Source organism: Polypterus senegalus, chromosome 17 (assembly GCF_016835505.1).
Source record: "Polypterus senegalus isolate Bchr_013 chromosome 17, ASM1683550v1, whole genome shotgun sequence".
Classification (NCBI taxonomy): Eukaryota; Metazoa; Chordata; class Cladistia; order Polypteriformes; family Polypteridae; genus Polypterus; species Polypterus senegalus.
The window spans coordinates 6793862-7048861 of NC_053170.1; the positions used below are offsets into that span (position 1 = coordinate 6793862).

Genomic DNA, 255000 nt, shown 5'->3' on the forward strand with positions numbered 1-255000 from the left:
AAGTCATTTTCTGCCTCCTCTTCGTATAAAACTCGGACTGCTGAAGAAGTTTGTGAAATCAATGAATGACGGTGGTGAAGGACTTTGATATCCGAGCCAGACGTTTCCGCAAATTTCTGTTGGTTCACGGCAAGCAGTTAGAAGATGTGCTAGTGGGGTTGGAGGAGACTACATGGGAGATATTCAAGGATGTTTTTTGGCAGCAAACTACGCCCAGCAGGGGGTCAACATAAACCGTGACGTGCAACATGTCGCTAAATGAGTCGTCTTCTGCGCTCACATTCGGACTCCTGCTGATCTCGGTATGCAGTCAGGGATGAACACGGTGAAAGGTTTCAACAGGACACTTCAATGATGGAAAAGTGGGATCTGCCAATGCTGGCCGACTATTGTTGGACCCTAAAACGAGATGCATGGCATGCCGAGTGCAAACGAAAATCAGCAGCAAGACATTGTTAGGCTGATTGAAGGAATGCAAGGGGTCGGCGTAATTAGGCAGTTAAATGCACTACATTTGTTAAAAGTTAATGTCCTATTTCTACCAAGTTCTACATGATTTAACCAATCGGAAGTTATATTAAGGCTCATCGGGAAGCTGTCCACCACAAAACGTTTTTCCAGAAGCAAAACTTTTGAAATGAATTATTTATTAACCAGTAATGGCGCACTGCATGATAACGTGCAGTGAATACATGCACTTGACTTGATCATTCCTAGTCTTCCTCCTCTTCCTCTGTATCTTTCATTTGCTCAGAGGTTGTTGCGCTTGTTGCTTCCTGAGCAGCTCTTCTTTTCTCCATCCTAGCGGCCCGCTTCTTCTCTCTTCTCTTCTTTCGTCGGCATCTTTTCACGTTATAACTGATTAAGTCAGTGTTTGTGTTGCAATTACTCAGTACATTTTTTTTTTAATTTTTCACTTCAGCTGGCACTTAAGTCTTCAAATTGCCTCAAGAATGATTTAAGATATGAAGAGGTAGGGGAAGTGACAGCGAAGGTGGGAGGGAATGAGAACGGCGCCTATAACGCATGCGCTGCACGTTCGCCCTGCTGGCTGCTGCCGAGAGTTGATTCTACAATAAAATAAAAATAAAAAGAGGAATAACCTTGGAGGTCTATCATCACCCCCAAAGCGGATAGTAGACGTCAGATGGTATATGTTTACCAAATTTCCGGTCAATCGGTTTGCGAGCTAACAGGTGATTTATGATTTAAAATCCTGGACAGACAAACGAACAGCCACGGTAGTGCATTATACGAGGTGCGATCCAAACGTTCCCGGAATGCATTTATTTAAAAGCATACACACCAAATAACAATTAATGGTGAACAGTTCCTTCAAAATAGTCACCCGCTGAGTTGATACGCCAATCCCAGCGAGATTTCAACCTTTCGAAGCACCTCTGGAAGTCGTTTTTTGTCAGTGTGTTCAAGACGTCGGTTGTTACCGCTTTGGATCTCCTCCACCGTCTCAAATCTGCGCCCCTTGAGCCTCATCTTCATCTTAAGGAATAAAAAAAAAAAAAAAAAATTCAGACGTCGCTAAATCAGGGGAGTACGGAGGGTGGGGAATGGCAGTAAAGTTTGTAGAAGCCAAAAATGTGCGCACAATCAGAGATGTGCGAGCTGCTGCATTGTCGTGATGCAAAAGAGATGACTTGTCAGTCCACATCTGAGGACGTGTTCGGCGAATTCGATTTCGCAAACGTCTTACAATATCCCTGTAGAGAGCGCCATTCACCGTCCTTGTGGCACAGATTCCTTGTGTATGACACCCTTCACATTAAATGCAAATGAGCATCGACTTGGTGTTGCTGTGAACCTGTCGAGCTTTTTTGGGGTCTTACAAATCACTCATTTTCACGAACAACCCTTCACAGTCACAACCGAAGTTTAAACGAGAACTGCGACTTGAAAAACAACTGCGCTGACGTGATAACAGCTCTCAAGGACAACTTGAACTGCTATCTAGCGGCGATTGATATAACCAACCCCTTCTGGCTGCAGAAGAAATGCATTCTGGGAACTTTTGGATCGCGCCTCGTATATAAAGCTGTCCCACGCAGTTCTGCCCGCGTAGAATTGAAACGGAACAAACTTTAAAAAGCAATAAACAAACAGGTATCGCTAGTTAAGGTCCGCTCCAAAAGGTTAGACCAGGAGTGTCGAACTCCGGGCCTGGAGGGCCGCAGGTTTGCATTCTAACCCTTTTCCTAATCAGTGGCCAGTTTTCACTGCTAATTAACTTTTTCCCCTTCATTTTAATTAGTCCTGTTTTTAACGATTCAGTCCTCTGAATGGATTCCTTTCTTCATTAAATGACAGCTGAACAGAAATGAGATGTGAAACGGGCCAACAGATGACCAGCTAAACTGGGATTTCAAACTCCAACCAGTCTCTTAATGAGAAGCCAATTCTTGTTGTTAATTAAAACCGTTATTTAATTCCATGGCTTGTTGGTTCGTGTACTTTTTTGGTATTTAAAATTTCATTTCAGTAAACATCGTTTAAAAAAGAAAAATCAGACACTTATTTGATTTTCAACTTAAAAGGGAAAAATGAAAAACGCAAAACAATTACTTTTTTCCCCTTTTGTTCTTTCACACGTCAGAAAAGAAAAATGCAAGAAACGAGAACGAGAAAACGAACTTTATTCATTTTGTCTGAACAGGACGTTTTTGTAGCTCAACAACCTGGTCAGGTAATGCGCCACTTGCAGCAAACACTGGTCACTGGTGTGTAGACTGGACTATCATTATGACGTTGGAACGGCACTCAGACGTGATTTTAGAGATGGCAAAACAAGGCCTGTCATCGAAACTTATATCTGTAAATCAGCAAATGTTAGCTGTTTCGCAATAAGTAGCAATAATAACGTTCATAAAAGAACTGCTACATCAACGAAGCAAAGTTTGCAAAGCTTGTATTTTTACCTGAAAGATGCGACTCAGTTTTTCTGCTGTCATGTCCTCGTCCCGGAGTGTCACTCTTTTGACTGTTCCGAAAAACAACGTAACGGTCCGTCCTCTGCTGATGCCAGCGTAACTTCAAGGTCGTCGATCGATGTGTTGAGAGGAGGACTGTTCGCGCGGGTCGTCAAAAATCGAGCAGAAGAAGTAGTACTTCCAGTTTGTTGTTTTTGAGCCATTAGACTTTCATTATTTGAATTACAAATAAATCCAGAAAGGTATGTGTCATTTTAAGTTTATGACTGCTATCTGTTACCGTAGAATTTTAAAAAAATACCTTATTTTCCCTATTTTATTCTTTAATCAAAAATCTAAATCTGAAAAGTCCTTTCATTTTTGTTTTTTCGTTTTTGCTTCTAAAATGAAATTTGGTCCGTGTACTTTTTGGTATTTGAAATTTCATTTTAGAAGCAAAAACGAAAAAACAAAAATGAAAGGACTTTTCAGATTTTGATTTTTGATTAAAGAATGAGGGAAAATAAGGTATTTTTTAATTCTGTGGTAACAAATAGCAGTCATGAATTTAAAATAACACATACTTTTCTGGATTTATTTGCGATTCAAATAATGAAAGTCTAATAGCTCAAAAACAGCAAAGCAGACGCATTTTCGTTGTCTGAAACTGCAGGCATTTCTTCTTCTGCGCAATTTTTGACGACACCTGCGAACAGTCCTCCTCACAACACATCGACCGACGGCCTTTAAGTTACACTGCATGGCATCAGCAGAGGATGGACCATCACGTTGTTTTTCGGAACAGTAAAAGAGTGACACTCCGGGACGAGGACATGACTGCAGAAAAACTGAGTCGTATCTTTCCGGTAAAAATACAAACTTTGCTTCATTGATGTAGCAGTTGCTTTGTTAACGTTATTGTTGTTACTTACTATGAAACAGCTAACATTTGGTGATTTCATTTACTAACACTAAGTCTAGCAATTTTTATAGTGCTATCGCTAGTAAACGTTTCGAGTATTAACAATGCGCACAAGTGTAACACGTTAGGAGTGCAACGTGATTTACAGAAAGTTTTCTTAACATGTGTTACACTTGTCAATGAGCAACCATTCACACATTTACACACATTCAAAATGTTAGCATTGTAAAAATTGCCAGACTTAGCGTTAGTAAATGAAATCACCAAATGTTAGCTGTTTCACAGTAAGTAACAACAATAACGTTAATAAAGCAACTGCTACATCATTGAAGCAAAGTTTGCAAAGCTTGTATTTTTACCTGAAACATGAGACTCAGTTTTTCTGCAGTCATGTCCTCGTCCCGGAGTGTCACTCTTTTACTGTTCCGAAAAACAACGTGATGGTCCATCCTCTGCTGATGCCATGCAGTGTAACTTCAAGGCCGTCGGTCGATGTGTTGTGAGGAGGACTGTTCGCAGGTGTCGTCAAAAATCGCGCAGAAGAAGAAATGCCTCCGGTTTCAGACAACGAAAATGCGTCTGTTTTGTTGTCTTTGAGCTATTAGACTTTCATTATTTGAATTACAAATAAATCCAGAAAAGTATGTGTAATTTTAAGTTTGTGACTGCTATTTGTTACCACAGAATTAAAAAATACCTTATTTTCCCTCATTTTAGTCTTCAATCAAAAATCAAAATCTGAAAAGTCCTTTCATTTGTTTTTGCTTCTAAAATGAAATTTCAAATACCAAAAAGTACACGGACCCTTGTTTGCTGCTCTCATTCTGCCACAGCAGACATTTCCAAAACCGATTGATTTTTCTGTTTTTTTCTAAGAACGCCGTCAAAATGTTTTGGTGACCTGAGAGATCGACCTTACCGAGACCGTCACCTCTCTTTAATTTTCAGGTATTGTGTGATGGGCACAGGTGAGCTGGTCACGTGGCGGCTCGTTTTGGGTCTCATTATTGTTTGGCTTTCTAATTAAGGAAAAAGAGACAACTATGGGGCCTGAGTCAAGTTAATTCAAACTAAAGAAAAAGAAGTGAATCAACAGCAAAAACTGGGCATTACTGAAGACTAGCAAAATACCGGCGCTTCGCAGCGGAGAAGTAGTGTGTTCAAGAAGTTATGAAAATGAAAAGGAAACATTTTAAAAATAACGTAACCTGATTGTCAATGTCATTGTTTTGCGACTGTTATGAGCGTTGCTGTCATCAAAGATTTCTGAGACATCACACACTGCATGCACGGGTTTACCTTTCCCAGTCCTTCACAGTCAGTTCACGTGAGCCGCTCGGAGTACATGCATTGAAGCTTCTCAGCTGTGCTCGTGCGATCTCGTGCTATCTCGCGATGTCCACGGCTTTATTTAATGGTAGCTCAGACCCGGCACTTCAAAGTTTCTCTCGCACTTTTGCTGAGTTTGTGCCAAACACTAGTCTATCATTAAACTCGTATCTTGCGAATATCGTATTCGTCTTAGGCATGACAAATGCCAGCGTGTCTATGAAACTAATTTAAAGTTAAGCTTCACACCCTGCTTTCCTATTTGTTTGCATAAGCACAGTCCTTCACCGGCAATTTTAACTCCGTTACAGCAATTTCTACCCAAATCGGTACTCGTGAATCTAAGATGTTTAACAGGCATTCCCGGTATTAAGTTGTGAATTTGCCTGCGAATATTTACCGGCAGCGTGAACGTAATTTAATCTTAAACTTTACACCTTGCTTTCCTATTGATATGTCTACAAAGGCTTGTTCGTTTCCAAATGCATCAATAAGCTGCTCGTCTTCCTCTTTATCCGAGACATCACACACTGCATGCACGGGTTTACTCTCATCTTCGTTTCCATAAGCACAGTCCTTCACCTCTGAATATTTAGCGGCAGCGTGTCTATTGGATAGATGCTGATGGATGGCCTTATATGGGCAGGCACTCAATTACGTGGGAGGCGTGACGATGAGGGACGCTGCAGGCTATAGCCGTATATATGGACAAAAGTAGGTTCCAGTTATGAACGTTACGCGTAGAATTTCGAAATGAAACCTGCCTAACTTTTGTAAGTAAGCTGTAAGGAATGAGCCTGCCAAATTTCAGCCTTCCACCTACACGGGAAGTTGGAGAATTAGTGATGAGTCAGTCAGTCAGTCAGTGAGGGCTTTGCCTTTTATTAGTATAGAAGACAGTTAGAATGAAAACCTGCGGCCACTGCGGCCCACCAGGACCGGAGTTTGACACCCGTGGGTTAGACCGGCTCGATAGGGGGCTGGCACGTGAGTGAGGTGGGCCATGCCCGGCTCCCCACTCCTGATGCCATTCTTCCCCATCCCCTCGGCCCGCAGCCTCTGTCTCGGATTACCGTGAATATATCACTAACTGCAAGCGAACTATGATTCTTAGTTTGATGAGAGATGTCGAAAAATCAACTGGAATATTCAAGCTAATTATTAAAAAAAAAAACAACCTAATCCGTTCTGTATTTCCAGAGGCGGCCCTAGGGGTGTGCGGGGCGTTGGGCTGACCTACCCGACACACTGGGCGGTTACGTCAAACGCTGTTACCGTTATGTGTGGGCCGTGTACACTTGCGCGCAAATTTAATAAAAAAAATAATGTTAACATACACCGGATTTTCTCATTACAGAATTCAGCTAAATTTTTGCAAGATAACATGCGGACTTTATCAAAATATAACTGGAGAATATAACTTGACAAATTCACTCGAACGGGACACGCGGACCTCAAAAGCCGGGCCTGGGGGCGGTCGTCCCACTTGCCATCCCCAAACGCCGCTCTTGAGTATTTCTCTCGTTCGCCAGCTAAGCGGAGGTAAGGTAACACGTCCCGAGCTCGGCTGGAGCGCAAGTGAGCCCCGCTGCGAATAAATCAGAAGCGCAGGCGAACTATGATACGTAGTGCGATGACAGAAGTCGCAAAATCAACCGGGATGTTCAAACAAATTATAGTAAAGAAAATAAAACCGTTGGGGCTCTTGTTTAGGAAGCCGACGCCACTCGGTTGTTTTACAATAATTAAGATTAGATATTGTGGCAGATGCCTTAGGTGACCCAGCCGGGACGCCTTGGAGGACCGGAAGAGGGCGTATGCCCACCTCAGATCACATGGGGGGGGGTTGCTATGGGGACCACGGGTACAGAGCTTTGAAGCTCGACCCTGTAGGGGCTCGTGGTCACCGCCAGGGGGCGACCCAATGCCTTGGGGACCCTGGACCTCAGCACTTCTGCCACACCCGAGAAGAAGTGCCTCCGGGGATACAGCCGGCACTTCCGCCACACTGGGGCGTGTCGGTGGGAGACTGCCGAAGCACACCTGGAGCACATCCGGGTGTAATAAAAGAGGCCGCCTCCCTTTAGACAATGGCTGGAGTTGGGAGTGAGGAAGACAAGGTCTGGGAGGAGGCGAGTGAAGGCATTGGTGTTGTGGCCGGGACTTTGGGGGGTTTTGAGGTGCACAATTGTAAATATGACTGTAAATAAACTTGGGTGACATCAACGTGTCCGCCCGTCTTTGTCTGGGCCGGCGTCCACAATATATAAGTACGTTTCACATTTCTGTTATCATTTTTGCCCTAAAATCGTGAGTTAACATCAGGAACCTATTTTATTGACCTTCAAGTTAGTGTTTGGGCGAGGGGACGGCCGTCTCAAGTGACGTCCGCTTTCTGAACAAGACCCTCCATTAAGTAGTTCTCTCGTGAAAAGCGGACAGGCGTACAGAGAGACGCTGGATTTTATATAGAGAGAGAGATAGTTACATGTCAGCTTCCTAACCAGCCGACAGATGGCGCTTCACTAAACGTCCCAAGCGTCAACATACTGTGGTACCTCTGGTCACGACTGTAATTCGTTCCAAAACTCTGGACACATCCCGAACGTAATTTCCCCATAAGATTGTATGTAAATACAACTAATCCGTTCCAGAACATACGAACTGTATGTAAATATATATTTTTTCAAGCACAAAAATAGTTCATTATACCATAGAATGCACAGTTTAATAGTAAACTAAATGTAAAAACATTGAATAACACTGAGATTAGAAGCCTACAACAACAAAGAAAACTAACATTGTAGGAGTCTGCGCTAGACGCTTATGAACCGCTCGCTGTAAACACTTTTTTTTTTTTTTTTATGAGTTTTAAGCAAAGGGAAAATAAATTAAATGCCACTTCTCTTGCGAAACTTTTCAAAACCAACTTTTCAAGTGGCCTCACCTTTGCCACTTGAAGGATTTTTGTTTTTCGGCAAATCACCATGAGTCTTCCTGGCTTTCTCGCAGAACATCGCCTCGCTTACGCTGTCCCCGGTAAGGCGCGTCTCGCTCAGCCGCACTACCAACAGTTTTTCCTCCTCTTCCAGCACTTGAGGCCTCTGCCTGGCTAACATTGTAACTCCTTTTGCAGCTTCAGTTGCTTTGTTAGGCCAACCCCGTATACGCAAACAAAAGAAAATGGAAGACGGAGAATGGGACACCATTGGCGCATACGGACGCGCGTAGGGAAACTGGCTGCCACCAGATTGTGTGGTCGTGAACAGATGCACTTTTTGGTCGTAACCCGATCTGTACGAGTTCGGAAATGTTCATGACCAGAGGTTCTACTGTACCTACAAGACCGCATGATTGTTACAGTCCACTTTATATTGTGGAACGTGGCCCGGGCACAGACAGACGGACAACGGTTTATCACCCAACACACACATTTATTCTGTACAATATTTACAATAAGTCGAGTGCACAACCCAGTGCCTCCAGCACCGATCCCCCAAAGTCCAGGCCTCACTCTCCAGTGCCTTCCATCTGGCTGCCTCCACTGCTCTCTCTCTCTCGTCTCTGGCCCACTTCCACCCGACTCTTGACCCCGAATGAAGGGAAGCAGCCCCTTTTATAGCAGCCCGGATGGGCTCCAGCTGCTCCCCGACACTCCTCCGTGGACACGCCCCTGTGTGGCGGAAGTGCCGGCTGCCCACCCGGAAGCCCTCCGGGTGTCCCCAGTCTTCTTCCCTCCAGCACTTCCTGGTGTGGCGGAAGTGCCGAGGTCCAGGGTTCTTCATGCACCGGGGCGCCCCCTGGCGGTGGCCACGGGCCCCTACAGGGTCGAGCTTCAAACCAGGGTGGTTCGCCCCCACGTGGTCTGAGGTAGGCGTACGCCCTCTTCCGGTCCTCCAAGCCGCCATACCCCAAGCATCTACCACAATATCTAATCTTAATTATTGTGAAACAACCGAGTGGCGTCGGCTTCCTAAACAAGAGCCCTAACGGTTTTATTTTCTTTACTATAATTTGTTTGAACATTCCAGTTGATTTTGCGACTTCTGTCATCGCGCTATGTATCATAGTTCGCCTGCGCTTTTGATTTATTCGCAGCGGGGCTCACTCGCGCTCCAGCCGAGCTCGGGACGTGTTACCTTACCTCCGCTTAGCTAGCGAACGAGAGAAATACTCAAGAGCGGCGTTTGGGGATGGCAAGTGGGACGACCGCCCCCAGGCCTGGCTTTTGAGGTCCGCGTGTCCCGTTCAAGTGAATTTGTCAAGTTACACTCACCTAAAGGATTATTAGGACCACCATACTAATCCGGTGTTTGACCCCCTTTCGCCTTCAGAACTGCCTTAATTCTACGTGGCATTGATTCAACAAGGTGCTGAAAGCATTCTTTACAAATGTTGGCCCATATCGATAGGATAGCATCTTGCAGTTGATGGAGATTTGTCGGATGCACATCCAGGGCACGAAGCTCCCGTTCCACCACATCCCAAAGATGCTCTATTGGGTTGAGATCTGGTGACTGTGGGGGCCATTTTAGTTCAGTGAACTCATTGTCATGTTCAAGAAACCAATTTGAAATGATTCGAGCTTTGTGACATGGTGCATTATCCTGCTGGAAGTAGCCATCAGAGGATGGGTACATGGTGGTCATGAAGGGATGGACATGGTCAGAAACAATGCTCAGGTAGCCCGTGGCATTTAAACGATGCCCAATTGGCACTAAGGGGCCTAAAGTGTGCCAAGAAAACATCACACCACACCATTACACCACCACCACCAGCCTGCACAGTGGTAACAAGGCATGATGGATCCATGTTCTCATTCTGTTTACATCAAATTCTGACTATACCATTTGAATGTCTCAACAGAAATCGAGACTCATCTGACCAGGCGACATTTTTCCAGTCTTCAACTGTCCAATTTTGGTGAGCTCGTGCAAATTGTAGCCTCTTTTTCCTGTTTGTAGTGGAGATGAGTGGTACCTGGTGGGGTCTTCTGCTGTTGTAGCCCATCCGCCTCAAGGTTGTGCGTGTTGTGGCTTCACAAATGCTTTGCTGCATACCTCGGTTGTAACGAGTGGTTATTTCAGTCAAAGTTGCTCTTCTATCAGCTTGAATCAGTCGGCCCATTCTCCTCTGACCTCTAGCATCAACCAGGCATTTTCGCCCACAGGACTGCCGCATACTGGATGTTTTTCCCTTTTCACACCATTCTTTGTAAACCCTAGAAATGGTTGTGCGTGAAAATCCCAGTAACTGAGCAGATTGTGAAATACTCAGACCGGCCCGTCTGGCACCAACAACCATGCCACGCTCAGAATTGCTTAAATCACCTTTCTTTCCCATTCTGACATTCAGTTTGGAGTTCAGGAGATTGTCTTGACCAGGACCACACCCCTAAATGAAGCAACTGCCATGTGATTGGTTGATTAGATAATTGCATTCATGAGAAATTGAACAGGTCTTCCTAATAATCCTTTAGGTGAGTGTATATTTTCCAGTTATATTCTGATAAAGTCTGCGAGTTATCTTGCAAAAATTTAGCTGAATACTGTAATGTGAAAATCAATACAAATTAAATTCATGCGCAAGTGTACACCGTCCACACATAACGGTAACTGCGTTTGACGTAACCGCCCAGTGAGTCGGGTAGGTCAGCCCAACGCCCCACACACCCCTAGGGCCGCCTCTGGAAATACAGAACGGATTTAGATTGGGTTTTTTTTTTCCCTCTACCCGTGGCCCCCAACACAACCAGGGTGGTCGCCCCCTCGTGGTCTGCGGGAGGCACAAGCTCTCCTCCGGTGCTCCTGGGCGTCCCGGCTGGGTACCACCCCCAGCCACCCGCCATAATATGTATTTATTGCTGGCATGTGCTGTGCTACTGTCGTGTGTATCGAATGCAGCTCGCATGTGAATTCAAAACGGCTTGTGCTTCATTTTGTGCTGTTGATTTGCATATCTTAGTTTTTCCATAAACTGCATTGCTCTTTATAAGCAGTATTGATTAGCGTTAGTGCTCCATGGCTTTACACGTATACTATTGATTTGTGTATATTTACCTTTTACAGAAGTATATACGTTTCAGTCAGCATTATTGATTTGGGGTAACGCTCTATTGCTTTCCAAATATATTTGCAATTGGCTGGTGTGTATTTCCTGCTGCTTTGTATTTTTACGTCCATCTGCCTGCTTTTTCCCCAAAGCGCTGGCACCCATCAAGCAGCTTTAGACGCAAGGCAGGAACGTCCGCTCCCTAAGAGCCCAGCCGCGCACTCGCCTGCGTCAGCTTCTGAAGAACGTTTGAACACACTCACACACACACACTCACTCACACACACACTCACTCACACACACACATGGGCTGATTATTCTCAGCCTGGCCGGGGATTTCCGCCTGAATCCCCAATTTCTGCTGCAGATGCCCAAGTAGCTAATTATGGCGCTGGCTCCAGACTTCTGGTGCAGGCCCTGCTGCAGCGTAAGGCTCTGTGGATGGAGGCCTACTGGGCTCCGGCCGGCTGTCACCTACAGTGGATTCAGGATGTGCTTCCACTTTCTGCACCCTTTATTGTGTTGTCGATTTTATTAGAAGTGGACAAATCTGTCGTTTTTCCATTGTAGGCAGCACACGGGATGTACGGGAATCCTGGCCATTAGTCAGAAAGATCTCTTACCTGAATGGGAGGCCCCAAGGGAACATAAAGGCCACCCCGATTGGACTGAATATGAAAGAGGACAAGGAAGGACTGCCCATGGAGTACGTTCATTCCTCCCAGGCACTAGAGGGCAGCAGCCGCCCCTATCAGTGCCCGTTCAGGAACCAGCAGGGAATGCCGGGACTTGTAGTTTGGCAGCACAGCACTGCTGGGGTCCTGGGTTGCCACAAAGGGGGCGCTGCAAGGAGAAGAAGCGCTCCCCAAAATATGGGACCTTTTTGTATGACCTGGAAGTACTCCTTGGGATGGGAAATGCACCGGAAGTACTTACTGAAGGCGAGTCGGAGCTGGGAGGACGTAGAGCAACACTTGACTGGAGGAAGGCAGTGCGGTGGCGAGAAGGAAGATATTGTGGAGAGAAACACCTGTGTCTGTGTTTGTGCTTGTGTGACAGTGAAGGTACTGTGGTAAATAAAGCCATCCTTTATTTGAACCCGGGACATTTTGTATGTTCGTGTTCGGGGGGGGGTCTATGGCTCGCCGATGCCCTGGTTTCTATCACACCATCTAAACTCAATAACCCATAAAGACAAAGAGAGCACCTGCTTTCAGAAAGCTCTTCAAATGTATTAAAACTCGAACCCTGAAATCACTCCTTCCCAGAGGTTTTTCAGACTCTTTGTTGCAGCCCACCACATTGTGCTTGGGTTCCTCCTGCTCACTGTCATTCACCTCGAGATGTTTCCAGAACTTGACTGGAGCCCACCTTCAGCAAACTGAACTGATTGGACATCGGTTAGGACGGCACACCCGTGTGTATCCGTGTATAGGAGGTCCCACAATTCATACTGCACATCAGGGCCAAAGCCAAGCCATGAAGACCAAGGAGCTCTCTGTGGACCTCCACGATCAAATTGTAGTGAGGCGCAGATCAGGGCAAGGGGGCTTCAAAAGGTCGGAGAGTTCACAGGAACACAGTGACCTCCAGAATTGGGAAATGGAAGAAGACTGGAGCCACCAGGACTGTTAATATAGAGCTGGCCGTCCTGCCAGATGGAGTAAGGAGGCCCCCCATTCTAGATGGTGAATAAGAGGCCCATTGTCACTCTAAGAGAGCTTCAGATGTCCTCTGCTCAAATGGGAGAACCTTCCTGAAGCAGCAACACTCCACCAATCAGGCTTTTTATGGTGACGCGGCCATAAAGAAGCCAATTCTTGAGCAAAAGGCTTATGATGGCCCACATAGGCTCTGAGAGCATCGAGAGAGAGATTCTCTTATCTGATACGACACAAGTTGAGGGATCTGAGCAGAACTCCAAGCACTCTGTCTGGTGAAGAGCGGGCGCTGCTCAACACCAGCCTGATGCCAACCCTGCTGAGGTAGGAGAACCAGTCAGAAGGACATCCATCTCAGTGGCACTCCATCAATTGGGCGTTTATGGTTGAGCGGCCAGACGGAAGCCACTCTTGAGTAAAAGGCAAAATGACAGCTTAACGGACTCTGAGAGAAATGAGAAGAAAGACTCTCTGGTCGGCGGCACGGTGGGACAGTGGGTAGCGCTGCTGCCTCGCAGTTAGGAGACCTGAGTTCGCTTCCTGGGTCCTCCCTGTGTGGAGTTTGCATGTCCTCCCCGTGTCTGCGTGGGTTTCTTCCCACAGCCCAAAGACATGCAGGTTAGGTGCATTGGCGATCCTAAATTGTCCCTAGTGTGTGTGTGTGTGTGCCCACCCTGCGGTGGGCTGGCGCCCTGCCTTGCACCCGGTGTTTGGCTGGGATTGGCTCCAGCAGACCTCCGTGACCCTGTAGTTAGGATATAGCGGGTTGGTTGATGGATGGATGGATTCTCTGGTCAGAAGGGACAAAAATCGAACTTTTTAGACAAAACTTCTTGACTCCGAAGGATGAATGCAGCCAAATCCAGAGAGGTCCTTGAAGAAAACCCACTTCAGAGTGCCCGCCACCTCAGACTGGGGCAACGGTTCACCTTTCTGCATGACAATGACCAGAAGCATTCAGCCAAGACACACCGGGGTGACTTTGGGTTCCTGAGTGACCCTGAGTGGCTCTGCCAAAGCCCAGACTTAAACCCCATTAGGAGACCAGAAAGATGGCACTTTACAGACACTTCAAATCCAATCTAATGAAGCTTGAAAGGATCTGCCAGGGAGAACGGGATGAACTGCCCAAAACCAGGGGTGCAAAGCTGGTAGAGACTTTGCAAGAGGAGTCCTCGCTGCCAAAGGGGTTTCTACAAAGTACAAGAGTATGAAGGGAGATCTCTGTGTTTTTATTTTCAATAAATTTGCAAATCTTTCTGGTCACTTGTCATTATGGGTTATTGATTGTAGATTGATGGGCAATAATGGCAGACGTATCCATTTAAAATGAAAACTACGACACAATAAAGAGAGCAGAAAGTGAAGGGGTCTCCGAATATCATCTGAATATGCTTTAAGGCATTTAATCTTTGGGACACCAGCGACATGAAGGTGACAAACACGTGCAAAGCCAGCAGGGGCTCCGGTCACTGCTGAATAAAAGTGGAAGGTGAGGTTAAGCTGACTTTCCTGGCATTGCGCAGACTGGAGTGTAAACTGCAGCTTGTTGTCTTTAAGCCATTAACAGATATAAAAAATAAAAAAAAAAAGGACACTTATTGTCAGAACTGCACAGACTAAGAATTTGAAGGTGGCACTCTGTCTGCCTACTGCGAGTACCATAGTGGATGGACTGGCGTCCCGAAGGGCATGGAGGATAATTCCTTGCCATAATAAAGAAAAATGGATGGATGAGTTTGTCCAGTCGGGAGGAGACAGGACTCCTTGAAAGCTCGGGAGGCCAACATAATGGAAAGAATGGGGGAAGATAACAATGTTTTGGATCCTCCATTTCCCGATACACTAGATGGTAGCAACCCTGAGTTCGGATTCCTACATGGACACCTGCAGGGCATGCTGGGACCTGTAGTCCTGTAGGGCAGCCCTGTTGGGTTCTATGGGTCATCGTTACTTCCAGGGACTTCCGTTTAACCCGGAAGTGCTTCCATTGGGCCACACAGGAAGTGCTCCTAGTGATAGATAAAAGTAGTAAGTCGGAGTCAAGAGGAAGAGGAGTAGGACAGAGAAGAAGGAAACCTAAAACTTTATTGTGTGGTGAGCTGTGATACATGGAGGATTCTAGAAGGGCCTGTAAACGTACTGGGAAGAATAATATTACTGTATTTGAACAGGTGACTAGTTGCGTCCAGGGTTTGGGGCTCCATGATGCCCCCCATCTTTCACGTCGCCCACCCTGCCCTGTCCAGAGATTGTTCTTGCCTTGCGTCCTCTGCTGGCTAGGATAGGCTCCAGATTCCCAGCGACCCCAACTCTGGATATAGCGGAATTAGCAGATGGATGGATGCTTTCTGTCTTCTCTGATGGGCAAGGACCAGGCGTGCTGTCTCGTGTGAGGAGAGGCGATTCCACCTCTGGCTGTAGGCACACTGAGGCCGTTACAAAGGTAATGACGTCCAACCGATCTGGTCTGCTGAATTATAAACGGCCGCCCCGCCACTTAAGGGGGGCCATGACTCGGTGACTTGTCACTGCGCTCTAATTGACTGCACGGATGGCACAAGTGAACCTCTCGCAGATCAATGGCGCGCAGACGTCTCATTAACAGTTCGACAGGCCAAGTCTTCTCGAGTAGCTGCCTCGCTTTTCTTTCTCTCCTTTGCATCCCCGAGGGAACGCAGTAAAAGCAGGCAATCTAAACGGCTTCGAAATCCCTTTTAAGCTAAAAGGGTCGTACTTAGACTGTAAAACACAGCTTTGCGGGGGCGGATGGGGATTTCGATTGCCACAGAGAGACAAGTTTGTGGCTCACTTTAACGGGCACACTCGTTAGCATGGCAGCTTGAAACGGCTTCTGGCCGAAGAAGAAATCAAAGATGCCATCGTCAAGGGATCTGCTGCCCCTCACTCAATGCATCCTTTGAGACCAGGAGCCAGGGAATGAGGGGGGTCTGCATGTCCGTTTCCATTTTGGATTGCAGTCCGATGCTTTAACCCCCTTCTGCTGGAGTTTGTGACACGCTCTTAAAAATGGTGCTGAGATGGCACTTGACTGGGTTGTGTGGTTCTCTGCAGCTCCGTTACTTTGACAAAAGCAGTTTGATTCTGGGATGGGGTCTTTGTGTATGACGTTGGTTCTTCGGCCTTTGAAAAGGTGCCTAATATGTGGGCAAAAGAGAAATCTTTAATGACTGGCAGGATACGAACAGATCAAGAAAACCTGAAATCTGTGTACTTTGATGATCAGATGACCACTAGGACTCTTGTCCAGATCTTCACCAAATGTGCAATCAGCCATTCAAGGGCACTCAATGGGATGAAATATGGATTAGTGAATAGTACTGGCCAGATGTTCCAGCTTTCAGATGGCAACCACAAGTCTGCTCTGCTGGCCAGATGTTTTCTTACTCTTTAGACCAGCTGTAAATCAAATATGGTGCGGTAGGACTGCTACTGTCCAGATGTTCACGTTCTAGTGGCTGATGTGGCACCCTGGGGCCAGATGGTCATTACTCTACATCACTCTACATCTACTTTGACCAGCTGTTGACTATCACATGCAGTTGGGCTTGAAAGTTTGTGAACCCTTTAGAATTTTCTATATTTCTGTATAAATATGACCTAAAACATCATCAGATTTTCACTCAAGTCCTAAAAGTAGATAAAGAGAAACCAGTTAAACAAATGAGACAAAATATTATACTTGGTCATTTATTTATTAAGGAAAATGATCGAATAATAAATATTTGTGAGTGGCAGAAGTATGTGAACCTTTGCTTTCAGTATCTGGTGTGACCCCCCTTACTAAACGTTTCCGGTAACTTCTGATCATTCCTGCACACCGGCTTGGAGGAATTTTAGCCCATTCCTCCGTACAGAACAGCTTCAACTCTGGGATGTTGGTGGGTTTCCTCACATGAACTGCTCACTTCAGGTCCTTCCACAACATTTCCATTGGATGAAGGTCAGGACTTTGACTTGGCCATTCCAGAACATTCACTTTATTCTTCTTTAACCTTCTTGGGTAGAACGACTTGTGTGCTGAGGGTCGTTGTCTTGCTGCATGACCCACCTTCTCTTGAGATTCAGTTCATGGACAGATGTCCTGACATTTTCCTTTAGAATTCTCTGATATAATTCAGAATTCATTGTTCCATCAATGAAGGCAAGCCGTCCTGGCCCAGATGCAGCAAACAGGCCCAAACCATGATACTACCACCACCATGTTTCACAGATGGGATAAGGTTCTTATGCCGGAATGCAGTGTTTTCCTTTCTCCAAACATAACGCTTTTCATTTAAACCAAAAGTTCTATTTTGGTCTAATCCGTCCACAAAACATTCTTCCAATAGCCTTCTGGTTTGTCCACGTGATCTTTAGCAAACTGCAGATGAGCAGCAATGTTTTTTTTGGAGAGCAGTGGCTTTCTCCTTGCAACCCTGCCATGTACACCATTGTTGTTCAGTGTTCTCCTGATGGTGGACTCATGAACATGAACATTAGCCAATGTGAGAGAGGCCTTCAGTTGGTTAGAAGTGACCTTGCCGACTATTACACGTGTGCCTTGCTCTTGGAGTGATCTTTGTTGGTCGACCACTCCTGGGGAGGGTAACAATGGTCTTGAATTTCCTCCATTTGTACACAATCTGTCTGACTGTGGATTGGTGGAGTCCAAACTCTTTAGAGATGGTTTTGTAACCTTTTCCAGCCTGATGAGCATCAACAACTCTTTTGTGAGGTCCTCAGAAATCTCCTTTGTTCGTGCCATGATACACTTCCACAGACATGTGTTGTGAAGAGCAGACTTTGATAGATCCTGTTCTTTAAATCACACAGGGTGCCCACTCACACCTGACTGGCATCCCATTGACTTGAATTTCACCTTCAAACTAACTGATCATCCGTGAGGTTCACATACGTTTGCCACTCACAAATATGTAATATTCGATCATTTTCCTTAATAAATAAATGACCAAGTATAATATTTTTGTCTCATTTGTTTAACTGGTTTCTCTTTATCTACTTTTAGGACTTGAGTGAAGATCTGATGATGTTTTAAGTCATATTTATGCAGAAATATAGAAAATTCTAAAGGGTTCACAAACTTTCAAGCACAACTGTACGTTGAACACATAGGCATAATGTGAAAGTCTCTCCTGGTGTATTTTGTTCCAGACGTTAACCGATTGTTCACTTCTAATGTTTGTGAATCAGAGCTAATTGACAGTCCTCGATTACACACTCTATCCGGTGTGGCACGCGACTGGGGGTGATACCCAGCCGGGACGCCCAGGAGGACCGGAAGAGGGCTTGTGCCTCCTCCAGACCACGAGGGGGCGACCGCTCTGGTTGTGTTGGGGGCCACAGGTAGAGGGCTGGGAAGCCCAACCCTGTAGGGGCCCATGGTCACCGCTAGGGGGCGCCCCAATGCCTTGGGAGACCTGGACCTCAGCACTTCCGCCACAACAGGAAGTGCTATGAATAGAGGAGCAGGGACACCCGGAGGACTTCCGGCTACACAGCTGGTGCTTCCGCCACATGGGGGTGTGTCGGCGGAGGCACCTCAGGAAGCACCTGGAGCCCATCCGGGGGTGCATAAAAGGGGCCGCCTCCCTCCATTCGATGGCGAGAGTCGGGTGGAAGTGGACGGAGCTCGGAGGAGAGGAGTGGAGGCGGTCTGAAGACTGAAAAGGCATACTGTTGTGCGGCCAGGACTTAAAGGGCTGATTGGTGCTGAGGCACTGGGTTCACGCACTAACTTGTAAATAAACGTGTGTGTGGTGAAACCAGCATGTCTACCTGTCTGTGTCCGGGCTGAACCCCACACCGGCCTCAATATGGTCATATACTTCATAATACATACAAGTACGGCTAGGCTCGTTTGTAAATGCTACATGAGGACACAACATGGCCAGAAACGAAAAGCGCAGCCCACACATGTAATGCTTCAAATGCCAAAGACTTCCTCAGTATTTAGGGTCAGACGTTATGTAGAGGACACTGCTGCCCAGATATTTAAGCTCCTGGGCTTTTGACCCGTCCAACTGTGTCACACATTATCCCAATTATCGTCAATATGTTTAAATCAAATGTGCTTCTAAGTAGAAATCACTGGAGATAATAAGCAGATGCGACTGGAGCTGCCTTTATCCCACCGCTAACACCATTAATACAAATATCAGCGTATGCTCCAAGATGATCATGGTGAAGACAGGCCTTTCTTTTGGGGTCTGGCTATATCTCAATAAACCTTCTATGGAGTGCTGAGCTTAGAGCTTTGCTGTCTAAGGATGAGGTCTCACTCTGTGAAAGATTAAATCTAACATTGGCATCCATGGAGCTGAGGCAAGCGAAGACACTTAACAACCTCCCATATAAATGAGGTTACGCTGTCTCTTATACTGATGGTTTTCTGCTGGAGTTACCCCATTGAAACTTTCATTCATCGAATTCTTGACATCGTTATTGTTTTGCAAACATTTCTAGTTCTGTGTGTTGCAGGGCAGCTGGTATATAAAGACGTTAAGCTAGAAAAGGAACGTTTACCGCTTTTTTCTGTTAGTGAGTGGCGTCTCTGCATTAAGTGCAGGTGGGTCGCTGCCCTCATTCCCCCAGCAGGTGGTGCTGTTTTGCAGAAAATAGGCAAGTAGCGCCTCGGCTCAACAATTGACTGTATTGTTTAAATGTGGTTAGCAAAGTCAGCTTAGTTGTCACAATCAATTCTTTGCCAAGTTTCCATGATAAACTCAATGCAATTTCCTATCTAGAAAAATAATATTTTTGGAGTACAGACGACCCCTGAAATTCGCGGGGGTTACATTCCTAGAGCACCCGCGAATTGTGAAAAACCGGGAATTTTGGACGTGGTCAAAAAAAAAGCCTATTTTTTTTTTTTTATAGTTCAAACCGTAAATATGCCCCCCAAAACATTTTAATTTCATTTCAAACTTGGCTTAAAACATCTCTGTATTATAAAAAAAAAATCCTGGAGAGAAACACAAGGGCGTTGAGACGTGATCTTCACATTAAGATCACGGAAGTCTGTTAAAAGAAGAAAGAGAATGGCCATGGAGCGTCTCGTGGGGACCTTAAATTGGCCGTCTCGTGGGGACCTTAAACAAGAGACTTTGTGCCAAGAGATTGACCCAAGACCGCCTCGTGATGACGCAGACCATGACATTCTTGCAAGACACGACCCTACTTACAATCAATAAGAGCACAGGCAGCAGCACACTCAGTCGTGTGAAGGATTTGAACACACACGGATCCAGGGTCTCAGCGTGTATAAAGCGTATAAGGACTATACGTTATATAGACGGTTAAGCGAAGAAGAAAGTAGAGCAGAGAAAAGAGACTCAAAAGCAATGGAGAGAAAAAGGAGCAAAAAAGAAAAAATAATCAAGGTGCAAATTCAGAAAATAAGGAAAGTAATTCTCAGCCCGGAACAAGTGGAACTGAAACAAAGCACATCCAGTTGGGCTCAGAATTAAAAGACAAAGTAGAAGTTCATAAAGACGTTCACAAACGCTGGCGCTAAACACATGCAGAGTGGGTTAGAGGTTATGAAAGCAGTGGAATTCGAAAGGCTCAAAAGAAAAAAATGTTGTCGCGATACACATGTGGAGAAAGTTAAAGAATATGAAAGTAGGAAAGTAAAAGAAGAAAGTAAAGATCACAGGAGTGCAAACAAATGGAAATTATTACTCGAAAAAGGGAAAATAATCACCACGGACCAGGTGTCATTGAAACAAATGCAGGATAAAGCGATCAGAAATAAAAGACAAAGAGTAGAAAACAAAGTAAAACGTCATAAAGAGGTTAAAAACCAACAAGGGGGCCAAACTCATGCAGAGCAGGTTAGAGAAAATGAACACTGGAATTCAAAAGACTCAAAAAAAAAAAAAAAAGACGTAGGCGAAACACACACAGAGCGAGATACAGAATATGAAAGCAGAAAAAAACGACCGTGTCAAAAAAAGAAAGTAAAGATCGTCAAAGAAAGAGAAAATATTACTCGGAGAAATAACAAAAAGGTGAATAGAGATGGAATATATGGACACAGGTGATATGTCAGAAGTATGTAAATATCGTAAGGCATTGAAGTCAGAGAATTTCAAAAATGGAGTTTACCTCGGCATGTTGGCGCAGTGGTCATGCTGCTGCCTCGCAGTTAGGAGACCCGGGTTCGTCCTCCCTGCATGTCCTCCCCGTGTCTGCGTGGGTTTCCTCCCACAGTCCAAAGACATGGTGGATTGGCGATTCTAAATTGGCCCTAGCGTGTGCTTGGTGTGTTGTGTGTGTGTGTGTGTGTGTGTCCTGCGGTGGGTTGGCACCCTGCCCAGGATTGGTTCCTGCCTTGTGCCCTGTGTTGGCTGGGATTGGCTCCAGCAGACCCCGTGACCCTGTGTTCGGATTCAGCGGGTTGGAAAATGGATGGATGGATGGAGTTTACCTCACATACAGTTTTTGGTTACTTTGCAAAAAGAAAAAAAAATGATTAACTGCTGATGATGAAGATCGTTTTGTCTGTGCTGATATTCCAAACAGAGAAACCGATCCTGAATTACGGTACAAAGACATTAAACACACGTCTCACGGAGCTCATTAAAACGATTCAGCATATTGGGACTCCATCCATCCATCCATTTTCTAACCCGCTGAATCCGAATACAGGGTCACGGGGGTCTGCTGGAGCCAATCCCAGCCAACACAGGGCACAAGGCAGGAACCAATCCTGGGCAGGGCGCCAACCCACCGCAGGACACACACAAACACACCCACACACCAAGCACACACTAGGGCCAATTTAGAAATGCCAATCCACCTAACCTGCATGTCTTTGGATTGTGGGAGGAAACCGGAGCGCCGGCGGAAACCCACGCAGAACACGGGGAGAACATGCAAACTCCACACAGGGAGGACCCAGGAAGCGAACCCGGGTCTCCTAACTGCGAGGCAGCAGCGCTACCACTGCGCCGCCTATTGGGACTCCAAAGATTCCAAATATTGTGTTTTACAGAAGTTCTGAAATAAAAGTGAAACTAATTAAATAGCAACAATTCAAAGAAACAAACAAAAACAAAAAATCTGAAAAGTGTGTGTCTGGAAAACCAAACACGGGGGTTGGCGAGCAAAGCGAGCAGGGGGTGAAGCCCCCTAGTTACCCTAAAGAAAGAATGTAAAGGTAAACCCGTCCACTGTCCAGTACTGTACTGCTGTGTCTCCCGCAGTGCTAGAAGATCAAATACTGATGTTACCCCGTTATGTACTGGAATTCATGCCAGCGTGTTTTCTTTGTTATAAGCAGGGTAAATATGTAATCATTTCCATCCATCCATTCTCAAACCCATTGAATCCGAACACTGGGTCACGGGGTTCTGCTAGAGCCAATCCCACCCAACACAGGGCGCAAGGCAGGAAACAAACCCGGGCAGGGTGCCAACCCACCGCAGGACACACACACACACCAAACACACTAGGGACGATTTAGAATCGCCAATGCACCTAACTGGCATGTCTTTGGACTGTGGGAGGAAACCCACGCAGACACGGGGAGAACATGCAAACTCCACGCAGGGAGGACCTGGGAAAGCGAACCCGGGTCTCCTAACTGTGAGGCAGCAGCGCTACCACTATGCCACCGTGCCACCCTACGTAATAATTTAATAAAAATACAGTAAAATGTACGGGTACTCACCAATAATGAATGATATTGATTGAAGATGATGATGATGAATTAGCTGTGCAGTACGATGAAGGTATGTAATGAAGATAACGACTGCACAGCAAAGCAAAGGATTTACAGCTGCTCAGGTGGCTACTGTGGCATAACTTTTTAGTTCCCGGAGCAAATCCAGTAGCTCAACCTTCTCCTGTAGTGTCTTAAACTTCTTCTGGTGCTTTGGTTCATTGCCAGAAGCCGTTTAGAAGGTGAAGGGCATTTGGGCTTTAAGAACAAAATGAAAAACACTCGGCGAAACACTCGAGAGAGCTACACGCGCTAAACTGTTATGATACGGGAATGCTGTAGTGATGGGTCGTTCTTGAACGATTACGATTCTTTAATGTGACTCGGGAAGAACGAGTCGTCTCGTGGGAGTGATTCGTTCAGTCGCACCTGCGCATTTGCGCAACTTCCTATAGTTTCTGTATTGGAATTGATTCACCTGTTTCGAGTCGTTCGTTCATCACGTGACAGCCCCATACGCTTAACCTATGCAGTCTGAGCTGGAAAGAGAATTGAACGAAATGACTCGATTCGTTCATTTTGCTGAACGAGACTCAAAGGTCCGAGTCGGTAAAATGATCTGAACTTCCATCACTAGAATGCTGGGCTGCACCTGCCGGAGATGCGTCACAGGGCAGCAGCCAATCAGCAGCAAGGAGAAATGAATAACGCTCTCGGATTGGCTACTTTCACCATCCCAAGCCGCATTTTCCCCTACGGTTGCTTTGTGTTCTCTCTACAGTACAGTATTGCCACGAAAAAAGGCATCAAAAAATTGCGGAGGATATTTGCGGTTTCCGCTAACAATTATTAAGTTAGGTTCTAAGGAAAGATCCGCAAACGACTGCAGCCGTGAACTCTGAACTGTGACTTCGCGGGGGTCTACTTTATGTGAAAATGTCTTTGTTTCTTGTGCTGCTAGTGCTTGTGGAATGAGGGTTGCTTTTGACCCCCAGGTGAGGCGAAGCTGGAAGCACCCGAGCGGCGGGCATAAAGGGCGCAGAATAAGCTAAAGGTCCTTCTAAGGGGCAACTCATCAGCAATTGGCGTTAAGAGGTGAATTCCATCCATCTCCTGCCATTGCAAGGTCGTTACAAAATGCATGTGATGAACACGTTTCTGTTTAATGGAGATCAATAACTAATTGTGATAAATCCAGCTGGGTGCTGACTGGGAGATGAAAACAGCACCTTACAAGAATAAATCTCATCTGATCAGACACAAGGCTAAAGAAAAATGAACAGCTGCCCATAAGCTGGTGCCCGCAACATGCTTTGGGAGTTACAAGTCTAAATTCTTCACTCAGTTGAACAATAAATAAGATTTTAACGACTTTCTCCGGAAAATTCTGCACGTTTGTGATGGGCGTCATTCTTTTTGACTTATTTAAAAATACCCCTTTGTCCACCATTACATGCTTGGTCCAAGCTTGCAAAACCATTTGCCATCCAACTTGCAAGGCTGGAAATAAAATGTTTTGGCAACCCGTCTGGACCACCCAAAAAAAGACATCAATCGGTTGCAACGAGTGAAGAATGCAGCTGCCAGAATCTTAACTTCGTCTGCTCCTGTTAGGGGTCGCCACAGCGGATCATCTTCTTCCATCTCTTTCTGTCCTCATCATCCTGTTCTGTTACCCCCATCACCTTCATGTCCTCTCTCACCACATCCATAAACCTTCACTTACAGTGCTCTGTATTTCAATAAGAAAAACGACTTTGCAGCCAGGATACCACAATATACAGGTGGCTGCCCCAACTCTTTATCTGTCCATGTCTCGTTCTTGTGACAATATATATATATATATTATATATATATAGTATATATATATATATATATATATATATATATATACTATATATATATATATATATATATATATATATATATATATATATACTATATATATATATATATATATATATATATATATATATATATATATATATATATATATATATATATATATATATATATATATATATATCTGGGAAAAGGAGAATAAAAAAAAAACATAAGTATGGTTTGAACTATCGGACTGCTGCCGGTTTCTTTTATGCTTTTCATCACAGCGCTGTGGCCACACACTGTAGCAACAATGAATACAGTGAGTACCTGACCCAGGTTCCCCTAGACCGTGAGGCATGTAACATCTGTAATAAACTTAATAAGTTATACCGTAATGAAAATTGCATAATTAGATCTGGACCACCCTATACTGTAGGCGCCATCATGCGCTGTTTCGGATTAAAAAAGCTTTTCCATTAATTAAACGGGGCGACCCGGCTGCTGCCCCAATAATTATCAGGATCCAGTGCCGTACCTCGCATGACCGAAAAGTGCAAAGAACCCTTCATAAAATTAAACGGTTCTTCTACGATGGTTCTATCAGGACCACCACAACTCAGTTAAGTGCCTTTTTTGTAATGTCATTTTTTTTAAAGAGTGTACGTGTGAACTTTTCATGCCAGCTCAGCCCTACCCTCTCCCTGGATTATGTGACGTCTCTGTTAAGGACAATCCTAAAAAATAGCTTAACTCGCTTGATCCAAATCAGGTTCACCAACCCGACCCTCGAACCCCTCCAGCCGAAAACGGCCAATTTTGGCTCGAACAAGCGTCTTGTTCCTAATCTCCTTTTTCTTTCCGTTTCCATCATTCAAGCCAAGAACTGAGCGTCTCCATCTACAGCAAGTCCAAACGCTGACTTGCGGCTCGGAGTCGCATCCCCAGGACGGCTCTCATCTCACATTCAGCCCGCTATGCCATTAAACATTGACTGCCCCACCCCCTCTCCTATAAGTTATTGAATTTAATACAGCTCATAAATAAATTAGTAAGGGTCAGCAATAGAGACAGTGCACACACACACCCCCTCCCGGCCAGATAAATCCCCCCGGGACCTACGCAAGTGCGCCCGAGACGGTTCAGCGGCGCTCCGGCTTGTGAAGCTCAGCGTGGCTTTGCCTTTAGGGGATCCAGTCATTCTGCATACGTTTATGAGATCTGATTTGTTTATTCAGAGGACGGAATGAACTGAAATGGAGCGGTTAGCGGCGCACTAATTTGGCCATCATCAGAATTCATCTCTCCGCCCCCAAACAGACGCACACACTGAGAGGAGATCATCTGCCGAAGAGGAGGAGACCTCATTGACTAATGAACTGCTAACGTGGCTTCCGATGGGATGGCTACAGAACAGAGATGTTTGGGGGTATTGTTTGAAAAAAGAAAGAAACCATCAGAGCTGGGCGTGCGCACATCGGGGGAAAAACAGAGGCGCAATTACAACTCCAAGTGACAAATGCAACTTCACGACTGCGCTCACTCCTGGCTGTGCCGAAATGCGCCGCTTTGATGATCTGAATCACTCATGTGAGAATTCTGTGTCTTGGGCAACAATTAGCGCTGTTCATTTTCATATTTCAGTGTTACTATGCCGAAGGCATGAGCTGTACATGCTGGGACAAGCGCATTGTTGTGGCCAGAGGCAGTGGCTCCATTTAAAGGAAAACTGTTATACAAAAGAGAGAGTAATGGATAGCAATGCATAGAAAAGCAATTAGCATGACACCTTATAGTATAGTATAGTATAGTATAGTATAGTATAGTATAGTATAGTATAGTATAGTATAGTATAGTACAGCATACTATGAAATGTCATTGCATGGCATGACGCAATGGCATAGCATCACAGAGTGCATTACAGTTTGGCATAGCATGACATGGTATAGTATAGTATAGTATAGTATAGCACAACATACAATAGCTTGATATAGGATGGTACAGTATGGCATAATTCAAGCACATCGTTAATTTTAGCAGATATCATGAGCTTAGCCCTACTGAGTCCTACATGAATGTCAAATCAAAGAGTTGGTGGGGTGACTGAATCGCGTAGATTAGGGGTTTAAGCCCCTGAAGCCTCTGACAATGATGACACTGGTACAGTTGGCATAGCATAGAATGGTGTGCTATAGTTTGAAATGTTACTGCCTGGCATGTTGCAATAGGAAAGCATAGTATATTATAGACATGAACAGCACATTGCATTGTGGCAGAGCGTGCCATGAAATAGTATAGTTTAGTACAGTGGTTCTCAGACTGTGGGGTGGGCCCCCCTAGGGGAGCACGAAGATGTAAAAAAAAGAAAACAAAAATCAAAAATATGAAAAGTACATCTATTGAAACCAAAACAAATTAACTTAAACTGCATTCTGATACTAGAAAAATAAATATGGAGTTAGGTAAATATCGATAAAAGTTAAATAGGTATAATAAAATATGCATCTATGATATATCATTAATTAAAAACGAACAAATTGGTATTAGTGGGCTCCTTTCAAAAAAACGTTAGGGGGGGCGCGATTAAAACTCTTATGAAAATTCGGGTCGCAAATACTTAAAGGTTGAGAAATGCTGGTATAGTATATAGTATGAACTGGAATGTACAATATAGCAGAACATTGTATGACATGATACAGAAGTATATATTATGCTGTAGTTAGCATGGCAGAATGCTTAGTACAATATAGCATGGAATGTCACAGTATGGCATGGTGCACTGGTAAAGCACAATAATGATGTGACACAGAATCAAATAGCACTTTATGGTATATGACAGTGTGATATGGAATGATATAATATAGCATAACATAGTATGGCATGATTTGGAATGGTATAGTATAGCATAGCTTACTATAATTTAGCATAGTAAAGAACAAACTGATGTGCACTTTCATTGTATAGCATGATATACAGTAGAATGCTATAGTATAGTATAGTATAGTATAGTATAGTATAGTATAGTATAGTATAGTATAGTATAGTATAGTATAGTAATTCATGGAAAAGTATAGTATGGCATGACATGGAATGATAAGCTACAGTATAGCTGGCATGATATTGAATGCATAGCTAGTAGCATAGCAAGTTATGGTATAATATTTTATACCACTTTACAGCAGGTACATTTCAAATGAACATACATGGTCACACACCATAATTACATAATGTAATATGTTCATTATTTCTTTCACCTTCTGAAATTCCCTAATCTCATCCAGTCCTTGTAGATACCAACCCTATATGGGCCTGTAGTGCATTGTATGGCCCAAATTAATGCCCATACCCACAGTCTGGCCTGCCAGTCTCTCAGAGGTTTTGAATGAGTGTGATTGGCAGCTCCCAACTGGCCCAGGATGAGTTGGACTGTCTATGTGAATGAGTGTGCCATGAGATGGATTGGCATCACATTAAACACTGGCTTTTGCTTTGTGCCAAATGCTTCTAGAATGGTCTTTGGTAATCATGCCAACATCTTTTGGAGGATGTAATCTAGTAAAATTGATAATATAATATAATATAATATATGTGGCCCAGAATTGATGGAGGCATAATGTGATATAAGAAAGAGAAAAGCATTCCGAGTGCATCCAGAGAAAAGAACAGCGCAGCGTTTCCGAGCACAAAGATGAACAACATAAAAAGAAAAGGAGTTGTGGTTTACCTCATTCACTGCTCAGGAAGATAAATCACTTGAAATGCATAATTTATTCACAGGGTAATATGGTGAGAAATGTAAAGGGGAGCACATGAGCAGGTGTTGAAGGATGGAGGGGGAGGATTGTAATTAAAATGACTTTTCTGCAGATACTGGAAGAGGGAAACATTAATTAGTTTTGGGCTCGTATACTTCATAATGGAATACAGCAGACTAAAACACAATGTTTGGCTGAAATGTGACAGAAAGGCACACGACGACTGGCACGGTCCACTCTTAAGAATGTCGGTGCTTTAACAGCACTTTACTGGGCCGTGTGGTTCCAGTTTAATTCTGGGAAGAACTGTTTACATATGAAGTCGGTTCTTTAGGCTCTAAAAAGATTCCTAATATGTGGGCAAAACCTTTAAAATATGTTATGTGTAGTAGGCAGGATACAACAGATGAGGAAAACCTGAACTGAGTCTGTGTGACTGTATGCAGCAAGAGTGCTTTTAAAATCACAAATCTGTTATCCTCTATTCGTGGTTGTTCACTGTATAGGACTGCTTTCGGATCCAAATAAATAAAGGTTCTTTCCGGAACCTACATGTGGATGGGTCTTTGGGGTTTCAAAAATGGTTTCCCTATAACATCACTCTGAAAAGCCTTTTTAAGAGTGTAGTTGACATAATGAGATAACGAACACCATTAGGTGGACATAGCATTAATCCTATATGTTGTATGGCATACCAGAGCATAACATAGTGTAGTGTAGTATAGTATAGCAAATGCATCGCATTGTACAGTATGATATTATATAGTATAGTCTAGCAAATCATAGTACAGTACAGCATGGTTTGGCATAGTATAATATAGAAAAGGCAAAATATAGTAAAACATAGTATAGTATAATATGGTGTGGTGTGATATAGTCTAACTAACGTAACCTAACTTAGTATAGTATAGCAAGGTACAGTACAGTATAGTATAGCATGGCAAGGCTATAGGCATAATATAGCACAGTATGGTATAACATAGTTTAGGTATAGCACAGCATAGTATGGTATAACATGGGATTTTATTGTATAGTTTAATATAACCTAGTATAGTACAGTATAGTATAGCCTAACCTAATCTAGCCCAGTATAGCATAGCATAGACAGTGTAGCATAACATAGTATAGTATAGTATAGTATAGCATAGCACAACATGGACTTTTGTTTTATAGTATAGCATAGTATAGCATAGTGCAGTACGGTACAGTAAGGCAAGGTACAGCACAACATGGAATTTCATTGTATAGTATTGTATAGTGTAGCCCATTTTAGCTTAGCATAGTATAATACAGTACAGTATAGTATAGTAAGTCAAGGTATAGCACAGCATAATATAGTACAATATGGAATTTTGTTGCATAGTCTAATATAACTTAGTATAGTACAGTATAGTATAGCATAGTCTAGCCATTTTAGCTTAGTATAGTATAATGTGGTATGGCACCTTATAGTACAGTAAAGCATAGCATAGTATGGCAATGTATGGCACAGCATAGTATAATACAATATTGATTTTTGTTGTATAGTCTAATACCATTTAGTTTAGTATAGTACAGTACAGCACAATATAGCATAGTATTGCATAGTACAGCATAACAGAGCATAGTGGGATAGCACATACAATGACTATTTAAGAATAAATACCCCTCACTATATTAGCACACAGTAATAAACATAAGACAAGATTATCCTGTAAAATGTGTAACATGCAAAAAAATTGAAATTTAGAAAAATTAAAGCTCACTGCATCTTTAGCAGAACAAAAGGTAATTTATAACATTTAACAGAAAATGCCAATGACCCGATGACATAACATAACATTCCATCAATGAGTTTGTCCAGTTTGGGTCATGGAAGACCAGAGCACATCCTGGCAGTAACCATCTCCTGATGGGATGCCAGTCCACATCAGTGCCCGCTTACGCACACACACTTGCACTCGTAAGGTGGTCATTTAACTTCACCAATTCTCATGGACAGCGGGTGGCACCTCTGCCTCCCAGATCCTGTGCCCAGGATTCAAATCCCTTGTTACCCATGTGGGTTTTGCCCTTTAACCTGGTGTCTGTTTTGGTTTACCACCCTCATCTTCAAAGACGTAATGGTGATTTCAGATTGACCACACCAGGGCTGTTTCCTGCCTTGTGGCCACTGCTGCCCGGGTCGGCTGTAGCCTCTGTGATTCAGCAGGTATGAGAATGTTGCTATCTTTGGGATGCTTGGAAATAAAGCAGAGTACGGGAAGAAAACCCCAGAGAGACTCGGGGAGATCATGCCAACTCCTTACAGTGCCAATGCCCAGTTTGTGATTCTCAGGTTGTGTCCATCTAATCAGTGCCCCCCTCGATTAATGATATTATAGTGTGCATTAAAATTAAACCCACCCAGTGTGAGGGTCATTAGACCTTCAGACCAGCAACAGTTTATGATGGGGAATTCTAATTTGGACTTCATCTCAGACTGATGTTCAAACCTTGACTTCCACCTCGTGACTCCAGCTGGACGCTGAAGGCCCCACCGATGCCCCCTTGAGAGCAGCAGTCTGGCTTTTTAATTTATTTATTTATTTTTTTTTTTTGTTTCTGCTCAGCCTCATCTTCATTGCTGTAAAGGGCAATAAAGGACATTACCAGCTCCTGGCACACATGCCCATAATCGGCAGGCGTGTACGCCATGCGGCGCGCTTGTGAATGTATTCCCCTAAAACGCTCGCAGACCAAATAAGAAAATCAAAAGCCATCTCCTAATTAGAGCCGCCGTAAGCAAAGCCGAGCTGCGGCCACAGCAGAAAATGCAACCGAGTGCAGCATGGAGGACGGCCCGGCCTTCCCCCCCCTCCTCATTCCGGCTTCCTAAATTGAGCTGACACCTGGGGGGTTTGGCTCTGCTAGCAGGCCTGTCGGTTTTTGTGCACTGATCTGCAGAAAGGAAAGGATTTTAGCTTGGAGCAAAAGAAAGAAAGAAACACACACTCACCAAAGACATTGTCCGACTCTCCTGCCTTTGAGGAAGACATGGTCTGTGGAGAGAGACAGAGCACAAGCAATCAGGCAGAGGCAGGTATTTGAATTCCAGAAGCCCAAACAAACCCCTACCAACAACAGCCCAATCCCCCCCCCTCCCAAGCCCACCACCTCCACCAGGGCCTTCACCTGCCTGGCAGCGGCAGACAATCCTCACACTTGTTTACTCCCAAATCATCTCATTTACTCCGGCAACTGGAGTCACGGAATGCCAAAATACAGACAAGCATTGGGAAGCAGCCTGGTGGCACAGCTGTTAGCGCTGTTAGTCCCAGCTCGGGCAGAGTTCACATGTTCTCCTTATATGGGGCATGTGGGTGAGTGTGCCATGCTGCACACTGGCATTGAACCCACAGTTATACCACATTTAGTACCTAATGCAGCTGAAGTGTGTTACATGAACTGAAGAATCAGTTAGACATTATACATTATAGCAGGGCGGCATTGGGGCAGCTGGTATCACTGCCACCTCATAGATTCTGGCTTTCATTCCCACGTTGTCTTTGTGGAGATAACTTGAGAATTTCTTTCCATGTCCTTAAAGACATTCAGGTTAGGTGAATTACTGACTCCATAGTGGCCCAATGTGAGCATGACAGTGGGCATTGTCAGGAGAGTGCCCTGCAGCGACTGGCACACTGTCCTGCACTGAGCTCAGTGCTACTAGAATAGGCTCAAGCGCAAACATCCCTGACTTAGAGTAAGCAGGAGTGAACAGTTTGATGATTTTATATTATATTATATTATATTATATTATATTATATTATATTATATATTACTGCGGTGGGCTGGCGCCCTGCCTGGGGTTTGCTTCCTGCCTTGCACCCTGTGTTGGCTGGGATTGGCTCCAGCAGACCCCCGTGACCCTGTAGTTAGGATATAGAGGGTTGGATAATGGAAGGATGGATGGATATTATATTATATTATATATTATCAATTTTACTAGATTACATCCTCCAAAAGATGTTGGCATGATTACCAAAGACCATTCTAGAAGCATTTGGCACAAAGCAAAAGCCAGTGTTTAATGTGATGCCAATCCATCTCATGGCACACTCATTCAAATAGACAGTCCAACTCATCCTGGGCCAGTTGGGAGCTGCCAATCACACTCATCCAAAGCCCTGAGAGACTGGCAGGCCAGACTGTGGGTATGGGCATTAATTTGGGCCATACAATGCACTACAGGCCCATATAGGGTTGGTATCTACAAGGACTGGATGAGATTAGGGAAGTTCAGAAGGTGAAGGAAAGAATGAATCTTTAACTCTCTCTAACAGCAATACTCTGAACTCAGCTTGGCTGGCCAGTTGCCCCACAAGTGCCGAGCTGTGGTAGCAGATAGTTTTTGTCCCGGCTCGGCAGGAAGCAGATAACACATTTTTTGAGATGAACCGAGGGATGGCATGCCAAATCCAAAATAAAACAAATAAAATTTAAACAAAGAGAACGACACCCAGACGAGAGACAAGACTCAAAGTCAAAACCGGAGAGGAAGGCCTCAAAAAAATCAAATACGAACAGAAAGAGACTTGTGTTTATGTGTTTAAAGGAATTACCAGCAGAACGAATAAAGCTTGGCGCAAATGCTGACCATTCATGCTAATGAACTTGAGGTCACGACCCCGGAGACCACACCCCTAGGTACGCAGGATGCAAAATGGCGTCTAATGCACAAGCAGCACCAGAGCACTTCAGCCATGTGTTATAACCCACAAGGAGGACTGTGGCCGTATTGGGACCCCCGGTCACAGGAGTTTTAGTTTATATCATTTGGTGTTGTTATATTGCAGTCGACACAGTCTGAAGGAGGTGCCAGTCCATCACAGTGCCACGCTCTGCCTAGCCCTTCATGTTGGATACACGGTATTAATCCCCAAGGCTGATTTAGAATCAATCAGTCAACTTCAATGTTCAACTCTTTAGGAAGTGGGAGAGAAACTTAAAGAACCAGAGATAGAAAAGAAAAAAAAAAAATTGGGGGAGCGTGGGAGTCCTGCTGTGGAATCCATGAGGCACCCGCACTAAACACTGAGCCATGCCATGCCATGCTATGCTATATTTAATTTAATTGATTTTCGTGTAGTGCTCTTCACTGTGTATGGCTCAGAACCCCAGCACAACTCGACCGATATAACAAGATGAGAAAAATAATAAAATCAGACATCACTTCTACAAACGAACGCAGCAATTAGGAGGAGCACAGGAAAGCTAAACTATGCGATCCAAAACGTGTGGTGTTCTAAATCAAACTCAGAGAGTACTACACGTTTTCTACTATACTCTACTATAATGTGCTGTGCTATACTGTACTATCCCCCGTGCTATACTATCATTGACTGTAGTAAAGTTGAATGTGCCGTACTCTACTATACTGCACTATACTACACTCCGCTCAACTCTGCAGTATACTACACCGATTGAGGGTAATGGCAGCCTGTTCTAAGCAAGTGCAGTGCAGATTTCCTGCTATTCTGGACCATTGACTGCGGTGCTGAAGTGAGAAACACTGAACGTGGTGGGGGTGCCCCCCGTGGTGTTTCAAGTCTTCATGGTGGTCGGTAAGGCCTTGCCGTGTGGTGCTGTGCTCTCCTCCTTTATGCTATATTCCTATAAAATGAACTATACTTTATTCAGCTATACTAACATTGATTGTGCTGTACTGTACTCTACTTTACTGCACCATACTCAACAGCATCATACAATACCAATCTGAACTCATGGCAGCTACTCCAAGTGAGTGCACAGCAGTCTTATCATTTTGCTCTATTGTATTAGACTGTACTATACATTACTAATGAATACTGTACTGTACAGTAGTATACTACACTCCGCTTTATTGTGCTGTGTTATTCTCCATTATACTATGCTACATTAAACTGTACTGTACTCAATTGTGTAAAATTAAAAATGTATTGTGCTATACTGCCCTATCTTCCATTACACTTGACTACATTAAACTTTACTATACTTTACCATATTCAAAACTAGCTGTCCCCCGCGGCTCCACCCACACAGCAGTGAAACGGGACAAACTTTAAAAATCAATAAGCAAACAAACAGGTATCACTAGCTAAGGAGGCAAAGGTGCACTCCAACACATGGCGACGGAGGCTGGCACATGAGCGAGGAGGGCCCCGTCCCACCACATCTCTCTCGGATTCGCACAAATAAATCGGAACCGCAAGCGTACTTTGATACTTAGTGTGATGAGAGAAGTTGCAAAATGAACCAAGCAAAATTATAGAAAAAAAAAAAAACAATCTAAATCCGTTAAGTTGTTCTCTCCTTTTTTATATATAGAGAGATGTACTGTACTGTACAGTACTATGCTATCCTCAGCTGTATTATAGTATACCAACTTGGGGTCATGACGGCAGATTCCGGCGAGTGCACAGCAGTTTATCTGCCATACTGCACTACACGACACTACACGACAGTATACTATACTATACTGTACTCTACTAATGCATAGGGTGCTGGCTGTGCTGCTTAATACTGGATTGTGCTTCACGGTGTTATACTGTACTATTCTCCATTATGCTATGCTACATTAAAAACTTTGCTATGCCAAACTAAAATGTATTGTGCCTTACTGTACTGCGCTACAAATGTACTGTGCTGTATTGCACTACACTTAGCAAATGAATGGAGCTGGGCAGTTTGACATCCATGGCAGAGCGGCGGGCACCGAGCAGACTCCTGCCAGTCATGGAGAATCCATTGCATCCACCGAACAGGATCATCTCCAGACAGAGGAGCAGCTTCAGGACAGACTGCTGTCACCATCCTGCTCCACTGACAGACTGAGGAGACCCCACACTATGTGACTCTTCAATTCCAGCTGAGGGGTAAAAGTTAACATTATATAAAGTTATTGTCTGTTTTACCTACATTGTTATCACTCTTTAATTTAATATTGTTCTTTATCAGTATGCTGCTGCTGGAATATGGGAATTTCCCTTTAGGATTAATAAAGTATCTATCTATCTATCTATCTATCTATCTATCTATTATATAGTGCCTTTCCTATCTATCTATCTATTATATAGTGCCTTTCCTATCTATATATCTATCTATCTATTATATAGTGCCTTTCCTATCTATCTATTATATAGTGCCTTTCCTATCTATCTATCTATTATATAGTGCCTTTCCTATCTATCTATTATATAGTGCCTTTCATATCTATCTATCTATCTATTATATAGTGCCTTTCCTATCTATATATCTATCTATTATATAGTGCCTTTCCTATCTATCTATCTATCTATTATACTCAACTGTCTTATGCTGTACCAATTTGGGGGCAATGACAGCTTATTCTAAGTTAGTGTACAGCAGTTTTGCTGCTATACTATACTATACTATACTATACTCTCCTGTACTAAACTATACTAATATATATTTTTCAATTCTGTACAATGCGACATTATAGTATGGTATTATGCTGTTCTGTACTTTACTAGACTGCACTGTAGTGTATTAGACATTCGTACACATGCTTCCTCCAATTCATGGTACAGAGTTTGTACTTTCAGCAGATGTTTAATTTCTTATTAATTTTATTCTTTCCTAATCGGTTTGTGTTTTTGTCTTAAGCTGTTGCACTGTGCTCTGCAACCCAGAAATCTTATAATAGACAATCAATCAATCAATAATCAATAATCTGTATCTGTTTATTTTTTCCTGGGTGTCTGATGGACTCTCCTGATGGTTTCGTCAAACTCCCAGCTGGCATTTCTTTTCCAGCCATTGCAATCCAGCTGATAACACTCTGCTAATTAAAAGAATCTTCAAGACTGAGAGACAGACCCCCAATGAAGCCCCCCCCCGTGTTCTTTGAGGTGCAGACAGCCGCGGTGATCTCCGGGTTCACCCCTCATAACCGCGATAGTGTTGTTTATTACACTCCCTTGTCATTTTTTTCTTTTTGTTAAATTCATTTGGGGGTCTCTTTCCACTTCGCATATTCAGATTTACGCCCCAGAGGTCAGCGGCTTACTGACATCATGGAGACAGAGGGGCTCTGAGCTCTGAGTTGGTGAAGCGGCAGCCTTGGTTGAGCACACCCTGTGAGTCCACCACAGAGGGGCTTCAGCCTGGTGTGAGACATGGTGGGCCGGTCTTTAACATTTGGATCCTGTAAGCTGCTGACTGCATACAGAGATGAGTTCTGTGTCACCTTTCACAACGTGTCCCCTACAAAAGCTGTGAACCACAAGACACCACAGAAGGTGTGGGAGAACATTTAGAAGACCCTGGGAGCAAAAAACAAGAGCAAGACTTGGGGAGTCTGAGTGACCCTCATATGACGGGTGAAAGTGAGCCTGGGTGAGGGCCGAGCATGTGACGTGTCATTTAAAGATGTCAGCTGGTCAGGACGTCACATACAATCAATACACTCGGCCAGTGCGTCTGACTGAGATGAAATGAAACGACTTGCAGGGAGAGCTGCGCCCGCCACCACTCCATTGTACCTCCATTAGCTTCTCTAGGCCAGGCACTTCAATAACCATCAAGTCTGACATAAAAGGCCCACACTGCACGTTTAGGACCACCTGAAAGACATGAGACCTGACGGGAAGTCCATCAGAGCCTCAAAGGAGAAGTCACCCGAGACGACTAAATCACATAAAGCAGACCACAAGCTCAGCACGTCACCCACGGGGGTGAAGAGGACCAAGTCAAGGCCCAGGGACACCTTCTCTTTGTAATTACTACGCACTTTTTGTTTTTTCCCCTTTTCTCATCACAAAGGCCACTTTAACCTACCAGATTTAAAACAAAGATGAGATGCAGGAGAGCAAGAATCAAAGAGAGAGAAAAACAGAAAGAGAGACGTAAAAGACACAATAAAATAGATAGATAGTAAAAGACACCATGTAATAAAGAGATGAGAAAGGCACTATATTAACAGAAAACACACTTTGTAATAGACAGTTAGGAAAGGCAACATATGATAGATAGATAGATAGATAGATAGATAGATATGAAAGGCACTATATAATAGATAGATAGATAGATAGATAGATAGATAGATAGATAGATAGATAGATAGGAAAGGCACTATATAATAGATAGATAGATAGATAGATAGATAGATAGATAGATAGATAGATAGATAGATAGATAGATATGAAAGGCACTATATAATAGATAGATAGATAGATAGATAGATAGATAGATAGATAGATAGATAGATAGATAGATAGATAGATAGATAGATATGAAAGGCACTATATAATAGATAGATAGATAGATAGATATGAAAGGCACTATATAATAGATAGATAGATAAGGCGCTATATAATAGATAACACTATAAGATAGATAGACTGTCTATATAATTATCTATACATTATATATAGTACCTTTCCTAGCTATCTAATAGATAGTAACACATGTGCCCATTTTAGCTCAAGTGTTCAATCAACTGAGCGCCGGGCTTTAAGTCGTGTCTGCCCGTTTAGGTGCCCTCGCATGCCGAGGCCGTTTATACCGCAGGGGGCCCGAGGTGAGGCCGTGGTGCTCCATATTTATGAAACGCACACGGTACGCGACGCTTAGATTTGCTCTCCTTGCCTACGGCGCTGAGTTATTTCTTTCTAAAATGAGTTCCCGGCTCTTGAGCTCATAAGTCATGTCTGTTCACGGAGTCTCGTCAGATTTAATCTTTATAACAAACCAGTGCTCGCTGTGCCATGGCCGGCATTCTCTAGGTTGTTCCACTCGATGCTCCTTTGACTTTCGACTGCTTGTCTCCTCCCCTCATATCAGCATTGAAACATCCCAACTGGGTATGCAGAGCACAGAGTGCAACGTGAATGGTGAACAAAAACACGAGCACCAGCTCCACCTGACAGCAAAAATCCTCTTTAGATGAGAGTGTATCCAAAGTGATGTGCCGATGACGGGTGTGCGGACACAAATGAGAGGCACACGAACTACTGGGCAGAGATAACGAGGCCGCCCTCTCTGGCGTGTATCAGTGATGACCCCTGAGTCACTTCGTGATTCTAAATCGCTAAAGGCAGCACCTCAGTGCACTGACAGGGACTCCTGTTCTCAGTCTGGACTTTAAAAAGGGGGAAAGGCAGGGGGCAAAATTAAAAACAGCGCCTAACTGAAAAATATAGGCAAATAATAAAAAGTTAAATAAATGGCTTATCTTTTCCACTTTTTTTCTTCATATTATGAGTTCACAGACGATCTCATTAATGAGCGACCGTTCCCCGAGGTTGAAATGTAGGACACGAGGACGGAGTCTCAGAGCTGTAAACAATACCGTCTCGCGGCGCGCTTTAATTCGGTTAGAGAGATTTACTCCTCGGCAACAGCAGCGAGTGGCCAATCAAACTCATAATCGCGGTTTAAATCCTTGCTGACAGGACAAAGACGACAGGAACAAACGAGAAGACTCCAATGGCTGTCGCTAACAAGCTTAGGGAATTACCAGAAATGATAGACAGATAGGAAAGGCGCTATAGATAGATAGATAGATAGATTGATAGATAGATATGGAAGGCACTATATAACAGATGGATAGAAAGTGCCAGGGTGAGTGCAAACCGAAAATTAAATTAATCTCGTTTGAAAATTACTGAAGGACCAGCTCATTATCGTCCGACAAGGTGAATTTTCTAAGGATAGCAAGTCGAATTAAAACAAATGGAAAACACAAAAGTGCAGAGACTCAGCTCTACGACTTTGTTGCGATTCTCCCAGGACTCCCCAATATGATTTTTTTTTTTTTCTGATCAGTTGTTTGTCGGGATAATTGTTAAGATGTTGACGGCTGGCGTGTAAACCTCCTTCATACTAAGTAATTGACCTCGATGGCTTCTAGCTTGGTCTCAAAAACGTACAGTGCCAGTTACCACAAAAAGAAACAGACAAACAGTAGCAACATAAAGACTATAGTTCTATCTATCTATCTATCTATCATATAGTGCCTTTCATATCTATCTACCTATTATATGCTTTTACCTATTATATAGTGCCTTTTATATCTATCAGTCTATCTACTGTATAGTGACTTCTCTATATGCCTTTTATATCTATCGATTATATAATGGTACCTTTAATATTTGTATTATATAGCACCTTTCATATCTATCGATCAAACATTTAGTGACTTTTCTATCTATCTGTCTATCTAGTATATGCCTTTACTTCTATTATACAGTATACTACCTTTCCTATTTACCTGGTATATAGATCCTTTTCCATATGTCCAAATGGCGCCTTCTTTATCAATTCATTATTTAGTATCTTTAATATCTATGTCTCTATCATATGCCTGTTCCATCAATCTATTATATAGTGCCCTTCATATTTATCCATTATATAGTGCATTTTCTGTATCTCACTATCACACAGCACCTTTCATGTTATAATTAATTATCTGGTTGACGCCTTAATTCGAGGTGTGACTTACAGCATTTGAGATACAATTGGTTACATTTTTTCCCCCAGTTGGAGCACAGGCAGGTGAAGTGACTTGCTCAGAGTCCCATAAGTGTCAGTAGTGGGATCTGAACGCACAACCTCAGGGTATGAGGTCCAAAGCCTTAATCACCACCCTACACTGTATCTAGATTTATTTATTTGACACGTCGATTTCTCTATTATATAGTGCCTTATCGGTGTATACAATTTATTCATCAGACACGCCGCTTTTTCGTTTCACCCTCCGCTTTGATCGCATCGCTGCCGTAATTTGTGATTCTTTTCCTAATGCTTAACGATGCAGAACACGACATTTTTCGCTCCCTTTTAAATCTCTCCATCACCGAACACTGCGTTTATTTATTATTTATTTATTTTCCTTCAAAACTGAATCGCCCCGGGTGAAGAATGTCCCAGCACCTGACCGTTCGTTTGCGTGCGCTTCTTGCGGAGCACAGCGACCAGCGAGGCAGGACCAACGCGCTCCGTCGCCGCGTTTATTAAGTCCAAAAGCGGTCGTTCAGTCGGTCCACTTGGACGTCCCGATTGCCCTGTTAAAGTTACTGTTGCTTTGGTGTTTTCTTTCTCGCGCGCACTCCTCAGCTCGCAGGTTCCTTTTCCAAACAAAGCCACCGAGAAGTCGAAGCAGCGGGCTATCCGATAAAACCATAATGATAATAAAAAAAATAAAACTCACCTGCAGCAACGTCAGAGCATCCACAACGAGCCGAGAGCCATTCTAGCATTTGCCGCCGCGGCTGCGCTTGATTTCTCCGGTTCCAAATTTTTCTCCTCCGGATGAGGACACGACATCCACGGGGCACTGAGGCTGGCAGCTCATTGGAAAGCTTCGTATCGCTGTCCCCTTCGCCACTGCCGAACAGCGGACAGGACAGGAGGGGCAGCGGGAGGTTCAGTTTAATCCGCAAAAGAACGAGACGCCGCCTCCTCCTTCTCCTCCTCCTCCTCCTTCCCCTCCTCCTCCTCCTTCCTTCCCTCCCGCTTCTTAAGTGAAGCTCCGGGACGGGGGTTAGAAAATTAAACAGGAAAGATGAGAAGGTGTGGCCGAGGCGACCAAATGCATAAATATTTAAATAAAACACAAGCAAATAAATAGCCGACAGAGTGAAACCCGGAAACAGCTGATGCAGAGCTGACTGGAGTCGTTTGGAGATGCTGATAGTCGGGTCAGCCTGTCTTAGGCGCGCTCCCGTCCGTACGTACGCACGCACGCACGAAAGCGCGCTCTTGCTCAGCTCTGCTTTAAACGCGCGGCTCCCCAGAGTGACGTTTATTCGGCTCGAATTTGGTGATTCATGGCCGAGCCTGCAGCACAGAGCTGATAAAGCCGGGAAGAGAACGCCATCAACTCCCCTTATTATGCAGGTGATTGTTCCTTTTCTCACGCTTTATTGGAATTCAACAAAATGAAGTAAAGCAAAAATATTATTTAAGGAGGCAACAATATAGCGCCTTAACAGGAAAGCAGAGGTCCTTCGGTTTGAAGTGGGTCTGCATGTGTCTCTGAAGGGGCAGCTACACAGGAGAGCTTCTAAAGAATGGACTTTGCGAAGCCACCTTCAGTTTTATTCAGCTTAGACATGGAGTTAAAAGTGCCGGTAATTGAAGAAAATACGAGAAGGAATAAACGAAAGGGTCACCTCCGATTAACAGCGTATAACACTGGTAGTTTCTCCATCTGCACGTGCAGACCTTCACCGAGGATTCCAGTTTTATCCATCCGTCCAAATGAATCTGTGTTCATTAATGGCTAATATATTCTGTGCCCATGTATGCGAGTGTGCCCTGCAGTGGACTGGCATTCTGGGTGCATTTCATTAGTGTTGGGAATCAAATGACTGGAAAAAGGATATGAAAATGGACTGTTGAGTGCTGCAACGCAGGATACACAAATATAATATACTGAATTGTAGACGTAAAGAGCTCCATTAATCTATAGTATTATATAGTGCCTTTCATCTCTCTCGTTAGATCTATAGATATGAATATCTATGAATCTATAGATATGTGAACTAAACCAGATAATTTCAATCATGTGTTCCCCCAATTGTTAGAAAGGTCGATAAACATTTCGAAAGAATCCTTGGCTCGTAAATTCACTCTGATAAATAAAAATCAATTGTATAGTTTGCGAGGTTGAAGAGGTGGAGCTTGAAGAAGTACACTGCAGAAACGAGCAAAAAAGACGTGCCTGCCAACATGTGCAAGGGATGAGCCCCTCAAAGTGCCATTGGGGGCATTTCACTTTAATTGGTAGTCCAAATGCTCTAGCTGTCATACAGCGCCTTTCCTATTATTATTTACTTGTTTGACAAATTCCTTTAGCAAAGGAGATTTACAAAATTTGAGATACCATTGGCTGCTGTGGGCTGGCACCTTACACAGGGTTTATTTCCTGCCTTGCGCCCTGCGTTGGCTGGGATTGGCTCCAGCAGACCCCCATGACCCTGTAGTTAGGATATAGAGGGTTCGGACTCGGTCAGGGTCACACAGTGTCAGCAGTGGGATTTAAACCAATAATCTCCAGGTTTTGGAGTCCCAAGCCTTAAGCAGTTTCCTATCTATCTATCTATCTATCTATCTATCTATCTATCTATCTATCTATCTATCTATCTATCTATCTATCTATCTATCTATCTATCTATCTATCTATTATATAGTGCCTTTCATCTATCTATCTATCTATCTATTATATAGTGCCTTTCATATCTTTCTATTTGTTTGTCTGTCAATCTGTATAGTGTCTTTATCTATCTAGCTATCTATTTTCTGTCTGTCTATTGTATATTGTCTAATGTTTCTGTTCATCTGTCTGTCTTCTTATTGTATATAGTGCCTCTATATACTTATTGATTATAAAGTCAGTCAGTCATTTTCCATCCCGCTATATCCTAACTCAGGGTCATGGGGGGTCTGCTGGAGCCAATCCCAGCCAGCACAGGGTGCAAGACAGGAACAAACCCCGGGCAAAGCGCCAGCCCACCACAGTAATTATAAAGTGCCTTTCATATTTATCTTTTTTGTCTCTCTGTTGTATAGTGTCTTTATCTATCTATTATATGGTACCTTACATAGCTTTCTGTTTATCGGTCAATTGTATATTGCTTTAATCTATCTATCATATAGTGCCTTTCCTATCATTCTGTTGTATATAGTACCTTATCTATCTCATTAACTATCTATTAGACAGACAAACCGAAAGATAAGAAAGGCACAATTTCAATGTCTATCTATTGTATAGTGCCTTTTGTCTGTTTATTGTATAGTCAGTGACTTTTATCTCTCTCTCTATGTATCTGTCTATTGTATAATGCCTTTCATATATATCTTTATGTCTTTCTATTGTATAGTGCCTTCTGTCTATCTATCTATCTATCTATCTATCTATCTATCTATCTATCTATCTATCTATCTATCTATCTATTATATAGTGCCTTTGATATATGTCTGTTGGTCCATCTGTCTATTATATAGTGCCTTTCATACCTTTCTGTTTGTCTATTATATAGTGACCTTTGTCTATCTTCTTGCACATTCCCTGACTGGGATACCAATTTCCATCTCATATGTTTAAGACTTTCTACTGTTTAAATGAGGCTCAGTGAGGCTGATTCAGTTTGTTTCTAATTACAGTTTCAGAAAGCAGCTTAATCCAACCTCAGATCACTGGGTGGTAAGGCCTATCCCAACAGCATCAGACACATGACAGGAGCCAATGAAAACCTGCAGTACAACTGAGCAGATCTGACACCTTACTGCCTTTGTCTGAAGAGGAGGACTCCCTCTGCCTTCGAGGCTGACTGCATTTGCTTTGGTTCAGGTGTGTCCAATTAAATTCGGATTAACAGCCCGAATGTGTCCAGAGGCAGCATTGCGCATTCTCATTAGCACAAATGCTTCAAGTGCGGTAGGTTGCCGATATTTCGTTCCTGAAAAGTGGAATTCTTAACGCTCAATATTTGTTCGTTTGCACGAGACAAAGGGTGGAGAATAAAAGGGGTGGGGATGTGCAAATAACGAAATAACGGTCACTTGTGCCTCAAGCCTTGCCGGTTCCCTGGAGAAATCACCTCCTATCGGCCTCTTTTATCCGTCACCCCTGTGGCCCCCTCGCCGATATATTCAGTAGTGCGTGTGCGCGCACAAATGGGCGCCTGACCTGACCCCATGTTTTAATATACGACCTTACGTAGGACCAAACGCTATCCACCACCCCCAAACGACCCCCACCCCGGTGATAGCGGACCTGACAGAGACTGATGGGTCCTCAAGCTTTGGGCAGGTGGAGTCCAACGCTCGCTCCCCCCACTCCACCAAAAAAAAAAAAAAAGAAAAAGAAACGTGCGCTCGTTTTCTGCAGCAAGCGCTAGTCAGTGACGGCCCTCTGGGGAATGGCGCATATGCTTTCAACTTCAATAAATCGCCTCTCCGCGCGCGGGCGTGTCGTCCTTGTCAATGCGGTGGCAACATCAGAAATGAGCGCTGATAGTTTATGCTGAGGATCGGGGCGTCCGGCGATTGTGTCCGTTTTGTGCGGATCACCGGGGTTCAAAACGCAGCGTGCGTCGTTAGAGTAAGACGTCTGTAACTGCAGTCGGGTTTACTAAAGCGGAACACTGGGGACGAAAGAGAGGCGTTCTGAATGACCGAGAGACAGATGGGGACAGATGGGGACTGGAACAATAGGAAAGGGACATTAAGGCAGAAATGTGATGGGGGGTTGGGGGGAGTCCACTGGTCTACTCTACAAAGATTAAATGAATGCATCCATAAATAACATGTGCTATGTGATGGTTAGCTGAGCAGTTTCACAGGCCTTGGTTCAGATTAAGGCATTAAAAGTCAAGACGGAGATAAAGAATGTGGGGGTTATTATTGACTCAGACCTGAATTTTAAATCGCATATTAATCAGATTATTATGACAGCATTTTATTTTTATTTTATTTTTAACAAACCCCAGGCAGGGTGCCAGCCAACCGCAGGGCACACGCACACCCACACACCAAGCACATAATAGGGACTATTTAGGATCGCCAATGCACCTAACCTGAATGTCTTTTTCACTGTGGGAGGAAACTGGAGGACACGGGGAGAACATGCAAACTCCACGCAGGGTGGACATGGGAAGCAAACCCGGGTCTCCTAACTGCGAGGCAGCAGTGCTACCCACTGCACCACCGTGCCCCCCTAGGACAGCATTTTATCACTTAAGAAATTACAAAAGTTAGACTTCTTATAACATTGCAAGATGCTGAGAAATGAGTTCACGCTTTTGTTTTTAGTCGACTAGATTACTGTAACGCACTCCTCTCAGAACAACCCTAAAAAAGACAACGAGTGCAGAATGGAGCTGCCAGAATCTCAACTAGGAAAAGAAAATCCGAGCACATCACGCCAGTCTTAGCGTCGTTACACTGGTTACCTGTGCCATTTAGAATTGACTTTAAAATACGGCTGATGGTTCACAAAGCCTTCAATAATCTGCTCCATCTTATATCTCAGAATGTCTCCCACCTTACCCTCCAAATCGTAACCTTAGATCTTCAAATGAGGGTCTGCTTAGAATTCCAAAAGCTAAACTTACAAGAAGTGGTGAGGCGGTGAGCCTTCTGCTGTTAGGCACCTAAAATCTGGAATAGCTGACTGATAGAAATTCACCAGGCTGATACAGTAGAGCACTTTAAAAAAAAAAATGATAAAAACTTGTTACTTTAACACGGCTTTCTCATAACTTAATTTTAATTTAATCCTGATACTCCGTATATGCATTTAATTATCAATATCATTCCTGGTGGTTCCTCAAGCCGTACTAACCCCTGCTGTTCTTTTTCTGGTTTTCTGTGGTGCCCATCTGCAGCACCTCCTCCTGATCAGAGCACCATGATGTCCCACCATTGATGGATTGAAGGCCAGAAGTCCACATGACCGTCATCATCAAGTTCTTCCATGTGAACCCTGAATACCATGAGGACTGACTGAGGTCATTGATGTTAGGTAGAATGCCTAGAGGGGGCTGGGTGGTCTCGTGGCCTCGGACCCCCTGCAGATTTTATTTTTTTTTTTTTCTCCAGCCGTCTGGAGTTTATTCTTGTTTTTTCTGTCCTCCCTGGCCATCGGACCTTACTTTTATTCTGTGTTAATCAGTGTTCTCCAATTCTATTCACTTATTAGTGATCAGCAATAATGGATACAATGAGGCTATCAGAAATAAACTGGATACATTAGGATTAAAAGTCAAGATGGAGGTAAAAAGCTTAGGGGTGATTGTTGACTGTAATCTGAATTTTAAATCACATATTCATCAGATCGTTAGGACAGCATTTTTTCACTTAAGAAACATAAGTAAAGTTAGACCTCTTATAGCACTGAAAGATGCTGAGAAATGAGTTCACGCGTTTGTTTTCAGTCGACTAGATTACTGTAACGCACTCCTCTCAGGACCACCCAAAAAAGACAACAAGTGCAGAATGGAGCTGCTAGAATCCTAACTAGGAAAAGAAAATCTGAACACATCACACCAGTTTTGATGTCACTACACTGGTTACCTGTGTCATTCAGGATTGACTTTAAAATTCTGCTTATGGTTTATAAAGCCTTAAATAATCTGCTCCATCTTATATATCGGAATGTCTGACACCTTATATTCCAAATCGTAACCTCAGATCCTCAAATGAGTGTCTCCTTAGAATTCCAAGAACAAAACTTAAAAGAAGTGGTGAGGCGGGCAGGCGGCCTTCTGCTGTTATGCACCTAAAATCTGGAATAGCCTGCCAATAGGAATTCACCAGGCTGATACGGTAGAGCACTTTAAAACACTGCTGAAAAAACATTTCTGTAACATGGCCTTCTCATAACTTCACTTTAACTTAATCCTGATACTCTGTATGTTCAATTTCCTTATAATAACTATTCATGGTGGCTCTAAAATCCGTACTGACCCCTACTCTCTCTTCTGTTTCTTTTTCCGGTTTCTTTGTGGTGGTGGCCTGCGCCACCTCCACCTACTCAAAGCTTCATGATGCTCCAACAATGATGGACGGATTAAAAGCCAGAAAGAAGTCCACGTGATCATCATCATCAAGTCCTTCCGTGAAAACCATAAATACAAAGAGGACTGTTTCATTTATGTTAGGTAGAATTCCCAGAGGGGACTGGGGGGTCTCATGGTCTGGAATCCCTACAGATTTTATTTTTTTCTCCAGCCGTCTGGAGTTTTTTTATTTTTTCGGTCCCCCTTGGCCATTGAACCTTACTCTTATTCGATGTTAATTAATGTTGATTTATTCCATCCATCCATTTTCTATCCCGCTGAATCTGAATACAGGGTCACGGGGGTCTGCCGGAGCCAATCCCAGCCAACACAGGGCACAAGGCAGGAACCAATCCTGGGCAGGGTGCCAACCCACCACAGGACACACACAAGCACACACTAGGGCCAATTTAGAATCGCCAATCCACCTAACCTGCATGTCTTTGGATTGTGGGAGGAAACCCACGCAGACACGGGGAGAACATGCAAACTCCACACAGGGGACCCGGAAGCGAACCGGTCTCCTAACTGCTGAGGCAGCAGCGCTACCACTGCGCCACCGTGCCGCCCACATGTTGATTTATTTTGTTTTCTTATTGTGTCTTTCATTTTTCTATTCTTTAATATGTAAAGCACTTTGAGCTACTGTTTGTATGAAAATGTGCTATAGAAATAAATGTTGTTGTTGTTGTTGTTGTATTATTTTTTCTTTTTTTCTTTCTTCATCTTGTAATGCACTTTGAGCTCCATCATCTGTATGAAAATGTGCTCTAGAAATAAATGTTGTTGTTGTAAGGTGTGCCGTTCTCCGTGTGGCTGTTTAGGTAATCACTGGGACCTCCCGATTCCTCCTCAAAAATGGGGTCCCGGTGGGACTGAACCTGAGTGTATCTTCCATTCACCTGACCTCCAGTCCAGAGCTGGACCTCGTCCTGCGCCCAACGTGCTGGTTCTAACATGGCTCTTTACTGGGTTGGGTGGTTTCCCCGGGCAGAGCCACTGATTGGTGAAGAGCCGCTTGATTCTGGAGTCTGATCTTCGTAGGTGAAGTTGATTCTTTGGGTTTTGAAGATCTTTAACTCTTTCAGGGCTGATGTCGAGTTTGGTCAAAATTCAGGAGTAGAGTACAGTAATCAGCTGTAACCTGCAACAAAACTCACCCTTATGTTTTAGTTTGACTCTCTTTGCTAGAAGGAAAGTTGCATAGGTTGGTTGATTTAATCTCAATTCCCAACGCATGCTTGAGTAGCGAAGAGCAAACAACCTCTAAAATGGCACTGACATCTGGCGAGAGACCAAAGCGAATGTGCCAAGCAAAATACTCCATGGATGTTTTATGTAATTTTGTTGAATAGGACTCTGACTTGTTGCACTCTGAGTATGATAGAAGTGATCTGGAGATGGATCTCAAAAACTAAAGTGAGGTGCCAGCATCATCTGATCTGTCCTCGGCTAATCGTAGCACTGAGCACTTTTGTGTAGCTGATGCACCTACAGAAGCGTTTCTCTGGTAGGACAACCACTTATGATGTCGAGAGGTACAAACCAGACTGCAACCGCAAACCAACCTGCTGTGCAAAGACAGCCGGGCAGCTGGCCCACTGTGTAGTCCTGCTGACCATCAACGTGCCCCCATGCAGCCACTGCTGCCAGAGATGCCGAACATACGCCAACAGCAGCCACAGCACATAACAGCAGATGTTGACTTATGTGTGAAACCATTGCTATGTGTGCTTTTCAGAAAGTTTTTTGGAAAAAATATTCAGCCCTCAAAGAGTTAATGTCTAGTAGGCTACCTAGCAGGACCTGAACAGACGGTGGAAACCTGAGCTGCGCCCGTGTGATTGTGTGCAATAAACGTTCTTTGAAAGACACAAATCCAAAGGTGAATTCTGAAATCTAAACTGCTCAAATACATTTAAGGAACACTTTGAACACGCATCCGATCTCAAAGGGGAAAATAATCCCGCTGGCTCTCTCTACTGCTATGGACTGATATGGTGATGTGTGAGGAAGGAAAGGATGGAAATGGAAACGATCGACCGACAGAGGGACACCCCGAAAATCAAAGGGAAAAAATGATGTGGCAGGCAGACGAGTCCATTTTGCCGAAATTTCATTGCAGCAACTCCAAATCGTACTCAGTAGTTTGTATGCCCCCCTGCCAAAGCCTGACAACGTCCTAAGGAGTGTGGTCCCACGCCCAGGAGGATCAGAGGAGGGCTTGTGCCTCCTCCAGACCGCGAGGGGGCGTCCGTCCTGGTTATGTTGGGGGCCACGGGTAGAGGGCTTGGAAGCCCAACCCTGTAGGGAACCCTGGAGCCCGGGGGAAGACGACAGGGGACAACCGGACAGCTTCCGGGTGCACAGCTGGCACTTCCGCCACACTGGGGTGTGGCTAAGACTGATTGCCGGGAAGCAGCTGGAGTCCATCCGGGTTCCCATATAAGGGGCCGCCTCCCTCCAGTCATTGGTGGATGTCGGGCGGTAGCAGACAGAGCTGGAGAGAGGACTGGAGGCGGCCAGGAGAACGGCACAAGGACTGTGAGGCCTGGACTTTTGGGGGAACAGTGCAGAAGGCACTGGGTAGTGCACTGAAAATATTATTGTAAATATTGTAAATAAAAGTGTGTTGGGTGAACTTACGATGTCCGTCTGTCTGTGTCCGGCCCAGCGTTCACAGGAGACAACACATGGTGTCCTGGGGGATCTCCTCCCAGATTTGGACCAGGGCATCACTGAGCTCCTGGACAGGCTGATGGGTCGGATGGATCGAAACATAAAGTCCCACCCAGAGGTGGTCTACTGGATTGAGGTCAGGGTAGTGAGCGCTTAGTCAATGGGATCAATTCCTTCATCCTCTCGCCACATGAGGCCGGGCATTGTCGTGCACCAGGAGGAACCAGCATAGGGTCTGACAATGGGTCCAAGGATTTCATCCCAATGCCTAATGGCAGTCAAGGTGCCCACCGTTGTCTAGCCTGTAGAGGTCTGTGTGTCCCCCCATGGATATGCCTCCTCAGACCAACACTGACCCTCCACCATACCGGTCATGCTGAACGATGTCACAGGCAGCATAACGTTCTCCACGGCTTCTCCAGACCCTTTCACGTCTGTCAGGTGTGCTCAGGGGTGAACCTGCTCTCACCTGTGAAAAGCACAGGGCACAAGTGGTGGACCTGCCAGTTCTGGTATTCTATGGCAAATGCCAATTGAGCTCCACGGTGCCCACTAGAGGATGTCGGGCCCTCAGGCCACCCTCATGAAGTCTGTTTCTGATTGTTTGGTCAGAGACATTCACACCAGTGGTCTGACTGCCTGCTGGAGGTTATTTTGTTGGCTCTGCCAGTGCTCATCCTCCTTGCCCAAAGGAGCAGATACCGGTGGGTCCTGCTGATGGGTTAAGGACCTTCTACGAGGGGTCTTGTCCAGCTCTCCTATCTCCTGAATCTCCTCCATGCCCTTGAGACTGTGTTTGGAGACACAGCAGACCTTCTGACAATGTCACGTATTGATGTGCCTGCCATCCTGGAGAAGTTGGACTAGCTGTGCCAGCTCCGTAGGGTCCAGGTATGGCCTCATGCTACCAGTAGTGACACTGACCATAGCCAAATGCAAAACGAGTGACAAAACAAATGAGGTGAGATAAACATCAGTGGCCTCCCTCCACCTGTTAACCCATTCATTCCTGTTTTGGGGGTCGTCTCAGTGTTGCCCCTCTAGTGCACCAAAGCAGTTGAAACTGATGAACAAGCCCCTCTGCTACTCCACTGAGCAGATCAACAGCCCCCCCAGTGTCACTGACTTGATGCTCTACTCACATTAAAAAGTGTGCCTTTCATTTTTTTTGAGCTGTATATCATCACATATTCAGGGTGATTTATGAAGCATGGGACAGACCAGGATTTTTCTAGAACTTTCATGTGGATGAGTCTTTTGGGAATCAAAAATGGTTCCCCTGTGGCATTACTCTATTTTTACCGGTGAATAACTTACGGGTTCAAGTCCATCTTGAGTGAAGGGCGCTATATCACAATACAATACAATTTATTTGTTGTTTAGCCCAAAATCGCACAAGCAGTGCCGCAATGGGCTTTAACAGACCCTGCCATTTGAGCCTTGACTCTCTAAGAAGACAAAGAAACCCTTGTAGGGAAAAAAAAAAATGGCGGAATCTTTGGGAAAGGCAGTTCAGTTGCAGGTAAGTTGGGTGTACAGTGGGTGTCAAAAAGGGGGTCAATACAACACAACCCAATACACAGAACATGACATGTATACCGTAGACCCTGAATCAGGTGACTCCCCGCAACCCTGAACTGGAATAAACGGGTTAAAGAGAATTAAAACTGAATATGTCACCTGCATTTTCTGAACAGGGTCGTAGGGGGTGCTGGAGCCCATTCAGCCAGCGCAGGGCACAAAGCAGGAAGAAACCCTGCAGAGGACATGAGGTTATCACAGGGTGAACACAAACACAACTCGCCTCCAAACACACACTCGGGCTGGTTTAGTGCCACCTGTTCACCTACACAGACAATGGGAGAACATGGCAACCCCACACAAGGGGGTCCCGGGGAGGTGAACCTTCATCTTCTTACTGCGAGGCAGCAGAGAGCCACCCAGCACTGAATTAGAAAAACTAACCCTACAGACCGTCCCTAATTTAGGGTCCTGTGGGATGGTCTTTCTTAAAATTCGACCCACTTTAAGATGGAGAAGCTGTCGTCTGTGGCACCTCTGGATGAGAACCACCTTCTTCCATCCTGTCAAACATACGCAGTTTTTAATATCTGGAAAGCATTCGGGATTACATCCCTTAGAGATCTGTACATAGACAACGTCTTTGCATCCTACGAACAACTACACTCCCAATTTAACTTTACAGCAACACATTTCTATCATTACCTTCAAATTAGAAACTTTCTTAAACAGAACCTGCCCAGTTTTTCTCACCTCCCACCTACCTGTATGCCGGAAAAAATATCGATCAGCCTCGAGGACTCAGACAGCATTTCTGTAATATATAAAAAACATTTTACAGTCCCTCCCTCTCAAAGATCCCAGAGTACAGTGGGAAAAGGAGTCTCGGATAAGGAATGGAAGGCAGCCATGCACAGAATCCACTCGCGCTCCATATGCGCAAAGCATACAATCATTCAACTTCAAACCATCTATCGAGGGCATCTCTCTCGTCTAAAACTGTCCAAAATGTTTCCAGGGCGAGAGCCAACCTGAGAACATTGCAATCGAGCTCCAGCCTCACTGGGCCACAAGTTTTAGGCCTGCGCCAAATTAACATCATTCTGGACCAAAACCATTAAATGAGCGTTAGAGAGGCTTGGGGTCACAATGCCTCCTAATCCACTGACAGCTGTGTGTGGTGGGCTCACTGAGGGGCTTAAAGTGGAGAAGGACAAACAAACTGGGATTGCCTTTAGTTCACTATTGGCATGGAGACTTGTGTGGCTCAACTGGAAGAATCGTAACTCACTTCTGTTAAGTCAGTGTGGGAACTGATATGTTATACAGTATCTGAAATGGGAAAAAATCAGATTGTCATTTGGAGGATCTGAACAAAACATCTTCAAATCTGACAGGATCTGATCAATAACATGTTAGAAAAAGCATTTCAATCGAGGAAATGGATTCTCCTCTCTTATTTATTTATTTTTATTTATTTTTCCTACTATTAAAGTTTTACTCTGTTGGCTTGACTCTCTTTCTCATGGGTGGGGGTTGATTTGATTTGAAACTAATTCTGTAAAACTTCACTTGTTTGTATGGAATGTTATTTGATTTTAAATAAATTCAATAAAATGTTAAAAAAATAAAAAATAAAATAAAACAAAATTCAAATGCTGTTGATTCAAACTTCACACAACGGCCCGCACTGGAATTTTTGTTTTTATGTCTTTTGAAATTTTAAGAGGTGATACTATAAGCATCATCTGCTGGGAAAATATTCTTAATTCAGATACATGAAAAGAGAAACTTCATACAATAATAATAATAATAATAATAATAATAATAATAATAATAATAATATTGGATTGTTACTGATTTGTGTCCAATGTTCTATAGAATAGGCAGAAGAAAAGCCCTAGATAAGCGAGTTTGGAAAATGGGTGGATGAAAATAATAATAATAATAGTATAATAATAATAATAATAGTAGTAATAATAACAATAGTATAATAATAGTAGTAGTAGTAATAATAATAATAATAGTAGTAGTAATAATAACAATAGTATAATAATAGTAGTAGTAGTAATAATAATAATAATAATAATAATAATAATAATAATAATAATAATAGTAATAATAACAATAGTATAATAAAGTAGTAGTAGTAGTAATAATAACAATAGTATAATAATAGTAGTAGTAGTAGTAGTAGTAGTAGTAGTAATAATAATAATAATAATAATAATAATAATAATAATAATAATGGATTGTTACTGATTTGTGTCCAATTTTCTATAGAATAAGCTAAAGGTCCTCTTCAATTTAGCCCTAGATAAGTGAGTTTGGAAAATGGGTGGATAATAGTAATAATAATAGTAGTAATAATAGTATATTAATTATAGTAGTAGTAGTAATAATAATGGTAATAATAATAACAACAGCAACAATAATAATAACAATAATAATAATAATAATAATAATAATAATAATAATAATAATGGATTGTTACTGATTTGTGTCCAATGTTCTATAGAATAGGCTGAAGAAAAGCCCTAGATAAGCTAGTTTGGGAAAATGGGTGGATGAAAATAATAATAATAATAGTATAATAATAATAGTAGCAATAATAACAATAGTATAATAATAGTAGTAGTAGTAATAATAATAATAATAATAATAATAATAGTATATTAATTATAGTAGTAGTAGTAATAATAATAGTAATAATAATAACAACAGCAACAGTAATAATAATAATAATAATAATAATAATAATAATAATAATCAGGTCCAGCTGATTATATGGGCAAAGTAGGCAGGTGCATACTGTGGTAAAGCTTTTGTGGGGCAGCAGTTCGTTAACTGGGGGTGCACAACAAACTCACGAAGGGTAAAAGGGGATCCCTTACAATCCCCCCACCCCCCATTAGAAACTACTCCAATTAACGACTGATTGCTTCCATGCAAAAAATATTGAAGGGGGGTCCTTATCTTGTCTTAGAATTAAATTTAACACATAATAAGTAAACATACAATCAAATAAACACAAATAGTTATATACATAATTAACAACAGAAACATTAAAACAAATAGATGAGATAAAACACACAACTTTGGACCCCAGCCAGGGGAGAAATGCTGGCTGAAACATACGTCGCAGTCTGCAAAAGTGAGGGTCTCAGAGGTGTACGCACCCATCCCACCATGATTCAGCAGAGTGAACTGAAAAGGGCTGAGTACACAGCTCTGGGAGGCACCAGTGCTGAGTGTGATGGTAGTGGAGATGCTGTTTCCAACATGGATGGCCTGGGGTCCCTCGATCAGGAAATCCAGGATCCAGTTGCATAGCAAACTTAACTTCCATGTGAGCTTCTGAAGGACGATGATGTTGAAAGCTGAACTGAAGTCAATGAAATGCATCCAAGTGTAGGTGTCTCTTTTGTCCAGAATGGCTCAGGCCAAGAGGACCAGTACATGATATGGCTTCTTCAGTGAGGGTCATGCGATATGGGAAGTCAGGCTTTCAAGAGGCCCCAGACTAGCATCTCAAAGCACTTCATGATGACTGCATGAGCTCTAGTGGGCGATAGTCACTGAGGCAAGAGACAGAAGATGTCTTCAGCACAGGTATGATGGTGGTGGCTTTGAAGCACTTGGGGACAACTGTGTGCCTCAGGGAAATGTTGAAGATGTCTGCCAAGATATCCATCCTCTGGTTTGCACATTTCCTGAGCATTCACCCCAGGATGTTGTTTTGGTCCCAAAGCTTTGCGTGGATTTGCATTCAACAAAATTCTTCATACATAAGCAGTGGACAAACACCGAACCTCCTGAGAAAGGATTGACTTCTTCCCAGGTTTGTCATTCAGGGAATCAAACTGTCATTTGGAACATGCCAACAGGTGGTGTGGTCTTGTAGTCTGTAATGGCTTGGGTCCCCTGTCACATGTACCGTGTGTCATCGGTGTCCTGAAAGCTGCTGTGTATTATCTTGCCATCCTCTCGCTGAGCTGCTTTGATGCCCTCACTGTCCTGTGGGCTACCTTGTCACCGGATCTGAAGGCAGCATTACAGATAGATGTAACAAATATTGATAAGGAAAAAAAAACGCTTCATGCGGTGTACTTACTTTTTCACGTGCCGGTTCTTTTTGCAGAGAAGCTCTTACTAATATATAAAGAGTGAAATGAACAGAATGTATCCCAGCATGGAGTCAAGCTCGGGTAGCAGCAGTAAAGTAATTACCTCACCTGGGTTCTCTGACCTTGCAGGGTGTTAGAAGACCCATGGAAACATCTCAGCTCTTGAAGTTAAAAAGCACCAGTGGTCCAAGGACCAAAGGACACCTTTTTAGTGGCTTTCTTGCCAAATGCTCACCAAAATCTTCTATTTTAACCTTTGGCAGGAGTGCCATCTGCTGGATTGTGCTGGGAGTGCAACTCGCGATTGTGATAAACACCCAGAGTGGACAGTTGTTCGAGTTAGATAGATAGATAGATAGATAGATAGATAGATAGATAGATAGATAGATAGATAGATAGAGTGAAAGGCACTATATAATAGATAGATAGATAGATAGATAGATAGATAGATAGATAGATAGATAGATATTTTATTTTTACTACTACTACTAATAATAATAATAAAATAATGCTAGAAATGCTACTATTACTAATAATAATAATACTAAAACTATTACTACTACTACTACAACAACTAATAATAATAATAATAATAAAAATACTAATAATAACACTAACAATAATAATAGGCCTACTAGTTATAGTATTATTATTAGTAGTAATAGTAGTATTACTAGCATTATTATTATTATTATTATTATTATTATTATTATTATTATTATTATTCGTAGTAGTAATAATAATACTAATAATAATGCTAGTAAAACTAATACTACTACTACTACTACTAATAATAATAATAATAATAATAATACTAGTAATACTATTACTACAATAGTAATAGTATTACTAGCTTTATTATTGTTATTATTATTAGCAGTAGTAGTAGTAGTAGTACTACTACTAATAATAATAATAACAATAATAATAGTAATAATTCTAGTAATACTATTACTACTACTAATAATAATAATAATAATATCCATCCATCCATCCATTTTCTAACCCACTGAATCCAAATACAGGGTCACGGGGTTCTGCTAATAATGCTAGTAATACTACTACTACTACTACTACTACTAATAATAATGCTAGTAATACTATTACTACTACTACTGCTAATAATAATAACAATAATAATAATAATAATAATAATAATAATAATAGTGCTAGTAATACTATTACTACTACTACTAATAATAATAATAATAATAAAAAGGCCTGGGAGAGATGTGGTCAGAAAGTTCAGTTGGTTCTAAAGGACGCATCTGGCAGCCTTCAAAGTCCAAGCTCTGAATTCCAAATGTCGCACGCACACTTTCGGCATCTCCACCTCAGCTGCCATCATGAACCCCTTCAACCCCATTTTTGACTCAGAGAACCCAATCACTGGATGATATCTGAAAGAAACCAGATTATAGTTAAAAAGTCAAGGACAGGCCCATTTTAAACCAACCATTCCAAAATGAAAATGGAATCACCAGTTGATCAGCAGGATAAAATAAAAAATACAAATGAATCAGTTAAGACAAATCCTGCTTGGAAAATCCCACCGCTGCCACCATCACACACCTTAAAAGGCTGAAGCAAAGTACAAATTGCACCTCAAGGCGCAGGGTCAAGTTAAATAATAAGGACACTACAACTCAGCAGTGGTCCACTGATGCCATAAAAAATGTTACCTGTCATGTCAAAAAGCCACCCTCCTTTTTGTTGCAAATCATATTTTTTTTTCCCCAAGCAGAAAGCTAAAAATGTTGTTCTAGCAGATGGATGCTCAGCCTGGTCTTTACACCCACCCAACCAGAATGTGTTTGAAGTGAAACGATTTCATCAACACACAAATAGAATGCATTTCATTTCCTGGGTCCTGGGTGGGAGGTTCATGTAGACACACTTTCCCTACAGTTTTCATACAGACGGCCAGTAACAGAAATCCGATTTCTAGGAATGCCATAGTCCGGGGTTTGGCTGGAGAAACTGTCTGAATAAAGCAAGGGGAGAAGCCATGATAACTATACTTGTTTTGCTCCTCACAGATGTGGTGACCCCTTCAGTGTGTTTCCAGAAGACTCGACCCAAACACCCCCCGGCACACAAACAAACCCCTGCCCCCTAAAAAAGGATTGGCTGGCCACTTCGCTCTACAAGGCTCACCTCGGGGATGGGACACCAGGCATGAGCTGCTATTCCAGCCGTGATGGCTCAAGCCCTCTTACCCAGTTGGGAGGCCAGTTTTACTGACATGGACTAATCACATGGACTATTTGCTCCTCTGACACAATATCATCTAATACAATTTATTTTTATAAAGCCCAAAATCGCACTAGGAGTGCCACAATGGGATTTAGCAGGCCCTACCTTTTGACAGTCTCCCTCCCCAAGACTTGACTTTCTAAGAAGACAAGGAAAAACATACAAAAAAACCCTGGTAGGGAAAAAAAATGGAACAAACCTTGGGAAAGGCGGTTTAAAGAGAGACCCCTTTCCAGGTAGGTTGGGCGTGCAGTGGGTGTCAAAAAGAAGGGGGTCAATACAACACAATACCCAGAACAGAACACAAGTGATCCTCAATACAATATAATAGTACAATATTACAAGTACCAAGCAGAATTCAACAGTAGATGACATCCCATAATACGATTTGGATTTGTTCAGAGTCCTAGAGACCTTGGCCATCAAGCCGCCTCTCCCTATTGGCCATTCCACAGGTGAGTCAGCGCTGAGCCAGCCAATCTGATGAAAGGACCCTTCTACCCAACTATTCCTGTGATCCTCCATCAGGGATGACTTTACCACAGGCAGGCCAAACAACTTGGCAGGTGGGCCGTGGGCACCAAGTGTCACATTTGAGTACCGAGAAGAGAAACAGAATAGGTGAGGGTTAGTAACAAATTATAACAGTCATGTTACTTATGTTTTTGTGCTAATGACTAACAACAGAGATGCAGTCTGTAGAGTTAATCAGCAGCTCTAGTCAGGGTGTGCTAAACTGAAGTCGTGAGATTTGAGAGCTGAGACCGAAGGAGCATCTCTTATAGGAGCAGGCAGACCACTCCACAGTTTAGTGGCCCTGTGACTAAAAGCTCGACCTCCCACTGTTATTTTATTAATCGTCACAATCATAAGCAGGCCGGCATCTTGAGATTTGTAATTCATGATAAGTTCAGATAAGTAAGCCGGACCGTAGCCATTTAAGACTTTATATATTATAAATAGGTGGAAGTCTTCCTGGACTATGGTGTCTGCATGGATACCTTGCAGAGCAGGCTGGGAATTGCAGTCCTGTGAGACGGCCCTATTGTGGTCTGTGGGTGCCACTAGGCGGAGCAGCAGGAACAGACCTTCCCCACTTTAAAGAACTTCCGCCTGACCTGGAAGCACTTCCTGAATGCGATATGGCGGCACCAGAAGTACCCCTGGATCCGGCATTAAAATAGGCAGGGGAGTCTGGAGGTGGAGAGTGGATGAGACGACGTGGGAGGTGTGGAAGGAGACAAGAAGATTTGTATTAGTGGATGGGACAATACAAGGATTGTGTATTGTTCGATTGTGGAAAAGTATTTGGAGGTACGGTAAAGTCAAAAACGATCTTCTGTTTGAACCCAGTACTGTGTTGTGTAGTTGTGTTTGGGGTGCTGCTCTGCCTCCTACTGGTCACAAGAGATCTTTAAGTGCTTGTCTTTATGATATTTCTAATTCGTGGCCTCATTTTCTCATCAAGCATATCTCATAATCTACTAATGTAGAGAACTCAAATGATGCTCCCCATAAATGAGCCTCCTAACAATTTGACAGCTCAGAGTCTCACTTTCTTATCATCATCCCACTTGCATAATTTGATCATTTAGGCAACTCAAGACCAGACATTCCATCACTGTGCAATTTCCATAGCTTTTTTTGGGTTCCTGGGGCCTCATGTATAACGACGTGCATAGAACTCACACTATAACATGGTGTAAGCACAAAAGCGGGGCATGTGCATACGCACAGAAAAATCTAGATGCATAAATCTGTGCGTATGCAAACTTCCACGTTCTTCCACTAAATAAATCCCGGTCAGTGTGAAAAGTAACGCATTTGCTTTCCCGTCCCAACAAGAATTACGCCTCTTTGAATATGCAAATCAATATAAATGGCCCTTAAGCTCAGCGTTCTGTGAAAAGACAAAAGCACGGGGGAAAATAGAAGAATTCCTGCGAATACCAAGTGGAGGCAAAGGATAAATGTACTATTTGTTGGTTTAAACAGTGGGATAAACAACAAAAGGAAGCTGATCGAGTGACATAGCGTGTCGGAGAAACTCGAAAGCTCAAGTTCACAAAGTCGCACAGTGCCTGAAATAAAAAAGAAGTTGTCAGATATCAAAGTCGGCGTGAAAAGGCGAGTTGTAGCCCACCGTCTGAGTGTCGTATGAAAGCTTATCAGGGTACAGAGAAAAAAAAAAGCCACACGGTGGGAAAAAAGCACGAAATATCAACTTTAATCTCGAGATTTCCACTTTAATCACGTAGTTTATTTTGTCATTAAAGTAGAACATCATAAACTTCATCTTAAAATTGTTTAATTTACTAGTTTCTCAAATCCCATCGTAACTAATGCTTTATTTTGTATTTGATCTTTTATGTGCTCTTTGTGTGTGAATCACTACGTGCTTCTTAAACCTCCGACAGGACACAGAATCCATTACATTTGTGATATTACAGCTCTCTGAATAACTAAAATACTGAGAAGTATACGTGATATCATTTTCATGACGACTGGAGTTAAATCATGTTATTAAACATAGGAACACGGTGGCGCAGTGATTGTTCATGTCTCACGCAAGATGCTTGCTGCGCCATGCGCGACCTTTCGATGAAATTCCTGTCCTGACTTTTCTTTCTCCAAATACCCAATCGCCACACAATCAGCTCTGTGACAGACGTTAAGCCATCTGTAAGCTTAGAACGCGATTCTTCAAAACTTTCAAGGAACACTGAAATATCTTCGTAGTACATGCTTAATTATTCTATCCGACTATCTTTCCAGTTTCGTGTCAGCACCAGCAAGAATACAGCGCGAGGCAGAAACAAACCCTGAACGGAGCGCCAGTGACTCGCTAGCACTGCGCCACCGTGTCCTTACATGTTTAATTATTGACAATACAGATTATTTAAATAAATTTAAAGTTTCATCTGTATAATATAATAAACATATTTTGCTCCATGTCATCTTAAAATATCGTCATCATATGTAAATATGCGCTTTATAAAGTGGCTCAGGTTGTGTAATATTATAACTGTAGTACAAGTTTACAGTGAGGTGATTGTACTAATAAGTACCAACAGTTCTACAAGGAGCACTTGATGGACTGATTGAGTGCGTTTATAGTTAGATGAAACTGTTTGTGAACCGCGAGGTCCGTACAGGAAAGGCTCTGAAGCATTTGCCGTATGGGGGCAGTTCAAATAGACAGCATGGCTGAGGCAGCGTGTGTTTGATGCTGTATACCGATAATTCTCTTTCTCAGCTTCTGTAGATCTTTGATTCACACTCAGATACAGTGATATAAATACTCCGAGTGGTGTAGTGACAGTAATATGGAAAAAGATGATCCGATGTGGCAACCCCTAATGGGAGCAGCTGAAAGAAGAAGAAGAAGAAGGTGCAGTGAGAGTAACAACGCTAAAGCAGTTATGGTATTTAGAATAGTTTGACCATTCCCGGGACTATTATATTGTTACTGGTTAATTACAATCAGATGCATTAAACTAATAAGCAATATGCAGTTAATTTCAGTGTATTTATAAATCTGTGTCAGGGATGTGGATCTGAAAAAGAAAGATAAACCACACAAGAACAGTAGCACTGCTTTGGTGCTGGGTGCTGCCAGTCTGCAAAACCGAGCGGAGAACTTACGTACGACAGGGTATGAGCTACCATGGAAATGTGTGTGGCTTTACACCAAGTTTAGGTTTTATACATCGCAATTTGAACGTGGAAACGGGAGTACGCAACATTTCTGTGCGTACGCACCATTTATACATGAGGCCCCGGTCTCATTTTCCGTATCACGAATCACACGGCATGCTCATTTAAAGAGCTCAACTGACAAACGTATCCCATTACTGTTTCCTGGTCTCAGTTTCTCACCGATAAAGAGCACAGAGTAGCCTGCTGATTCAAAGATCTTCAAAAGAAACATTTTCAAAAATGCAAGATTCCTCGCACGTTTCTAGTCCTTGGTCTCGATTTCTCATCTTTAACCATGCCAGCGTTAAGCTACTGATTGGAGAAGTCGACAGACGATACACAGCAGTTCCTCTTATGAGATTTTTTAAATGATTGACCAGTTCCTGGTATCAATTTCTCATCTTCAGCCCCACAGAGAGCAACATTTCCTGTTATGATATTCTCAATGACGGAGCAGTTCCTCGTTTCAGTTTCTCATCGTCAACCGCACAGTGGAATCTACTGATATGGAGAGGTCAACAGACAAGATTTCCTGTTTCAAGATTTCAAATCATAAAAACCAGTCCCTGGTATCAGTTTCTCAGCCTGCTAATTCAGGAGGAGCTCAACAGACACAATTTCCAGTTACGCTAATCCTAATGATTTACCATTTCTCACTTCTTTTTCTTATCAACAACCACACAGTGAAATCTACTGATTTGACAAACTCAGACATTTTCTGATACAAGATTTCTAAAGATTTACTGGTTCTGGTCTGATTTTAAAATCATCAGCAAGTGCAATGAGGTTGTCCTTTATGAGATTCCTGCAGATTTTCCGGTTCCTGGTCCGGGTTTCTCATCACCAGGCACACAAAGGTCAGGTTGGGGAGCAGGCGCTGGTACAGCGTGTTGAACCTTAAAATGTTTTTTCATCCCCTGTTCCCCATGGTGTGGTCCACCAATGCGCCATCCAGATCGATACAGGCCTGAAGAAGATCCCAACTTTGAAAGGCATTCGCCACAAGAGCTTGTGTTGGCATCGGTAGGCACACTCCTGGGCCTACTTGCTCCCTTTGCTTGCTGATGTCAAATTTTGTGGTTCTTCTTGCGATGGATAGCACACTAGGGTCATGTCAAGTCACATCAAGTTGGGGAGCAGGCACTGGTATAGCACGTTGCCGCACCCACCACATGATGAAACAGCTCGAGATCCTTGTTGGTAACCCACAAGGCAGACATGCGGCCCAGTCCCACCCTCCAGAAATGACCCTCTATCTGCCGCAGCCAGGTGTTACGTGGGGGTCTCCGTGGCCTGGTCCAGCCACTCGGATCCTCAACAACAAGCCGGATCACCCTCGGGGAATTGCACCACGTGGCCGTGGTACTGTAACTGGCGCTCCCTCACAATGCAGGTCATGTGCCACATTCGGGACTCCGTAAGAAACACAAAGTCAAACCAACGGTACCCAAGGATTCTCCGTAAAGACACCGTACTGAAGGAGTCCAGTCTTTATCTCAGGTCACTGGAGAGTGTCCATGTCTCACAAACGGGAAGCACCAGGACTCTAAAGACTTGGACCTTCGTCCTATTGCTGAGATATCAGGAGCACCACACACCCCTTTCCAGTGACCTCATGACCCCCTATGCTCTCCCAATCCGTCTACTGATTTCATAGTTAGAGTCACCAGAGACATGATTGTCACCACCGAGGTAAGTAAACCTCTCGACGAGGTCGACATTCTCAGCTGATGGCTGTGCCTAGGAGGTCATCTTGGTTTTTATCAGGACACTCAGACTCCTCACTCAGTCTCTCGAGAGCCCCCATTGACTCCGTGAAGATCACAGCATCGTCAGCAAAGTCGAGATCAGCGAATCTTTCATTCATGGAGCTGAACTGACATCTTCCTTTGTGTGATTCCGAACGATTTGGCTGTTCCAGATCTCCTTTCCTTACCACTGACCACGCTGGGTCTGAGCTTATTGTTGCTTTGACGTTGAGAACCCGAGGACCCTTCGGGTGGGCCCTTACAATACAATACAATACAGTTTATTTTTGTATAGCCCAAAATCACACAGGAAGTGCCGCAATGGGCTTTAACAGGCCCTGCCTCTTGACAGCCCCCCAGCCCTTCACCTTCCCATTCTAGAACAGCCCCGTCTTTACAGGTTTACTCCCGACCCCAACAACATACATCCCGAGACAGGAGAGACAAGACGTTCCACGCGCCTACCCGGATGGACCACCTCAAATTAGGACCTGAGCGCCACACCAGTTCCGATCCCCAACGGTTTTTACTCTTCCAGGGATGGGCTTTCCCAAATTCCCCTTTGTGATGTAAGCAGCTGCAGCAGACCTGAAAAGAGTGTCCCCGAAAAACCGTCTGTTGTCCCAGAGACTCGGTGACGTTGTTTTTTTACGGTGGCTGGAGTGCCAGTCCTGCCACCAACCAACCCCCATAATTTCCCTGCAAGTCAGAGGACCGTTTAACATCATATCTCTGTTTTTTTTTTACTGAAGCGTGAATTTTGACGAAACACGTAGAAATACACGAAAGCAGGATGAAACATTTGAACCTGGAAGTGCGACTCGATCGCTGGCACTGTGCTCCATTAAACTCCCACCCTGCTCAACTTTGCCACCGTCACCTTACATCACCCAAAGTGTTTTCTTCCCCATTTTAAAATAACTGCTGTTTTTATTAACGATGAAACACAATGAACAATAGCCACCAATCAAACATAAGTTACAGGTTTAGCTTGAACACCAATTGCTGTAATTAAATTATGACAATAATAAAAAATAAAAACAAAAACAAAAAAGAAAGAGAAATGAAAGCACATCCGCCATTCTCCCCAGCATCGGGCGATTCAAAACGGAAAAACAAGTGTACTGTGGCGGCTCACTCGTCAACGTGGGCCTGACGTACACATTCTGGCCTGCAATCCAGTTTGTTCATTTATTTGTCTCAAGTGGATTTCAAGAATAAATCACTTTTTCCTTTTGTTTCGATTTTTTTTTTTAATACACTGCGGCGTGTTTGGTTGTGTCCCAAACTTTTCACGATTGGTTACGTGCCAATGTGCTGGAAATATAAACATGATTAAACAGAGCAGAAGGCAACGTTAAAAAAAATAAAAATAAAAATAGCAAGAAAGGATAAAACGTTAAATAAAATCTTCATCCCGAATGGCTTTCCAACATTTCCAGTCGGCCATCCTGCTGGAAAAAAAAAGGTTTGGAATTGTGTAATAAATACGAGAGGGAATCATCGAGGCTGCCTGTGGCCCACGACATTTCTTCCAGCTGCAGACTGGCACAGATATTGCAATCCATCCTGGGCACCCACGCGCTTATTTATTTATTTCCATGGAAAAGCTTTCGGAAAAGTTGCTAAGTCTTGAAATCGATAAAAAACAAAAACAGAAAGAAAGAAAGACCTTTCACTCCTCCTCAAACCTCCCACCAGGCCAGAGTTGGCCATGGTCTGCAGTGTCACCAGCACCTGTTGGGACTCCCGAGGGCAGGTAGATCAAGTGATCCACGGGGCAGAGCAAGGGAGCTGGAAAAGCGGAGGTGGGGATGGCCTTTAGGTTCAAAGTGTTTCGGGTGAAATTGTCTTTTATCCGCTGACATTATTCTTTGTTGTTTTTTTTTTTATACTTCTTTTTGTGTTTTTGCCGCTTGTGGCTCACACTCTTAATTCTCCAAGGTCATTCGTGTCGTGCTGTGCTACCCCACTCCTGAGTCTTCAGGTTTTATGAGGGATTAGAGTTCTTTACCACTTCGAGTTTGCCCTTCAGTTCTGTAATCTGAGGAGAGAAAGATAAGAGAGAAGAAAATCTGTGATTATAGTGAAGACTGTCAAGTGACATCTCACCTGCAGACATAGATAGATAGAGCAAAGGCACTATATAATAGATAGATAGATAGATCTGAAAGGTACTATATGATAGATAGATAGATAGATAGATAGATCTGAAAGGCACTATATGATAGATAGATAGATAGATAGATAGATAGAGATACTTTATTAATCCTGAGGGGAAATTCACAAATTGGTCTGCAAGTCAATTTAAACAGCTGATGTTTTGTGGAATCCTTTTTTTGCACAAGGCCTGCTTTTGGTCCATTAGGGGCAGCGTGCTTCCCTGTGAAATTTCGGCCTGATTGCGAAACATATTGATTGAATATTTGATTTTTATTGTTACTACGCAGGTATTCATGTGCCAACTTCTTAACTGGTTGAGTGATTAGTAAATACAATACCATTTATTTTTGTACTAGCTGTGCAAGCCCATGTTGTAAAAAGCCCGGGGTCCTAGAAACTATTGCTCTCCTAGGAGGATTCGTTTTGCCGACGTCCTCACATTGCTTGTGCATTAGCCAATACTGATGCTCTGTACAAGAGAGGACAGAGCCGACTATACTTCCTTAGAAGGCTGGTGTCCTTCAACATCTGCAATAAGATGCTGCAGATGTTCTATCAGATGGTTGTGGCGAGCGCCCTCTTCTACGCGGTGGTGTGCTGGGGAGGCACATAAAGAAGAAGGACGCCTCATGCCTGGACAAACTGGTGAGGAAGGCAGGCTCTATTGTAGACACAGAGCTGGACAGTTTGACATCCGTGGCAGAGCAACGGGCACTGAGCAGACTCCTGACAATCATTGAGAATCCACTGCATCCACTGAACAGGATCATCTCCAGACAGAGGAGCAGCTCCACTGACAGACTGAGGAGACCCCACACTATGCAACTCTTCAGTTCCACCCGGGGGGGGGTAAACGTTAACATTATACAGAGTTATTGTCTGTTATACCTGCATTGTTATCACTCTTTAATTTAATATTGTTATTATCAGTATGCTGCTGCTGGAGTATGGGAATTTCCCCTTGGGATTAATAAAGTATCTATTTATTATATAGTGCCTTTCTATCTATCTATCTATCTATCTATTATATAGTGCCATTCAGATCTGTCTATCTATCTATCTATTAGCGGCAGGAGGAAGTACAGTGGAACCTTGGATTGCAAGTAACTTGGTCTGTGAGTATTTTGCAAGATGAGCTAAAATTTGTAATAAATTTTGACTTGATAAACGAGCGAGGTCTTGCAATACAAGTAGTCTGTATACACTTTGTCTGCCGAGTGTCACGTTATTACAACTGAGCTGATGGTTCTTCTCTCTCTCTCACTGCGGGATTGTGGGTAATCGTCAGTCGGCGTGCCTCACTCATATAGTCAACATCCGTACGAGCGTATACTGTTTACTACAGCATTGTGACCACGTGTGTGTGTGTTGTATCGTGTGAGTCTCCGTCTTGCGCCCCATGAAGCTGAGTCTCAATACTTTAGCGACACCAGATTTTATTCAGCTTGAAACAGGAACAGCACTGTTATTTATTGTATCGGGATCTGCCACTCTCCTATACACAGACACAGCAGTCAGGCAGGGTCGGGGCCAAGTAATGCTGTGCCCTGCACATTTATAATGTTCCTTGTATCACCCATCAACTGCAGGCACTCATAGCATGTCCACGATCTTTTCGAATTCGCTTTTATGGCGAACTGCTACAGCGCTGGGAGACTGCGATTGCTTCGGGATGCTCTTCCGTGTGTTGTCCCGTTGGGAGGAATCTCACAAGAGTTTAGAAACTCACTCACACCAGCCATGATTCTTTTCAAAGGTAAAGTGCAGGTTAATTTGTTTTATGTATTTTTACTTTATATTTTGCATTAAACATTTTTATATGAATAGTTTTGGGTTGTGGAACGAATCATCTCAGTTTCCATTATTTCTTAAGGGGAAATTCGCTTTGATATACGAACGAATTATGCTTGCAAACCAAGATTCCACTGTACAAGGGATACCGGTTTGCCGATGTTAGAGGATAAGCGACTTTGTCTCGTTTGCTGACGTGCTGTCATCGCTTGTGTTATTAGCGGCTAAGCGAGTTTTCTGTTTCCTTAGCTCGACTGCACCTCACACTTCCGGGTTGGGCAGACAGACACACTTTTAAGCGTAGATGTTTATATATATATATATATATATATATATATATATATATATATATATATATATATATATATATATATATCGTGTTTACACACATACTCAGACACACACACAGACATAATTCCAAAAATGATATTTTCTGACTCAGTGAGGTCTAAAATGTCGAGATTCATCACAGTGTCGAAATCGATTTTTTTGGAGGAGTCCAATACTTTCCCTATACTTCGTATACGAGAAAGTCAGGGGGGTCTAAAACATCGAGATTCATCAAAATCTCAACAGTGAATCTTCGGACGATTCCAATACTTTCCCTATACTTCATATATTTTTTTTTTTTTTTTTCATTTTTATTACTATTTAATTTAATATTGTTTCTTTGTATCGGTATACTGCTGCTGGATTATGTGAATTTCCCCTTGGGATTAATAAAGTATCTATCTACCTATTATATAGTGCCTTTAATCTATCTATCTATCTATCTATCTATCTATCTATCTATCTATCTATCTATCTATCATATATGAGAATGTAAAAAAAAGTGTGGTGTGATGTCATAGGCCACATAAGTGGGCACAGCAGTGACACTCGAGAAAGTGCCTACTGGGCTGACCTGCGGTCATCTGCTGTTGGTTCTCAATGACGTCATCACTGCATGACAGCAGGAGTGAAGTATCCAAAATGCCATTCTTCAGATGTTTAAAAACCTTTCAAAAACGGAGTTAACTTTAATGAGAACTCTGCCCCTGCTCGCTTCGCTCGCCAACCCGGGTTTGGTTAAATTTATATACAATTTAAAGAGATTGTAATTTTCATTTCATTCATTTTTTTATTTCTTGATATTTGCCAGTAGTCTCCCGGGAGTTCAAAGTGTCTTTCAAGAAGATCCGAGAAGACCTGCTGTGCATGTGTACCGCGCCAACATTTTTGAATTCTTCACGACGTTCTACTTTGTCATCTACTCTTTGTCCTTTATTTCTGGCCCGGGTGTGGTTAAATGTCTTTCTCACGGGACACATAGCGCTGCTCGCATTGTGAAGGGGGGCGCTGAACACACGCTAAGCAGTTGCGGTCAGATCAGCTGCCGTCTTGCTGCTGCTGTTGGCGAGCTGTGTGTTCTGCTTGTCGATCATTTAAAAGCCCGTACGGCAGCTGTCCTTTTGTCTCACTGCCTTGTGTCGCGTGACATTAAAGTGTCTTCCGAGAAGATCACATCTCGTCTCCCTCCCAAGATTTTTTTTCAATAATAGAGAGACACCGTTGACAAGGCGTCCATGGCCTTATTAAACGGGCTCACCTTTTCCTGCAGCTTCTCCGTCTCTTCTTTGTGAGTGACTTCCAGTTCCTCTAAGGCTCTCCGCTGGGCCGTCTCCTTCTTCAGAAACTCAATTTCCCTGATGGAAGAACAGAAGACACTCAGAGTCACCTGAGCTTCATCACCCAGATACCGATGTCACTCCCTGCATAGTCTCGTCTCTTAACGTGTTACCATTTCATAAAAGTCCTGCCACTCCAAAGCTAACCCTGCTTACTCACTTCTGCTGATACTCCTTGATGAGCCGCTTGGCTTTGCTGTACTTTCTCTCCAGTGTCTGATATTGTGACTGCGTCTCCTTCAGGTGCTCATCGACGGCCTGACACAAGGTTTGTGCCTCCATCCAGTAGCCCTCCAGCTTCTCCATGCGCTCCTTGTTCTCCTCCACGCTTTGCTCCAGCTGGGCCTTCTCCATCCTCCAGCGCATCTTCTCCTGCTCCGATGACGCAAGCTTGAAAAGATAAAAAACAACACAGACAATGAGTGAACTGAGCACTAGGTGCCAGCATGCCACGTCTCAGGAGGGCTGACAAAATTGCTCTTAGTTCAAGCGAGCAATGCAGCCTACATTTAGAAAGGTTTTATGTATGAATTTGTTCAGGTCGGTGAACCCAAGGTGGCACATTTCATTTACCTTTCGTTTAAGCTGCTGGATTTCAGCCTCCGTCACGGCGTGCTTAATCTGGAGCTGCAGAAGATACATAAACCAGTGAGTTCTCGGCAAGAACCGGAGATCACCAAATCAACAACATCCCGTAATGGAGGGCTAGACCAACCTCCTGGGATCCCAACAGCCAGAAACTGACCTCTTTGAACTTGTGGGCCAGCTTCTCAGGATCGATCTCTATGGGTGACAGCATGTCCTCATTCTCTGCTAGGTCAAAGACCTCAATGGCCATCTCTGCATTGGGGAACATCGGGCTCATTTCTTCTTCCTCATCGGTGGCATACTCTCCGGTCTACGGGAGACAGAACATCCATTTAGCAGTGCAACCAGGATCATGAAGGATCATCATCACCTGCTGGTGTCGAACACTCATCTCAAACAAAAGAAACAATCAAAACAGTAGTCGTCCTTTCAGATGAGTGGTAGAGGGTTGAGAACTTGTGTGGTGTCTGTCTGACACGTTTGTCTGCACATCTTATTAGCAGTGCGGCTATTGTTATGTATATTTAAAGTTATGTTGGTGTCATCACCATGTGGCCATTTTGATTGTCGTACCAGTTTCTGTGCTGATTTCATTAGCGCTACCATATTTTTGTTTGTCAGGACCTCCATCATTGCTTGTGCCATCATCACATAGACATCAAATAACATGGTGCCATATTTAACAAACCTGTCAAACGTCTGGATCTAAAAACTCATAAAATCTACAAAAGATTATGCTAAAAGGGGAAAGGGTAAGAGAAGGGCGTAGGAAGAAGTCCAGGGTGAGGCACGGTTTTTAACACTTTGACTGCTGGACACATTAGTAGAAAATTAGAACAATCGAGACGAGAACAAGTCATTCAGCCCAGCAAAGCTCGCCAGTCCTGTCCAAAAAAAACATCAAGTCGAGTTTTGAAAGTCACTTATTGCAAGCGTCTATCGTTCTTTGTGAAAAGAAAAACTTCCTAATGTTTGTGCGAAATTTCCCCTTAGCAAGTTTCAAACTGTGTCCCCGTGTTCTTGATGAACTCATTTTAAAGTCACCGTCTCGATCCACTAGACTAATTCCCTTCATCATTTTAAACACTTTAGTCAGGTCTCCTCTTCATCTCTTTAAAGGCTCAGCTCTTTTAATCTTCCCTCATAACTCATCCCCTGTAGCCCTGAATCAGCCAAGTCGCTCTTTTCTGGACCTTCTCTTGTGCTGTTATGTCCTTTTTGTAGCCTGGAGACCCAAACTGCACACAGGACTCCAGATGAGGCCTCACCAGTGTGTTATAAAGACTTGAGCAGAACCTCCTGTGATTTGTACTCCACACATCAAGGCGCTATATAACCTGACATTCTGTTAGCCTTCTTAATGGCTTCGGATGACTCTCTGGATTTTTTAGAGAATTAGAAAGATTTAAATGAGAGCAGGCCATTCAACCCAACAAAGCTTGCTTATTCCATGTATCTGTGGTTCTCTGTCCAAAGAAACACTTCCTAATGTGAAATTTCCCCTTCACAAGTTTCCAACTGTGTCCCCGTGTTCTCGATGAACTCATTTTAAAGTCACCATCTCGATCCACTGCAGTAATTCCCTTCATCATTTTAAACACTTCACTCAGGTCTCCTCTTCATCTTCTTTTTCTTAAACTGTGAAGGCTCTGCTCTTTTAATCTTTCCTCATAACTCATTCCCTGTGTCCCTGAATCAGCCTAGTCATTCCTCTCTGGACCTTCTCTTGTGCTGTTATGTCCTTTTTGTAGCCTGGAGACCCAAACTGCACACAGTACTCAAGATGAGGCCTCACCAGTGTGTTATAAAGCTTGAGCAGAACCTCCTGTGACTTGTAGTCCACACATCAAGGCGCTATATAACCGGACAGTCTGTTAGCCTTCTTAATGGCTTATGAACACTGCCTGGCAAGTGACAGCGCCGAGTCCACTACGACTCCTAAATTCATCTCATAAGGTGGACTCTCGATTTTCAGACCCCCATTGTGTATTCAGACCTCACATTTTTACTCCCTGTGTGTAATTCTTTACATTTGCTGACATTACATTTCATCTGCCACAAATCTGCCCAAGCCTGTCTGCTATCCAAGTCCTTCTGTGATGCTATAACAGATCCCTAATTATCTGCTAATCCACCTATCTTGGTATCATCTGCAAACGTAACCAGCTTGTTACTTCTATTCCTATCTAAATCATTTATAGATGTTAAAAATAGCAGCAGCTCCATCACTGCCCCCTGCTGGTCACCACTCTTAACATCGGCCAATTCTGATGAGGTCACTCAGACCATCACCCTCTGCTTCCTGTGTCTGAGCCAATTCTGCACCCACCTAAAAACATCTGCCACTTCTTTTAGTCTGATGCCCAACCTCTCATGTGGCACCTCATCAAATGCTTTCTGAAAGTCCAGATGAATAATCTCATCTGCTCCACTCTGGTCGTATCCTTTTGTTAATTCCTCATAGAATTCCAGCATGTTAGTAAAACACGACCTCCCTCTTATGACCCCACGCTGACTGTTTCTAATAACTCCTGTCCTTGCCATTTGCTGCTCAATCTTATCCTTAATAATTCCTTCCATTAATTTTCCTGGGATACACGTTAAGCTTACTGGCCTACAGTTGCTTGGATCTGCCCTGTCACCCTTTTTATATAATGGGATGTAGAGAAAAGCCAAGCAAAATGACACCTTTTATTGGCTAACTAAAAAGATTACAATATGCAAGCTTTCGAGGCAACTCAGGCCCCTTCTTCAGGCAAGATGTAATGTGGCAGGTAAGGAGGCAGAATACCCATGTAGTGCCTGAAGAAGGGGCCTGAGTTGCCTCGAAAGCTTGCATATTGTAATCTTTTTAGTTAGCCAATAAAAGGTGTCATTTTGCTTGGCTTTTCTCTACATTCATAATGGCTAACACGGTACAACAACCTAGTACTATATATAATGGGATGATATTTTGCCATTTTCCAGTCCTCTGGAATCTCTCCAGTGTGCAGTAACTTCCTAACAATATGTGTCAAGGGTTTATATCTGCACTCGCCAGCCTCCTTAAGCACTCGAGGGTAACTATTATCTGGTACCGGTGATTACCAGGACCCTGCAGTATAGGCGTATCTATCAAAACTTGTAAAACATATACAGAAATGTACTGGAAAGCAACAGTTTTTATTATCAACTATAACGCTGTCAAAAAGTTTAAAGAAATTGTTAATTACTTTATTTTCACCAGCAGCATGACTAAAAGTCTCCATTTGAATCAGCGTTGCTGAAGATTGGCACCATGCAGAGTGCACCGCAAATATAACACATGCGTTTCCACTGTCCACGCTGGTCACATACATCACACTTGGTAGTTGGTGACTGTTCAAGGTCCGAGGGTGGCAGAATACCCATGTAGTGCCATTCTGACGGTCGTGACAAGTTTGGACGCCTTGTGATGAAGAAATGCCATTGGGGCAGTGATCTGCATCAGTGCTTGAGCCTGCAGGCTCCACATCATCTAACTGATTGTCATGATCACGAATCTAGTGGTTTGAAAACAGCAGCGGCTTTATGCTTCTTTCCTGATGATATAACTACGGGCTGTCGATTGATAACACTATACTAGGCTGACCCGCCTTTTAAGTTGACCACTTCTTAAGGCAATTCAATATGTAGATTAATTTGATATTTTATACAAACTCATTAATTTGGTTATATTGCATTTGAGCGGTATTACTTTAATACTCGTAGTTTCTGTTATTTTTGTGATGAAATGTAAACTTTTTTTCTATATTGAGGTCGCCCTTTTGAACCCCCCTGATATTTACTACGCGGTGAGGCATTTGTACTCCATCAACATTAATTATTTCCAGAGACATAATTTTGTCTATTTTTCCAGCGCATTGCGCACAAAAGCAAGGGAACGATGGGAGCACCAGAACTCTGCTCACGTCATGTCACTTCGTACCGCAAGCTGCAAGTAGTAAGTCTGTGATAAGCGGAATACCGCTACGCTTTCCACTCACGGGACAATCCCGACCGCTTTTATATAGTAATAAAGAAGAAGAAGACATCGCACAGTCGGGAGTAGAAAATCATCTTTTACCTGGAAAAATGAAACTACAAATCCCATCGTGCATTGCAAAATGGAAGGGGCGTGTGTGAAACTCCACGCCTGCATAGCACTCACGGGACGGAAGGACACCCAACCGCTTTTACAGTGGGATGCAAAAGTTTGGGCAACCTTGTTAATAGTCATTATTTTCCTGTATAAATCGTTGGTTGTTACGATAGAAAATGTCAGTTAAATATATCATATAGGAGACACACACAGTGATATTTGAGAAGTGAAATGAAGTTTATTGGATTTACAGAAAGTGTGCAATAATTGTTCAAACAAAATCAGGCAGGTGCATAAATTTGATCACCGTTGTCATTTTATTGATTCACAAACTTTTCGAACTAATTATTGGAACTCCAATTGGCTCGGTAAGCTCAGTGACCCCTGACCTACATACACAGGTGAATCCGAGTATTTAAGGGGGTCAATTGTAAGTTTCCCTCCTCCTTTAATTTTCTCTGAAGAGTAGCAACATGGGGGTCACAAAACAACTCTCAAATGACCTGAAGACAAAGATTGTTCATCATCATGGTTTAGGGGAAGGATACAGAAAGCTGTCCCAGAGATTTAAGCTGTCTGTTTCCACAGTTAGGAACATATTGAGGAAATGGAAGACCACAGGCTCAGTTCAAGTTAAGGCTCGAAGTGGCAGACCAAGAAAGATTTGGATAGACAGAAGCGGCGAATGGTGAGAACAGTCAGAGTCAACCCACAGACCAGCACCAAAGACCTACAACATCATCTTGCAGCAGATGGAGTCACTGGGCATCGTTCAACCATTGGCACTTTACACAAGGAGATGCTGTATGCGAGAGTGATGCAGAGGAAGCACAAACAGAGCCGCTTGAGGTCTGCTCAAGCACATTTGGACAAGCCAGCTTCATTTTGGAATAAGGTGCTGTGGACTGATGAAACTAAAATGAGTTATTTGGGCATAACAAGGGCGTTATGCATGGAGGAAAAAGAACACAGCATTCCAAGAAAAACACCTGCTACCTACAGTAAAATATGGTGGTGGTTCCATCATGCTGTGGGGCTGTGTGGCCAGTGCAGGGACTGGGAATCTTGTCAAAGTTGAGGGACGCATGGATTCCACTCAGTATCAGCAGATTCTGGAGACCAATGTCCAGGAATCAGTGACAAAGCTGAAGCTGCGCCGGGCTGGATCTTTCAACAAGACAACGACCCGAAACACTGCTCAAAATCCACTAAGGCATTCATGCAGAGGAACAAGTACAACGTTCTGGAATGGCCATCTCAGTCCCCAGACCTGAATATAATTGAAAATCTGTGGTGTGAGTTAAAGAGAGCTGTCCATGCTCGGAAGCCATCAAACCTGAATGAACTAGAGATGTTTTGTAAAGAGGAATGGTCCAAAATACCTTCAAGCACAATCCAGACTCTCATTGGAACCTACAGGAAGCGTTTAGAGGCTGTAATTTCTGCAAAAGGCGGATCTACTAAATATTGATTTCATTTCTTTTTTGTGGTGCCCAAATTTATGCACCTGCCTGATTTTGTTTGAACAATTATTGCACACTTTCTGTAAATCCAATAAACTTCATTTCAATTCTCAAATATCACTGTGTGTGTCTCCTATATGATATATTTAACTGACATTTTTTATTGTAACAACCAACGATTTATACAGGAAAATAATGGCTATTAACAAGGTTGCCCAAACTTTTGCATCCCACTGTATGTAGAAGGATTCTGTATTCTTGCCACCAAAAAATATATCGTCATCCACTAGATGGCAGCAGAGTAGTAGGTAACTAAGGGCCTGTTTATACTTCGGGCTCAGAACGCGTATGCGCACGTATCATGGCTGCCTGCCACGCGTTCTCAGCGTTCATCTGACTTGTCCCCTGAGCAAGTCCTCAGAAATGAACGCGACGCGTGTGTGAGTTGAAGTACCAGCTAGTCTGAGGTGTAAAAGAAGTCAGAAGCCCATTTAGAGCCCTAGGCGGGGTGGGCAGATGTTGCCCCTCATTGTCTATCGTGGGTAATCAGCTGTATTAGACTTTGATAACCTAAGGGCCTTGGTGTCCGGAGTGCTCACCCCGTCAGTAGCACAAACAGCGCCCATTTGTGTATATACTGCAGATTGTAAGGAGCACATACCCCTTGGCATGCGGAGCGTGTTCACTTCTACTTTTATAAACTGGGCCCAGAGGGTAGCAGCACCCAGTCAGGACTGTATTATCAGAGTTCAACCACCAGTGGAGGGGTTCTCCATGGTGTCCAGAGTGTAAGCCCCTTAACTTTCGTAAATGGGGCCCCTCACAGCTGCCTAATGGATTGACTCGCTCTTTGTAAACCCGGACACTTATTACGAATTATGTTCGAGTTCACAATATGTGATTCTTGGGATCAACAGTACAGAGTAATGGGGATCGTGGAAGAGAAGTGAAAAAGAGAGTGCAGGCAGGGTGGAGTGGGTGGAGAAGAGTGTCAGGAGTGATTTGTGACAGACGGGTATCAGCAAGAGTGACAGGGAAGGTCTACAGGATAGTAGTGAGACCAGCTATGTTATATGGGCTGGAGACGGTGGCACAGGAGACAGAGCTGGAGGTGGCAGAGTTAAAGATGTTAAGATTTGCATTGGGTGTGATGAGGATGGACAGGATTAGAAATGAGGACATCAGAGGGTCAGCTCAGGTTGGACGGTTGGGAGACAAAGTCAGAGAGGCGACGCTGCGTTGGTTTGGAGATGTGCTGAGGAGAGATGAGGGGTATATTGGGAGAAGGATACTAAGTATAGCGCTGACAGGGAAGAGGAGAAGAGGAAGGCCTAAGAGGAGGTTTATGGATGTGGTGAGAGAGGACATGCAGGTGATGGGGGTAACAGAACAAGATGAGGAGGACAGGAAGATATGGAAGAAGATGATCCGCTGTGGTGACCCCTAATGGGAGCAGCCGAAAGAAAAAGAGGAAGAAGAAGAAGAAAATGTTTATAATTGTATAACATATAGAGAAAAACACCTCAATGTATATAATCACTGGTCAACAAGCATTTCGCTACTGGGATTCTTTCAGCTGTACTTTAACAAATTTCACTTGCTGACTCCAAAACTGAAAACCGTTTTTCGTCCAGCGCTTCGTGTTTTTTTTTTAGTTATGATGATCCAGGTCTTGGACAACTAGGGTGACTGGACAGTAAGGCCAGATAACCATTTTGATAATTAACGGTAATTCTACTAGGGATGCCATTGAGATAAATGAAATCGCCACACACTACTATCAGATGTGAGTTGTTTACCTTGTCTTTATTAATTTTATTTAAAAATTATAAATTTTTGGGCAGCACGGTGGCGCAGTGGGTAGCACTGCTGCCTCGCAGTTAGGAGACCCTTAAGGGTTCGCTTCCCGGGTCCTCCCTGCGTGGAGTCTGCATGTTCTCCCCATGTCTGCTCCAGTTTCCTCCCACAATCCAAAGACATGCAGGTTAGGTGCATTGGCGATCCTAAATTGTCCCTAGTGTGTGCTTGGCGTGTGTGGGTGTGTGTGCCCTGCAGTGGGCTGGCAACCTGCCCAGGGTTTGTTTCCTGCCTTGCACCCTGTGTTGGCTGGGATTGGCTCCAGCAGACCCCCATGACCCTGTTGTTAGGATATAGCGGGTTGGTTGGATGGATGGATTATTCATTTTTAATTAGCTGATTACCAAGTCTTAGATGACTCTAAAAGCCTAATGACACAACTCAGACATGACACTGCAGTAGGTAGTCGGTTTTACTGTTTCCTTAATGTGACGTTGCATTTCCGGACATTTCATTGGTTCGATTCTCCATTAGTTTGACGATGTTGTCAAGGCGATGGACAGAAACGGTGATGCGTTTCAGCATTTAAGACATATGTCTGGTCTCGCGAGAAGGGAAGCCAAAAATCAAGGAAGGTGTTCTTATTGCTTGTGAACTGATGCTTGACGAGGAGTTCAAAAGAAAACTGACGCCAACTGAATGAGCGGCACACGAAGTGTTCACACAGGTGGTCCAGAATTATCTTGGCAGTCACAGAGCAGAGAAGGACGCTAAGCTTGTGGAGAACCTGCTGAAAGCAGATCAGCTTCTGGGAGCCAGAATGTCACTGAAGATGCGTCTCGACTCTTTTTTTTTCCCACCAGATCTGGGCGATGTCAAAGATGAAAGCGGGAAACAGTTCATCAAGATATCAAGGTGAGGGAAAGTTCACTCTGAGCCTGACGGGGGACTACTGTCAGTTCTTGCAAAGAGAGAACGAATGTGCAGTACAAGCGCAAAAGCGAGGGCCTCAAACGCTGAGCACAGGGACCTCACTGTTAAATTGAGGTAAATTGACATAAACGTGTTTTAATGCATCGTCTTCTGGTTTGTTTTCAGAATAAACACATCAAATAGATTTTGGTGGGACAGTCTTGTGTTGATTTCCATCCATCCATCCATTTTCTAACCCGCTGAATCCGAATAGGGTCACGGGGGTCTGCTGGAGCCAATCCCAGCCAACACAGGGCACAAGGCAGGAACCAATCCTGGGCAGGGTGCCAACCCACCGCAGGACACATACAAACACACCCACACACCAAGCACACACTAGGGCCAATTTAGAATCGCCAATCCACCTAACCTGCATGTCTTTGGACTGTGGGAGGAAACCCACGCAGACACGGGCAGAACATGCAAACTCCACGCAGGGAGGACCCGGGAAGTGAACCCAGGTCTCCTAACTGCGAGGCAGCGCTACCACTGCGCCACCGTGCCGCCCCCTGTGTTGATTTATTATATTGATATTCAAAAGTGTCAAAACGTCAATGATGTGTACCTCAAAAACCTTAATATATGAAATCAGTGTAAAAAAACTTAATAAAAGAGCTGGTCAGAAGTTCCCAGAGGCAAACAAGAAATATTTTTTTGTAGACTCTTGGTGTGAAATAACTTAACTGTCATTACTGATCAACCTCAAATGTCAAATAAGTCATCATTTACCATTGGAGATGTTTATTAAGCAACTAGGGGGCTCTGCCCCCTGCTGACTTCGCTTGCCAACCCCCTCCCGGCCCGGGCCTGCGCTACACGCCAGCATCTTTGCGTTTCTGCCGCTCACGTATGGGGAAGCCGATGTACAATTTAAACAGATTGTTCTTCTCATGGGAATTGTTACGTATGCCTAATAGAACTAACTATTTTACATTACAGCGAGTAATTAACCAGAGTAACAAATAGTAAAACGTAATAAATTGAAAGTAAATTTTATTTCATGCTGCGGTAAGAGGTATTCGTTGCATTATACATTTTCATTCTTTTTGGCTTTGTAATTAACACTCAAATTAACACTCAAAAACCCTAACCCTAAACTTACACTTTTACTGTAAAACTTCAGTAAAAACAATTTTTGGAATGAACTTTTCGTCCATCGCATTGAATTTTGATTCTGTGTTTGGATTTTCATCGTGACAACGCAACGTATAACTGCCCGTGAGTGAATTTCGTTTCTTTCTCTCTAATTAATAAACCGGCTTTTTCGAATGTTTGTCCCTGTGATTTATTAATTGGCATAGCGGAAGTTATTTTAACGGGAAATTGCAAACATTTTAATATGAATGGCATAACGAGATCTCCTTTGGTGTCTCATGTTAAGATGTACTGCATTTCTTTTCTAGTCGCCTGTTAAAATTTTACCTGTCAGAATTATATCAACCAATTTTCAATCCAACTAATCTTGTCCTATGGCATAGCCCATCACGCAGTCATCAATTACACAATTACATTACAATACATCCTTGTTTCAACAGTAATTCGGCTGGTGGAAGACCACACGGTGTTAACGGTTGTAAATATTCTTCGTGACATTGTAAGTTGATGTTTTCATCTTCCACACCATCACCACCAACTGTTTCAGCAGAGTCTACTGATACGCAATTTGCCGTGTCACTGATCGACAATTTTCACGTTAATCTGTTTGACTTCATCGATTCTCAGTGCTTTACTACCTGAGGCCACAGGTCCGCCACGCCCTCGACCCTCTGCAGTTCACATACCAGGAGAAGGTGGGAGCGGAGGATGCCATCATCTACATGCTACCCCGATCCCTCTCCCACTTGGACAGAGGCAGTGGTGCTGTAAGAATTATGTTCCTGGACTTCTCTAGCACCTTCAGCAACATCCAACCTCTGCTCCTTAGGGACAAGCCGACATAGATGACAGTAGACTCATACCTGGTGCCATTGATCGTGAACTATCTTACAGACAGACCTCAGTATGTGCGTCTCGGGAACTGCAGGTCTGACATTGTGGTCAGCAGCACAGCAGCGCCGCAGGGGACTGGACTTTCTCCAGTTCTGTTCAGCCAACATACATCAGACTTCCAATACAACTCGGAGTCCTGCCACGTGCAAAAGTTCACTGACGACACTGCTATGGTGGGCTGCATCAGGAGTGGGCAGGAGGAGGAGTATAGGAACCTAATCAAGGACTTTGTTAAATGGTGCGACTCAAATCACCTACACCTGAACACCAGCAAAACCAAGGAGCTGGTGGTGGATTTTAGGAGGCCCAGGCCCCTCATGGACAGTACAGTACAGTAAATATCTGGGAGTGCAGCTGGATGATAAACTGGACTGGACTGCCAACACTGATGATCTGTGCAAGAGAGGACAGAGCCAACTATACTTCATTAGAAGGTTGGTGTCCTTCAACATCTGCAATAAGATGCTGCAGATGTTCTATCAGATGGTTGTGGCGAGCGCCCTCTTCTACGCAGTGGTGTGCTGGGGAGGCAGCATAAAGAAGAGGGACGCCTCACGCCTGGACAAACTGGTGAGGAAGGCAGGCTCTATTGTAGGCACAGAGCTGGACAGTTTGACATCCGTGGCAGAGCGACGGGCACAGAGCAGACTCCTGTCAATCATGGAGAATCCACCGCATCCACTGAACAGGATCATCTCCAGACAGAGGAGCAGCTTCAGCGACAGACTGCTGTCACCATCCTGCTACACTGACAGACTGAGGAGACCCCACACTATGCGACTATTCAGTTCAACCTGGGGGGGTAAACGTTAACATTATACAAAGTTATTGTCTGTTATACCAGCATTGTTATCACTCTTTAAGTTAATATTATTACTATTAGTATGCCTCTGCTGGAGTATGGGAATTTCCCCTTGTGATTAATAAAGTATCATCTATCTATCTAGTGCCTTTCATATCTATCTATCTATCTATCTATCTATCTATCTATCTATCTATCTATCTATCTGCTAGGATTGCCCGTAGATTTGGACATAATACGTCTTCTTTAATTGGGAACTTAAAGTAAGGAAGACATAAAAATGTATAAGAGCCGAGAGCGGACAAACTGAGTCTGACACAAACATTCAGACCAGTGAGAGGTGAGAGGACTGCAGGTGTGGGCCGTGAACCAGAAATGGTGGAGAGGATGCCGGGACTTGAAAAAATCTCTTGGCAATAGTCTCGTCTCAAGATATTGTTTTATATAATAGAGAGATATGTCAACTTCCAGAAATGGTGATCTACGCTGGAGAACACCACAGGACGGACATTTTGGGAAATAAGGTAAAAACTGAGAAACCTTAAATGAGAAAAAACACAAAGTCTATGACTGCAAACACTTATTTGAAATGACATTACAGTTCACAACCCAGGAGACTTTGCTGAAAATAAGTCAACATTCACAACAGGAGATATCTGTTACTCTTCACCGAGTGCAGTGAGAAGTTCTCAGGTAAATACAAATACAAATCTCATTAATTACATAAATACACATAAAGACACAGATTGGTATCAATAGACAGGAGAACAAAGTAATTTCAAACTAATTAACATAAATGGAGGCCAGCAATATCTGCCCATTAATTAACTGTTAATGCCGACACGTGTAACCAACAAGCCCCCCAGATCACATTGGCAGTGCGCACTCATAGATGAAAAATTCCTCGGTTGTTATTCCAGACTGTGGCAAATTTCAAACATTTCCACAAGGTGGCAGCAAATAACATTTAAATCTCCTCTCATTTGGATAAACAAGCCACGTTCTCCAGTGACAGAACAAAGGATCAAATTTACAAGAAAACATGGAGTAAGAAGGACAATGAAGCCTCCACGGATTTGAATTGTAGCTTTAAAAAACTGAGTTTGGAAATGTGACAGGATGACATAATTAAAAAGGAAATCAATACTTTTGTCTAAATCTGAATTCCTCGTAAATAATCCATCCATCCATTATCCAACCCGCTATATCCTAACTACAGGGTCACGGGGGTCTGCTGGAGCCAATCCCAGCCAACACAGGGCGCAAGGCAAGAAATAAACCCCGGGCAGGGTGCCAGCGTAACTAATTTATAATTGGTATTTGTAAGGACTGCGCAGTGAAGACGTAAACTGAAAGAATTAAGTTGTGCATGGAATGAAGACCTGCCTAAAATTTGTTTTTGAAAAGAATAATACTGACACCTGACAAGATCACGCTTCAAGTGGTTAACGCTGTAGGAAGGCGAATGGAAATCAACTCAAATTAGGATCAGGCAGGATCAGATGTTTAAAAGGAAACAGGTGAACAGATGTGACAGGATAAAGGAGATAAACTGCTGGAATGTGAGAGGTGAGAAAACCCGACTACAAAGTAAAAATATTCCAGAACAACATCAGACTCTGGTGAAACAGGAAGATCATAAAAACACCAGGCTTTAGGGAGATAAAAAGTCCATAGTACTCAGATCTGACAAAATGGAATCAGAGGGTAGAATATAAAAAGCTGACAAGAGGAGACCAATAGGAGACCAAGACACAAGACAAGGAACTTGGAAAAGGGAGACAAACTGAAATAGAAACGTGACCTGAAATGTTCACACATCTGGGGACAAAGGAAACTGAAATCTGAATCAACTCAAATACAACAGATATGGATGGTATACAATCGGGGCATGTGCAAATGATAGATAGATAGATAGATAGATAGATAGATAGATAGATAGATAGATAGATAGATAGATAGATAGATAGATAGATAGATAGATAGATAGATAGATAGATAGATAGATAGATAGATAGATAGATAGATAGATAGATAGATAGATAGATAGATAGATAGATGTGAAAGGCACTATATAACAGATAGATAGATAGATAGATAGATAGATGGATGTGACTGGTACTCTATAAGGTGCACGTAGATTAAACACATTATACAATAGACACGTGGTTTACTGTAGGTGGACAGATGGACAGATGACAGGCACTATATAACAGATAGATAGATAGATAGATAGATAGATCTGAAAGGCACTATATAACAGATAGAATAGATAGATAGATAGATAGATGGATGTGACTGGTACTCTATAAGGTGCACGTAGATTAAACACATTATACAATAGACACGTGGTTTACTGTAGGTGGACAGATGGACAGATGACAGGCACTATATAACAGATAGATAGATAGATAGATAGGTGTGAAAGGCACTATATAATAGATAGATAGATAGATAGATAGATAGATAGATAGATAGATAGATAGATATGTGAAAGGCACTATATAACAGATAGATAGATAGATGTGACTGGTACTCTATAAGGTACACGTAGATTAAACACATTATACAATAGACACGTGGTTTACAGTAGGTGGACAGATGGACAGATGACAGGCACTCAGCTCTTACCTCATCCTCATCCTCCACATATTGAGCGTAGCGCTGCTCCATCATCTCCCGCTGCCAGCGCTCTTGCTCCAAGGTCTGCTGGATGAGCTGCGCCACCTCACTCTGCTCACCTGGCTTCTCACGCCCGATCAGGAACCTGTACAAGGCAAGTGACAGGTGACAAGTTAAAGTCATTCCTCAGACACACACACTGATTCCAGCGTAGTACAAATGACTGCACAACACATTCAAGGTGTGGGGCTAAGATTATTAAATCCAGGCACACTTAAAATTAAAAAAAAATGTCCAAACTCTGCAGTGTCCATATTTATGGGCCTTACTGATGCCAAAGAGTTGCAGTGACTGCTTTCCTGGGCACACCTGTCACCATCATGAGCTTTGCACTGGGGTCCTCTGGTTTAAGCTTTTTTAGCTGCTTAGCAGCACTGCTGGAGGTCACGTCCCAAAGTGGGATCTGAGCTGAGCCAGTCTTGATTTTGAAGCAGAAGGGCACAGTAGACATCAGCTCTGATACCTTTGCTAGTTTAGTGGTGATGAGGGATGTCATTTGGCAGGGTCACCTTTAACAGTATTAGTTCATATTAATATTAGACTTGGGGTGTTTTGTGCTTTTTGATGTAATTTAGGACAAAGGCGCCATATACAGTATATATATATGAAAAAATAACTTCATGCATATCAACCAAAAAAGGTTGCATGGCCCACTCAGTGGCTTCCATGGTCACCTGAATAATATTTAAACAATTATTGTTCTGTGCAAAATATTTTTTGCTGCTGTTCTTTAAGAAAGGCGCTATATAAAAGACAGACTTATCGATTGATCAGAGTTCACCATTCACTGCAGCAGAAAACCCACACCTGACTTTCAGCATCCTGTACATTTAAACTAAAAGCTCTCGTGTTTTTCATTCCAATGTGGAAAACTTGCAAATGAAGTCGATGGATAATGTTCCTAAATATTTTATTTACTTTTAGTGCTGTAATTTTTTCCAAATAAAAGGACTACACTGCACTTACACTGGCAAAGAGGGAATCGATGCCCTTCTTAATTTGCATAGGATTTTCTTGTAATAGCAAAGACTGACCAGCAGATGGAGCTCTTTTTTCGTTTGCTGCCCTTTGTTCTAGTGACAGATGTATGGCAGGAAGTGGGCAGACTGTCATGTGTGGGCAATGCCCACCTACTGCACTTGTTTTTCTTTCGGTGCTGAAAAGGAAGGCTTTCTTGCCCACCATTTGAACTTCTCTAGCAGATGCCGATGCCTTACATGGGACAGCCTTTTCATACAACCTGGTAACCAATCCAAAGCTCCACTGGTGATTCAGTGTTGGGCTGACACCCCCATCCCTGGCCACCCCGCTGTGAGTGGAGGTTTCCATTTCCTCACGTCTGAAGGGGAGGCACAGCTAATGACTCACCGAAGGCAAAGGAAGAAAGTTGAGGGGGCAGAGACGCAAATTGCAGCTTCCTTAAATAGACGAACAGCACAAAGCACTTTGGAGGGCCGATCGATAATTAAACTCCACATCCAAGAGAGCCAGTCTGAATCTGCCAGTCACATGCTCTGGTGCACCAGACAAGAGCGTAAGAGTGTGCCAGTCACTACTGAGGTCCACTGCTGGGCATCCGGCACTGGAACAAACTTAGCATCTCCTCCAATGTGACTGTGCAAAAAAGAGATGCCACGATTGTCACATACTGTATGGTCACTCTTACCTAGCAACCTGGCACACATTTCAGATGTACACACTTCATCAGGAAATGTCCCACAAATTAACATACAAGTGGTATTGAAGCCAAGATGGGTTACTCTGATATGGTAACCAGGCACACGTTTTTCACTCTCACCTAGTATTATTACTAATTTTGGTCACACACCTGGTAGCTTGGCACACATGACTTCTAATAGGGCCATAAAGGTCAAACACAGCTGCCATGTTGATTTTGGCGCGTGGCACACAAGTCGTGCACAGCTGGTAGCCTAGCACAGAGATTTCACATATACGCAGCTGCATTTAGGAGGCTGGCACAGCAACTGCTGTCACCCAGCCACATGCTAGACACACATAACCGGTGGCTTAGCCCACATGAGTCACAAATATCCGGTGACCTGGCGCACAAAAGTCCCAAACACATGGTAGCTTGGCATATACAAGTCAATTATGGGTGGTAGCCTGGCACTGAGGTCACACATACAGTATAAACTGCTGCAGTTGACATTTGGTTCATGAACAATGAACAGTCATCTATGCAACCCGTTGGCACACCTTTAAAAGAGCCACTCAAATCTTGTAGCCTGACCCATCTAGGGTTATCCCTACCTGGTGCACATGGGCCCAACCATTGGCACACACACTTGCCAACCTGACACATGGAAGCCAAACACAGCAAATAGCCTCACACGTTACAAATCGCACCTACTCCAAAGAAGGCCACACACCACTAAAGCCCAGTTGGTACTCTGGTACGTTACAGGGCACACTCACCTTGAGATGGTGTAACTGGTACACACCTGGTAACCTGGAGCACTCACCAGGGCATTTGGGACACACAAGTCAGACACAGGTGGTCACAGGTCATACTCACCTTGAAGCCTGGCACTCACAATTGGTAACTAGCATGCCACCCATGGATCATATTCTCCTGACAATCTGCCACACACCTGGTATCCAGAACACATACAGTACTTGAGTCCCAAACACTTGGTAACCTGGCACACACAAATCAAACATACCTGGCAGCTTGGCATATTACAGGTCACACTCATTTTTGAAGGCCGGCACACACACCTGGTAACTGGCACAGAGAGATTAAATGCAGGTGGTAGGTTGGCACACAACAGTCACAAACAGTAGGCCTGGTAATTTGACATATATACCAGGAAACCAAAATGGCAATTGGGCACAAACTGGGAGAACACAGTATATGGGTAAATTACAGGTCACTATCACCCCAAAGCCTGGCACACAAATTAAACACATTGTGAAATCGAGGCCCATAGCACATCACCATCACCTGGCACACATGGTAACCTGGTAAGTACAAGTCAACTGCAGTTGGTAGCCCGGCACAGAGGTCACACATACACACTACTGCAGACGGAGATAAACTCATAAACAACGGTCATTCAACTGAACACCAGGTAGCCTGGCATGCACACCTCATACTGCTACAGTAGAAGCTTGGCACGAACACACTCAGCAGGCAGCCTCACACGCATGAGTCACACAAGCCTGGTTAACATTCCATATGTTTTACAGCAGCCATGTCTCATCCACAGATGGCATACTGAATGTCACATTCACAAATCAAACACAGTCTGAGGTCTGGCACACCGCAGGTCAGAGTAACCTGGTAGCCTGGCACATACACTTCTCACTGTCCCAGTGTCTCTACCCGTAGTCTGTTCACTAAAAATACGACTGGCAGTCTGGCACACAACTAGTTGCAAACACCAGGTAAACTGGCACCCGTGGTCTGAAGACTGAAGGACATAAGAAAGCAGCAATGGAGAGGCATCACTAACTGGCACAGCCTACTGGCACTCATGCGGCTAGTCACACATGGACGATTGGGAGGCAGCTAAAGGGTCTGAATGATAGTAGTTCCATGCCAGAACAGGGGGTGGCGAGGTGCGAGGTAGGCAAGGTGTGTGTGTGTGTTGGTGTTGGTGGGAGCCACTGATGATGTCACTTCCAGCTCAGGGGCCATTTATGACGCCACTCCCGGTTCTGGCGCCATTGACGGCATCACTTCTGGTTCCGGTCCCAATGACGTCACTTCCTGTCATGGCCTTGTCCTCTTTCCAACCCTAAATCAGTTCTGTTCTGGACTCATTCAAACAACCCTTTTTGCAGCCAGGGCACAATACACTGGTGGCTGCCCCAAACACAAGAGAGTGTCAACCTCGTCATTGAGAGGTTTACTTACCTTGGCAGTGACATTCATTCATTCTACTACATGAAGTCAGTAGATGGATTGGGAGAGCATGGGGAGGTCATGAGGTCGCTGGAGAGGGGTGTGCAGCGCTCCTGATATCCTCAAAAGGACGAAGGTCCAAGTCTTTAGAGTCCTGGGGCTTCCTTTTTTTGAGACGTGGACGCTATCCAATGACCTGAGATGAGGACTGGACTCCTTCATGTGTGTCTCTTCGGAGGGTCTTTGGGTCCCACTGGTTTGACCTTGTGTTGCTCATGGAGTCCCAAATGAGGCACATGACCTGCATTGTGAGGGAGCGTCAGTTACGTCACTACGGCCATGTGGCACGTTTCCCTGAGGGCGATCTGGCTCATTGTTGGGGACCCGAGTGGCTGGACCAGGCCAAGGGGTAGCCCACGTAACACCTGGCTGTGGCAGATAGTGGATCATTTCTGGAGGGTGGGGCTGGACCGCGTGCCTGCCTGGGGTGTTGCCAACTGGGATCCCGAGTTGTTTCGTCGTGTGGTGGGTGTGGCAATGCTCTGTACCAGTGCATGCTCCCCAACTTGATTTGACTTGACTTGCCTACCTTTATTATGTCTTCTCGTTCTTCTTGTAACAGTGGCGTAGTCGGCAGGATTCAAAAGCTCCAGAAAAAACTGGGACAGTACCTAACGGATAGCCAGGTGGGAGAGTACCAGGGCCGAGTTTCCGAGTTGGGGGGTTCGTCCCGTGGTCCGGAAAGACCCGGTGCGGTCTCCGCTCCCATTAGAAATGACCGGGCTAGTGAAGGAACAAAGGGTGTGTGTGGGAGGCACAGAGTCGGGAGAAGGGAGATGAAGCTTGCCGAGGAGAAGTGGAGGAGACAGAAAAGAGACTATTGTGTTTAGGTGTTGCGCTTGTGCTTCGGGACTGTGTTGTGGGCTCATGGGAACGGGGAAGACGTTGCCCACCCGTCTGTGTCGGGTCAAGTGACAGCTACACCCTCTGGACTTGTCACAGTCTGTTCTGTTATGCCAAGGCTGTGCCTTGAAATGCTGGCATTTTGATGTAAAGGGGGCAGAAAATTGCAAATATCCCAACAACAGGGTCAGACGAGGAGATCTTCACCGCCCACTCGACTCCCAGCACCCTGCAACCCCAAAAAGAGAAGAAGAAACAGCCGGTGCTGGAAAAGCACCATCTCACCTGACGTGGCCTTTGGTATTCCTCAAGACAGAAGCAGCAAAGCTTTGAGTGACTCCAACCAGGCTGACCCCGTCCACCTCCACAATCAGATCATTCACCTGGATCCTGGGGGGCAAAGAAGACAAAAAAGTGTTATGGCCAGAGTCTGGGGTACCAGTTCAATCAGCTAACCCCTAACTCTAAACTTAACCATCTTAGTCCAATTCAGCATCTTGGGCTCTCTCAGGAGCATCACAGGGCAAGGGCATACACACTCATACTGGTCAAAATGGCATCACTGATCACTTTTAACTAAGAAATCATTGGAATATTGGGATTTGGGAGGCAAACCGGATCAAAAGAGAATACAACAAGCACATAGACAGCAGCCAGGAAGGGGATCAGACTCAGGACTCTTAGGGATAAGATGGTAGCCAGGAAGGAGATCAGACCCAGGACCCTTGGGCATAAGGTGGTAGCCAGGAAGGAGATCAGACCCAGAACTCTTGGGCATAAGGTGGCAGCCAGGAAGGGGATCAATCCCAGAACTCTTGGGGATATTGGGCATAAGGTGGCAGCCAGGAAGGAGATCAGACCCAGGACCCTTGGGCATAAGGTGGTAGCAAGGAAGGGAATCAAACCCAGGACTCTTGGCATAAGGTGGCAGCCAGGAAGGGGATCAGATCCAGGACCCTTGGGCATAAGGTGGCAGCCAGGAAGGGGATCAGATCCAGGACCCTTGGGCATAAGGTGGCAGCAAGGAAGGGAATCAAACCCAGGACTCTTGGCATAAGGTGGCAGCCAGGAAGAGGATCAGACCCAGGACCCTTGGGCATAAGGTGGCAGCCAGGAAGGGGATCAGACCCAGGACCCTTAGGCATTTGGTGGAAGCTCAATCCACTCTGCCAGCATGCTAACCACTCGTCAATTACCAACCAAATTCCAGTGAGAAAATGTTTTTGTTTTTTCCTAGTTTAACGCTCAGAATTTTAATTAACAAAATAAAAAGAGAATAATGAAACAGCTAAGAACAAAGCGGCAGTGCCATCCAGCAACATAAGCCATTCAGGAGGCAAAAATTAATCAATGATTCCATCAACTCAAGGGGGCTCCTAATGAGCTAATCAATTGAGTAATGAGGGGGAGGAGCTTTCACACGGAGACCTGATTGGCTAGTCACGCCCCTCCCCATCCCCTCATGGTTAAAGCATGGAGAAAAGTTGCTGTTATGTGAAGTACCCCACCGGTGAAATTGGGAAGGCAAAACGCCGTCTTCTGTGCCCCATGCTGGTCACCCCTGCTTGAGTGTGAAGTGGCAGAGGCCAGCGGTAGGGGAAGCCACAGCTCTCGAGAGTGACAGGGCTGAGGAAGCGGTAAGCAGTGTGTGAGGAGAGCACGTGACCGGGCTTCCTGAGAGCAGTTCTGCCAAGCCGTCTGCTGCGCATTCACAACGTCAGACAGAGGGCACCGCCAGGCTCAGAGGAAAAGAGACGCCCAAAACAAACTCAAAGGGGGCTGCAGTACGGAGGCAGCAATCTCCTAGCATTGTGCTGTGGCCTGAGCAATATGCAGGTTCTTTTCTAGGTCATACCCTTGTCATGTAGCAGTCCTTTCACAGAGCCTGTCACTGGAATCAAATGGAGAAGAAAAAAAAGAAACACAAAAGCTTTAAAGGAGGACAGGCCACCAGTGAGCCTCATGCAGATGTCCTTCAAAACTCAAGAGGCCCTAAAACTGAGCTAAGGATTCTCCCTCCATCCTTGGCTCTCCAGTGATCCTGTACTGGAACCTAGGGGTCTATCATATATGATGTATGAAAAAGCTCACCCCAGACCACTCCGCCAAAGCCCCTAGCACACCGGCAATAAGAATGAGACCCCAGGCAATCGCAAGGTACACTCAGTCCCACATCCCCACTGACTCATCTCGGTGGAACTTCAAAGTGATTGGTAAAATTAAACTGTCATTTGAATCTGCAATGAAACCAAACTACATGGAAAGAAAAAATAAAAACAAAGGGGGGCATGTAAGCCAGCAGACAGAAGGTGAAATGAATCAATGAGGTCCTAGTATTGACCACTTTGTCACCACATCAAAATCATAGAAAATACTGTAAATAAACTGACTATCAGATAGATAGATAGATAGATAGATGTGAAAGACGTTATATAATAAGATAGATAAATAGATGGGCGGCACAGTGGCACAGTGATTAGTGCTGCTGCCTCGCAGTTAGGAGACCAGGGTTCGCTTCCCAAAAACATGCAGGTTGGGTGCATTGCCGATTATAAATTGTCACTAGTGGGTGCTTGGTGTGTGGGTGTGGATGTGTGTGTGCGCCTTGTGGGGGGCTGGCACCCTGCCCGGGGTTTGTTTCCAGCCTTGCACCCTGTGTGGCTGGGATTGGTTCCAGCACACCCCTGTGACCCTAAAGTTAGGAGATAGATAGATAGATAGATAGATAGATAGATAGATAGATAGATAGATAGATAGATAGATATGAAAGGCACTATATAATAGATAGATAGATAGATAGATAGATAGATAGATAGATAGATAGATAAGAAAGGCACTATATGATAGATAGATAGATAGATAGATAGATAGATAGATAGATAGATAGATAGATAGATAAGAAAGGTACTATATAATAAAGTGTAAAGGTAGAAGCCAGTGTTACTGACCAATGTAGAAAAAGACAAGTGACTCTAGCATGGAGAAGGATCACCATTGTTAGGATTGCAAGCATTGCAATGGTCATAGGGGCCAGTAGGGGGAACCCAGGTGTAAATTACTCTCAGGTCACAGTAGTGGATGAGTGTAGAGCTGCTATAGTTGAAGTAACCCATTCACAGGAAAGCATAGAAGACCAAGACATAATGAATGGACACCAAGAGGTCAGCTTAAGTGGACAGGCTACTGTGGGGGACACACTAAATCTGATGTGAAGTTCTGGATTTGGGGATTGCTAGGAGCCACCAGAAGGAGCCCTAGGCATTATGCTCAGCAAAGAATTGCAAAGGAAGTGTAAATCAGAAAATGTTTTTGGGGTTATTGAGACTTTTGCTATTAAACACTGAACTGCTGCAGTCATATCATGCACATTGACTGTATTAGAGTAGATTGGTTCAGGTTATACATAATTGTAAATAAAACAGCTCAAGTTGACTTCTGCTGCCCACATCTATCTATCTATCTATCTATCTATTATGTAGTACCTTTACTCTATCTGTCTATATATCATAGAGTGTTTTTCATATCAATCAGCATAAGGCACAAAGCAGGAACAGGCCCTGGGCAGAGTGCCAGTCCATCGCAAGGTGAAAACAAACATACACACACCAGGGCCAATTTAATGTTATCAATTCACCTAACTTGCATGTCTTTGAACAATGAGAGGAGATCAGACCACCCAGAGGAAACCCACACAGAATGAATCTACACTCACCTAAAGGATTATTAGGACCACCATACTAATCCGGTGTTTGACCCCCTGTCGCCTTCAGAACTGCCTTAATTCTACGTGGCATTGATTCAACACGGTGCTGAAAGCATTCTTTAGAAATGTTGGCCCATATTGATAGGATAGCATCTTGCAGTTGATGGAGATTTGTGGGATGCACATCCAGGGCACGAAGCTCCCGTTCCACCACATCCCAAAGATGCTCTACTGGGTTGAGATCTGGTGACTGTGGGGGCCATTTTAGTACAGTGAACTCATTGTCATGTTCAAGAAACCAATTTGAAATGATTCGAGCTTTGTGACATGGTGCATTATCCTGCTGGAAGTAGCCATCAGAGGATGGGTACATGGTGGTCATGAAGGGATGGACATGGTCAGAAACAATGCTCAGGTAGCCTGTGGCATTTAAACGATGCCCAATTGGCACTAAGGAGCCTAAAGTGTGCCAAGAAAACATCCCCCACACCATTACACCACCACCACCAGCCTGCACAGTGGTAACAAGGCATGATGGATCCATGTTCTCATTCTGTTTACGCCAAATTCTGACTCGACCATTTGAATGTCTCAACAGAAATCGAGACTCATCAGACCAGGCGACATTTTTCCAGTCTTCAACTGTCCAATTTTGGTGAGCTTGTGCAAATTGTAGCCTCTTTTTCCTATTTGTAGTGGAGATGAGTGGTACCCGGTGGGGTCTTCTGCTGTTGTAGCCCATCCGCCTCAAGGTTGTGCGTGTTGTGGCTTCACAAATGCTTTGCTGCATACCTCGGTTGTAACGAGTGGTTATTTCAGTCAAAGTTGGTCTTCTATCAGCTTGAATCAGTCGGCCCATTCATTCTCCTCTGACCTCTAGCTTTAACAAGGCATTTTCGCCCACAAGACTGCCGCATACTGGATGTTTTTCCCTTTTCACACCATTCTTTGTAAACCCTAGAAATGGTTGTGCGTGAAAATCCCAGTAACTGAGCAGATTGTGAAATACTCAGACTGGCCCGCCTGGCACCAACAACCATGCCACGCTCAAAATTGCTTAAATCACCTTTCTTTGCCATTCTGCCATTCAGTTTGGAGTTCAGGAGATTGTCTTGACCAGGACCACACCCCTAAATGAAGCAACTGCCATGTGATTGGTTGATTAGATAATTGCATTAATGAGAAATTGAACAGGTGTTCCTAATAATCCTTTAGGTGAGTGTATCTATCCCATAGTGCCTTTCACATCTATCTATCTATCTATCTATTATATAGTGCCTTTCACATCTATCTATCTATCTATTTATCCATCCCATAGTGCCTTTCACATCAATCTCTCGGTTTCTCTATGTAGTACAAGACAGATGTGATTATTTTGCAGTTGATGCCAATGAGGCAGTTCCAGAACATTTTAGTTGTTAACAAATGTAAAATTAGGCATGAAGCTGAATGTTTATTTAGAAAGAGTGAATAAAATTAATTTTGGTATGAAAATGTATGCTATGCTGATGACACTCAGCTTTACCTCAGGACTACCCCCACCTCCTCTACTGCTCCTCTGCCAATCTCTACATTGACTACCTCCTTGGAGGAGATAGAGGCGTGGATGAGGCTCAATTTTCTTCAGCTAAGCAGATCCAAAACAGAAGCCATCTTAGTTGGCACATCACACCATCTCCGCTCTTCTACCATCACCAGTATCACTTTCGCTGGCCAAAACATTCCCCTTTCCACATCTGTCACCAATCTGGGTTGTTAAAATGGACCCTCAACTCACCCTTTGACGCCCACATCAAACACCTCTGTAAGTCTTCCTTCTACCACCTCAAGAATATCGCTAAACTCCGACCAACTCTTACCCTGGCAGATGCAGAGAAGCTCATCCATGCCTTTGTCTCCTCCAAGTTGGGTTACTGTAATGCGCTCCTCATCGGGATTCAGAGACTAAGAGTATTCAGAGACTCCAGTATATTCAGAATTGCGCTGCCAGGATCCTGATGAGGGTCCGAAAGCATGACCATATCACCCCAGTCCTGAAAACCCTTCACTGGCTCCCTGTCCCACTCAGAATTGAGTTCAAGGTCGTTCTCCTCACCCATCAGTGCATCTATGGACGTGCCCCCCTTTACTTACAGGAACTCCTTACCCCTCATACTTCCTCACGCACGCTCCGCTCCGTACACACCAACACTCTCTAAGTCCCCAGAACCAAGCTTCGCAGTATGGGTGACAGGGCTTTGTCATCTGTGGTGCCCTCCCTGACTACCTGAGAGCCCCACAGTCGACTAATATTTTTAAATGGAATCTAAAAACTCATCTTTTTAGAAAGATATTTTGTTAAAGTATAAATAGATTTTCTTGTTTTATTATTTTTGTTTTTACTATGTAGCACTTTGAGATTTCTAAAATATGAAGTGCAACATAAATAAAATGTATTATTATTTATTATTATTATTATTATTAAAAATATCACAAACATCACACAACCCAGGAAAATAATCAAGATCTTTCTATTAATTAACAGCCTGACAGGTGTTTAGAACGCTTTCTTTTTTGCTTTTGTTTTTCTGAATTTTTGGCTTCATACACGTTTGATTGCTTCTGCATATGTCACAGATTCCCTAAAATTTTCTTTTGACAAAATGGATCATTTAACTTCTCCTTTTGCAGTTGATCAACATGTATTTTTTATCTTTAAAAGTTTTGAAAAGTGTCTTTCAGCTTCACACCTCGTAGCTGGTTACGATTGCTCGGCTGGCACGGCTGGAATAAACAAGACAACTTGAAATGCATTCTGAAATGGCACTGCTGTGTGTTGAGCTACCTGATTATGTAATCCATTGACTGTTACGCTATGCAGCACTCGGACTTATGGATGACGATATGTGGGAGTTTTCCCCACTAATGCACTATTCAGAGCTGCCATGTCTTGTGTCTACACACATAAACAGAAGGAAATTCGCTTCCACCGAGCACTGATGCAATCTCTTCACTGTGGGTGAGTTGACCCGGAGAGGTGGGGGTCAGGAGTTTTTCTAGAATCCGCGAGTGCCAGGAGTAACGTCCTCTCTGTGTGCCAAAGAGGTGACAAACCACATGCTGTAAATGGGTCCGGTCACATCTCAGAACCTTGCTGCCCTCTGGCGTAGTCCCACCAATGCCCTCTTTTCCTGGAAGCTGACAAGTTCTCCTCTGAAGTGAAAGGGAAAACCCCAGGCCTCCTTGAGCAATAAGACGATGCCTGCAGCTCCATGTCACCAGACACAAGGGGAAGTGTAACTGAGCAGAAGTCGAAGTGGAAAGACGCAGTGACCTGACTGATGGCGGTTAGCACATTTCATTTTTGCACATTTTACAAAAACAAACGAACATGTGAACAAATCACCAGGGTTCCTTTGTGGTAAAATTGTCTGGATGTCAATCATTATGTCTTAATATGAATAAAAAAAAAAAAAAAGCGCAATACTAAAACTTAAATGGCCTGTATTTGATATAGCGCCTACTAGAGTTCAAGAACCCCCCTAGGCGCTTCACAACACAACAGTCATTCACCCACACACTGGTGATGATGCCCTGGGGCGCACTGACAGAGGCGAGGCTGCCGAACACTGGCGCCACCAATCCTTCCGACCACCACCAGCAGGCAAGGTAGGTTAAGTGTCTTGCCCAAGGACACAACAGCTGCATTCTCATGCCGGGAGCCAGGATCGAAACTGCGACCCTCCGATTGCTGGACAACCCGCTCTAGATAGATAGATAGATAGATGGATGGATATGTGAAAGGCACTATATAATGATAGACAGATAGATAGATAGATAGATAGATAGATAGATAGATAGATAGATAGATAGATAGATAGATAGATAGATACTTTATTAATCCCAAGGGGAAATTCACATAATCCAGCAGCAGTATACTGATACAAAGAAACAATATTAAATTAAATAGTAATAAAAATGAAAAGAATTAAAATAAAATTAATGTTCGCATTTACTCCCCCGGGTGGAATTGAAGAGTCGCATAGTACCGACTGAGCTACTGCTGCCCATATAAAATATAAAACAAAAATACAAAATAATATACCTTAATGCATCCATCCATTATCCAACCTGCTATATCCTAACTACAGGGTCAAAGGGGTCTGCTGGAGCCAATCCCAGCCAACACAGGGCGCAAGGCAGGAGACAAACCCCGGGCAGGGCGCCAGCCCACCGCAGGGCACACACACACACACACATACACAATTTACAAACGCCAATGCACCTAACTTGCATGTCTTTGGACTGTGGGAGGAAACGCACGCAAGCACAAGGAGAACATGCAAACTCCCAAAGCGCACCCGGGTCTCCTAACTGTGAGGCAGCAGCGCTACCCGCTGAGCCAACATGCCGCCCTTATGAATGATGAGAAAAATTTTAAATTATGATCAGACACCAAGAACTTCAGCACAACTGTTCTATTACAATTGATACCAGAAAATAAAACATTAACGAGACACCCTTCATTTTTGATAAATGTCTCAGTTTCTTCCTCATAGTAGGTATGCCCACCGAAAACAAAAAATCTGTCTGTCAGACGTTAACACTGAGTGTCACCAAATGTGACCAGGTGCAACGGAGCTGACACTACCGCCATAGTCTCCTTGACCCCTCACTTGATCCTGCGCACCGCTGTGTGTGGTTTTGAATGACAAGTAAGCCTTGAACGATTGTCCCATCACTGACAGGGCTCTTGTCCAATAGCAGACAGTTGATCTGCAGAGCTGTGGCGCCATCACATCACATCACAGGACAGGTGTTAAAGTGTGCATGAAAGGTTAACATTAGGAGTTTGTGTGATTAAGGTTTAAAGTGAAGGGTATCCACGTTCTTCATGACTTGAACTTCACACCTAACGCAAAGGTATTCGTTTCAATGTGTGCCTCGCTAACAGTTCAACTATTCCATTTCTTTTTTAACTGCACACACAGTCCTCCACAATCGCTGTTCGATGTCTGCTTTTCTATCCACATGTCTAAACGTTACGTCCCACATATACAAAACTGCTAAAATCTGAATAGACAGCCAAGGCGCTACATGGGCAGTGCAGGTTCCTGTTTTGCTCTCTATGCTGCCAGGATAATAAGCTTCAGCCACAAGTGACCTAGTATTTGAAAACATGGGATCAGGGAATGCATGAATAAAATACACTTGTATGATTAAAAAGCTAAATAGACTGAGACAGGGGTGAAGCTAAGGTGGGATCCCTTCAGAAGCCAGGCTCTCGCATTCAGAAACCAAGTCTTGGTAATAAAATGCATTGCATTGGTCTTTCCAACAGATGTCGCATCAGAAACATTAAAACTGTGCTTATAAATCCCAAACCAAATGGCATATGACAGAGACATATGCATTGCATTTGTCATTGTAACAGATGGTGCATCACAAATAAAAGCACTGCTTTTACAAATCCTATACCAAAAGGAATACGACAGAGACATACACACTGCTTTTGTCATTCAAACAGATGAAGCATCAGAAACATTAAAACTGCTTTTACGAATCCTACACTAAGTGGTATATCACAGAGACATATGCATTGCATTTGTCATTCCAATAGATGGCACTTCAGAAACATTAAAACTGCGGTTATGAATCCCCTACTAGGGTGTTGTACCGTGTTAGCCATTATTGATGCAGTGAGAAGTCAAGCAAAATGACACCTTTGATTGGCTAACTAGAAAGATTACAATATGTAAGCATCTGTCATTCCAACAGATGGTGCATCAGAAACACTAAAACTGCTTTTATGAACTCCCTACCAAATGGTATATAACAGAGACATATGCTTTGCATTTGTCATTCTAACAGATGGTGCATCACAAACACTAAAACTGCTTTTATGAACCCCCTACCAAATGGTATATAACAGAGACATATGCATTGCATTTGTCATTCTAACAGATGGTGCATCACAAATAAAAACACTGCTTTTGCAAATCCTATACCAAATAGCATATGACAGAGTCATATGCACTACATTTGTCATTCCAACAGATGGTGCATCAGAAACACTAAAACTGCTTTTATGAACCCCCTACCAAATGGTATATAACAGAGACATATGCATTGCATTTGTCATTCTAACAGATGGTGCATCACAAACAAAAACACTGCTTTTGCAAATCCTATACCAAATAGCATATGACAGAGTCATATGCACTACATTTGTCATTCCAACAGATGGAGCATCAGAAATATTAAAACTGCTTTTATGAATCCCCTGCTAGGGTGTTGTACCGTGTTAGACATTATGGATGTAGTGAGAGGTCAAGCAAAATGACACCTTTGATTAGCTAACTAGAAGAATTACAATATGTAAGCTTTCAAGACAACTCAGGACCCTTCTTCAGGCATCCCATATCAAATGGCATATGACAGAGACATATGCATTGCAGCTGTCATTCCAACAGATGGTGCATCAGAAACACTAAAACTGCTTTTATGAATCCCCTACCAAATGGTATATGACAGAGACATATGCATTGCATTTGTCATTCTAACAGATGGTGCATCACAAACAAAAACACTGCTTTTATGAATCCCCTTCCAAATGGCATATGACAGACCAATGCATTGCACTTGTCATTCCAACAGATGGCACAACACATACATTAACACTGCTTTTATGAATCAAATGCCATTTAACAGAAAGGCTTACATTTCTGGGTGCACTGCAAATGTTAACGCTACTCTGATTACAGCCCATTTCAGACGGGTAGCACAATTAGTACTTTAATACAGCATTTAAGCGGGAGGTAATCTGTGGTTTTCTAATTTAAACAAAAGTCGCCTTTAATGATAGTTTTATATTTTCTAAGACAGTCTGTTCATGTTCAGACTGCTGTCACTGTCCTGTTCCACTGACAGACTGAGGAGACCCCACACTATGTGACTCTTCAATTCCACTCGGGGGGTTACATGTTAACATTATACAAAGTTATTGTCTGTTTTACCAGCATTGTTATCACTCTTTAATTTAATATTATTTTTTATCAGTACGCTGCTGCTGGAGTATGTGGATTTCCCCTTGGGATTAATAAAAGTATATCTTGTCATCTCTTTGACGGGAATGGCCGGCGCTAGTTGCCAATTCTTTAAAAAACGGTAAGATTACATTAGTTACATATACACAAAGTTAGTGAAGGGCTGCATCGGTGTGCATCTGTAAACGGAAAAGAAGTTAAGGATTCGAAACGTGTTGGTCTCTTACCCTCCTTGCTTTTCAGTGTATTTCTTGTGAGGAGATATGGAAGAACATCTCTATGAAAGGTGCAGCAGGTTTGACTAGAGAAGGGCGAGATGAAGAGAACGATTTCCCTGAGGCTGTTCAAGTACTTCACGGGGCATCATAAAAAGAGGGGGGTGGGGGTGGGGGGGGCTGTGTAGAGGGGTTTAAGCATTCCTTCCAAGGACCATTGCCCGCCCCTTGTGTCTGTGCGTGTCAATCCACCCCTTGTTCACATTTATATGGTAACCGCGCAGCACTTTTTTTTTTTACTAAGGAGGTCTTTGCAGTTACAGACCCCACTGGAGATCGAACTTTGAGCCAGTTGTGTTAAAGAGCGACCCTATTTATTTGTAAAATCTTGCACACGTCAAAGCAAGTCATCTTCACGTGAAAATCAAATTGCATACATTATTTAAATTACAGCCACAGTGGGCGGCACCAGAGACTTTTTTTTTTTGGCTGATAGCTAATTAGCGATTCCGTCTTCACTTCATTCCCTCTTGAAATGCACAGTTACTGGAAAACGACTTAAAAACAGGCTTTGTCTTTCACTTATCGCTCGGCACTTTGAAAAGAATGACTGTCTCCATAGCAACCATCCCAAAAATAATGCTGCCCATTATTCCGCGTTTAAACAGTAAAGCCGATTTATTGGACTGATAGCCGCTGGGGTGTCCAGGAATTGCTTTTTATTTCATTTTTTTGTTTCATGATGTCTTACTAGAGTTAGGTACCCTGGTTTAGGGTGGACGTGTGACAGATGCGTCTTACGTCTTCAAGCCCACGTATATTCACTAAAGATAAATGTCCGTATATCCAGCTATCGCTGACGGAAACGGAGCAAGGAAACGATTTAGCAGCCCCTGTGGTACTTAACTCACACACTTTAACAAATTCAGTCGGCGCACGCGGCAATCGAGCCATTCGAGGGGACTCTGCAGTGGCAGTGAGTGTGTGGTGGGGAAGTGTGCCTTGAGTTTCTTCTTCTTCTTTTATTTAACACAAAGCAATTTGAAAATAAACAGGTGGATGCAGGCGTCTATATTTTCCACAGAACTCCACAGCTTCCGCGGCCGTTTCTCCTTTTGCTTTATTATACCAACTTTGTCGTCTGTTTGGCCCCACAATGGTTGTTTGCCACCTGGATCTTCCGAGGGATAAATATAAGAAATTGCTTACGGATATATATATTTTTTTGCAGTAGGAGCTAGGCGAAAAGCAGTCCTATCCATTTTTTTACTCACTTATCTAGTCCGAGGAGAGTCCATGCCAGCAATAATAAGGGCAAGGTGGAAACCAACCATAGAAAAATTAGTGCCGGGCCATCACAGCACACAAACATGCATCGGCCACCCTGCACATATCTCTCGCTATATTTAAAATCAAACATCTGTCTGTCTGTATGGTTTTCACCAGCTTTGGGGCGTGTACCTTTTCTCCTCTTACCTACCGAATGAGAGAACTAATTCACGGATTTAGATCGTTTTTTTGTTTTTTTTTAATTCTTGAACATTCCGGTTGATTTTGCGACTTCTCTCATCGCGCTAAGTATTATATACAGTATAGTTAGCTTGCAGTACGGATTTATTTGCGCGAATTCGTCAGACACAGGGAGGGGGCGGGGCCCTCCTCACTCACGCGTCAGGCTTGGGGTTTATCTTACATCCGCTTTGCTAACGAACGAGAGAACGACTTAACAGATTTAGATCTTGGTTTTTATTTAATAATTTGCTTGATTTGCAACATCTTTCATTTCGCTAATAATGATAGTTCGCTTAGAGGAGCGACATATTCGTGCTAATCCGAGACAGTGGCTGCGGGCAAAGGGGAGGGCGAAGCGTGACGTCAGGAGAGGGGTCCTCATAGACATAGAATTACTAGACCAGCAGCATCGTACGTCAACGTCGCCGCCATATTGCGAGTGGCGCTGCTGCGGAGTGAAGTAATGAATAATGCGCGGCTTAGCATTGTACAAACCGCTGTACTTTCCAAACCAGATCCCGGGGGATTACATTTCATAGGTAAGGCTGAACAATTGTTTTCGTTATATTTGGTCATTAGAAAATCCCGTTTTTAAATCTTAGCATTTAAGGTCACCTTAAAAATTAAACATTAGTAAAATTAAAACAAGTGAATGATAAATCAAAAGGCAATAATTAGCAAACAAACAAAGATAACTGGCAGTAACAGTGCAAAATTCACAATTGGTATGCCAGTTTGAAAAGATAAGTTTTGAGGGAAGTTTTAAAATGTGTTATTGAATCGAGACACTCGAGCTCCCATAGCACTGAGGCTGATGTGCGGTACAGAAAGTCGAGCTGCAGATGAGGATCTGAGTGAGTGAGAGGAGTGCCAGTCTGGAGGAGATCAGCGAGGTTGTGGGGAGCTTTAAATGTTCAGAGCGGGATTGTGTATCGTATTCAGTAGTGAACAGCGAGCCAGTGAAGTTGAGAGAGAATCAGTGTGATATGTTCAGTGGATTTACAACAGCAGGTTATTATCCTGGCAGCAGAATTTTGAAGAAGTTGTAAGCGATGGATACGTTTTTGTGGGATGCCAGTTAGAATATCATTACAGTTATCTATACGTGAGGTGACTCGGGCATTGACCGATACTTCAGTACTGTGTTGTGTAAGAACAGGACGAAGTCTTGAAATCCGTTTTTTTTGTACACCACTCTATACTTTCATTTGTATTGAATGAGTATGAATTGTGGAGTAGCAACAGCAAATTTAGAACACATGGAGGGTGAGGAGGAAATGCTCTCTCTTCTCGTCGCTATAAATGTAGTTCTTTCTTATACAAATATGCGCCTTACCGATGTGTGTGTAAAGAATGCTGATGAGATATGAAACATAAGCAGTAGTCAATGTGCAGGCTGTCAACTGATTAGTAAATAAGTTAGTCTTTGGGGTTCATATATTTGTAAATCTGACTCTGAAGGAGTCCATGCCTCACCAGCCATGAACCTCACCGCACGTCACTGAACCCGAGTCATAATCAGTGACCACACCTGGTAACGCTGATCTCATTTAATTAGCTGGTATTTTTTCTCTCTCTTATTCTACATTCAGAAAAGCACAGCAGCATGATTTTTACATTTATAAGACATTTAGAAATACAGTCGTATGAAAAAGTTTGTGAACCCCTCTCAGCCTGCGTAATAACTGACTCTCCTTTCAACAAAAAAGGTAACAGCGGTATGTCTTTCATTTCCTAGGAACATTGGGATGTTTTCTGAACAAAGATTTTTAGTGACGCAGTATTTAGTTGTATGAAATTAAATCAAATGTGAAAAACTGGCTGTGCACAAATGTGGGTCCCCTTGTCATTTTGCTGATTTGAATGCCTGTCACTGCTCAATGCTGATTGGCTGGATGAGCTCGTTAAGCCTTGAACTTCATAGACAGGAGTGTCCAATCATGAGTGGTCAAAGGTATTTAAGGTGGTCAATTGCAAGTTGTGTTTCCTTTCCTTTGACTCTCCTCTGAAGAGTGACAGACAGCATGGGATCCTCAAAGCAACTCTCCAAAGATCTGAAAACAAAGATTGTTGAGTCTCCTGGTTTAGGGGAAGGCTACAAAAAGACAGCTCAGAGGTTTAAACTGTCAGCTTCAACTGTAAGGACATGAAGTCAAACGAATGAACGCGAAAACTGTCAATCGGTTACACGTCAAATCGGTTAAATGCGTATCGATAGACTAAGCTGAAACAGCTGGTGGTGATGGTGCGGAAGATGAAAACATCAACCTATACGATCATGAAGAATATCTACAACTGTTAACACCGTCTGGTCTTCCACCAGCTGAATTACTGTTGAATGAAGGATGTATTGTAATGTAATTGCGTAATTGATGTCTGAGTAATGGGCTGTGCCATAGGACAAGATTAGTTTTATTCAAAATTGGTCAAACAATTCTGACATGTAAAATTTTAACAGGCGACAAGAAAGGTAATGCAGTACATCTAACATTAGACACCAAAGGATCTTGATATGCCATTCGTATTAAAACGTTTACAGTTTCCTGTTAGAATAGCTTTTGCTATGACAATTAACAAATCACAGGGACAAACATTCGAAAAAGTTGGTTTATTTAATAGAGAGAAAGAAACGAAATTCAATCACGGGCAGTTATACGTTACACTGATGCATATGTAACCATTTCCATGAAAATAAAAATCTGTTTAAATTGTACATCCGCATCGTCATACGCGAGTGGCAGAACTGTAAAGAGTCTAGAGCGCAGCGCAGGCCCGGGGGTTTGCAAGTGAAGCGAGCAGGGGGCAAAGCCCCCTAGTCTTATTTAAAACACACACTCTTGGCCTTTGACCCAGTGTGAGATGTCGACTGGGACCTTAGTTGACTATCTGTGTACTTTTTTTATTATGAATTTCTTCAGCTCTTATGTTTCTGTTTCTTTTACTCTTTTGGTTTTTGTGTGTCTTACATGTTGGGTTTTATTGTACAGCACTTTGGTCAGCCTTCATGTTGGTTTTTAAAGTGCTTTATAAATAAATAAATACATAAATGCTGTATATACTCGCGTATAAGTCGGTCTTGAAACCGAAAAATTGATCATAAAATTGGACCCCGACTTATACGCCCATTCAAAAATAAACAAAAACAAAACAGTGCGAATGTCGCTTTGGAATAGTTCGGTTATTACCGTGTGGTCACGTAGGCACAATACACAGAAATGAAAAAGGCCGTGTGCTCCGTGGTTACTCTCTCAGGTGGGCGTTAGCATATCATAATCTCTTGGATCAATAGCGCGAGTTTTCCGCATTCGACTTATATAACCGACTTTATTAAATACCGGAAATTATGCGCTAAAATCAAGCCCCGACTTACCCACAGGAGAATTTAAACGCGAGTATATACGGTAGATTAGGTATTTTTTCTATAATTTGCTTGAACATTCCGGTTGACTTTGCGACTTCTCTCATCGCGTATTATAGTTTGGTTACGGTACCGATTTATTCGCGCATATCCGAGAGAGAGAGGCTGCAGGCCAAGGGGAGGGGGGGAAGCATGACGTCAGGTGTAGGGAGCCAGTAGGGGACCCTCCTCACTCACCCGCCAGCTGCCGTTCGAGTCACTCCACTTCTCGCCATGCTTTGGAATGTAACTTGCCTCCACTTAACTAGTGAAAGAGAGAACTACTTAACAGATTTACCGTATATACTCGCGCATAAGTTGGGTCATGAAACCCGAAAAATCGATCATAAAATCAGACCCCAAATTAGTCGGGAGTGGCAGAGAAGTACATAAGAGTGGTACAGGATACTGTATGTACGAGGGAAGTGTGACCATGGTGAAGTCTGCGATGGGAGTGACGGAGGTGGGATTACCGTATATTCTCGCGTATAAGTCGGGTCTTGAAACCCGAAACATCGATAATAAAATCAAACCCCGAATTATACGCCCGTTCAAAAATGTGACACTTATTTATTCATTTTTTTTACATCTTCTTGCCTCCTCCAATCTCACGCCAGTTTCTCAGATGCATCGATTTTTGTTGCAGCAGCGCAGTTGCCAATTTCTTTTAATTTAAAACCTGCTTCGAATTTAAAACCTGCTTCGTATTTTCTTCTGATCGTCGATAAGGGATGCTCTTACGATAAAGGTGTATGAGGGTGTGAGATACAAAAAACACAAAACCGTGCAAACATCACTTTGGAATAGTTTGGGTAATACCGTGTGGTCATGTAGGCACAATACATAGAAAGAAAAGGCAGTGGTTACTCTCTCAGGTGGGCATATCATAATCTCTTGGACCAAGGGCGTGAGTTTACCGCATTCGACTTATACGACTGACATTATAAAATACCGGAAATTATACAGTAAAATCAAGCCCCGACTTATCTGCGGGAGAACTTACACGTGAGTATATACGGTAAATAAATAACATAAGGAGAGGCATGCCCTCCACCCTGACGGCCTCACAAGTCACACACGATGCTCTCTTCAGGATCACGATAGACATGAATCTTTATGCATACAGACGTCGTCCCCACTCTCTGAGTATGCTGAGGCACGGCCAGCGTAAGACTCCACAGAGTCACTGCTGATTGACGTCAGAGGAGAGCCATACAGCCATTGAACCACTTCACCCACCCATCTGAAGCAGCTCTGCTCCCCCCTGAGGTGTTTTTTTTCGCGCCCTCTCCATGTCATCCCATTCTCTGGAGTTGCATAATTCATGCAGGTAACTAAGAGATCAATGTAACGGCTAAAAATAGAACCCGCATCAATTGCCTCAATTAGGGAGAGATGCCTGTGGCGTCTTCTCTTCCCTGTTGCCATTTTCACTGATGACTAGTCAGCTAGGCTCGGACCACAGGTTGGCTGCACCCATCTGCTGTTCCCCTGGGCGTCCTACTCACCTGCCATCACGGTGCGCAGCTCCACCTTCTGTGACAGTCTTCACAAAGATGCCCAGCTTCTCCAACCCCATGTCCGCTCCTGCTCCCATTCCAATAATACTGATTCCTAAACCGTCTCCATCTAAAAGAGAAGGAAAGAGAGAGAAAGAGGCCAGTCAGAAAAGCACTGCGACCCGCAGAGGCGTCAGGGTACAAGTGTGTCTTTAGTCAATATACAACAAAGTTGAATTCGGACCCTTTTATCTGGTACACTGGAATGTCCCCCACAGTGACTCTTCCTTTTCTTTCCTTTCCATTTGTACTTTGATATTTTCACAGTTTTGTCAGCTAAGTGATGTAACATCATGCTTTTCCCATTATAGAATCACAAGTACAGTATAGCCAGAGGTCCATCCAATCACTTATCCATCCATCCATTATCCAACCCGCTATATCCTAACTACAGGGTCACGTCACAGGGGTCTGCTGGAGCCAATCCAAGCCATCACAGGGCACAAGGTAGGAAACAAACCCTGGGCAGGGCGCCAGCCCACCGCAGATCCAATCACTTATCCATTTTCTTAATTTACCTGTCCAAGGGAAGGTCACGGGGCAGCTGGAGTCTATCCCAGCAATCATCAGGTGCAAGGCCGGGACAACGCCTGGTCAAAGTAGCCAGAGGTGGTCCTCAGAACTTTAGATACAGGGCAGGGACCAACTCTGGATGGCATTTCAGTGCTTTGTGAGGCACACCCACAAATGCATCTACTTTATACCAGCCCACCATAAGAGAGTAAAACCAATCCTCGAGACCAGAGATCGGTTTGAATACATACTGTGACCGCTGCCGCTTCAGAAACCCCCTCTTAAACAGTTTTTGAATGGAAAAGAAACACACTCTTTCACTACCTCTTTATGGGATCAGCTGCCAGCTTGCCGAGCGACTCACTCCTCGTGCGGGGCTACAAATATTTAAAAGATCGAGCCGTGGCCATTCTGAGGTCTCTCACTCTCCTGTCTTTTTTCCCCCCAGACTCCCTCCGCTCCGGCTGTTGCTGCCAGCCTGCTGGATCCCTCACATTACACTAAAATGAATATTTACAACTGCATTTAATACTTGGTAGAACAGGTCATGACGCATAGATTAGTTAAGAAATGTGAACAGAGTTGGGAAAGACAGACCAGCAAGCTGATCTCAGATAAACATAAGAAAAAACAGGAAAGCCAAAAGATTCCCAGTTGTCTCTTTCAGAGCCGTAACCAAACTCAGTGGGAACAATCGGGAGTGGTCTCCCCTCGACTTTCTCATATACTCAAGATATGGGGATGGATATTGGAAGAGGAAACCACAATTTTTATATTATTTACATTAAAGCACCATCAACAACAAACCAAATCAAATTAATAATAGATTGAACAATTATTAAAAAAGTAAATTAAAAAAATTGGACTCTGCAGTTAGAGGAAATAGCCCAGAAGTTGATAGAAATCTGCAAAATTTGGTTAACCTAAGTGAAAGCATATATTCGATATATCGTGTTTACATACACACACATATACAGAATTCAAAAAACGGTATTTTCGGGACTCAGGGAGGTCCAAAATGTCGAGATTCATCAAAATCTCAAGGTCGAATTTTTGGATGTTTATGATACTTATATATATATATATATATATATATATATATATATATATATATATATATATATATATATATATATATATATATATATAGTGGCGGTGGCTGGGGCTGTGCCCAGCCAGGATGCCTAGAAGGACCGAGAGGGCAGCTGCCCTGGTTTGTATCGGGGCCACAGGAATTGACCATGGAAGGTGCAGGAGGAAGAAATACCAGGGACACCTGGAGTGCTTCCGGGTGCTCATGCGGCACGTCCGCCACACCAGGAAGTGCCGCAGGAAGCTCATCAGGAGGCACCTGGAGCACGTCTGGGTGGGAATAAAAGGGGCTGCCTCCCTCCAGTCATCATCCGGAATCTGTAGGAAGAGGACAGAACTCGGAGGAGAGGAGTGGAGGCGGTGAAGGAAGGCATTGGAAGGCCCGGACTTAAGGGTTGATTGGTATATATATACATATACATATACAGTGGGTATAGAAAAGAATTCTCCAATTTGGAATATTCCCATTTTTCTTGCTTTACAGCCTTAAATGAACACACGCACAAAAAATACTTCTTCCCAGCTTTACTTACTCAATGCCACCTGTAAAATCCAAGTAAAACACATCACAGCTACAGTTCAGAACAATTATAAAAAGTCAAAAACAAGACCTACTGAGATTAATAAAAGATGCTCTACTGACAGCCTCGAGTCTGTTGATTCTTCTCTACCAGCTTTGCCCACCTAGACTGAGCCCACTCAATATTTGCCCCCCACTCTCCTTTACAGTTTAACTGTTCAAGTTCAGTCACATTGGCTGGTGAGCGTTGGTGGTCTGCTATCTTCAGATCTTTCTACAGATTTTCAGTGTGAGTTTGGTCTGGGCTCTGACTGGCCACACCAGGACATTCACTTTTGTCTCTTTCAGCCACTGTGTGGTCCATTTTTCTGTGTGCTTCAGGTCGTTGTCGTGTTGAAAGGTGACCATTCTCCCCATCTTCAACTTTCTGGCAGAGGGTAGCAGGTTTTCCTCCAGAATTTGACAGTATTTTCCCCATCCATTTTTTCTTCTCCCCTAACAAAAGCCCCAGGCCCCCCCTGACAGGATGCTGCCCCCTCTATGCTTTACTGTAGGTATGGTGTGTTGTGGATGGTGAGCTGCATTGCTGTACCGTTTGGGGTTGAGGCCAAATAGTTTGATTTTTGGTCTCATCTGACCATAGGACCTTTTCCACTTGGCATCAGAATCTTCAAGGTGCATTCTGGCAAAGCTTAAACGAGCCTTAATGTGTCCTTTCTTGAGAAGTGTGGCCCTCCTGAACAAGTCACAATTGTGGAGCGCTTGTCAAATTGTTGTCACATGCACACCATTAATGACCACTCTTTGACATCAAATCCTGTAACTCCTTCAAAGTGGCCATTGGCCTCCCGGTAGCCTCTCTTACCAGTTTCCTCCTTGCTCTTCCATCCAGTTTGGTGGATCCAGTGAAGGTCCTAGTAGCACCAAACACTTCTTTACGATGGACTTTACTGAGCTCCTTGGGATTGATAAAGCCTTTGAGATTTTTTGGTCTCCATCTCCTGCCTCATGTCTGTCCACAACTCTATCTCTGAGATCTTCTGAAAGTTTCTGGCCACCCATAGTCAGTTGCACTACCAAGCAAGGGAATGAATGCTTCAGGGACAGCTTCACTGATCACACTCATTATAACTGATCTCAGGTAGAAGGAAGCCAGTAACTGCAATGGAAATGGTGGGCACTGACACCTGAGTGAGTTTAGGAGGGGGCAGGTCCTTTATTAATCTCAGGATTTCTTATTTTTTAAAATTCTTCTGAACTGTAGCTGTGATGTCTTTCACTTGGATATTAGAGATTGCATCGAGTAAGTTAAGCTGGAAAAAATAATGGTTTGTGTGTTTTCTTTAAGGCTGTAAATAAAAAAATGGGAATATTTCATAGGGGGGATTCTTTTCTATACCCACTGTATATATACAGGTTTTTTTTGCCATACTTTGTTAATCCCCAAGAAGAAATTGACTTTTTGCACGACCTTTGGGAGTCAGAGTGTGGGGTTGGCCATTGTAAAGCGCCCATGGAGCAATTTTCAGGTCAAGGGGCCTTGCTTAAGGATCCCTTCTGAAGGTAACAGGATTTGGAATGCCATCCTTCTAAATACCAGCATAAATCCTTAGCCACAGTGCCACCACTCTGCCCTCTATACCACTCTAGATCAATGTCTAGCTATGCTATGAAAAGAGGAGACAAAACAACGTCAGAAGTGTTGAGACTAAAAGGGATACAGCTTGTTGTTATAACATGATGGCTTATCATCAAATAATCAAATTTTACTTTTCCAAATTAAGTCTAGGGTTATAGTGCTGAAACAATGGGGAGGGCAGGGTCAAAGGAATAGAGATAGGGATAGGGATAGGCCCAGCCCTGTAAAAAACATACTCCTTACCTTTCTCCAACTCTACAGGGAAAAGGTCCAGCCTTTCTACCCTCTTCTCTAACTCATACTCGGCGGACGCCGCCATTGGATCCACATCATCGTTACGCCGGTCATAGTCCTCATTTGAATAGGTTGTAAACACCTGGAAGAAAACCAAAGTGCAGAATAAACTAGAGGTCACAGAATAATACGCATTGACTGACATTCTGAAGGACATGAGGATGGGAGGTTGAGACATTTTCAAACCTGAGATAGGTCCGTTTCAAATTTACATTAAACATCAGGCAGGTTGAGATAATCGATGGATTAAAAAAATGAGGGTTTAGCCTGGTTCTTTGTCAACTCCTAATTCCTGCACATACTCTACGCTGTCCACTGACCGGTATGGGCCTCTGTAATCGTCCTGTATTTCCATGACCTACAAAAGGTGGCAATCAGATTGATGTGTTTGTGGCAGGCTGAATGCTTGAGCTTCTCTGCTATTCCTAATGTGAATTAAAAAACCCAAAATGTAGAGCTTATCAGTATCCATTGTAGGGTTGTGCGGCGCACCGGTAGTAGAAAAGTACCAGAAAACCCAAATTTTACAAAAGTACAGGACCAGCATTTCAGGGTTTTTGATACCAGAAGTAAACGTCACCTTTCCTCTTAATCATCCCTCAACTCTCACTAGTGCGGTTGTGGAGACAGACAGACAGACAGACAGACAGACAGACAGACAGACAGACAGACAGACAGACAGACAGATAGATAGATAGATAGATAGATAGATAGATAGATAGATAGATAGATAGATAGATAGATAGATACTTTATTAATCCCAAAGGGAAATTCCCATACTCCAGAAGCAGCATACTGATAAAGAACAATATAAAATTAAAGAGTGATAACAAGGCAGTGCAAGTTAAAAGGCAGAGCGACGGGCGCCGAGCAGACTCCTGTCAATCATGGAGAATCCACTGCATCCACTGAACAGGATCATCTCCAGACAGAGGAGCAGCTTCAGTGACAGACTGCTGTCACCGTCCTGCTGCACTGACAGACTGAGGAGACCCCACACTATGCGACTCTTCAAATCAACCTAGGGGGGTAAACGTTAACATTATACAAAGTTATTGTCTGTTATACCAGCATTGTTATCACTCTTTAATTTAATATTGTTATTTTCAGTATGCTGCTGCTGGAGTATGGGAATTTAGAAAAGTGCGAGGCAGGTATAACAGACAATAACTTTGTATAATGTTAACGTTTACCCCCCTAGGTTGATTTGAAGAGTCGCATAGTGTGGGGTCTCCTCAGTCTGTCAGTGGAGCAGGACGGTGACCGCAGTCTGTCACTGAAGCTGCTCCTCTGTCTGGAGATGATCCTGTTCAGTGGATGCAGTGGATTCTCCATGACTGGCAGGAGTCTGCTCAGTGCCCGTCGCTCTGCCATGGATGTCAAGCTGTCCAGCTCCGTGCCTTCAACAGAGCCTGCCTTCCTCACCAGTTTGTCCAGTTTTGTCCCTCTTCTTTATGCTGCCTCCCCAGCACACCACCGCGTAGAAGAGGGCGCTCGCCACAACCGTCTGATAGAACATCTGCAGCCTATTATTGCAGATGTTGAAGGACGCCAGTCTTCTAATGAAGTATAGTCGCTTCCACTTTGCAGACTTCACGAAACGACAGTACACCCTTCAACCTGATCAGAACTTCATGGAGACCTCTACTCCTGTTATTACTTTAAACCGATTAAGAATTCATGAGAGAAAGGCCCAATACCCCCTCCGCCTATCACAACTTTACGGGGAGATGCCCCTCTATTCCATCATTGCGACTCAGGGCTGACTTAACGCATTGGCGTGTAGAGCAGTTGCCCGGGAGCCCCATGCTAATCTGTGTATGCTGTGACTTGCTGAGTGGTTGTGTAGGATGGGTGCCCCAGTGCAATGCTTTGCCCAGGGGCTTATAATGCTGTTAAGACGGCCCTGATGTGACTAGGATTTCATGGGGGCTTTGACACAATCCGGAGTTCACTGGGGTCTTCCGGCTACAGACCACACCCTCGATGACCTCATTTCCTCCCTAAGGATGTGCCTCTTCCTCCCCTTCAAATATAAGAAGCCAATAACGCCTCCCTCTGACAGATTTATATAGGACTCAGTCTGATGAGGCTACTCCTTACTAACGATCGCTTTCGCCTTTTACAGCGAATCTGCAATATACGCGGTGGATCCCCCCCAAAGCTTTATCTCTTGTCCCTTGTGTTTTCTACACTGTGCTATCCATGTAATATCCTAATCCCGTCTACTCTCGTTACTCCAAGTGAGAATCGTAGCATCTTCAACTCGGACACTTCGAGCTCTGCCTCCTGTGTTTTCGTCAGTGCCACCGGCTCCAAACCACACAACATGGCTGGTCTCAGCACCATTTTATAGACCTTCCCTTTCACTCTTGCAGGTACTTTTCTATCACAGATTACTCCTGCCACTCTTCCCCACCCAGTCCACCCTGCCAGCACTCTGTTCTTAACCTCTCTGATGCTCTCTCCATTGCTTTGGACTGTTGAACAAGTCACATCAGGTTTGGGGGCATACAGTGGTAACGCATGTTGCTGCACCCACCACACGACAAAGCAACTCGGGATCCTGGTTGGCAAAACCCCCAGGCAGACACGTGGTCCAGTCCCACCCTCCAGAAATGACCCTGTGTCTTCCGCAGCCAGGTGTTACGTGGGGGTCCCTTTAGCCTGGTCAAGCCTCTCGGGGGCTCAACAATGAGGGTCCTGTGAGCCCCGATCACCCTCGGGCCACCACATGGCCGTAGTGCCGTAACTAACGTTCACTCACGATGCAGATAATGTGCCTTGTAATGGACAGCCAGGATTCCTCCATGACAGGAGGACTGGGAGAGGGTGCTTGGACGGAGCAATACCTCCCCCGGGACGACAGAGGGCAGCACCTACTGGCTTGCTACAGTGCCACGAAGTTGGGAACCTCAACCCTGCTGCAGCCCCATGGCCAATGCCAGGAGGTGTTTGGAGACCGGTTGAGCCCTCTTCTGCAGGGCAGCCGTCACACCTGGAAGTGAAGCCGAAGGAGATTGTGGAGCACCGGGACACTTCCGGGTCTTCTATAAAAGGATGTGGACGAAACTTGCAAGGAGGAGTGGAGGCGGAAAGAAAGAGAGAGAGGCAGAAAGAAAGACTGTGCTTGGTGCTGTGCTGTGCTGTACTGTCCTGTCCTACTGTGGGGAACGAGACAAAAGCATTTCCCACAGCTCAATAAAGGTGTTGTGTGCTAAGCTTGGGCTCAGTGTCTGTTGTGTCTGGGGTTTGGGGAGCTGTACACCCCCTGGTATTTCACAGCCACATTCTGGACTCCATGAGCAACACAAAGTCAAACCAGCGGGACCCAATGATTCTCTGATGAGACACACATGAAGGAGTCCAGTCTTCATCTCAGGTCACTGGATGGCATCCATGTCTCACAAACAGGAAGCACCAGGGCTCTAAAGACTTGGACCTTCGTCCTTCTGCAGAGATATCAGGAACGCCACACACACTCAGGACCCCCCATGCTTTCCCAATCCGTCTACTGACTTCATAGTAAGAGTCACCAGAGACATGAATGTCACTGCCGAGATCAGTAAACCACAAACGAGGCTGACAGACAGACACTGCTGTGCCCAAGAGGTCACGTTGAACACAAGTATTTCAATTCGCTGACCTTCACCACCTCTTCTCCTTGCAGTCAGACCCTTCCGTCACCTCCTCTCTCATTTATGCACCTGTACCAGAGCGCTGCAAAAGACTCATTGCAAGTTATCGCAAACGCTTGATTGCAGTTATTGCTGCTAAGGGTGGGTCAACCAGTTATTAGGTTCAGGGGGCAATTACTTTTTCACACAGGGCCATGTAGGTTTGGATTTTTTTTTCTCCTAAATAATAAAAACCATCATTTAAAAACTGCATTTTGTGTTTACTTGTGTTATATTTGACTAATGGTTAAATGTGTTTGATGATCAGAAACATTTTGTGTGACAAACATGCAAAAGAATAAGAAATCAGGAAGGGGGCAAATAGTTTTTCACACCACTGTACATATCCTGCACCAGGATAGACTTGGTACGATAGTCAGTCATTTTTCAACCCACTATATCCTAACTACAGGGTCACAGAGGTCTGCTGTAGCCAATCCCAGCCAACACTGGGCGCAAGGCAGGAAACAAACCCTGGGCAGGGCACACACACACATACCAAGCACACACTAGGGATAATTTAGGAGCGCCAATCCACCTAACCCGCATTTCTTTGGACTGTGGGAGGAAACACACACAGACACGGGGAGACATGCAAACTCCACGCAGGGAGGACCCGGGAAGCAAACCCAAGTCTCCTTACTGCGAGGCAGCAGCGCTACCACTGCGCCAAAAAGCCGCCCACTTGGTATGATATAATTCATGATTTGCCAGTCTACAGAAAGCTGTGCCATCATGTGCTCTATAAAGCCACAACGACTCAGTAAAGGAATGAACAACACGACTACCAAACGTTAAGACATGAGGCTTGCAGCCATGTTGCCTCACAGCTTCTCCGTAACTTGAGCTTTGGAAAATAGTAAAGATAAATTTGAATGAAAACAGGACAGTTTAAATACAAAACGCGTCTCGAGGACTACAACAACACTCCAGGAGCGGATCCCTGGCCACGGCTTTTACTCCACTTCTCCATTTCCAGTAACATCGCCTCACGTCATTCTTTTTCTCTTTTAATAGCCTCTTTAAAAATGGCTGGTTTAGCCTCCTTCCAGGCAATTAAGTTCATTTCAGTGAAAGCCATGAAGCAGAAAGCCGCCAGGCACTTCTTGGCAGTGATCCCTTCTAACAGTCACTGCAGTGTTTTCCTTCGGGGTCTGAACGCTGCACACACTGAGATTCCTTAAGGTGCTGACAATGATATCTAGCCATGCGCTAAAGTGAAAATGAAGCCCCCTGGAGTGACACAAACCTCGGACATTCGCTGGAATCCCACTGAACTGGATCTAAAGGCAGTTATCATGTGCTGACGTAGTGAAGGACAATCACAGGGACTTACTGGGGGCATCCATAAACCAGACGAACTGAAGGACGGAGACAAACGCACAAGCAAAGCGGAAAGAGAAAGCCAAAGCTGCTGTCTTTATGTAACTTGGGAGAAAGCCGTGGGGGCGAACTTCTTACAGTTCAGCTGGTACTCAGAACCACTCACCAGGACGTTTGGTAGCGCAACACTCTTCCCCCGCCCTGTCCTCCTCCTGATCAGATGCCGTGATGACAGAAGAATAAATGGCGGAGGCACGATATTCTGTTCCCCATTCACAGATCTTCTATTATTGGCTTTGTGAGGCACAGCTACAGAGACAGGCAGATCATTTTTAACCGCTTCTGACTTAACAGCACAGCACCTCTCTTTTAAGTTCCCTGTGTCCTCACTTTGACATTTTACCCCTTGACATCAGAAAAAGTATATATTATCTGCTTTTTGTCTTTAATCAACTAAAATTCAAGACATTAAACAAGGACGCAAGCATTGAGGGTGGCAGAGAAATTAGTGGGTGGCGCATGGAGTTGGATTGGCAAAACAGAGGAGGATGACAGGAGTCTGCATAGAGATGATGACATGAAACACCTCAGAGAGGGAAAGGTGCAACACTTGAAAACTGATTTAATAAATTAGTGAAGCATGTGATAGATAGACACTATATGATAGATATATATTTATCAATAGTGCCTTTCAGATCTATCATATAGTGCCTTTCACATCTATCTATTTATCTATCTATCACATAGTGCATTTTAGATCTCTCTACGTATTATATAGTGCCTTTCACATCTATTATATCGTGCCTTTCATGTCTATCTCTCTATTATATATTGCCTTTCAAGTCTATGTATCTATCTATCTATCTATCTATTATATAGTGCCTTTCTATCTATCCATCTATCTATCATATAATGCCTTATAATGCCTTTCTACATATCTATCTATCTATTATATAGTGCCTTTCTATCTATCTATCTGTCTATCTATCATATAGTGCCTTTCTATCTATCTATCTATCTATCAGAATGCACACACACACACAGGTGTACTCCATGTTTTACACCCCTAGCTAAATGCCATGCACTATATGGCCAAACGTTTCTGGACCCCTGAACATCACACCCATATGAGCTTGTAGGATACCCCATTTTGTCAGCACCATCCCCAAAGGTGGTCCAGTGCAGTTGTGCTCACGTTTGGTTCTGAAACCCCCCAGTTTTCATCCCAACCCACTACCCTTTTTAACTGGTGTCACGCATGCACTCCACAGGGTCACCTTTCAGGTTCACCTAAAGTAAGTAGTACCACCCCGGGAAGAGAGGGGGCACTGTCACTAACAGTCTTGTCTCTTTCTTCCCTCCCAGTCATTTAGACACTGAAGCTGAAGGAAGCCCCGCCCCATCGTGTCCACATGAGATAAAAGGCGAACACTCCCAGAAGTTGGCGTCTCATTTCAGAGTTGACCCGGCTTTCGTGCTGATCCAATCCAGAAGTACTCTTGTGATATCCCAGAGAGGGAATGGGGGTGTCTACCTTATCGATAAGGGCCACATTGAAGTGTATACTTTCTGCTTTTGTTCAAATTAAACAGATTTTTTTGTTTTTCTCCTGGTTAGTACCCTAAGCAACTTTGTCCTGCTCCCTCATTTCACCACCCTGCCATACTGGACTCTTTCCTTATTTAAGAAAGCTGTTGTTTCCCAGTTTCTGTGTTTTGGTGTCGGTCCAGAATTTACAAAGCTGGGGTTTGCTGGATTTTTTTATTGGAATGTTGCAAGAGTTTACATATGGGGATAATTTAGCGCGCCTAGCGTTTGGTTTTTAAGATTATCATTATCTTCAACATGATCTTCCTTCTACTTTTAATGTAATGATGAGCTCACCAGTGGGTCGCACACTCAGGCAGTTGCAGCCTCTTAACATTCAGCATCCCTTGGCTTGCTGTCTACTCTGCTTATTGCTGATGGTTAATAATTTTTATTATCATCATTGGTGATATTATCGAAATGTGAAATTCCCACGTGCATGTCCAATCAAAGTGGAAAATGTGGACACTCTCAGGTCTGGTGATAAGCAAAAATGGATTGAAATTAAAGAAAGTCATTTTGGTGAATAGATCTGATCTGATGTTCCCACAGCCTCAGATTCTACTTGTGCAGGTGGGTACCAAATACCTGGAGATACAATGAAGGGAGCAAACTCCACAGAAAGAAAAGAATCATAACGGCAAAAGAGAATTAAGCAGTTAAAGCTAAAGCAAAAATGCAGATATCTGTAAATGATTTATCTGTGGTGGGCTGGCGACCTGCCCGGGGTTTGTTTCCTGCCTTGCACCCTGTGTTGGCTGGGATTGGCTCCAGCAGACCCCTGTAACCCTGTAGTTAGGATATAGCATGTTGGATAATGGATGGATATAAATGATTTATAAACGTATACAACTGCATATTTCTGAAGACAGAATATCAAAAGAAAAAATAAGACCAACTAATGAAGCAATGAGATCAATTAAAAGGGGCTTTCCCACTGTAGGAACTTTGTTTTCAGGAACCAATGAGTTCCTGGATGATGTAAGCCATGGACCACTTTGGTGTGTTGCGCTCCCAGCTCACAGCAGGGACTGTACCCCATAGACACATATAGATAGACGCCGCATTCACTGTGTTGTCCAGTTGACACGATACGTCAGCGCGTCCACCATATTGTGAGTGGCAAAAGTGGCATTTAAACTAATACAGGTAGAAGTGGAAACCGGGTTTTCTGATAAAAAAGCAATAATGTTTAAAACAGCATCGTTTACAAACAGCAGATTTTGGTGAATAATTTAAATGCAATTATTTATATGGCAATTATTAAATAATAATTATTATTATTAAATAATTCCTCCGTATAAGTAACATTTCTCGGACTGCCTTCTTCCATCTCCGAAATATTTCTAGACTTCATCCTGTTTTTACGCAACACAGTACTGAAGTATCGGTTAATTCCCGAGTCACCTCACGTAAAGATTCCTGTAATGCTATTCTAGCTGGCATCCCACAAAAACGGGTTCACCAACAAAAGCGCGATAGACATATGCGTCCCGACAAAACCGTGACGGACAAATGAGCGCCGACAAGCCCGCTAACTAGTTTTCGACAAACGCGCACCGACAAAATCGCGACAGAGGCCAAGAGAGTGGGACGCCCTTGCTGCAATTCTTCCTACATGTGCATGGCGTGATCTTAAGGCCTATCTGCGTGTCGTGCGGATGGCATGCCGCGTCTCATAATATTGACTTCTAAAATAAACATTATTATATATGCTTTAAACTAGTAATTCGTATTTGATGAAACTTTTGCGATTTTGTCGGGGCGATTTTGTTGGCGCGCATATGTCTATCGCACAAATGTCGGGTCACACAAAAACGTATCCATCGCTTACAACTTCTTTAAAATTCTGCTGCCAGGATAATAACCTGCTGTTGTAAATCCACTGAACACATCACACCGATTCTCTCTCAACGTCACCGGCTCGCTGTTCACTACTGAATACGACACACAATCCCGCTCTGAACATTTAAAGCTCTCCACAACCTCGCTGATCTCCTCCAGACTGGCACTCCTCTCACTCACTCAGATCCTCATCTGCAGCTCGACTTTCTGTGCCGCACATCAGACTCAGTGCTATGGGAGCTCGAGCGTCTCTCATTGTGCTCCTCAACTCGGGAATTCTCTTCTCTCTCATATCCGTCAGCTCGATTCAATAACACAGTTTAAAACTACCATCAAAACTGGCATACCAATTGTGAATTTTGCACTGTTACTGCTAGTTATCTTTGTTTGTTTGCTAATTATTGCTTTTTGATTTATCATTCTCTTTTTTTAATTTTACTAATGGTTAATTTTATTGTAAGGTAACCTTGAATGCTAAGATTATAAAACGGGATTTTCTATTGGCCAGATATAACCAAAGCAATTGTTCAGCCTTACCTATGAAATGTAATCCCCAGGATCTGGTTTGGAGCGTACGGCGGTTTGTACAATCCCAAGCAGCACATTGTTCATTACTTCACTCCACAGCTGTGCCACTCACAATATGGCGGCGACGTTGACGTACGATGCTGCTGGTCATGCGGCGTGTAGTAATTCTATGTCTATGCTGTACCCTTCATGCAAAGCACATATGGTGTAACGAAGAGTGCTGCAGTGCGAAGTGAGGCATCGTCGTAAGTTCACAGAGGATTTCCCCTCCGCCTTATTGCTTCGAAGTGATTGCAACTTCGCAGGGGAGATTATTGCTTCAAAGCGGTGCATGCCGTAGAGTGTGATGCGGTGTGAAGTGGGGTATGATGGAGAATTCACGGGAGACACTCTCATCTTATTGCTCTGAACCGGTCACCGGGGAGATTACTGCTTTAATTTTTGGTACATGGCGTGGCGCACCAGGGAAGTGGCTATGAAAAGTGACATGGTGAGAAGTGAGGCGCGATCGGGGATTCACGAAAGACATCGCCACCTTATTGTTTTGAAGCAATTGTGGCTTCACGGGAGAGACTGCTGCTTTGAGGAGGTGCACTACACGGTGCACCAGGGAGGTAGCTATAAAGAGTGACGTTTTACAAAGTGAGGCGTGATCGGGAATTCACAGGAGACACTCCCACCTTAGTACTTCAGACCAATCACAGCTTCACGGGGGGGATTTTTGTTTCGATGTGGCACACCAGGGAACCAGTTACGCAAAGTTATGTGGAGCAAAGTGTGGCGCTCCGTCTGTGCCGGTACCTCTCCAAAGTCCAAACTACTAACAGGACTGTTAAGACGGCGCCAACACTTGCAGTCAACCAATCAGCACAATTCATCGCCCGAGTCCCACCCACAATAGCTAGCTGAAATTCTGAGACATTTGTTCTAACATCTCAATAACAAAACTTCAGTCGCTGCTGTCAGAAGACGCCGAGACCAGTAAGGTCTCGAAAATCACCTCCGACAGTCTGGAGATCGTGAAGGAGGCACCAACTTGAAATAGTCCATCGGTGATGTCTGCTTCGAGCACCGCTTGAAATCCTTAAGGATGTCAGATTATGGGAGCACAGCCGATGCAAGCCAACGTTTAACTGTGAGGCTGCGATCGATGGTGGAATCCACGACCTTGGTGTTTCTAGCCAGCTGGCCAACACTTTTAACACTTTTATTTTCTCACTAAGCCGCAGCACTGACTCTAACTGGCTTGGAGCCCAAAGGACTTGCACCATACTTTGGGAGCATAAAAACTTGATTTTTTTAAGCAAAATGAAATTATGCCACAAATGCACAGGGAGCTCTTTACTATACCATGGTACGGTGAACAATACCAGTCAAGCACCTGGTGGGATATTAGCCACTCCGCAAACTGGCGCACATCACGGCTCTCATCTTTTCTGTACCCCGCATAGCCGTGAAGCCCATGAATGTACGCAGTTGGCAAGGGGGAATGTAAAAGCGAGGTTACAAATAAAATCACACAAGTGCTTGAAGCTGCGAAAGTTTAAAATACGCAAAGGTTGAAGATCAACATAAACTGGGTGAGTCAAAATGATGTTAACATTTGAATAGCGGAAACAATTTATTCGCAAAACATACTTCATATGTGCAAGATGATGTACAGGAATATCTCAGCCTGTTCTCCATCATGTTCAACACACAAAAACCAACTAACGATAGCACCAGTTGAAGGCCGGACGCACATTTCACGGGGAACAGAGGATACCACAGTCTGTATTCTGTCCCTCAGGTCTTTGATATCACAAACTTTCCTGCTATACCCGGCACTCCTTCACCATACCCCATAACCAGAAACCCCAGGGTGTCAAATCAGGGGAGTGTGGAGGCCATGGCCATGGTCCACCATGAGCTATCAATCAACCTGGAAAGGTGTGGTCGAGATAAAAAGAATCCATTGGTGTTGACATGATTTTGACTCACCCTGTATATCTCTCTACTATAAAAGAAAATCTTGAGACGAGACGAGACTATTGGCGAGAGATTTTTTCAAGTCCCGCCCTCCTCTCCACCATTTCCGGTTCACGGTCCTCTCACCTCTCATTGGTGTGAATGCTTTTGTCATCACAGTTCCTGCTCTCTCAGCTCTTATAAATTTTAATGTTTTCCTCACTTTAAGTTTCCAAATAAAGAAGACTTATCATGTCCAAATCTTATTGAAGAATTTCATCCTGAAGGGTTATCAACAGAAGAAATGAGTACACAGGCAATCCTAGCACCGAGAAATAAGGAAGTCAAACAAATTAACGTGAAAATTGTCGATCGGTTACATGGCAAATCGGTTAAATGCGTATCAATACACATTTGCTGAAACAGTTGGTGGTGATGGTGTGGAAGATGAAAACATCAACTTACAATATCATAAAGAATATCGACAACCGTTAACATCGTCTGGTCTTCCTCCACACGAAATACTGTAGAAAGAAAGACATATCCAAGAAAGGTAATGTAGTACATCTTCCGCGGATAACATTAGACACCAAGGGAGATCTGGATATGCCATTCATATTAAAGCGTTTACAATTTCCGGTTAGAATAGCGTTTGCTTTGACAATTAACAAATAACAGGGACAAACATTCGAAAAAGTCATTTTATTTAATAAAGAGAAAGAAACGAAATTCACTCACTGCCAGTTATACGTTGCGTTGTCACAATGAAAGTCCAAACACGGAATCAAACTTCAATACAATGTTTTTACTGAAGTTCTACAGTAAGTTTAAAAAATATTTGCTTGTTCCTTTCAAAGCCAAACAGAACGAAAACGAATAACGTCACGAATACCTCTAACGCAACATGGAACATAATTTTCTTTCAATTTATTACGTTTTACTATTTTTTACTATAGTTAATTACTCACTGTAATGTAAAATAGTTAGTTCTGTTATGCATGTGTAACAATTCCCATTAAAATGACAATATGTTTAAATTGTACATCCGCTTTCTCGTACGCGAGCAAAGCGAGCAGGGGGCAGAGCCCCCTTATTTATATAAAATATATATTTTGGCCCACCAGGGGGCGTACCAGCCACCGTACCCGACAGAGACAGACGCGAGACACGAGTTCCGTCCAGCACACATCTTTATTTTTAGTGGGGCAGCACTTTCCCTTCCCTCTCCACTACAGAGCACAGTCACAGTCCTTTCTTCTCTCTCTCTCTACTCCCCTCCCAGCAAGCTTCGTCTTCCTCCTCCCGACTCAGGCTCCTCTACTGGAGTGAAGTGGCCCCTCTTATAGGGCACCCCGAAGTGCTCCAGGTACTCCCAGATCTTCTTCCGGCAGCGGAAATGCGGCAACCCAAGGCTCAGAAAAAGTCCACGCGACCCCTGGTGGTGGCAACGGGCCCCAGCACGGATGAGCTTCTAAGCTCCAAATCTGTGGCCCCACTGCAAACCGGTACTGCTGTTGACATGTCCTCTTTCCCTGGTCCTCTCCTCAGGAAGACATCCTGACCGGGCAAAGCCCCTGGCCATCTGCATCTCTCTCTCTCTCTGTATATTTATATATATACATAGTGGCCACAAGGGGGGCAAGGTGGCTGGCGTCCATGCCCAGCCAGGATGCCCCTGCACTTTATATTCAGGGGGAGCAGCCCTGGACAGTGCAATACCTCCCCCTGGACGCTAGATGGCCACCCCCCTGGGCTGGAGTAGTGCCTCGGTTTCCCACAGGGCTCCATGGGAATTGGAGTTGGGGGCAGCCCTGTTGGGTCCTGCAGGTACCGCCAGGGGGTGCTGTGTTTGGGACTCCTGAGCCCGTGTGGGCAACAGATTCATCACACCTGGAAGTGCCGCCGGAACTCGGTGATCAAACACATGGAGCACTTGCAGGTGACCTATAAAAGGAGCCAGCGACCACCAGTCATCGGCCAGAGTCGGGTGGAGGAGGACAAGGTTACTAGAGAGGAGTGGTGGTGCCAAGAAAGATAAAAGTGCTTGTGTTGCACTGGTGGTTACTGGTGTTTGGGATTGTGTTGTGGCTGGGGGGATTACGGGAAAGACGTGCCCTCCAGCTGAAGAAAAATAAAAGTCTGTTTATTTTACATGTGCCTTCCCGTGTCCAATCTGTGTCGGGTCAGGCTCATCTCACACCCAATACTCACATAAAATTACACCAACTCAGTCGTGGATTAGAACACCGCTCATTTAACAAGTTCTTATCGACAAACAGTCACAAATCGTTCGTCCGTCCATCCGTTTCTCCTTCACTCCTCCAGCAGGTGTTACTTTTTTCCGCCTGACACTGACCATCTGAGTGAAGCAAGGTGGCCTTTTCTATTTTTGACCCGGGTGTAATTCCAGTGCCATCATGTTAGGTAGATTGCCCAGAGGGGACTGGGCGGTCTCGTGGTCTGGAACCCCTACAGATTTTATTTTTTTCTCCAGCCTTTGGAGTTTTTTTGTTTTTTCTGTCCACCCTGGCCATCGGACCTTACTTATTCTATGTTAATTAATGTTGACTTATGTTTATCTTTTATTGTGTCTTCTATGTTTCTATTCATTTTGTAAAGCACTTTGAGCTACATTCTTTTGTATGAATATGTGCTATAAAAATAAATAAATGTTGATTGATTGATTGATCAGATTAAAACCAGGAAGTAATTCTCAGCCAGGTTGAAGCTCCTTAAAGATGTAAAGCCTTTTCCTGGCGGTGCCCCCATTACAGCCTCCGAGGATACCAACAGGGCTGCTGGGCTCCTGAACTGTATGTCCCCATATAGCCCTGTGGGTGTCCCGAATGAGGGAAGCCCAAGAGAACACTGCCACCTAACATACTGGGGAACGGACTGTTGTTTATAGGCTATGCACCTCTAAACACTCCCCCCTCAAATCCAGCCATTATTTTCTAGCCGCGACTGGGAAAGGAAGCAAGAGCCATCCCGGCCGGGATGCACACCCTGGCACACTGTCCTTGTGTAACAGCAGTAAGGACCCATTCTAATCACTACAGGACAGTCCTGAATGGGATGCATTAGGACATGGGCGCCAAATTAAAATGAATGAATAAAAATAGAAATGTAAAAGTTCATTTAGGGAAAGGGGGAAAGTGTGCCACGAGACTCAACACGCTAAGGAAAAGAAGGAGGCTTCTCGAGTTCATTGAGCTGACACGGTTGAAGCCCTGAGGCCCCGAGCTGCCACAATGTCAATGTCAATGTATTTCTATAGCACATTTAAAACAACATAGGAATGCTGTGGCCAAAGTGCTTTACCATAATAGAATAAAAGAAAAACGTACAATTAACATAAATAACATAAGTAGAAATAACATATATGAATATACACTCACCTAAAGGATTATTAGGACCACCACACTAATACGGTGTTTGACCCCCTTTCGCCTTCAGAACTGCCTTAATTCTACGTGGCATTGATTCAACAAGGTGCTGAAAGCATTCTTTAGAAATGTTGGCCCATATTGATAGGATAGCATCTTGCAGTTGATGGAGATTTGTGGGATGCACATCCAGGGCACGAAGCTCCCGTTCCACCACATCCCAAAGATGCTCTATTGGGTTGAGATCTGGTGACTGTGGGGGCCATTTTAGTTCAGTGAACTCATTGTCATGTTCAAGAAACCAATTTGAAATGATTCCAGCTTTGTGACATGGTGCATTATCCTGCTGGAAGTAGCCATCAGAGGATAGGTACATGGTGGTCATGAAGGGATGGACATGGTCAGAAACAATGCTCAGGTAGCCCATGGCATTTAAACGATGCCCAATTGGCACTAAGGGGCCTAAAGTGTGCCAAGAAAACATCCCCCACACCATTACACCACCACCACCAGCCTGCACAGTGGTAACAAGGCATGATGGATCCATGTTCTCATTCTGTTTACGCCAAATTCTGACTCCACCATTTGAATGTCTCAACAGAAATCGAGACTCATCAGACCAGGCGACATTTTTCCAGTCTTCAACTGTCCAATTTTGGTGAGCTCGTACAAATTGTAGCCTTTTTTTCCTATTTGTAGTGGAGATGAGTGGTACCCGGTGGGGTCTTCTGCTGTTGTAGCCCATCCGCCTCAAGGTTGTGCGTGTTGTGGCTTCACAAATGCTTTGCTGCATACCTCGGTTGTAACGAGTGGTTATTTCAGTCAAAGTTGCTCTTCTATCAGCTTGAATCAGTCGGCCCATTCATTCTCCTCTGACCTCTAGCATCAACAAGTCATTTTCTCCCACAGGACTGCCGCATACTGGATGTTTTTCCCTTTTCACACCATTCTTTGTAAACCCTAGAAATGGTTGTGCGTGAAAATCCCAGTAACTGAGCAGATTGTGAAATACTCAGACCGGCCTGCCTGGCACCAACAACCATGCCACGCTCAAAATTGCTTAAATCCCCTTTCTTTCTCATTCTGACATTCAGTTTGGAGTTCAGGAGATTGTCTTGACCAGGACCACACCCCTAAATGCATTGAAGCAACTGCCATGTGATTGGTTGATTAGATAATTGCATTAATGAGAAGTTGAACAGGTGTTCCTAATAATCATTTAGGTGAGTGTAAATAAAATAAATAGCAAATAGAAGTAATGTTACATAATCACAGTGAGGAAACCATCAGTATTACTGAAGGTCACGGAATGCAAGTGAATAGAAATGAGTCTTTAATCTCGTTTTGAAGTGTCGACGACTCCTTTATGTGTCGAGGTAACGAGTTCCACAGGCGAGGGAGGAGCAGCAGCAGCACAAGCCCTGTCTGTCCCCGTAGTCTTACACTCGGTACGAGGGACAACAAGAGACAACCGAACAGAAGATCTAAGCACTCTGGATGGCTGGTGTAAAACACACAATTCAGATAAATAGGCAGGAGCGAGCCGACATAAAGATTTAAAAACTAGCAACACGATTTTAAAATCAATTCAAAAACTGACAGGCAGCCCGTGTTAAGAAGCTAATATTGGAGAAACAGAGTCAGACTTTCTTGCCCCAACCAGAAAGTGCGCGGCAGCATTCTGGACCACCTGTAACCTGCGTATCAGCGATTTGCTAATCCCAGAATGCAGCGAGTTGCAGTAATCAAGGTGAGAAAAAATAAAAGCATGAGTCGCTTTCTCAAGATCCCTAAAAGATAAAAAGGCTCGATCTTACCTAATAGACGAAGCTGGAAGAAGCAACTCTTGACTACAGAATTGACTTGTTTCTCAAAAGAGAGGTTGCTGTCAAAGATAACACCAAGATTATGGACTTGAGGTTTGCAAAAGACAGAGAAAGAGCCGAGAAGTCCAAGACCAATTTGAGCTTTAGCTGATGGACCCGCTATAAGCACCTCTGTTTTATTTTGATTCAAATCAAGAAAATTATTACCCATCCGAGATCTTAGTTCAGAAAGACAGTTGTGCAGTTGATTTATTGCAGAGTGGCAGACGGGAATATAAACCTGAGTATCATCAGCAGAGCAGTAAAAAGAAATGTTACATTTCCTAAAAAGAGCTCCAATAGGGTGAAGGTATATAGAGAATAAAATAGGACGCAAAATGGATCCCTGAGGAGCAGCGGACGAAAAAGAGGAATTTGAAGTCACTGAAAAGTGTCTACCAGTTAGATGTAACCTGAACCAGTCAAGAGCGGCCCCTTTAAGCCCAACAAGATGTTCAAGCCGCATCAGCAGCATGTCTGATTTCAAGTGCTCAGATAAAAAATGAATGGAGGAGAAGTAAAGGACCAAGCAGCTGGAGGGGATGATGACTTCAATGTGGACCCTTCAGAGTGGGGGTCCGCGTCCTTTAAAAGGGGTCCTGGAGGACCACAGTGGCTGCAGGTTTTCATTCTAACCCTTTTCTGAATGAGTAACCTGTTTTTGATGCTAATTAATAACTTCTTTTCCTTTCATTTTAATTGACTTGTTCTTGAAGACTCAGACCCCTTAATTGTTTTTTTTTTTCTTTAATTAGCAGCCAAACAATAACGAGATACAAAATGAAACAAAACAACTGGCATCCATCATACAATATCTGAAAATAACGAAAGATGAAGGTCTCAGGAATGTCGATCTGCTCAGGTCCCCAAAACATGTCAACAGAGCTCTCATAGAAAGAGAAAATCATCCATCCATTTGCCAACCCGCTGAAGCCAAACACATGGTCACGGGTGTCTGTTGGAGCCAATCCCAGCCAACAGTCCCGGGTAGGGTGCCAACCCACCGCAGGACACACACAAACCAAGCCAATTTAAAATCGCCAATCCTCCTAACCTTTGGACTATGGGAGGAAACCCACGCAGACACGGGGAGAACATGCAAACTCCACACAGGGAGGACCCGGGAAGCAAACCCGAGTCTCCTAACTGTGAGGCAGCAGCACTACCACTGTGCCACCGTGCCGCCCAAGAGAAAATCGACAACTTTGAAAATGTCTGCTAATGAAACCACGAGGGCAGCAACAAGCCATGGAATTAAAGAGCGGGTTTAATGAACGTCAAGAATCGGCACCTCATTATGCAGCTGGTTGGAGTTTGACGCTCCGAGGTCTTCTGTTGGCTCCCTCACTTCACATTTCATTTCTTGTTTGGGTGCCATTTAAGGAAAGAAATGAAGCAATTGAGAGGAACGACGAAGAAATTCAGGGGAACAAATCTTAAACAAGCAATTTAATTAAAATGAACTCACAAGCGGGGTGGCGCAGTGGGTAGCGCTGCTGCCTCGCAGTTAGGAGACCCTGGTTCCCTTCCCGGGTCCTCCCTGTGTGGAGTTTGCATGTTCTCCCCGTGTCTGCGTGGCTTTCCTCCCACAGTCCAAAGACATGCAGGTTAGGTGCATTGGCGATACTAAATTGTCCATTGAGTGTGTGTGTGCCCTGCGGTGGGCTGGCAACCTACCCGGGGTTTGTTTCTTGCCTTGCGCCCTGTGTTGGCTGAGATTGGCTCCAGCAGAACCCCGTGACCATGTAGCAGGTTGGATGGATGAATTCACAAGAAGTTAATTAGCAGCAAAAACAGGACACTCATTGACAAAAGGGTTAGAATGAAAACCTGTAGCCATGGTGGTCCTCCAGGACCGGAGTTGGCGACCCCTGCTTGAAAGGTATTGCTGCCAGATTAGATCTTCACCCGGTGATCTGACACTGCCATGTTTAGTGAAGGGCACAGTAATACCCTTCCTATTGCTGCTGCGCCCCATGGCACCAGTGCTAGGCGTAAGCACTAAAACTGTTTATTTATTTAACTGTTCTCGTATCTAAAGCGATAACTTGAATCCAAACTATCTCAAGCAGCGCTGAGCCGTGGGTGACACTGCCATCTGTGCAGCACTGTGAGGTCTGGACTGCTGACATTTGCAATTTATTTTGCAAGCACCCACTCAGAGCTACACAGGTACTCCATGAAGCAGTTGGCTGCACAGCCAGTCTTCTCTACAAGAGCTCAGCTCACTTTGTCTTCGACTCAATTGGCTGAACATTTTAGCACCGTTTACATTCTCAGCGCTCGCCCCGTTCCACTCTAATATGGCTGCACAGCTCGTGGGAGTTCTTCTTTTAAAATGACGTCTTCTTTGCTGCACACCTCTTCCTAGCTGGCGGTGCAGATCTACAGAGCGGCCTCTGCCAGAACCTCATCCATACTGGTGCTAACTGGAGGCACAGCTGTGCAGAGGGGTTCCCTACCAGAGCCCACTCTCTGCTCAACAGGCCCGAGTCCCTCTATAAGTACCCAATTGCATCTACGTGGCTTCGGTCTTCTTCTGGAGTGTCCTCCGTCTGTTCCCATCCCAATGACCAGCTTGTTATGCCTTACAGTGGGAGAAGAAATAAGTATTCGATCTCCTGCTCAATTTGTAAGTTTGCTCACTTACAGGTACCAAGAAATAAACTGAGTTTATGGAAATTTTGCCTCTCACATTTCGTCTCCATGATATTTCTCCCCCACCGCAGTAACTTCTCATACCCACACCCAGCTTCCTAAGCTTCTCTTTTTATTTCAAAACATTCCAATATGCATTAATAAATCATCCATCCATCCATTTTCCAACCCACTGAATCCGAACAGGGTCACGGGGGTCTGCCGGAGCCAATCCCAGCCAACACAGGGCACAAGGCAGGAACCAATCCTGGGCAGGGTGCCAACCTACCGCAGGACACACACAAACACACCCACACACCAATCACACACTAGGGCCAATTCAGAATCGCCAATCCACCTAACCTGCATGTCTTTGGATTGTGGGAGGAAACCCACGCAGACACGAGGAGAACATGCAAACTCCACGCAGGGAGGACCCGGGAAGCGAACCCTTAAGGGTCTCCTAACTGCGAGGCAGCAGCGCTACCACTGTGCCGCCCTCAATAAATCATTTTTTAAGCAATTAGATTCAACCGTAACCTCATTTATTTGGAACTCAAAACATCCACGTATCCAAAGGGCGACCCTACAAAGAACTAAGGCATAAGGTGGCACAGCCCTACCTAATCCATGCAGGTGGCGCAGTGGTAGTGCTGCTGCTTTGCAATAAGGAGATTGTAGGTTTGCTTCCTGGGTCCTCCCTGTGTGGAGAGTGCTTTGAGTAGTGAGAAAAGCACGATATAAATGTAAAGTATTATTATTAACTTCCATTTTTATTCCTGGGCAGCAAACATATTGTTCTGTATATTGTATTGTATTGACCCCCTACTTTTGACACCCACTGCACGCCCAACCTACCTGGAAAGGGGTCTCTCTTTGAACTGCCTTTCCGAGGTTTCTTCCATTTTTTCCCTACAAGGTTTTTTTTGGGAGTTTTTCCTTGTCTTCTCAGAGAGTCAAGGCTGGGGGGCTGTCAAGAGGCAGGGCCTGTTAAAGCCCATTGCGCCACTTCCTGTGTGATTTTGGGCTATACAAAAATAAACTGTATTGTATTGTATTGTACAAGGTATAAAAACCTGGACACAAATAGATGAACAGACACAGGCCTGGTCCGCAATTGAAATAAAATCTGTCAGTACTTCTTCATATTCCCTGCTTTGCACCCCAATAAATGCAAGTTATTACCAATATACTAACAACCCAACTGTGCTTCACTCACTCAGCATATGAACCAATGTAAGAAGCACTTTAAGATGGAGAATCTTTTATCTGTGGCACCTCTGCATGAGAACCACCTTTTTCAACCCTCGGGAAAACATATGCAGTTTTTAATATCTGGAAAACATTTGGGATTAACTTGCTTTGAGATCTTTATATAGACAACGTCTTTGCATCCTAACAATTACATTCCAAATTTAACTTTCCAGCTACACATTTCTTTCACGATCTTCAAATTAGGAACTCTGCTAAACAGAACCTGCCCGATTTTCCTCATCTCACACCTTCCTCTATGCTGGGAAAAATATCGCTCAATTTTGAGGACGGCGGCACGGTGGCGCAGTGGTAGCACTGCTGCCTTGCAGTTAGGAGACCTGGGTTCGCTTCCCGGGTCCTCCCTGCGTGGAGTTTGCATGTTCTCCTCGTGTCTGCGTGGGTTTCCTCCCACAGTCCAAAGACATGCAGGTTAGGTGGATTGGTGATTCTAAATTGGCCCTAGTGTGTGTTTGTGTGTGTCCTGTGGTGGGTTGGCACCCTGCCCAGGATTGATTCCTGCCTTGTGCCCTGTGTTGGCTCCAGCAGACCCCCGTGACCCTGTGTTTGGATTCAGCAGGTTGGATATTGGATGGATGGATGGATTTTGAGGACTTAGACACCATCCCTGCAATATATAAAATTATTTTACAGGCCCCCCTTTCAAAGATCCAAGAGGACAACGGAAAAGAGATCTCTCAATCAATATATCAGAAAAGGAGTGGAAGGTAGCAATGCTGAGAATTCACTCGCGCTCCAAATGCGCAAAGCATACAATTATACAACTCAAAATTATATATCGAGCACATCTGTCTCGACTAAAACTGTCCAAAATGTAAGAGCCAACCTGCGAACGCTGCAATCGAGCTCCAGCCTCACTCGGTCACAAGTTTTGGGCCTGCACCAAATTAACATCATTCTGGACAAAAATGTTTAAGTGCCTTTCAGACAGCCTTGGCATCACAATCCCTCCTAACCCACTAACCGTTGTGGGTGGTGGGCTTAAAGTGGAGAAGTAAAAAAAAACAAACTGGGATTGCCTTCACTACACTATTGGCACGCAGACTTATTTTGCTAAACTGGAAGAATCCTAACTCTCCTCTGTTAAGTCAGTGGGTAACTGATGTTTTATATTGCTTGAAATTGGAAAAAATCTAATTCTCACTTAGAGGATCGGTGCAGAGCTTTTTCAAAACCTGGCAGAATCTGATCTTCTTATATAATACGCTATACCGTGGCTGTTCGTTTGCCTGTCGAGGATTTTAAATCACCCGCAGCTCTCAAACCGTTTGACCTGAAATTTGATACACATACACTACGTGACGTCTACTATCCGCTTTCAGGGTGATGATTTTTATTACTCTTTTTATTTTTATTTTATTGTAGAATCAACTCCCGGCAGCGCGCAGCAGGGCGGCCATGCGGCGCATGCGTACGGGCGGCGTTCTCATCTCTACCACCTTGGCGGTCTCTTCCCCTACCTCTTCATATCTTAAATCATTCTTGAGGCAGATTGAAGTGTAAAATTAAGAAAAACGCACCAAGTAATTGCAACACAAAAACTAACTTAATCGGTTTTAACCTGAAAAGATGCCGACGGAAGAAGAGAAGCAGCGGGCCGCTAGGGTGGAGAACAGAAGAGCCGCTCGGGAAGTGGCAAGTGCGTCAACCTCTGAGCAAACGAATGGTAAATAGAGACCGAGAAAGAGGAAGAAAACAAGGAACGCTCAAGTCAAGTGTATTCACTGCACGTCATCATGCATTGGTCTTTTTATATAATACGCTACTGTGGACGTTCATTGGTCTGTCCAGGATTTTAAATCACCTGTAGCTCGCAAACCGTTTTGAGCTATTGACTTGAAATTTGGTACAAATCTACTATGTGTCGTCTACGATCCGCTCTCGGGGTGACGATTAACCTCCAAGATTATTCCTTTTTTATTTTTATTTTATTGCAGAATCAACTCTCAGCAGCGCGTAGCAGGGCGGCCGTGTGGCACATACGTACTAGCGCCGTTTTCATCGCTACCACCATCGCCATCATGCCACCCCTACCTCTACATATCTTAAATCATTCTTGAAGCAGATTGAAGACTTAAGTGCCACCTTAAGTGGAAAATTAAAGAAAACATACTAAGTAATTGCAACACAAACACTGACTTAATCGGTTTTAACCTGAAAAGATGCCGACGGAAGAAGAGAAGCAGCGGGCCGCTAGGGTGGAGAACAGAAGAGCCGTTCGGGAAGTGGCAAGTGCGTCAACCTCCGAGCAAACGAATGATAAACGTACAGAGAAAAAAAATGGATGAGAGCTAGGAACGCTCAAGTCAAGTGTACTCACTGCATGTTATCGTTATAGTAGTTACTCAATAATATTTTAGAATCAGCTCTTAATGCACTGAGGAAGTAATTCTCCTCCCATTTCTTTTCCTTCTCCATTTATCTTTATCCGCCTATTAAACTCATCAATTTATGTATTTTTACAAGTTTTAAGTTTTACTCCGTTGGCCATGCTCTCTTTCTTAGGGGTGGGGGTTGATTTGTTTTCAATCCTTTTTTTGTAAAAATTGATCTATTTGTATGGAATGATTACAATAAAATCAATAAAATAAAATAAAAAAAAAAAGAAGTAAGTATTTGATCCCCTGCTGAATTTGTAAGTTTGCTTACTTACAGGTACCAAGAAATAAACTGTCTCTAAATTTTATGGGTTTACGGAAATTTCGCCCCAACACGTTTCGCCCCCAGCACCTCTCACCCCCATGATATGCCAGAGATGTTAAACTGTCCAGCTCCATGCCCACAATAGAGCCTGCCTTCCTCACCAGTTTGTCCAGGCGTGAGGCGTCCCTCTTCCTTATGCTGCCTCCCCAGCACACCACTGCGTACAAGAGGGCGCTCGCCACAACCGTCTGATAGGACATCTGCAGCATCTTATTGCGGATGTTGAAGGACGCCAACCTTCTAATGAAGTACAGTCGGCTCTGTCCTCTCTTGCACAGAGCATCAGTATTGGCAGTCCAGTCCAAGTTATCATCCAGCTGCACTCCCAGGTATTTATAGGTCTGCAATATTGGTCTGTATATACAGTATTATTATTATTAAGAGGGATGTTCAAAAAGTTTCCACACTTTTAAATTTTCATTGGAAACAGTGAAGGCAGGAGGAGTAGTCATTGGGCATTAAAATGTTGACGCTGAGAAAACTGCATCGCTGACGAAGGTGACAATGTGAAAAAGTGATGTCATTTGTTTTTGAAATTCTTAATAAACATAGTTAAAAAAAATGGGTACTTTTTTGAACGTCCCTTGTATTATTATTATTACTATTATTAATATTGCTGACAGATTGTGAGTGCACTGCAGGACATACACTTATGCTCAGATAAGGCCAATTCAGAGTCACTTCTGCTTCTTCCTCTTTCGGCTGCTCCTGTTAGCGGTTGCCACAGCGGATCATCTTGTTTTATATCTTCCTGTCCTCGTCAACTAATGAATCTAACATGCATGTCTTTGAGGACGTAGGAGGAAAATCAGAGGACCTGGAGGAAAACCAGCACAGAGACCATGGGCATGTGTAAACTCTACACAGATAACAACTGGACTGGGATTTGAACCCTGGATGGTGGCATTATGAGCTAGGGAAGTTCTAAGCACAAACTTTCAAAGAAATCCCAAAAATGTCTACCTTCGACTGCCAAACTCTGTCTAGTCACCTAATAGGATGTGAAGAATCTCTATAAATAAAAGGACTTATTGGTACAAATAAATTTGCTCTGAGGCATAAAAGACGCCCTGAAGAGCACAAGAGGCCAAAGGAAATTGCCTGAAACAAAAAAGGAAAACAAAGTCCCCAAAAAACATGAATCCAAAGAGGAGAAGGAATGCAAAAGGCTGAGGTCAAAAAATCACAAATAATCAAAAACAGCAATAAACACAGGGGAACTCACCAGCCACCTAGTGCATTCCATGAACCGCAAGGGACTGTGGGTTTTCCTCAGCCTTTATAGGGGTTCAGGGCAGTCCGTTGTGGTGATGGGCAGGTGGCCCCGCCTCTTGGGGAACCTCCCACAAAACACAAGGAACAGAGCAGAAGCTGCTTTAATGTAAAAAATGAACATAACAAACATAAAACAGACCCCTGAATCCCAGCTGAGGTGGTGAACTTTGGCTGAACCACCACAGGCCGATCCATACGTCAGCAGCATTAACCGCTGTGTCACTATGCTACCTGTAAAACAAATACAAATAAAGAGAAAGCACGGGGTAATAGCGTGTCTCTAGTTGCGTTTAGCTGGTTTATTTGCAGTGTGTCACCGGGACAGGAGCAGACAGATCCATAACCCCAGAGGAGATAATTGCTGTTATTCAGAGTTCTTAAATCACCGGGTTCACTCGGATGCAAAGTAACAGGAAGTTACGGATAAAGCTGGCTCTGCGATTTTTAGGAGGAGTGCAGATGTCATTTTACAGGGTTAGGAGGTCCTGGAATGGCAGTGGTCTGCAAATCAAGGTAGTAGATGGGCAAGGGGCAATAGACACAGGGTGCCAGGTGACATTTTGGCCATGGGAAACCTTAAAAGCAGAGTATGTATGGATAGTGCCAGGTTGATTGGGGGCATCCCAAGTGGGGATGAAGACTGTAAGCAACTGCACCAATCAGTCAGGACTGCACCACCAAACACTGAACCCTTAGGAAATCAATGGGGTCATTTTAAGGGGAGGATGATGTACACTACGGAAGGCGCAGTAGCAGTTTTGAGCCTGAAGGAGACGCCACCTAGTGGTGAACTCCTTAAGCTCCATTCACATGAGCCTCCTAGAGAATTTTTAGGACGTGTCCTACACCAGGAGATTTGTCTGGGAATTCTAATAGGGCACCTTCAGAGTAATTTAACTCCTTTTTTCCAAAAAGCGTGTGTGTGCTGTGTCTGCGGTCGGCTCCCGTATGGCATCTCAGGCAGCTGTGGTTATGCGAGGGTGACGCGATGGCCAGCAGAAGTGAGCGGCCTGGCTGTCTTCGCAGTGTGACGCAATCTGGTTTGTACCTCGTGTCATTGTAAGTGGCGCCCCTCCCAGGGGGACGTTGCTGTAGGTGTATCAGCTACACAAACGTGTCGGGGACTGATCGGCGGATGCTGGTACCTCACTTTCGGTTTCGTTCTCCATCTTCAAATCACTTGCATCAAGATCAGAGTCCGATTCGGTGATAAAACTCAACACGTCGTCCACGGAGCATTTTGCTTTGCGCATTCACTTTCGATGCCATTATGGAGGTTGGTTGCCCTTTGCTTCTCATACAAATCGACGAAGCGAACTCTCCTTCTAGCAAAGAGCGTCGAACTAGAACATAATGGCGAGTTTAACAGCTGATTACTGTCCTCTATCCCTGAATTTCGTCAAACGTCGACACCCACGCCCTGAAAGAGGTAAGGCAGGGTGCTCATCGTAGAAGGACTTCTGAGACGCAGGCTTCCAGAGGTCTGAGAGGGAGTAATTATAGCATGGACAGTATTGGAACAAACTGCATGGCATCTGCATAAAGATGGAAAAGAGGGCTGGCATTACTGATCTGTTCTAAACACGGGTGGCAAACAAAGGCACCAGGATATGTGATGAACATAAGCATGCTGCTCGGGCAGGGGAGCTGATGTGTGGCACAGCAGTGTTTCTCAGCCCTAATAGTGGGGGGCGGGCTACCACCAATGTGTTGCAAGATGCTATTGTTTGTAATGGTAGCGGGTCGTGGCGGGTCTCGAGTGGATCGCCTCTCCGACTGCCACGCTTGAATCACCAAAATGGAACTCCACCCCTTGGTGGGCTGTGAAGACAATTACATGAGAAAAAGTAGGTCATGGCACCAAAAAAGTCGACAATGACTGGTGTTACATGAGCAGTGCCAATCTGGGATGGCATATATAAATGGCTGAGAACTGATGATGGCGGACTGCCTGAGCAAACAGTGCACTCTAAACATTATAACCTGCAAGACTGGAATAATTCAATCCCAGCCAACACTGGGCCAAGGCATACTAGAAACCTCTTCACCCATTAATGTACCAGGCTCCAGGAACAGAAGAAAACTAACAAAGAAAGGGTGTAGAAAAACAAAGAGCAGGGCCTCAAGGACTGCGACATGACAGCGCCCGCCATCACCCCTCCACCACAGTGCCACATTGAGTTCATGGTGCTAGCTGCCACGTGACACACCGCTATCGCTTCCTGTCATCCAGCTTGTTAGTGAGCTTCCTGTCTCTGCTTAACAGTCACCACGCCAGGGTGACTCACAAGTTCCTGTTTGCCAGGCCTGTGGCAGAGTGCACTGCTTCTCCGGCTCAACTCTTGATGAAGTTCAGTCAACCCGGGGTTTCACTGAAGTTTGGAAAATAAATGACTGGCGTTTGATGTGGCACCTCTCAAAGTGCCCTACAAAGGAGTCTTCATCTTATATAACAACATTTACAACAGTTATGACTCCGAAAAGCAGTTCACCTGTGTCATTCTGTGTTTCTGAGCCCAGCAGGGCTGCTCTGCCGGACTACATTTCCCAGCATGCCCTGCTGGGTTCCTACTGTGCACCGGCATCCGAGGCTGCTGCCATCTAGTGTGCTGGAGATGTCTCTCTTTTCCAATGGGCTGTCCATCCATCCCATTTTGTTCTTCCTTCCGGTTCTGATTCCTTCTTCTTCCCCGGCCGGCATGCCTATATGCCTGTTAGCAGCCTCCTGTCCGGGTAAGGAACCACCCCCTCTTCCGGTCGAAATGCCTGTCCAGCTCATGTGGCGTCAACAGTAGTTACATTTTGTTTATTTTTGTTTAATACATTCTTCAATTTGGGCGGTACGGTGGCGCAGTGGTAGCGCTGCTGCCTCACAGTTAGGAGACCCTTAAGGGTTTGCTTCCTGGGTCCTCCCTGCGTGGAGTTTGCATGTTCTCCCCGTGTCTGCGTGGGTTTCCTCCCACAGTCCAAAGACATGCAGGTTAAGTACATCAGCGATTCTAAATTGTCCTTGGTGTGTGTGTGTGTGTGTGTGTGCCCTGCGGTGGGCTGGCACCCTGTTCGGGGTTTGTTTCCTGCCTTGCGCCCTGTGTTGGCTGGGATTAGCTCCAGCAGACCCCCGTGACCCTATAGTTAGGGTATAGTGGGTTGGATAATGGATGGATGGATTCTTCAATTTCTGTTTTACTACCCGTTGCTATTTTGTCTCTGTGAGGAGGTGTGTGTGAGTCGGGCCAAGGCTGGGTGCGTTCCTGGGATCCTCATCGAAAAACTAAATATATTACCATCGAATCTCAGCTGGGTTTTTAGTCTGCTACAAGAGTGATCGATATTTCTTCTGGTGAGGAAAATTGGACAGGTTCAGTTTAGCAAAGCTTCTAGCTTAAAAGTAGTGGAAAAATTGTGTTCACGAGAAGTTCAATTTGAAGCTTAATTGCTCGTAGGATGCAAAAACATTATTGATGTACAAGTCACTAAGTATTTTAATCCCAGACATTTTCCAAGCATTTAATATTGTGCATGTTTGAGAGGATGGAAGAGAGTGGTTGTCATGTTGAGGTGCAACAGATAAGAGCTTCTCTGTCTTAAAATGCATCCTACATCAGTTCCATATTCTGAGTGAATGAAGGGCAATTGGATTATTAGTGTCTTCGTCTTTGTCTTTTTCTTTCTGCTGCTCCTGTTAGAGGTTACCACAGTGGATCATCTTCTTCCATATCTTCCTGTTCTCGTCCTCTTGCTCTATCACACCCATCATCTGCATGTCCTTTCTCCCCACATCCATAAACCTTCTCTTAGGCCTTCCTCTTCTCCTCTTCCCTGTCAGCGCTATCCTTAGTACCCTTCTCTCATTATACCCCTCATCTCTCCTCTGCACAGGTTCAAACCAACTCAATCTCACCTCCCTGACTTTGAGCTGACTCTCTAATGTCCTCATTTCTAACCCTCTCCATCCTCGTCACACCCAATGCCAATCTTAGCATCTTTATCTCTGCCACCTCCAGCTCTGTCTCCTTTGCCACCGTCTCCAGCCCATATAACATAGCTGGTCTCACTACCGTCCTGTAGACCTTTCCTGTCACTCTTGATGATACCCGTTTGTCACAAATCACTCCTGATACTCTTCTTCACCCACTCCACCCTGCCTGCACTCTCTTCTTCACTTCTCTTCCACAATCCCCATTACTCTGTACTGTTGATCCAAAGTATTTAAACTCATCCACCTTCGCCAACTCTACTCTCTTCATCCTCACCATTCTACTGACCTCCCTCTCATTCACACCACGTGTATTCTGTCATGGTGGTCCTACTGACCTTCATTCCTCTCTCTCTGTAGAGCAGATCTCCACCTCTGAAGGGTCTCCTCAATCTGCTCCCTACTCTCACTACAGATGTCATCAGCAAACATCACAGTCCACGGGGACTCCTGTCTAATCTCGTCTGTCAACCTGTTCAGTGCCACTGCAAATAAGAAAGGGCTACAATTGGATTATTAGAGTATTAACAGTAATTATGATTTACTGGGGCACAGAGCAGGGAATATAAAGAAGTACTGCAAGATTTAAATTCCATTGCAGACCAGGCTTGTGTATATTCATCCATTTGTAAAGCACTTTGAGCTACTGTTTGTATGAAAATGTGCTATATAAATAAATGTTGTTGTTGTTGTTGTTATTGGTGTCGTTATTTGTGTCGATGTCCCGGTCTTTATGGCCTGTATATTTGCTGCCCAGTAATAAAATTGAAAATTAGGTAGTGCCATGCCACCTTCTGCTTTAGGTCATTGTAGAGCCACTCTTTGGATGTATGGTTGTTTACAATTCCAAATAAATGAGGTTATAATTGAATCTCATTTCTTAAAAAAAATAGATTTGTTAATGTATATGGGGATGGTTTGAAATAGAAAAATCGGGAGTGGTCTCCCCTTGACTTTCTCGTATACTCAGATATGGGGCTGGATATTTGAGGAGTAAACCGCAAGACAAAGATTATCTCTCTATTATATAAAAAAAATCTTGGCACGAGACATGACTTTCTCAGAGAGAGACACTTTCACGTCCCGCGAGGCAAAGAGTAGATGACAAAGTAGAACATCATAAAGAATTTAAAAACGTTGCCGCTATACACATGCAGAGCAGGCTAGATATATATATTGTCACGCACGCGTGCATGGGAGGCAGCTAAAGGGCTCGAGTGAAGGCAGTTCTGAGGCATGCTGGGATGTGGCAGAGTGAACTAACTCTCTTTCTCACTTCCCTGTAGACCAAACCCGGGAGGCTCCACCTGGCTCTCTTGACATCACTTCTGGGACCGAACCAATGGAAACAGACCTTACCAGCTCCGGCCCCCCTGATGTCACATCCGGGCCTGATCCAATGAATAATGAACACGTGCCCGATCCTTATTTTCCCTTCTCCCGCAGTCTGGTTTTAGACTCCATTGTATGCACTTCAGTGCCAGTGCTTTGAAAACGACTTTTGCAGCCAGAATACCAAATTATATGGGTGGCTGCCCCAAACCTTTATCTGTCTTTGTCTCGTTTTATTACAGTATATACATATATATATACATATATATATATATATATATATATATATATATATATATATATATATATATTATAAAAAAAAATCCTGGGATGAGACGACACTTTTAGCCTGGGACGAGACGTGACTTTCTCAAAGAGACACTTTCACATCCCGCGAGGCGAAACTTTGTGCCAAGAGATTTAACCAATGCCCAGGGCCAGAAATAAAAGACAAAGAGTAGATGACAAAGTAGAACGTCGTAAAGAATTCAAAAACATTGTAGCGATACACATGCAGAGCAGGTTAGAGATAATGGAAGTACGAAAATTCGAAAGTGTCCAAAAAAGGACAGTAAAGATCGCATGAGCGCAAACAAATTGAAATTATTATTCAGTGAAATAACGGAACAGCAAAAAAAGATCAAACATATTGGTCAGATTTAAACTTTATATCGGAGACTTGTCGATCGTCTAATTCGTGTTGCCATCAGAGTAAAGTAGTGTTGCCTCACAATGAAGAGGCGTATCCGCAAGAATTAAAAGATTTGTCGTTTGGTGAAAGTGAAATCCACATACGCTGTTACGCTTGGCTCACAGAGTTGCCCAGACACACAGGAGATTTTAGAGACAGAAACGTTATTCAGGCACTTCATACGAACATAAATCTCTTTCAGGAGTGAATCGAGCTCCGTGTGTAGTCGGAGGGGACAGTTCCATCTCTCAATTATATGAATAGAAAATCTTCCTCTTCATAGGGGTGCGCCTCAGGAGCGGGACCCCCAACAGGAGCAGAGAATGTCTTGGGGAGAAGAGAGATAAGGCAGTGAGAGAAAAGGACAGCTGCTGTGCAGGCTTTTAAATGTTTGAAGCGCCGCGCAAGATGAAGATCACATGGCATGGCAGCAGCAAGCCAGCAGCTGATCAAGCAAAGAGGAGGTAAAAATAAATGACAGGTATTTGTTTCCCATTGTATCACCGCTTAAGAGGGGGTTTCGGAGGAGCGACCGTGTCTCCTTGGGGTGCTCTCAGTCCCCCTCTTCACAATGCGAGTGGCAGAGACGTGAAATGGCTGGCACATAGCGCAGGCCAGGGAGATGGACAGTTGCCTAGCGAAGCGAACAGGGGGCAAAGGCCCCTAGTATTCTTATATTATGTCGATTAAAGAACCATCAACAACAAATCAAATCTAATGAATAATATACTGAACAATTATTATATAAGTAAAGTTGAATAAATCAGATTCTGCAACTGATTAGCGGAAATAGCCTGAAAGTTGATAGAAATCTACGTTTTGTACCTGATACTTGTATGCAAAATTTGGTTGACCTAAGTGAAAGCGTACTCGAGTTATCGTGTTGTGATGGACGGCTGGCAGCTCAACCCGGCCGGGACGGCCCTGAAGTGGAAGGATGGGGGAAAGGCAGCTTTTCCAGGACACTGCCTCCCCCAAAATGCTAGACGGCAGTTACCCTGGAGTGCAGTGGCGCCCTGGATTCCCGCAGGGCATTCTGGGACTTGGAGTCCGGTTTCTCAGGGTGCCCTGGATGCCGCCAGGGGGAGTATTAAAGGACCAAGCCTCCCTTACAGCCCGGAAGTGCTTGGAAGTTACGAGGACGGAAGCCCAAAGAACTGCTGGGCTGATTAAAGACTTGGGATTCTTCATCTTGACCCGGAAGTGATGGTAAGTCACGTAGGAGGAAGAGTAGAAGAACTTCCGGGTCAAGAACTATATAAAGGAGTGGTGGAGACCCAGCAAGGGAGCCGGAGTTGGCAGGAGTGTGACCGACCTTGCTGGGAGGTGTAGTGGAGAGAAGAACTGTGTTTTTGTTTTGGATTTAATTGTGTTTATTGTGGCTGTGGTGCTTTGAATGCACATTACAAGGAGGAAAAAAGAAATTAAAATACTTCTTGGTGATTTTACCCTGTGTCCTGTGTACTGTCTGTTGGGAAAAAGATGGGCAACAGTGCCACCTAGTGACCATTTCCTTACAGTGTTTACACACACACACACACACACAGACATAATTCCAAAAATGTTATTTTCTGACTCTGGGAGGTCTAAAACGTTGAGATTCAACAAAATCTCGAAATGGAATTTCTGGAGGATTCCAATACTTTCCCTATAGATAGATAGATAGATAGATAGATAGATAGATAGATAGATAGATAGATAGATAGATGAAAGGCACTATATGATAGATAGATAGATAGATAGATAGATAGATAGATAGATAGATAGATAGATAGATAGATAGATAGATAGATAGATAGATAGATACTTACTTCATATACGAGAAAGTCAGGGGGGTCTAAAATGTTGAGATTCATTGAAATCTTGGCATCGAATTTTTGGACGATTACAAGACTATCCCTATACTTCGCATACGAGAAAGTAAAAAGAAGCTTGGGAAGGATGTTCACCTTACTCGTGTTTCTCCCTGCTAACGTGCTGCATAAAGAACTTTACTAAGGAGTGTAAGTTTTGTATTATTCCTCCGTTGTACTATCACAAAGATGTTTTAAATATGGCCATAAGGTTTTATAGTACTCTTTACTGTCTAAAAAATCACAAAGGCCTTCTTAATAATATTGTCACACACAGGTGAGCATGGCAGCCAGCTACAGGGACCAAAAGAAGGGAATTCCATGCCAGGCCTGGGGGGTGGCGGGATGCACTAAACCTTCTTATTTTATCCCCACAGACCAGACATGGGAAATTCTGTCCCAGTCCAAAGACGTCACTTCCAGTTTGGCTCTGAGGACATTACTTCTGCCCCCGCCCCCCAAGGACGACATCACATCCCTCCCACCCAAAGGACAACATCAATTCCGGTCCCAGGACACGAGAATGACGTCACTTGTGGTCTCAGCCCATGAGGATGATGTCACTTACGGTCTCGGGGCCGAGGACGACGACGTCACTTCTGGTCTCAGCCCACGAGGATGACATCTCTTCCTCTGACCTCCCTATAAAACCCGACCTTCTCCCTCTGTTAATCGTTCTATTTTCGACTCGATTCTGTACATTATTGCACATTATTAACTTTTCGCAGCCAAGGTCAAGTACACGGGTGGCTGCCCCAAACCTTTGTCGTGTGTCAAGGCCACTCATTTTACACCATTCTTACCTGCATGTGGCACCTCTCCTATCAAACAGCTGGTCGTCTATTGTATAGAGCGCCTTTCACAGTCAATAATGTCTCTAAGCTTGTTAAAAGTCTTGCTGAGCCCATTCTTTTCTCAAGATGCTCAGCAATTCACTCGCTCATTTTAGAAGCCAATATGTCATAATGCCGGGTGGCAAGAGACAGGAGCCTGTTCCGGCAGCATCGGACACAAGGCAGGACACTCGGATTGGATGGCAGCTCATCCTGGAGGTTGCAAAGTTGTTCACCCACCCTCACTTACGTGGGCCTATTCACAGTCATCATCATCATCATCATCATCATCAGACGTAGTCTCTTAACCACAAGTCACTTTAACTGCTTATTGAGAAGGAATGGTGCCCCACCCAGCGCGTTTTCCTGAATTACACCCAACACTTCAGCTTCCCCACAGCTGTCCCAGATCAGCAAGTTAATGGATGGTTGGATGGATGTGTGTGTGTGAACTTGTAAAATGCCTTAGGATAGTGTTTGCTACTCTCTGTGCTTGACTGAAGACCAGGAATTTGAACCTGTGCTTCATCGGTTGAGGAGGAGTCAGATGAAGTGCTTTGGGCAAACAGTTAGGAAGCCCCTATGGAGGTTTGTGTTGTACCAAGCCTGGTCAAGTTGGAGTTTTTCCAGGACACACTGGAGGTTTTATACCTCTTTTGAATGGCTACGTAAAGGCAGTGGGTGCTATATAACACTGATGATGTTTGTGATTTTGGGATTTTTGCCTGGTTTAGGTGTTGGAAGAACTCATTACCAGGAGGGCACAAGAACCAAGCAAGTGCCATACTTATAACAACTGGACTGACAAATGAGAGTAGGATTCTACAGGCTGAGAAGCAGTAGCACATATCACTGTTCTACAATCAATGCAAGTGATATTTTATATAGCGCCTTTCAAAGCAGTTTCCACTAGTAGTGTTTTCAGACTGCACTCTGCCTCCAACGGCTTGAAACAACAGACCTCATTGTTATGCCGGGTCTTTCAGTGTGAGTGATATCATCAAGTAATCTGAAACAGATTCGTGAACTCCTACAACGTCTATTAAAGGAAGCCATGTCACAAAGCTCTACACAATGTGCTCTTTATTTTATCTAACACCTTCCACAGTGTGCGGTACTAAAGTACTTTAACAAATCACTTAAACGGCATGATTGACAAAAGTGCAGCTTTGTGCTGAAGGCAGTGGTCGTCGATTTGGTTTCTGTCTTTGAACCACCCACTTGTCCCATGTGGGCTTCAACTGTAAAAAGCTGTAAACCTCCTTATCATGTAAGTGGACAGAGATGTCAGCTGAATATATATTGTACTGATAAACGGACAAGTATCTATGTGTCCGGGTACCTGTGTGTCCCTCCAGTTGCTACGAATGCCATTCCAACAGATGGTGCATCAATAACATTTGCAGTAATAAAATGCATTGCATTTGTCATTCCAACAGATGGCGCCTCACAAATATCTGAAGTAATAAAATGCATTGAACTGGTGATTCCAACAGATGGCGCCTCACAAATATCTGAAGTAATAAAATGCATTGAACTGGTCATTCCAACAGATGGTGCCTCACAAATATCTGAAGTAATAAAATGCATTGGATTTGTCATTCCAACAGATGGCGCCTCACAAATATCTGAAGTAATAAAATGCATTGGATTTGTCATTCCAGGGTGGCGCAGTGGTAGCGCTGCTGCCTCACAGTTAGGAGACCTGGGTTCTCTTCCCGGGTCCTCCCTGTATGGAGTTTGCATGTTCTCCCTATGTCTGTATGGGTGTGCTCCGGTTTCATCCCACAGTCCAAAGACATGCAGGTTAGGTGGATTGGCGATTCTAAATTGGCCCTAGTGTGTGCTGGGTGCGTGGGTGTGTTTGTGTGTGTCCTGCGGTGGGTTGGCACCCTGCCCAGGATTGGTTCCTGCCTTGTGCCCTGTGTTGGCTGAGATTGGCTCCAGCAGACCCCCGTGACCCTGTGTTCGGATTCAGCGGTTTGGAAAATGGATGGATAATGATAATACATTTTATTTATGTAGCGCCTTTCCCATGGTCAAGGTTGAAGTGGTTGAACTGACTTCCCCTCTCATTATATAAAGCACTCTGAGTAGTGAGAAAAGCGCTATATAAATGTAAATATTAATAATAATAATAATAATAGGGCGGCACGGTGGCACAGTGGTAGCGCTGCTGCCTTGCAGTTAGGAGATCTGGGTCCGGTCCCCAACTCCTCCCTGCGTGGAGTTTGCATGTTCTCCCCATGTCTACGTGCGTTTCCCCGGGCGCTCCGGTTTCCTCCCACAATCCAAAGACATGCAGGTTAGGTGGATTGGCGATTCTAAATTGGCCCTAGTGTGTGCTTGGTGTGTTTGTGTGTGTCCTGCGGTGGGTTGGCACCCTGCCCAGGATTGGTTCCTGCCTTGTGCCCTGTGTTGGCTGGGATTGGCTCCAGCAGACCCCTGTGTTCGGATTCAGCAGGTTGGAAAATGGATGGATGTTGATTCCAACAGATGGCACATCATAAACTTTTGTAGTAATAAAATGCATTGAATTTGTCATTCTGGGCAGCACAGTGGCACAGTGGTAGCTCTGCTGCCTTGCCGTAAGAAGACCAGGGTTCACATCTTGCGCCCTCCGTGCATGGAGTCTGCATGTTCTACCCGTGTCTGTGTGGGTTTCTTCTGGGTACTCCTGTTAAAAACCTGTTCTTTTAATATGGCATTCTTATAGCTTTATTTTAGTGTAACCATGATATTCTGTATATGCATTTAATTATCATTGTTATCATATCTCCACAATCCGTACTAACCCTACTTTCTCTGCTGCTCTTCCATCCATCCATCCATTCATTATCCAACCTGCTATATCCTGTTCTTTTTCTGTTTTATTTTAGTGTTGATCTGCACCACCACCACCACCTGATCAGGGCACCATGCAGTCCCTACATGAATGAATTGAAGGCCAGATGTCCACATGACCAGCATCGTCTAATTCTTCCACGTCAAGCCTGATAACCATAAGAACTAATTGAGATCATTGATGTTAGGGAGGCTGGGTGGTCTCGTGGCCTCAAATCCCCAGCAGATTTTGATTTTTCTTCTCCCGGCCCTCTGGAGTTGTATTTTTTTTTGTTTGTTTTTTCTGTCCTCCTGACCATCAGACCTTATTTTATTCTGTTACTTAGTATTGCCTAATCTTATTTTTAGATTTTTTCTTTCTTCATCTTGTAAAGCACTTTGAGCTCCATCATCTGTATGAAAACGTGCTACAGAAATAAATGTTGTTGTTGTTTCCTCCTTCAGTTCAAAGACATGCAGGTTAGGTGAATTGGTGGTCCTAAATTGGCCGTAACCTGTGGTGTGTGTGTTTGTGTTTGCCCTGCAATGGACTGGTGTCCTGTCTGGGGTTTGTTCCTGCCTTGTGCCCTGTGGCAAATGGGATAGGCTCCAGCAGACCCCGCGACCCTGTTCAGGACTAAGCAGGTCAGAAGATGACCGATGGTCTCATGGCCTTGGAACCCCTGCAGATTTTTTTTTTCTGCCCTCCCTGGCCATTGGGCCTTACTTTCATTCTATGTTAATTAATATTACCTAATTTTATTTTTATATTTTTTCTTTCTTCATCTTGTAAAGCACTTTGAGCTACATCATCTGTATGACAATGTGCTCTAGAAATGAATGTTGCTGCCATTCCAACAGATTCCACCAACACATCACAAACCAGGACCAGATAATATTTATCCTCGTGTTCTTAAGGAGGCCAGTGAGTACAGATATAAACCCTTGACACATATTTTTAGGAAGTCACTGTGCACTGGAGAGATTCCAAAGGACTGGAAAATGGCAAATATCATCCCATTATATAAAAAGGGTGACAGGGCTGATCCAAGCAACTGTAGGCCAGTAAGCTTAACAAGCATCACAGGAAAATTAATGGAAGGAATTATTAAGGATAAGATTGAGCAACACATGGCAAGGACAGGAGTTATTAGGAACAGTCAGCGTGGGGTCAGAAGAGGGAGGTCGTGTTTTACTAACATGCTGGAATTCTATGAGGAGGCAACAAAAGCATACGATCAAAGTGGAGCTTATGATATTATTTATCTGGACTTTCAGAAAGCATTTGATAAGGTGCCACATGAGAGGTTGGGCATCAAGTTAAAAGAAGTGGGAGTTCAGGGTGATGTTTTTAGATGGGTGCAGAATTGGCTCAGATACAGGAAGCAGAGGGTGATGGTGAGAAGAACCTCATCAGAACTGGCCGATGTTAAGAGTGGTGACCAGCAGGGGGCAGTGATAGGGCCGCTGCTATTTTTAATATATATAAATGATTTAGATAGGAATATAAGTAACAAGCTGGTTAAGTTTGCAGATGATACCAAGATAGGTGGATTAGCAGATAATTTGGAATCTGTTATATCATCACAGAAGGACTTGGATAGCAGACAGGCTTGAGCAGATTTGTGGCAAATGAAATTTAATGTCAGTAAATGTAAAGAATTACACATAGGAAGTAAAAATGTTAGGTTTGAATACACAATGGGCGGTCGGAAAATCGATAGTCCACCTTATGAGAAGGATTTAGGAGTCATAGTGGACTCCAAGCTATCAACTTCCCAACAGTGTTCAGAAGCCATTAAGAAGACTAACAGAATGTCAGGTCATATAGCACGATCAAGGAGGTTCTGCTCAAGCTTTATAACACACTGGTGAGGCCTCATCTTGAGTCCTGAGTGCAGTTTTGGTCTCCAGGCTACAAAAAGGACATAGCAGCACAAGAAAAGGTCCAGAGAAGAGCGACTGGGCTGATTCAGGGCTACAGGGGTTGAATTATGAGGAAAGATTAAAAGAGCTGAGCCTTTACAGTTTAAGCAAAAGAAGATTAAGAGGTGACATGATTGAAGTGTTTAAAATTATGAAGGGAATTAGTCCAGTGGATCGAGACTTGTATTTTAAAATGAGTTCATCAAGAACACGGGGACACAGTTGGAAACTTGTTAAGGGTAAATTTCGCACAAACATTAGGAAGTTTTTCTTTACACAAAGAACGATAGACACTTGGAATGAGCAACCAAGTAGTGTGGTAGACAGTAAGACGTTAGGGACTTTCAAAACTCGACTTGATGTTTTCTTGGAGGAAACGAGTGGACAGGACTGGCGAGCTTTGTTGGGCTGAATGGCCTGTTCTCGTCTAGATTGTTCTAATAATCTCTTTGCCATAATAAATGCATTGCAGGGCGGCACGGTGGCGCAGTGGGTAACGCTGCTGCCTCGCAGTTAGGAGCCCCTTAAGGGTTCGCTTCCCAGGTCCTCCCTGCGTGGAGTTTGCATGTTCTCCCCGTGTCTGCGTGGGTTTCCTCCCACAGTCCAAAGACATGCAGGTTAGGTGGATTTGCCCTAGTGTGGGTGTGTTTGTGTGTGTCCTGCGGTGGGTTGGCACCCTGCCCAGGATTGGTTCCTGCCTTGTGTGCTGGGATTGAATCCAGCAGACCCCCACGACCCAGTGTTTGGATTCAGCGGGTTGGAAAATGGATGGAATGCATTGCATTTGTCATTCCAACAAACGGCGCATCACAAACATTTTGTAGTAATGCTTTTTACCACTGCCCATGTTTGTGACGCGCCATCTGAACTAGAGATGGTGACAAGCATTCGAGCAGAAGCGTCTCCTTTCCTTTTTTGTTTTACGTCTCTGATGATTTCCTTTGCTTTGGTGGTCTTTAGGACCAGGTTGTTGCCCTTTACACCACTTAGCCAGGTGTTCCACCTCATTCCTGTAGGCCACATCCTCCCTGTCTGGAATGAGTCCAACTACTGTGGTGTCAAATTTAATTATAGTCTTGGATGGGTGAATGGAGGTGCAGTCACGGGGGAAAAGAGAGTGAAGAGCACTGGGTAAAACACACAAGATCAAAAAGTTTTCCTCAACCATTGCTGTAAACAATTAGATTGCAAAAAAAAAAATATCAGTCCTTTAAAGAAAGATGCAAATGTGCATTTGAGCAGGGACTCCAAGCTGTGCTTCCAGACCCTGACAGCTGTGCGATTATTAAATTTGGCAAGAAACAGTCAAGATCTTCATGAAGGAAAGGAAGAAGTAAACAGAAAACAAATAATAAATGGCTGAAAGAAAAGCCCGGCGCACCGACGTTCCCCTACATGTGTTCCAGTTTGAGGTGCTGCACATTCACTGCATTCGACTGGTGCCTCACGTTCATCGAAAGCCAAGTAACCAGCTACTCCAAGTGCCACACCTGAACATGGAAATGGAAAGAGGAGTTCAGTCCTAAATCCACTGGCCGGATATCCTGCTCAAGAAACATCCAGTTATAGTCCACTGAATTACTGACCACCACTCAGACGCTGAAATTTTCCGGTTTTGCGTCTGCCGAGCGACGACAGCAGGCCAGGAACCGAGGAGAGGCGGCAAAAGAGCAGTTCCCAATCACACAAACAAATCAGTCCATGAGAAGTGCAAGAACATGTTGGGAACATTCAGCAAGAACACGGGGACGCGCTCGGAAACTTGTTAAGGGCAGATTTTGCACAAATGTTAGACCAGTGGATTCGGTCTTCTTCATGATATTCCAGACAGTTAATTTTGGTCATCCTAAGGTATTGCCGATGCTTCCAATGGTTTGATTCTCATTTTTCAGCCCCATGATGGCATCTCTAAATTTCATTGGCACAGCTCTTATTTTCCAAAGGGTAGAAGCAGGCCGAGGTATCTGATGAAGCCATGAAACTCACCTGAGAAATCACAAAACACTTATGGCTACAAATATAATGGTGCCCTGAAATGGGGTTGGGGGACTGTGTGGAAAACGTTTTGTGAGAGAAATGTGTGCAAATGTGTGCGATGTGCACTGTAATTACAAATTTATAGAGATAGATAGATAGATAGATAGATAGATAGATAGATAGATAGATAGATAGATAGATAGATAGATAGATAGATAGATAGATAGATAGATAGATAGATAGATAGATATGTAAAAGGCACTATATGATAGATAGATAGATAGATAGATAGATAGATAGATAGATAGATAGATATGTAAAAGGCACTATATGATAGATAGATAGATAGATAGATAGATAGATAGATAGATAGATAGATAGATAGATAGATAGATAGATAGATAGATAGATATGTAAAAGGCACTATATGATTGATAGATAGATAGATAGATAGATAGATAGATAGATAGATAGATAGATAGATAGATAGATAGATAGATAGATAGATAGATAGATACTTTAATTTATGAATTGTTTGTCATTTTAAACTGTGGAGCAGAGGGGGGCAAATCCAACAAAAAGGTGTCATTGTCCCAATATATGATGGAGGGCACCGTACATGCCACGAGTGTGATGTGCCCACTTGGCGGACGCTCTCTGCCCCATCCACTTACCCAGGTGAGCTCGTTTTCATTTTTTTGTTTTTTTTTTTAAATTCCATTCAACTCTTCCACAAGTCACTTGGTCAGCTCAAAATCATCTCTCAGATACTGAGAAGCTGTTTCTTTATTCCTTAGAAGAGCTTCATGTCCACTCATATCGCAAAACAAGCAAACAAACAAACAGGATCGGGTGGCCAAATTAATTTTCCGTTGACCGCGTTATTGCCACAGAACAAAAGCGTCAAGCCTCAAGATCAATGAGCAACTCAATCATGCATAAAAACGCAAAGATTAAAACCAATTAGCCGTCTGTTTGGCGAATCCTCTTTCATTTCGAGACCTTCCTTGAATTCTGATCGCATATCTCAGGTGACAAGGCAGAAGGAAAATATCCAGAGGCAGAAGGAAAATCGCTTCATCATCTTAGTCACTTACTGGGAACCCACCCTTCATTGGAGAGCAGTTATCTCTGTGAGGTCTAAGTGGGAATCAGGAATGAATGGATGGATGGGAGACTCCATGAATGATCCCTTCCTTCTACCAGATCCTGGTGACAGAATAGCATCGGCCAGAAAAGCGGCCTACTCACCAATGTGCTATGATTCTGCTGTTGCACCTCCATGAAGTTAAGCTGGTCAGGGAGAACATTCCTGTTCAGTTTCTCAGCATAGATAAGCTGACCAGGGTTGGAAATTGGGAGTCAATTCTGCTTTTGTTTCTCCAGCTAGCCAAGATACGGGTGTGGGTGGTGAATTATGACTTTGGGGGGGTGGGCTCCTTGTCTGTATTCATGCCAACCCAGAAAAAATGTGGAAGAACCTGGTAGACTCAGAGGCAATGAATCCCAGTGTAGCCGAGGTCAGTAGGTGTGACCACAGTGTACCTGAATGGAGGACTGGCTTCTGCTTCTCAGTCGGCCTCAGCTGGTGAGGAGGACAAGAAGGTCTAATTGGATGGTCTCATGCATCTTTGTGTCCAGAATGGGTGGAATTCAATGTGGGTGGACACTTTTGGTAGTACATCTTACAACATGTTCACTCAGACGTACAGTAGTTGGTGGCACAAGGTATAGGTGTTCATGCTATCCAGTGGCAATCAATGTTTCTCTCCGAGTCTTTGTTTGTATAGTGTCTTTCATGACTGTCTTTATATTTTATATAGGACATTCCCTATCTACTGTCAAGCACGTGAGCATCAGGCGTGTTACACGGCTTTGTGTCCACCTGAAATAATTACGGGTAAAGATTTGGGTGTGACGCGGCCACTGATACAATTTTCATTTGCCCTGGAATGGAGAAGAACTATTCAGAGGATTAGTGATGTCACTTCCTGTCTCGATTTGTCAGCCCCACCTCTTCCACATCCTCCTCTACAAAATAAAAGTCCGATGTCATTCTTAACCAGACCTTAGACTGGCAAGGAAGTCTTTATTTACACTGGCTGAGAAGAGCCATCAATGCACCAGCAATGATTTACTTATTTTTTAATCACTTTGATTTCATTTTTTTTATCCTGGGCATTAAACAGGGTTACCCATGGTACCCCAACCCTTTATCTGTTTTGTGCTTTTCATTTTACCTATCTATCTATCTTCTGCCTTTTTATTGATCTCTCTCACCTTAATATAGCCTCTTTCATATCTGTGTGCCTATTATATAATGCCTTTGCCATCTGTCTTTTCATTTAGAGACTAGCTGTGCTACCCATCTAAGATGGATTGAAATACGAGTAATCAACATAGCCTTTAGTGTTAATGTATGCAGTGCACCATCTATTGGAGTGAATTTTGTAATACACAGAGTGATAAAATTCTTTGCATTTTTCATTCCTAAAGCTGGCACATCACAAACATTTGTAGTAATAAAATACATTACTGCAAAATCTGTAGACCACCATCTATTGGAATGAAGAATGCAAAGCAGTACTACAAATGTTTGAGATGTGCCATCTGTTGGAATGACAAATGGACTGCATTTTATTACTGCTAATGTCTGTGGCGCACCATCTGTTGGAATGAAAAATGCAATGCATATGTCTGTTATACGCTATTTGCTATAGGATTCGTAAAAGCAGTGTTAATGTTTGTGAAGTGCCATCCGTTCAACTGAAGAATGCAATGAATTTCATTACTACAAATGTCTGTGCTGTGCCATTTATTGGAATGGCATTGCATTGTATTTTATCACTACACATGTTTGTGATGCGCCACCTGTTGGAATGTGCATCTGTTATATGCTATTTGGTGTGGGATTTAAAAGCAGTATTAATGTTTGTGATGTGCCATCTCTTGGTATGACAACTGCACTGCATTTTATTACTACAAATGTGTCTGATGCATAATTTGCTGGAATTAAAAATACAACGCATATGTCTCTGTTATATGCCATTCAGTATGGGATTTGTAGAAACTGTTAATGCTTGTGATGCACCATCTTTTGGAATAAAGAACGCAATGCATTTCATTACTACAAATGTGTGTGATGTGCCATCTGCTGGAATGACAATGTGCTATATTTTATTACAATTGTTTGTGATGTGCCACCTGTTGGAATGACAATGCACTATATTTTATTACTACAATTGTTTGTGATGTGCAATCTGTTGGAGTTGTAAAATACAATGCATATATTTCTTTTATATGCCATTTGCTATGGGTTTTGTAAAAGCAGTGTTAATGTTTGTGATGTGCCATCTGTTGGAATGACAAATGCAATGCATTTTATTACTACAAATGTTTGTAATGCAATGACAGAAACACAGCAACCACACAGACACGCATCCTTTTATTTAGCACTCAAACTTAACCTGACTCAGACAACTCTTGTGATAAGATAGCCACATCTATTTTGGTTCCCCATACACAGTAGAAAAAGAAAGAAAGAAAGAAAATGAAAAGATTCAGCAAAGGCTCAGTGTGCTTAATGCACAATTGACTTGCTAAATTCTGAAAAATGCCTCAAGTGGTCCTCATCAGGAGAACAGGATTTCTTTAGTCTGAGGTAGTACAGCGTGCTGCTTTCTCACAGGATTATAGAAGGCAGGCTGGGATTCTTCCAGTTGAACAGATTGGGTCTTTATGCATGTATTGTGGTTCTTTGTCACAGACAGTGTATAATACCTTCCTCATTTTTCAGTATGTATTTTATATAAAGGACCTTTCATATCTATCTAGTGATATAGTGCCTTTCCTGCTCCTCCCTAGTATTCCTTCCTAACATTCAGCAGCTCCTTTAGAGTCTACTGTTTGATGACTGAGCCCCTCCAAGTCCCCAATGCTGCCCATATGATCTCCAGCACCAGCTTTGACTTTCAGCTGCCATACTTTCTAAAAGCTGTCTTTCCTAACGTGCTTTTGTTTTTGCTTTTTCTATTCTTCTGCTGCAAGAAAAGCATTTTCATTGGTGTCTACGCAGCAAATTAAGGAATAACAGAAAAATATTTTCCCCAGTGGGGCCACAGTTTGGCATGATGACCTTGACTCACCCTACTGCAGTTCCCTTTTTTCTTCTTTTTTTTTTTTTTTTTCTTCCTGAAGGAATGGCACAGCTTAAGAATCCAGCGTACGGAAGCAATAATTGAATACATAAATACACTGATCCCTATCACTCCAGTTCCTGATCTTAAGAAGCAATTAGAGTAATGATGGTCTTTTGAGCATCCACATTCCCATGTGAAATCACTCCTACAAAATCACCAGGAAGCCAAATGGAAGTCTGTCAGAGTTAAGAAATTGTTTCCGGTTTGCAATGCTCTACTTTGGTGGGCCCCACACATGGGTTGCAATGCTGGAACGCTGGGGTGGGAGAGCCAGATATCTCCTTAGCCTGCTAAATATTCAGCGAATAACGTCACTCAAGAGGTGCTGGGACGTCTGCATATTCATGGGGTTCCGACCTCAAGTGAGGTGCTCCATCCTGCCACCCGAGGTTCTGCCCGCTAGTCATATCTGATTTCTTTGTCAGATGTCCCGAGTCACATCTACTAAACAAGTCTCTGGTGCTGTGCTGTTCGACATCCAAAACAAATACATTAATCAACAAGCAGCAGGGTTGAAAATGTTGCGAGCAGCTTACTCTCTTGAGTCTAAGGCCAGGTTTATACTAACAACGCGAACGCGCACGTTCCCAGCGTCCATTTGACGCGTCCTCTGAGCAGGTCCTCAGCAATTAACACAACACGTGCGCGAATTGCAGTTGGGGGGCACAGTGTGGTCAAGTCGGAACGTGACGTCAGAGTCCCAGTTTACTATCAACATGTGACAGCATGGGATCGATGTGCCTGCTGCGATGTTTGATGAACGGTCCGATGTGGTTAAGCAAAATGCCGACATGCAAATGCATTCGTGGTGCTTTTACCGTTTTTACTCATGCACCCTCTTGTAAGACGCGCCTCCTTATTTTTATAAATAAAATCGCGGAAATCGTTTTGCCCCGTGTATGACGCGCATGGTGATTGTATAGGAAGCGTTTAGGGCATGTTTTCCACGAAATGCCCTTCTGTTTCTGATGCACGACGAAAGTTTTTCTTTCTTCCATCGCCAATCTCGCAAACACATGACTCTGGAACACCATACTTGCGACCTGCTGCCCAACTTCCTATCTTCTCTGCTTCCAAAATCACTTTTAGTTTCTCTCCCGCCATAAGGAGCGTAAACGCTTGCTACTATCCATGCTGAATGACGACACCAAACTGATTCAAAAATAAGAGCGAGAGAGAGAGAGAGCGAGAGAGAGAGAGTGTGAGCGAGCAAGAGAGAGAGAGTATGAGCAAGCAAGTGAGAGAGAGAGAGAGCGCGAGCGAGTGAGAGAGAGAGAGAGAGAGAGAGAGTATGAGCAAGTAAGTGAGAGAGAGAGAGAGCGCGAGCGAGAGAGAGCGAGAAAGAGAGAGAGAGAGAGCGCGAGCGAGAGAGAGCGAGAGAGAGAGAGTGAGCAAGCGTGAGACAGAGAGTGAGAGAGAGAGAGAGAGAGAGCGAGAGAGAGAGAGTGCGAGCGAGAGAGAGAGAGCGTGAGCAAGCATGAGAGAGAGAGAGAGTGAGCGAGTGTGTGAGAGACAGAGTGCAAGCGAGCTCAACCAGAAGTAGTAAACTTTACAGAATTACATTTCCTCGTGTATGATGCGCACCTGATTTTCTAATGCTAATTTTTGGGAAAAAATGTGCGTGTGGTACACGCATACTGTAGAAACGGTATATTCAAGCATCACATATTCCCCATCGTAATGGCACAATACGTTTTCAAATTCTCACATACCATCTTCTGTGCCATCTTTTTGGTTTTTTTTTTTTTTGCACCTTCACAACAGCATCAGAATGTATGGCGCTGTAATTGAGCCACTGAGAAAAAAAAAATTAAGGACACGGTGCAAAGGTCTATTTTGCTATTAAAGTGGAAATGTCGGCTTAAATCTCGAAATGTCCACTTTAACCTCGTAGTTTACTTTGTCATTAAAGTAGAATGTCGTAAATGTTGTTTTAAAACCAACCCAGTTGTTAATCGCTACCTGCTGCTGTGGCTTCCTCCTGAACTGACAGCAGCGGCAGGCAGCGATGGCCACACAGGACTCATCACGTTTATGATATCCCAGCTCTCTGCACATTTAGAATCCTTGCATTTACACTTGATATCACTCTCATGCTGTGGTGGGCTGGCACCCTGCCCAGGGTTTGTTTCCTGCCGTGTGCCCTGTGTTGGCTGGGATTGGCTCCAGCAGACCCCCATGACCCTGTAGTTAGGATATAGCAGGGTTGGATAATGGATGGATCACTCTCATGATGAAATGCATTAAAGTATTGTTGTGATGTGAAATTTTGCATACAAGTTGATAAATATTTTGCACGCCTTTATGTGTAACTTAGACAAAGCAAATGTGATATTAGTGTTAGATAATAGCAGCAATGGTTTGATGGTTTAAGAACCCCTTCCCAGATTTTAGGACTGAGTCTCTTTGTAATTTTTACGACAGAGTTGGGGGTGAAGTGCCTCGAAAAAATTTGGCTGATGTTTCTCAGCAGGACTCCCAGTCAACCCGGACTTGAGAGAGCGACAAGGAATGTAAGGAGCTAGACACTGAGTGAGGTAGAGGGGGGCAAAGGTTATGGAGGGCTTTGAAGGTGAGAAGCAGAATCTCGAATTGAATCCTTGACGGAACAGGTAACCAGTGAAGCTGGCAGAGAACAGGGGAGACGTGAGCAGAACGGCTTTGTGTAGCTGCGGAGTTCTGAATATGCTGGAGCTTCTGGTGTAGATTTTGCAGGGAAGCCAATGAAGAGGGAATTACAGTAATCAGAATGAGACGTTATGAAACAATGAAGCATCATTAAAGGACAGAAATGGACGGAGGCGGGCAACGTGACGGAGATGATAGAATGAAATTTTTGAAAGAGACCTAATGTGTATCTCAGAGTTAAGTGACGAATCAAACAAAACACCGAGGTTTCTGACAACAGGAGCAGGTTTGACAAGTGGACCATCAACAGAAACAGAAAAATTGGATGCCTTAGAACAGGGGTGCCCAATGCGTCGATCGTGATCGACCAGTAGATCGCAAAGGTAGTGCAGGTAGATCGCGTTACAATCAAAAAATTTTGTTTTAAACGTTAGTCTGTCATATATCCTCCGTATGGCATATACAGGGCGGCCAGTCTGAGATCTCTTTTCTTCTAACACACTGGTCATCCAGCACACACGATCAAACGCGCGAGCTACTGCAAAACTCCAGCTGTGATCTAGTTAGCTTTCCAATTTATATCGACTAAAGAAGGGATTTAAAAAAAAATGTTTGGGGAGGGTATGGGCTGGATGTGGAATTGGATCACTGCTATTCCAATGCTATCATTGCTATTTCTATTTTCGAACTGTTCATAAAAACTACGAAACTGACTTCCTTCCAAAAAGCGATCTGAGAAGGAGAAAGGAGAGGGAACTAAAATCGCAGTTAATCAGACGGCCGTCATTTTTCACTCGGCTGAATTGAAAAGCTCCTAGACTGCATTATTCGGCTCTACTTATTTATGCGAGTCAGCCTTTTCCCACATGAAGATTATTAAATCCAAATACTGTAGTGACCATAAATGTATTGAATTGTTGTTGTGCCATAAAGGGTATTCAGTTATGCAAGGTACGACAACATATATTTTATGTATAAAGTATACTCAGTATGCATATACAGTGGTGTGAAAAACTATTTGCCCCCTTCCTGATTTCTTATTCTTTTGCATGTTTGTTACACAAAATGTTTCTGATCATCAAACACATTTAACCATTAGTGAAATATAACACAAGTAAACACAAAATGCAGTTTTTAAATGATGGTTTTTATTATTTAGGGAGAAAAAAATCCAAACCTACATGGCCCTGTGTGAAAAAGTAATTGCCCCTTGTTAAAAATCACCTAACTGTGGTGTATCACACCTGAGTTCAATTTCCTGATTACTGCCACACCTGTTTCAATCAAGAAATCACTTAAATAGGAGCTGCCTGACACAGAGAAGTCGACCAAAAGCACCTCAAAAGCTAGACATCATGCCAAGATCCAAAGAAATTCAGGAACAAATGAGAACAGAAGTAATTGAGATCTATCAGTCTGGTAAAGGTTATAAAGCCATTTCTAAAGCTTTGGGACTCCAGCGAACCACAGTGAGAGCCATTATCCACAAATGGCAAAAACATGGAACAGTGGTGAACCTTCCCAGGAGTGGCCGGCCGACCAAAATTACCCCAAGAGCGCAGAGGCGACTCATCCGAGAGGTCACAAAAGACCCCAGGACAACGTCTAAAGAACTGCAGGCCTCACTTGCCTCAATTAAGGTCAGTGTTCACGACTCCACCATAAGAAAGAGACTGGGCAAAAACGGCCTGCATGGCAGATTTCCAAGACGCAAACCACTGTTAAGCAAAAGAACATTAGGGCTCGTCTCAATTTTGCTAAGAAACATCTCAATGATTGCCAAGACTTTTGGGAAAATACCTTGTGGACTGATGAGACAAAAGTTGAACTTTTGGAAGGCAAATGTCCCGTTACATCTGGCGTAAAAGGAACACAGCATTTCAGAAAAGAACATCATACCAACAGTAAAATATGGTGGTGGTAGTGTGATGGTCTGGGGTTGTTTTGCTGCTTCAGGACCTGGAAGGCTTGCTGTGATAGATGGAACCATGAATTCTACTGTCTACCAAAAATCCTGAAGGAGAATGTCCGCCATCTGTTGTCAACTCAAGCTGAAGCGATCTTGGGTGCTGCAACAGGACAATGACCCAAAACACACCAGCAAATCCACCTCTGAATGGCTGAAGAAAAACAAAATGAAGACTTTGGAGTGGCCTAGTCAAAGTCCTGACCTGAATCCAATTGAGATGCTATGGCATGACCTTAAAAAGGCGGTTCATGCTAGAAAACCCTCAAATAAAGCTGAATTACAACAATTCTGCAAAGATGAGTGGGCCAAAATTCCTCCAGAGCGCTGTAAAAGACTCATTGCAAGTTATCGCAAGCGCTTGACTGCAGTTATTGCTGCTAAGGGTGGCCCAACCAGTTATTAGGTTCAGGGGGCAATTACTTTTTCACACAGGGCCATGTAGGTTTGGATTTTTTCTCCCTAAATAATAAAAAACATCATTTAAAAACTGCATTTTGTGTTTACTTTTGTTATATTTGACTAATGGTTAAATGTGTTTGATGACCAGAAACATTTTGTGTGAGAAACATGCAAAAGAATAAGAAATCAGGAAGGGGGCAAATAGTTTTTCACACCACTGTATATATAGCATTTTTAATAGGTAGATCATTTCGACCTGGTCATTTTAAAAGTAGCTTGCAAGCCGAAAAAGTGTGGGCACCCCTGCCTTAGAAAGTTGGGATTTTAGACCTACCAGTAACACTTCAGTTTTATTCGTCAAAAGAGATGAGAGAAAGTGATGTAGTAAGGTGAATGTACAGAAAATTCATCAAGTTTGAGAAAATGATTTTCCATCCATAGCTTAAGATCAGTGAGTGTGCTGGGAGGTGAATCTGTAGGGGAGTCTGTACTAAGATATACTAACTGGCAAGCTTTACCTTAACAAATGGTTTTGCGGAGTGGCAGGTGTGAAGATGTTCTGTCCCCCCATTGGTCTGAAGTATGGCCGTTTGGAATTGGCTTGTATCAGAAGCCTTTAAGTACCACGACAGCCTATTGGCTGTAGGGTTTACACAGACAGTCTCTAAATTTTCTTGCCTTATCTCTCTCTCTCTCTCTCTCTTTCACACACATCATCATCATGACGGAGCATCTCACACACCATGAACTGAAAAGGACAACATAATGAAGAGCACAGCTCGGCAGCCATATTGAGACAGGCATGCGACCTGTTCTAAAGGAAGCTGACCGCACATGATGTCTTAATTAGAGACATTTTAAGTAACTAACAAGTCTGAGTGCCGCCTGAAACTACACATCATCATTTATCAGGTTGTGTGGTTGCCAATATTCACTTGTATTTTGCTTATTGTTATTATTTATGAATATTATCAATAAGACATTATTTAAATTGTAACTTAACTCCTGCTTGTCTTTTACTACACCTAATTGCCTGAGGTTAAAAATGTAGAAGGGAAGGTGGGGAGAAGTTATAGAGTACAATACTTTAGAGGGGTAAGTCTGGGAGATTTGAGGCATTCTGGCAAAGGCTACATATTAATAATACAAAAGGGGGAAAGGAGAGTAATAAAGAACTCTACCAAGACAAAACAAGTATGTATGTTACATTTTACAGATAAGTCGTTAACTTCATTTGAATAATGTAATTATTACACATGTGGGGGCAGCACAATGGCAGAGCAGTAGCACTGCTGTCTCGCAGGGAGTCTCGTCCCTGGTGTTCCCTGCCTGGAGTTTGCATGTTTTCTTGGTGGGTTTCCACAGTGTGCTCCGGTTTCCTTCCAAAGATTTGGTGACGCTAAAATGACGCCAGTGTATATGTGTGTGCTTGTGTTCGCCTTGCGATGAGCCGATGCCCCGTCCATTGATTGTTTCTGTCTCGTGCCCGATGCTTGCTGGAATGGGCGCATCCCACCACACAACAAACTAACTCAGGATCCCAGATTAGCGACTGGCGAACTTTGTGGGGCTGAATGGCCTGTTCTCGTCGAGATTGTTCTAAAGTTCTAATGTCTGCTGCACTCTTTCAGTCTGTGCCTGTATTTGCTTTGCATGTGGCTTTTAGCAGCCATGGGTTCAGAAAATAAATTTGGCCGATCACTTTATTCCTTCTCCTGGCTAAATCAATTATCTATTATAAACTAACAGGAGCAGCCGAAAGAAGAAGAAGAAGTAGAAGTAGAAATGAGGGAGGAAATGACAGCAGTCAGTGTGGCAGAAAATGAAATAAAAGACAGGGCTAGATGGAGATCTGCTGTGGTGACCCCTAAATGGGAGAAGAAGAAGAAAGCGAAGGTTTCGGCATTAACTGGGTTATCCACCTCAGTCCAGTTATATGTGTGTGTATAAACGCACTAGTTGTTTCTAAAGATGCCTTCTTACTGAGGACCAAGTGTGGTGACACAGACAACACCATATCATTTAAGGCTGAGTGGTTGTGGTTGCTCCTCATCTGAAATGTATTTAAATATAAAGAAAAGATTCTCATGTTCGATAAACAAGTTTCCGAATTCCAAACGTTACAACCACAGTTATTTAGACCTATAAAGATAACGTGTGATTGATGGAGCCTGCACATTAATGATTGATTTCGATTTTGGCCTGCCAATGGCACTTTTATATATACAGTAATCCCTCGCTATATCACGCTTCGACTTTTGCGGCTTCACTCTATCGCGAATTTTATATGTAAGCATATAACGCGGATTTTCCGCTGCTTCTCGGGTTTCTGCGGACAATGTGTCTTTTAATTTATGGTACATGCTTCCTCAGTTGGTTTGCCCAGTTGATTTCATACAAGGGACGCTACTGGCGGATGGCTGAGAAGCTACCCAATCAGAGCATGCAGCTGTGTGCTGATTGGCTCAGCGATGGAGCTCCGAATTCGATTGCACTGCGTTAACCAGGAAGTCTCGTCTCGCTCATTCAGCATCAACGTGTCTCGCTGTGTAAAGATTTAACTTTTGTGCTCTTTCACGTTTATCTTAGTAGTCAAGCCCTTCGTTATGGCTCCAAAGCGGTCTGTCTATCGTAATGGCTGTAACATATGTGATATCGGAGACGCTCAATATCTTTAAAATAATATTTAGGTTTTACTGTATATAAACAGTGTGTTTACATACATAATTTCAACAAATCTTACCTAATATCTAAGGGAATACAAAGAGTTTATGCTCTATAACTGTGCAGGAAATGTTTATAAGAGTGTTATAAAATAATAATAACCATATAAACACATCGTGAATTTTCACCTTTCACAGGGTGGGGTTTGGAACGCAACCCCCGCGATAAAGGAGGGATCACTGTATATATACATTAAACCCCCACAGAGTCACCGTTCAGGGTCCGCGGACTCAGTCATTCACGGATTTTTCCTTAGGACCTAACTATTAATTGTTAGCGGAAAGCGCAAATATCCTCCGCAATTTATTTATGGCTTTTTTTGTGGTGTAGAGAGAACAGGAAGCAACTGCTGAGGGAAACGCGGTTTGGGATGGTGAAAGTAGCCAACCCAAGAGCGTTATTCATTTCTCCTTGCTGCCCTGTGACGCGTCTCCAAGTGAGTGGGTTTACCACGGCTGAAGGAAACGCGGTTTGGGATGTTGAAAGTAGCCAACTCTGAGAGCACTGAGCCTAAGCGCCAGAAGAAGTTTAAAATACTCCGGGAGAAGGTTGAACTACTGGATTTGCTTCGGGAACTAAAAAGTTATGCTGCAGTAGCGCGCCACTATGCCATTAATGAAAGCACCGCACTCTACATAAAGAAGAGCGAAGCAGCGATCTGGAGTACCGTATCTGTAAGTTTCTGTGATAGTGCCAAAAAGGTAACGACCGTAAGGAATAAAAATATCATCAAGATGGAATCTGCCTTGGCATTGTGGATCACCGACTGCAGGAAGAAGAACATCCCCTTGGATGGTAACATTTGAGAAAGCACGGAAATTGTACCAACAGTTCACTACAGGAGACAATGTAGCAACTTCCCATCACAATGCTCCTGAAACCTATAAAGAAAAGCCAGCATGAAACCCCAGCAGATGACCCGTCCAAAGATACGACTCCTCCTGAAGTGCCTGAAGAAGAGGCTCCACCCGAGGAGTTTTAAATCCTCTACATCGTACTGCACATCATCATCAATATCATTCATCATTGGTGAGTACCCGTACATTTTACCGCATTTTAATTAAATGAAATTATTATGTATTTGCTCTACTTATAACAAAGAAAACGCACTTACATGAATTACAGTACGTATAGCGGTAACATTGGTATTTTACATTATAGCACCGCGGGAGACATAGCAGTACAGTACTGTACAGTAGACGAGTTTACCTTTACATTCTGTTACATTCTAACTACTAGCGCGTCCATTTTATCGGTTACTAGCCATCCCCTGCGGATTCGCTCGTGTAGTAGTGAAGCAGGACAGTGAGGAGGGCCCTGCCCGGCTCCCGACTCCTGATGTCACGCTTCCCCTTCCCCTCAGCCTGCAGCCTCTGTCTCAGATTAGCGTGAATACATCGCTCCTGCAAGCGAACTCTGATTCTTAGCGCGATGAGAGAAGTCGCAAAATTAACCAGAATGTTCAAGCAAATTATAGAAAAAAAAAACAGATCTAAATCCATGAAGTAGTTCTCTCTTTCGCTAGCTAAGCGGAGGTAAGGTACGCCCCAAGACTGGCGCATGAGTGAATAGGTTTTTACGGTTCATCTAATGAATACACTGAGTATGGCTTTACCAAAACAATCATTGATGGCGAATAAAGTATCCATTATTGGAGTATGTAGATCGGGTTATATATATATATATATATATACCCGCGTATCGCAGCGGAGAAGTAGTGTGTTAAAAAAGCTATGAAAAAGAAAAGGGAACATTTTAAAAATAACGTAACATGACTGTCAATATACAGTATTTGTTTTGTGAGTGTTACTGAGTGTTGCTGTCATCAAGGATTTGATTATCATTATTTCTTTCAATCAGGTTCGTATTTGTAGGATGTGTTGTGTTCAAGTTACATTCCGTGTTTGTCAATCGTTGTAAAGATGACAGGTTTCATTCATCGATTCGTTTCTTACTGCATCAATAAACAGCTCGTCTTCTTCTTTATCTGAGACCTGACACACTGCATGCACGGTTTTTTTACACTGTCTTCCTTTAGCGGGACATTGACTTTTTCCAACGTGTGCTTTGTTTTGGATTTATGAATATGCTTGTATGTATGAGACGCTTCATATTTTTTGCTGCCTTTTCAATTGTGTAATTCGGTTTTGTTCAGCTCTTTGGAACTGTTGCTTTTTATCTGTGCACTGCGTCAGTTCACGTGAGCCACTCGGTGTACATGCATCGAAGGTTCCCAGCTGTGCTGGTGCCATCTCGTGCTATGTCCATGGCTGTATTTAATGTTACCTTAGTCCTGGCACTTAAAACTTTCTCTCGCAGTTTCGCTGAGTTTGTACCAAACACCACCCTGACCATCTCATCTTCCTCTGCATAAGCACAGTCCTTCACCCGTGAATATTTACCCGTGGCAGTTTGCTATTGGATTGCCGCTGACGGACGGCCTTATATGGGCAGGCACTAAATTACAAACGCCAGCGGCAGCCTGTCTATGAACTTAATTTAAAGTGTAGGTTTACATCGTGCTTTGTTTCAGTAGCAGAACTCATGAATATGGTTGTATATGTCACTCGCCGCTTCTTATTGTTTCGCTGCCTTCTCAATTATATAATGCATGTTTTCTTCAGCGCTTTTTAGATCTTCCTGGTTTTCTATGTACTGCGTGATTACGTGGGAGGCGTGATGATGTCACACGAAACTCCGCCCCCCCGGCGTTGAAGCTCATCTCCATTACAGTAAATGGAGAAAAACTGCTTCCAGTTATGACCATTACGCGTAGAATTTCGATATAAAACCTGCCCAACTTTTGTAAGGAAGCTGTAAGGAATGAACCTGCCAAATTTCAGCCTTCCACCCACACGGGAAGTTGGAGAATTAGTGAGTGAGTGAGTGAGTGAGTGAGTGAGTGAGGGCTTTGCCTTTTATTAGTATAGATATATATATATATATATATATATATAGAGAGAGAGAGAGAGAGAGAGAGAGATAATACCATGACTTATCTCACAAATATGATGTTTTTTACCGTCGCTGATGCAGATGACTCGGGCACAAACACATCAATGTGCACACGCGTGTCATTTCAGGGGACAAATTTGTTCACATTGCAGCTAGATATTCAGGGCACTGGTACTTATGAATGTGAATCACCAAGACAGACAAATCACATTGGAGCAAAAAAATCGGAATTGAGCAATGAGGCTTGCAATGTGAACATCGCCTTTTTGCTTAAATGCCTCATTTTAGTTGTCTCACTTAACGTTCCCCACCCTTATTTGCTTATCTCAGCCTAAAACAGCTGCACTCATTGTTTTTATGGTTCCTTATTAGTAATAAGATGCAAATGACAAAGGAACCAGCAGTTCTCCATCTAGCTTCTTTCCATTTACACCTGTGTGTATTGTTGTGAAGTGTCTGGTTTGATTCATTTATTTTTTACGTTTCTGCTGCTGTATGCGTCTAAATTTCCCACTGGGCTGTGGAGTCAGAGATGGAAGCAATCACTGGGTTACAGAAGTCAAAGTCAGTATAAATGTACCGACTCCGACTGCTAGTAAAAGTAAATTATAATATAATGTGTGAAAATTTCCAATTTCACATACACTATTTCAATTGAGGCAGCATGGTGGTGCAGTGGGTAGCGCTGCTGCCTCGCAGTTAGGACACCTGGGTTCACTTCCCGGGTCCTCCCTGTGTGGAGTTTGCATGTTCTCGGGTTTGCTCCCACAGTCCAAAGGGATGCAGGTTAGGTGAACTGGCAATTCTAAATTGTCCTTGGCATGTGCCCTGCGTTGGGCTGGTGCCCTGCCAGGGGTTTGTTTCCTGCCTTGCACCCTGTGTTGGCTGGGATTGGCTGCAGCAGACCCCATGACCCAGTAGTTAGGATATAGTGGGTTGGATAATGGATGGATCGATAATTCAATTGAATTATATTTTTCTAGACTTCTGGTAGACTTTTAGTAAAAATACAGCCTGTTTTTTTTAATTTTGCAAGTATTTATATATATAATTCACTAAGTTCAAGACACCCATGGAAAGCACGCCGGAAGGGGCGTGCATTCACTAAGCCGCCGACAAGGACACCTATGGCGCACGCAGGAAGGAGCAACGCCGGAGGTGAGTCGCCATATGCAGCGTGTAAAACGGTTTGCGAGGGTATCCCATGGGATCCTTAAAACAATCCTTTACAACTGAGGTTAAAACACAATGAAGTAAGCAGTCTTTAAAAACCGAGTTTTCGGTTATGACGCACGACCGCGTGCACCATAGCAAACTGTTTTACACACTACATACAGCAATTCGCATCCGCGACAAACATGCGTCTTCTTAGATGCTCCTGCAGGAACACGGAAAGTCTACGTGAGTCACAGGTGCATCTGGACTGCGCAAAGACGACAACGACTCAAGTGACGAGTTGGAGGTGGGCACATGAGCGATGGCGGTCCGCCAGTTTTCAGTCACGGACAACTGTGTGTTGGTTCATTCCGTGTATAGTTACAATGTTGCTTTTGTTGCTGATTTATTACATTACCGATTTTTCAAATGTTAATTTTCTCCCTGTGCTTAAAATTCATTAAAAAACTGGCCTGATTATGCGGCGTATGGTACGACGCGGGTTGGCTAGTTATTTACTAATATAATTAAAGTTAACAACAGCATCGCTACAGGCTTTAAACCCAAACTTTAACAAGATAGGATGCTAAAAAGTAGCCTGATGATTCAAAATGGTAATGATGAAGTGCCTTGCATCTGGTCAGAGTAAACTGAGGAGTTGGAGTCAGTCATAACATAAGTTGAGGAGTCGGACTCAGAGTCACCATATGTATGGGTCGGAGGTGGTGGTATCATAAATTGAGGAGTAAAAATTTTAGTCAGTGGTACCACAAATTGAGGACTCAGAGTTGGAGTCACCATAAATGTACGAGTCAGAGTTGGTGGTACCATAAATGGAGGAGTCGGACTCAGAGTCACCATAAATTGAGAAGTCAGAGCCGAAGTCGGTGGTACCATAAATTGAGGACTCAGAGTTGGAGTCACCATAAATGTATGGGTCGGAGGTGGTGGTATCATAAATTGAGGTGTAAAAATTTTAGTCAGTGGTACCATAAATTGAGGAGTAACAATCAGAGTCAGTGATACCATAAACTGAGGACTCAGAGTTGGAGTCACCATAAATGTACGAGTCAGAGTTGGTAGTACCATAAATGGAGGAGTCGGACTCAGAGTCACCATAAATTGAGAAGTCAGAGCCAAAGTCAGTGGTACCATAAATTGAGGAGTAACAATCAGAGTCAGTGGTACCATAAACTGAGGACTCAGAGATGGAGTCACCATAAATGTACGAGTCAGAGTCGGTGGTACCATAAATCGAGGAGTCGGACTCAGAGTCACCATAAATTGAGAGGTTAAAGTCAAAGTTGAAGGTTTTGCATACTAACTCCATGATTTCTTCTTGGCGTTAACAAAGTTTATCGAATCGAATTTAATTTAATAAAATATTTCGAAGGAAACTCTGGAGAAAAAGTGAAGGACTGAGAATTATTCATCTATTTTAGTCTTCAAATCATTTGGAAGATATCCTTGGAAAGGACAAGAAAGTCTATGATATAAGGATGATCTGACCTGGGGATGGAGTGGTAGCTCTCCCGTAAACACCACGAGTGACTCCACTCTGTTGGGCCCTTGTGCAAGGCTCTTAGCCTGCAGTTGCTCTGTCCTGGGTATGAAGTTACATCTGCATCCTGCCCTGCAAGCAGGTCCCCCAACTTACAGGGTAAAGTCAGGGATTGGTGGTAGGATTGGCACTTCAGCCACTGCAAAAAAACCTCATGGTGCTGAGTTGTTACCAACCACACTCAGGTCCCAATCCTGGTGGTTTGTTGTGTGATGGGTGCTGTACTGAGCACAATGCTCCCAACCTGACCTGGCGGAGTTAAAAACACTAACAAGCCATGAAATTCACGGAGATCTCTTATTGGCATGGATTGGTTTCTAATTAAGCAACTGGGTTAGCCATTGTGGGCCTCCACTACCAGTATAAATTACATTAATATGGAATTACAAGATTAAGAGAGCAAAAGAAACGAATGACTGAGAATGAGCTCTGAAGTTGCGGGTATACTCAATTCTAAAAATATGGTGAAATCCGATAAGGAGAAAATGTTAAACTGTAGACAAGGGATTTGGTTGTACAACCTAAAATTAGGAGCTGTGGTAACATTAAAATTGCTGAGATGCAAAATTAAACTGTGAGATTTAGATAGAAAATTGTGAGAACGGCACCGTGCCAAAGAAATTGTATATCATTCACATGAAAACTGCAAGTGTATCTCCAAGAAATGAACTGTGGAATGAGACTGAAGATTTGGGAGAGACTATTCCCAGATATTTATACAAATGTGAAATTAAAGGATTCAGGGCAAAACGTGGAATTTGAACAATTTGAGGCATTCATAACATAAAATAACACAGGCGGAGTGAGGGCAAAGGCTATCCTGATAGCAATGGGCACAGGAAAGGAGCCAATCCTGCATGGAGTGCCAGTCCATTTATTTTTTTTTTGTTCTTTATTTTGCCGTATATAATTTCTTGTATTAGGAATTTGTTAGTTTTTGTATACCCCTTTGGGGTCAGAGCACAGGGTTCATCATTGTATAGCGCCCCTGGAACAATTGCAGGTTAAGAGCCTTGCTCACGGGCCCAGCAGAGTAGGATCCCCTTTTGGCAGTAATGGGGATTCAAACTAGCAACCTTATGGATACCAGCACAGATCCTTAGCCTCAGAGCCAGCACTCCGCCTCGGGTTACACCCTCACACAGCGGCCCTTTAGAAGCATCGATCAACCTCACCTCCATGTTTGTGGGGGCAGTGGAACAAAACCAGAACTCATGGAAGAAAACCCACGTGGTAACAAGAGAGAACATGAACACTCCACACAAGAACCGAGCACTGAATTCAAACCTGGGACCCTGGATCCGGGAGCGAATAGTGATAATCACTCACCAGACCACCCTGTGGCACCCATTATTGAGAAACTAAATCACGTACATCAAGGTAAAAGAAAGCAGGCTCTTTATTCTTAGGAGCCTGTGGTCCTTTAATGTGGGTAATGGCATCCTTCACATCTCCTACACCTCTGTGATGGCCAGTGTGATGAGCTGGACTGGTCACTTCACTCCAAGAGAGGACCACCAAATCAACAAGCTAATTAAAAGGACAGGCTCAGTTATGGGACACACTCTGGACCCCCTGGAGGTCGTAAAGGAGAGAATAACACAGAACCGAGTGCCATTATGAACAATGCTGCACATCCTCTCTCTCTGACACACTAACACTGAGGACTTTCGGCCAAGGAATCAATCAGCAGAAGTGGGCCAAGAAACACGACGGGGGGCTTTCATACCAACAGCAACATGCCTGTATAGCACCTCATGGGGACTGGGACTGCCTAGTTTTCTTATCTTTCTTGTTAAAATCTTCTGCCTTTTTAGTCATTCTGGTGTGAGTTCAGACCACAGTGTATATATATATATATATTATATATTTATTTATCTATTTTTGTAAGTATTTATTTAAAGAGCTTCTGTAAAAAGTAAAATTTCACCCTGGGACAAATAAAGATCTATTGAAGCATGGAAATAACAACTAAATAAGTTGTGTAATAATGTAACACAACAATAAACTGATAAAAAATGTCAAATAGTAAACAAGGGATACTGTTGCACACCCTGACCTCAGGATGTGTGATAATATAAAAATCGTGGAAATGACAGATAAAGTCACATATTAAACTTATTAAAAGTTCTACCAATGGCTACTCGATGAAAAAGAAAATTACATAAAGACAAAAGATGTGAAAACCAGTACACAGAAATAAAAATCATAGATGTTGTATGATAGATAGATAGATAGATAGATAGATAGATAGATAGATAGATAGATAGATAGATAGATAGATAGATAGATAGGAAAGGCACTATATAATAGAATGATAAAGTAAAAGCCAATATCACTCGACTAAGAAGGTAATTTGCATGTGTGCAACAGCACATTTAGCCAAAGGTGTTCAAATGTAGAATATGATGTGACCAATTATGACCAGCAAAGCCATGTACATAGAGAAACATACAGTACTTTAACCCTGAAATGGTGACTTTGAGGAAAAAGAAATGGCAGATTTGGATAAAGGGGTAACGACGCCCGGCTGTAAAACAAAGCTGTCAAGTGCAAAGACATCGGTGGAATCCTGATTAGCTATCGGCCAACACTCCTCACCCTTAGCAGGCTATCCAATCAATGGCACACAAATGTTTGGAGCTCTAATGAAACTGGCAGCCTACCAAAGGCTTTGGTCAAGCTGCTGTCCTCCTTGGCACTGAAAAAATGAACATCAATCCCAGAAGTCTCTGCTGAGGAATTTGTCCCCCCACCCCACTCAGCTGCTCGTCCTCCTCACGATGGCAGTAGCAGGACTTAAATTTGGGCCCTTTCAGCCTGTTTCTCCTTTGGAGGCCTACGTTGGTTTCCCTTCAAAATGACTGGGGAAAGAGAGTGATGCTGAAGTAAATAATATTTCATTAGCCAGCCTACGATTTTTGACCACAGGAACAACATTTTGATGCCGACAGAAAAAGATGATGCATCCAGATCAACTTCCACCCACTCCTCCTACTCGAATGGGTGGGCTAATACAGTAGTTGGATGGGAAGACACAGCAGCGGAGGCTCCAGCTCAGGGATTAAGAGACATGCGGCTTTTCGCACTTTTTATTCACATGCCACTAGACAATGAGCAGAACCAGTCAATCCATTAGGAAACACAGGCAGCTGCCTAGGGTGCCATTTATGAAAGTTAAGGGGCACATGCTCCACCGGACACCAAGGGGCACTGCTCATATAATTCAGAGGGTGTGTCTTCCAAACCCTGAGGGGGAGAAACACTAAATTCCCCACCCCACCCCTATCCCTTAAGTCTATTAATGTGGAATGTGCGCTGTTTAGACCTGTGGGGCACCATTTATGTAACTGAAGTGCCACCTATCCCTGTCCCCACATCCACGCTCTAGGTACCGGAGGTACCACTTTGGAATCTCCAAGGGCATGCCCCTTACAGGGATCACGCCTCGGATGTCAGTGCCTGAGGCAAAGTCTCTGACGTTGTGCCACGGCAGATGGTTCACTTATTTGACAGGAGGAAGATCTAACAATATCCATCCATCCATCCATTATCCAACCCACTATATCCTAACTACAGGGTCATGGGGGTCTGATGGAGTCAATCCCAGCCAACACAGGGTGCAAGGCAGGAACAAAAGATCTAAGAATATCATTCAATTATTTAAAAAAAATCCTGGGACAAGACAAAACTTTTTCATGGAGATAATTTCAAGTCCCGCGAGACGAGATTTTGTGCCAGGAGATTTAACCAGGCCCACAGTCCTCTCACCTCTCATTCGTGTGAATGCTATTGTCAGACACAGTTCCTGTGCTCTCAGCTCTTATAAATGTTTATGTTTTCCTCATTTTAATACAAGACATACAATCTTTGCGTTTCCTTTGATGTAGTCATTTTCTGGACACATATATATATTGTGGTGAATGGCTGGCATTTCAGTCTGGTCGGGACTTCACTACTGGGAAGAAAACAGCCTTTTCAAGACGCTACATTCCCCGGAACGCTAGATGGCAGCTCCCCTGGATGGAAATGGCTCCTCGGATTCCCGCAGGGCATCATGGGACATGAAGTCCGTATCCTCAGCCCTTTTTGGGTACTGTGGGTGCCGCCAGGGGGATATTATGAGGACGTCAACCCGGAAGTAGTTCGGGGTCATGAGGACGGAATTCCACTGTACTTCCAAGATGATTGATAAAAGAAGATGTGTTGGTGACCCGAAGAAGAAATACTTCCGGGTCAGAGACTTTAAAAGGACTCTGGGAAATCCCAGCAAATCGAGCTGGAGTTGGGTAGTAGAGGACGGAGCTGCTGGGACTGGAGGATTGATTGTTGTGTATTTAGTGTATTGATTATTATTGAGAATTGTGGAGGTGCGGTGCTTTGGGCACTTTATTTAAGAAGAATTAAAGATTATTCTTCTGTGCTTTTACACGTGTGTCTGGGACGTCTGTCTAACGGGTTCAACGGGGCAACAATGACCCCTAGCATCCACAATATACATATACATATATATATATATATATATATATATATATATATATATATATATATATATATATATATATATATATATATATATATATATATATATACACATACACATACATATATATATATACACATATATACATATATATATATATACACATATATACATATATATATAGGCGCCTGATCCGACACAGAAAGACATGGAGGCACGTATAAAAACACAAGGACTTTATTTCTTTCTTCACCCGTGGGCGCACGTCTTCCCCGTGACCCACAGGCAATACACAGTCCCAAAGCACAAACACTAAAGCACAACACACTCTTCTTCCTCTATCACCACTCCTCCACAAGCGTAGTCCTCCTCCTCCTCCCGACAATGGCTCCTCGAGTGGTGGTGGCTGGGCCCTTTTATAGCCCACCCGAAAGCGTTGTAGGTGATTAACCACCTGGTCCTAATTGCACTTCCAGGTGGGGTTGAAGACTCGTCCAGCCGGGCTGTGGGAAGCAGACAGCCCCCAGTGGCCAACCCGGGCCCCAACCAAGCTGTGGAGGACTCCATCTCCCATGGAGCCCTGCGGTTGGTTGGGGAATCACCGTCGGCCAGGGAGGCCGCCACCAAGCATCCCGGGGGAGGTATTGAACTGCCCATGTCGGCTCCCCCGGAGCATAAGCAGCAGGGGCGTCCCTGCCGGGCATGGGACCCGGCTCTCCTTCACAATATATATATATATATATATATATATATATACACACATACATACATACATATACAACTATATACATATATATACATAAACACATACACATATATATATACATATACACACCAGTAACAGCGCACTGCACAATACGTACAGTGGATACTCTTGACTTGAGCATTCATAGTTTTCATCCTCTTTCTCTGTACGTTTATCATTCGTTTGCTCAGAGGTGGATATGCTTCTTGCAACAAGAAGGCCGCTACCTAAGTGGAGGTAAGGAACGCCTCGAAGCTGGAGTGTGAGTGTGGAGGGTCCCAGCCTCCTCCCTTTAGCCTGCTGCAGGTCTCTTGGATTTGCGCAAATAAATCGGTCCTTCAAGTGAACTATGATACATAGCGAAATGAGAGAAGTTGCAAAATCAACCGGAATGTTCAAGTAAATTATAGAAGGGAAAAATAAAAACGACCTACATCCGTTAAGTAGTTCTCTTGTGAAAAGCAGACAGACAGACATTGGATTTTACACATATAAATATTACATTATACTATACTGGGGCGGCATGGTGGCGCAGTGGTAGCGTTTCTGCCTCACAGTATGGAGTCCTGGGTTCACTTCTTGGGTGCTCCCTGCGTGGAGTTTGAATGTTTGCTCCAGGTACTCTGGTTTCCTCCCACAGTCCAAAGACATGCAGGTTAGGTGCATTGGCGATTCTAAAATTGTCCCTAGTGTGTGTCCTGCGGTGGGGCTGGCGCCCTGCCCGGGATTTGTTCCTGCCTTTCACCCTGCACTGGCTGGGATTGGACTGTTTCCTTTGAATTTTCACAAAACCTTTTAAAACAGACTTTTGGACGGAGAGATTTCTTTCACCCGCGTTTGATCCTGCCTTACTCTCCAGCAGCTACAGTGGTCATGGTGCGGGCATAAAATTGGCACCACCTAGAAACCGTGCCCAGAGTTCACACTGAACTGTAATTCAGAGTCACTTACCTTTTGTGCCAGTTCACAAGCCCTGAATTTCTTACTCTGGTAGCGCTGGGCTCCAAGTTTCTGAGACATCGGCACAAGGGAGGCATGGCTCCCAGAGCACTAGTGCATGAAATACCACCATCAAGGTCCGGCTTCACTTTTTATTTATTTATTTATTTTTTAATAACTAGGGGGTTCTGAGCCCTGCTCGTTTCGCTCGCCAACCCCCTGGCGGGCACTATGCACTAGCCACTTCACGGATCTGCTGTTCGCGTATGAGGAAGCAGATGTACAATTTAAACAGATTGTTATTCTCATGGGAATTGTTACACATATGCATAATAGAACTAACTATTTTACATTACAGCAAGCAATTAACCAGAGTAAAAAATAGTAAAATGTAATAAATTTAAAGTAAATTACGTTTCATGTTGCATCAGAGATATTCGTTGCGTTATCCTTTTTCGTTCTGTTTAGCTTTGAAATTAACACGCAGATACTTTTTAAACTTACACTTTTACTGTAAAACTTCAGTAAAAACCATATTTAGAATTAAGTTTTCGTCACTATCGCATTGAATTTTGATTCCGTGTTTGGTCTTTCATCGTGACAACGCAACGTATAACTGCCCGAGAGTGAATTTTGTTTCTATCTCTCTAATAAATAAACCGAATTTTTCGAATGTTTGTCCCTGTCATTCCTTAATTGTCATAGCAAAAGTTATTCTACTGGGAAACTGTAAATGTTTTACTACGAATGGCATATCGAGATCTCCTTTGGTGTCTAATGTTAGATGTACTACATTACCTTTCTTGTCATCAGCTAAAATTTTACATGTCAGATTGTTCGACCAATTTTGAATCCAACTAATCTCGTCCCATTGCATAGCCCATCACTCAGACATCAATTACACAATTACATTACATTACTCTCAACAGTAATTCGTGTGGTGGGAGACCAGACGATGTTAACGGTTGTAGATATTCTTCATGATCTTGTAAGTTGATGTTTTTATCTTCCGCACCATCACCGCCAACTGTTTCAGTGTAGTCTATTGATTCGCATTTAACCAATTTGACGTGTAACCGTTTGAGAATTTTCACGTTAATTTGTTTGACTTCATCGTTTCTCGGTGCTAGGATTGCCCGTGTACCCATTTCTTCTGCTGATAACACTTCAGGGATGAAATTCTTCAATAAGATTTGGACATGATAAGTCTTCTTTAATTGGGAACATAAAGTGAGGAAAACATAAAAATGTATAAGAGCTGAGAGCGCAGGAACTGTGATGACAAAAGCATTCACACCAATGAGAGGTGAGAGGACTGTGGGCGTGGGCTGTGCACCGGAAATGGTGGAGAGGAGGACAGGACTTGAAAAAAATCTCTTGGCAATAGTCTGGACTGATTTTTTTTTTTTATAATAGAGAGATAAGATGCCTTTCAAAATGTTTACAATAAACACCGGGAGTGAATAACTCTGAAATCTACAAATCCCGAGTTAAAGGGGATCAGCAGCAGGCCTAAGGCAAGAAATCACCCTAATCAAGTTGCCATCATGTCGTCACAAGCACCACCCCCGTTTGCATGAACCTCCAATCAAACCGTAGGTAGATCGCAGAGGAAACACATGCCATCTTGGTGAGGGCATGTACAGTACACTCTGCATCAGGTGCCCTTATCTACACCACTCATACGGTAGGATACAAGGAAATCCAGGACACCGTGTCAGTTTACAGTTCTTGTCCCCAACTGTCACAACACTTATGAACTGGTAACCCATCCACAGTGTCCCCTGTCCAGTTTGCCCTCGCATATACCCTCATACCCGCAGCAATACTGTAGCTGCACGTGTATCCATTTTTTTTTTTTTACACACAGTTTCTACCCTCTTCCTCCCTTGTAGCCCTCAGAACTCAGATGGTCACCTCATGGACAGCTGAATCACAAGCACAGTACACTGTACAGGAAATAAAGTCCCCAAAAGATCACCAGTCATCTCCATCATCTCTCCAGACGGGCAACGCCAGAATCTCCATTAACGGGAGAGCCAGCGGTTCAAGGAGCTCACTTACCTTAATGGGCCCCGTGCTGAAGCGAATCTTCCGACTTGGCTGAGGTTCTTCTTCCTCCGGCGGCAGACCGGGAATCTCGGTACAGCTGGACTCCGGCTCGTAAGCCTCTTCGTCTTCCTCCACCCCGTCCTCATCCTCATCCAACTGGCTCCCTCCCGAGTCCTCCCCAATTCCACTGTACGCACTGATATCCACCAAGTCGGCCTCAGAGTAGTCCTCCTTTCGGGATTCGTCACCGATTTCCAAATCCCTGTCTTCACCCTGCGGGAAGTCCTCTTTGCTCTCCCTCTCCTGCCCCGGGCCAGCAGAAACATCCAGGGCTGCATAAGCCTCGGCAGAAGTCTTTGTAGCCTCTTCAACAGGAGGCGAGCCATTTTCTAAGGACACGTGCACATCGGCCTGCACCAGTCTGCTTCCCCCATCACTGCCGATGCTGGGAGCCATGGCGCCATCTATCTGCCCGTCTGACTCTTTCCCTTCTTCCACTGAAGGCACAGGACAAAAGCCCTGATCTTTGAGCTCATTTTCCCTGCCGTTGTCGTCCACCTCCACTGGCCTGATCTTGCGTATCTCCTGGGAGAGGGAGGTTCCCCGGCTCACCAACCCAACACTAGAAGGAAGGCCTTCTTCCTTTCCATGAGGAGGTGTAGAAGGAGGAGTCGTCTTGCCTCTGGAGCCATTGTTGCTAAAGAGCCCATCATACTCTTTCTTCAGCTTGCCCACCAGAGCAGGGGAACCTTCCTCCTGTCCGGAAGGTGGAAAGACCCTGGACCTCTTGGTGATGATCTTCGAGTTGAGCACTGCCACCTTGCCAGGTGGAGGACTGGCTCCTCTAGGAAGCGGAGAAGTGGGGGGCCGATGTAGATTATTTCGGAGGTCTGCCTTCTCAAACACGGCGCTGAGCTGGCTGACCGTCGGGGAGACAGCCTCTCCAGGACCACCCACATCCAAACTGTCCAGGGATTCAGTACTCCCATTAAAGCGGACCACAACGTCCAGCCGGCCATCCTGAAAGCCCGAGGCCCGCTCTTTCTTGAGCAGGATGCGATTGGTGGCCGCCTGCTTCTCCTGCAGATGCCGTTGCTCGAAGATCTTGCGGGTCTCCTGCAGCTTGGAAAACCCTGACCCTGGTCGCAGTTGACCATCCCCCTTGTTGGTGTCGAATCGGCTGACCCGCTCCGAGACGGTGGCCCCGAGCTTCAGCAGGGCACTGTGGTCCACGTTTTCATTCAAGCTGCTTGCCCTTGGCAGGGAGAGGCGGACCGACCTGTCCTTGGTCTTGGTGGGATCCTCGCCCTCTCCTGCCCCAGTGGAGCCCATCTGCAGGAACATGTTTTTGATGCGGTGGACGTTGGAGCCATACCTCCTGCCCCGAGAGGAGGCCTTGCTTTTGCCCTCCTGCACCTCATCCCCGTTGGCTGCACTGAGGGCATCTTTGGCCTGCTTGATTGCCTGGATGCCGGCCTCGTACGCGCTCCTGTGCGGGGACGGACTCCTCAGTGTTGTTGTTGTGGTACTGCTGCTGCTGCCGCTGCTGCTGCTGTTGCTGCCGGCCGGGGTGGTGGAGGGGGATTCGGTCTTCATCATGGTTTAATCATGCGTCTTTGAGGCTGGGCACATAGGGCATCGCTCCCCTCGTCGTAATAGCAGAGCTGCTCGTCAAGGAAGAAGGAGGAGACAAGAGAGACAGAAAGAGACAAGTCAAACCGGGAAGAAATCTTTAAAACGAACATGAGCATCATGTAGGCTTTCCAAAAAAAAAGAAAGAAAGAAAAAGAAAAAAACAGGAAAAGACAACCCAACAGCTGGAATTCAAACCTACACGCATCCGAACGACGTATCCTGAAAAACGAAGAAACACATTCATGAAGGCAACAAATAACTACAGAAATGTATACAGATGGGGCGTGCTGGGCTTTCAGATTTCTGGGGGTCCAAATCCCGCTCTCACCGCATCCCGACATCCGCCGCCGATTTCTTTTTTTTTTTTTGTGAACAGCCCTTATTGCAGATTTCTCGCTTCTCCAACAGCTAGAGAGCTGCAGCAGAAAGGAAGGATTCCGTTGGGGTCCTAGTGCCCGTCGCGTACCGTTTATGAGGTCCTACGCTCGCTCCCGCCATCAAGACTAGACGACGGCGAGGCAGGCGCGCGTGCGAACTCGCGTTCTCGTGAAGACTGAAATCCCTTGTTTTGCAGTGAGAAAAAAAAAATGTCTCTTGCGGGGCACTGCGTTGCAACGTTGGAATAAAGAGAAGAAAGTGCTACGCTGCCGAAACGGGAAATGCGTGCGTGGGTGGGTGTGCTGGAAGTTGAGAATCGCGTACGCAGCAATGCGTCTTTGGGAAGGTGAAGGTGGTGCCGGGGTTAAGGTGTTTTTGGAAGAGTTCATCCACGTTCTTGCTTGAGCCGTTTTAATGGTTACAGATTTCAGAATTAACATATAACTCATGGGCCGGCATGTTCGTTATGTGTCATCCTGAGTGACCTCACCGCAGTACGAATGCGAAAGGGTCACGCTGCTGACCACGCACGTCAATTATTATTTACATACGGGCTCTGGTTGTCGCATTCTCGCACACCCCCACTCGGCGCTCTGCTGATCAAAACAAGCGTCCAGCTGCTGAGTAGCGAAGATTTTCTAACAGCTGATTATAAATGAACATCCTTCTGTGTATACAGCCGCCCCTTTTAAGAAGCCACTTTTTTCCGGTACATTATGTGGGTTACGCTTTTTTCTAAAGCCCAACTGTTTGCTATCATCGCAGCTTGCAAGTCAACAAACGGGTCTGTGTCATTAAACGCATCCTAGCTATCAACGTGGTCACCTCCTTTAGTCATTGCAAGTGTCACACAATATTAAAAAAACAGAATTGACATTCTGCATGACCTTTTATTTCAAACGACTAAGCAAGGGAGTCGGCACACCAAGGTTCCCCAACAGCAGGCATTGGTTTTCATTCTAACCCTTTTCCTAATCAGTGACCAGTTTTCTTCTTCTTTTTTTTTTTTAATTGATTTTATTGTAATTATTCCATACAAATAGATCAATTTTAACAAAAAATAGAATTGAAAACAAATCAACCGCCGCCCTGAGAAAGAGAGCATGGCCAACGGAATAAAACTTAAAAATAGTAAAAATAAATAAATTGATGAGTTTAATAGGCGGATACAGATAAATGGAGAGAGAATCTACTTCCTGGGCAGCACGGTGGTGCAGTGGGTAGCACTGCTGCCTCACAGTTGGGAGACCCGGATTTGCTTCCCGGGTCCTCCCTGCATGGAGTTTGCATGTTCTCCCCGTGTCTGCGTGGGTTTCCTCCCACAGTCCAAAGACATGCAGGTTAGGTGCATTGGCGATCCTAAATTGTCCCTAGTATGTGCTTGGTGTGTGTGTGTGCCCTGCCCAGGGTTTGTTTCCTGCCTTGTACCCTGCGTTGGCTGGGATTGGCTCTAGCAGACCCCCATGACCCTGTGTTAGGATATAGCGCAGGGGTGTCAAACACCAGGCCTTGAGGGCCACTGTGGCTGCAAGATTTCATTCTCACCTTTTTCCTAATCAGCGACCAGTTTTCAGTGCTAATTAACTCCTTTTCTCTTCATTTTATTAGCCCTGTTTTTAAGGATTCAGTCATCTGAATTGATTCCTTCCGTCATTAAATGACAGCCAAACACAAATGAAATGTGGAACGAGCCAACAGATGAGCATCTAAAGTGGGATTTCAAACTCCAACCAATTTCACTCCAACCAATCTCTTAATGAGAAGCTAATTCTTGCTGTTAATTAAACCTGTTATTTAATTCCATGGCTTGGTGCTGCTCTTATTCTGCCATAGCAGACATTTCCAAAACTGTTGACTTTTCTAAGAACACCGTCAAGATGTTTTGGTGACCTGAGCAGATCAGCCTTACTGAGACCACCGAAACCTTTCTTTATTTTTAGATATTGTGTGATGGGCACAGGTGAGCTGGTCATGTGGTCACTCATTATTGTTTGGCTGCTAATTAAGGAATAAACAACTAAGGGGTCTGAGACGCATTAATTAAAACTAAGGCAAAAGAAGTGAAGTAGCAGGAAAAACTGAAGAAGATGGTTAAAATGAAAACCTGCAGCCACTGCGGCCCTCCAGGACCGGAGTTCAACACCCGTGATATAGCGGGTTGGATAATGGATGGATGGATCTACTCCCTCAGTGCTTTAAGAGCTTATTCTAAAATATTATTGGTCAGATCCTGCCAGGTTTTGAAAACGTTCTGCACCGATCCTCTAAGTGAGAATTTGATTTTTTCCAGTTTCAAATAATATAAAACATCAGTTACCCACTGACTTAACAGAGGAGAGTTAGGTTTCTTCCAGTTTAGCAAAATAAGTCTGCGTGCCAATAGTGTAGTGAAGGCAATCACAGTGACCAGTTTTCACTGCTAACTTCTTTTAATAGAATTGAATTTTAATAGCCATTTTTTGAAGGATTCAGTCCTCTGAATTGATTCCTTTCTTCATTAAGAAAATGAAATGAGATGTGAAACGAGCCGACAGGTGAGCAGCTAAACTGGGATTTTCAAACTCCAACCAATCTCTTAATGAGAAGCTGATTCTTCCTGTTAATTAAACACGTTATTTAATTCCATGGCTTGTTGCTGCTCTCATTCTACTGCGGCAGACATTTCCAAAATTGTTAATATTTCTGTTTTTTTTCTAAGAACACCGTCAAGATGTTTTGGTGACCTGGGAGGTCAGCCTTACTGAGACCACCGTCACCTTTCTTTATTTTCAGATATTGTGTGATGGGCACAGGTGAGCTGGTCATGTTTTGTGTCTCATTATTGTTTGGCTGCTAATTAAGAAAGACGAAACAACTAAGGCAGGGGTCCTCAATCACGGTCCTGGAGGGCCGCAGTGGCTGCAGGTTTTTGCTCCAACCCAATTGCTTAATAAGAAGCACTTATTGCTCCAGTAACACGTCTGCTTCATTGTTGTTGTCTCGCTCGTTAAGATTTTGAACCCTTATTGCTTATTTTAGTCTTAAACAGCTGTATTCTCGGTTTTTAATTGCTCCTAATTAGCAACAACATGCACATGACAAAAGAGACCAGCATTTCTCCATTTAGCTTGTTACCATTTACACCTGTGTGTGTATTTATCATGCACTATTGGGTTTAGTTAAATACTTGGAAGGAAAGTGAAGGGAAAAAACTGAAGGACTGAGAATTACTCCTCCATTTTAGCCTTCAGATCATTTGGATGATATCCTTAGGGGAAGAGACTCTAGGATATGAGAATTACCTGACGTAGCAGAGTTAAAGTACTAACAAGCCATGAAATTAAATTATTGGCAAGAACTGCTTTCTAATTAATTAACCAGGTTACAACAAAAACCTGCAGCCACCGCGGTCCTCCAGGACTGTGATTGAGGACCCTTGAACTAAGGGGTCTGAGTCAAGTGAATTAAAACTAAAGCATAAGAAGTTAATTAGCAGCAAAAACTGGTCACTAATGAAGAAAATGGTTGGAATGAAAACCTCCAGCCACTGCGGCCCTCCAGGACTGGAGTTATAACAAAAAATCCCCTTTCCAAAAAGCCAGCAATTAACTCCTTGGTCAAAACAATTAACACACTGATAAAAAAAAAATGGCTGTTTTAAATTGTTGTAATTTTTCTTTTAAAGTAAGTGGTTGCACAATTTTTTTTCACTTCATGTCACTTTCCAACATATTAATCCAGATGCTGGAGCCTGTCTCAGCTAGCATAAGAAGAAAGGCAGGGGGTCTTGTTCAGAAAGCGGACACCACTTGTTTTTATGATTAGGCCCCCTTACACTATTTTAAGATTAAGTACCTACTCTAAATTGTTAAGATTAGGGACCCTGGTGTACCTGGCCTTACCCCCATCAACCTTAAGTTCAGGGTTTGTAGTAGGAGTAAACCAGTCTAAAACAAACAACAAGAAGGAGATGGAGTCCGCTTTCTGAACAAGACCCAAGGCAGGAACAAACCATGGACAGGGTGCCAGTCCATCACAGGGTGACCAATCAGACACCCACCCACCCCACACTGGGACCAATTCAGCGTCACCAATTCATCTAGCCTGCATGTCTTTGGACAGTGAGAGGACCTCGACTGGACCAAGTGGGACTCGGGACTCCTTATTATGAGGCAGCAGCAGTGCTACTACTGTGCCACCATGCCACCCTCAAACCCACAAATTTATCAGATCATACCCAATGTATTTATAAAGCACATTTAAAAGAAACAAACAGCTGCACCAGAGTGGCGTACAGATTCAAACAGAAATAAAACTGCAGTGTAAACCTAAAATAAGACTAAACTAACAAATACAAAAATAGGTCTTCAATCCCCAAGGCATAAAAAAAAAAAATAACGATTCCCAAGCCAAAGCAAAACAAACACATTTATTCCGTGTCTCCGAAAGTCTTCAAATGGGAATGAAATGCCGGGACCATGGAAGAAGTTCTGACAAATAAAGGGAACTGACTCACTGCAGAGTTTCCGAGCAGCCACTGAAAACCCTGTTTTTATTAGATGAGAATGTGGCGCTGGTCAAAGACACTGGGAAGATGATCTTAGTGTCCTAGAGGAGGAATGTTGGATGAGAAGATCCAAGATATGGGATAGAGTCAGATTATTTAGTGAAGCACTTTAAACGTTATGAAGGGAGGTCAAGATAGGCGTCATATGTTCATCTGTGCACAACCTGGCTGGGTGGCACGGTGGCGCAGTGGGTAGTGCTGCTGCCTCACAGTTAGGAGACCTGTGGGTTCACTTCCTGGGTCCCCCCTGTGTGGAGTTTGCATGTTCTCCCCGTGTCTGCGTGGGTTTCCTCCCACAGTCCAAAGACATGCAGGTTAGGTGCATTGGCGATCCTAAATTGTTCCTAGTATGTGCTTGGTGTGTGTGTGTGTGCCCTGCCCAGGGTTTGTTTCCTGCCTTGCACCCTGCGTTGGCTGGGATTGGCTCTAGCAGACCCCCGTGACCCTGTGTTAGGATATAGCGCAGGGGTGTCAAACTCCAGGCCTTGAGGGCCACTGTGGCTGCAAGATTTCATTCTCACCTTTTTCCTAATCAGCGACCAGTTTTCAGTGCTAATTAACTCCTTTTCTCTTCATTTTATTAGCCCTGTTTTTAAGGATTCAGTCATCTGAATTGATTCCTTCCTTCATTAAATGACAGCTGGGCAGCACGGTGGCACAGTGATAGCGCTGCTGCCTCGCAGTAAGGAGACCCGGGTTCACTTCCTAGGTCCTCCCTGCGTGGAGTTTGCATGTTCTCCCCATGTCTGCGTGAGTTTCCTCCGGGTGCTCCCGTTTCCTTCCACAGTCCAAAAACATGCAGGTTAGGTGCATTGGCGATCCAAAATTGGGTGGGTGGGTGTGTGTGCCCTGCGGTGGGTTGGCGCACTGCCTGGGGTTTGTCCCTGCCTTGCACCCTGTGTTGACTGGGATTGGCTCCAGCAGATCCTCTGTGACCCTGTGTTAGCATATAGTGGGTTGGAAAATTTCTGATTGGCTGACAACTTGGCCGCTACATTTTGAACCAGCCAATGACGAGATATTGAGGCCTGACTGACTCCAAGGTATAAACCAGGGATCTCCAACCTTTTTTTCCCCCGAGAGCTACTTTTACAAAATGGAAATAGCAGAGAGCTACTCATGTTTTCTGACGTTTACTCTCATAACTTATTTCAACCCAAACAGACTGAATAAGCTTGTTTTGCCTGAACATTTACGAGATGTTGGTGTCCACAACTCACATTTTGCATTAAAACATCACAAAAAATATTGAGGTCACCTGCAAGTGCATTTTGTACGTCTGTATGCATTTTTCTAGTGTATCTCACACTATTGAATTAAAACACGATGGCTGTCAAAACAGAACAATGCAATTCCAATTGCACAGATATGACGTATTCATTTGTCATTTTGTCCTACATGTCCCTGTGTCACTTTATTCACAGATCCAGTCGCATGTGTGATGTGTTGTTCAGTTAGTCAGATGACTGGCACTGAGGTGTGTGGTGGAGTGGAGCCACTGAGGTTCACTCTTATGGAGTCATTTCAATGTTCGTCTGTCAGTCTTGTTCTGAACTTTGACTTATTCATGTCAGACTCACAGAGGTATGGAGACCAGTGATTTCCAACGTGGGGCGCACACCCCACTGGGGGCAATCTGATTTTTTAGGGGGGCAATTCGAGAATTTTGGCACATTAATTTATAAAATAAAAAACAGAAATTCACAGTTAATATTTGTTTGCAGAGACATTTATATATATGGTGGCGCAGTGGGTAGCGCTGCTGCCTCACAGTTAGGAGACCAGGGTTTGCTTCCTGGGTCCTCCCTGTGTGGAATTTGCATGTTCTCCCCGTGTCTTTGTGGGTTTCCTCCCACAGTCCAAAGACATGCAGGTTAGGTGCATTGGTGATCCTAAATTGCCCGTTTGGTGTGTGTGTGTGTGTGTGTGTGTGCCCTGCGGTGGGCTGGCACCCTGCCTGGGGTTTGTTCCTGCCTTGTGCCCTGTGTTGGCTGGGATTGGCTCCAGCAGACCCCCGTGACCCTGTGTTAGGATATAGAATGTTGGATAATAACTGACTGACTGACATTTCTATATTTATATAAACATAGAAGGGATAGTGAAGAACCCTTTAATTTATGATTTTACAACTGGCTTGGGTTTGTCTAATTAGAAATCGTGTTTACCATTAAAATAATATGAATTGTAACAATGATTATAAAATTTTGCAGTATAACAAAAAATATAAAATGATCAAAATATTGCAGAAAAAGCTGTCAAAGTTATTTTATATTTATGAATGTCCATCCATTATCCAACCCGCTATATCCTAACTACAGGGTCACGGGGGTCTGCTGGTGCCAATCCCAGGGTGCAAGGCAGAAAACAAACCTCCGGCGGGGTGCCAGCCCACCGCAGGGCACGCACACACACACACACAAGACAATTTAGGACCACCAATGCACTTAACCTGCATGTCTTTGGACTCTGGGAGGAAACCCACGCAGACACGGGGAGAACATGCAAACTCCACACAGGGAGGACCCAGGAAGCGAACCCGGGTCTCCTTACTGTGAGGCAGCAGCGCTACCCACTGCACCACCGTGCCAGCCATTTATGAATATCACGTCTCTTATTATATGTTTTCAAAACTGAATTTGCTGTATTTTCATATTACTTTATATTATATTATTTTTTTTAACATTTTCTTAGTGATTTCTTTGTCAGTACTTCAACTATCCTTTCCCTCTTTTGTTTCCATGTTCTGTGGAAGCTTGTTTAGACCAAATTAATGACATTATGGACTTCTTCCACATGAGTAGGAGTTCACTTTTTGAATAGGTAATAATAAGAATAAGGTATATGTTACAGTGGGGGGCTTCATGATTTTAGAGAGGCCTGGGTGGGGCATGGCCAAAAAATGGTTGGGAACCACTGATGGAGACCCAAACAAAGCAGACATTTTCAGAGCTGCTTGGTGAAGATTCTTCTAGTTATCTGTCTCTACTAAGCTCCAGAAATGCTGAGAATGCTGTTGAGACTTTAACTGCACATTATTTGTAAAGTTTACTAATATATAATATTCAAATCCAATTTCTGTCTGTCTGTCTGCTTTTCATGAGAGAACTACTTAACAGATTTAGATCGGGTTTTTTTCTAGAATTTGCTTGAACATGCCAGTTGATTTTGCGACTTCTCTCATTTTGCTATGTATCATATTTCGCTTGCCGTACCGATTTATTTGTGCAAATCTGAGAAACACGCAGAGGGCCGAGTGGAGAGGCCTTTCTCACTCACTTGCCAGCTTCGGGATGTGGCCCTTAACTCTGCTTAACTGGCGAATGAGAGAATAATTGACTTTGTTTGATATTTAAAATAAAGTGTTACTTAGGTCTTGATGAGTCTGAGTCCGGATATTCTCTTAAGTGTATGCCACATTGAAACAATAGATTGCAGTTCTGATTGTGGATCATGATTTTGTGTTAAAAGGATCGTGATATGATTTTTTGGAAAGATCGCCCACCCCTAATTTGACTAATAAAGTTTTGAAATTTATGTAGGATTCATGAACCCTTGGAAAGGGGTCTCGTGCTACCGGTAGCTCGCGAGCGACGTGTTGGAGACCCCTAGTATAGAGAATCACAACAATCCAACCTATTGGAGACAAAGGTCATGGGTCACAGTCTCCAAGTCTGTGGTCTCGTGGGGCCAGACGTGATTCTCGAATGAGAATACACATCCAGGGGACTGACGACTCATACGGAAAACTCGTAGTGAATTGCGGCAAAATCCGCTTCTTTCTTAAAACAGCCGTCCGCTAATTCCTTCAGTCCGTGCACTAAAATAAGCCGTCAGGGTTCAAAGCAAGAAGACTTGACACTGAAAGGAAATGAAAAGCTAAACCTGTGCTTATTCATTCAGGAGCCCATTAACGCAACCGGAGCTTAAAGATTAATTTGTTTCTTGTAATGAGAGAGAAGATCACACACATGGAGACCACCGCAGCTTCACACATTTAAGAGGCGCCTCTGTCTGCTACGGCACCTTCCTGTCATTTTAACTATTGCATTACTACATGGCATAACAACAACAAGCAAGAGTTGAGATAAGCATTGCGGTCTACGGACGGACAGAGTGTTAAAATGCTGAAGCTGTTCCGGCATGGCATGTTTGCATTTCCAATACGGCAGTCATTTTAACTTCCTTTAGTTACTCGTTTAGAGGTGCAGTCCGAAGGCGGGTGCTGGAGCGCAATTTTCAAACATCTGAAACGTTCCTCTAGACCAGGGGTCCTCAATCGCAGTCCTGGAGGGCCGCAGTGGCTGCAGGTTTTTGTTCTAACCCGGTTGCTTAATTAGAAAGCAATTCTTGCCAATAATTTGATTTCATGGCTTGTTAGTGCTTTAACTCTGCTATCTCGGGTAATTCTCATATCCTAGATTTTCTTCCCCTTTCTAAGGATATCATCCAAATGATTTGAAGGCTAAAACGGAGGAGTAATTCTCAGTCTTTCACTTTTTTCTCTTCAGTTTCCTTCCAAGTATTTAATTAAACCCAACAGTGCACGATAAATACACACAGAGGTGTAAATGGTAACAAGCTAAATGGAGAAATGCTGGTGTCTCTTGTCATTTGCATGTTATTGCTAATTAGGAACAATTAAAAACCAAGACTACAGCTGTTTAAGGCTAAAATAAGCACTAAGGGTTAAAATTTTAACGAGCGAGACAACTAAAGTGAAGTAGAAGTGTTACTTGAGCAGTAAGTGCTTCTTATTAAGCAACTGGGTTGGAACAAAAACCTGAAGCCACTGCGGCCCTCCAGGACCGTGACTGAGGACCCCTGCTCTAGACCAGGGGTTCTCAAGGTCGGTCCTGGGGACCCCCCTGTGGCTGCGGGTTTTTGGTTGAGAAAGAGTTACATAGCTCCAAACTTAGATGACAATTGGGCAACAAACATCACACAAAAACACAATTTAAGAATCTAGCAGCTTTAGCCAACATTAGACAGCTGTTCCTTCATCCTGAGCTCCACCACCCCCCTCCCTAAAACATGATTTTAATATAATCCGGCAAAAGCACATTGTTAATCATTGAATTTTCAGATTGTCATAAGAGTTAAGAATTTTTATTCCATAATTCCTGGATGAAGGGAGGGCTTCAGCTACACACCAAATCACAATTCAAATACACCAGTGGTAAATTCAGTATTTCTCCTCAGCCCACCCATTTTTAATACATATTACTACAGAGAAGGGTCAGAATTACTCAAAATGACAACTGAAGTGTATAGTGAGCCTAGAATACCTCAAGTCATACACACAGCAATTAAAATTAAGACTCTTCCGTTATTCAAGGTTGTTCCAACCAGCTTCTGTTTTTAATTGGAATCCTGGGCTAATTAAGTGAACTGGTATTGCCCAGATTCTGTGTTTTGGGAACAATACAGAAATTAGAAAACTAAGTTTGTAAAAAAAAAAAAAGATTAAATTGTACTAAGCAGTTATATGGGAATAATGTATTTTTTTTCTTTTGAACAATATTTTCATCTTGATTTTCATTCTACTTTTCCAAGTGTTGTAATTGTTTAATTAATCCATTGTTTTCTAATTAGTGGGCCTGACGCTAAAGTAGTTGCAGCCTTTCACGATTCAGTGTCATTTGCCTGGGTGTCTCATTTTTAATTGTTATTAAGAAGATACAATAAAGGGAGCAAACTGCACAGAGAAAGAGCAAAATAGAATGAAATCAACAAAAGAGAGTTAAGCGTTTAAATCTATAGCAAAAATGGAAATATTCCTAAATGTCTTATTAATGTAAAAATCATGCTGTGGTACTTTCTTAATGTAGAATAAGAGAAGAGAAGAAAAAAAACCAGCTAATTAATTAGATCAGTGTTGTCGGGTGTTGTCACTGATTAGGAATCTGGTTGGAGCAAAACCTCTGGGGGTCTTTTCTGCCCACTGCTATCAGGCATTTCATTGCTTCATCCCAGGTCACTCGTCAAGTTTATTTTAAAATACCATTTTGAAATATCTGAACAATATTTATTTATTTATCTGTTGATTAGCTGTATTATTTGTCCTGTGAGTCTATATCCTTATTTTTATATTTCTGCTGCTTTATGCATATGAATTTCCCCTTGGAATTAATAAACTTATCTAATCTAATCTAAATATTGTAATTTTTAGCAGTACTTATAGGTGTTAGGCTAAGTCAGTGTTTCCCAACCTCGATCCTGTGGCCCCCCTGTGACTGCAGGTTTTTGTTCCAACCAGATTCCTAATCAGTGACGACACCTGATAGCTCTGATCTCATTTAATTTGCTGGTATTATTTTTCTTTTATTCTACATGCCGAGTGGGTGTGTAAAAATCATGCCGTTGTGCTTTCTTAATGTAGAATAAGAGAAGAGAGAAAAAAAATACCAGCTAATTAATTGGGATCAGCGTTTTCAGTCGTCACTGATTTTGAGTCTGGTTGAAGCAAAAACCTGAACCCACAGTGGGCCCCCAGGACCGTTTGAGAACCCCTGCTCTAGACGTTCTAATCATCAAGAAACAGAGTTCATCACTACCTTAGAAAGTGTTTCCTGATGGGTTTAGCGCCCCAGATCCGCTCTGCCACCATTGCTCCCTTAATGCACAGGACATCTTTCTCCACACGTTGAGGGAATGTCGTGCTGTTTCCATTCTTTGGGCCTCGGTTGTTTCTGTGCTCTCTCTATTTCTTCACCTTGCTCTCCTGTTACTTCACTTCTGTTAGATTTTTCCACCCTTTCTTTTTCTGTTCATCACCGTTGCATTATTTTACCAGCCACAATAGCAGCCAAAGGGTGTATTAGCTTCCCAATGTAGGAATCCTGCTCCTGTCTCTTACTCTGTCTGGAAGTCTTCATTTTACAGTCTTGTTCTATTAGAGCCATTGGCCACAAGGATCAATGCTATGTCTGCACACCATCTCCTTGATCAAGTCGCAGTTGACAGCAAACCCTTGAGATGATCTCTCTATATCTATATAAAATCCAACATCTGTCTGTGTGTCTATCTGTCCACTTTTCACGAGAGAACCACTTAACAGATTTAGATCGGGATTTTTTCTATAATTTCCTTGAACATTCTGGATGATTTTCTCTCATCGTGCTAAATTTCACAGTTTGCTTGCGGTACCGATTCATTTGTACAAATCTGAGAGAGAGACGCAGTTGGCCTAGGGGAGGGGGGTGGTGCCCTCCTTACTTATGCGCCAGCCTCAGGGGGCACATCTTATATCCGCTTAGCTGGCGAACGGGAAAACTACTTTACGGATTTTGATCGGGCTTTTTTCTAGAACTTGCTTGAAAATTCCGGTTGATTTTGCGACTTCTCTCATCATTGCGGTAAGAATCAAAGTTCGCTTGCAGGATCGATATATTCACCCTAATCCGAGACAGAGGTTGTGGGCTGAGGGGAGGGGGATGCGTGACGTCAGGAATGGGGAGTCAGTCTGCCTCTGTGTTTTGGAGCGTAACGTGCCTCCGCTTAGTTAGCGATACCTTTTTGCTTATTGATTTTTAAAGTTTGTCCTGTTTCACTGCTACATGGGCGGAGCCACAGGGAACGACTAGTTTAGTAGAATTCTGGTAGTTTTGTTTATTCTGAAGGACCTGTGGGCCGCCGGGACCTGTCAGCAACCCGCATGTGTTACAAATTCAAACGTTACTCAACCTTCTCTCTATAGCTCTGGGGTGTGTCAATGGAGGGTGATCACTTTTTCATTTCTTTATGGAAATATCTTTTCAAAAAATTGTTATTGTCCCCTTATATTCTGAAATCAATAAATAAACTGATCACTATAAAAAGAAGGAGGTTGCTGTGCAGTCCATGCTTTACAGATGTTGCTGACTCAGGTGTTTTGAATACTGAAATCTGCATCTCCTGTGGCTCTTCGTTTTCAGCTCTCTTAACTGCAATCCTGTTGATGGACTGTGACCCACCATATATTACAAACGCATATGTTGCAGTTCATATTTTCACAGGCACAGCTGCCAGTTCTTTCAAATGCAGATCGACTCCTACACTATCGCTAAGGTAACACTTTGGATGGATGGATAGATAGATAGATAGATAGATAGATAGATAGATAGATAGATAGATAGATAGATAGATAGATAGATAGATAGATAGATAGATAGATAGATAGATAGATAGATAGATAGATAGATAGGTTTTTTTTAAATTTTAAACTAGTTGTCGTTACAGTGTCTTTTGTATGTAATGTCTGCTGAGGTGCAGGGCCCATTGGCCCATTGTTGTTAATTTTATAAATGTTTTTCTAGTACCACATCCTGTAAACTGTCACGTAGTTTCTGATTACACAAGTTGATATGTAAAACCAGACAGAATGTTTGTCTGATGTGTACTGTATATACACACACTCTCAAAGCCTCTAATTCAATTTAGTGCTACTAAGTCAGTAATGCAGCAGTGCTAACCATGGACCACAGCTCTAATTTGCTTATTATTAATTTACTTTATCCTGAGCAACTTACAATATTTGAGATACAGTCCACTGCATGTCTTTTGGCTTCCCAATGGAGCATAGGCTGGTGAAGTGACTCGCTCATGGTCACATAGTGTCAGCAGTTTGACAGACAGACAGACAGACAGACAGACAGACAGATAGATAGATAGATAGATAGATAGATAGATAGATAGATAGATAGATAGATAGATAGAAGGCACTATAGATAGATAGATAGATAGATAGATAGATAGATAGATAGATAGATAGATAGATAGATAGATAGATAGATAGATAGATAGATAGATAGATACCGTATATAATGCATATATAAGGGAGCCATTTCAATCACCACCAATGTGTAGTGCCCTTCAGAATAATGCAACAACAGCCATTTTTTTTTTGCACCGGTATGCTCACCAAACACTAGATGTTAAGTGGTGAGGGGGTGCCAGAGATAGTTAGCCAGTCAGAGAGAGGGGATGATTAAAGGGCCACAGTGCACAATGTCATGATGGGTAGTTTAGCAATGACATCAGGCTACATCCCTATTTCTTTCTAAGGATACCCAGGGATCTTTTATGACCACAGAGGGTCAGGACCTCAGAGCCAATTGTTACAGCGCAGTGTCCCCCTCACTGCCATCCTGGGGCATTGGGATCCACGCACAGACCATAGGTGGCCTCACCAGTACCTCTTCCAGCAGCAACCCAAGCAGTTTCTGGTTGGTCTCTCTTCCAAACACTGGCTGGGCTCAAACATGTTCAGCTTCAGGTTGATTACCTGTTCTAAAATGCAGGAGGTATGGCTGCTGGTGTGGCAATACATCACTATGCCACCTTCATAATATTCAACTACTGTAATAAGTTTGCATTATGTCACTTTAGTAATAATTATATTTAGTTCTGTTTTTAGTGAGTGGTATAATCTATTCTGACATTGTACTTTCTACTATTGTATTGTATTTCTGAAGTGGCCATAATAGATTGGCCACCTAGCTCTGTGAAGTGGATTACTTGTGTTCTGCTCTGTGTGTTGTTTTCACACCATTTTTTAAAACCCACTGCATGCTCAACTTACCTGGAAAGGGTTCTTTCTCTCTCTGCCTTTCCCAAGATTTCTTCCTTTTTTTTCCCTACAAGGTTTTTTTTAGGACTCTTTTCTTATCTTTTTACAGAGTCAAGGCCACGAGGGGGCACAGCCTTTTAAAGCCCTTCCTTGTGTGATTTTGGGCTACACAAAATATAAACTGTTGTTATTATTGTCAGTCAGTCAGTCATTTTTCAGCCTGCTATATCCTAACTACAGGGTCACGGGGGTCTGCTGGAGCCAATTCCAGCCAACACAGGGCACAAGGATGGAACAAACCCAGGCAGGGCACCAGCCCAACGCAGGGCACACACACACACCAAGCACACACTAGGGACAATTTAGAATCGCCATTTCACCTAACCTACATGTCTCTGGACTGTGGGAGGAAACCCAGGCAGACACGGGGAGAACATGCAAACTCCATGCAGGGAGGACCCAGGAAGCGAACCCGGGTCTCCTTACTGCGAAGCAGCAGTGCTACCACTGTGCCACCATGCTATTATTGTTAGAATGCATTTCCATTATACCAGTTTATAACACAATCTAGCATTTTCATGACCAATTCAGGGTCATGGTGCCTGCAGCCTATCCTAGTAACACACTGGACATGTATACAGAATTTACGCTGGTGCCCCCATCTAGGGTGGGCTCCTACCTTGTGTCTGATGCTGCCAGTGTAGCCTCCAGACTCTGCAATTCTGAGCTGAGTTAAAGGGGCTTGTTAATGGGCAGATAAAACACAGCAGAATTCTATCAAGCTTAAGGTCGAGTCACATACAGTACTCTGGGACATTGTTGGAGATTAAGGAGAAGTTCATCTGAAGCTGAAGACAGGAAGCACTGCTTTATGTAAAGAGTTGTGGGACTCTGTAACAAACTACCGAGACATGGAATTGAAGCAGAGACCTTGAGAACTTTTAACAAGGATCGGGATGAGATATTGGGAACCGCTTAGCTATTACCGAAACAAATGAGTCTGATGGACTGAATGGTCTCCTCTCGTTTGTCAGCCTTCGTATGTTCTGACATACCACATGCACACGTGGGTTTGGTATTCTCTTCTTTCATTCATTGTATGCAGCGTCAGGCCAAAGCCCACATGGAGCCTTAGGCTCCGCCCTCTGGTGTCTGGAGTGCCCGCCCCTTGAGTTACCAAACATGCCCCTCAGTTCATAGGGCGGCCACTTATAGTTCATAAGAAACACCCTATAGGCGGCCATCTATATCGCCTAACAGATTGTGCAACTCTAAATGCATATAGCTTTCCATCCATCCATCCTTTATCCAACCCGCTATATCCTAACTACAGGGTCATGGGGGTCTGCTGGAGCCAATCCCAGCCAACACAGGGTGCAAAGCAGGAAACAAACCCCGGGCAGGGTGCCAGCCCACCGCAGGCATATAACTTTTTTTTTTTTTTAAACTAGGATGCTTTGCTCCCTGCTCGCTAACCCCCAGTCCTGCTCTATGCGCCAACCACTTTGTGTCTCTGCCGGTCGCGTATGTGGATTTCAATTTCACCAAACAACAAATCTTTTAATTCTCGTTGATACGCCTCTTCACACTACTCTGAACACGAATTAGACGATCTACAAGTCACCGACTTAAAGTTTAAATCTGAACAATATATTCGATTTCTTTTCGCTGTTCCGCTATTTCACCGAGTAATAATTTCCGTTTAATGCCATCTTTACTATCATTTTTTTGAGACTTTTGAATTTTCTTACTTTCATTATCTCTAACCTCCTCCGCATGTGTATCGCGCCAACGTTTTTGAACCTCTTTACGACGTTCTACTTTGTCATCTACTCTTTGTCTTTTATTTCCGGCCCTGGGCCTGGTAAAATCTCTTGGCACAAAGTCTCGTCTCGCGGGATGTGAAAGTGTCTCTCTCTGAAAAAGTCACGTCTCATGCCAGGATTTTTTTTATATAATAGAGAGACAATATGCCCACACTAAAGCTGGCAGGCTAAGAGGCAGGGCAGGTTCCAAGTGTGGACAAAATGTCTGTCTGTAACAGGGAGCACTCATACATACACCTACATTCACACACTTAAGCAGCAATAATATGTTCAGCGCGTTCAGGTTTAATTTGAGTCCTTATCAGTAGAGTGCTGTGGGGGTCTCTAAGCAGACAGCCTATATGTTCATGCGTGTGGACACTTTAGCCATTGTTGTATAACGTGCACTTGTCATTATGTTTGTGTTTGTACATGGAGTCTGGAAAAAATGCAATTTTATTCAGCGGTGCACACATTTGAATAAGAATAAAGTAAAACTAAACCCATACTTTGTGAACCTATACTGAAAAACGAGGGGATCACCAAATGGACAGAAATTCTAGACGTAGAACTCCCTTTTTATTCTTTTTATCCCAGACATAATCCTCCCTCTCATTCTTTTTTTTTATTTTTATAAGTCAAGTCGAGTCAAGTTGGGGAGCCTGCACTGGTACAGTGTGTTGCCGCACCCACCACAAGACGAAACAACTCGGGATCCTGGTTGGCAACCCCCCAGGCAGACACGCGGCCCAGTCCCACCCTCCAGAAATGACCCTCTATCTGCTGCAGGCAAGGTCCAGCCACTCGGGTGCCCAACAGTGAGGATCTTACAAGCTGGATCACCTTCTGGGAAACACGCCACATGGCCGTAGTGCCGTACTTGACGGTCCCTCACAATGCTTCGGGACTCCGTGAGCAACACAAAGTCAAACCAGAGAGACACACACGAAGGAGTCCAGTCTTCATCTCAGGTCACTGGATAGCGTCCATATCTCGCAACCATATAGCAAGACAGGAAGCACCAGGACTCTAAAGACTTGGACCTTCGTCCTTTTGCAGATATCAGGAATGTCACACACCCCTTTCTAGTGACCCCTCCATGCTCTCCCAATTCGTCCACTGACTTGAGTCATGAATGTCACTGCCGAGGAACATAAACCTCTCAATGAGGTCGACACTGTCCGCAGACAGACACACTGCTGATGGCCGTGCCCAAGAGGTCATTAAAGGCCTGGCTGTTGGTTTTTATCAGGACCCTCGCAAGCCCAGACACTCAGACTCCTCGCTCAGTCTCTCGAGCGCCCCGATTATTTTTACAGATTCCCATTTATACATGCTTAGCTTTTATGTTGTCAGGGACGGGCACCACAGGGTCACCTTCCACGTTTCGACCATCACGGGACAGGAGGGGGTGCTGTTGCTGACAATCTTGTCTCTTTTTTATCCCTCTCAGCCTCCAGAAACCACGCCTTCAAAGGCACAGAACCTCCGCCCCTTCCTGTCTGCACGATGTATAAAAATAGGATGCTGCCAGGAAGGTGGCGCCTCATTTCGATGTTGCCCTTATTTCTGTACTGAACTAAGCCAGAAACGCTCATTTAATGTTCCAGAGAGGACGAGGATAGTGATTAAGAAGGGATATCGTTTTTTGGTTAATTTTTGCTGCAATTAAATGGGGTTTTGCCCTGGTTGGCACCTCAAGCATTTGGCTTTTTCCCCCGGCATCTTCACTTCACCCGACTACATATGTACTGTGATATAACCACACAGTAAAAAAAATAATGTTAAATTTATGGTAAAGTAATGGCAGCTGGGTTGCCAGAATCCTACCGTAAAAAAAAAAAAAAAATTGACAGTATATTTAGGTATATATAAATGTTATATGTATGAAAAAAAACTGGCAGCTGGGTTGCCAAACTTTTTCCATAATAAATAAGGTGACAATATTTTTAGGTCTACGGTATAACTTTCTAGTAAATACGTGCTTTTTCTTTACAACACATTCCAACACAAGGGAATGTTTAACCATAAGCAGAAATTCATACACTTAAACCATTAGAAAGTATTGTCAGGGTGAAACCCCAGTAAACAATTTATATCAGTAAAGTAATAATCGATAGCAAACATGCACCTTTTAATTTTAGACATTCAAAACAATTCAATGTTTGAGGAAGTGAGGGCGCATTGTCTGGTGGGGAAGTAAAGTTTGCTTTTGTGGTGTGTGGTGTCCTATAGGTGTGCCAGCTTATCGAATACAGCCAACCATAAATCAGCTTCCATAACTTTAAAAAAACCTTCAGCATGAAGGGAAAAATAAGTTTGTTAACATAGTTTAAGTTTTTTTCACTACTATTCAAAGGTGTGTGGTTCGCCAGGAACAATATGGTAAAAGGGGGCGTGTCCTTATGCAAATATCATAAGTTCGGTGTTACGCTTTACCGTTTTACATTTTACAGTTGTTTTCCTTCGCAATTAAAGTGTTACACTGTAAAATTAACAGATTTTTTCTGTGTAAGTAAACAGTATTTAGCATATTTTAAGGGTGGAAAAAATATCGATTATACAAACCTTGGCTGTAAAAAATATTGAAATGTATTGTTTAAGATATACGGGTAATTTTCAGCAGAACATAGGGCAACTTTACTTTTTTTCAGAAAAGGTCTTTTACTTTCACCATTTACAGTATTTTTACCGTTAAATTTACTGACATTATTTACAGTGAACAATCAAAGTATTGTGGGGGAAGAGATTCACAAAATGGATGGACAGCCCAGAAGCAGAACTCCTTTTCATTCTTTTTTATCCCAGAAGTGGAATTCCCTTTCATTCTTTTTTTTTTTTGTTTCCGATTCCCATGGACACACGCCTAGCTTTTACCTATACAACCGAATAATCAAAATACATATCTGCTGCTGGAGTATGTCTATCTATCTATCTATAATGTCTTTCAGATCTATCTATCTATCGATCTATTATGTAGTGCCTTTCACATCTATCCATCCATCCATGCATCCATCCATCCATATGATCAAAGTATCATGGATGCTGCATTTATTATTGCTTCTTACTAGCCAATTCAAGCAATGCATGGCACAGTATACACAAGTTAGTTGTCTATAGGGAAAAACAAAAACGCCGAGGACCCCTTACAATGTGCGTACTGTACATGCACTGCGCATGGATTACAAAAGCCAATAATCAGGTGACCAGAGAAGGTCAACGCATAGCGACCCCCAAGAAATTTTAAAAAAAACAACACATTGCCGTTGAAGGAGTTAAACCTGATTTTATATCAGAGCACCGAAGGAAAAGTGTGGAATCACTTGAGTTTGGTCACACATCACAATGAAGTGTTATTGATGTGTGTTCGTAGCTTCACGATTTGCAGTGTCGCACTCGACAACTGTTATTGAGGGTTTTGTATATTACTGATGTCACTAATTTTTAAATCTAAAAAAAAAATAATAAGCCCATGAGCACGTTCTTCCGCTCAAACCCCCCTCATTACCCCCATCTTCACCACTACAAGTGTTGCTCTTTTTTTTTAAATAATGATGTGAGCGGCTTTGCCAGCGCACTAACAATCACTATAGTTGGCTCCGTGAATGCAAAAAGTGCCTCCTACACAATGCTGCTTCTTGTCATATCTGCCTGAGCCAGGGTTTGTCGCTGAAGTTGCACCACAGCTAACGACATAAAAACGCAACCGAGCCCTGGAAAAGCCACGCAGCTGTGCGTTTAACGGGGGCAGATGTGCGCTCGCACGGGCGCTTTGTTTATTCCTCTGTACCGACACAATTAGATTCGGCGCTAGGACCGCGGAGAGCCCCACAGAGCCTGCTTAGCCCTGCTCCTCTCTGCTACGTTGCTTCCTGCATCTTATAATTTCCATAATAACAGTAAATTTTCTCGTTTACAACGGAAATCTTTACATTATAATCAGCACAAAACACCCAACTGGTGCGATGACCTATATGACGCGCAGCTCCGCAAATAAATACCTGATCCCCGCTGGACAGCAGCCGCTCGTCGTGTTTTAAAGTCCGCCTGATGGAGGGTCCATTGTGTCCAAACTCTCTCTGTGTTTCTGCTGCTCTTTGATTCACCAACGCTCACTCGCTCTGCCTCTCTCTCTCTGCATCACAAGCAGCATATGGCACCAGACCGATCGTTAACCCTTTGCAGCCAAAATCCCAAGCGTCCTTCCTTCCTCTCTCTCTCTCTCTCTCTCTCTCTCTCTCTCTCGCTTGCTCGCTTTCTTTCAAAAATGCATTCTGGTAAAACACGATCACTTAATTCCGCTTCTCTTGTCTGGCCCAGCAGTGACGTTTTGCGCAATATGGCGCAAAACAGAAACAAATTGTGAAATGATGATGGCATCAGAGCCTACCTTTTTGCACGGGGTCGGACTTGCGTGTACGCAGCTTGTGTGCGGGGAGGAATAATTCAGTTATAGGCGCTCGGGATGCTTAAAACAATTAAGCATTTATTTATTTATTTATTTATTTATTTATTTATTTATCTGTCAACGACTCATACAGTTTAGGGGAAACGTATCCCATCCGTCCAATGCTTCTCACGATTATCCTTTTTATTTTTAAATCAGTCAGCTGATTAAACTATAGAGCGTCTTACAGTAGGATAACCACAAGTCCACTAAAAAACTCACAAGTAAAATACAGTATGTTTGCAGTACAATGTTTTAAACATTAGTACTAAATAAACATCTAACGTAGACAATTTATATTCTGTGCCTACATATTTTATGACGTATAGGGTTCATTCTTGTTTATGTATTTTCTCTAAGCAGTTAGCATTATTGGATTTGTAATTCAAAAACATTAATTTGCTATACATCACAAAAAGTATAAAACGATTACGGAAGATACAAATCCTATATAAACAACGGCAAGCCCGACAGTCCGTTATTGGTTTTGCTCACACTTTTATTTTTAATCAATTAATATCACCAGAACTAGCGTTTTTAATATTATTAAACAGAGCAGACCACTGCTATACATTTCAAAAAGTAAAAACGACATAATTACATAGAACTGAGCAAATTTATTTTGACTAGCCTAAGCACAGTGGCCTCAAGTCACAGACTGGCGCCCGGCCCAGGGTTTTTATTCTTCCCACTTTGCAATCGACACTGCCGTGATTGGCTGTAACCCCCAACGACCCTGAATTAGTATATAGCATGCAGTTTTGAGATGGTTATATTATATTGACTGCCATTATTACTAAGCGGCGCCATTAGTAAAGTGCTTTTCATAGATAGTATAATATTTCAGCTATGCACTTGAACGTTCCAAGAGGCAGTTATGCATGTGTACATATTGTGTGTATATGCAAAATATGTACCAAATTTAATTTAACGATCGAAATTGTTTCCTGGCAAAATGTCCTTGTTAAAATTCAATGAAATATTAGCACCCTGCAATACACCTTTTGGGTTTCCTTGAATAATTAAACGCAGTTTTATGTGTGCGTTTACAATATCTCACCGGCATTTCTTTAAATATGATTTATTCATGATCAGTTAATTATTACCTGTTTTGATTTTGGCTGCTATGTCGAGTTCTGCAAGTACCAGATGTGAAGCGGGTTTTCATTGAAAACCGTTAAAATAATGTGAAAGGCGCTATACTGGAGATAGATAGATAGATAGATAGATAGATAGATAGATAGATAGATAGATAGATAGATAGATAGATCTGAAAGGTATCATATGATAGATAGATAGACAGACAGACAGACAGACAGACAGAAAGGCACTATACAACAAATAGATAGATAGATAGATAGATAGATAGATAGATCTGAAAGGCACTATACAATAGATAGATAGATAGATAGATAGATAGATAGATAGATAGATAGATAGATAGATAGATAGATAGATAGATAGACAGATAGACAGATAGATAGATAGATATAGATAGATAGATAGATAGATAGATAGATAGATAGATAGATAGATAGATAGATAGATAGATAGATAGATAGATAGATAGATAGATAGATAGATAGATAGATAGATAGATCTGAAATGCACTATATAATAGAAAATAGAATCCCTGCCGGCTGACCCCTAATAAGTGTAGATGGCTGAACTCCACAGGTGCAGTTGGTGCCATACTGAGTGCTCTACTATGTATCCCGGGCATCTTTATTTGTATAAAATCCAATTGGTACTTACAGTAATTATTCTGCCTGTATTCTTAAGGAAATGGGTTATCCAACAGGTTTATAAAATGAATAATTATCCAGGTTCACAATGTATTATCATGTAAAGTTTGGGTCAGACTCCATATTTGGCAAATTCTAAACACGTGACTCTCTCTCTCTCTCTCTCTCTCTTTATGATCGTTCAATGGCCATTAAATTGAAATTACCTTCATACGCCGATCCATTAAAAGTACAAGCAGACGTCTTGTAACAATAATCTGCCATCAAGGCCATCAGTATATAGGTGGAAAGATGGGACCGGATACAATATTGTGACTGGTCCACTCAATCACTTGAGAAGTCTTTGTTGGACTGTTGGTGACATTTGTCTGTTAATCATTCTGCTGTTCTGCAGAGACTACTGAGGGAGAAAGTAACAAGAGTGCCGGGGCACACCATTGCAGTGGCGGCGTAGCCGGCTTAGCACCAAGAGCCTGGGAGCAAACCTGTGACTCGCTTTACTCAGGTGTCGTACCTTGAATGGTAGCACCATCCTGTGGAATGCTATGTAAATGCTAGAGAGAATAACCCTTATTTACATATTTTACCTTTCACACCATTAGCAAGGCTCTTTACATATTATAAAACGTGACATCCAAACAACTCTTAATACCACTCAAGTATACTGTAATATAATATAAATATAATTTATATAAATATTTTTTGGCATAAGCAATAAATTAAATCACTTTTTACTTAGTCTCACAGGGTCAGATGTGCTTTTTAAATGAGAATACATGCCTACTTTTTACTAGATGCTAGAAGTCAGTCACCTTCTGCAAATCTTAGCTTCTTTAACTCTGCTACCTCCAGCTCTGTCTCCTGCTTTCTGGTCAGTGCCACCATCTCTAGTCTTCAATGCCACCCTGCTGTTCAGAAATTGGTATATGTGTATAACATGCTTTTTACTAGATACTAGAAGTCAGTCAGTCAGTTTCTAACCCGCTTAGTCCAGGGTCACAGGGGTCTGCTGGAGTATATCTCAGATAGCACAGGGCACAAGCAGGGAACAAACACTGGAAACGGTTTCAGTTCATCACAGGGCACACACACACAAACACACACTAGGTGCCAAGGATCACTAATTCACCTAATCTGTATGTCTCTGGACTGTTCAAGGAGACCGGACCACCTGGAGGACACCCACGCAGGGGAGAACATGCAAGCTCCTGGGATATTCTCCCTGGTCTCCTTACTCTGAGGCAGCAACATTAGCACTGCACACCCCCTAGATAACAGCATATGATAATAATAGCAGACAATAGCCCTTTCTATCAAATTACCATCAAAGTTTCCTTTTTAAATACAATACAAACAATCAGACTTTATTTTATTCAAGTGTCACGCAGTGTCTATGGTAACGCCAGCTTATGGAGCTTCACGTAAAATTACCTTTTATTATATAATATAGTACAGTTGTGCTTGAAAGTTTGTGAACCCTTTAGAATTTTCTATATTTCTGCATAAATATGACCTAAAACATCATCAGATTTTCACTCAGTCCTAAAAGTAGATAAAGAGAAACCAGTTAAACAAATGAGACAAAAATATATATACTTGGTCATTTATTTATTAGGAAAATGATCGAATATTACATATTTGTGAGTGGCAAAAGTATGTGAACCTCACAGATGATCAGTTAGTTTGAAGGTGAAATTCAAGTCAATGGGATGCCAGTCAGGTGTGAGTGGGCACCCTGTGTTATTTAAAGAACAGGATCTATCAAAGTCTGCTCTTCACAACACATGTCTGTGGAAGTGTATCATGGCACGAACAAAGGAGATTTCTGAGGACCTCACAAAAAGAGTGTTGATGCTCATCAGGTTGGAAAAGGTTACAAAACCATCTCTAAAGAGTTTGGACTCCACCAATCCACAGTCAGACAGATTGTGTACAAATGGAGGAAATTCAAGACCATTGTTACCCTCCCCAGGAGTGGTCGACCAACAAAGATCACTCCAAGAGCAAGGCACACGTGTAATAGTCAGCAAGGTCACAAAGGACCCCAGGGTCACTTCTAAGCAACTAAAGGCCTCTCTCACGTTGGCTAATGTTCATGTTCATGAGTCCACCATCAGGAGAACACTGAACAACAATGGTGTGCATGGCAGGGTTGCAAGGAGAAAGCCACTGCTCTCCAAAAACACATTGCTGCTCGTCTGCAGTTTGCTAAAGATCACGTGGACAAACCAGAAGGCTATTGGAAGAATGTTTTGTGGACGGATGAGACCAAAATAGAACTTATTGGTTTAAATGAAAAGCGTTATGTTTGGAGAAAGGAAAACACTGCATTCCAGCATAAGAACCTTATCCCATCTGTGAAACATGGTGGTGGTAGTATCATGGTTTGGGCCTGTTTTGCTGCATCTGGGCCAGGACGGCTTGCCTTCATTGATGGAACAATGAATTCTGAATTATATCAGAGAATTCTAAAGGAAAATGTCAGGACATCTGTCCATGAACTGAATCTCAAGAGAAGGTGGGTCATGCAGCAAGACAACGACCCTAAGCACACAAGTCATTCTACCAAAGAATGGTTAAGAAGAATAAAGTGAATGTTTTGGAATGGCCAAGTCAAAGTCCTGACCTTAATCCAATCAAAATGTTGTGGAAGGACCTGAAGTGAGCAGTTCATGTGAGGAAACCCACCAACATCTCAGAGTTGAAGCTGTTCTGTACGGAGGAATGGACTCAAACTCCTCCAAGCCAGTGTGCAGGAATGAGCAGAAGTTACCAGAAACGTTTAGTAAGGGGGGTCACACCAGATACTGAAAGCAAAGGTTCACATACTTTTGCCACTCACAAATATGTAATATTCGATCATTTTCCTTAATAAATAAATGACCAAGTATAATATATTTGTCTCATTTGCTTAACTGGTTTCTCTTTATCTACTTTTAGGACTTGAGTGACAATCTGATGATGTTTTAGGTCATATTTATGCAGAAATATAGAAAATTCTAAAGGGTTCACAAACTTTCAAGCACAACTGTACAATTCCTCTGAAAGTACCCCCTAGTCTCCAGATTCATTTCAGTTTATATTTGTATAGCATTATTCACAGAATACTGGCTTTAAACACTTGCACACATTTATAAATACAATTCCAGCAAACCTTACAATCTCAAGAAGTGCGAGCACTCAAACTACACCCATCAGCCACAACATTACCACCACCTGTCTAATATTGTGTTGGTCCCCCTCATGGCACCAGAACAGCTGTTTCAGACACCTTTCCCTCATGGCCAGCCTTAAATTGATCAGCAATTTGGGCTAAAGGAGCTCTTTTTATTACTGTTCTTGTTTTAACTTCACCTGTTTGTTGTCTGCTACAAATCTCTTAATCAATATTTAATCCACTTCCTATTGTCCAAGTGACTTGAAATTTTGCACACTTACTCACTTCCAATGACAATACATAAATCAATAATTAGTTTCACTAATTGATCAATTAATCCATGTTAAGAAATTAAATTTTCATATGAAGAATAGTTCAAGATTTCATCAATAGATGGAGCTAGTAACGGATAGAAATATTAAAGGAAGTAATAATAATAAAGTGTTAAAATATTAATTACAAAATTAAACTAAAATAAACCCAAGACTAAAAAGTTGAAAATAATATATATATATAAAAAGACTATTTTAAAAACCATGCTTATATTAAGTTCAAAAGTGTACCAAAAAGTAAAAAATAAGTCTCTCATATATCACTCGTAAAATAAAAGCATAGACGCTTTTCATCAATCAGCATTCAAAAAACACTTCTTAAAATCTTAGCAAAAGCACCCACCTTTTATTTTACGAGTGATGTATGAGAGACTTATTTTTTACTTTTTGGTATAATTTTTAACTTAATATAAGTGTGGTTTTTAAAAAGGGCGGCACGGTGGCGCAGTGGTAGCGCTGCTGCCTCGCAGTTAGAAGACCCGGGTTCGCTTGTTTGTATGTTCTCCCCGTGTCTGCATGGGTTTCCTCCCACAATCCAAAGACATGCAGGTTGGGTGGACTGGCAATTGTAAATTGGCCTTGGTGTTTGTGTGTGTCCTGCGGTGGGTTGGCACCCTGCCCAGGATTGGTTTGTGCCCTGGGATTGGCTCCAGCAGACCCCTGTGACCCTGTATTCGGATTCAGCGGGTTAGAAAATGGATGGATGGTTTTTAAAAACAGTATATATATACTCAGCAAAAAAAGAAACGTTCCTTTTTCAGGACTGTGTATTTCAACAATAATGTTTTAAAAATCCAAATAACTTTACAGATCTTCATTGTCAAGGGTTTAAACAATGTTTTCCATGATGTTCAATTAACCATAATCAATTAATTAACATGCACCTGTGGAATGGTCATTAAGAACTTAACAGCTTACAGAAAGTAGGCATTTAAGGTCACAGTTCTAAAAACGCAGGACACTGAAGAGACTTGTCTACCGACTGTGAAAAACACCCAAACAAAGATGCCCAGGGTCCCTGCTCATCTGCGTGAACGTGCATTAGACATGCTGCAGGGAGGCATGAGGACTGCTGATGTGGCTAGGACAATAAATTGCCATGTCCGCACTGTGAGACTCCTAAGACAGCGCTACAGGGAGACAGGAAGGACAGCTGATCATCCTCGCAGTGGAAGACCACGTGTAACAACACCTGCACAGGATCGGTACATCTGAATATCACACCTGCGTGACAGGTACAGGATGGCCACAACAACTGCCCGAGTCACACCAGGAACACACAATCCCTCCATCAGTGCTCAGACTGTCCGCAATAGGCTGAGAGAGGCTGGACTGAGGGCTTGTAGGCCTGTTGTAAGGCAGGTCCTTACCAGACATCACCAGCAACAACGCCGCCTATGGGCACAAACCCACCTTCGCTGGACCAGACAGGAGTGGCAAAAAGTGCTCTTCACTGATGAGTCACGGTTTTGACTCACCAGGGGTGATGGACGGATTTGTGTTTATCGTCGAAGGAATGGAGCACGTCTGGGACCTGTTGGATCGCAGGGTGAGGGCTAGGGCCATTCCCCCCAGAAATGTCCAGAAACTTGCAGGTGCCTTGGTGGAAGAGTGGGGTAACATCTCACAGCAAGAACTGACAAATCTGGTCCAGTCCATGAGGAGGAGATGCACTGCAGTACTTCAAGCAGCTGGTGGCCACACCAGATACTGACTGGTACTTTTGATTTTGAGCCTCCCTTCATTCAGGGACACATTGTGAAACATTTTTAGTTGATGTCTTATGGTGTTGACTCTTTTAGTGTTCATACAAATATTTACACATTAAGTTTACTGAAAGTAAAAACAGTTGAAAGTCAGAGGACGTTTCTTTTTTTGCTGAGCATATATATATATATATATGTTTGTGGGATCATATCAGACCTGCTAGTCTTCGCTCCTCATGTGTATCAATGAGCCTTTGGTGCCAATGACCGTGTATTGTAGAATTAACTCTCAGCAGCGCGCAGCAGGGCGGCCATGTGGCACATGCGTACGGGTACTGCTCTCATCCCTACCACCTTCGCCGTCACTTCCCCTACATCTTCATATCTTAAATCATTCTTGAGGCAGATTGAAGACTTAAGTGCCAGAATAAGTGAAAAATGAAGGAAAACATACTATGTAATTGCAACACAAACAATAACTTAATCAGTTTTAACATGAAAAGATTCCCGATTAAAGAAGAGAAGAAGCGGGCCACTAGGGTGGAGAAGAGAAGAGCCGCTCAGGAAGCAGCAAGCACATCAACCTCTGAGCAAACGAATGATAAACGTACAGAGAAAGAGGAGAAAAACTAGGAGTGATCAAGTCAAATGGATTCACTGCATGTTATCGTTGGTTTACAGAAATTTCGCCCCAACACATTTTGCCCCCAGCACGTCTCACCCCCACTACATTTCGCCAAAATGATATTTCTCCCTCACCCCAGTAACTTCTAATACCCACACCCAAATGTTTTGAGTGTTGGAAGTTTCTAGAAAAAATAAAGTGAATAATCGTTCTCAGCGTTCAAAACTGACTTTCCTAATTCAAACATTTTTGTAGCAAAATGATGAAAAAGTTAGCAATAGTGCATCACGTAAATGAAATGCTCTGTAAACATATGTACATTTTTATTTCGATTAAACGAATCCAAACGATTTTACAAAAATGAATATTACATGCCGTTGCGAAAAAAACATACGTGAATTACAATTCTGTACTAAATTAATATCTCTGTAATTTTAATGTTCACAAAAAATAATTTCCATTTATAAAATTATCAATTAGAACTCAAAGTTGTATGCGATGCCTCTAAGGTAATCAATTACATTACGATTTTCCAAATTTTGGGCTATTCCTTTGATTCTAGCAGAAATAGCAGCGTACTTCTTGTTTCTCTGATTGCCTGGATTACCGGCAATTAGTTGTGTAATTTCAAATTTGTGCAAACCTTGTTGTTTTTTAAAAGCATCAATGAATCTGTAAATATTTGGGAATAATGTCCTTTGCAGATGAACGTTTTTCACACACCCAGATTCCATGTCATTCATCGACTGTTTTCTTTGAAAACACGTAAATGTGGTTATCATCATCCATCAATTTTCTTTTACCTCTAATTGACGAAATTCTTTCTGCCATAGCGAAATTTTATAAAGTTGATTTTAGGTTTAGTCACGATGCAAAAATAACGCTTTCAGTGAGATAGGAATACACAATGCGGTGAGTGGTGATGCAACAGTTTTGATATTGTGCTGTCTGCGAGGTGTTGATGGTTCTTCAAACATGGCCACGCACCACCGATAATCAGGCAGCGAAAACCATAAACGCACGTCTCGAAGCGGCCGTAGTGCAGGAAGAAAAACCGCGTGAAATCCAGCACAATCGTACAATACTATATCACATAACACGGATTACATTTTAAGTACAATACTCATCTTTTATGGGGGAAATCACGCATACTATTTTCAGTGGAACACGTTGATCTGTGAGTCATATAAGAACACTACCTGAGTGAACTTTTTTTATTTTCAATGTTGGATAAGGTTTATTAAATGTTTAATTGCAATTATAGATATGTGCATAAATGCTGGGGCAAAATATAGTGGTGGCGAAATACATCTGTGTGTGTTGGGGTGAAATTTACTGGGGACGAAATGTGTTGGAGGCGAAATGTGAGGGGCAACTTATCCGGACGCCATTATCGTTATAGCAGTGTGCCGTTACTGGTATAATATAATACAGTAATACAATATAATTTGTTCAGAGGAGTGCGCCATCCTTCCACCGTCCAACGTTATGCAAGTTAGGTGAAGTGGCGATGTTAAACTGTAGCTGCTGTGTGTGTGTGTTTGCCTTGAGATAGACTGGCGTCCCATCCAGGGTTTGTTCTTGCCTTACGCCCTATACTAGCTGGGATAGGCAACAGACTGTCACCCTGGTCTGGATTACACAATGACATGACCTCTTTGCTTTTCTTTTTCTTGCCTTTTATCTCTTACATGTACAGCACATTAATAATAATAATAATAATAATAATAATCTGCAGTGGGCTGGCACCCTGCCCGGGGTTTGTATCCTGCCTTGTGCCCTGTGATGGCTGGGATTGGCTCCAGAGGGCCCTCATGACCCTATAGTTAGGATATAGTGGGTTGGATAATGGATGGATGGATGGATAATAATAATAATAATAATAATACTTATTATTATTATTATCCATCCATCCATTTTCTAACTCGCTGAATCCGAATAGGGTCACGGGGGTCTGCCGGAGCCAATCCCAGCCAACACAGGGCACAAGGCAGGAACCAATCCTGGGCAGGGTGCCAACCCACCGCAGGACACACACAAACACACCCACACACCAGTCACAGACTAGGGCCAATTCAGAATCGCCAATCCACCTAACCTGCATGACTTTGGACTGTGGGAGGAAACCCACGCAGACACGGGGAGAACATGCAAACTCCATGCAGGGAGGACCCAGGAACCGAACCTATTATTATTATTATTATTTAAATTTATGTAGCACTACTGAAAGTGCTTCAGTGAATGGGGAGCCACTTCAACCTCCACTAATGTGTAGCATCCACCTGGATGATGTGACGGCGGCCATTTTTTATACCACACATTAGCTGTTAGGTGGTGAGGGGGTGAGGGAGAAAGCCAATTAGAGACAGGGGGTGATTAGGGGGCCAGAATGATGCTATACATTAAATGGTGGTTGAAGTGGCTCCCCACTCAGTTTGAAAAGTGCTTTGAGTAATGAGAAAAGCGCTATATAAATGTAAAGAATTATTATTATTATTATTTTTTATTTAACTATACCTGAATTGGTATAGCAGCAGCCTATCCACTGAGCTGCCATGCTGCCCAAAAGATTAGATTCAGTGTCCATGTAAAGTTTGATTATTCTTTGTGTCTGTAAAGATTTCCCTCCAAGTTTCGCAGATTGTCTCCAGTATACAATACAATACAATTTATTTTTATATCTATACAAAAATAAATTGTATTGTATTTTTGTAGAGCCTAAAATCCCACAAGAAGTGCCACAATGGACTTTAACAGGCCCTGCCTCTTGACAGACCCCCAGCCTTGACTCTCTAAGAACACAAGGAAAAACTCCCAAAAAATACCTTGTAGGGACAAAATGGAAGAAACCTCAGGAAAGGCAGGTCAAAGAGAGACCCCTTTCCAGGTTTTGTGGGAGGGCAGAGGTTGTCAAAAAGAAGGGGGTCAATACAATAAATACAATACAACAGACAGAACAGAACAAATCCTCAATACAGTATAAACATAAAAATTTTACAAGTAAGGAGCAGAATTTAACAGTAGATGATATCGCATAATAGGATTTGGATTTGTTTAGAGTCCTGGAGACCTCAGCCATCAAGCTGCCTCCCCCAATTGGCCATTCCACAAATGAGTCAGCCAATCCGATGAAAGGACCCTAAAGACACGCATGACAGGTCAGTTGCTCCAAATCTGAGTATAAGAGGCCTGTCCAGGGCCATTTCCTGCCTTGTACCCAGAGGTCCAGGAATAGGCTCCAGACCCCAGCAATGTTGGAGTGAATTGAGCGAGTGTAATAATATGGCGTTATGACATTATGTATCATTTCTCCTCTCTCTTCATCGTGAATATTCTTATCTGTATCCTTGTCAAGTGCAAGTTGGCTTTCTTACAATTAGGTTTAGGGTTCAGTAGGTGGCAGGTGGCATTTTGGCCACTCAGAGGTACCATTGTGTCTATAAAAGACATTCAGGACAGAATCTCTTGTTTGATGACTGGTGAAATTACACAAAGGTGCCATACTGTATGTTGGCTTCAGAGCTGTCAGCACCGCGTTTTGTGGTCTTTCAGGGCTGCATGTTGACATCCTTTCTATAAAGCCACTTCCCTCCTGTGAGTGTTCAAATGTTTCCTGTTTGCATATTTTTAGGAAACACCTCTGCTCTCTCATGAGAGCTTATTTATAAGAAGTGGACAGAGACCAGGTAGTATGTTTGGCACCTCTGATTTGACCTTTGATGTTTCTTTGTTGGGCGGCACGGTGGTGTAGTGGTAGTGCTGGTGCCTCGCAGTAAGGAGACCTGGGTTTGCTTCCCGGGTCCTCCTTGCGTGGAGTTTGCATGTTCTCTGTGTTGCTTCCTGCAGTCCAAAGACATGCAGATTAGATGCATTGGCGATCCTAAATTGTCTGTAGTGGGCTGGTGCCCCTGCCTTGAGCGCTGTGTTGGCTCCAGCAGACCCCTGTGACCCTGTGTTAGGATATAGCAGGTTGGAAAATGACTGACTGACTGTTTCTTTGTTACCCAGTGCCCGGTGACAAACTGAGGGAACATAACAACAAAACTAAAGCTGCTTTCTGTCTCTCAGTGTGTTTATTATCAGATCACACAAAACAGAGTATCTCTTTATGACCTGATTTTGATCTGCTGCTTTAGCAACAAATCAGTTCAGATGTCAGAAGGGCCAGAGCCTATCCTGGCATTGGGCACATGACAGAAACCAACCTATCAGAGGCCGCATTCATTCACACGAAATAAGCTAACATGCATATCATTGAGATAATCACAGTACTTGCTGGCAGGGCTAGCTGTACCATTTAGCTGAACTAGGGTGGTGAAACTGGAGCTGAGGGAGGGCATTTTTATTTTAAACACATTTGTAGGGGTTGCAGGGACGCTAAGATTCACATTGTCCAAAGATTGGTTTATTTTATTGCGGGGACCCCAGGAACCAAGAGCGACATTTGGGGGTCGCAAGTGGGGAAACCGCCCCAGGCCCAGTCTAAGGTGTTTTGAGGTCCGCTTGTTCCGTTGGAGCTGATTTGTCAAGTTATATTCTCTTTGATAAAGTCCGAGTGTTATCTTGCAAAAATGTAGCTGAATACTGTAGTGAGAAAATCCGGTGTATGTTAACATTATTTTTTATGAAATTCGCGCAGGTTTATGCAGTCCACACAAACTGGTAACAGCATTTTACTTAACTGGCTCTGCGTGGGGTTGGTCAGCCCGAGGACGCCGCACACCCCTAAGGCCACCTCTGGCAGGAACACACGCAGCCTTGAGCCGGCATGCACACGCTCACACACTGAGACACTTATCAGCAGCAAAATAGACCGATAAATAATAATGAATATAGTCAGTCAGTCAGTCAGTTAGTCAGTCATTATCCAACCAGCTATATCCTAACTACAGGGTGTCAGGGATGCCAGGGGCCATGACCCGGCCGGGACGACAGGAAGGACCGGATGTGGGTCTGCACCCACCCTGGATCACGTGGGGGTTGCCTTCCGGGTTGTTTTGGGGGCCACGAGTACAGGGCATGGAAGCTCTACCCTGTAGGGGCCCGTGGTCACCGCCAGGAGGCGCCCCAGCGCTTCCTGGTGTGGTGGAAGTGCTGGGGGGAAGATTTATGATGGCGCCCGGAGAGCAGCCGGGAGGACAGCCGGCACTTCCGCCACGCTGGGGCGTGGCCAGAAGAAGATTGCCGGGAACACCTGGGGCTCATCCGGGTCCTCTATAAAAGGGGCCGTCTCCATTCATTCGAGGCTAGAGTCGGGTGGAAGAAGGACGAGGCAGAAGAGAGTGGAGACAGCCCGAAGAAAGGCATTGTGGCCAGGACTGTTTGGGGTTTGTTTGTGCACGTGGTTAGGTCTGAGTGACCATGGAACTGGGTCTTTGTGACCAAATTAATATTGTAAATAGTGTAAATAAACGTGTGGTGGTTTGAAACAAGATGTCCGCCTGTCTGTGTCCGGGCAAGGGTCACGGAGGTCTGCTGGGGCCAATCCCAGCCAACAGAGGGCGCAAGGCAGGAAACAAACCCCGGGCAGGGTACCAGCTCACCTCAGGACACACACACACCAAGCACACACTAGGGACAATTTAGGATCGCCAATGCACCTAACCTGCAGTATTAATCAAATAATGAAAAGAACAAACGATATTACACAAAAACACATACGCAAAAGCCCTCCCCAGTTCCCACACGGAGATTTTAATTTAAATACACTACACAATAAACAAAAACTACTGGCAACAAAGTCCAACACAGTCCAGTATAGCAGGTGCAGATGACAATGTGAAATGAAAATGAATCTGCGTATGAAAGCAATGTAAAGTTTTCCCTACCAGGTTCCCGTTGCAGCATGAGGGAACGCTCCCCAGGTTGAAGACGCTTCCTAACGAGACAATATGACACAGACAAGCAGGCACAGGACAGTACATACTGTACATCCAGACAAAGAGTAATCCAAGGTAGTTGTGCTTAAATCCAAAGACGCGTGTGATGAGTGGAAACCAAATCCGAAAGATGATCGCGATTCCCTTGGCATCTTTTTGGCTCCTTTTTTAAAGAGCCCGCTTAATGAACTTTTCTTCCTAGCAACTCCTGTGCCCTCTGATTCTGCCCAATACCGTTATACGGTCGGGGCTGCTGGGAGATAACAACAACAACCTTGATTTCTATAGCACATTTTCATACAAATAATGTAGCTCAAAGTGCTTTACGTGATGAAGAAAGAGAAAAAAGACAAAATAATTAAGAATTAAAATAAGGCAGAACTCATTAACATAGAATAAAAGTAAGGTCCGATGGCCAGGGAGAAAAAAAAAAAACTCCAGACGGCTGGAAAAAAATAAAATCTGCAGGGGGGTTCAGAGGCCATGAGACCAGCCAGCCCCTCTGGGCATTCTACCTAACATCAATGATCAGTCCTCATGGTATTCAGGGTCCTCATGGAAGGACTTGATGATGACGGTCACGTGGACATCTGGTCTTTAATCCATTAATGTAAGGACATCACGGTGCTTTGATTAGGTGGTGGTGGTGCAGATCGCCACCACAGAAAACCGTGAAGAGAACAGAAGAGAGAGTAGGGGTTAGTATAGATTTTGGGGCCACCATGAATAGTAATGATAATTAACTGAATATGCAGAGCATCAGGATTAAACTAAAATGAAGTTATGAGAAAGCCATGTTAAAGTAATGTGTTTTCAGCAGTTTTTTAAAGTGCTCCACCGTATCTGCCTGGTGAATTCCTATTGGCAGGCTATTCCAGATTTTAGGTGCCTAACAGCAGAAGGCCGCCCGCCTCACCACTTCTTTTAAGCTTAGCTCTTGGAATTCTAAGCAAAACAATATAATCAGTCCGTCGTATTGTGTCTGAGTGTTCTTGGGCCTGTATTGTTTAACATTCTGAACGCAAGTTATGAGTCAAGTTGTATCTCATTGCAGCCTGTCAAGGCGTCATGTACAGTATGAGATAACTCGTATTTCAGAATACACCCACTGTACAGTAGACGCAGTGAGCTTGCTGCTGCATCTCAGTTAACTAACTACAGTGCTGCCATCTAGTGGATGGCTGTAGAATTTTTTTTGACTGAAAGTTTAAAATAGTGCTATAAATCGACAGTCCGTAGTCATGTCATCAGGAAAAATTTATAAAGCTGCTGATGTTTTAAAACAACTAGATTTGTTTCAAGATAAAATATTTTGATAGTAATGGCACTGATCAAGATAGTGACAATCAATTGCATGATGCAGAACCTGTAGGCTCTGACGCTGATGTGGATAGTTTCTTCAAAATCGCCCGACTCATCACGATCGTCAGGACAGCAGTATATGGACATTCCATTGAGCGCAAACAATTACCAACTACCAAATAAATGTGTTGTGCGCAGCAAGCGTGGAGAGCACAGAGAAACTTTACAGTATTTACGGCACGTGTTCTTCTAAGCCTCCGAGGTACCATCCTTCAAGGACTCTCATTCAAATGGAGACTTTTAGTCACGTTGTTGACCAGCAAAAGCAGTTCCTTCACATTTTTGATAGAGATTCTGTTGGTAGTAAAACCATTAAAGCATTTCTTTACACTTTTTATAAGTTTTGATAGAGTTCATGTCGTCACGAAAAATTTATAAAGCTGCTGATGTTTTAAAACAACTAGATTTGTTGCAAGATAAATATTTTGATGGTAATGGCACTGATCGAGATAGTGACAATCAATTGGGTGATGTATTGTTTAACATTCTGAACGCAAGTTATGAGTCAAGTTGTATCTCATTGCAGCCTGTCAAGTCGTCATGTATGAGATAACTCGTATTTCAGAATACAACAACAACAACAACAACATTTATTTCTATAGCACATTTTCATACAAACAGTAGCTCAAAGTGCTTTACATAATGAAGAATAGAAAAATAGATAGATAGATAGATAGATAGATAGATAGATAGATAGATAGATAGATAGATAGATAGATAGATAGATAGATACTTTGTTAATCCCAAGGGGAAATTCACAAAAGACACAGTAAGAAAATAAAATAAGTCAACATTAATTAACATAGAATAAGAGTAAGGCCCAATGGCCAGGGTGGACAGAAAAAACAAAACAAAAAAAAAAAAACTCCAGACGGTTGGATAAAAAAATAAAATCTGTAGGGATTCCAGACCATTAGACTCCCCAGTCCCCTCTGGGCAAATATACACCCACTATACAGTCGACGCAGTGAGCTTGCTGTTGCGTCACAGTTCACTAACTAAAGTGCTGCCATCTAGTGGACGGCTGTAGAATTTTTTTTGACTCAACAGTTTAAAATCCTTATATATACAGTCGACCCTTGACATACGACTGGCCTGACATGCGAACAACTTGATTTATGACCAAAATTTTTGTTTTGATTTACGACCAACATCTTGCATTACGACCCGAATGCGGTCACGTGTATCCGCCCGTGCGATTGTAAACAAACAGCCTAGAGCGTTCGTAAGCATCAGTCGGAGCCCAGATACATGTGTTTGTGGACGTAATGTCGGTCAGTGCAGTGATTTATCTATATACAGTATATAATTCACTAAGACCATGGCAAGCAAGACGCATAATTGCTAAGGAAGGAAGAGAAGGTAACGAAGGTAAAGAAAGCGATTGTTAAGGGATGTTAGCTAGCGGGCTGGCACGGCACATCATGATGTCATCAGGCTGAGTCAGCACCGGCTTGCTTTGGAGTGTATTACTACAGCAGCTCACAACACTGCCAGCTTTGAACTGAGTGCTCGACTACTGTCATTATTAACTTGAGAAACAGCGATCACAATCGAAACGAAGAAGGAAATTGTGCGGAAATATGGGAGAGGTGTCCGTGACCGATCTCGCTAATATGTACAGCATGTTGAAATCCACCATCTCGACAATTTTACAAAGAAAAGATTTGCATAAGGAGGCTCCTTCTAAAGACTAACCACCTTCCGTTTCATTCTCCTCCTCCTCCCTACCTGCAGCCCAAAGATGTCAAATTAAATGGTGAGTACAGTGTGAATTTGTTGTTTCTGGTAGATTAGGCACTTTTTATAACTTTTTGGTTAGTACATTAGAAAAATTATTGGTGTTTTGGTAAATTATGCGCATTATACAACCCTTTTTTATTATGAAAAGGTTAAGTAAGTGCTGCTGAGGGAGGTTCGGAGTGCATTATGGGTATTTCCATTATTTCTTATGGGAAAAATAGTCTTGACTTACAACTAACTTGAGTTACAACGAGCCCTCGCAAACGAATTGAGTTCGTAAGTCAAGGGTCCACTGTAATCTGATACTATCCATATGTATCGCGTCAATATCCCGTATGTATGGTGTTCGCTTCAATACCTCGACAATACAAGTTAGAACCATGCAATGGGACTCTGCCTCTGTAGTTAGACCATAATGTGGCAAATGCGGACGCAGTATTTAAGTTTAGCTCATGGAATTCTAAGCAGACACTCATTTCAAGATCTAAGGTTACGATTTGGAATATAAGGTGTCAGACATTCCGATATATATGTTTGAGCGAGATTATTTAAGCCGTGTAGGCAATTTCAAGTAGCGCTGCTGCATACTGACTGCTGAATCATTTATTACCAGGATGTTGCAATATCGGTCTAAGGAGATTGGGAGCGTGCAATGATTACAGACACCACACGATGAACCACCTGGAATGGAATCTGTGCAGCGGCATACATGATAAACTAGCTGTCCCCTGCGCCTACATAAAAGTGAAACAGGACAGTGAGGAGGGTCCTGCCCGGCTCCCCACTCCTGATGTCATACTTCCCCCTCTCCTCAGCCCGCAGCCTTTCTGTTGGATTAGTGCAAATATATCGCTACTGCAAGGGAACTATGATTCTTAGCACAATTAGAGAAGTCACGAAATCAACCGGAATGTTCAAGCAAATCCAAAAAAAAACCCCAATCTAAATCCGTTAAGTAGTTCTCTCGTTCTGTAGCTAAGTGGAGGTAAGGAACACCCCAAGGCTGACGTATGAGTGAGGGGGGCCCTGCCCAGTGCATGTCTCTCGGATTTGCGCAAATAAATCGCTACTGCAAGCGAACTATGATTCTTAGCGCAATGAGAGATGTCACAAAATCAACCGGAATGTCCAAGCAAATCACAGAAAAAAACCCGATCTAAATCCGTTAAGAAGTTCTCTCGTTCACTACCTAAGCGGAGGTAAGGAATGCCCCGAGGATGACGAGTGAGTGAGCAGGGCGAAGCCTCCCTCCCCTCGGCCCACTGCGTGTTTCTTGGATTTGTGCAAATAAATCGTTACCACAAGAGAACTATGATACATAACACATTGAGAGAAACCGCAAAATCAACCGGAATGTTCAAGCAAATCATAGCAAAAAAGTAGTTCTCTCGTGAAAAGTGGACAGACAGACAGACAGAGAGGGGTTGGGTTTTATATACAGAGAGATAAAGAACTCTATCAAAACTTATAAAAAGTGTAAAGAAATGCTTTAATGGTTTTACTACCAACAGAATCTCTATCAAAAATGTGAAGGAACTGCTTTTGCTGGTCAACAATGTGACTAAAAGTCTCCATTTGAATGAGAGTCCTTGAAGGATGGTACCTCGGAGGCTTAGAAGAACACGTGCCGTAAATACTGTAAAGTTTCTCTGTGCTCTCCACGCTTGCTGCGCACAACACATTTATTTGGTAGTTGGTAATTGTTTGCGCTCAATGGAATGTCCATATACTGCTGTCCTGACAATCGTGATGAGTCGGGCGATTTTGAAGAAACTATCCACATCAGCGTCAGAGCCTACAGGTTCTGCATCATGCAATTGATTGTCACTATCTCGATCAGTGCCATTACTATCAAAATATTTTATCTTGCAACAAATCTAGTTGTTTTAAAACATCAGCAGCTTTATAAAATTTTTCATGACGACATGACTACGGACTGTCGATTTATAGCACTATTTTAAACTTTCAGTTAAAAAAAAAATTCTACAGCCATCCACTAGATGGCAGCACTGTAGTTAGTGAACTGAGACTCAATAGCAAGCTCACTGCATTGACTGTATAGTTGGTGTATTCTGAGATACGAGTTATCTCATACTGTACATGACGCCTTGACAGGCTGCAATGAGATACGACTTGACTCATAACTTGCGTTCAGAATGTTAAACAATACAGGCCTATGAACACTCAGACAAAATACGACGGACTGATTATATTGTTTTGCTTACAATTCCAAGAGCTAAGCTTAAAAGAAGTGGTGAGGCGGCCTAAAATCTGGAATAGCTGACCGATAGAAATTCGGCAGGCTAATATGGTGGAGCACTTTAAACAACTGATTAAAAACCTGTTACTTTAATATAACTTTCTCATGGCTTCATTTTAGTGTGATCCTGATATTCTGTATATGCATTGAATTATCGTTTTTATCATGGCTCTGTGACCCCTCTGCTGTTCTCTTTCCTTTTCCCTGTGGTGCCGATCTGCGCCACCACCACCTGATCAGGGCACCATGCAGTCCTTATATTGATGGATTGAAGGCCAGATGCCCACATGACCATCATCATCAAATTCTTCCAAGTGAAATCTGAAAACCATGAGGACTGATTGAGATCATTGATGTCAGGTTGAATGCCCAGAGGGGTCTGGGTGGTCTTGCGGCCTTGGAACCCCTGCAGATTTAGTTTTTTTTTTCTTTTTCTCCAGCCATCTGGAGTTTTGTTTTTTTTTCTGTCATCCTGGCCATTGTCCTTACTTTATTCTTTGTTTCTTCGTATTGCCTAATCTTATTTTTATAATTTTCTTTTCTCTTTCCTCACCTTGTAAAGCACTTTCAGCTACACCATTTGTATGAAAATGTGTTATAAAAATAAATGTTTTTGTTGTTGTTTTATATTATTTTTGGGTACAATCGACGTAGGCTTGACACAGAAGTATTAATCAGCCTTTAGACTGGAGACGGCTTTGCTTTCAGAATCATGTGGTTTAGCAGTTATTGTTCTAAAGCCTCGGTTCTCAACCTTTTTCGCGATTGTACCCCCAAAGGGTGTGAAAGTATGTCCGCGGGTACCCCTTGCGTATAAAAGTACTTATTTTCATAATGCGATACTTGGGCTTGTTTTTGTGCCATCAAAGATTTGATGCGAGGATGGATGCTGCTGACGGCTAGTGTAACATCACCTTCAGGCTGGAGCCGCTTTCGTTCTTCAGTTTTTATTGCAGTCAAAGCCGAGAAAGCACTTTCACATAAATATGTCGATGGAAAAGGCAACAATGCTGACAACACTGCATTACTCAAGTCTTCGCTGACAAAACCGTAACCTAAATATTCTGCAGAATATTGTCGTATTTTTCTGCCCGCAGATGAATCTTCTGGTGGCTTCTTATCTTGCTGCTGCCATAGCCATTTTTGAGGAATTCCTTGGCCTGTCTTATCAGAAGACGACCCAACACCTTCCAAATCACTCACTTTGGTGAACGTATCGGTACCACTTCCTTTCCGTTTCACTAAAAACCGGTCCATTTTTTGGGGTTTCCGCGAACACAAGCGTTATAACCACCTTCAATTCCTTTCTTGCACTGAAGAGGTTGCCCTCTCTTAAAAGCTACCACCCCGCTGAGGAGTTTACTCACGCGTTGCCCCCACTTTCCGAAGCAAATCTACTCCATGCTGTAGTACAGCTGCACTGTCACACGTGTTTTCCTGAGTCACGCAGCGAACTGGCGAACTTCTTCAAACTCTTTGGTTAAGTTTAAAAATTTAAACTAAAGCATTGACACCGATTGAAACAATCATTATTTATTTAGGATAGCAGTCATGAGTCAGTTTTTGAAACTACACCTGAATCCTTCCTCTTGAAGCCCTTGAATCACAGTTTCTTCTTTTTTTCCTACTTTTGAGTTCAAAATCGAAACAGAAAGAAAATAAAAAAAATGCACAATTATATGTCGCTGCGTACCCCTGCATAACCCTTCCCGTACCACTAGGGGTACGCGTACCACCGGTTGAGAACCGTTATTCTAAAGCCCTTAACCTGCAATTGCTGAGCGCTTTGAGTAGTGAGAAAAGCACTATATAAATGCAAAGAATGATTATTATTATTTATAATTTTTTTTATTTGATGTTCAAATCTCATCTTCAGCTTTGGTTCTTGATATTCCACCTTAGATCCTTGCTGTCATGACTTGACTTTTGCTACACTTTCCTTAACCTGAAAATATAATTCATTCTGGGGGTTTTAGAGATCAAGGAATTCCTGTGGTCACGTTTGTTTCTTGGTTTGATGCGTTTTTTTCACATCATTATATTTAAATGACATTTTTCCAGAGCGCCATTTTGAAACAGTTCTTTCAACAGTTACTTGCCGTTTTTCCACAGGACAGGCAGAAAAGGATCAACATCCTGAATATCCTAGTTTGTCCATGTTTGTGTGGATTCAACTTAAAAAGTCTTGTTTTTCATCCCTGCTCATGAAATCTTGTCTCTCTAATCTTTTTTGACTTCTTTCAGCTAACATTTTGGCTCCCTTTTACGCAGGTATCTCCCATATCTGGTTTTAATTTTGTACACTGAACTTCTTTTCTAGATACTCGATTTCCTGACCAAGGCTACTTTATACTTTCCTTTTCTCCTGATTGCACTTCCTTTCACAACTGCTGACCACATGTACTCTGTTATCTCCCTGGTCTTGTTAAACCTCTTTTTGATGTTAATCCAAAGCATTCCAAATGTATTGGAGCGATTGGGAAAACTAAGACACTGACCTTAATAATAATAATAATAATAATAATAATAATAATAATAATAATAATAATAATAATAATAATAATAATAATAATAATAATAATAATGGGCGGCACCGTGGCACAGTGGGTAGCGCTGCTGCCTCGCAGTTAGGAGACCCTGGTTCGCTTCCTGGGTCCTCCCTGCGTGGAGTTTGCATGTTCTCCCCGTGTCTACGTGGGTTTCCTCCCACAGTCCAAAGACATGCAGGTTAGGTGGATTGGCGATTCTAAAATTGGCCCTAGTGTGTGCTTGGTGTTTGTGTGTGTCTTGCGGTGGGTTGGCACCCTGCCCAGGATTGGTTCCTGCCTTGTGCCCTGTGTTGGCTGGGATTGGCTCCAGCAGACCCCCGTGACCCTGTAGTTATGATTCAGCTGGTTGGAAAATGGATGGATGGATAATAATAATACATTCTATTTATACAGTGCCTTTCCCTAGACCTCAGAAAAATGGGTCTCCATTTCTGTAAATCAGTGTTAAAATGGCAGACACTTGAATGTTTTTAAATAGTATTTGTGAGGGATGTTTAAAAAGTTTCCGCACTTTCATATTTCCTATGGAAATGGTGAAGGTGGAAGGAGTCTGAGAGTGACATGTGATTATTTCTGTCTGGCAGGCCAGCAGCCCTTGCAGTTTAGCATAAGAGTTGTCACCCTGTGGTGAAGATGGCTGCGAAATGTATAAATTGTACCAAAGAGGAACAGCGTCCTGTCATATGCTTTTTTTAGGCAGAAGGAATGCCGAGAGCAGAAATTCATCTCCACATGTGTGCTCAGTATGGGGATCAAGTTCTCTCTTGTAGAGTCGTCTATGAGTGGATTGAAATGTTCAAAAATGGCCGTACTAGTCTGATGAATGCAGAGCACTCTGGACGTTTTCTCCTGTTTCCTCTAAAATGACATCCAAGCGAGTTTCTAAGGACTTCAAAGTCCTCCAGGCTGCCATACATGTTAGGTTCGCTGTATGAACAGAAAATCTGTTTAAAGTTTCCACGAGGTTTGCTCTTAATGTTATAAATTGAGGCCCACAGACTCAGAAACAAGGCCTGAAAATGTAAAGTAGGCCTCGTCACACACGTGTGCATGGGAGGCAGTCCAAAGGCTTTTCACTGAATGCATGCATGCCAAGACAGGGGCTAATGGGATGCCCCCTATACATCCTCAGAAAGGGAAAAGCACTCTAACCCTCGTCTGGTTCGTCCATAGACTCCACTTTCTCTAGTTCTGTCTGGCAAGCCGGCTGCCTTTGCAGTTTAGTATAAGAGTTGTCACCCTGTGGCTGTGAAATGTATAAATTGCTCCAAAGAGGAACAGTGTTCTTTCATGCGCTTTTTGTGGGCAGAAGGTGGGCTGGGAGCACAAATTCACCTTTGCGTGTGATCAGTATGGGGATCAAGTTCTCTCTCGAAGAGTCGTCTATGAGCGGATTGAAATGTTCGAAAATGGCCATACTCCCGTGACGGATGTAGAACGCTCCGGACGTCCAGCTACGGCCACAACCACGAGAAATGATGTGAAAGCCGCGGTGCATCAGTGGCTACGCGCTCAACCAAAAACAATTTTTTTGCTGATGTCATTAAAAAGTTGGTAAAACACTGGGAAAATTGCATCGCAAAGGAAGGCGACTATGTAGAAAAGTGATGTCATTGGTTTTTTAAAATTCTTAATAAATAGAGTTAAAAAATGTGTGGAAACGTTTTGAACGTCCCTCATACAATGGCCCAAGTAAAGAATTAATGGATGAGCTCCTTAGTTTATATTAGCAAATACGTTGTTCAAAAAAATTAAGGGAACACTTAAATCACGCATCAGATCGCAATGAACAAAATAGTCATCCATTATCCAACCTGCTATATTATCTTAACTAAAGGGTCACAGGGGTCCGCTGGATCCAATCCCAGCCAACACAGGGCGCATGTCTTTGGACTGTGGGAGGAAACCCATGCAGACACGGGGAGAACATGCAGGGAGGACCTGGGAAGCGAACCCCAGTCTCCTAACTGCGAGGCAGCAGCGCTACCACTGCGCCACCCTAAATGGATGAAAGGCACTATATAATAGATAGATATATGATAGATGGCACCATATATAATCCCAGCCAACACAGGGTGCCAACTGACAGCAGGCCACGCACACACCAAAGACAATTTAGAATCACCAATGCACCTAACCTGTGGGAGGAAACCCACACAGACACGGGGATAACATGCAAACTCCACACACGGAGAACCTGGGAAGTGAACCCGGGTCTCCTAACTGTGAGGCAGCAGCGCTACCCGCTGCGCCACCCTGAACAAAATATACGAGTGGAAAATCTTTACTGAGTAATACGGTGTCATTCACTAAGAACAACATGATGTAACAACGGCCCATGGAACAGGGTCGTCTTAACAGCATTAGCAGGGCCCCCCCTACCTACACAATCACTCACAGGAATAAAAATGTAAATGGTCGATAAAATGAAAGATCTATTTATTGTATTGGTACTTCCAACAAAATCAGTGTTCAAACATTAAAAAACAGGCTGTAAAGGAAAGATTAATCAACACAATTGTTTGAACAATATAACACGAGCCTTGAAAAACACACAAATTTCAACATATAAATGATACTCAGTTGGTAAACTATACAGAATGGGGCCCATAGGCAACTGCCCAGCGTGCCCTTGTGTTAAGATGGCCCTGTCACCAGCTCATTGAGGGCTGGATTAAACATCACACCAATAATCAAATTCAAAAACTAGAATCACAGGCTGCTCCAACTTGTGTGAGTTTCATGAAGGCAACTCATAATGTGACTCCGTAGTGTGTGTGGTCTCCACGTGCCTGTTTGCACTCCCGACAACGTCTGCATGTGCTCCTGATGAGATAGCGGATGGTTACCTGGGGGATCTCCTTCCATATCTGGACAGTCTGTGGCACTACAATGCACCAAAACATAATGGTCCAGATGTTCTTAGTTGAATTCAGGTCTGGGGAAAGTGTGGGCCAGTCAATGGCGTCAATGCCTTTGCCATCCAGGAACTGCCTACACACTCTGGGCACGTGAGGCCGGGCATTGTTCTGCACCAGGGGAACCCAGGGTCCACTGCACCAACAAAGCGTCTGACAATGGCTTTGAGGATTTCATCCCGGGACCGTTGCCTAGCATATAGAGGTCTGTGTGACCCTCCAAGGATGTGCCCCCCAGGACCATCACTTTTATAGCCCTATCCAGCTCTCCTTATGTAATGGCACATCTCCTGGTATCTCCTCCAAGCTCTTGAGACTGCGCTGGGAGACACAGCAAACCTTCTTGCGACAGCACATTATGGATGTGCCATGCTGGAGAAGCTGGACTACCTGTGCAACCTGAATCGGCCGCAGGTACCACCTCAGGCTACCAGTAATGACAAGGACACTAGCAAAATGCAAACCCAGAGAAGGAAAAAGAGAGAGCAACTGTCTGTGGCCATCATTCCCTTTTTGGTGGGCTGTCTTGCTGTTGTCTCTCCAGGTCCCCTGCTGTCACTTTCATTTTCACTAAAGCAGGTGATGTTGATTCCCAGTCAGTTCTGCGTCCTAACTGGACAGCCTGATATCCCTGAAGCTTCACTGGCTTGATGTGAGACTGGGATGGTTAAGCAATCCCTTAGTTGTTTTGGGCAGTGCATTTATGAGTGACAGTGTATGTGTGGACGCTTGAGCATCAAGGTGCTTTTCAAATGACTGGGTTTCCTTTCAGGTTGAATTTTCTTCTTTCGGTCCAACTATTTCCAGGATGGATTCTTTTAGGCTGTTTATACATGTCTCAGGTGCCCCAGCTCCCTACCACATCTCGAAAAGGATGATGGTTTGGCTGGTGCGTGAGTCTAAATTTAGCGTAAGAGTGTGAGAGAGAAGTTATAAATAAAAATTGAGAAAAACCTAAGGGCATCTTCAATGGGCTTTCTTATACTTAGTTATTTTAAGATAAAGAGTCATTTCAGGTCACTGTCTGATACTACATAATATAAAAACAGAGAGCTGGTTCATTCCAAACATGAATAAGTGTCGTTCACGCGCCTAATAGCCTTGTGCTATTCAATTCATTTACTTGGGGTAGGACAGTGTTGCTGGCAGACACATAAATCAACCGCTTGTTCTTGTCACATAAAGAAGTCATCTTTCTTTACATGCTGCCATCTAGTGGTCCTCATCAAGAACACCAGCGTGAAATGATCTCTTAACCCTTTCAACTCAGCCTCATTTATGTCTGTTTAGTGCTACTTGATTTAACTGGCCATACCTTCATCATTCTTCACTCAATATTCATGTTCTACACCTTGAAATTAAGGTCAGACTCGTCTCTTTCAAAACCTTTGCCCCAGAAGAATTAAGCTATGTTGTACACATATGTAGCAGCAGAATAAGCGGCAACATTTAATACGGTTTATACCAGGGTTCTCAAACTCCTGTCCTGGAGGACTGCAGTGTCTGCAGGTTTTCATTGCAACCCTTTTCTTAATTACTGTTGTGTCTTGTTTTTGCTGCTAATTAATTCTTTTGAATTAATTTTAATTGACTTGTTTTTTAAAGATTTGTTCCCCTGAATTGCTTAATTTCTTTCATTAAATGGCACCCAAACAGGACTGAAACGTGAAGTGGGGGAGTCAACAGAAGACCAAGTAAGTCAGGGCCTCAAACTCCAACCAGCTTCTCAATGAGGTGGCGAGTCTTGTCGTTAATTAAACCCGTTCTTTAATTCCATGGCTTGTTGCTGCTCTCATTGTGTAATAGCAGACATTTCTAAAGTTGTGGATTTTATCTTTTCTAAGAGCACTGGGGACCGGAGCAGATCAACATTCCTGAGACCATCACTTTTCTTTAATTTCAGATATTGTATGATGGACACAGCTTGCTGGTCATGTTTTGTATCTCATTATTGATTGGCTGCTAATTAAGGAGAAAGAAACAATTAAGGGGTCTGAGACTTCAAGAGCAGGCCCATTAAAATGAATTCAAAAGAGTTAATTAACAGTAAAAAAAAAGAGATGAAAGGGCCGTGGTCTTGTTTGAAAATGTTTGAGAGGTGGGCATGACTTCAAAAAATCTGAAGGCAAAAGTCTCGTCTTGCTGGACTTGAAAAAATCTCTCTTCCAAAAAATTTTGTCTCATCGAAGGATTTTTTTTATATAATAGAGAGATACAGATACTTAAATCTGTTATTTATCTAGGGGCCATGGAAGAAGGATAGGCATCTTGGCTTGGATAAAAGGATGGGCTCTTGCCAGCACAACAGGCCATAATGGATGGACTGAGCAAAGTGACATATTGGGAGCAGTTCACTCCCCCACCCGAACAGGTGGTAGTGTTTCTCAGTGCAAAACCCAATCAGGACACCTGCAGGGTGGTATGGGATTTGGAGTCCAGAAACACAGCCCTATCAGGGTCTTTGGGTACTGCCAGAGGAGGACTGCACTGGTTTTCACACGACCTGTAAGTGCTCTGGATAACTTGAGCATCACACAGGAAGCACTTCCCAGGTCAGAGTCAAAAGGAAGCCCAGCGCCTCACTGGACTGATTCAGAGTCGGGAAGTAATGGGCAACACTCTATGGGAGGTGGAAGGAGAGGATTTATATTTGAATATTGTGGCTGGTGATTGTATAAAGAAGATGCCGGTGAGAACTGGAATTGTGTTTGGCCATTATTATGTCTGTGATTTCGGGCTTAGTGGTGACCTCTTGTGGTCATATTCATCCATATAGTTAAGGATTACAGAAGGCTGGTGCTTGTCCCAGCTGTACAGACAAGAAAACAACCCTAGACAGAGTGCCAGCCCATTGCAGGGCACACTCACATTCTCAATCACCCAAGTCAGGCATATTTTGTGTCGTGAATAAACTTAATGTGCATTGAACTTCTGGTGATGCTTCTGTCAAACTTCTTAAATATGCCGATGACTTTACGTCAATAAGCCTGAGGTGTCCTTGTGTAGATAAGAGGTGGAACATCTAAAAGTGTGCTGCAGCCATAATATTCAAAAACATTCAAAACCTCATTATATTCAAAAACCTTCGGAGGTGATCACGGACTTCAAGAAACAGTCACCTGCTGCACCTATTACTTACTCTAACTGACTCATCCACAGGGACTACGGAGTCATTTAAGTTCCTGGGCACTGTGCTGTCATATAAACCTTAAGTGGGACAGTAGCACCTCATATACAGGTACATGTGATGTTATTGTCCCTCTTAAGATTTTATAACAGCACTGTGCCCAGAAACTTAAATGACTTTGCTATCAATCAGAGAATTTTGTGTCAGCTGAAGAGATGTAATCTCCCTTAAGCAATGCTGGTCCAGTTCTACACAGCCATCATCACGTCCATTTTGACCTCGTTTGTAACTATCTGGTTTGTAGCTGCCTCTGTTCAGGCTTAAGGCCAACCTACATTGCATCATCAGAACCTGTGAAAGGATCGTAGGCTGCAACTTACCTCACCTTCACGTCCTACATGAGTCCACGGTAAAGAGGTGGGCCACAAAGATCACTGCTGATCCCACTCACCCAGGTCAACACCTCTTCCACACCTTTGTACGGTGAAAGTTAAAACATCATGTCACCTAAACATTGACACACACGTGCGCTTAGGAGGCAGTCAACAAGCCCATAGGTGAGTGAAATATCGTGAGACAATGGGGTTGATTTATGCTGCTATTGTTTCTCTCTCTTTTTCGTCCAACCCAAAAAAGAAAAATAAAATTCTTCTGTCAATCTTCTTAAATGTGCCGATGACTTCATGTCAATAGGCCTGAAGAGTCCTTATATAGATGAGAGGTGGAATATCTAAAAGTTTGCTGCAGCCATAATATTCAATAACATTCAAAACCTCAGGAGGTGATCACGGACTTCAAGAAACAGTCACCTGCTGCACCTATTACTTGCTCTAAATGGCTCATCCACTGCAACAACATAGTCATTTAAGTTCCTGGGCACTCTGCTGTCATATAAACTTTAAGTGGGACAATAAAATCACATGTACAGGTACATGTGATGTTATTGTCCCTCTTAAGGTTTTATAACACATGCGCTTAGGAGGCAGTCAACCAGCCCGGAGGTGAGTGAAATATCACGAGACAAGGGGTTGATTTGTGGTACTAACGCCCCCCAAAGAAGAAAAATAAAATACCTACCATACGCTTATCATTTGTTTGCTCAGAGGTTGATGCGCTTGCTGCTTCCTGAGCAGCTCTTCTTTTGTCCACCCTAGCGGCCCGCTTCTTCTCTTCTTTCGTCGGGAATGTTTTTCCGTTAAAACTGATTAAGTCATTGTATGTGTTGCAATTACTTAGTACGTTTTCTTTAATTTTTCACTTAAGGTGGCACTTAAGTCTTCAATCTGCCTCAAGAATGATTTAAGATATGAAGAGGTAGGAGAAGTGATAGCGAAGGTGGGAGGGAATGAGAACGGCGCCCGTATGCATGCGCTGCACGGCCGACCTGCTGCGCCTTCCAAAAGTTGATTCTACAATAAAATAAAATAAAAATAAAAAGAGGAATAACCTTGGAGGTCAATCATCACCCTGAAAGCGGATAGTAGACATCACGTAGTATATGTGTACCAAATTTCAGGTCAATTGGTCACATGGGTTGCGAGCGACAGGTGATTTAAAATCCTAGACAGACAAATGAACAGCCACGGTAACGTATTATATACTGTATAAAGATCTTTTGCATTCTGTGTTGTCCTTGTATGTTGCAGCAATACTATCATGAAAAATTCCTAGTGCACATTAGTGTTTGGGCGGCACGGTGCTGCAGTGGTAGCGCTGCTGCCTCGTAGTTAGGAGACCCGGGTTCACTTCCCAGGTCCTCCCTGCGTGGAGTTTGCATGTTCTTGCTACGTCTGCGTGGGTTTCCTCCTACAGTCCAAAGACATGCAGGTTAGCTGTATTGGTGATCCTAAATTGTCCCTAGTGTGTGCTTGGTGTGTGTGCCCTGTGGTGGGCTGGTACCCTGCCTGGGGTTTTTTTTCTGGGTTGGCTCCAGAAGACCCCCATGACCCAATGTTAGGATATAGCAGGTTGGACAATGACTGACTGACTGACTGACATTAGTGTTCCTGGCCCACAAAGTGAATTCTGAATCTGATGTTTACAATGCTGAAGAATTCATCAAAATCAGGGGTAAATGATACTAGTCATGCATCATTATTACTCATATATTCAAAATATACAACTTTTGAATTTCTTCTACAAAAAAACCTTTTAGAAATAAACTCATTTACAACCTCAGATATGTCGGTTTGTAGAACAGTGCTACCTAAAATAAAACTAGCCACACAGACTGTGACAGGCACACACGCATGTCTGCTGTGACCCAGTGGAGACCCTCCTCCAATGACCACTGCGGAGACTGACAGCTGCAAAACACAACACACTGACCTATTTAAATAAGACGGGATACACAAGCGAGGGGGCTGGGCGGCGGGACAAGGCTGCCCGTGGCGAGGACTGATCTTTTCTAGCTAAACTGCTGGTTGAAGGTCACTCGAGCTCCCAGACGTATCGAGTACTCAGAACCGAATGGGAGTATTTAGGAGCTCTCTTCCTTTAGTTTCTCTTGGAAATATTTCAATAATTAGAAATGAGCGCCTGTGACGGAACGGAATAGGTGTGGGTGTGATTTATGGTTGTATGTGTAAATGGGAATCACACAGTTAAACGTGCAAGCTGGTTGAACTCGAACATTGGGATTATTTTCCCAATTATCGGTTCCCATATTAGAGGCAGAATCCAGTCACTCCTAGCATATTTCACTAGAAGGTGAGATGGGGTGTGATAATGCGGGTTCGACTCCATGCTCCCATTCGCTGTTCAGGAGCCCTTGAACCCAACACTGTCGATAGATATAACCGAGGTGAGCTAGACAGTGGTGGCAATAACAATCGAGCAAGGGGATGGTAAAGATGTGAAAAGTGCTTTTATTTAAAGAGTCAGCAAAAACAGTGTTCAATAAAGTGCAGTTCATTCAAAAGTTCAATAAAGAAATAATCCTTAAAAGTCAAACGTGGAGGTTAAAACAATAAAACAATAGAAAAAACAATCCTTTAAAAATGAGGTTAAAACATTCTCTAGGAAGCAATTTTGAAAACAAACGACAATGCCAAGCTCGGGACTTCTGTTTGGTTAGCGTCTCACCTGCTTCTCCCATACGGGCCCTTCAACAGGCAGGACGCTCTCTCTGCAGCTGCCCTTTTCTAACTCAAACACAGGTCTGAAGACCTCCCGATCTTGGCTTCGGTCTGGCACTCATCCCAGGCCTGAGACTTGGACTCCTTAGTCTCCAGGACGCCCACACCAAGGACTGCAACACCAAGCCTTGCGACTCCCGCTGCCTTTCCGGCCTTCCGCAGCCAGTTGCCTTTCCCTGGTCACTCCAGCTACCTGATCGCTCAGCGGTAGTGACTTCCAACTCCAACGCCTGGGTGTCGGCCTAAAACCCAGCTTCCTCGCAGCTGCCCACGAGCGCTCGTTCACTCGCCCACCCACACACTCCGTGTGTCTCTCTCTCACATCGACCTGCATTCTCTCTCGCTCCCTGTAACATCCATCCTTTTCGTTTCATTTTTCCATTTCTGATCTTTTTCCTGTCTTCCGACTCGCGCTTCTTTTTATATTGCGAGGGGCCATAGCAGCTGCAGCACATTAGCCACGGGAACAATCACGGATGTGGGCAGTTCCTCACCTGTGCACACGGTGAGAAACGCCCACCCCTCAGATCGCCCCGCGGCTTGCTACGACTACTACGCCCCCTCACGAAGCCACGAGTGCGGTGATTATTTATTTAAAAACTGGCCCTTGTTAAGCGAGCTGTGGACCCATAACACCACATGGGGGAATTTTAAATAATAAGAAGTGTGACTAAATTTAGCTGAGACATTGTGAGAATCAAAGGTAAAGAAAAACTTAGGACTAGGTGGAATGGTAAGGGAGCAAAAGGTCCAAAAATGCACACATTCAAGATCACTTATGGGGCCAATTTAGAGTCACCAATCCACCGGGTGGAAAGCCAATACAGCTTACCATCCAAAGAACACAACATACCTACAGTAAAGCATGAAGGTTGTATCATCCTGCACGGATGGATTGTCCAGGGGTGGACCAGTGGGATGCTAGATGGATGCCTCTTCTTTATATTTCCACAGGGGAACAAGAAAGGACAGCACAGTACCTCCCCCGGGATGCTAGATGGCAGCCCCCTTGGATGGCAGTGGTGCCTCGGATTTCCACAGGGCTCCATGGGAGATGAAGTTCTGTACAGCCCTGTTGGGATCAGGGGGTGCCACCAGGGGGCGCTGTAGTGGTTCCTGAGCCCATGTGGGCAGCTCTTCTGCCATACCCGAAAGTGGAACTGGAAATAGGTTGTCAAACACCTGGTGCACTTCTGGGTGGGCTATAAAAGGAGCCGGCAGCCACCACTTCGAGAGCCAGAGTCGGGAGGAGGGAGACAAAGCTTGCCAGAGAGGAGTGTAGGAGAAAAGAGGAAGAGTTATTTGTATTGTTTTTGTAGTTTTTATTGGGTCTGTGTTGTGCCTGTGGGAAACGAGGAAGGTGTTACCCACAGGCAAAGAAAAGAAAAATGAAACATTGATTTGTTTTATCAGTGTGCCTCCAGCATCTGTCTGTGTCGGGTTGAGAGCTGGTATGGCAGCGTTTGTCACAGGGTGTTTCTCTGCAGCAGAGACTTGGGGACTTGTCAAGAGGGAAGGAAAAATGGATGGAGCAAAATATTGTCACACTTTTCAGGAAAACCTGTTGCCCTGTGCCAGAAAGTTGTCAATGGGAAGAAGGTTCAACGACCCGAGCACACAGCAAAGTTGACTATACAGTGCCCGAAGAAGAAAAAGGTGAATGTCCTTGCGTGGCCTCATCAGAACCCTGACTTAACCCTATTCCAAATCTGTGGAATGACTTAAATGACTTGACAATTACAGCCCACCAAAGGTCACCATCCAATTTAACTGAACTTGAACAGTTCTGTAAAGACGAGTGGGAAAATATTACACAGTCTAGATAGGAAACGTTGGTAGAGAAGAATCCCAACAGACCCATGGCTGTAATCAAAGTAAAAGGGGGTCCCACAAAGTGTGGTGATCCTTTAACCATCTCAGTGACTCTGGCGTTTCATTTTTTTTTCTGAACTTTTGCTGCTATATCTTTCACTTGGCTGTTATAAGTTGCATTGAGCAAATATCTCTCTAATATATATATAAAAAAATCCTGGGACGAGACAAGAATTTTTCAAAGAGATTTTTTCAAGTCCCATGAGACGAGACTTTGGCTACGGGATTTTATTAAGTCCTGCCCTCCTCTAAACCATTTCCGGTTAACAGCCCTCGCCCGCGGTCCTCTCACCTCTCATTGGTGTGAATGCTTTTGACAGACACACTTCTTGCTCTCACAGCTCTTATAAATTTTAACGTTTTCCTCACTTTAAGTTCCCAATAAAAGAAGACGTTATACTAATGTCCAAATTTTATTGAAAAATTTCATTACGAAGGGTTATCAATAGAAAAACTGAGTACACCGACAATCCTAGCACCAAGAAACGATGAAGTCAAATGAATTAACGGAAAAATGTCGATCGGTCACACGGTAAATCGGTTAAATGTGTATCAATAGACTTGCTGAAACAGTTGGTGGTGATGGTGCAGAAGATGAAAACATCAACTTACAATATCATGAAGAATATCGACAACCGTTAACACCGTTTGGTCTTCCACCGACCAAATTACTGTTGAAAGGAGGATGTATCATAATGTAATTGTGTAATTTATATCTGGGTGATGGGCTATGCAATGGGACAAGATTAGTTGGATTCAAAATTGGTTGAACAATTCTGACGTGTAAAATTTTAACAGGCGACTAGAAAGGTAATGTAGTACATCTAACATTAGACACCAAAGGAGATCTCGATATGCCATTCATATTAAAACGTTTACAGTTTCCTGTTAGAATAGATTTTGCTATGACAATTAACAAATCACAGGGACAAACATTTGAAAAAGTTGGTTTATTTATTTGAGAGAAAGAAACGAAATTCACTCATGGGCAGTTATACGTTGTGTTGTCACGATGAAAGTCCAAACACGGGAATCAAAATTCAATGTGATATTGACGAAAAGTTATTTCAAAAAATTATTTTTACTGAATTTTTCCAGTAAAAGTGTAAGTTTAAAAAAGTATTTGCGAGTTCAATTCAAAGACACTTTACTATTTTTTACTCTGGTTAATTACTCGCTATAATGTAAAATAGTTAGTTCTATTATGCATATGCAACAATTCCCATGAAAATAACAATCTGTTTAAATTGTACATCAACACAAAAAGGCTAGCCTGTAGCACCGGCCCGGGGGTTGGCGAGCATAGCAAGCAGGGGGCAGAGCCTCCTAATATATATATATAATATATATTTTTGTGTGTGTCTTCATTTCAGGCTGCAAAACAATAAAATGTGAATATTTTGAAGGGAGGCTGAATCTTTTCAATATACAGTGTAGATGCACTCTGTCAGACTGGACACTTGACAAAGGTGTCTGTCTGAAGAAGAGAATATCAGTTTCTATATTTAACTGCGGCCTGTCATTCTAAAAGATTCTGGCCACACTGTACATAAATAGAAAAGCAGAGCTGAGTATTGACATGACGGTGACTCCTCGTCCGACTCACACCCACCTAACACTTGCTCCTGTCCATCACAGGCCTTCGCCCACCATGGCTGATGGCTGGAGGTGCCTTGGCTTTGTAACAGGCAAGTCTTTAATTCTTTCAAATTTCATAAGCTTTATACAGTGTGTGTTGTATCTCCTGAATGGGCATGGAAGGTGCAGGGCACGGTTTCTGTGGGTAATGCCTACTACTTCTCAAATGTTTAATGATTTCAGTCGCCTCTGTGCGGTGCTCTCACTCAGTATGCCCGACAGTCCAAGGAGCTGCTGCTGCTTATATTTGTGTTTTTGTGGAGAGGTGCTGTTGAGAAGCTGGACAGATATTAGAAGTCTATGTGCAAAACCCAAAAAGGAAAAGCATCTTTCTTATAACAGGGTGGCGCAGTGGTAGCGCTGCTGCCTCACAGTACGGAGACCTGGGTTTGCTTCCCGTGTCATTTCTGCGTGGGTTTCCTCCGGGTGCTCCGGTTTCCTCCTGCAGTCCAAAGACAGGCAGGTAAGGTGCATTGGCAATCCCATATTCTGCTTGGTGTGTGTGTGTGTATGTGTCCTGTGGTGGGCTGGCACCCTGCCCGGGGTTTGTTCCTGCCTTGCACCCTGTGCTGGCTGGAATTGGCTCCAGCAGACCCCTGTGACCCTGTGTTAGGATATAGCAGGTTGGACAATGACTGACTCTTTCTTATAACTTGCATTTGCTCAAAGCCCAGTGTTGGTGGGCGGCTTTGGATTTTAAAGTTCAGGTTTGCTTGTGTGGTGGTGATGTACAGCACTTGGCCAGCTCTGGCTTGGATTTTGCACTTGTAAAGCATTAGATAATAGCTAATATAATATAAATAAATATAACAGATAATATTTCATGTAAAAGACTCTATACTAGGGTGGCACGGTGGTGCAGTGGTAGTGTTGCTACCTCGCAGTAAGGAGGCCTGGGTTCGCTTCCTGGGTCCTCCCTGCGTGGAGTTTGCATGTTCTCCCTGTTTCTGCGTGGGTTTCCTCCCACAGTCCAAAGACATGCAGGTCAGGTGCATTGGTGATCCTAAATTGTCCCTACTGTGTGCTTGGTGTGTGAGTGTGTGTGTGTGCCCTGCGGTGGGCTGGCACTCTGCCCCGGGTTTGCTTCCTGCCTTGCGCCCTGGGATTGGCTCTAGCAGACCCCTGTGACCCTGTAGTTAGGATATAGCGAGTTGGATAATGGATGGATGGATTCTATACTATGAACTGTTTTGCTTTGATGAGCTACCTTTTTTGTCACATCTACAAGATGCATGTAAAACCTATTACATTTTCGCCTGTTTGCTACATCTTCTCTTTATCCCATCCAAGGGAGCCTCAACACTTTAGGCCAACTGAAACCGTAAAGTGTAGCAGAAATGTCTTTTTGAAAATTCCTGAAAGTTGTCACCAGCAAGGTATTAAATAAAAGAATACTGTGATGGCTTGTGGTGATTGGCTTTTCTCACTAGTAAATGTCCCACAAATAGCAAAAAAAGATTTGAAAGGGTGCTTACTATAAAAGGCCCTATATTAGATGGCTGAATGTCGTATAATTAGCTTTGGACAGTGGTCAGAAAGTGCTGCCAAATTAAAAAAAGTAGACTGATTGCTTTATATAGGGACTGTAAATACTGCTCACTATGAATGGCACTATATATAATAGCCAGATAGCTTTGACACATCATTTTAACAGCTCTTACCAAAAACAAAGCTGCTCATTATAAAATGGACTGCCCTTCTTATTAAAGTGCTTTGAGATGTCACACTAAGGGAGCTACACATATAAAATGCACTCTCCTGTGTGTCTGGGTGATCACGGACACCATGATAGGCACCTTCAAAATCCACAACTCTTTTTAGAGCTTAGCAGATTGTTCAAAATAAAAGGCACTATATATAAAGGTCATATTGTTCAGCATACAAGCAATCATTTTCTTATCCACTTTGTCCTTAACAGTGTTGGGGAAGGCCTGCTGGAGCCTTTCCAAGCTACCATAGGGAACAAGGCAGGAAGCAAACCCCATTCAGCCCACATGGTGAGCACCCCCTGCTGGTATCACCAATATTTCTTTCAGCAGCAACCCAAGCTTTTGCTAGGTGGTCTTCCATTCAAGTCCTGGCAAGGCCCAGATATTTATAGCTTCAGGTGGATGACCTCTTCTGAAGTGCAGGTGGTATGGCTGCTGGCTTGTAATGTGATATATTCATACCTAGCTCTTTCTAGGAAAATTGCTGTAAATGAAGAATATAGAAATGTATCATAAAATTAATTAATTAATTAATTAATTCATTCATTCATTCATTTATTTATTCATTAAATAAATAGTAAAATGTTTACTGTGAAAGATACAGTATAAAAAGTTTAAATGTTTAAAATGTCAGTCAGCCATTTTCTAACCCGCTTAGTCCTGAACAGTATTGCGGGGGTCTGCTGTCGTCTATTCCAGCTGCCATAGGGCACAAGGCAGGGAGCAAACTCCATTCATCCCACATGGTGAGCGCCCCCTTCTGGTCTTACCAATACTGTTTGCAGCAGCAGCCCAAGCTTTTCCTAGGTGGTCTCCCATTCAAATACTGGCCAGGCCCAGATATTCATAGTTTCAGGAGGATGACCTTTCCTGCAGGTGGTATGGCTGCTGGCTTGTAATGTGATATATTCATACCTAGCACTCTGCAAGAAAATTGCTGTATATGTAGATTATATATTATATATTATTATACAGTATATTTACTGCATTAATAGTAAATTATCAAATAAATAAATGAATAAATATTTACTGTTAAAGATACAGTGTAACAGGTTGAAATGTCTGAAATGTCAGTCAGTCATTTTCTAACCTGCTTAGTCCTGAACAGTGTTGCGGGGGTCTGCTGTAACCTATCCCAGCTAGAATAGGGTGCAATGCAGGGAACAAACCCTGGAGAGGGAGCCACTCCATCGCAGGACACACACACACACATACACATCAATCACACACCAGGGCCAATTACCTATTCACCTAACCAGAATGACTTTGGACTTTGGGAGGAAACCAGAGCACTCAGTGGAAACACGGGGAGAACATGCAAACTCCATGCGGGGAGGACCCAAGAGGCGAATCCTGGTTTCCTTACTGCAAGGCAGTAGCGCTACCACTGCACCACCGTGCCACCCACCATTTGAAATGTCTATGTTTGAAAAGCAAAGGTTTAAATGTAAAAAGAACTTTAGCATAGAGACCACAGTGAAATACAATGTAAAAATCAAACTCATTTACAGAAAACATTTCAAGTAGTACTTAGAATATTAACATAAAGCTTATTTACCACAAAATGAAGCTTTATAAATAATTAGATGTACCCCGTGGCTTTGCACACATAGTAATGAAACAGGACAAACTTTAAAAATCAATAGACGTTGGCACTGTATCTGATCGTGTTCATCTCTGACGGGAGAGTGTTCCTGGCGTGGGGAGAAAAGCACATGGCCGTAATATCTCTGTCAATCAGCAGCTACTCTCTAAAACACATGGAGCTCTGATCTCTCTCTCAAAAACGTCAAACATTACAACTTAACAATCTGTAGATGATAATGTCTGTTGAACAAATAGGTATCGCTAGCTAAGCGGAGGCAAGGTGCGCTCCAACACGTGGCGAGAGGTAGACCAAGTCAAACAGAGGCTGGAGAGTGAATGAGGAAGGCCCCGCCCCCCTGCTCTCTGCCCAGAGCCACTCTCTTGGATTTGCATAAATAAATCAGTACCGCAAGCGAACTATGGTACCTAGCGCAATGAGAGAAGTCGCAAAATCAACCGGAATGTTCAAACAAATTATAGATAACACCCAGATCTAAATCCGCTAAGACTTAGTTCTCTCTTGAAAAGCGGATAGACATACAGACAGAGCGCGCTTGGACCACGAAATTTTTAAAACCGTTTCTTAGCGAGCACCTATGGGCCAAGGGTAACCTACATTCCAAATTTCAAGCCCTCATGGTTAGGGAGATTTCGTGATGAGTGAGTCAGTGGTATTTGACTTTTATATGTAAGGATTTTGAGATGGTACTCCATATGAATGGCAGTATAATTATCTGCTTTGCCACATGACATATTAATGATCACAACAACGAAGTGAATGCTTTGTGAAAAGTTTTGCTTTACATTGCTCTGTAATGTGCTATATGTTGGTGCCCACTAAGAACACATAAAACATACTGGCTGCTTTTTTTTTTTTCCTGCTTTGAGGGCTCCATCTGTTTAAACAATGCCATTTAAACTAAGTTTATTACTACTACTGGGTATTACAGACCACAAGGGGCTGCGCAGCTTAAAGGGAGAGGAGTTTTCAAGTTTAGGTCTACAAAAACAGCAACATTTATTTATATAGCACATTTTCATACAAATAACGTAGCTCAAAGTGCTTTACATGATGAAGAAAAAAGAGGAAAAAAAAGACAAAGTAAGAATTGAAATAAGAGAACACTAATTAACATAGAATAAAAGTAAGGTCTGATGGCCAGGGAAAAACTCCAGACGGCTGGAGAGAAAAAAAATAAAATCTGCAGGGGGTCCAGACCATGAGACCGCCCAGCCTCCTCTGGGCATTCTACCTAACATAAATGAAACAGTCCTCTTTGTATTTAGGGTTCTCATGGAAGGACTTGATGATGATGGTCATGTAGACTTCTGGCTTTTAATCAATCACTGTAGGAACATCATGGTGCTTTGATTAGGTGGTGGTGGCGCAGATCGCCACCACAGAAAACCGGGAAAAGAAACAGAAGAAAGAGTAGGGGTTAGCATGGATTTTAGAGTCACCATGAATAGTTATGATAATAAATTGAATATACAGAGAATAAAGATTAAATTAAAATGAAGTTATGAGAAGGCCATGTTAAAGTAATGAGTTTTTAGCAGTTTTTTAATGTGCTCCGTTGTATTAGCCTGGCAAATTCCAATTATAATTCCTATTGGAATTCCTAACAGCAGAAGGCTGCCTCGCCACTTCTTTTAAGGTTAGCTCTTGGAATTCTAAGCAGACACTCATTTGAGGATCTAGGGTTACGATTTGGAATATAAGATGTCAGACATTCCGATATATAAGATGGAGCAGATGATTTAAGGCTTTGTAAACCATAATCAGTTTTTTAATAGGTCAATTCTGAATGACACAGGTAACCAGTGTAGTGACATCGAAACTGGAGAGATGTGCTCGGATTTTCATTTCCTAGTTCGGATTCTAGCAGCTGCATTCTGCACTCGTTGCAAACGACTTATGTCTTTTTTGGGTGGTCCTGAGAGGAGTGCGTTACAGTAATCTAGTCGACTGAAAACAAACGCGTGAATTCATTTCTCAGCATCTTTCAATGATATAAAAGGTCTAACTTTTGCTATACTTCTTAAGTGAAAAAAATGCTGTCCTATTGATCTGATTAATATGCGATTTAAAATTCATGTTACAGTCAACAGTTACCCCTAAGTTCTTTACCTCCGTCTTGACTTTTAATCCTAATGCATCAAGTTTATTTCTAATAAACTCATTATATACATTATTGCCAATCACTAACATTTCTGTTTTCTCTTTATTTAGCTTAAGAAAATTACTGTTCATCCAATTAGAAACACAAGTAAAACATTGTGCTAGTGAAACAACAGAGTCAGGGTCATCAGGTGCTATTGATAAGTACAGCTGTGTGTCATCAGCATAGCTGTGGTAGCTCACGTTATTCCCCAAGATAATCTGACCTAACGGAAGCATGTAGATCGAAAAGAGCAGCGGACCCAGGATAGAGCCTTGTGGAACACCATATAGGATATCATGTGTCTTTGAGTTGTAATTACCACAACTATCAAAGAATTGTCTAGAGGTTCCATCACTGCAGATATCTGTTCCAACCCAACTACTTAATCACAAGCTAATCAAGTCTTAAGTTTTGCTCTCGGCACGACTAATAACTTTTGGTCAGAGGACCTCAGTGAAGGAGAATAATGATGTAAGAGATCAGCGAGACAAACAAACAGTCAAATTTTAAACTCGATCCTATAGTAAACAGGAAGCCAGAGAAGAGAACCTGAAATTGGTGTGATTTGATTCGGCTTTTCATGTTCCTGTTAGAAGTCTGTCAGCAGCATTCTGGACGAGTTATGCAACATAGTGATTCAGAAAAGACCCAAAGATAGCAGACAGCAGCACTTCTCAAATGCGGTATGCCGAGTGCTCCACTGTCAAAGCACTCATCGCAATGTGCAGGTCAATTATTAAGCTTTTGTTACCCCCTACTACTACTGAGCTCCTGAACTGATAAAAGAATTTTAGCTTTTTTATTTTCTTCCAGTGTTAAGTCTTTTGTTCAGTATCTTTGTTCTCTCCTTGAAACCCCAGCAGTTTAAATTTCATGGACTGGAGGAATTTAGGGAAGGTTTTTAAGGCAGAAGCTCTGTGGGAGGAGAGCCTCCGCAATGGGGGATATCACCACTATTCACTACCAATTTTTGAACAAGTTGTCTCCAGACATATATTTTTATTTGAGAATCATGTCTGGGCCCCGCGAGACTTAGTTAAGGAATGAAGCACAAACGTACTATTGCTTGAGTAATAATTGGCTTCTAATTAAAAGGCTGGTTGGAACAAAAACCTGCAGATGAAGAGGCCATCAAGGACTGAACTTGAGGACTCCTGTTTAAAAGTAACTGTTAGGCAGGATAGATCTTATTATTTGTTTAATTATTTATTTTCCTTTCTTCACCATCAGCCTTCTTTGTGTTTATGATCACGGTGGATCCCGGTGTCTCCAAAAATAATGCAAGGGTGGGATTCCTGTTTGTGCTAGAGCTGAACAAGAAAAGTTACCAACATGAGTTTCCTCCATTCTTGGACCTCTATAGTAAGTCCCATCAGGGAGTTTTTTTGTCTGTTTTTGAATGTGTTGGCCAAGACGCTGAAGGTGATTCTCTTTTTACTGACAAAATGTCATCCTGTTTTAAATAACAAAATATCTGAGTCAGAGTCTCTACTCCACAGTGTAAAATTACAAATCAAACAATTCAGACGTGATTAAAGTGCACATTGCAGACTTTCATTTAAGGGGATTTGCATATATTTAGGTCATACCACTTTTTCTGCATGGTACCCCCATTTCTGGGCACCATAATGGCAGGTCTATTAAAGCTGTCATATTTAGTACTTTGTCGCATATCCCTTGCATGCAGTGACTGCATGAAGTCTGTGATTCATAGACATCACCAGGTGCTGATATCCCTGGGGGCCACCAGGGCACGCTGTGGGGAGACGGTGGGAGAACAAATTCTCACCTAGCACGGAAGTACTAATGGAGTACGACAACAGTAGCCCTGAAGTACTACTGGGCTAAATAAAGAACTTTAATTCTCCGTGTGACCTGGAGGTGCTGGCAAGTCACATGGATGGAACAGTAGAAGCACTTCCGGGTCAAGAACAATTTAAAGGACTGCTGAAGAACCAGCAAGTGACCCGGAGTCAGAGTGGTGTGGAGGAGAATACTGTACTGATTTATTGTTGGTTCATTTGTATATGGCGGCTGTAGTTCTTAAAAGGCACTTTGAAGAAGAAAAAATAATTAAAAGATCTTCTTTGTGCTTTTATGCTGGGTCTGCATATCTGTCTGTTGGTTTAACAGGGCAACAGCGACCCCTAATGTCCAAAATAGATAGATAGATAGATAGAGAAAGGCACTATAGACAGATAGATAGATAGATAGTGTAATAAGTGGAGACCAGAGACGTGGAAAGGTTTGGGGCAGCCACCCGTTTATTACGGTTTCCCGGCTGCAAAAGTCTTTGAGGCATTGTTACACAGTTGTTTACACAACAGAGTCCAAAACAGAACTGCCTGCCTAAGCAAAGGCAGTGAGCTTTATAGCACAGAGGGCGGAAATGATGTCGTCCTCTGGGCGAACTGAAGTGACATCATCCTTGGGGCGGAACGGAAGTGACCTCATTCTTGGGGCGGAACCGGAAGTGATGTGTCCTTCCTGGAAATGGCGGCTCCTGGTGGGATTTCCCGGGTAAGACCTGCAGAGAACTCAGAAAGAGCGTCAGTGCACCCGCCCCTGGGCAGATGTATAAACAGTATTTCCTAAGCCCTTCAGCTGCTTCCCATGCACACGTGTGTGACAAGACTCCCCCCTCAGCCCAGACCCGTCGGGTCGGGCGACCTGCACCGAGAGGTCGTGGGCCGGGAGAGGGCATCGGCGTTGGCATGAAGAGACCCCTGTCGATGAGCGTATACTTGTACTGCTGCAGGTCAAGAAACCACCTCGCGTGACCCGTGGATTGACTCCTGTGAAGGGCCCATCCACTTCAGAGGTGCATGATCCGTCACCAGAGTGAACATGCGACCCAAGAGGTAGTACCGCAGCTGAGTTACCGCCCATTTGATCGCCAGAGCCTCTTTCTACACCGCCGCGTACCTGGTCTCCCTGTCCAACAGTTTCCGGCTCAGGTACATAGCGGGTGTTCAACACCGTCGGCGCTTTGGCTCAACACGGCACCCAAGCCTGTGTCCGGCGTCCGTCTGGAGGATAAAGGGAGAGAGAAGTTAGGGGAGATCAAGATAGGTGCTGAAGTCAGAGCCCTTTTTAAGTCACTGAATGCAGCCCCCGCTTTATCAGACCATACCACCGTATTAGGAGCTCTTTTCTTTGTCAAGTCGGTCAAGGGCGCGCTCTCGGAGAAGCGAGGCACAAACCGGCGGTAGTACCCGCCAAACCGAGAAAGGATTGGACTTGCCGCTTGGTTTTGGACGGGGCCAGGCCATTATGGCTTGCAACTTGGAACACTGTGGCCTCACAGTACCCGCCCACTAGGTAGCCCAAATATTTGGCTTCCCTCAATCCAAAGAAACATTTCTTGGGGTTGATTGAGCCCGCCTCTCCCAGTGTCCGTAATACTGCTGTGACCTGCTGTATGTGTTCCTTCCAGGTGCTGGAATAGATGACGACGTCATCCAGATAGGCAGCACAGAGCGAGTTATGGGGCGGAGCACTTTGTCCACCAGGCGCTGAAAAGTCGCAGGCGCGTGTAACCGAATGGAAGGACACGATACTGCCAGTGTCCGCTAGGAGTGCTAAGCGCGTTTTTCCTTCGCGGACTCCGTTAAAGGAACCTGCCAGTACCCCTTTGTCATGTCAAGTGTAGTCAAGAATTTGGCTGGTCCCAGTCTCTCGAGGAGGTCATCCACGCGAGGCATGGGATAAGCATCGAATCTGGAAACTTGGTTAAGCCGACGGAAGTCATTGCAAAACCTCCAACTGCCGTCAGGCTTAGCAATCAAGGCGATGGGACTGGACCAGGGACTACTACTTTCCTCGATTACTCCTAGTGCCAGCATTCGCTTGATTTCCAGTTCCACTTCTACTTTCTTTGCCTCCGGAGTCTGTAGGGTCGCTCACGGACGATCACCCCGGTCAGTCAATATGTCATGCGCAATCAGAGAGGTCCGACCGGGTTTTCACTTACCACCTCTGGGACAGAGCGGATAGCTGCTTGAGCTCTTGTTTCTGCCTGGGGATAGCTGCTCGCCGAAATTAAGGGAACTTACTTCAGCAAGAGAGAGCAGGGCTGTCGGAGGAGGGATCGGGACCCTCTCCTTCCACGGTTTCAGCAGGTTTACATGATATATTCGCTCAGCTGGTCGCGATTGGGCTGTTTCACCAAATAGTCAACCAATCCCTTCCTTTCCTTAATTTCGTAGGGGCCTAGCCAATGGCGAGCAGTTTAGAGTGAGAAGTTGGTACCAATACCATGGCGCGATCCCCGGTTGGAACTCCGGAGAGTCGTGCCACGGTCATAAAGGCGGGCCTGTGCTGATTGCGCCTCCTCTATATGACTTTTTAGAATCGGTCTTATTGCATCAAATCTATCGCGCAATTGGGCGATATATTCCAAAATATTAGTGGAGGGCTGTGCCTCCCTTCCCAGCCCTCTTTTAAAATATCCAATAAACCCGGGGTTGTCTTCCGTACAGTAATTCAAATGGAGAGAACCCGTAGAGGCTTGAGGAACTTCCGATATGCAAAGAGGACAAGGGGAGGAGTTGGTCCCAATCCTCCCATCCTTGCTGACTACCTTACGTAGCATTTGCTTGAGAGTTTGATTAAATCTCTCCACTAGGCCATCGGTTTGAGGATGATACACGAGGTCTTTAAATGCTTTATTTTCAGTAACTTGGCAGTCTCCTTGAGCGTTTCCGAGGTAAAAGGCGTTCCTTGGTCCGTCAGGACTTCTCTAGGAATGCCTACTGCGAAAAGACTCCTACTAGTTCCGTGCAATATTTTTGTGGTAGCCGCAGCGGAACGGCTTCAGGGAATCGGGTAGCATAATCCACGAGGGCAGTATATATTTATATCCTCGGGCTGAGGGTTCTAGGGTCCTACTATGTCAACCCCAATCCTATCAAAGGGAACGTCAATAAGGGAAGGGGAACCAGAGGAGCACGGTCCTCCTAGGAATTTGCCGCAGTTGACATTCCGGACAGGAAAGCAAAAGCGGCGAACCTCCTCATTAATCCCGGCCAGAAAAAGCGGAGCTTAATTCGCTCTAATGTTTTATCGGGCCGAGATGGCCTCCAAGAAGGTGGGAGTGTGCTAACTTCGCAAACCTGCCCGGTAGGTCAGCGGGATTAGCAACAACTTCCGGACCTTCCCCTCATGTTCAGCGACCCGATACAACAAATCATTATCAATGACAAAGTGAGGTCCCTGTGGCATGGGCAAATCGTGCGTTGGCGTTAACGAGAACCACTGCATTCTTTATGTGTTTCAGAGTCGTCATTCCACTGTTCTCTCTTGAAAGAAGCGGTGTTGCTCTAAACTGAAAGTGCAACTCAGAGAGGGGTCGGTCTGACCTCAAGGGGCGGAGATTCCTCCCTCGCTGCGGGGCTAGTGGATGGCGTAGTAGCCCGCGACGGTCCGGGAGTGTCTTCGTCACTCTCTTGGCCTACCGCCCCACTCCCTGTCGGCTGATTACGGTGTGGAAGCAACTTGAGATGAATCGTTGTCATCTATACGAGGCCATAAGTTTTTCGGGAATGCTTTCTAAACTACGCCGTTACTATCAGACCAGTCTCGCCCGAGGATTACGGAAGCGGAGGATCCGGATGCACCGCCACGGTAAGCTGTCGAAGGGTTCCTCCGAGACATACGTAACACCGGCGGTATTGTATGTGCGGATATCTCCGTGTATACATTTTAGACTGGTCTTCTTTTTAATCCACTGTTGCGGTAGAATAAAGCGGCGAGCAACGACAGACACGTTACTGCGGAATCGAACAGCGCTGTTATCTTATGTCCATTAATAAGAAGCTCCCCGTATGTTTATCCGCCAGGGATTGCTAAGGGCACACAAACAACCCGCCATTGTCCCCTACGGTCCGCCTTGTTCCCGACAGGTCGCAAGCCAGACGGCCCGGCGACTTGAACAAGCTCTGGAATGCGTGGAAGGGACTGCTTTAGTGGGACATAGCTCCCGGGTAGTCCACAGAGCGGCTGTTCTGCCCTCCCAGGTTTCACAGCCGGCCTCTGGGTTTGCAAGAGCTGCAGCAGCTCGTCCATAGAATGGAATTCGCCCCAGGCGGCTGGGCAAATTCCTGGGGTAGTCTTTTAGCAGCAGAAAACAGGCCACTTGCTGCACTATTTGTAAGGGGGTGTGAAGGACAGCCGGGTCCCATGCCGGTAGGGACGCCTCTGTTGCTTATGTTCCGGGAGCCGCCATGGGAAGTCCAATACCTCCCCCGGGGACGCTTGGTGGCAGCCTCCTGGCCGTCGGTGATTCCCCAACCACCCGCGGGGCTCCATGGGAGATGGAGTCCTCCACAGCTTGGTTGGGGCCCGGCGTGGCCGCTAGGGGAGCTGCCTGCTTCCCACAGCCCGGCTGGGCGAGCTTTCAGCCCCACCCGGAGGTGCAATCGGGACCAGGTGGTTAATCACCTGGAATGCTTCGGGTGGGCTATAAAGGCCCAGCCACCACCACTCGGCGAGCCAGAGTTGGGAGGAAGAAGGAGCAGCTTGCCTGGGAGGAGTGGTGGAGAATTGTAAGATTGTGTTTTGGGACTGTGTTTGGGACTGTGTTGGGCCTGTGGGACACGGGGAAGGCATGTCCCACGGCTGAAAAAATAAAACCTGTGTGTTTTGTACCGTTGCCTCGTGGTCTGTGCGGGTGGGCTATATAGCGCCTTTACATCTGGCGTAGTCGGCAGGATTCGGGCCGTCCATTTGGACGGGACCTGCATAAAATTGTGTATGTGACCCGGCACAACACCTGGGGGCACGTGTAGCTCAGCGCAGGGCGCACACCGCACCGCAGTGCGGCGCTCCCGAGGCAGAGGCGTGCTCTATTGTGAGTACAGGCGCTGAGGCGGCCTTTGGACTGCAGCAGGGCCGCTCCCGGCGAGGCGCGCCACGAGGCCGAAGCGCGAGGCCGCGCCTGCACGACTTGCCCGGCGGACACGCGCAGCACAGCGCTGAGAGAGCGCGCTCGCAGCTGCAAGCAAGCCAGCCAGCGCCAGCACAGCACAACACAGAGCAACTGAGGCGCAAAACCCACCTACAGGCACAGCGCCATGGGGAAAAAAGCGGGCGGACACAGAAGCCAGCCTCCAGGCGGCATGCCCGGCCCGCTCCACGGGTCACAACGGAGGTAGGTGGCGGGCTCAAGAGGAAGGGCCCGGAAGGGTTTTCCAGCGTTTGCGTCAGCCTACCTCCTGGACCCCGAGGGGCCGAACCACCTGTTGGTGGGCAGATGGCGCTGTTCGTGGCGTGACCGCGCAGAAGCGGCAGGAGAGCGAGGCTGGGCTGTGTCTTCCCTTTGGGCGGCCAGTGAGCGGAGGAGGAGAGACCGGAGGAGTTTCCCGATGCGGTGGCTCAGCTAGAGGAGCAGGAGCTCCTCTCCGAAACAGGTAAAGGGGGAGGGGCGAGTGTGTCAGCCGGCAGCCGAGGACAGTTCGCAGGCGGGGTGGCGGACCTTCTCCCGAGCCTCTCGGACTCCCAAGCGGACCTGCGGAGGGTCCGGGGTCTTGTTGGCTCGCGGTCGGTGGGAGGAAACAAGGGGACTTCAAGTCAAGCGCCGACCGAGCATTAACTTTTCTTGGGCTGTAGAGGAGTTGAAACATGTTCTCCTTCCTCTGCAGTCCTTAGTTAAGGTTTTTCAGGTCCTGCAGGAGACGAAGGAGGACTTGGACTGGAAGATCGGCGCCGATGGCGGCCGTTGTTAAATGGCTGGAGGCGGGGCGTCAACCTCCTGCCTGCAGGACACAGCGGTTCAGGTAGGTGAAGCCTGGGCCGTGAGAGGAAAGGGGGGGCGCAGCGGCTGCGGATATGATCAGTGCTGCTTGCCAGGTCGCCCGCCCACTACACAAGGCGCCTGCGTGTGGACGACACGGTGGCAGAGGAGCGTGGAGAGGCAGCTGGTGGATGTTGGCTGCCAAACAACCCCGTCCCCTCTGCCTGCACGGTCTCATGATGCGTCTAAAGGGGTGCAAGCGGCACAGGGTCTCTCTTCTTCCCATAAGGGGACCCAGACCGTCCGTGCACCCAGAAGAAGAAGAGGACCGGACAAAAGGTGGGGACTCCTGACAAGTGCAGCGTAAGCCGTTAGGTGTGGCACTGCAGGAGGGCTACGCTGCGGGAGGCTGCTCGCTCACCAGCCCTCCCGGAGTGGGCGAGGGGCAGGAGTTTCCTGCCTGCTTCCGTTCCCGCAAGGGTCGAGCTGGAGGGTGGTTGTGCTTTTCTTGTGGTCACGCTGGTCATGTCTGGAGGGTTTGTCCAAGGAGGACGTCCGAGTGGCAGGGGCGTCGGGCAGCACCCCAGACCTGTTCATTATGTTTTTACAGGCGCAGCCGTGGAGCCAAGGATGCCGACTCCCTGTCCTGGAGAGGACCGGCCCTGCGGGGCAGGCGATGATCCCCACAAGCCTCATCTGAGGGAGGGAACTGTGAAGGACAGCCGGGTCCCATGCTGCCGGTAGGGGCGCCTCTGTTGCTTATGTTCGGGAGCCGCCATGGGAAGTCCAATACCTCCCGACGCTTGGTGGCAGCCTCCTGGCCGTCGGTGATTCCCCAACCACCCGCGGGCTCCATGGGAGATGGAGTCCTCCACAGCTTGGTTGGGGCCGGCGTGGCTAGGGGAGCTGCCTGCTTCCACAGCCCGGCTGGGCGAGAGCTCAGCCCCACCCGGAGGTGCAATCGGGACCAGGTGGTTAATCACCTGGAATGCTTCAGGTGGGCTATAAAGGGCCCAGCCACCACTCAGCGAGCCAGAGTTGGGAGGAAGAAGGAGGCAAGCTTGCCTGGGAGGAGTGGTGGAGAATTGTAAGATTGTGTTTTGGGACTGTGTTTGGGACTGTGTTGGGCCTGTGGGACACGGGGAAGGCGTGTGCCACGGCTGAAAAAATAAAACCTGTGTGTTTTGTACACGTTGCCTCTGCGTGGTCTGTGCCGGGTCGGGCGCTATATAGCGCCTTTTACAGGGGTTAACTCGAATGGCCGTAGCCACTCACCCACCTGTTGCCAGAGAGCCATAGCCTGCTCTGACAGCCCTTTGCTTGGGTTAAACTCCCAGTTTATGATTTCCTTCACCTGCCGGCCTGGGGACAACCCATCGTTAACTGGGACCTTGGTCCCGATGGGCAGCTCGGCTTTCCTGCCAAGGAGAGCATACTGAGCCACTCGTGTGTGTTCCCCAGAAGCCAGCCCACGCCTGTGGGTCCCCTCTACGTTCTCCACGAGATGGGTGGTCCCCACCGAGTTATGCTCATGGAGCAGAGCCTGCACAGCGTCCTTCCTGACCCTCTGGCGCACTCCCGCCCGAAACTCGGCCCGGTACTCACCCACCTGGTTCCGTGATAGTTCGTGTCCCGGGTTCATCGGGGACACCATCCTGCCGGCTACGCCACTGTAATAGGTGGAGACCAGAGACGTGGAAAGGTTTGGGGCAGCCACCCGTTTATTACGGTTTCCCGGCTGCAAAAGTCTTTGAGGCATTGTTACACAGTTGTTTACACAACAGAGTCCAAAACAGAACTGCCTGCCTAAGCAAAGGCAGTGAGCTTTATAGCACAGAGGGCGGAAATGATGTCGTCCTCTGGGCCGGAACTGGAAGTGACATCATCCTTGGGGCGGAACCGGAAGTGACCTCATTCTTGGGGCGGAACCGAAGTGATGTGTCCTTCCTGGAAATGGCGGCTCCTGGGGGGATTTCCCGGGTAAGACCTGCAGAGAACTCAGAAAGAGCGTCAGTGCACCCCGCCCCCCCCGGGCAGATGTATAAACAGTATTTCCTAAGCCCTTCAGCTGCTTCCCATGCACACGTGTGTGACAATAGATAGATAGATAGATAGATAGATAGATAGATAGATAGATAGAGAAAGGCACTATAGATAGATAGATAGATAGATAAATAGATAGATAGATAGATGTCTTTCCACAAACAACATTATAAGATCATTGACTAACAACTAGAAAACATAAGAATACAATGATCCCTCGCTATATCGTGCTTCGACTTTCTCGACTTCACTCTATCGCGGATTTTATATGTAAGCATATCTAAATATACAGAATATTGTGGATTTTTCGCTGCTTCGCGGATTTCTGCGGACAATGGGTCTTTTTATTTCTGGTATATGCTTCCTCAGTTGGTTTGCCCAGTTGAAATTCATAAAAGGGACACTATTGGCGGGTGGATGAGAAGCTACCCAATCAGAAAGTTCCTTTCCTGGGTGCTGATTGGCTCAACGACGGAGAGCGCAGAATTCGATTTCGGTTTGTGTTAGCCAGCATCTCATCTCGCTCATTCAGTATCAACGTGTTTCTTTGTGCGTACAGTAGTCAAGCCCTTCGTTATGTCTACAAAGCAATCTGCTCCTGCTACTGCTTCTGAGGCCGTGCCCAAGTGCCAACGGAAGATGGTAATGATTGCCGAAAAGGTAAAAGTGTTGGATATGTTGAAGGAAGGGAGCGAGGAAGAACAAGATGACCCAGCACAGGAAGAAGAAGACACCGGCCTAACTCTCAAGGGTCTCACAACCATTCTACGAATGGCAAAAGATCTCCAAACATCGATTGAAGAATGGGACCCGCAAATGATTTGTTCTTTGCAATTTAAAAATGCTCTTGATGGCGCCATGGAAGTGTATAAAAACCTCCTTACACAAATTAAAAAGCACCAGCAACTGCCCATCACGATGTTCCTTACCCGCAAGACACCACCTAGTACGCATTCAGTGGAAGAAGAAACTCCAGACGACGATGGCGCTGCTACACAGTTGCCTGAGGAGGATCCTTTAAAAGAGCTGTAACGCTCTCCTTTGTTGTGCAGTAAATGTCATCGTTATCGGACAAGTCGTCGTGTCATTGTTGGTGAGTACCCATAACTAATTTTCTACGTATTTAGTAGATGTACGTACGTTTAGTGTAACTGTACACACATTTTATACAATTTTTCTTGCATTGTACCTATTTATTGCTGGTGGTCTGTCTATTGTAATGGCTGTAACATATGTGATATCAGAGACGCTCGATATCTTTAAAATAACATTTTATGTTTATGTTTTATGTATTTACATGTTGTAGATTTTTCATTTATTTTTATATTACCTAATCAATTACAATTTGTTTAAAACTGTATCAATCATTAAATAAAACTCCTCAATGATATACGATACGTATGTTTGTGCGTGGTATATAAACAGTGTGTTTACATACATAATTTCAATGAATCTTACCTAACATCTAAGAGAATATAAAGGGTTTATGCTGTATAACTGTGCAAGAAATGTTTATAAGAGTGTGGGAGAGTTTATAAGGTCTTAAAATATATAAAAATAACCATATAAACATATGGTTTATATTTTGTGGATTTTCACCTTTCACGGGGGGTTCTGGAACGCAACCCCAGCGATCAAGGAGGGATCACTGCATAAGAATAACTCTTACAATAGAGATTTAAAACTACACAAGTTGTCAATTATAATGACCTGTGGACCCATCCAAAGATGGTTCATGCCTTTGCCTGATGCTGCAATGACAGAGTTTAGGCTCTGCAGTCTTCCATTTAATTATGCAGGTTGTAAAATTAATGGGTGGATACAAAAGATACTCAAAAAAACATCGATATAGGAGAAAGTAGGGTGAAATGACACCTTTTATTGGCTAACTAAATAGATTACAAATGCAAGCTTTCGAGGCAGTTGAGGCCCCTTCATCAGGCAAGGTGTAACTTTCATCAAGTTTTCAGTTCCATGTGAATAAAAACATTGGCAGTACAGAATGATAAGCAGGAGATTACCGGCCGCTAGTGGTGATTATTGCAGCAGATGAAAAGTCTAGCAAACAGGCATGAAAAAGAGCCAGCAAAAGGACTTATGAGATGTTCAAATAAAATAAGATGTTCAGAGAAAGTTAGGAGAAAAATTTGGGCTACAAGTTTATGTGCCATTGCAGGCCAAAACTACATGGGAGTTGGAATAGGGAGGCGTAGTGTATGAAGCAGAAGGTCATAAAATAACAAGAAGAATTACGGGAAAGTAAGTGACTCTCTGCATCACTTCTTTTGACTATTTGTTGGCTTCTAAATAAATAAAAAACACAAAAAGTTTGAAATTTAGCAGGAAAACTAAAAAATGCTAAAAAGATCATGCAATACAAATAAGTCTGACATAAAACAAAAAGCTTTCTCTTTCACTCTTTTCAGAGTCTGCTAGGGTAATCCAGCATTTGAAAATCCACATCATTGGTTGATCCAATTTCCCAGTCTTTAGGGAAGGAGTTCTCATCTAACATGATAAAAGCTGAATCAAAGGTGTTGATTGAGCACAAATATGAATTACCCCACTATGGATTTTGATTTTTTTGATTTGTCTTCTCCTTGTAGACATCACGTACAATGACCCCATTGAGTTTAAATGTAACCTGCAGAATTTTCCAGATTTGCCACGATGGCTACGTTTCGCTCAGAGGAGCCCATATGATAATGGATATCTCTATGGCACACCCACCAATGAAGATGTGGGGAGGATGACGATTGAGGTCAGGTATCCCTGCGTGCCTGAGTGTAATGAAGTGCATGCTGTCCCAACGTTTGCCTTATGTTAAAGGAGATGCTTTTTCCTTATTTGACAGATTACAGCTATAAACAGGCGCAGCTATGATACCTATAGAAAGAAGGAATTCTTCATTGTGGAAATGACTGGTAGGTGGATTTCAAAACAAAGATGACAAAAGCTGTATGCTATCAAGTTACATGGGCAGGATATGATGATGCCACTCTTCACATGACCAAATGTGACCGAAAATAGAAAAAAAACAACTGCAAACAACATGGGGACCACTATTTTGCCAACACATGGAAATGTCACAGAAAAAAGAACAAGGGACATCAAGATGAAATGTAGTCTGATAATAAGCCAAATTCCAAAATCAATAAATTGAGACACCTAAGCCAAATGACTAAATAAAAATATAGTTATTACAAGAAATGTAGAGGATTCTAAAGATCATTGGGAGGAAGAAAACAAAATACTGTACACAGAAATGTTAAATAAAAATATCCATCTATTATCCAACCCGCTATATCCTAACTACAGGGTCACAGGGGTCTGCTGGAGCCAATCCCAGCCAACACAGGGTGCAAGGCAGGAAACAAACCCCGGGGAGGGCGCGCACCCACACACCCAGGACAATTTAGAATCGCCAATGCACCTAACCTGCATGTCTTTGGATTGTGGGAGGAAACCCACGCAAACACGGGGAGAACATGCAAACTCCACTCCGGGAGGACCTGGGAAGCGAACCTGGGTTTCCTAACTGCGAGGCAACAGTGTTACCCACTGCGCCACTGTGCCACCCCTTAAGTAAAAATATAATAATAATAGTAATAATTCTTTATATTTATAGAGTGCTTTTCTCACTACTCAAAGCACTTGTGAGTGGGGAGCCAATTCAACTACCACTAATGTATAGCATCCACATGGATGGTGTGATGGCAGCCATTTTTGCTATATGGCTGTGAGATATGGATGCTATCCAGTGTCCTGAGATGAAGACCAGACTCCTTCATGTGTGTCTCTTCGGAGAATCCTTGGGTACCGTTGGTTTGACTTTGTGTTGCTCATGGTGTCCCAGATGAGGCACATTACCTGCATTGTAAGGGAGAGTAAGTTATGACACTACAGCTACGTGGTGCGATTCCCCGAGGGTGATCTGGCTTACAGGATCCTCATTGCTGTGGAACCAAGTGGCTCGACCAGGCCAAGGGGCTCCCCACATAACACCTGGCTGCAGCAGATGGATGGTCATTTCCCGGATGGTGGGACTGGACCACGTGCCTGCCTACAGGGGTTGCCAACTGGGATCTGGAGCTGTTTCATCATGTGGTGGGTGTGGCAACGCGCTGTATCAGTTCATGCTCCCCAGCCTGACCTCACCATTTCCAAATGTTTAATCCTTGAGTTAGTTCAGCCTGTTTAAGTAGCATTGCACCACTGATGTCAGAAGCCGATTCTATCAATTGACATCTGCATCCTGGCAACAAAAAGAAAAAAAAAAAAGGCAGCAAAATAAGACTTGAAAATGTATTAAGTTATTTAAAACTGAATTTAAAATACAAAAAAAAAATAAATGACAGAATCAAATTATTATTATTCCATCCATCATCCAACCCGCTATATCCTAAGTACAGGGTTAAGGGGGGGTCTGCCAGAGCCAATCGCAGCCAACACAGGAAGCAAACCCCGAGCAGGGTGCCAGCCCACCGCAGGGTGCACACACACACATCAAGCACACACTAGAGACAATTTCAGAATCGCCAATACACCTAACCTGCATGTCTTGGGACTGTGGGAGGAAACCCACACAGACACGGGAGAGCATGCAAACTCCATGCAGGGAGGACCCGGGAAGCGAACCCAGGTCTCCTAACTGTGAAGCATTAGCCCTACCCACTGCGCCACCATGCCGCCCAATTATTATTTTTAATTCAAATTATTTTAGGCAATGCTATTTGATTACTAGGACGCACCTAGCCATCTAAGCACCACTGTCCTCGGTATGTATTCTTCAGTTAATAAATAATTTATTTAGGTAGGGTGACATTTGGTTAGTTCTAAACCAGGGATGTCCAACTCCAATACTGGAGGACCTTAGTGGCTGCCACATTCTGAATCAGTGACCAATTCCTGTTGTTAATGGACTTCTTTACCATTCATTATGATTGTTTTTTAAGTGGCAGTTCTCTGAAGAATAAGAATGAGATGTGAAGTGAGTCAACAGAAGACCAGCTAAGCTGGGACCTCAAACTCTAACTAATTCCACTTCTGCTAGTTTCTTAATTAGAAACTGATTGTTGTTGTTAATTAAACCCACTATTTAACACCATAGCAGACATTTCAGGCTTGGGCAGGTTTGTGGCAGATGAAATTTAATGTCAGTAAATGTAAAGAATTACACATAGGAAGTAAAAATGTGAGGTTTGAATACACAATGGCGGTCTGAAAATCGAGAGTACACCTTATGAGAAAGATTTAGGAGTCATAGAGAACTTTAAGCTCTCGACTTCCAGATAGAGTTCAGAAGCCATTAAGAAGGCTAACGGAGTGTCGGGTTATATAGCGCCTTGATGTGTGCAGTACAAGTCACAGGAGGTTCTGCTCAAGCTTTATAACACACTGGTGAGGCCTCATATGGAGTCCTGGGTGCAGTTTTGGTCTCCAGGCTACAAAAAGGACAAAGCAGCACTAGAGAAGAGAAATGTTCCATCCATAATTAAACAAGCCTTACCCTAACCATTAAAAAAATCACACTTCTTCATCTGGATGTATGTCTTGTGAATAAACACAAATTGTACAGTAGTATTTTAGCTAAAACAAATCAACAGAATTTAATGAAAGTGACCAAGCAAAAGAAAAGCTTTCAATGACCCCCCATCTCCAGCCCACTGAGCAATCAACAGAAGGCAGAGGTAAGTCCGTGTCATCTTATATCTGGCAATGTGATCCTCTTTGAATGCTCTTAACCAAATAGTGTACATAAGGAGATTTATTTTTACAGTCAAATGTTCTTTCTGTTTAGGTTGCTCAATCTTAGGCGGGACAATACAAAAATGAAGTGACACCTTTACCTCTACTTTTTCTATTTTCTTTAGAAAGGTGGGTCCCATACCAGGTGGATTTTTTTATTCCCAAGAAAGATATAGAAGAGGTTTTACCACCTTCCCATCAGAAGACCATTATTAATGATCTGCAAGTGGTCTGGGGAGCAAGACAACCATTGGAGATAGTCAATATAACATCTGCACTGGATAGAGGTGGTAGGGTGCCATTGCCTCTCCCAAACCACAAAGAAGGGTAAGCACTAAATTAGACACTGGAGTCTCAAAACTATGCTTGTGTTCTTTGATTGATACATTTTCCAAAGGATAGATAAGGCATATTACAGTCAATAATGTAGTGTTTTGTTTTCATTTTAGTTCATTTTTACTGTCTTAAGTGAATAATCAGTTACATCATAGGTACTTCTTTGCAGTGTAACTCTTTGCTACGATTTTTAGGTCTTTTGTGCAACATGGTGTATGCCATTATGGCACCATCTTGTTCAAGGCTGAATTAGATATCAAAAAACAACTCAACTCTGTTGCAAGTAAAGGAAAAACCTAGTGGAAGAAATCCGGATTATTGTCCAAACAAAGTCTAAGGAATAATCACTATCTCACCCACTGATACTTTAGCGATTTAAAGTTTTACTGCCCTGTGATTAATTTTTTTACCTCTTTAGTGCTCTTTAATGCTTTCTGACCACTCTCTTCAGTTTGTCCTTAAACGTTTGTCCACATAATTCCCTTTCTGCATTAATTTGTTGTATGAAAGGAATGAAACACAATGAATCTACAGGTGCCAGAGGTGACTGGACTTAGGAAGACTACAAGTTTACGTCTGACCTGGGATTTAACTTGGGAGTGACCCTATTTCAATCTCCTTAGCTACTATTCTTTCTCATAGACACGGCGAATTGAGAAAACTGGGCTCTGAGACACCGTAAGAGTCCGATTCAGAGCTATATTATTTATACTGTATGTCAAACCTTTTACTCACTGAAACACATGGAGGAATATAAGGTATCTACTGTATATATACAGATACAGAGTGGTTCAGATCTAACTATGCAGATCCAGATCGTCTGGATGACTTTGATTTATTTGTGGACGATTCCAGTTCCGCACAAAGACGATTCTTCATGTTGTCAGTTCGCACACTTCTCGATGGTCTGGGATTTTTCGGGTGATTTTCTATGTAATAAACTTAATAAGTTATAGCGTAATGAAAATTGCATAATTAGATCTGGACCACCCTATACATATATACTGTATATATATATATATATCTTCTTAAATAATACACTTCTGTGGCTGTCCGTTTGTCTGTCCAGGATTTTAAATCACTTGTAGGTTGAAAACTGTTTCATCGATTTGACCTGAAATTTGGTACACATATACTACATGACGTCTACTGTCCGCTTTCGGGGTGATGATAGACCTCCAAGGTTATTCCTCTTTTTATTTTATAACTTATTCAGTTTTAACGCGAAAAGATGCCAACGAAAGGAATGAAGAAGCTGGCCACTAGGGTGGAGAAAAGAAGAGCTGCTCAGGAAGCAGCAAGCGCATCAACCTCTTAGCAAATGAATGATAAATGTACAGAGAAAGAGGAGGAGAACTAGGAATGCTCAAGTCAAGTGTATTCACTGCACGTTATCATAGCAGTGCGCCGTTACTGGTAGATATATAAATATTGTAAAAGACAGGGGACGCCACTGAGCCCCAAAACCCCAAACACACCATACACCGGGTGAAAAATAAACATTTTTATTTCACAAAACACATATTCCACGGTTTAATCCACAATCTTCCAATTAACGATCCTCCTCTCCCTCCTCCAGGTGAGCTTTCCCTTCTGCCGGACTCTGACTCACTACAGGGTGCTGCATGGCTTGCTTTTATGTTAGATTTGGGAGTACTTCCGGTACTGGGACATAGCCTGACAGAAACACTTCTGGGTCAGATGGAAGCTTCCTGAAACAGGAAGTCCTTCTCGCTGCAGCTCTGTATGGTGGCTCCCAAGATGTCCCATAGGGTTGTCCCTCAGGACTACGATTCTCATAAATCCCTGTGGGTGGGTGGGTCTCTTACTGTGTTCACACCAACAGAGCGCTGCCATTTATCATGCTGGGGGAGGAACTGCTCTTGATACAACACCTCCTCCATTCCATCCACTAATCTTTCCCTTTGAGCGGAATATCGATTCGACCCTGTCCTGGCCATGTATGGGCCTTGCAAAGCATTCAATATACAGTATATATTACTAGCTACACCCCGCGGCTTAGCACGCGTAGTAGTGAAACAGGACAGTGAGGAGGGCCCTGAATGGCAGCCTCTTTCTTGGATTACCGTGAATATATCACTCCTGAAAGCGAACTATGATTCTTAGCTTAGATGAGAGGAAATCAACCAAATTGTTCAAGCAAATTATAGAAAAAACTCAATCTAAATCTGTTAAGTATTTCTCTCGTTCCCTAGCTAAGTGGAGGTAAGGAATGCCCCAAGCCTGGCATGTGAGTGAGGAGGGCTCTGCTCCATCCCCTCAGCCCGCTGCGTGTCTCTTGGATTTGTGCAAATAAATCAGTACCATAAGCCAACAGTGATACATAAAGCGATGAGAGAAGTCACAAAATCAACCGGAATGTTCAAGCAAATTATAGAAAAAAACCTGATCTAAATCTGTTAAGTAGTTCTCTTGTGAAAAGCCGAAACATACAGACAGACAGACATTGGATTTTTATACATACAGGGTGAGTCAAATTATGTTAACACTAATGGTACAATGGTACTGCTATGTATATACTTATATACAATTTTTGTGGACGATTTGTGTGCCACATATGGTACATGTGTTGAACATGATGGCAAACAGGTTGAGACATTCCTGTAAATCATCTTGCACATATGAAGTATGTTTTGTGCATAAATTGTTTCCACCATTCAAATGTTAACATCATTTTGACTCACCCTGTATAGAGATATATATAGTGACCATGGGGGGTGCCATTGAGCCCTGGATAAAACAGTACTAAGATAGTACCAGGTTCCAAAGTAAATGATTTTTTTACATAAATAAAAATTACAAAAGATTATCTTCACAGGTTCATATTTCTAGCGTGCAATACAAAATGCTAGAACTCTTTTCCCACTCCTATCCAGCAAGCATCGTCCACCTCTTCCTGTCTCTGAGTCCTAGAATAAAGTAGAAGCCTCCTTTTATGTTGGACATGGGAATACTCCCAGTGCCATGGCTTTCCACGATGGAAGCACGTTCAGCAGTCCATCTATTATCCTTTCGCCCAGACCAG

The 255000-nt window shown here is 43.7% G+C and overlaps 3 protein-coding genes and 1 long non-coding RNA gene across 5 annotated transcripts in view; 2 read left to right on the forward strand and 2 right to left on the reverse strand.

The window, feature by feature from the left end:
• The window catches only part of samd14 (sterile alpha motif domain containing 14), an 86909-nt gene extending 46074 nt beyond the window's left edge, over nt 1-40835 (reverse strand). The window contains exons 1-2 of the mRNA XM_039740282.1: nt 40324-40835; nt 31129-31171 (exon numbers count right to left, since the gene is read on the reverse strand). Of these exons, the coding sequence (XP_039596216.1) occupies nt 31129-31168 (40 nt within the window). The 5' untranslated portion in view covers nt 31169-31171; nt 40324-40835. The remainder of the gene's footprint in view (nt 1-31128; nt 31172-40323) is intronic.
• A 110-nt stretch (nt 40836-40945) lies between these two features.
• LOC120517791 lies at nt 40946-45574 on the forward strand. The gene is made up of 3 exons (XR_005631104.1): nt 40946-41012; nt 43281-43467; nt 45506-45574. It is a non-coding gene; the product is annotated as an uncharacterized LOC120517791 (long non-coding RNA).
• An 18044-nt stretch (nt 45575-63618) lies between these two features.
• ppp1r9ba (protein phosphatase 1, regulatory subunit 9Ba) lies at nt 63619-196362 on the reverse strand. Of its 2 annotated transcripts, none has more exons than XM_039740281.1 (11): nt 196139-196362; nt 174239-175890; nt 108911-109043; nt 104853-104973; nt 87778-87882; nt 82671-82806; nt 69075-69227; nt 68903-68956; nt 68490-68719; nt 68251-68347; nt 63619-64752 (listed from the first exon to the last, which is right to left on the reverse strand). In XM_039740281.1, exons 2-11 carry the CDS (start codon nt 175823-175825, stop codon nt 64699-64701), a joined length of 2670 nt encoding a protein of 889 aa, XP_039596215.1. In that variant the 5' UTR covers nt 175826-175890; nt 196139-196362; the 3' UTR covers nt 63619-64698. The 2 variants fall into 2 exon arrangements, with proteins under 2 accessions (XP_039596215.1, XP_039596214.1); XM_039740280.1 differs by lacking the exon at nt 196139-196362 and adding an exon at nt 176061-176275.
• Nucleotides 196363-230587: 34225 nt separating this feature from the next.
• Nucleotides 230588-255000, forward strand: part of sgca (sarcoglycan, alpha) — a 39524-nt gene continuing 15111 nt past the window's right edge. The window contains exons 1-5 of the mRNA XM_039739412.1: nt 230588-230684; nt 237326-237457; nt 248477-248631; nt 248725-248794; nt 251744-251945. Coding sequence (XP_039595346.1) covers nt 230648-230684; nt 237326-237457; nt 248477-248631; nt 248725-248794; nt 251744-251945 — 596 coding nt within the window. The 5' untranslated portion in view covers nt 230588-230647. The remainder of the gene's footprint in view (nt 230685-237325; nt 237458-248476; nt 248632-248724; nt 248795-251743; nt 251946-255000) is intronic.

Excerpts from the sequence above, each read along its gene's own strand:
- ppp1r9ba (XM_039740281.1), bottom strand. The coding sequence starts at position 175,825 with ATGATGAAGACCGAATCCCCCTCCACCACCCCGGCCGGCAGCAACAGC. Across the intron at positions 82,807-87,777 it reads AATACCAAAGGCCACGTCAG|GTTCCTGATCGGGCGTGAGA; the intron begins GTGAGATGGTGC and ends TGCCTTGTACAG. Across the intron at positions 69,228-82,670 it reads ATGTGGAGGATGAGGATGAG|ACCGGAGAGTATGCCACCGA; the intron begins GTAAGAGCTGAG and ends TGTCTCCCGTAG.